General features: G+C 45.5%; 1 protein-coding gene across 3 annotated transcripts; it reads right to left on the reverse strand.

The window, feature by feature from the left end:
• Window positions 1-15,200: 15,200 nt before the first annotated feature.
• On the reverse strand, window positions 15,201-127,611 carry LOC139277198 (protein NDRG1-like). Of its 3 annotated transcripts, none has more exons than XM_070895344.1 (16): window positions 127,460-127,611; window positions 85,125-85,217; window positions 72,449-72,484; window positions 57,694-57,799; window positions 54,207-54,327; window positions 47,021-47,083; window positions 45,353-45,413; window positions 45,073-45,159; window positions 41,447-41,503; window positions 31,355-31,458; window positions 24,961-25,023; window positions 23,715-23,766; window positions 21,767-21,814; window positions 18,093-18,128; window positions 17,706-17,757; window positions 15,201-17,594 (listed from the first exon to the last, which is right to left on the reverse strand). In XM_070895344.1, the coding sequence occupies exons 2-16, from the start codon at window positions 85,194-85,196 to the stop codon at window positions 17,368-17,370; spliced, it is 1,185 nt and encodes a 394-aa protein (XP_070751445.1). In that variant the 5' UTR covers window positions 85,197-85,217; window positions 127,460-127,611; the 3' UTR covers window positions 15,201-17,367. The 3 variants fall into 3 exon arrangements, with proteins under 3 accessions (XP_070751445.1, XP_070751452.1, XP_070751461.1); XM_070895351.1 differs by lacking the exon at window positions 127,460-127,611 and adding an exon at window positions 125,061-125,171; XM_070895360.1 differs by lacking the exon at window positions 72,449-72,484.
• Between the last annotated feature and the right edge of the window lie 160,747 nt (window positions 127,612-288,358).

Raw genomic sequence — 288,358 nt, forward strand, 5'->3', positions numbered from 1 at the left:
CTCCTCAAGCCACGTATTCATCTGCGATCCCTACTCTGACTTGCACGTGGCTAGTCATATAATTACTACATTTTTGGTACTGGTGTTTAAAAGCCATTTTCCCCCGTTTAGCTCAGTTGGTGGCAATCTCTCCTCTGAGTTACAAGGCTGTGGGTACAAACTCCTCCAAAGCCTATTCAGGCAGAAACTTCCATGCATTGCCAAGGTAGTTCTGTACTTTTCTGCTAAGAATTTAATTTGAGGTCTTGTCTTCCTGTTCAAGTAAAGGATTAAATTCCAGTGGTATTATTAATATCCAATGACATTAGCTGTGGCTCAGTGGTAGCACCTTTACCTCCGAGACAGAAGATCATGGGTTCAAGTCGCACTCCAGAGACCGTATGTAATCCAGGCTGCCACTTCAGAGCAATACTGAGGGAGAGCGGCACTGTCAGAGGTGTCATCTTATGGATGAGACGTCAAACTCTTCCGTGAATGTGAAAGATCCCATTGCACTATTTTAAAGAAGAGCAGAAGTCCCAGCTAATGTTTATCCCTCAGCAAACATCACTAAAAAACAGATTATCTAATCATTACTGTTTTGGAGACTTTGCTGTTGCAAATTGGCTGCTGCGTTTCCTATATTCCAACAGTGATTGCACTTCAAAATCTACTTCATTGACTGTAAAGTATTTTGGGATGGCCTGAAGTTGGGAAAGGTGCTACATAAATGCAAGTCTTTCTATTTCTTTCTTTTGTTTGAAGAAGAGCAGAGACTTCTCCCAATGTCCTGGCCAACATTCCTCCCTCATACAGCATCATCAAAAGCACACATTATTATCCGTTTATTAATTTCATTGCCATTTATTCAACATTGCAGATGTAGGACTGCTGTCGCATTTGCCTCCATAACAACAGTCAATGTACTTCAAAAATTATTAATTGGGAAGTACTTTAAGATAGTTCACACTGAGGTCTACTGTAGCATCCAATTTGAAAGGGCCACGCTTTGGAGGACACAGGCTGCGCAGGAGGCAGTGCAGCTTAAGGGAACATTGCTCCATAGTCTAGCTCACTGAGATAAGCTAATTCAGCACAGACCTATCACCATAGAATCCATATATTCAGTAAAACATAACAGGGTTAGTCATCATGCACATTCTAGTATAATGCAATGGGATCTTTCACATCCACCTAAAAGTTGCTTTTAATGCATTATTTAATTATTTGCGAATGCTAATTAGGGGCAGTTTTGGAGTAGACATTACCACCTCCTATCTTCAGTTACCCTGCCTCCAATTCCCCTCCCTGGCCTCCGATTCCCCTCCCCGGTTTCAAATCCCCCTCTTTAACTTCCTATCTCCTGATCCCTGGCTTCCGATGCCCCTTCCCGGCCTCCTATCTCCCAACCACGCCGCCTCACATTCCTCTCCCCGGCTTCCGATCCCACTCCACTTACCTGAAGGCCACCGTGACGCTAGCAGTGGCCCAATATTTGTTTATTCTTCGCTGGTTGACTGCGCACTCAGTGCCGGCTTGATATTAATGAGGCCTGGGGCCCAATATCATGGGCACATGGGCCCCACCATTCAGGTGCAGTCATTTTACACCATGCCTATAAATGGCGCGCCCGAATTTCTACCCCATCATGTGCAATTCCCAGATCCAGCGGCACCATAAAAGGGAATTTTGGGGACGGCCCTCAAACCTCCTCCACCTGAAGTGTCACAGCCAGTGCATTAGTTTGAAGTGGCTGTTTTCTAGATAAACATTTATAAAGGTCAGACTTTTTACCTTTATAGGAACTTCTCATTAACAGGTTAGTCATCGAGAGGAGAACTATACATAAAGTAATATTTATATATTTTCCACTAGCCACCTGCGACATGTCCTGAAATGATTCACTGCAGATAAAATGACATGATTTGGTCACAAGATCACACTGTCAGTCAGCTATGATATCAGCAGCTTGCAAAACAAAAGGGCGATACAAACAGAACAAAATTGTTCATTTATCCCCATAAAACTTGGCTATGCATAATATAAAGAATAATGTGTTGGAAAGGGTCAAGAGAGTTGCAGAGCTCAGACAATGTTATCAAAGTTTTCATGAGAAAGCACAGAATGAGATAAGACCTTGCAGTCTGTTAAGGTTCTATTTGCCACAGTCTGCAGGGATATTTGCTGCAACATACTCACCTCACAAAGCACCTCTTCCATTAAAGTGACATCCACTAAGGATTTGCACAAACTAGTAATTCATTCCTTGCCAAAAAGCTGATTTTCACCAGGGTTGCTTTAGTCCATGGTCAAAGCCAGCACTGATTAATAAACAACTCAAATATATGCAGTTGAGACATATAGGACTTTTGTTAAACTTGAGATTGTGTCTCCTATAAATGAACAGTGATGTACATTGTTATTCCTCTAATAGAGGGGCTGTACAATTCATTATTTTAGATTTTAAGGTTCAACAAAGTGCTGATCAATCACTTCTTTGCTTTTGAAGGAAAAAGGTAACTCATTGGGCAAGTGCTTCAGCCCCAGTTCATGTCCTGGTGGATTGTTTTGAGATGGTGGAGGCAGTAATACAATTGTTGCTAAAGACATAAACAACATATGGAGTAACCACCCAAAGGGATCTCCTTGGTGCTGTCACCTTGATAGGTGTGATTCATCTTTTGGCCCAAACAATCCACACATCTGTGATTTCCTATAAGTTACCAAAAGTCTAATCTTTAACATAGAAGGTACCCTTCTCCCCCATGTCTTACAACGAGGCGACATTAATGACTAGATTTTTCAGTTGAGTTTTAGAGTGGGCAACCTAAACTTCAAATTTGAGCCACGATTCCCACCCCTCACCCCCGATAAAAGATGACAATCTAAGAATGGACAGCACCCAAGGATCGATAGCACAGTTGTAAACAAATTTTTAAAAATCGTTGAAAATAAAGCAATGAATGTGAGTTGTGAGTGAATGCTCATTATACACAGTACTTCCTTCCCCCTCCTCTCGGTTATCTTCTCCTTAATGTCCATGAGGTGAATTAGTTGCACTGCTCAATATCATGGTGCTGCAACACAGAATGAAAGAGAAATGAAACAAAAAAAAGTGTTTAATTTGTTATCAGGGATACAGTACTATATATGTAAAGGAATGCTTTAATAAAAAAATCTATTTAATTCTACTTATAAGAGTCCTTATGATATTAAAGATGCAATTTGAAAAGTAATGTGTGAGCTTTTGTTATTTTAAGGTTCTTAAGAACATACGAATTTTCAAAAATAGAAAAAGGCCCTTAAAGTTTAATTCTTATTTATTAATTAACTTAACTTGCCCTTTCATCATAACCCCAATGCTAACTGTCACCAGAATAGCATCACATTGTCGCTTGAACCCCTTTTGTTGCACCCTTCAGTGTCTTTCTCTGGCAACACATTCAACAGTTCCATTACCCTTTGGATGTCTAAACTCTGTCCAATTTCCCTCTTTTCTTTCAACTCCCAAATTTTTAAACTTATATCCCTGGTACTTGAAACTGTCAATATAGTGAACAATTTCATTCACAATCCTGAAAAATTAAATAGATCACAAAGTCTCTTTTCCAAAGAAAACAAAACAAAGAAAAAAGAAGAAAACTTCTTCTTCTTAAGTGGTTTCTCATATCGAGGATGACTTGCTTCCACACCAAAAAGTTCACAGGTGTTTCAATGAAGGACCTAATATTCCAGGTCCTGAACTACATATTGAAAGGTGGACGAGGCTTGTGCGTGGATTTTTTTTAACGTGTGGTGGCTGTTGCACACCAGCCACCACACGGGCTTGACAGAGCTAAGTCTTGATCCAGTGGCAAGGGTTAACCAAGACGACTGGAGATCAGCTCTGCTGCACGGATCTAGTGTGCACACATATCGCAGTGTGGGTTGGCCCGTGCTGCCCCTGGGCCCTCGCCTCTCCTGAGCCCCGAACTCACGCCTCTCCTGGGCCCTGATCACTTCGCTCCACAATCTCTCGCCGCTCCATCGCCCCGACCTCGCCACACTTACACACCTGTTAACAGATCCATCTTTGTTGTTTATCTCAGTATATTCTGAATGACATTACTGTCCATCCTATGATTATACAAAAAGCATTCAATAATGTTGAGATGAATGAGAGGTGATCTCATTGAAACATATAAAATTCTTAAGGAACTTCATAAGGTAGATGCGGGAAGGACATTTCCCCTGGCTGAGGAGTCTGGAACTAAGGGTCATAGTCTCAGAATAAGGGGTCAGCCATTTAGGACTGAGATGAGGAGAAATTTTTTCATTCAAAGGGAGTGTTTGCTAGTGCTGTTGGGGAGGAGTTAAACTAATATGGCAGGGGGATGGGAATCAATGCAGGGAGACAGAGGGAAACAAAAAGGAGACAAAAGCAAAAGACAGAAAGGAGATGAGAAAAAGTGGAGGGCAGAGAAACCCAAGGCAAAGAACAAAAAGGGCCACTGTACAGCAAAATTCTAAAAGGACAAAGGGTGTTAAAAAAACAAACCTGAAGGCTTTGTGTCTTAATGTAAGGAGTATCCGTAATAAGGTGGATGAATTAACTGTGAAAATAGATGTTAACAAATATGATGTGATTGGGATTACAGAGACATGGCTCCAGGATGATCAGGGATGGGAACTCAACATCCAGGGGTATTCAACATTCAGGAAGGATAGAATAAAAGGAAAAGGAGGTGGGGTACCATTGCTGGTCAAAGAGGAGATTAATGCAATAGTTAGGAAGGACATTAGCTTGGATGATGTGGAATCTATATGGGTAGAGCTGCAGAACACCAAAGGGCAAAAAACGTAAGTGGGAATTGTGTACAGACCTCCAAACAGTAGTAGTGATGTTGGGGAGGGCATCAAACAGGAAATTAGGGGTGCATGCAATAAAGGTGCAGCAGTTATAATGGGTGACTTTAATATGCACATAGATTGGGCTAACCAAACTGGAAACAATACAGTGGAGGACGATTTCCTGGAGTGCATAAGGGATGGTTTTCTAGACCAATATGTCGAGAAACCAACTAGAGGGGAGGCCATCTTAGACTGGGTGTTGTGTAATGAGAGAGGATTAATTAGCAATCTCATTGTGCGAGGCCCCTTGGGGAAGAGTGACCATAATATGGTGGAATTCTGAATTAGGATGGAGAATGAAACAGTTAATTCAGAGACCATGGTCCAGAACTTAAAGAGGGGTAACTTTGAAGATATGAGGCGTGAATTGGCTAGGATAGATTGACGAATGATACTTAAGGGGTTGACTGTGGATGGGCAATGGCAGACATTTAGAGACCGCATGGATGAACTACAACAATTCTACATTCCTGTCTGGTGTAAAAATAAAAAAGGGAAGGTGGCTCAACCGTGGCTATCAAGGGAAATCAGGGATAGTATTAAAGCCAAGGAAGTGGCATACAAATTGGCCAGAAATAACAGCGAACCCGGGGACTGGGAGAAATTTAGAACTCAGCAAAGGAAGACAAAGGGTTTGATTAGGGCAGGGAAAATGGAGTACGAGAAGAAGCTTTCAGGGAACATTAAGACGGATTGCAAAAGTTTCTATAGGTATGTAAAGAGAAAAAGGTTAGTAAAGACAAACGTAGGTCCCCTGCAGTCAGAATCAGGGGAAGTCATAACGGGGAATAAAGAAATGGCAGACCAATTGAACAAGTACTTTGGTTCGGTATTCACTAAGGAGGACACAAACAACCTTCCGGATATAAAAGGGGTCAGAGGGTCTAGTAAGGAGGAAGAACTGAGGGAAATCCTTATTAGTCGGGAAATTGTGTTGGGAAAATTGATGGGATTGAAGACCGATAAATCCCCAGGGCCTGATGGACTGCATCCCAGAGTACTTAAGGAGGTGGCCTTGGAAATAGCGGATGCATTGACAGTCATTTTCCAACATTCCATTGACTCTGGATCAGTTCCTATCGAGTGGAAGGTAGCCAATGTAACCCCACTTTTTAAAAAAGGAGGGAGAGAGAAAACAGGGAATTATAGACCGGTCAGCCTGACCTCAGTAGTGGGTAAAATGATGGAATCAATTATTAAGGATGTCGTAGCAGTGCATTTGGAAAGAGGTGACATGATAGGTCCAAGTCAGCATGGATTTGTGAAAGGGAAATCATGCTTGACAAATCTTCTGGAATTTTTTGAGGATGTTTCCAAAAGAGTGGACAAGGGAGAACCAGTTGATGTGGTATATTTGGACTTTCAGAAGGCTTTCGACAAGGTCCCACACAAGAGATTAATGAGCAAAGTTAAAGCGCATGGGATTGGGGGTAGTGTGCTGACGTGGATTGAGAACTGGTTGTCAGACAGGAAGCAAAGAGTAGGAGTAAATGGGTACTTTTCAGAATGGCAGGCAGTGACTAGTGGGGTACCGCAGGGTTCTGTGCTGGGGCCCCAGCTGTTTACATTGTACATTAATGATTTAGACGAGAGGATTAAATGTAGTACCTCCAAATTTGCAGATGACACGAAGTTGGGTGGCAGTGTGAGCTGCGAGGAGGATGCTATGAGGCTGCAGAGTGACTTGGATAGGTTAGGTGAGTGAGCAAATGCATGGCAGATGAAGTTTAGTGTGGATAAATGTGAGGTTATCTACTTTGGTGATAAAAACAGAGACAGACTATTATCTGAATGGTGACAGATTAGGAAAAGGGGAGGTGCAACGAGACCTGGGTGTCATGGTACATCAGTCATTGAAGGTTGGCATGCAGGTACAGCAGGCGGTTAAGAAAGCAAATGGCATGTTGGCCTTCATAGCGAGGGGATTTGAGTCCAGGGGCAGGGAGGTGTTACTACAGTTGTACAGGGCCTTTCTATGTTTCTATTCCTTTAGTATCAAAAATCTATCAATCTCTGTCTTGAATAAACTCAAGAACTGAGCATCTGGGGTAGAGAATTGCAAAGATTCACAACATAGACACATAGAAACATAGAAAATAGGTGCTGGAGTAGACCATTCGGCCCCTCTAGCCTGCATCGCCATTCAATGAGTTCATGGCTGAACATGCAACTTCAGTACCCATATTCCTGCTTTCTCGCCATACCCCTTGATCCCCCTAGTAGCAAGGACTTCATCTAATTCCTTTTTGAATATATTTAGTGAATTGGCCTCAACAACTTTCTGTGGTAGAGAATTGCACAGGTTCACCACTCTCTGGGTGAAGAAGTTTCTCCTCATCTCGGTCCTAAATGGCTTACCCCTTATCCTTAGACTGTGACCCCTGCTTCTGGACTTCCCCAACATTAGGAACATTTTTCCTGCATCTAACCTGTCTAAACCCATCAGAATTTTAAACGTTTCTATGAGATTCCCTCTCATTCTTCTGAACTCCAGTGAACACAAGCCCAGTTGATCCAGTCTTTCTTGATAGGTCAGTCCCGCCATCCCGGGAATCAGTCTGGTGAACCTTCGCTGCACTCCCTCAATAGCAAGAATGTCCTTCCTCAGATTAGGAGACCAAAACTGAACACCATATTCCAGGTGTGGCCTCACCAAGGCCCTGTACAACTGTAGCAACACCTCCCTGCCCCTTTTACACATTACCAATGTCAGGCTGACCGGTTTATAATTCCCTGTTTTCTCTCTTCCTCCTTTTTTAAAAAGTGGGATTACATTGTCTACCCTCCACTCCATAGGAACTGATCCAGAGTCTATGGAATGTTGGAAAAGGACTGTCAATGCATCCGCTGTTTCCAAGGCCACCTCCTTAAGTATTCTGGGATGCTGTCCATCAGGCCCTGGGGATTTATCGGCCTTCAATCCCATCAATTTCCCCAACACAATTTCCCAACTAATAAGGATTTCCCTCAGTTCCTCCTTCTTACTAGACCCTCTGACCCCTTTTATATCTGGAAGGTTGTTTGTGTCCTCCTTAGTGAATACCAAACCAAAGTACTTGTTCAATTGGTCTGCCATTTCTTTGTTCCCCGTTATGACTTCCCCTGATTCTGACTGCAGGGCACCTACGTTTGTCTTTACTAACCTTTTTCTCTTTATATATCTATAGAAGCTTTTGCAGTCCATCTTAATGTTCCCTGCAAGCTTCCTGTCGTACTCTATTTTCCCTGCCCTAATCAAACCCTTTGTCCTCCTCTGCTGAGTTCTAAATTTCTCCCAGTCCCCGGGTTCGCTGCTATTTCTGGCCAATTGGTATGCCACTTCCTTGGCTTTAATACTATCCCTGATTTCCCTTGATAGCCACGGTTGAGCCACCTTCTCTTTTTTATTTTTACGCCAGACAGAGATGTACAATTGTTGTAGTTCATCCATGCGGTCTCTAAATGTCTGCCATTGCCCATCCACAGTCAACCCCTTAAGTATCGTTCGCCAATCTATCCTCGCCAATTCACGCCTCATACCTTCAAAGTTACCCCTCTTTAAGTTCTGGACCATGGTCTCTGATTTAACTGTTTCATTCTCCATCCTAATGCAGAATTCCACCATATTATGGTCACTCTTCCCCAAGGTGCCTCGCACAACGAGATTGCTAATTCATCCTCACTCATTACACAACACCCTGTCTAGTTGGTTCCTCGACATATTGGTCTAGAAAACCATCCCTTATGCACTCCAGGAAATCCTCCTCCACCGTATTGCTTCCAGTTTGGTTTGCCCAATCTATATGCATATTAAAGTCACCCATGATAACTGCTGCACCTTTATTGCATGCACCCCTAATTTCCAGTTTGATGCCCTCCCCAACATCACTACTACTGTTTGGAGGTCTGTACACATCTCCCACTAACATTTTTTGTCCTTTGGTGTTCTGCAGCTCTACGCATATAGATTCCACATCATTCAAGCTAATGTCCTTCCGAACTATTGCATTAATCTCCTCTTTAATCAACAATGGTACCCCACCTCCTTTTCCTTTTATTCTATCCTTCCTGAATGAAGGGATATGGGTTTAGTGTGGGAATCTGTTGAGGTAGAAGATCAGTCATCATCATCATCATAGGCAGTCCCTCGGAATCGAGGAAGACTTGCTTCCACTCTTAAAATGAGTCCTTAGGTGGCTGAACAGTCTAATACGAGAGCGATAAGTCTCTGTCACAGGTGGGACAGATAGTCGTTGAGGGTAAGGTAGGGTGGGACAGGTTTCCCGCTCGCTCTTTCCGCTGCTTGCGCTTGATTTCTGCATGCTCTCAGCGATGAGATTTGAGGTGCTCAGCACCCTCCCAGATGCACGTCCACTTATTGAATGGCGGAATAAGTTCAAAAGAATGATTAGCCTCCTCCTGCTCCAATTTCTTATGTTCTTATTAGGCGACCAGAACTGCTCTCAGTAGATTTAGTGGCATCCCATGATCACCGTATATAACTACAATATTTAGAGGTGTGCTCGATCTCTTTGTTCATGTATTCAGTACCTTGATTGACATTTGCATTAAAGTGAAGCAACTACTTTGATGGTATCAGACTTATCCACTGTAACCAGCTCCTCTTGACATTCAATGGCACTATCATCGCCGAGTCCCCCGCCATCATCATCCTGGAAGGAGTGTGATGGAATGTTCTCCACTTACCTGGATGGGTATGGCTGCAACAACACTCAAGAAGGTTATTACCATCCAGGCCAAAGCAATCCACTGGATCTACACCTCATCCACTAGTTTAAACAATTGTTCCCTCCACCACTGGGAGTACCGTGGCTGCTGTGTGTACTATCGACAGCATACACTACAGCAACTCACCAAGGCTTCTTCATCAGCACTTCCCAACCCATGACCTTCACCAGCTCGAAAGATAAGGGCAGCAGGTGCATGGGAACACTGTCATCTCCAACCTCCCCTCCAAGTCGCATACCATCCTAACTTGGACATATATGCTTGTTCCTTCATTGTCACTGGGTCAAAATTCTGGAACTCTCCACCTAACGGCAATGTGGGAGAAGCTTTCCCACACAGGCTTCAGAGGTTCAAGTACAACCACCACCTTCTCAGGGCAACTAGAGATAGGCGATAAATGCCGGCCTTGCCAGCGACACCTACATCAGAAGAATGCATTTTTAATAAGCCTAGATCTCTTAAGCAGCATTGTTCTATTAAAACTAACTTCCATTTTAGGTTCCTTGCTCCAATACTAATTATTTTACACTTATCGATGAATTGCATTTGCCTACTGTCCCAATAACCCAGCAGATCCAAATGTTCTGAATATGGTTGAATTCTTCATTATTTGTTCTCTCTCCTATTTTGCTATCTGGAAATTTGGCAATTTCATTCCCTGTTCCAAGTCATAGTAGCTGTCAGCTGTGGCTCAGTGATACTCGTGCCTCCAAATTGGCAGGTTGTGGGTTCAAGACCCACCCCAATGACTTGAGCACATAATGCTAGGCTGACACTTCAGTGCAGTACTGAGGAAATGCTGCACTCTTGGAAAGGCCAACTTGCAGAAGAATATTAACTGAAGGCCTCGTTTGCCCTTTCAGATGGGCATAAGATTTCATGGCACTATTCAATAATGAGCAGAGGATTTCTCCCCAGTGTCCTGGCCACTATTATCCCTTAACCAACATCACTAAAACAGATGATCTGGTCATTACGTCATTACTACTTGTGGGACTTTATTGTGCTCAAATAAGCTGCCGCGATTCCTACATTACAATAGTGACTACACTTCAAAAGTACTAGATTGGCTGTAAAGCTCTTTGGGATGTCCTGAAGTTGTGAAAGGCGCTATATAAATGGATGTCTTTCTCTTAATGCTCCCTTTGAAAACATTGTGGCCTACGTTTTCCACTTGCAAAGCCACGGGTAACCCATTTGATTTAATGCTGTTTGTATTACAGTTAGAAAACCGAGGTCTGCGTGTCATAATGCACCACGTCCACAGTCACATGTCATTTGTCACTTAGATTCGGGCTGTTTCAGTGCAGGGACAGAAAACTGGTTGGAGAGATTCAAAGATGGAATTACAGGAAAGAGTGTTGGGGTAAAAAGAAGAAGCACAAGTTCAAGAACTTGAGAGGAAGGGGAGGTTGCAGATAGGGTGGTAGTTTGCAAGGAGAGGAATCAAGGTTTGGGTTTTTGAGGAAGTGGTGATGGGTGTTTTTGAAAGCGAGATGGTCAGTGCCACAGGTGAGGGACCCATTTACAATGTGAGCATGGGGGATAGTAGCCAAAGGAGCACAAGTCTCATGGACAAGATGTGCTCAGATAGGGCATGAGGGAAGATTGGAGAAAAACTGGAGACACAGGTTTAGGATTTATAAGGGTTAATTTTCAAACATCCAGCATCGTTTTTGACATCTTCAGAGGGCAATCTGGTGCTATTGAAACAAGGGGTTGACACTGACCTGTAACCTCATTGGAAATAAAAATCGGGACATGTAAAATGGGCTGCTGATTCGCTATCTCCCGCATTACACTGTTTATTGTACAGTCAAAAGTACATGTGAATGAGAGTGAACAAGAACTGCAGGAGTTATTTTTATTCGTAGATTTGAAAATGTCTTTGTTACTTGACATTGCAATAATCTTGCAGTCAGTATCTTGACTTTTCAGCTTTTGCTCATCTTTAGTTATTCAGTCCTCCTACAGACTAGGTCCATTAAATGTTTTAAAAACCTACTGCTTATACCAACCTTTAAATTCCTCATTAACCACAATAGACATGTTTGCCTTTTAAATGCTTCCGAATAGATCAAATTAATTTTATTGGTAGCCACATCAACATTTCTCCACTTTCCTATTGTCAATCTTCCAACCATAGAATCATAAAGCATAGGCCTTTCGGCTCATTATGATTGTGCCGGCTCTGTGAGCTATCCAATTAGTCCAACTCCCTCTTGCTTCCCCAAAAGCCCTGCAAATAATTCCTTTTGAAGTATGCATCTATTGCCCTTCTGAAAGTTTCTGTTGAAACTGCTCCACCACCATCATCATCATAGGCAGTCCCTCGAAATTGAGGAAGACTTGTTTCCACTTTAAAAATGAGTTCTTAGGTGACTGAACAGTCCAACAGTCTCTGTCACAGGTGGGACAGACAGTCGTTGAAGGAAAGGGTGGGTGGGACTGGTTTGCCGCACGCTCCTTCTGCTGCCTGCGCTTGATTTCTGCATGCTCTCGGCGATGAGACTCGAGGTGCTCAGCGCCCTCCCTGAATCACTTCCTCCACTTAGGGCGGTCTTTGGCCAGGGACTCCCAGATATCAATGGGAATGTTGCATTTTATCAAGGAGGCTTTGAGGGTGTCCTTGAAACGTTTCCTCTGTAGTGGCGATTTCCCCCTCTACTTTTAACCATGGTTTAATTCCCTCAATCCATTAATTTTGTGTCAGTCTCCTTTCCTTTTTGTAGACCCTCATAAATGTGTCAGTTCTAATGAAATGGCCACAGATTGTCAGAGCTCTCCTACTTTTACTATATTTGGAATTGTGTTTCATTCTTATCCTGGAAATTTCAGTTTCTGTTTTTCAGAATACTTTCATAGGACAATTCTTAGCTACTTACAATCTTGAAAGTATATTCACTGGCCCCACAATCTAGTTGGTATTGTGCCCAGAAACAGAACAGAAAATGTTGTGCATCCAGAAGATGTTTCATGTCTTTGGAAAGCAGCAGTCATATCAGACCTCATTTCAATTATCAATTGAATTTAAATAGATGAATTAAATAAATGACATTTACAGGTAATTATGCTAATCTCTATGAAGTGAATCTAAGCTCAGTGGTAATATTCCCACCTTTTGAGTTGTAAAGTTATGGGTTTGAATTCTAGACAACCCTGACAAGCGGAGTTGAGAGTTCTGGAGTGTGAATGGGCTGACATCCAGCAGGGTACTCGAGTCCAATAGAACAGGAGTGCCCACACCATCGAGCAGGAGACCAGAGCTCAAGTCTCCAAGTACAGGGTTAACATCCAGTGGGGTACTCAGATTTGATGGGAGTGAAATGGAGTAGACGGTGCTCCCACAATAGTGTTAGGTAGGGAATTCCAGGCTATAAGCCCAGTGACAATTAAGAAACAGCGATAATTTGCCCAAGTTGTTATAGCATTTTCATGACATTGCTGCTCGTCTTTCATGGTGGTTAAGGTTGAAAAAGATGTGTAGTCAAAATAACCATGTTAAGCTGCTGCATTGTATCTTATATACTAGTCAACGTGTCGATGCTGTACGTAGTGGATATCGATTCTGCTGGCAGTGGCACCAATCAAGTGAACTGCTCCTTTCTGAGCATTGCTGTTGTTGCAGTTGCACCTCTCTAGGAGAGTGCTCCTCACTCCTGAATTGAGTCTCAAATAGTGGAGCAAATTTGAGGATTCAGGTGGTGAGCCACTTTTTGCAGAGTATCCAGTCTCTTCCTTGTTGCAGTCAGTGTCAATATAGATGGCCCTATTCAATTTCTGGATAATGGGAATCTCTTAAATGTTGATGGTGGGGAAACTCTGCTGATGGTGCCATGTAAGGTCAAGCTGGACTTCCTCTTGTTGGAGATGGTCACTACTCAGCACTTATCTGTTAATTACACCCACTACTGGTCAATCCAAGCCTGGATATTATCCTGCTGTTGGCTATCATGGGCCGCTTCATATCAGAGAAATGGTCAGTGAACAGCACAACTCCTAACCTTATGATGGAAGGAACGTCATTGATGAAGCAGCTGAGGATGACTGGGCTGAGAATACTTTCTAGAGGAACTTTTGACAGGATGTCCTGAGGCCACATACCTCCCTTTACATCAGATACAATGCCAGTGGCTTAAGACAGTATAACCAGTAACGTTGAAATTGACATTAATGTAAATGGTTAGCGCTTTTTGGCAACTGTCCATTTTAAACGTGGATGTTTAAGTGGTGGGGACTGTATCTGCACCCTCTAGATTCTCTCAACCAATTACGTATGTTGTAAAATATTTCCACTGATACACTACTTTCAGTAAGTCTTTCTAGAGGAGCTGCACCAAAGGCCTTACTGAAACCAAAGTACACCACATGCACTGCCTTAACTCGATCAAGGCTTTTGTCACACCTTAAAAAGGAAACCAGTAAGTTAGATTGGCAAGACTTCCCCTTCATCAACCCATATTTTCCTTTTGGTGTGATCAGAATCATTTGTTCATCACCCCAAGGATAGGGTGCTAGAGTAGCTAATCACAAAGTGGCAACATTCTTAAAAAAACATTACTCTATTGCAGGGTTTGTTGCATATCATGGTCGATTCAGTCTTGTAGTACCTCCTGCAACCACTTTGCATTGCAACAAGATAAAACAGATAAATTTGAAACTGAGCCACAATATAAATTAAGGCAGATGACCAAAAGCTTGGTTAAAGAGATATGTTTTAAAGAGCATCTTAAAAGGAGGGGAGATAGAGAGGTTTAGGGAGGGAGTTCCAGAGCTTTGGGACCAAACAGCTGAAGGTACAGGCACTGATGGTTGAGCAGCAAGAGGGTAGAATTTGAAGAGTGCAAACATCTTGTAGAGTTGTGAGGCTGAAAAAGATTAGAGATAAGGAGGGGCAAGGCCCTGGAGTAATTTGTAAACAAGGATGAAAATTTTGAAATTGAGGCGTTGTTTAACCAAGTGCCAATGTAGGTCAGAAAGCACCGGGGTGATTGTGACTTGGTGCGAGTTAGGACATGGGCTGCAGAGTTTTGGATGACCTCAAGTTTACATAGTGTAGAATGTGGGAGGCCAGCCAGGAGTGAGTTGGAGTAGTCAAGTCTAGAGGTAACAAATGCATGAATGAGGGTTTCAGCAGCAGAAGAGTTGAGGCAGGTGTGTAGGTGGGCAATGTTAAGGAAGTAGAAAAAGGCGGTTTTAGTTATGCTGCGGATATGTGGCTGGAAACTCATTTCATCTTATTCAGAGTGCTCTCAAGACCTCATGACTTCAAAAGGCATATTTATGATTTGTGGTGGGACTTTAAAAATGTAATATTGAAGCATTATCCCACTTCACACGATATGGAAACATGCTCTTCCTGGCACCTGATTCAGCAGGTTTGGTTAGCAACTAGCTAAATCATATGCACCAGGCTCAATTGACAGTTTGTGCCTAGTTAATGGAGTGGTCATGGTCCCATCGCCTCCTGGTTTGCTGAGACTTACCTTCCAGGATCCAATTTGCATGGCTCATGGCAGTTGATGATCTTGGAATAGTTGGTGTTTATAATACTTAAATCCCATTTAGAATTCAACAACTTAATTATAAAAAAGTGAAACAAATTTTGCAAAGTTTCAAAAATTTATTTTCAAAATAAATATAAACGTGTATGTCAATTAAACTTTTCAAAAATGGATTTCAATTAGTTTGTTCAGTATTGGCCCTTGCAGGATCAAAAAGGGTCATCGTCAATACTGTCTTTAAAGCAAAGATTTGTTAATCATCATCAACTGCAAATCCAATTTATATCAGGAAACAATTTTTATTTAAGATAGGTAGCAAAAGTTTGGCCCCTGAACATCAGCATGTTCCAAAACACAATGCAAGACTTTTAACAGTATTGCCCCTGCCCTCCCAACATTATTTAAAGGAAATACAATGCAAGAATGTCATCTGTGACACTGCCCCCCATAAAAATTACTGCATTTGATATCCAATTTATTAGTCATTTTACTGCTGCCTATATACTGCAGCGAAAGGGGCCCAAGCCCCCTCGTAGCCAAAATGGAAATGGCAAACCCAACACATCCTACCAGCAATTTACCTTTGTTGACACCACTCTTTTTAAAATCGATGCTACACAGTATAATCTTTCAACAAGGGTTTCAGCACTTCTGGCACTAGATAATGCCCATGCTGTGTTACCTTTGGCCAACTTTGCTGTTGGAGGCAACCTTGTAAGGCAAGAAGAGCCTTTCTGGTGCTGATTGTGCCCATGGGCAAAAACACACTTTTTTGATGCAAATGTTTAATTGGGTTGTCTGTGCTATAACTTTCAGGGCACCACGATAAGAGATCACACTGGGACAGCATTCTGCAGTATCTAAAAATTGTAAAATCAAGCCTTCATCTCTTGGGGCAGGAAGATAGGAGTCTAGATTTATTGTAGAAATTGTGTTTTAATTGGTAACCTCAAATCCCTATAGCTTTCTTCTACCCTCATTTGAAATATCCAAATTCAATATTGTTGATAGGGATGAGATGAAGTAAGGTACGAGGAGGCTCGTGTGGAGCACAAACACAGGTATAGACTTGTTAGGGTGAATGGCCTGCTTCTGTGCGATAATATTCAATGTAATTTGTAGCTTCAGATGTGCTTAGGGATCAGGGCTGAAGGGGGAGGAGATCAGGTCTGTAGGGGGTGGGGGGGGAGAACTTTTTTGGGCTAAGCAATAGAAGTGCTCGGCAACATCTCATTAGATGCTGATAAGGTGACGATATATTTTTACATTATAAAGTTCACCCTGGAATTCCTGCCAGTCCACACATTTCTGAGAGTGCAGAGTGGATGAATGCCCTGAAAGCGCTCTTTAAAAGAAAAAGCATAAACATTGGAAACGTACACCATGTCAATCAGCACCTGAAAGGGATATCAGAATTCATGTTTTGGGTATAACTCTATCAGACTTTTCCGAAACGCACAACATCTGCCAAGGATCTTAATTTGTCATTCAAAACGAAACTAAAAAAAATGCAAAAATCCAAATTTCTGTAGTACAATATAAACACATTTTTTGTAATAATCACATTACACAACCAGGAACTATGAAACAATTCTAAGCATTTTAGCCCAACTTTTTGAAAAGGAACATGAAAACCTTACTTGCCTAGTCGTAAATCCAAGCAGTTTAGAAAAAGGCAAGGTTATACCAGGAAGCGATATCAATCTACGTACATGCTTAATGGGAATATTTTTTGTTTTAAAAAGCAATATAGATGCTTCTGGTTTAAAAGCAACAGCAGGTCAACAAGGGGAAAAAAAAGTCAACGGCCAATTGAAGTTTGACAAAAGTTATACAAACTAACAAGAGATTTAATATTTCTCATTAAGAAAATGAATTAAACTATATACATCTCAACATTCAACTGTAGCTTCACGTGACTTGTGACACTAACGGGCAAGTAATGCTTGGAGAACGGTGTTACCCATAATACACTGCTCCCAAAAAAGTTGCAAGAAAAAAAAAATGCATTTGTTTGGTTTTACCATAAAATTTTGTGTGGGTCATTGCATTCAATTATGGTACTAATTAGAAGTGCCCCAAATAGGAGAGCATGCACACACAAAAAAGGTAGATTTCAGTCTGTGCACCATATTTATTTTTAATCTTTTAAGTCCTTTTTTGTCCCCCCAAAAAACTTGTCTTTATCGGACATGCCCACACAATGCATTAAGGGTAACATTACACATGGTTTGCTTTTTCTTGGGGTGGAGGAGAGGTAAGGTTCTCAACATGTAATTTCTGCTGATTGAGGGGCAGAGTGTTCAACACCTCCCACATTGGCATTCGAGTTAGTATTTGAGTTTGGGTTCTGGTTCAACCCCGTAGCTGGGTGGCTATAAAACTTCGCAGCTTCCCCGGTGTGAGATCGGCTCCTGTTGCCATCTAGGGACACGGCGCTGGATCCGGATGCTGAACGAGATCTCATTAGACGAGTCATGCTGGCTGCAGGCACTTCAGATTAAAGAACAGGGCAAAAAGAGAGAACACATGGTTAACCAGATACAATGATAGTGTGCTACTATTGTACTGAATTCACATCTAAGAAAAATGGTTTCTACTTACTGTAGCCCATTCCTTGCACAAAGTATTTAAATGCCTCTGTAAGCTTTGCTGGCTGCAAAAGGAAAACATAAGAGTGAAACCTCTGAAAAGTTTAACAGGTTTTAATTTCTATCCTATAAAAATTATCTATCTTGCTGACAAGAGAATACTTTCTTAATGCTGTCCCTTTCATTTGTCATGTGGCTGTGTGTGCCAGAATGCATGATAGAACCCCACTCTATTCTCATCTACCCGCCCTGCTTCCCCCCAAAAAATCCACAGATGGGAGACAAAGCCAGTCCTTATATTTGGATGGAACCCTCATGGAAAGATACCTCCTTTAAAGAAAATGAAAATGTTACACGAGTTATGTTACAGTCCATTTTACGCAGCAAGTTTCAAACATACCTGAACAACTTGTGGCTGTCCTCCACAGTCAGACATCTATTTCAAATAAAGGAGAATGGTTAATTCAAACTCTCATCTAAATTATGGCCATGGTATAGCCCATTATTTAATGACTTAATTATTCTCTGAATGAATGACTAGAGTTGGATTTGCCACATTAGAGAGTCATTTATTTAACTTGCTCATTTTGATAAGTTGGGAGTGAATGCCAATTTTTGGGAAAGATTGCTGTTCATCATTGCTCTATCCTACAATTACTTTGCTGGAAGTGGTCATTTTAGTTTCAAAGATGTCTATATGCATTGTAACTATTTTCAAGGTTAACTTTCTTCAAAAAGGAATTACTCCCAGACCCAAAATCCATGCCCAGCTGTTCTCAGGAGACCAGTTGCTCAAGCTATGTCGATACCATTATAACTGCACCATGATATACATGGCTCCACCTGGTTCATCTTATGAATTCCCCTCCCTTCCCTGTGGGCAAATGCAGCTTTCACTCAGCTATCTAGATGTATGGCTGAAATCAGCAACGATCATGGGAAATTTATGAACCTATCTCCTACCCTGGGGCACATCATTGGTTTCAACAAAATGTACCTCGAATGGCCCAGTGGTAAACAGAATGTTGTCAGAGGTATAATCTTTGGGCAGAGATGTTACCCAAGGCTCTGTCTGTGGGTGTAAAAGATCCTATGGTAGGCAAACAGCAAGTGTTCTGTTCAACATTAAACCTTCAAATCACCATCTTCAAAAGAGATTAAGTGGTCATTTATCTCATTTGCATTTGTGGGACCTTGCTGTACACACATTGAATGATATGTTTATTTACACAACCGTGTGTACACTTCAGAAACAATTAATTGAAATGTAAAAGGCACTATGTGGTTTTATTTTTCCTTTCATCTCTTTGCCTCCACCTAACTTTCTTTCCCTTACCATCCTCACTCACTCCCAACACATCAATAGGAGGATCAAAAAATATTGGGATATAGTTCTAATGAGCATCAGCACCTCACCCAAACTGAGCCGAGACCAAATGCCAACTGGCTATTTGATTGCAGAGGACACCATAGCCAAGCCCAATTCCATCCTCACCAGGACATCCACACATTTTTCCGCGCCTGCCTCACCAAAGGGAGCACAGGCACACCAACAGCTTGGACATAATGCAGGACTTCTGGCCTATATAGCTTACTAATTTTTGAATGTTCATAGTGGGAAAATGCAGTAACAGGAAGAGACCAGCTGGTCCGTCAAGCCTGTGCCACACATGTTTTTCTTCAATTAATTAACAGAATGAATTGGAACACTATTCTGGCTGTCTGAAGGGCAATGCAGAATAGATAGGACAAGATGCACATTTTCGACTTGTAAAAATATTTAATACAGAAGATTGAAAAATAATTTGAAATGATTCATCCAGCAATTTAAGTACACAATAAATGACGAGAAATAATTACTTTTAAAAACTGCCTCAAATGGAAGAGAAAACGCCTTGTAACAAATAGACTGGCTTTGGGTAAAGTGTTATAAAAGACGCTAACAGCACCAATATTGGTTAACAGTGATATTACCACGGAAAAATCCATGTTTGTCAGTTTCACTGATTGCTGGCTATTGGGGGTGCGGGTTGCATAGTATAGCCAGTGCCGGAACAGTGAATCACTGACCGCAACTTCAAGATATCTACATTTAGATGCACATGTGCTACATCCTGAAGTTGCAGTCAGTTTCAAAGGGGTCATAACGGCGATTACCCACCACAAATTCTGGCCCATAATGTAGGTTGACGCTTCATACAGGGGTGCCGTCTTTCAGACGTTAAAACCAGAGGCCCCATCTGCCCTCAGATGGATGTAAAAAATCTCATGGCACTATTCCAAGAAGAGCAGGGGAGTTCATTTGGTTTCTTGGTCAATATTTATCCCTCAATAACTGTCTCCTCCCCTGCCCCATATTAAATAGGGTACAGTAAGTCCCACCATCTGCATTTACAAAACTCCAAGTTATATGCAACTTGGGAACAGCTTACATTTTCAGAGTAACTCCAACCAATTTTCAGCACAACACAGCAAGAATAATATGTGCACGTTCAATACATGATGTTTCACTTCTAAGACATTATGAGGAAAGAAAAAGCTAGCAACTAGAATGACTCAGGAATTCAATAATAAGATCCTAGGCATTTTAGTTTGGGAACAAAAACACTGGTCTGAGTATATATATTTTTCATTCATTCCTGGGATGTGGGTGTCGCTGACAAGGCCAGCATTTATTATCCTTTCTCAATTGCCCTCGAGAAGGTGATGGTGAGCCGCCTTCTTTAACCGCTGCAGTCAATGTGGTGAAAGTACTCCCACAGTGCTGTTAGGTAGGAAATTCCAGGATTTTTACCCAGTGACAATGAAAGAATGACAATATATTTTCATCAGGATGGTGTGCGACTTAGAGAGGAACTCAAGAGGTGGTGGTGTTTACATGCACCTGCTGCCCTGGTCTTTCTAGGTGGCAGAGTTTGTAGGTTTGGGATTTGCTGTCAAAGAAGCCGTGGCGAGTTTCTGCAGTGTATTTTGTAAATGGTATGCACTGCAACTACGTTGCGCTGGCGGTGGAGGGAGTGAATGTTTAAAGTGGTGCCGATTATGCATATGTCACACAGATAATTGCATTTAGTGCATAGCGTCAAATACATCAACCATTTCTTAGCATCCAGTGGGGAGTCACATCTTCATTAGTTGCTGGAACATTTCCTACTCCACTGGCATGTGCATTGCAGTAGGCATTAAAGTAGCAGCTTTGTGCTGTACTCTGCCAATTACTAGCACTCCAAACAACGTTGGGTTACTCACATAATAACTCAAAGGCCGCTTACTTCTCAATAATCTGTACACTTAATGGTGTAAGCCACACAGTAAAATGTCTGTGCATCATGCATGACATCTATTTTCCCGCAGACTTACAGGTGAAACACAAATACCTGGTGAAAAACTGCAAGGTTTGTGAAATTTAAAGGGTAGGAAATTCAGTACCTTTTGTTTACAGGTTAAGGTACAGAGTGCTTTATTATTGTAGACTCATTCAAAAATAAAGTTAGTAGCACAAGTACAAAAACTGAAGATATTGCCAAGGGAAGTTATTATAGATATTCAATTTTGAGTTGACAGCTGTCAACTTATTGAAGCTTATTATAATTCAGTGGCTTCTAAACCTAAATGGTTGGACAAATAAGTCATATTGAAGTGGTCTGCCTGAGCAGGTTTACTCCAAGTCTCACTTTTGAATTATTGATCTCAGTCAAAATTGAAGCAGATTCTGTAAACAAGCACTAGGTCCAATCTCAAAATTTGGCACAGACCACCACTTGCAGGATAATTTTACAGTGCATTTCTAAAAGGACATCCCCATTACCCTATTCTATCTTGTCCTCCCCAAAGATTGAAACTAACACAAAAACTGTTTACTATGTAAAAAAGAGACTTTGATGAGGATTATAATCTTTAATACCTCAAGATTGAATTTTTTTAAAACTTTAGGTTCTAACCCATCCTGGTTCAAACTGCAAGCGACAATGGCTTCTTTGGCAGCAATGAAAACTTCAGTATTCTCAAACTAGTTCGAAAGCCAATTAAAACAGTACGCCAACATTTTGCCTATGTGCAGTTACATTGCATTACCTTTAGCAGAGTAGTCTTTGTTGGATCAAGCTTAGTATTACATTCAACCTGAAAGAGATCATCAATATTTTATCATTAAGCACTTTTATATAGATAAGTGATCAGCTTCATGCCCAGCCAGGAGAGGGTCCCAATTTAAATAAACACATCTTGCACAATCTGAACAACAGATGAGACCTACCCACATGGTTTCAATTACAATTTGGAAAGAGAAGCTGCTTTGTGTAACAGACAGGATTATCCACAGGCTTCGAACACAATTTAAATACAAGTAAATTCTACCCAAATCAATAGTTTGTCACTAATTTTTGCTCCTCAAGGCGATCAAGGAGCCATTATTTAAGCGTGAATTGCACCAGCAACTGTTATGAAGTTATCCAAACTTAATGGTGAGAAGACCTCGGACTCCAAGTCCATTTTCACCAACAACGATATTCATTATTGGAGTCTTCCTGGTCTGTATGGCTTGACAACTCACTGGATAAATCCACTTAGCTATTGGGGAAATCATACTCAATACATTTCAATGTTGTAGGATACATTCCTAATATGATATAAGTTTTAATTCATTATTTCAAACTGCTGCATTACTCCGACTTGCACCTACCAATACTTCGTCCAACTGCTTTTCAATGCATCAGATTTCAAGCTTGAAAGAAAAATCTAAAATTGCACAGCAAGGTGCTTCTTACAGTATGAAAATTTCACATGCCCAGTATAATGATTTAATGTCATTCTAGTGCAGAAAACAATTTTTATTTGGCACACCTACTGGTGTTTCAGGAATCATGCCAATTTAATTCCTTCCAGCTTGTCACAACATAGTTGAGTTCACTTATCCCTTGGGTCATCTATCCGAGCTTAAGCCAATCACGAGGATGAATACTTGGGGGGACAAAAGTGACCTGAAGCAATCTACCTCACTCCATGGTAGTGAGTACCTGGTCTCCATTAAGCACCACTTTCCAATGTTATTGTGAAGAATATGAATATGCAGATGCAAACACAATCGTAGTGTAGATTTCTGAACATTTATGGACAAATATTAAAGGGTATTGAATCTCTACATGATTGAATTCAACACATTATAATCTTTATAAAGGATATAGATTTTCTTGCAGTACGGATTATTTTGCAACAAGTAAAGGCAGCAATGAGGTTTATGCTGGAGCATGAGTAGGCAGGCCATTTTGGTCTATTATTCCAGCAAGAGTTAAGGGAGCTTCAGTTAACTTCAAGAACTTGTGTTTCACTAATAGCCACTTGTAATTAAAAACACTGAACTTCAGTAGATTCCAAGAAAGCCAGACTTCTGGGAGTGCGGCGGGGGTGGGGGTGCACCGTGATCGCGGGGTCAGGCCAGCGATTGCAGGAGACGGCAGCGAGGAAGGATTTCAATTTGTTCATGTCATGAGTTCTGTGCATGCGCCACCTGGTGGCCAGGAATGGTTCCGGATAAGGGAGGTTCAACCTGTACAAGTCAGCACTGGGGAATGGAATCCATTTGATTCAGCTTCTTTATCCAGAACTCCCTTATCCAAAACCACCCGTCATCCAGAACCCTTGCTCAGTATCTGTACCATCCAATTTAACGCGACCACTCCTCATCCGGAACAGGTCAGGTCCAGAGGGTTCCGGATAAGGGTGGTTCAACCTGTACTGGAATACTGGTATTGGTGAAAAATAAAACTCCCTCGATAAGATCCCACAAGAAATTAACTCAAATGTGAGCACTCCCGACTACCCCAATTTAAATGGCACTCAAAATTAAGTAACTGCCGTTTCCATTTTTGTGGTTATATAAAGGCAAAGGGTGTTAGCACAGGGGAATTTGAGCAAAAGCTCAATGGGCAGCATGGTTGCCATGTCCTCAATAAGCAGTTAGCTTTGTAAAAACTCAAAGTTTGAACAAGAAATTAATGTAATCAGGATAATAATCGCAACATACCACAGCATCCACTGCAGGTGAACTGTCTCCAACCACTAGCAAAGCAGGACATCTACAAACAAAACAAAATATTGATCAGCACAACTGATACTTAATAGCTAGACCATATGGTCTCACCAGTAGTTGGTGCATTAAGAGACCTTCCCACAATAGAGTCTAACTGGTTGGCCTATGCAAGTAAAAGTTTTGGAAATACATGTAAAAATGTTTTTTTTAAAAATAGCTGTTTTAATCATGGCTGGAAAAGGCTGCAAGATATTTGGGGGCCGAAATTGCCCACCGCTGGAAATGGGGTGCACCTACCGTGTTTTGTCTGTTTTTACCAGTGTGATTGATGCGATAGCCTTGTGAACAAAATTCTGCTCATTGGCTTTTTTTTCAGTGGACTGGAAGTCGGTCATATTGGGGGCAGATGTGCGGCAGTGAGCAAAGTTCACACACTAGAGGGGCGGAAGTTGTGGAGCAGACGGAATGTCCGCCGCTGTCAGTCGTTGATGACGTCATCACGGTGCCATGTCACCACGGATCTCCCCTTCACTTAAAAAAGGGAGATCGGTACGATTCTTTAAGTTCGGCCCACTGAGCCACCAGGGAGGTTTTCAGCTGGGACAGCGACCTCGCACCCAAGAGGGGGTGCTAGGCTGCCTGTTGGTGGTTCAGCCGAACCCATGGGCATAATTGTCAGCAGTTGGCCGACAAAAAAAAGGCGGTCACGGCAGTAGATCCTCCCCTTTATGGCAGCCGCACGGCCATTTTAGAAGCACTGCATGGTGCACCGGCAGAAAAAGCTGCTGGTGGCACCGAGCAGCAACATCAAGATTTTTTTCGGCGGAATGTTGCCATCGGGGGGGAAAGAGAATATCGGCGGTGTGCATTCAAGACGGTTCGACAGCAGCAGAGCAGTAGTGGGGGGAGCAGCTCACTGCCAGGATACCACAGGAGTGGAATTTTCAAAATGGCGGCCATTCAACAAACAACATTTAAAAAAAAATATCGGCGGCCATTGCACTCCGCGGCGTGACCACTGATTTCCAGCGGCAATAGGTCTTAAGGGAAGGGCAATTATGACCCCTTGGACTTTTAATGACGAGCCGGACTCAAAATGTTCCAGTCTTTTATTGCACAACCCAAAATATTCCTCACTGCTATTATAAATCTCAAAACAAAATCAGGCTAGTTTCTACCCAACATTTCCAAATTCATCTTCTGGAAGTTATAAAAGTACTGCTAAATAAATCAAACTCACTGTAAGGTAGGAATGTTATGATGCGTTCCAGGAAGAGGGCGCTCAATATTCAGGTCTCTTCGGCTGCAAGGAGAAAAAAACATCTTTAAGTGGGTCAGTTTGAGAGTTAAATTGCTGAGGTTAAAAAGTCTTCCTTCAAAAGAAAGCCAGTAGGAGCTTTACTTTCTTTAATTTGCATTTCCCCCTTTATAGCCTTCTCTCCTTCCCCAACGCTCCATTATTCAACCCAATATGTTCTGCTAAAACTACACTATGTAACTGTACTGGTGTTTTAAACATTAAAGCCATTCATGCACAAGTGTGTCTAACATATTCCAACTTCACAAAGCCACAGTGGAAATTCTTATTTTGAGAGCATGTACCCCTAAATTCCTCCCCCCGACTCCCTCCCTCCTTTTGACAACCTGAGGTTGAGATGGTTAAGGCCCCAGACTTGAAGTAATGTTGCTTTGAACAAGCAGCCAGGGTATGCAAAAGTGGTCCATGACTACTGCTTCTGGTAATTTTTCCCCCCTCCACCATGTCTGTTTGAAAAGCAGTGCCTGATCTATACTCTCTCCATTAACTAGTACCCTGATAGAAAAACAGCAATTGAGGATTTAGCAACTGGTTGCAATGGCCAACGGTTTAATGGGGTTTACCCACACAAGTTCAAACTCTGCTCAAGTGAGTTATCGCAAATAACACAGAAACATGTAAAATAGGTGCAGGAGTAGGTCATTCAGCCCTTCAAGCCTGCACCACCATTCAATAAGATCACGGCTGATCATTCACCTCAGTACCCCTTTCCTGCTTTCTCACCATACCCCTTGATCCCTTTAGTCGTAAGAGCCATATCTAACTCCCTCTTGAATATATCTAACAAACTGGCCTCAACAACTCGCTGCAGTAGGGAATTCCACCGGTTAACAACTCTGAGTGAAGAAGGTTCTCCTCATCTCAGTCCTAAATGGCTTACCCCTTATCCTTAGACTATGTCTCCTGGTTCTGGACTTCCCCAACATCGGGAACATTTTTCCTGCATCTAACCTGTCCAGTCCCGTCAGAATTTTATATGTTTCTATGAGATCTCTCTCATCCTTCTAAACTCCAGTGAATACAGGCCCAGTCGATCCAGTCTCTCCTCATATGTCAGTCCTGCCATCCCGGGAATCAGTCTGGTGAACCTTCGCTGCACTCCCTCAATAGCAAGAACGTCCTTCCTCAGATTAGGAGACCAAAACTGAACACAATATTCCAGGTGAGACCTCACCAAGGCCCTATACAACTGCAGTAAGACCTCCCTGTTCCTATACGCAAATCCCCTAGTTATGAAGGCCAACATGTCATTTGCTTTCTTCACCGCCTGCTTTACCTGCATGCCAACTTTCAATGACTGATGTACCATGACACCCAGGTCTCGTTGCACCTCCCCTTTTCCTAATCTGCCTTCGTGTTTTTGCCCCCAAAGTGGATAACTTCACATTTATCCACATTATACTGCATCTGCCATGCATTTGCCCATTCAGCTAACCTGTCCAAGTCACTCTGCAGCCTCTTAGCGTCCTCCTCACAGCTCACTCTGCCACCCAGTTTAGTGTCATCTTCAAACTTGGGAGATATTACATTCAATTCCTTCATCTAAATCATTAATGTATATTGTAAATAGCTGGGATCCCAGCACTGAGCCCTGCGGCACTCCACTAGTCACTGCCTGCCAGTCTGAAAAGGACCAGTTTATCCTGACTCTCTGCTTCCTGTCTGCCAACCAGTTCGCTATCCACGTCAGTACAGTACCCCCAATACCATATGCTTTAATTTTGCACACCAATCTCTTGTGTGGAACCTTGTCAAAAGCCTTTTGAAAGTCCAAATACACCACATCCATTTGTTCTCCCTTGTCCACTCTACTAGTTACATCCTCAAAAAATTCCAGAAGATTTATCAATCATGATTTCCCTTTCATAAATCCATGCTGACTTGGACAAATCCTGTCACTGCTTTCCAAATGTGCTGTTATTTCATCTTCAATAATTGATTCCAACATTTTTCCCATTACTGATGTCAGGCTAACCGGTCTATAGTTACCCGTTTTCTCTCTCCCTCCTTAAAAAGTGGTGTTACATTAGCTATCCTCCAGTCCATAGGAACTGATCTAGAGTCGCTACTGTTGGAAAATGATCACCAATGCATCTACTATTTCTAGGGCCACTTCCCTAAGTACTCTGGGATGCAGACCATCAGGCCCCGGGATTTATCGGCCTTCAATCCCATCAATTTCCCGTCTAATAAAGATATCCTTCAGTTCCTCCTTCTCACTAGACCCTCGGTCCTCTAGTACTTCCGGAAGGTTATTTGTGTCTTCCTTCGTGAAGACAGAACCAAAGTATTTGTTCAACTGGTCTGCCATTTCTTTGTTCCCCATTATAAATTCACCCAAATCTGACTGCAAGGGACCTACGTTTGTCTTCACTAATCTTTTTCTCTTCACATATCTACAGAAGCTTACACATCATTACACATCACCCAGTCTAGGATGGCCAGCTTTCTAGTTGGTCCAGAAAATCATCCCTAATGCACTCCAGGAAATCCTCCTCCACCGTATTGCTACCAGTTTGGTTAGCCCAATCTATATATGTAGATTAAAGTCGCCCATGATAACTGTTGTACCTTTATTGCACGCATCCCTAATTTCTTGTTTGATGCTGTCCCCAACCTCACTACTACTAGTGGAATAGAAAAGGTTAATCCGAATTGATACACTACTTGAACTAGGACAAAAAAGGTACCAACGAGCAAATGGCAAGTCAGGAAGCACTTCCTCACATAAGTGATTAATAACTGGATTAGTTTTCTCAATTGAGTGGTGGAAGCAAAACCTGGAGTGATTCAAGGGGCAGTTGGATGCTGTGTTGGATGGGAGCAAGGGAAGGGGGAGAACTGAAGGTTTCTTTGCAAGGATGAGCTAGGTAGGTCAATGGTCCATAATCAGTATTGTTCTTTATAATTAAGTTCACGTTCCACCATACCTTGGCCTGCACACTGGTACTTCAACACATTATACCACAAACTGAGGAATATTTGAATTTGTCTCTACAGAGTTTACCATTAAAATGGTGCAATCCAACTGACTTGTATCGTCCACAGGTAGCCAGTACACATTGGTCAAAGTTGTATAACAAAAAAAAATGTACCAAATCTACTTTCTAGGGGGTTATGGAAGACATACAGTTCTTGGGCTGGAATAAAAAGCAAAATGAATTGATTATGAGGTCTTCAGCTCCCAATTGTCCAGTTCCCCAAACCTATGTAATGAGTTATTGTGAAACAAGAGAGAAGATGCACAAGGGAATAAGGGATCAAACAACACAATCGTTTTACCAAATTATTTAAAAAGCTATCAATTGAACATACTGTCTGCTGATCTGCAAATGAAGTCAGTCCTTCAGTTCCAAATTTTCTCTTGTTGTTTGATGCCACTAATTTGCCAGCCTTGGTTCAATAGTAGTACTCTCATCACTGAGTCAGAAGGTTGTGGGTTCACGTCCCCCTTCAGAGACGTGAGCACATAATCTAGGTTGACCCTCAGGAAGTACTGTTGGAGGTGTCGTCTTTTGGATGAGATGTTAAACCGAGGCATAGTCTGCCCTTAGGTAGACGTAAAAGATCCACGACACTATTCGAAGAGCAGAAGTATTAGTCCGATGTCCTGGCCAATAATTATGCCTCAACCAACATCAAAACTACCAAACAAAAATATACCTCAATGGCTGTAAACGATGATGTGAAAGGTGCTATGTCAATACAACAGTGTGGGAGTAACTTCACCACACGGACTACAGTGGTTCAAGAAGGCCACTTCTCAAGGGCAATTATGGACGTGCCTGGGACGCCCACATCCCATGAAATGAATACTTAAAAAAAAAAAGTCTTTCCTTCTTTCTCTAACTCTTGCTGGGGTACGGTTTCAGAGTTGTTCTTGGGTATCTCACCCAAGTGGTCTTTCTACCTTAGCTACCTAGATAGGTTTAAAAAGGACCTATTTACTTTGAAGAAAAGCAGAAATATGGCTGATTTGATTGAAGTTTATAAATAATAAAGGGACTCAATTGTGTCTTCTGACAAATTTGAATTAGATAGTTGGGAAGGACCAGGGTTATACCCATACACAAAGGTAGAACTCTTAGATGTTTCTCCTTTTCATACAGAATAGAAAACCTACGGAATAAGCTGCTGGCTCATGTTATCATCGAATCATAGAAATTTACAGCACGAAAGGCGGCCATTTCGGCCCATCGTGTTCCCGCAGGCCGACCCAAGAGCTATCCAGCCTAATCCCACTTTCCAGCTCTTGGTCCGTAGCCCTGTAGGTTACGGCATTTAAGTGTACATCAAGTATTTTTTAAATGTGGTGAGGTTTTCTGCCACTACCTTTTGGGCAGTGAGTTTCAGTCCCAAACCACCCTCTGGGTAAAGAGATTTCCCCTCACATCTCCTCTATACCTCCCCCAATTACTTTAAATCTATGCCCCCTGGTTGTTGACCCTTCTGCTAAGGGAAACAGGTCCTTCCTAGCCACTCTATCCAGGCCCCTCAATTTTATACACCTCAATCAGGTTTACCCTCAGCCTCCTGTGTTCCAAAGAAAACAGACCCAGCATCGCCAATCTTTCCTCAGCCAAAATTCTCCAGTGCAGGCAACATTCTTGTAAATCTCCTCTGTACCCTTTCCAGTGCAATCACATCTTTCCTGTAATGTGGTGATCAGAACTGTACACAGTACTCCAGCTGCAACCCAACCAGTGTTTTATACAGTTCAAGCATAACTTCCTTGCTCTTGTATTCCATGCCTCGACTAATAAAGGCAAGTATTCCATATGCCTTCTTAACCAACTTATCTACCCGGCCTGCTACCTTTAGGGATCTGTAGACCTGCACTCCAATGTCCCGTTGTTCCTCTACACTTTTCAGTGTTTTACCATTTAACGTATATTCCCTTGCCTTGTTAGACCTCCCCAAATGCATTACCTCACACTTATCCGGATTGAATTCCATTTGCCACTGTTCTGCCCACCTGACCAGTACATTGATATCTTCCTGCAGTCCACAACTTTTTTCTTCATTATCAACCACACAGCCTATTTTAATGTCATCTGCAAACTTTTTAAGCATACCCCCACCAACATTCAAGTCCAAGTCATGGATATATGCCACAAAAAGCAAGCAACCCAGCACTGAGCCCTGCAGAACCCCACTGGATACAGCCTTCCAGTCACAAAAATACCCATCAACCATTACTTCCTGCCTCTGAGCCAATTTTGGATCCAACTTGCGACTTTGCCCTGGATCTGCCATGGGCTTTTACTTTCATGACCAGTCTGCCATGTGGGACCTTATCAAAAGCCTTGCTAAAATCCATATACACTGCCCTCATCGATCCTCCTGGTTACCTCCTCAAAAAATGTAATCAAGTTAGTCAGACACGATCTTCCCTTAACAAATCCATGCTGACACATTACAGAAAAGATATGATTGCACATGTTCCCTTAACAAATCCCATGATTAATCCAGGTCTTTCCAAAAGATTTATCCTGTCCCTCAGGATTTTTTCCAATACTTTTCCCACCACTGAGGTTAGGCTGACAGGCCTGTAATTACTCAGTCTATCCCTTTTTAAACAAAGGTACATTAGTAGTCCTCCAGTACTCTGGCACCACATTTGTAGCCAGTTTTGAGTCCGTCAATTTGCTGCATGCCTTCAAGAGAGCTAGACTTGTTTCTGGCTGAATCGGAGATCACATTATCAAGGAGGTAAGTAGCAAGCAACATGCCATGGCCAATGTGGTCTCCTGGACTAGTTTCAATTGACTTGAACGGGGTTGGAGGGTAATTATCCTGATTTTATTCCCTAATTAGCCTTGGGTTTTTAATGTTTTTTCACCTCTTCCTTGAGATTACAAAAGCCCAGGTGGGTAGGGAATCTCTTACATCGTGAAGCATAAAGATTCACTACTGCATGGGACAGGCTAGATGGGCAAGCTGGTCTTTTCCTGTCCAATGTATTTTGCATGTTCATGACAGCTTAGATAGCATATGCTGGCAAAATGTATCTTACCACAGTTCAGCCTGCTCCTGCCTTCACCAAATGCCCAGATACATATGTCCAGCAGGAGTCAGTACTATCAGGAATAAGAATCCTGGCTGATTTTATCCCCCTCCTGGCTCAGAGGCATGGGGGCCCATGATTGTGCCACAACTGCAGCCTTGCTAAAAATAGCAGAGTCTGCAAGTGAACCTGGTAACTTTAGGCCTGTATGGCTTTGTGCTTCACAGGACAGTGCCTTTACCCAGGACATGTGATTTATTTTATTAACAGCTTAAGAAAATGAAATGGGATCCAGTCCAGCTACTTTACCTGTTGTATGAATCAACAAAAAGCTGCAGGTTGGTGTGATTAAGCTCATTAGAAATGTGAGTGCGGTACACCTGGATCAAACCTGGTTTAGCGTTCATTTCATCCTATAAATAGATTGCAAATATATTAGACAATGTTAATTGCAATATGATAACACACCTAAATTACAGGATACTTGGGCAAAATTAATAAATGGCAGTGGACAAGGATTGACAAGATTTTACTTATAAAAATCACATTATTTTATGCAATATAATACTTAAAAACTATTACAAATCTACAGTTGCTCCAAACTTGGCTAAATATGGACCCACATCTTCCTTTAGTACACCAACATTTTCACATCCACCATCACTTTTAGAAACTAAAGGAAATATTTTCTATCTCCCCAGAACTGCATTCTCTACAACCAGCTTCTCCCAGCTCCCCCTCTATCACCTCCAGAGCTTGCTGGCCTGCAAATTCCATCCATAATTCTGCCTTGATTCTCTATTATCATAGCTCTCTGGAAAACCCTTTTGTTCTAAATCTCTCTGCCCCTCTCCTCCTTTCAGCAGCTCCTTAAACCCTACCACTTTGAGTAAGCTCTTGTTCACCTGTTCTAATATTTCATGTGGCCCGGTGTTGCATTTTGATTTATAACGCTGCTGTAAAGTGCCTTGCTACGTTTTATTACATGAAAGGCGCTATATAATTGCAAGTTTGTTTGCTCTTGATGTTCCTGCGCCGTCATAAGAACAAAACAAATCGGAGCAGGAGTAGACCATTTGGCCCTTCGAGTAAAACCATTGATGGTCGGGTCAGATTATGGCCTTCCCTTCCCTTCTCCTTGAACTCACTCTAGTGCCCCAAGAACATGAACCCTTCCCTCCTTCTCCAGCCTTGCAGCCCCACATTGACCTGCCTCATATTTCCCTCCATAAACAGCCCAGTGCAAAACCATCCGGAGACCTCAAGCTTGATGAATTATATTTTAGTTTAGTGCTTCACTCTTAATATGTCCTCTATAAATATATTTGTCTCCATGTTACTGGTTCAGAGCATGGGTATTTTCTGCTCTGCTTTCCTGTTCCAGGATGTTCTTCCCTCTGGCACCAGGGAGGCAACTTACCATTCGGGATCTGCTCAGGGCTACAGAAGAGGCTGTCTATTCCCCTGACTATAGAATCTCCCACCACTATCGCTCTCCTAATCCTGTGCCCCACCTGCCTCTCACCCCTGCCCCACCCAGGGTGGCCTCCTGCTATCTGGTGCCACACTGTTACTCAGGAAGACCATCCTCTGAGTCACTGTCTCTATCCACCTTACACTCCCCAATACCAGGTATCTATTGGACAGTTCCAGTATTCAGGGGCTCCTTCCATCTGTGACTGCGGTGCCCCTCCTAGATGGTCACTCACTTCCTTCTTTCTACTCAGCCCCTGTCCTATCCCCTCTTCCTGTGTGAACCCTCTTCCTGTGTGAACTGCCGGTTCTTGCTCAAGATCTTGAACATTTGTCAAGACAGAAATTGTATTTGAAGTAGTTTGTTAACCTAATTGATTCCATTCTCATTGGATATATTCAAGAGGTAGTTGTATATGGCCCTTATGGCTAAAGAGATCAAGGGGTATGGAGAGAAAGCAGGAAAGGGGTATTGAGATGAATGATCAGCCATGATCTTATTGAATGGTGGTGCAGGCTCAAAGGGCCGAATGGCCTACTCCTGCACCTATTTTCCATGTTTCTATGTAAACTTTAGGTTTGCTTACCATGGATACACCTGTTCAAAATTGGTAGGATTTTTCACAATGTTCAAATTTTAAAATCCAATGACAATTTTACATTTTGTTTTTACATCAATGACCTGGGAGCCAATATTTTTTTTAATTCTTGGGGTGTGCATGATGCTGACAAAATCACCTTTTTTGAGCATCCCTAGTTGCTCCAAGGTGGAAGTGAGCTTTCAACTGCTTCAATCCTCATAGGTATTTTGTAGCGAAAACCATCATGGGAGCAGCCCGATATTGAGCCAGCAAATATGACTGAACAGCAACAGATGCCCAAGTTAGGAAAGTATGCAACTTGGTGATGGTTTTCCCACAACATTGTGATTCTTGTCCTTCTCAATGGTAGAAGTCACAAGGCAGCAACATGCTGTCAAAGCAACTTTGGTGAGTTACAGCTTTGGCATTCTGTAGATTATGTATGCTGCAGGTAGAGTGTGCCAGTGATGATGAGGGGTGGGGGGATGGGGGAAGAGTGCCAATCATGTGCTCCCATCCAGGCGAGTGGTTACGTATTCCATGATGGACCAGACTTTTGATATTTGGCCTGGCGGAGATGTTTGACGAGTCAGGCTGGCCATTCATCAAAGTACCCGGTCTTTACCCTACACTTATAACCATAATATTGATATGGCTGATCCAAGTTAAACTTCTGGTCAATAGGCACCCCTCTTTCTCTTTCTGCCCCCCAAGATGTTGATGGTGGGGAACTCTATGATGGCAGTGCCTTTGTAGATCAGGAGGAAGATGTTGGAGGTGGTCATTACCTGACAAATTGTACCCGCCACTTGTCATCAAAAGACTGCATGTTATCCAGGTCTAGTTATAAACTGACATGAGCTGCTTCAGAATCAGGAGTTGTGAATGCAATACACTGAAATCATCAGCAAGCAGCCCCAATCCTGACCCATGACAGAGGGAAGGCCATTGAAGGTTCAGCTAAAGATGGTTAGGTGGAGAACAATGCCTGAGGAAGTCCTATAGCGATGTCCTGGTGCTGTTGGAGGATTTTCTCTTTAAACCCTCGCTACTTAGTTTTGATATAGCTCTTTGATACTAAACTTTCAAATGCTGTTTTAATTTCAAGGGCAGCTACTCACTTGTCTTCTGGCATTCAGTTCTTGCATCCATATCTGGATCAATGCCATGATAGGGTGTGGAGCCAAGTGGTTCTGGCAGAATCTGAATTGATGGTCAATGAGCAGGTCAATATATTCCCGATTGGGATGGCCAAATTTGTATGCCGACTCAGCACGGGAACTGGAGCGCAATGTCGTATGTCCACTTCCTCTCTGGGACGGTACTGGGGTGTTAACTGCGGGAATTTTCCAGCACTACACGGAGCGCCGCCTGGATCACAGGGCCCTCCCCTTCCATTAAAGGGAAGGGCACACTACCAACTCTGCATCGGGGAGAAGGGGCCACCACTGGGGAGTAGGGTGCCGTGGCAGCAGCCCAGCACAAAGCGGAGTGCCGGGCTGCAACATCACGGAACGGACCCTGCGAATTCTGGGGAGGTCCCAGCGGATTGGAAAACCACAAATGTAAAGCCCCTATTTAAAAAAGAAAGCAGGAAACTATAGACCAGTTAGCCTAATATTTGTCAGGAAAATGCTGGAGTCCATTATTAAGGAAGCAGTAGCTGGACATTTGGAAAAGCATGATTCAATCAAGCAGAGTCAGCATGGTTTGATGAAAGGGAAATCATGTTTGACAAATTTTCTGGAGTTCTTTGAGGATGTAACGAGCAGGGTGGATTATATAGGCATCGGCTCCCCAAGGATTGTTGGACATTATCTGGACATTGCGTTTTAATATTTCTCACTGCAGAAAAGCTGGAAGCGTGTTGTGGAAGGTACTTTTCCATGTTGTACTCGAAATTCACATCTGATGGGCGGGGGTGGTCTGGGAAGTTACAATGGCCAGGATAAGGCAACTTATCACAGGTAATGGGCAAAGAGGGACCATTTTTTTTTTTGGAAATTCGTAGCCAATCGTTCCAATTCTTTGTCAAATCACAAACGCCAGAGGTCACCTTGCACACGCCAAATATCACTCTGCGCCAATGCTCTTAGCCAAAAGGCCTAGAGCCACTGCACCGTTCCTGGAAGTACTGCAATACCAGGTTCGTGCCATGGAGGTGGATGGGTCAGGTCCCCCACACACCTCCGTGGAGGTGGATGGGTCAAGCCAGAGGGACCATTGTTAAGTAATGTGAACTTGTCAGATATGAACTGGTCAGTGATCAAGCCATTACCTGGATGAGATAACCGAGAGGGGGATATCCAGAACAATAGAAAGCTATTAAGCCCCAGACCGGTTGGAAGCGAAACCCCATCAACCAGCCATCAGTGGAATGCACAGAAGCCACACAAACAGGAAGCCTCGAAACAAGGACAAACTTTATTCAGCCAGACAAGGCAAACAGTGTTGGGATATAAAAGGTGGCCGTGTGGCCACAGCTCTCTCTCTTGCTTCACCTCTACAAGAACTGAGCACTCCGTCTGGGATGTAGAGAAGAAACCACTACGGAACCAGAAGAGACACATTTTCACCAGGAGAAGCAGCGAGTAAGCCAACGAATCGGTGAGCATCATCCCTGCCCACATATCTTTAAGATCACAGCCACTGTGTGAGGAGGTGTCATGTGGTCTTCCAACCAAGCCTTAGTAAGGATTTTAGTGGGGACGTTTTTCTGCAAGGACCAAAGGGGTACGCCCAGCCGGTAGGTACAGATTCGGGGGTACACTGTGGCTCCGAGCAGAGGGTTTAGAAGTTGGGTACTTCGCAATTGGAGCAGTTTATACATGCCAGGGTGTTGGATTATACTATATCGTCACTGTGTTTACTTGTAGTTTTGCTGTGTTGAGGTAGCTTTAATAAAGCATTGCCAGTTGAAACCAAGGTATTTGTCCGTTCATCTGTTCAGTACAGTAATCACTCCCAGGTCTAGCAAAAAAATTTACAATTCAGGGGAAACCGGTGGATGCTGTGTATTTGGATTTCCAGAAGGCATTCGATAAGATGCCATATAAAAGGTTACTGCACAAGATAAAAGTTCATTGAACTGGGTGTAATATATTAGCATGGTTAGAGGATTGGCTAACTAACAGAAAACAGAGAGTTGGGGTAAATGTATCATTTTTCGGTTGGCAAACAGTAACTAGTGAGGTGCCGCAGGGATCAGTGCTGAACTATTTACAATCTATATTAATGACTTGGATGAAGGGACAGAGTGTAATATAGCCAAGTATGCTGGTGATACAAAGATGGGTGGGAGAGCAAATTGTGAGGAGGACACAAGCAATCTGCAAAAGGATATAGACAGGCTAAGAGAGAGTGGGCAAAAATTTGGCAGATGGGAGTATAATGTGGGAAAATGAGAGATTATCCATTTTGGCAGAAAAAAAAAATAGAAAAGCACATTATAATTTAAATGGAGAAAAATTGCAGAGTGCTGCAGTATAGAGGGACCTGGGGGTCCTTGTGTATGAAACACAAAAATGTTAGTGTACAGGTATAGCAAGTAATCAGGAAGGCAAATGGAATGTTGGTCTTTATTTCAAGGGGGATGGAGTTTAAAAGGAGAGAAGTCCTGCTACAACGGTACAGGGTATTGGTGAGGCCACACCTAGAGTACAGAATACTTTTTTGGTATCCGTATTTAAGGAAGGATATACTTGCATTGGAGGCTGTTCAGAGAAGGTTCATTCGGTTGATTCCCAAGATGAAGGGTTTGACTTGAGGAAAGGTTGAGCCATTGGTGATCATTTTCCAACAGTCTATCGACTCTGGATCGGTTCCGATGGACTGGATGGTAGCTAATGTAACACCACTTTTTAAGAAAGGAGGGAGAGAGAAGGTGGGTAATTATAGACCGGTTAGTCTGACATCAGTAGTGGGGAAAATGTTGGAATCAATTATTAAAGATGAAATAGCAACACATTTGGAAAGCAGTGACGGGATCGGTCCAAGTCAGCATGGATTTATGAAGGGGAACTCCTGCTTGACAAATCTTCTAGAATTTTTTGAGGATGTAACTGGTAGAATGGACAAAGGAGAACGAGTGGATGTGGTGTATTTGGACTTTCAAAAGGCTTTTGACAAGGTCCCACACAAGAGATGGGTGTGCAAAATTAAAGCACATGATATTGGGGGTAATGTACTGACGTGGATAGAGAACTGGTTGGCAGACAGTAAGCAGAGAGTCGGGATTAATGGGTCCTTTTCAGAATGGCAGACAGTGACTAGTAGGGTGCCGCAGGGCTCAGTGCTGGGACCCCAGCTATTTACAATACACAATGATTTGGATGAGGGAATTGAGTGTAATATCTCCAAGTTTACAGATGACACTAAGCTGGGTGGCGGTGTGAGTTGAGGGGAGGACGCTAAAAGGCTGCAGGATGACTTGGACAGGGTAGATGAGTGGGCAAACGAGAGGCAGATGCAGTATAATGTGGATAAATGTGAGGTTATCCACTTTGGTGGCAAAAACACGAAGGCAGAATATTATCTGAATGGCGGCAGATTAGGAAAAGGAGGTGCAACGAGACATGGGTGTCATGGTTCATCAGTCATTGAAAGTTGGCATGCAGGTACAGCAGGCGGTGAAGAAAGCAAATGGTATGTTGGCCTTCATAGCGAGGGGATTTGAGTATAGGAGCAGGGGAGGTCTTACTGCAGTTGTACAGGGCCTTAGTGAGGCCTCACCTGGAATATTGTGTTCAGTTTTGGTCTCTTAATCTGAGGAAGGACATTCTTGCTATTGAGGGAGTGCAGTGAAGGTTCACCAGATTGATTCCTGGGATGGCAGGACTGACATATGAAGAGAGACTGGATCGACTAGGCCTGTATTCACTGGAGTTTAGAAGGATGAGAGGGGATCTCAGAAAGATAAAATTCTGACGGGACTGGACAGGTTGGATGCAGGAAGAATGTTCCCGATGTTGGAAAGTCCAGAACCAGGGGACATAGTCTAAGGATAAGGGGTAAGCCATTTAGGACTGAGATGAGGAGAAACTTCTTCACTCAGAGTTGTTAAACCTGTGGAATTCTCTACCGCAGAGAGTTGTTGATGTCATTTCATTGGATATATTCAAGAGGGAGTTAGATATGGTCCTTACGGCTAAAGGGATCAAGGGGTATGGAGAGAAAGCAGGAAAGGGATGTTGAGGTGAATGATCAGCTATGATCTTATTGAATGGTGGTGCAGGCTTGAAGGGCCGAATGGCCTACTCCTGCACCTATTTTCTATATGCATTGGAGTTCAGAAGAATGAGAGGCGATATGATCAGAGCTTAAGATAATGAGGGGGCTCGACAAGGTGGGTACAGAGAGGATCTTTTCACTCATAGGGGAAACTAAAACTAGGGGACATAGTTTCAGAATAAGGGGCCGCCCATTTTAAACTGAGATGAGGAGGAATTTCTTCTCAGAGGGTTGCAAATCTATGGAATTCTCTGACCCAGAGAGCTGTGGTGGCTGGGTCATTGAATAAATTTAAGGCGGAGATAGACACATTTTTGAGCGATAAGGGAATAAAGGGTTATGGGGAGCAGGCAGGGAATTGGAGCTGAGTCCATGATCAGATCAGCCATGATCTTATTAAATGGTGGAGCAGACTCGAGGAGCCAAATGGCTACTCCTAGTTCTTATAATTGGAAAGGTCGTGATTGACAAGTGTGCTGACGTGGATTGAGAACTGGTTGTCAGACAGGAAGCAAAGAGTAGGAGTAAACGGGTACTTTTCAGAATGGCAGGCAGTGACTAGTGGAGTGCCGCAAGGTTCTGTGCTGGGGCCCCAGCTGTTTACATTGTACATTAATGATTTAGACGAGGGGATTAAATGCAGTATCTCCAAATTTGCGGATGATACTAAGTTGGGTGGCAGTGTGAGCTGCGAGGAGGATGCTATTAGGCTGCAGAGTGACTTGGATAGGTTAGGTGAGTGGGCAAATGCATGGCAGATGAAGTATAATGTGGATAAATGTGAGGTTATCCACTTTGGTGGTAAAAACAGAGAGACAGACTATTATCTGAATGGTGACAGATTAGGAAAAGGGAAGGTGCAACGAGACCTGGGTGTCATGGTACATCAGTCATTGAAGGTTGGCATGCAGGTACAGCAGGCGGTTAAGAAAGCAAATGGCATGTTGGCCTTCATAGCGAGGGGATTTGAATACAGGGGCAGGGAGGTGTTGCTACAGTTGTACAGGGCCTTGGTGAGGCCACACCTGGAGTATTGTGTACAGTTTTGGTCTCCTAACTTGAGGAAGGACATTCTTGCTATTGAGGGAGTGCAGCGAAGGTTCACCAGACTGATTCCCGGGATGGCGGGACTGACCTATCAAGAAAGATTGGATCAATTGGGCTTGTATTCACTGGAGTTCAGAAGAATGAGAGGGGACCTCATAGAAACGTTTAAAATTCTGACGGGTTTAGACAGGTTAGATGCAGAAAGAATGTTCCCAATGTTGGGGAAGTCCAGAACCAGGGGTCACAGTCTGAGGATAAGGGGTAAGCCATTTAGGACCGAGATGAGGAGAAACTTCTTCACCCAGAGAGTGGTGAACCTGTGGAATTCTCTACCACAGAAAGTAGTTGAGGCCAATTCACTAAATATATTCAAAAGGGAGTTAGATGAAGTCCTTACTACTCGGGGGATCAAGGGTTATGGCGAGAAAGCAGGAAGGGGGTACTGAAGTTTCATGTTCAGCCATGAACTCATTGAATGGCGGTGCAGGCTAGAAGGGCTGAATGGCCTGCTCCTGCACCTATTTTCTATGTTTCTATGTTTCTATGTGTGCCATTTTTAAATTAGTACGTGTCACATGTCCCCACCCCGTGAACCGAGTGAAGCCCGTTTCGTGACCCGCAAAACTGACGCGGGCATTGCCCGCGGCGGTCTCATGGGGCGCTGCCGAATTTTTGCTCCGGGATGAAAATGAGATTCTGCACACGGTGATGACAATGTCATAGTCGGCACAGCGGCCCAGCGCGCTACCGGTTTGGTCCTCCGCTAACTCCTGCAGGTGGTGGTAGCGGACCCGCGCGAGGAGTCATTTGTGTCTCAAATTAGGGTCGTTAACGGGGCGCAAACAATTCTCCACCTTTGTCTTAACAAGAATTGTGCAGCAGTTATTCCTACCAATGCCATCATAGACAGCAATAGGTATGTTGATGAGGATGAGATCAAGCAAGTTACTTCCTCATGTAGATTCAGTCTGGCAGCTACATCCTTCAGGACTCAGTCAGCTTGGTCAGAGGGGGTACTATTAAACAACTCTAGGACTGTTTAATAGCACCACCAAGAGTAAATTCTGTGCCCTTGTTTTCCCTCAGAGCTTCCTCCAAATAAAATGAAGTAAACAAATTCATCAATTGGAGGGAGGGGAGAATGAAAAGATGACAATCAGCTAGTTTCCTTCCATTCAAATCAAAACAATCATGTCATGACACTGCATGGGGTAGAAAGATAGGGCCCAAGTTTCGGCCTCAGTTGTTCCTGATTTTTTGGAGCAACTGGTGTAGAATGGAGTCTCTTAGAAATTCAAATTCTCGGCATTTAGTTTGCTCCAGTTCTAGTCAGTTAGAACAGTTTCACTTTGGAACAGAATTTTTTTTTCAAAAGGGGGCGTGTCCGGTTACGGGTCGGGTCGGGGGGGTGGTGGGAGGGAGGTCGGTTCGGGTCAAGGAGGGGGGGTTGGGTCGGATCCGGTCCGGGGGGGGGGGGGGGGGGGCGGCAAGCAGGAGTCGGGTCGGTGTCAGGTCCGGTCCGGGGGCGGGGGGGGGGGGGGGGAGCGGGAGTCGAGTCGGATCGGGAGGAAGCAGGAGCTGGGCGTGGGAGGAGCCTTATGCACGCAGCCCCAGTGAGGCCATTCGGCCAGGGCTAGGGGCTGCGTGCTTCGGGCCCCTCCCACACAGTTTTGGGCGCCTGGAGCTACTACACATGCGCGCCCACTGTAGCGCGCATGTGCAGAGGTCCTGGCACTGTTTTCAGCGCAGGGACCTAGCTCCGCCCTCCACAGCTCGTGCTGCGCCGCGCCGAGGGCCAGAGGACCAGCAGGAAGCCGGAGAATCTGGAAGTTTTTTGTAGGCGCACTTTGTGGCGCGAAAAACGGGCGTCCAGGTCAAGGCTGCGCCGTTCTAGGCGCGGCCCAAAACTTGAGCCCATAATGTTGAGGATTCGAAGGGAGACTGAAATTATGAAAGCCTACCCTAGTTAGTACAGAAAACTGAACCAAGCTAAAATGAGCACAAATCTCATGATGGAACAATGCTCCAACCACATCACGGCATGAATGAGATACATAAATGCTGACCTCACCTTTCCAAACAGATGAGTGATCACAACATCCGTCAGGTTAGAGGTCCAACCAGTAATCTAGTGGAAAACAAAACAAAATAATTTCACTAACTTAATTCTCACACATTGCACAACACATCCTTTTTCCTTTCATCTTGCAGCTTATGTAACATAACACAAATGAGGAGGATAGTAGCAGACTTCAGGAGGACATAGACTGGTTAAATGAGCAGATGAAATTTAATGCAGATTATGTGTGAAGTTATGCATTGTGGAAGGAAAAATGAGAAGGATTCACATACATAAATAGGGTGGTAAGACAAGTTGATCAAGTTGTTAAAAATACATATAGGATTCTTGACTTTATAACTCGAGGCATAATGTACAAAAGCAAAGAAACTATGCTAAACCTTTATAAATCACTGGTTAGGCCTCAGCTAGAGCACTGTCCCCAATTCTGGGCACCACACTTTAGGAAAAATGTCAAGGCCTTGGAGAGGGGTCAGAGGACATTTACCGGAATTATACCAAGAATGAGGAAAGAAAAGACAAGGTAGGATTGCTCTCCTTCGAATAGAGAAAGGGGAGATTTAATAGAGGTCTTTGCTTTATGAGAGGTTTGCTTAAGGAGAACTTGTTTCCACTAGCAGAAGGGTCAGTAACCAGAGGACAAAGATTAAAGATAATTGGCAAAAAAATCAAAGGGGAAATGAGGAGAAGTGCAGTGAGTTGTTATGATCTGAAATACACTGCCTAGAAGGCTGATGGAAGCAGATTCAATAGTAACTTTTAAAAGGGAACTGGATATATAATTCAAAAGCAGAAATTTTCAGGGCTGTAGGACAAAAGCTGGAGAGTGATATTAATTGGATAGCTCTATCAAAGAGCCGACACAGACATGATGGGCCAAATGGACTCCTTCTGTGCTGTATGATTCGAACATGGGACATGGGAGGAGTGGGCAGTAAAAGGAAAATAATCCACAATTTATCAGTTTGGTCAATACACCAACATAATGGGCCCAAGTTTCGGGCCGCGTCTAGAACGGCGCAGTCCCGATCTGGACGCCCATTTTTCGCGCCACAAAGTGCGCCTAAAAAAAACTTACGTATTCTCCGGCTCCCTGCAGCACGAGCTGTGGAGGGCGGAGCTAGGTCCCTGCGCTGAAAACAGTGCCGGGGCCTCTGCACATGCGCGCTACAGTGGGCGCACATGTGCAGTAGCTCCAGGCGCTCAAAACTGTGTGGGAGAGGCCCGAAGCACGCAGCCCCTAGCCCTGGCCGAATGGCCTCACTGGGGCTGCGTGCATAAGGCTGCCTCCCACGCCCAGCTCCTGCTTCCTCCCGACCCGACTCGACTTCCGGGGACCGGACCCGACCCGACTCCCCCCCCACCCCACCCCACCCCCAGACCGGACCGGACCTCCCTCCCTCCCCCCCCGACCCGCGCTCCCGAGCCCCACCCGGACCGGACCCAACCTGACCTCCCTCCCCCCAGCCCTCAACACGAACTGATCCGACCCGACCTCCCTTTGCGCCCCCCCCCCGACCCGAACCGCGCTCCCTCCTCTACTCGAACCAATCCGACCTCCCTCCTCCCCCCCCCCCCCCCACGGACCCGACCCGACCTCCCTCCGCACCCCCGACCCGACCTGCGCTCCCGACCCCGACCCAATGCCACCTACCTGTAAATCTGGTGCTGGGGACGGGTCCTAACCGAAGTCTTGGGCCCGGCCCGTTCAGCCTCCCTCCCCCTCTCTCCTTTTCCCACCCCCCTCTCCTTTTCCCACCCCCCTCTCCTTTCCTTTCCCCCCTTTTCCTTCCCCTCTCCTCCTCCTTCTCCCCCCTTCTCCCTCATCCCTTCCTCCCCCTCTGCCTCCCTCCCCTCGCTGTCAGAAACACAGACACTGACAGACAGAGAGTGAGAGACACACACAGAAAGACAGAGAGATAGAGACACTGACAGAGACACACTGGGTGGGGCAGGGCATCCCAGCACGGTGTTGGAGGGCTCCCGGTGCTGCAGTCGGTAAGTAGAAAATGTTTTATTTATTGATTTAAAAAAAAATTATTTCTTATTAATTTTTTGATTGATTTATTGGTTGATTTATTGATGTTTTTATCATTTATTATTGATGATGGCTCTTTATTTGTAAAACTGAAGTATTTAATGTTTGTAAACTTCCCTTTAAACTCCGCCCCCCCATTCCCTATGCCTGATTTTCGAAAGTGTAGACAAGGTTTTTTAGAGTGTACAAAAATCTTCACTTACTCCATTCTAAGTTAGTTTGGAGTAAGTTTTCACTGCCGAAACTTTGAAAACAGGCGTAAGTGGCCAGACACGCCCCCTTTTGAAAAAAAAATTCTGTTCCAAAGTGAAACAGTTCAAACTGACTAGAACTGGAGCAAACTAAATGCCGAGAATTTGAATTTCTAAGATACTCCATTCTACACCAGTTGCTCCAAAAAATCAGGAGCAACTGAGGCCGAAGCTTGGACCCAATGTGTTATTGGACCATGGGTTACTACAGATTTTCAATGAATTATAAAATATATAAAATGCACAGGTCAACTATAAAGAGAAAAGATGAACTAATACATCAGATGCAGACCATTTATTTATCGGAGCAATTCTGGTCAACACCAGAAATGTAGGTCTTGATTTTAACTTGGGGGATGGGGGGGGGAGTTACAGAGCACGGGCATTGAACCCAGAGACAACTGGGCCTTATTTCCATAAATTTGCCAAGCGACCTGTCTGATCCACTACCTGGCTGGTGGGTGAGAGCAGGATTTCAGCAGCAGGAGACCCTGGCAATCAGTTGAAGGAGATGCCCAAGTCCATTGGAGCAGACATTGTTCAAAGAAAGTTCAAAATGCTTGCAAATTGCCTTTAAAATTGGTAGTTTTAGAACCCAACATAATAACAGGGGACAACTGTGCCACACGAAGTGTCTATGTTGTCACTAGTGTTTCACTAAAGTGAGGTTTTCCTACTAGGTCGACCTGAATTGTGAAGGAAGGCTTTCAAATGAAGTTTGTGCCTGAAAGCAGTTGAAGTGATGCAATACAAAGATGAAATACTGGCAGTGGTACAGAAATGAACATTCAGAGAGCAGTGTATTGGCAACCACTTGCCTACCTGCTAGACCTCCCTCAGGAGTTATGGGTCCTCCTCACACAAGTCAGTGCAAGTAACCAGAAGATGTATCCTTTGCTATGACAAGACCTCACCCCTCCTCCACCACAAATATAAATCAAGTGTCAATGGGACGCATGCCAGTTGGATTGAGTGATATATATGGTCTCTTCCTGGGGCGGGAGACCACCTGATCCAAGCACCACAATAATGATGATTCAAACTAGTGACACTCCAAGGTAGGACTACTGTTCTGTAGCCCCTTCCAACACTTCTCCTGATCTACCCTAATCCTAAATGTAGAAGGCTACTAACCAATATGGACATTTATAATGAAACTACTTATATAAATGTATGCTTTTGAAAATTCCCATATAACTAGAATATACAACTACATGAAAACAAGTGTATGACTATTTTAATGTGTAATAGTTTAAGTGTGGAATTCTCCCAAGTGTATTGATAAATGAAATAAACCTGGTGATAACCTACTTCCATTAGAACATTACCTTGGTTGCTGCCCAGTCCATCCATCCTTCAGCACAGGAATTAATATTAATGAGACATAGCCCCTCAACAAGATCAGGAAAAGCCAACTGGAAGAGAAACAAAATGAAAGCGTTTGCGTTATTTGTCGCACACTCACTTCAGTATGGCAGAAGCAAATGCAAAATTATGAGTCCATTCATGCATGAATTTTTAATGTGTACTGCTGGTGAATGAGACTCTCTCCTGGCAGCATACCTCTAGGAGTATTAAAATGGACAAATGCAGTTCTGTCAAACTTACAGCAAACTTAGTCAGGATATATGCACCAGCTCCAACTCCTATTCCAATAATGCTCTTCAAACTGAAAGACAAATCAGACCATTTTAGCCAGCTGCATCAGAACAGGTGAGATGCAATGACCATACAACTTTGGGCCCAAAAGGTCTAAAATACTAAGACCCAATTTAAAAAGTTCAGACCAGTATAGTAGATACATGCTTCTGCATTTATTTCAGAAAATAGAATTGTTTACATGGATGTCTTCTCGTATTAGGAAAAATACAGTGAAACCTTTACGGCATTCAAACCTTTATTGAGGAGTTTGAGACCAAGTCAGAAGTAGCACAAAACTTCCCACTTTAAAAAAAAGTAACAGGGAGTGAAAATATTTCTCTGAATGGTGGCTGTTCTGTTTGATGGGTGATGAGATATTCAGTGCATAGATGGTCTCATCCAATACTAAACCACAGATAAAATGGTCCAAGTTTCATTTCTGGTCTCTCCAGAGTTAGCTTCTCTCACTTGTGCAGCAATTGGGAGTGCTACAATTGGTTTCAATGGTGCGGTGCTTGGGAAAGGTACAGTGGGGGAAAAAAAAAATCACTTTGGGTCCTTTGCCTAATTCTTATGAAGTGACCTCCACTCAATGCACTCTTGAGTATTGGGCGAGAACAGAACAGGATTGGGCATAGCAAAAGTTGGCATCTTTAGGACAAGTAGAAAGAAAATTGGGATGGCAAAATGTTACATAATCAGTAAACTGTCACTGAGCATATAAAATTTGTAGCACCTGCATTTCAATTGTTTAGTTTGCTAGCTAAGTTCTTAAGAGTGCATATAAAAACAGTGGCAAAGTACTACAGTTCATGAAAACAGAAGGGGAGAAATTTGCATGGTTTGTGACTGCTGTCAGTGCCTCCAGGGGGCGCAAACCATTTCTCACCGGGGGGAGCTACCAAGTCCCACGAACTTGCACGGGGGGGGGGTTAGTGAAGGCACAAAACCAGAAGAGCTGCTTCCTCCCCCCCTCCGGCGATGATGTCATCGCTGTGAGCGGCGATCCCTTTTCGCCCCGTGGTGGATATTGGGCAGCACCCCGTGACGCTACCGTGGGCGATGTCACAGGTCGCGAACTGGGTCACAATCCACGCACAGGGATAAAGTTAAGAGATAAGTGCGCGGCACCCTTTTGCGTTGTCCTCCGGCCTCAGTGTGGATTTTCATGGGGTCCGTTTCGGTGCCGGGCTGCAGCCACGTCACCCCGCATCCCCGGTGAATAGTGTAGATGCCTGAAAACCATGCAGAGCTCACAGCGTGACCTCCCCTTTAATGGAAGAGGAGGACCCTGGAATTGTGTCAGTGCTACGCGGAGAGGTTGCGTAGTGTTCAGAGTGGCGCGCACTTATTGCCCCAGAGGAAGCAGGGGAGCGCCAGACATTGCGCTCCACTTCCTCTCAGGGGCAGGAAGCCTAATTTCGATTCCGGGGCGAGACTTCTGAGCCGGGCGCAGGATGTCCCACCTCACCAAAGTTACCGTCCCCAAACGGGCCGATAAGCAATTCCGGCCCCAGAATATTTAGAAATCACAATGACACACAGGTTGAGAATTGCAGCACATTACTAGGTTAAAGTCTTGCTAAATGGATTATTGATATTTGTAATATGAACATTTTAGACTTACAACCTTACCCAAAATGCTTCAAAATAGCTGGAAGCATCTCAGCCAATTGGTCCATTGATGGGTACAGGTATCTGCAAATCAGATGCAAAAAGTTATCATTACTATTTTCTTCAAAGTAATTTCAAAACAGTACTATTTGATTCTCATCCGGAACATTCTCACTCCTTAAATCCATGATCCTTATGAAATTATGGATGATGAAAAACAATTTGCCACATTGGCAGTAGCAAACAGAAAGTGTGCATAGAGAACAGGTTGATTTGACTCAGTCACTGCAGAACGGTGACGTTCCCCAGTGATCTAGCTAGATATGTGACTTAACAGTAGTGATGACATTAAAATATTTCACCCTACGAATCTGTAGTCTAAAAGCCTGCTATGAAATCCAGACTGAAATATTTGCTTAAATATTATGTAACTGCTCAAAACTGTAAGCATTCTTCTTAATCTACAGATATGTCCAGTCACAATTTGGTCATCTATTGTCACAGTAATTCAAGAAAATCTGATGAAGTGGCCAAAGCAATAACCAAATCTGACTACCAAGTTATGAGACAAGAATAGATTAGCTGCTGAAAACAAGAATACTGGAGTTTTTGGAAAACTTGGGAGCAGCCAGGAGTACAAAAAGAGAGAGAGTGTGAGCAAACCAGCAGCCGCAAGTACATAAAGTGCAAGCTGGGAGCAACGGACCCGTGAAGGAGAAAAAAATAATTGAAGTGTGACATCACAGGAAAGCAGGTAGGGATTGGTTGATGACTATTTCTCTTTTTTCTAAACTTGGGCATCAGTTTAAATTAAGCATTGTAAAACTATACATAGATAACTGAAATTTCAAAACTCCGAAAACCTAATTAGTTAAATAAAATACAAAAGAGATGGCAGGCTAGACGATGTGTTGCAGTTGTAGCATTCGGGAGCTGGTGGACACCAGTGTGATCCACGGCGACCACATTTGCAGTAACTGTTGGCTGCTCAAGGAACTTTGGCTCAAGAGTTGATGAGCTGCAGTCCAAGCTTCAGACACTGCAATACATCAAGGGGGGGGGGGGGGAGGGGGAGGGGGGGGAAGAGAAGTTACCTGGACACGGTGTTCTAGGAGGCAGTCACGCCCCTTAGATTAAATAATTCAAATTTGGTCCGTGGTCATGGACAGGAGGGTGTGACTACAAGCGAGGCAGGTATGGGGATCCAGAAGGTAGCATTAGAGGAGCCTCAACCCTTGCTCTTGTCCAATAGGTACGAGGTTTACTCACTGTGTGGACGAGAGCGGGGACTGCAGGGAGGATGAGCAAACTGACCACAGCACCGTGGTACAGGGGGCCATTCCAGTTGGGGGAGTAAAAAGAAATGTTGTAGTGGTAGGGGACAGTATAGTAGGGGGATAGATACCGTTCTGTGCAGTCGAGAGCGTGAGTCCAGAAGGCTGTTTTGCTTGCCCAGTGCCAGGGTTAACAACATCTCCTCTGGGCTGGAATTTGGAGTGGGAGGGGAACGATCCAGTTGTCGTGGTCCATGTAGGTACCAAATGACATAGGTAGGACAAAGAGGTTCTGCTGAGGGAGCATGAGCAGTTAGGGACTAAATTAAAAAGCAGAACCACAAAGGTAATAATCTCTGGATTACTACCTGAGCCACAAGCAAATTTGCTTAGGGCAAATACGATCAGAGAGATGAACACATGGCTCAAAGATTGGTGTGGGAGAAATGGGTTTTGATTCATGGGGCACTGGCACCAGTACTGGGGTAAGAGGGAGCCGATCCGTTGGGACGGGCTTCACTGAACCATGCTGGGACCAGTGTACTGGCGAATTGAGTAACTAGGGCTATAGAAAAATGGTAAAGACAAAATTAAAAGCTCTTTATCTAAATGCATGCAGCATTCATAACAAGATAGATGAGTTTACGGCACAAATAGAAATAAATGGGTATGATCTGATAGCCATTACAGGGGCGTGGTTGCAAAGTGACCAAGGCTGGGAACTGAATATTCAGGGTTATTTGACATTTTGAAGGATAGGCAGAAAGGAAAAGGAGGTGTAGATCTGTTAAAGAAAGGATCAGATCAGTGCAGTAGTGAGAAATGGTATTGGCTCAGAAGATCAAGATGTAGAATCAATTTGGGTGGAGATAAAAAATAATAAGGGAAATAAGTCACTGGTGGGAGTAATTTATAGGCCCCCAACAGTGGCTACACTGTAGGACAGAGTATAAATCAAGAAATAATGGAGGCTTGTAAGAAAAGTATTGCAATAATCATGGGCGATTTTAATCTTCATATTTATTGGACAAATCAAATTGGCAAAGGTAGTCCTGAGGAAGAGTTCTTAGAACAATACGTTGTGGAACAAACCTGGGAGCAGGCTATTTTAGATCTGGTAATGTGTAATGAGACTGGATTAATTAATGATCTCATAGTAAAAGATCCTCTTGGGAAGAGTGATCATACCATGGTAGAATTTCAAATTCAGTTTGACGGTGAGAAAGTGGAGTCTCAAACTAATGTCCTGAACTTAAATAAAGGCAATTACAAAGACATGAAGACAGAGTTGGCTAAAGTGGACTGGGAAAATAGGGAATATCTAGGGGTATCTATGAGATTAAAGAGCAAGACAGTAGATAAGCAGTGGCAGACAGTTGAGGAGATATTTCATAACTCTCAGGAAAGATATATTCCAGTCAGAAAGAAAGACTCTGAGAAGGATGAAACATCCTTGGCTAACTAAAGGATAGTATCATATTGAAAACAAAGACATACCAGAGGATTGCAAATTTTTAGAAACTAGCAAAGGATGACTAAAAAAAGATAGATTGAGAGTAAACTGGCAAGAAATATAAAAACAGACAGTAAGAGCTTCTACAGGTATATAAAAAAAGAAGAGTAGCTAAAGTAAACATTGGTCCCTTAGATGAGACTGGGGAATGAATAATGGGAAACGGAAATGGCAGAGATGTTCAACAAATAATTTTCTATCGGTCTTCACAGTAGAAGACACTAAAAGCATCCCAATAAAATTGATAATGAAGGGGGGGGGGGAAACGGGGACGGACGGACGTAAAACAATCACTGTCATTAGAGAAAAAGTACTAGGCAAACTAATGGGACTAAAGTTGGACAACTCTCCTGGACCCAATGGCCTGCATCCTAGAGTCTTAAAAGAAATGGCCGCAGATATAGTGGATGCATTGGTTGTAATCTACCAAAATTCCCTGAATTCTGGAGAAGTCCCTGTAACACCCCTATTTAAGAAAGGAGGGAGACAGAAGGCAATAAACTATAGACCAGTTAGCCTAACATCTGTCATTGGGAAAATACTGGAGTCCATTATTAAGGAAGTAGTAGCAGGACATTTAGTAAATCATAATAAAACCAAGCCGACTCTGCTTGACTGTACGAAAGGGAAATCATGTTTGACAAATTTGCTAGAATTCTTTGAGAATGTAATGAGCATTTATGTGGATAAAGGGGAACTAGTAGATGTAATGTATTTGGATTTCCAGAAGGCATTCAAAAGGTGCCAGGAAAAGGTTACTGCACAAGATAAGAGCTCATAGGGTTGGCCGGGGGCGGGAATATATTAGAATGGATAGAGGATTGGCTAACTAACAGAAAACAGCGTTGGGATAAAAGGGTAATTTTCAGATTGGCAAATTGTAACTAGCGGGATGCCACAGGGAGCAGTGCTGGGGTCTCAACTATTTACAATCTATACTAATGATTTGGATGAAGGGACCGAATGTAGTGTAGCCAAATTTGATGATATAAAAATAGGTGGGAAAGCAGGTTGTAAGGAGGATGCAAAGAATCTGCAAAGGGATATAAATAGGCTAAGTGAGTGGGCAAAAAACTTGGCAGCTGGAGTATAATGTGGGAACATGAGGTTATCGACTTTTGTAGGAAAAATAAAAAAGGCAATTATTATTTAAATGGAGATTATAAAATGCTATGGTACAGAGGGATCTGGGGGTCCTTGTACATGAACTACAGCAAGTAATTAGGAAGGCAAATGGAATGTTGGCCTTTATTGCAAGGGGGATGGAGTATAAGAGTAGGGAAGTCCTGGTATAACTGTACAGGGCATTAGTGAGACTACATCTGGAGTATTGTGTAGTGTTGGTCTCCTTATTTAAGGAGGGATATACTTGCATTGGAGGCAGTTCAGAGAAGGTTCACTAGGTTGATGCTGGAGATGAAGGGGTTGTCTTATGGAGAAAGGTTGAACAGGTTGGGCCTATACATATTGGAGTTAATAATGAGAGGTGATCTTATTGAAACGTACAAGATTATGAGGGGGCTTGACAGGGTAGATGCAGAGAGGATGTTTCCCCTCGTGAAGGAATCTAGAACTAGGGGACATAGTTTCAGAAGGGGTCTCACATTTAAAACTGAGATGAAGAGGAATTTATTCCCTCAGAGGGTCGTCAATCTTTGCAATTCTCTACCCCAGAGCTGTGGAGACTAGGTCATTGAATATATTTAAGGTGGAGCTACAAATTTTTGAACGATAAGGGAGTCAAGAGTTATGGGGAGCGGGCAGAGAAGGGGAGTTGAGGCCAAGATCTTATTGAATGGCAGAGCAGGCTCGAGGGGCCAAATGGCCTACTCATGCTCCTATTTCTTATGTTCTTGTGTTTGCTGAAAATGGTGCTGAAGATAATACGCATTGCATCATTTCACCAATGGCTCAGTTGATTAAGATAGTGAATAGTGAAGCAAGAGAGAGACCAGGGGGGTCTCAGGCCTGAGTTAAGTGATTTCAGCTACAAAGAAGTAAAATTGACCTCAGCTTAGGAAAGGAGGATAAAAATCAGCCAGTACTCCCATACGTAATCAGTAAGTCTGCTGAGAGAATTGCAGGTTATGCAAATGTGGAGAGAGGACAGGATTGGGTGTAGCTGTGAAAAGCCTGCCAACACACTGCTTAGGCTTATGCTTGGTAACTGAGTATGTGGGAAGGATTTGTTCCCACAAGAATCAATGCCTTCAAGGACAGAGAGTAGAGGAAAAAGGGAGAAGACTGAAAGGGGGGGGGGGGAGCAGGGGAATTGATGGAAGATATATTGTTAGAGATGCTTCTGTGGCAATTCACATATACCTCATTCCATTGCTCATCTGGAAGAAGAAATATAATGGTTTACCTTAAACATCAGTGAAGTTGGCCAGAGGCAGCCCCAACTAGCCATTACAACCCTGCAGCTATAAACGGTTAAGCAGGCTAGTTATCTTTTGTTTAGCTTCTAGTAGTATAGAAGCAACAAATCCAGAAGCCAATAACTATATCACACACTCGGGGATCAATTTTTCCTTCAGGGTCGGGAGAGAGGCGGGCGACATCGGGTGCGGATGCAAACGCCGCTCCTGGCTCCATGTCAACTTCCCAAACAACCTTCCCCTGATTGGGCTTGTTAAGCCCGCTCTGAGAGGTTCCTGGTCAATTAAAAGGAAGCGAGTCTGATGGCGTAATTTGATGACGAGTCATCAGCTCTTAAAAGGGACCAGGCCCACACTGATTGATAGTTGTGCTGTCAGTGTTCTGAGGTGCTGCAGACACTGACCAGCACAGCACAAAGGTGCATGGCAGTACTCAGGCTCTCCCATGACTCTCTCCATATGCTTCTGGAGGGAGTCAGAGCACTTGGGGAGGTTCTCGTCCTTTCCCATAGGCGGAAGAGACCTTCCCAGGACACCAACGCATCCTGGTTGCACATTGTACAGGGTACAAGCAGGGATGTTGTCAGGAGCTGGCTGCAGCGGTGCAAATCTTTCAATGATCTCAGTAGATCACGAAACATTATTGCAAAGCCATACTCAACCTCATCCTGCTGTGCCACTCATCACATCCCCATCACTCTGCCTTCCCTACCTGCACATCCTTACTCTCGCCAACACCCATCCCTCCCTCTCTCTCCCTCCCTCCCTCCATCCCCATCTCACTCGCTACCCCTCACACTCACCCTTATCCAATCATACCAAATAACACACAAGGGTAGAGACTTGGGTCTTTTAGTAAATATTCATTTAAAGTTCATGTGTTGCCAAACATTGATATCTTTATTTTGAACACTTTGTCTGCTTGGACAGATTTTTGCGCACCTTTGAAAGTGGCTTAATGAGTTTCAGTGAATGGTTAGATACAACGGTAACCCCCTCAAATGGTGATGAGTGTGAAAGGATTGGCTTGGACATTGTAGGGATGCTTTATGATGTTCATGTGGGGTGGTGCCAACCTGGCACATCATGTGGCAACCAGGGTGTACAGGGTCAAGTGAAGTAAATGTGGCCATGGTGAGGTCATCCCTGGCATCCAGGGCAGCAATGTGGTCAGGTGTTGCAGAGAAGGCTGGTGCTGCGGGTGTGCCTGATGTTGGTGTTGGGGCTGATCGTGATTTTGTGGACCAAGGTGAGATTTCTTCCAAGGGCACTGATCTGTTAATGGTGAGAGAGGTTGCTCCAAGGAGGTGACACTGGATAAAGAGCTCAATCCAAAACACTTCAAACCTCCATAAAGCTGAAAAGTGTATTCCAAATCCTGAAGGCTCCAGCTTCTAAGATTGGATTTAGGACCGAGATGAGGAGAAACTTCTTCACCCAGAGAGTGGTGAACCTGTGGAATTCTCTACCACAGAAAGTTGTTGAGGCCAATTCACTAAATATATTCAAAAGGAGTTAGATGTAGTCCTTACTACTAGGGGGATCAAGGGGTATGGCGAAAAAGCAGGAATGGGGTACTGAAGTTGCGTGTTCAGCCATGAACTCATTGAATGGCACTGCAGGCTCGAAGGGCCGAATGGTCTACTCCTGCACCTATTTTCTATGTTTCTATGGACATTGAACAGCTGTGAAATGGTAGCTTTAATACCAGTTTTGCAGCAGTCAACTATTCACAGCAATGGAGAACCCAACATACTTATCTGACATGATCTCAGAGCATCTCAAAAAATGGTAAGTACCTGGTACAATGCTTTTTAAATACCTTTAAACATGCGGTTAACAATTTCAATTTGCTTCTCCGCCGCTTGGTGTCAAGTTTGAAGCAGACAGACCTGGCACTTCGAAACTGACATGGAGGCAGGCTGAAAGCAGACTTCCGCCCCGCTGTCAATCACAACCATTTTGACAGCTGACCCACTTCCAAACTCACAGCTCTGGTAAAATTCCAGCCTCGGGTACTGGTTTGGAATGATAATCCTTACCCAGGTGGAAAAGCTGGAGCTCCGTCTTGCTGGCCAGGTGCATTAATGTGAAAAACTGCAAAATGAAGTGTAACTTCTTGCATGTCTTCAGAGTTGAAGAGCGAGTCAAAACAGGATTTGTCTATAAAAAAGAGAAAACACTTTTTAGAAGTGTGTACCGAATGGTTAAGTGAACACGCAGATTGCTTATAGATGATGGGGCCAATGTTACTAGTGCACACGACCAACAGTGAGCCTCATCTGGTGGCCGTCTATATCAGGACCAAGCTGCAAATGATTTTACATCCATTAGAGTTAAGGGATGGAAAATCAAAGGTAATGCAACGCCAGCTGCAAGTATACTCATCAAAGTGGATTTAACAAATAAAGAAGGCTGCTTGCAGTTAGGATAAATGCAAGAACAGTTTTATTTTCCTTTAAAGCACAACTCAATTAAGTTTTTTTACTTGGCATCCAGGTCAATCTGTCCATGACCTTCAAAATAGATTAAAAATGGCCATTGTTATCTTGATATGCAAACCAATTAAAAAAGCTGGAGTTTTAAAACTTAGAAACTGCCATGCTTAAAGCAGAAAACATTTCCCTAATCTATTTCTTGAAACTATTCTGCACCTTATAGCTTTTCTAATTATATACAGCTCTTAATTATTCTCACTGCAAGTTACAACATAGCTTAAAAGATCAAAGTGCATTTTAAATGTGTGAACTATGTGTTCAAAGTGTGCCACTACCAACAGGTTTGACATAAAATGGATAAGGCATTGCATACAATACTTAGCCTGCAAGGCAAGACTGCATATTTGAACATATTCATGTTATCAGCAGGCTATAAACACTATTACAATACTCATAAATATGATCTTATTGCAAAATCCAAATTAATTTAGAAGGTTCAACTGAGGAAGCTTTAATTTATTTGTTTTTCATGAAAATCAGATGACTACCTACAAAGATGATAAAGAACAAGAATTTTATTTTGTAAGCAAGAAGGAAAAGAATCATACGTGCTCACCATAAGAGCAGATGATAACCTGTGTTAGTATTGAAGCATTTTAAACAGCCTCCCAGATTTGAAGGAGGGTAATGGGAAAATGTTGTTGCAGATTAAAATGGTTTGACAAACCTGGGTGACGGGCAATATGGTCAGCTCTAAATTAACACAGAATGGATGCATGTAGTAAAAAAAATATGCATTTGAAGATCAAGAGGAAGACAGGAAAATTCAGATGTGCAATGACCATAATTAGGATCACTCAGACTACATTTTCCTGCAACACCCCTGCTCCGCCTGATTTAAGGAGAGTGCAAGAGCAGAGAAAGCAAAGGTTGCAGATTCACAAATCTTTGAAGTTGGCAGGGCAAGTTGATAAGGTGGTTAACAAAGTATATGGGATACTTGGCTTTGCAAATAAGAGCACTGAATACAAAAACAAGGAAGTCATGCTAAACCTTCACAAATTACTTGTCAGACATCAGCTGGAATATTGTACAGACACTGGGCACCACACTTTAGGAAGGCTGTCAAGGTGTACAGAGGTGGTTTCGAGGATAATACCAGGGTTGAGGGACTTCACATGTGGAAAATTGAAGAAGCTAGGATTTTTCTTGGAGCAGAGAGGTGTTCAATATTATGAGGGGTTTTGATAGAGAAAGTAGGGAGAAACAGTTTCCTCTGGCAAGTGGGTCAGTAACCAGAGGTCATAGATTTAAAATGATGGACAAAAGTAGAGGAGAAATTAGGAGATCTTACCCCACCCCTACCCAGAAGGTTGTTAAGATCTGGAAGACACTACCTGAAAGGATGGTGGAAGCAATTTCCATTAGGATCCTTCTTAGAATGATACATCACAGAAGGAGGCCATTCGGCCCATCGTGCCGGTGCTTTGAAAGAGCTGTCCAATTTGTTCCACTCCCCTGCTCTTTCCCTATAGCCCTGCAAATGTTTCCACTTCAAGTATGTATTCAAGTCCCTTTTGCTAGTTATTAACTCTGCTTCCATCATGCTTTCAGGCAAGGCATTCCATATGATAACTCGCTGCATCATTTTTTTCCCCCTCATGTTGAATGGCGGAACACGCTCGATAGGCCGAATGGCCTACTTCTGCTCCTAGTTCTTATGTTCTCTGGTTCTTTTGTCAATTACCTTAAATCTGTGCCCTCTGGTTACTGACCCTTCTGCCACTGGAAACAGTTTCAGCTTATTTACTCTATAAAAACCATTTGTGATTTTGAACACCTCTAACAAATCTTCCCTTAACCTTCTTGGCTCCAAGGAGAACAAGCCCAGTTTCTCCAGGTTATACATTAACTAATAGCATCACTGCATGGTAAAGTAGATTTTTAAAAAAACTATACATTCAAAAGGGAATCTATTTCAGTTCATGAAGGTTTATATTTAAAAAAATCAATGTACGGTCTAAAGCTCAAAGCCCAAGGTTGGAGGGAGAGATAATGTTCAGATAAATGAAGTAGTAGCGCTCAGGCAAAGCCAAGTGTGAATTTTAAATGGTTGAAAATTGTCGGAGGAAGGGTAAATGAGAGGCAAGCAGCGACACAATTTATATCCCCAAAAGAACACAGGAATAGGAAGTAGCCAAGCTAGAAAAGCAATTGGCCCATTTAGTCTGGACTGAGCACAAATTAAAGTGTGCGCAATAAAATACATTAAAAAATGAAAGGTAGCGGAGAATCAAAAGTGGAGCAAATCCAAAGGCATCACAACTTGCACTTAAACCTTTAAAATAGAAAAACATCACACAGCATTTCAGAGATGTAATCAAATTAAAATAAACTCAACAGGTCTACAGTACTCAAATCAGCTTGTTTGAAAAGGCACAAGTAGTACATTTAAAAAGCATCTGGCTAGACAGTTATAAGATTATAAAGGACTAGATTAATCCCAGATTAGATTACTACTAAATGGTATTAGATTGAGCTGGTATTTGTGACCCATTTCCATCTAACTGTTACAGTAACCTGGCCAGGAATCGGTCACTGAGTTCTCCTATTAATATACACAAGCTGCATTAGAAACCACCAACACTACCAGATATCAAAGTCTAGAGGATTAGAATTAGATTATATTAGGCTAAATGAATGCTCCAAATCCAAATGCCCCATCCCATTCAAAAGTTACAATTTTAACCCAGCCATCTCCTCTTAACTTCCCCACCCCGCCGCCACCCCGATCACATATTGCAAAGTATTCCCCAGCCCTCCTTGATGCTGATGTGACACAAATTCCCAGCCCTCCCAGACTGCTCTGGAATCCCTCCTCTCACTGAATGCTGGGGACTGTTCCCAACCTCTTGCCCATAAATAGCATGCAGACCAAAGGTGGCGAAAGAGATCTTTAATGGGTCTTCCCCTCAAAATCTGGTCTATCTTATTCGAGAAATAACTGCTAGCAGCATGCAGAAGATGCTCAAGATTTGACATTGCAATCAATATATTGAGATTGTGTAGGAATTGTTACACTACTACTTACGATTCATCCCAATGTCATGAAACGTGAGTATGACTGGCTGACTTCCTTTAGGCGTCCCACGCACTGCTATGCGAACAACACCAAATGGAGTTTCAATATCATGCTCCTGTGGAAGAGATCAGCATTAGCAGTCATTCATCACATGCTTTTCCAGTGTCCATAAATTATATGTGCAATGGCAAAACAAAATCAAATTGTTAAGATAGATTGAAATGTAGACAAGAGCAAAATACCGCAGATGCTAGAGTCTGAAATAAAAACAGAAAATGCTGGAAATACTCAGCAGGTCAGGCAGCATCTGTGGAGTGAGAAACAGAGTTACTGTTTCAGGTCGATGACCCTTCGTCACAACTGGAAAAAGTTAATGCGAGAGGTTTTTAAGCAAGGAAAGGGGAGGAAAGAACAAAAAGGAAAGGTCTGTAATAGGGTGGAAAACAGGAGAGATTAAGAGACAAAAGGGATGATAGTGCAAGGTAAAATTCCAGTCTTATTCTCTGAATTAACATATAGGCAACTCTCGATTATCCGCAAATGGATGCAACGGGAAACCTCTGTAACGGCACTTAAAATTCCGTGTGTGCGCACTGCTGCAGCCGCTGTCTCACGCGGCCGCCGCTGACATCGGAGTCCTTTCGGCCCAGGAAGGCATCAGACCGGTGCGCTCGGAGTCCTTTCGGCCTGGGGCCAGTGCGTTTGGAGTCCTTTCAGCCTGGGAAGGCATCGGGCCGGTGCGTTCGGAGTCCTTTCGGCCTGGGAAGGCATGGGGCCGGTGCGTTCGGAGTCCTTTCGGCCTGGGGCCGGTGCGTTTGGAGTCCTTTCAGCCTGGGAAGGCATCGGGCCGGTGCGTTCGGAGTCCTTTCGGCCTGGAAAGGCATCGGGCCGGTGCGTTCGGAGTCCTTTCGGCCTGGGAAGGCATGGGGCCGGTGCGTTCGGAGTCCTTTCGGCCTGGGAAGGCATGGGGCCGGTGCGTTCGGAGTCCTTTCGGCCTGGGCAGGCATTGGGCCGGTGTGTTCGGAGTCCTTTCGGCCTGGGGCTGGTGCGTTCGGAGTCCTTTCGGCCTGGGAAGGCATGGGGCCGGTGCGTTCGGAGTCCTTTCGGCCTGGAAAGGCATTGGGCCGGTGCGTTCGGAGTCCTCTCGGCCTGGGAAGGCATCGGGCCGATGCGTTCGGAGTCCTTTCGGCCCGGGAAGGCAGCACGTTCCGGAACCCCGGAGTGAGACAATCTCCTCCTCGAGGCCACCTGCATACATGCTGGTAGTGTCCATGCTTAACTACCTTGTTACTGTTTGTAGCTGATTGCACAGTATTTATTCATTGAAGTTTTAACTTTAGAATGTCAACTCGCTCTAACGGAGAAATCGTTTACCCGGCATAGCCCAATCCCCAAGGGACCCGGATAATCGAGTGTTGCCTGTGTATTGAAAGGTAAAGAGACCCGAGTGTCAGTGCAAGAGACTAAGATCCACGATTAGTGCAAATTGACTTAGGGAACGCAAATTAGTATAGCTAAGGCAATAGAATACAAAATAAAGAACACCATACTGTCTCTGTACAAGGCTTTGGTTAGGTCCCATCTCGAATACTATGCCCAGTTCTGGTCTCCTCACATGGTGGGAGATAGAGGCCAGAGAAAAGATTCAGGGGAGAGCCACGAGATTAACACCTAATCTAAAAACCTTTAGCAATCATGTTAGGCTCAGAGAGCTGGGTCACTTTACTAGAGAGCACAGACTTCAGGGAAACTTGGTTGAAATATTTTAAATGATGAAGGAACTAAAAAGTGTGTCCATGTGAACAAAATATTTAAATTAGAGGAGGCTGAAATTCAGGGCCGCCAGAAGGCTAGCGCACCTACCCTTTTTTTGAGTTTTTTCCGCCGGGAGCGTTGAAGCGGCCTCCTGATCGGTTTTTGGAACTTAATTTTTTTAACGTTGTACCGGAAGTTGGTCATAGTGTGGGGCGGAAGTGCGGCGGTAAATCAGGCTGAGGGGTGGAATCGAGACTCCGCCGCTGTCAGTGGCGGAGAGGTGACGATGTCACCACGCTCTCTCCCCTCTGTTAAAGGGGAGAGACTTGGGCACTTTTTTTTAATCTTCGCCCACTGGGTCCACCAGGGAGGGTGGCAATGATTTTTTTCCCTAAATATGGGTCGGAGTCTTCTGCAGTAGAGGGAGCGCGGCGGTGCACGTTTTGATGCGCTTGCGGCAGTCATCAGCAGCAGGGTGGAAGTGGGGACAGGCCACAAAATCCCCGTCCTGAATTTGGGTCGGGGCGGCCATTGGAGACTGCAATACGTCGGCCACTTGATTCCGCCGCAAAATATCTGGACCCTGAATTTTGGCCCTGAGAAGTTTGGGAAATGAGGGGACACAAGTACAAGACTTTCGAAATGATTAACACCTTTCTTCTAGCCCAACAAATGCAGTTGAAACAAAAGTAAAATACTGCGGATGCTGGAATCTGGGGAAATCTCAGCAGGTTGGTCCCTTAGAAGTAAAGTAAATGTTGGTCCCTTAGAAGATGAGAACGGGGATTTAATAATGGGAAATGTGGAAATGGCTAAGACCTTAAACAATTATTTTGCTTTGGTCTTCACAGTGGAAGACACAAAAAGCATGCCAAAAATTGCTGGTCACGGGAATGTGGGAAGGGAGGACCTTGAGATAATCACCATCACTAGGGGGGTAGTGCTGGATAGGCTAATGGGACTCAATGTAGACAAGTCCCCTGGCCCGGATGAAATGCATCCCAGGGTATTAAAAGAGATGGCGGAAGTTATAGCAGATGCATTCGTAATAATCTACCAAAATTCTCTGGACTCTGGGGAGGTACCAGCGGATTGGAAAGCAGCTAATGTAACGCCTCTGTTTAAAAAAGGGGGCAGACAAAAGGCAGGTAACTAAGGGCCGGTTAGTTTAACATCTGTAGTGGGGAAAATGCTTGAAGCTATCATTAAGGAAGAAATAGCGGGACATCTAGATAGGAATAGTGCAATCAAGCAGACGCAACATGGATTCATGAAGGGGAAATCATGTTTAACTAATTTACTGGAATTCTTTGAGGATATAACGAGCATGGTGGATAGAGGTGTACCGATGGATGTGGTGTATTTAGATTTCCAAAACACATTCGATAAGGTGCTACACAAAAGGTTACTGCAGAAGATAAAGGTACGCGGAGTCAGAGGAAATGTATTAGCATGGATCGAGAATTGGCTGGCTAACAGAAAGCAGAGAGTCGGGATAAATGGGTCCTTTTTGGGTTGGAAATCGATGGTTAGTGGTGTGCCACAGGGATCGGTGCTGGGACCACAACTGTTTACAATATACATAGATGACCTGGAAGAGGGGACAGAGTGTAGTGTAACAAAATTTGCAGATGACACAAAGATTAGTGGGAAAGCAGGTTGTGTAGAGGACACAGAGAGGCTGCAAAGAGATTTAGATAGGTTAAGCGAATGGGCTAAGGTTTGGCAGATGGAATACAATGTCGGAAAATGTGAGGTCATCCACCTTAGAAAAAAAAAAGTAAAAGGGAATATTATTTGAATGGGGAGAAATTACAACATGCTGCGGTGCAGAGGGACCTGGGGGTCCTTGTGCATGAAACTCTTTTAGAGTCTACCTGCAAAAACATAAAACATTAAACCGTGCCACTCCCAAAAGGTTAGTTTGCAGGTGCAGCAGGTAATCAGGAAGGCGAATGGAATGTTGGCCTTCATTGCGAGAGGGATGGAGTACAAAAGCAGGGAGGTCCTGCTGCAACTGTATAGGGTATTAGTGAGGCCACACCTTGAGTACTGCGTGCAGTTTTGGTCACCTTACTTAAGGAAGGATACACTAGCTTTGGAGGGGGTACAGAGACGATTCACTTGGCTGATTCCGGAGATGAGAGGGTTACCTTATGATGATAGATTGAGCAAACTGGGTCTTTACTCACTGTAGTTCAGAAGGATGAGGGGTGATCTTATAGAAACATTTAAAATACTGAAAGGGATAGACAAGATAGTGGCAGAGAGGTTGTTTCCACTGGTCGGGGAGACTAGAACTAGGGGGCACAGCCTCAAAATACGGGGGAGCTAATTTAAAACTGAGTTGAGAAGGAATTTCTTCTCCCAGAGAGTTGTGAATCTGTGGAATTCCCTGCCCAAGGAAGCAGTTGAGGCTAGCTCATTAAATGTATTCAAATCACAGATAGATAGATTTTTAACCAATAAGGGAATTATGGGTTATGGGGAGCGGGCGGGTAAGTGGAGCTGAGTCCACGGCCAGATCAGCCATGATCTTATTGAATGACGGAGCATGCTCAAGGGGCTAGATGGCCTACTCCTGTTCCTAATTCTTATGTTCTTATGTTCTAGGTCAGGCAGCATCTGTGGAGAGAAAGAAGAGTTAATGTTTCTGGTCGATGACCTGACGAGGTTCTGACAAAGGGTCATCGACCCAAAACATTAACTCTGCTTTCTCTCCACAGATGCTGCCTGACGCATTGAGATTTCCAGCATTTTATGTAAATGCAGTTGGCTGTTAGTATACATACAAAATCTTGCAGCACAATGCCTTTAATTTGAGATTAGAGGAAACGAGAATCCAAATTGGGTCGATTTCGGTTTTTGTCAATGTGGGGAGGATTTTCAGCCTCTCACCCCTGTACAAACTAACTCGTCCAAATCTTGTTCTATGCTCAGTCCTATCATCCACCTCCTCACTAGCCTACGCCATCCCCAACCCAAAACATTTTTTTTGTCTTCTTCCATGGCGTTGGATATATTCAAAAGGGAGTTAGATATGGCCCTTACGGCTAGGGGGATCAAGGGGTATGGAGAGAAAGCAGGAAAGGGGTACTGAGGGAATAATCAGCCATGATCTTATTGAATGGTGGTGCAGGCTCGAAGGGCCAAATGGCCTACTCCTGCACCTATTTTCTATGTTTCTATGTTACATATCTATCCCACCTGTGGCAGGGACTGTTGTTTTCATATTGGACTGTTCAGTTGCCGAAGGACTCATTTTTAGAGTGGAAGCAAGTCTTCCTCGATTCTAAGGGACTGCCTATAATGACTTCCGCAGTCTCCTTCAGCTGTTTAATCCCCTCCCACACCCTTCGTTATTCTGCCTCAGGCCTTCCCCCACCATCTGTGATAGAGCCTTCAGCTCCCTCAGCCCTGCACAACTGCCCCATCTCCTTTCTTTCTCCACCTTTAAAAGCCTCCTTAAAAACCTATTTTTCTCTGGACAGACTATGATCACCTCTTACAGGTTTAGCGTTTGTTCATTCTTTGCAATCTGTCAGGTGCACAAATAAAAAAGGCATGATATGAATAGAAGTAGTTGTTGTTTACTGCTGAACATAAAATGTGCAGCTTAAGCTTCCCATAAAGAACATATTATAATCATACAAGTACTTAACTCAGTGCTGACTGTCTGCATCGATTAAGGATCTGCAGGTTTTGCATCCCTGCTCCTATCCCTCCCCCCACCCCAAGAAAACAGCTTACAACACTTAATCTCTTTAATGAATTGTAGTTTACGTGTTGTGGATATACAAAGGACTGTAAACATATGGTGGTCATTTACACAAACGTCAGCTCTGTGTCAGTCAGGCTGTTCACTATACTGATCAGTATCAAGTACTATCCTGGGGGGAGGAAAGTGTCCCAAAAGTAGTAATCCAAAGATCATCGAGTGTCATTCTCTGCCCCTATCGGTTTCTGAAATCCTGTCAAGATTCAAGTATTATATATTAGAGCCAAACTTGTAGGTATAGACTTCCCAGTGGGACATTAATGGAAAACTAACTGGATTGCAGTTAACACCAGCAATAGACAGAAATAAGTCTGTCCAGTCACAAACAGTCCAGAAAATTGTTTGTAAGATGAGTTACTTCTTCAGTTTCCCAGAGTTTAAACAGATACAAATTAAGTGCTTGTTGACTATAGGTTATCAAGAGCAGTGCTGGATCAGCAATGAGGCTGCAAAAAGAAACATAGAAATTAGGTGCAGGAGTAGGCCATTCGGCCCTTTGAGCCTGCACCACCATTCAATATGAGCATGGCTGATCATGTAACTTCAGTACCTCATTCCTGCTTTCGCTCCATACCCCTTGATCCCTTTAGCCGTAAGGGCCACATCTAACTCCCTTTTTGAATATATCTAACCATCTGGCCTCAACAACTTTCTGTGGTAGAGAATTCCACAGGTTCACCACTCTCTGGGTGAAGAAGTTTCTCCTCATCTCGTTCCTAAATGGCTTTCCCCTTATCCTTAGACTGTGTCCCCTGGTTCTGGACTTGCCCAACATCGGGAACATTCTTCCTGCATCTAACCTGTCCAATCCCGTCAGAATTTTATATGTTTCTATGAAATCCCCTCTCATTCTTCTAAATTCCAGTGAATATAAGCCTAGTCGATCCAGTCTTTCTTCATATGTCAGTCCTGCCATCCCAGGAATCAGTCTGGTGAACCTTCGCTACACTCCCTTAATAGCAAGAATGTCCTTCCTCAGATTAGGAGACCAAAACCACATTTTTTTTCTTGCGAACTTCAAGTCTATAAGGAAGCAACAAATATATGGTGGGACTCTTAGCTGTTTATCTCCGTCCCCTGGAGGGTAGAGGAAATCTCTTCTGCTCTATAATGTTCCCATCTTACAATATGGCTAATATCCAGCGCAGCTACCTTCATGTGAAAAATGTGTCTTGATCAATTTCATCAAACCCCTTCATAAATCTGGAGGCATTAGGTTACCTGAAAATCTCTTTTCCCCCAACACGTCACTTCTTCCTTAACTTAGATATCTAATATTAGATAGAAGTACGACCTCCCAAATCTAGAAACCTCAGGACAGAGGCCGTTCCGGATATTGGAACATATTTCCGACAACCCGAATCCGAAAACGCCTGGGCACAGGTTTGGTAATTTCCAGATTTCGGAAACAAAATCAGACGCCCCAAATCCGGAAACCTAATTGGCTCAATGATGACCCGTAGTTAGTAAGAAAAAAAATCAAGAAAGATCGAGAAGAGCGTTGGTGCATCCGGACCGGGGTCAACCTGGGCTGCGTCATCGCACCAATGCTCTTCTCGATCTTCCTTGCTGCAATGCTCCACCTCACTATCGACAAGCACTGCGCTGGAAAGGAACTAAACTGTGGAACCAATGGGAACCTGTTCAAACTACGTCGCCTCGAGGATAAATCCAAGGTCCCATCCGGTCATCGAATTACAGTACGCAGACGACGCTTGTGTCTGCACACACTCAGAGGCCGATAGTCAACACCTTCACCGAAGCGTACGAAAGCATGGGCCTTACACTAAACATCCGTAAGACAAAGGTCCTCCACCAACCTGACCCTGCCACACAGCACTGCCCCCCGGTCATCAAAATCCATGGCTTGGCCTTGGACAACGTGGACTATTTTCCATACCTCGGGAGTCTACTATCAGCAAAGGCAGACATCGATGACTAGGTCCAACACCGCCTCCAGTGTGCCAGCGCCTGAGGAAGAGAGTGTTTTGAAGACCTCAAATCTGGCACCAAGCTTATGGTTTACAGGGCAGTAGTGATACCTGCTCTCCTATATGGCGCAGAGGCGTAGACTATATACAGCAGACACCTCAAAGCGCTGGAGAAGTACCACCAGTGCTGTCTCTGCAAGGTCCTGCAAATCCACTGGACACACCAACGTCAGTGTTATCGCTCAGGCCAACATCCCCAGCATTGAAGCACTGACCACACTCGACTAGCTCCGTTGGGCAGGCCACATTATTTGCATGCCTGACACGAGACTCCCTAAGCAAGTGCTCTACTCAGAACTACTACATGGCAAGCGAGCCCCAGGTAGGCAGAGGAAACGCTTCAAGGACACCCCCAAAGCCTAGTTGATAAAGTGCAACATCCACCGGCACCTGGGAATCCCTGGTCCAAGACCGCCCAAAATGGAGGAAGAGCATCCAGGAGGGCGCTGAGCACCTAGAGTCTCGTCGCCGAGAGCATGTAGAAATCAAGGGCAGATAGCGGAAGGAGTATGCAGCAAACCAAGCTCCCCACCCACCCTTTCCTTCAACCGCTGTCTGCCCTACCTGTAGAGACTAATTCCTGAGTGGACTGTACAGCCACCTGAGAACTCACTTTTAGAGTGGAAGCAAGTCTTCCCCAATTTCGAGGGACTGCCTATAAAAAAAAAACCTGGGAAAGACCTGCGTTGCGGCCCTTGGGACAGCGGTAGGTATGAAGACATGCAAAAAAGATTAAGTTAAAGTTTTTATTTTTTAATTATTTTGCAGCGATTCGATAGTTAAGTGTTGATTTTTTTTTTGGTGGGTGTGTCTGTGCATGATTATTTACGGTTGTGAAAAAAATAGTCCGGATTTCGGACCACCCCTCCAACGATCTACGCGATTTCGGAACATTCTGGAACTTCAGATTTGAGAGGTCGTACCTGTATTAACTTTATGACTCTTTTGTCCTTAGACTGCCAGAAGAAAAATGTTCCTCACAAAAGGCTGCTGGCTAATTCAAACAGTGGGTGGGAACTTAAGGCAAAAATGTGGAAACAGACAAGTAATTGACTGAAAAAAAAAAGCAGCAGGTGCTTGAGTGAGGTTGGAAGTACTCAATGAAACACCCAAAGGCTTGATGCTGGGGCCTTAACCATTTCTAAATTTACATCAACAACCTGGACTCATTGCCAACCAAACTAGAAAAGGTGCATTCAGGCAAAAATAATCATCGGGACCTAGAGGAGTTCGGTAGAAATCTGTAAATGAGCAGAGTGCAACTAAAATTTAATGCAGATACAAAAAAAGGTACATGTGGGAAAAATGTTGCATACAAGTAATGCAGAAATACGTATAGGCGAGGTCAAGAGAAATCTGGAGGTTAGTAGATTGGCATGTCAAAGCACAGTAGAGCAGCAATTAAAGCAAAGAATGCTAAACTAGTGCCACAATTAGTAGAGTACATGTCCGAGGATGAGCAGGTTGTTTGTATAACTTCATGATGTTCTAGTTAGATGACACCTCGACGATAGGCTTCAGTTTTGATCACCAAGACACAAGAGAAATATTCAAGTCCTGGACTTGGTTGATAAGGGCCATAAGGTTGATGGCCAACATCTGAAGACTGAGCTATGAATATAAATTAAAGAAACTGGGTTTCGTTAGATTCAAAAGTCAGCACCAGGGGAGGAAATGGATAAACCCCTTATTCTGAGATTGTGACCCCTTCTAGACTCCCCAGCTAGGCGAAACATCCTCCCTGCCAAACCTTGTAAGAATTTTGTATGTTTCAATTAGATCATTTCTCATTCTTCTAAACTCTGGAGAATATAGGCCTAGTCTACTCAATCTCTCCTCATCAGACAATCCCCCATCCCAGGAATCAGTCTGGTGAACCTTTGTTGTACTCCTCTATGGCAAGTATATCCTTCCTTAGGTAAGGAGACCAAAACTGTACACAATACTCCAGGTGTGGTCTCACCAAGGCCATATATAATTGCAGTAAGACATCTTTACTCTTATACTCAAATCCTCTTGTAATAAAGGCCAACATACCATTTGCTTTCTTAATTGCTTGCTGTACCTGCATGTTAACTTTGAGTGATTTGTGTACAAGAACACCCAGGTCCCTCTGAACACCAACATTTCCCAATCTCTCACCATTTAAAAAAGTACTCTGCTTTTCTATTTTTCCTACCAACGGGGATAACGTCACATTTTATTCCATTTGCCATGTTCTTGTCCACTCACTTAGCATGTCTATATCATCTTCAAACCTCTTTACATCCTCCTCACAACTTACATTCCCACCTAGCTTTGTTTCATCAGCAAACTTGGATACATTACATTTGGTGACCCCCATCCAAATCATTGATATATATTGTGGATAGCTGAGGCCCAAGCACCAATCCTTGCGATACCCCACTAGTTACAGCCTGCCAACCCAAAAATGACCCCTTTATTCCTACTCTGTTTTCTGTCCATTAACCAATCCATGCTAGTTTATTACCCCTAATCCCATGAGCCCTAATTTTGTTTAATAACCATGTACCATGTGTGGCACCTTATCGAATGCCTTCTGAAAATCCAAATACACCACATCCCCCTTATCTATTCCGATAGTTACAGCCTTAAAAAACTAAGATTTGTCAAACATGATTTCCCTTTCATAAATCCGTGTTTACTCTGCCCAATCTTATTATTTTCGAAGTGCCCTGTTACCACGTCTTTAATAATAAGATTCCAGCATTTCCCCTACTATTGACGTCAGGCTAACTGGTCTGTAGATCCCCATGTTATCTCTTCATCCTTTCTTAAATAGTGGGGTTACATTTGCTACCTTCCAATCTGCAGGAACCGTTCTAAAACCAATGGAATTTTAGAAGATGACAACCAATGCGCCCACATTTTCTATAGCCACCTCTTTCAAAACCCTAAGATGTAGGCCATCAGGTTTAGGGGATTTATCGGCTTTCAGTCCCATTCATTTCTCCAGTACCATTTTTAAAAAACTATTGCTAATTTCTTTCAGTTCCTCATTATCACTAGACCCTTGGTTCTCCACCATTTCCGGCAAGTTTTTTTGCGTCTTCTTCTGTGAAGACAGGCACAAAATATGTGTTTAATTACTCTGCCATTTTCTTATTCCCCATTATAATTTCTACTGTTTTATCCTGAAAGGGAACCACATTTACTTTTGCTAATCTTTTCTTTTTTACATACCTATAGAAGTTTTTATAGTCTGTTTGTGTCTCGCTAGTTTACTCTCGTATTCTATTTTCCCTTTCTTCATCCATTTCTTGGTCCTCCTTTTCTGAATTCTAAAATACTCCCAATCCTCAGGCTTACTATTCTTTTTGGCAATATTACAAGCCACTTCTTTTGATCTAATACTATTTTTACCTTCTCGTTAACCATGGTTGGACCATTTTTCCTGTGGAGTTTGTGCCTTAAAAGGAATGTATATTAGTTGTAAATTATGTTTTAATTCTTTAAATGCTAGCCATTGCTTGTCTACCGTCACAACTTTTAATGTAGTTTCCCAATCTACCTCATACCTACGTTGTTTGCTTTGTTTAGAGTTAAGACCTTAGTTTTAGATTTAAGACCCTAGTTTCAGATTTAATTAAATCACTTTCAAATTGAATATAACATTCTATCATATCACTCTTCCCTAAAGGCCTACATTAGAACTCTGCTGTAACATTGAGCCCTAAGGCAATGTGGTCAGATGGAAATATCCAGGGCTATCCAATACATGCTTTTGTAATAGTAGATCAGCTTATGAGGCAAGATAAATTTGGCGAATTTTCAGGATTGGTGTAGAGGCACTCATTCGCAAATCAAGACCAGTGCAGTATTGAAATGCAATTGTGGGAAGAGTATGATGCAAACACTCCTTCTGCAGCTGTTACAGTCTACCAGCTAAGCTCATGACCAGCAGATCTTCACTGCTGAGTCCAGAGCTGAACCTCAATTGTTTATGTTGCAGATCAGTTTCTGCCCACCAGCGAAGGAGACAGAGAGAGAGAAAGAGAGAGAAATAGAAGTAGACTTGCATTTATATAGGGCGTTTTGTGATCTCAGGATGTCCCAAAGCACTTTACAGCCACTGAAGTACTTTGACGTCGAGCAACTGTAGTAATGTAGGAAACGCAGCAGCCAATTTGTGCACAGCAAGCTCCCACACACAACAGTGATAATGACCAGACAATCGGTTTCAGTGGCCAGGACACCAGGGGCAACTCCCCTGCTCTTCATATGATCCACTTGAACTGCACATGCATATTTAGTTAAACATCAAAACATTCCTTAATTTCTTGTCCTGTACATGGGGTGCCATCGCCATGGCAGACATTTAAAGATCACATGGATGAACTTCAACAATTGTACATCCTTGTCTGGTGTAAAAATAAAACGGGGAAGATGGCTCAACCATGGCTAACAAGGGAAATTAGGGATAGTGTTAAATCCAAGGAAGAGGCATATAAATTTGCCAGAAAAAGCAGCAAACCTGAGGACTGGGAGAAATTTAGAATTCAGCAGAGAACAAAGGGTTTAATTAGGAGGGGGAAAATAGAGTATGAGAGTAAGCTTGCAGGGAACATAAAAACTGACTGCAAAAGCTTCTATAGATATGTGAAGAGAAAAAGATTGGTGAAGACAAGTGTAGGTCCCTTGCAGTCAGAATCAGGTGCATTTATAATGGGGAACAAAGAAATGGCAGACCAATTGAACAAACACTTTGGTTATGTTTTCACTAAGGAAGACACAAATAACCTTCCGGAAATACTAGGGGACCGAGGGTCTAGCGAGAAGGAGGAACTGAAGGAAATCCTTATTAGTCAGGAAATTGTGTTAGGGAAATTGATGGGATTGAAGGCCGATAAATCCCTAGGGCCTGATAATCTGCATCTCAGAGTACTTAAGGAAGTGGCCCTAGAAATGGTGGATGAATTGGTGGTCATTTTCCAACATTCTATATTCTCTGGATCAGTTCCTATGAATTGGAGGGTAGCTAATGGAACCTCACTTTTTAAAAAAAGGAGGGAGAGAGAAAACAGGGAATTATAGACCGGTTAGCCTAACATCGGTAGTCGGGAAAATGTTGGAATCAATTATTCAAGATGGAAAGCAGTGACAGGATCGGTCCAAGTCAGCAAGGATTTATGAAAGGGAAATCATGCTTGACAAATCTTCTAGAATGTTTTGAGGATGTAACTAGTAGAGTGGACAAGGGAGAACCAGTGGATGTGGTGTATTTGGACTTTCAAAAGGCTTTTAACAAGGTCCCACACAAGAGATTAGTGTGCAAAATTAAAGCACATGGTATTGGGGGTAATGTATTGATGTGGAGAGAGAACTGGTTGGCAGACAGGAAGCAAAGAGTAGGAATAAACGGGTCCTTTTCAGAATGGTAGGCAGTGACTAGTGGGGTACCGCAAGGTTCAGTGCCGGGGCCCCAGCTATTTACAATATACATTAATGATTTGGACGAAGGAATTGAATGTAATATCTCCAAGTTTGCAGATGACACTAAGCTGGGTGGCAGTGTGAGCCATGAGGAGGACACTAAGAGGCTGCAGGATGACTTGGACAGGTTAGGTGAGTGGGCAAATGCATGGCAAATGAAGTATAAATGTAGATAAATGTGAGGTTATCTACTCTGGTGGCAAAAACAGGAAGGCAGAATATTATCTGAATGGTGACAGATTAGGAAAAGGGGAGGTGCAACGAGACCTGGGTGTCATGGTACATCAGTCATTGAAAGCTGGCATGCAGGTACAGCAGGTGGCGAAGGCGGCAAATGGCATGTTGGCCGTCATAGCGAGAGGAATTGAGTATAGGAGCAGGGAGGTCTTACTGCAGTTGTACAGGGCCTTGTTGAGGCCACACCTTGAATATTGTGTACAGTTTTGGTCTCCTAATCTGAGGAAGGACATTCTTGCTATTGAGGGAGTGCAGCGAAGGTTCACCAGACTGATTCCCAGGATGGCAGGACTGACATATGAAGAAAGACTGGATCGGTTAGGCTTATATTCACTGGAATTTAGAAGAATGAGAGGGAATCTCTTAGAAACATAAAATTCTGACGGGATTGGACAGGTTAGATGCAGGAAGAATGTTCCCGATGTTGGGGAAGTCCAGAACCAGGGGTCACAGTCTAAGGATAAGGGGTAAGCCATTTAAGACCGAGATGAGGAGAAACTTCTTCACCCAGAGAGTGGTGAACCTGTGGAATTCTCTACCACAGAAAGTTGTTGAGGCCAGTTTGTTAGATATATTCAAAAAGGGAGTTAGATGTGGCCCTTACAGCTAAAGGGATCAAGGGGTATGGAGCGAAAGCAGGAATGGGGTAGTGAAGTTGCATGATCAGCCATGATCATATTGAATGGTGGTGCAGGCTCAAAGGGCCGAATGGCCTACTCCTGCACCTATTTTCTATGTTTCTATAGAACTGCTCCAATGTCTTGTATGAGCCAGACTAATTTACAGAATTATGTGGAAAAAGCTAGGGTGAGACTAACTTGGATAGCTCTTTCAAAGAGCCAACACAGGCACAAAGGGTCGAATAACCTCCTTCTGTGCTGCATGATTCTATCAACGGCAATGCTTCAATCTACTCAGTGGCCAAGAAATATGGGCACCTATGTCAGCAAGAATTTATGGGGTGGGGGGGCAGGGAGTAAATCATACAGCGTTTCCAGTCTCGAGCTCCATCCAGTGAACCCTTCTTGTTGAGGCCAATTCACTAAATATATTCAAAAAGGAGTTAGATGAGGTCCTTACTGCTAGGGGGATCAAGGGGTATGGCGAGAAAGCAGGAATGGGGTACTGAAGTTGAATGTTCAGCCATGAACTCATTGAATGGCGGTGCGGGCTAGAAGGGCCGAATGCCCTACTCCTGCACCTATTTTCTATGTTTCTATGTTTCTATGTGAGGGTAGGATTTGAATGCAAAGCCTTCAGTGGTGAAATATCCTGCTGATACTCAATGTGGGCTCACATGAAGAATAGCCACTTAGACAAAGTACTGAATAGAAGCCAAGGCCCTTGGAACCAGATCAAAACAAAGGTGGGGAAAGAAAGGTAAACCATAGCTTCTGTAATAGCTGTCCTACAGTCATGTTCAACACTTTTCTGATTTATTTTTTCCAAAACAAAAATCACATACCCGCTACAGAATAGTAAGCAAATTTTAGAGTTATTATTGGCTTTTGATTTAAGATTCAATACAGATTTAAAACTGAAAAATTACCTTATCATCAAGTCCTTGGAAGCTTCTCGCATTTGCCTGTTGTAAAATAAAAAAGGTAGAATTCGTAAGAGACAAGTAACTGAGCTCCTTGATATAATATGTAAGTGGGCTATTAGATCCAATGGTCCTGGATTTGACTTCTAGTCGGAGCTGTAATTAATGGTTCTGCATCGGACTGATTTTCTATAAAAAAAGGTTTTCCAGGGCTCTGTTTTCTCCCATTCTTCACATCAATAACTTCTGCTGATGATTCCATTCTCCATTACTTTAATAACTTTGCACTTGCTGAATCGCGGTATTTTGACCACATTTACATTTCAGCATCATCATCATAGGCAGTCCCTCGGAATTGAGGAAGACTTGCTTCCACTCCTAAAAAGTGAGTCCTTTGGTGGCTGAACAGTCCAATGCGAAAGCCACAGACCCTGTCACAGGCGGGATAGACATTTGACAGGGTAAAAAGGGGGGGGGGGGACCGATTTGCCACACGCTCCCTCTGCTGCCTGCGCCTGACCTCTTCATGCTCGCGGCGTTGAGAATCGAAGAGCTCCATGCCCTCTTGTATGCACTTTCTCCACCTAGGGCGGTCTTCGGCCAGGGACTCCCAGGTGTCATTGGTGATGTCGCACTTTACCAGGGAGGCTTTGAGGGTGTCCTTGTAACGTTTCCGCTGCTCACCTTTGGCTCATTTGCCGTGAAGGAGCTCCGCATGGAGCAATTGCTTAGGGCAATGAAAATCTTGTTTCTTTCAATTCTTACCTCGGATGACCCAACTTCTTAAGTGCTCCATTTATCAACATTCTTGGCCTTGTCATATCCTCTATCCTTTACTAGAATACCTCAATTTCTAAGTCTGCCTTTAAGAAGCCTGGCTTCCTCTCCTCCTTCCCCCTCAGCTTTAACTCTCAAAAAGTAGAGTTTAGTAGCAGACATCCAAATTTGAAAACTCTCACTGAATATAGAAATGCTCTTCTAGCACTTCAGGACAAGGATACAACTTTTTTTTTTCAGTTCTCTGGTCCATTTCTTTCTTAATCTTTCTGATCTTACCATTTTATGGTCAGGGCTTCTCTGAGGTTTCTCATTCTTCTAAACTCTAAAATGCATTATTCTTCTTCTATAACTAATTTATTCTCCCATACAAGGGGCAAAGAGAATGAGAATAAATTGGCAGATAACATAAAAGGGAATCCAAAAATCTTCTATAGGCATATAAATAGTACCAACGGATAGCAAGAGATGGGGTGGGGCTGATTGGGGACCAAAATGGAGACCTACGCATGGAGGCAGAGGGCATGGCTAAGGTACTAAATTAGTATTTTGCACCTGGCTTTACCCAGGAAGAAGATGCTGTCAAAGTCAGTGAAAGAGGAGGTAGTTGAGATAAAAATTGATAAAGAGGAGGTACTAGAAAGGCTGGGTCACCAGGACTGGATGGGATGCGTCCTATGATATTGAGGGAAGTAAAAGGTGGAAATTGCAGATCTTCCATACGATACGGGGCTGGAGCCAAAGGACTGGAAAACTGCAAATGTTACACCCTTGTTCAATAAAGGGTGCAAGAATAAACCCAGCAACTACAGGCCAGTCAGTTTAACCTCATTAGTGGGGAAGCTGTTAGAAACGATAATCCGGGACAAAATTAACAGTCACTTAGACAAGTATGGACCGACCACCCTCCCTCAGCCGATGAATCAGCAGTTCTCAACGTTGAACACCACTTGGAAGAAGCAAAGAGCACAAAATGTGTTCTGGGTGGGGGGACTTCAATATTCATCATCAAGAGTGGCTCAGTAGCACCATAGCAACATAGAAATCCACAGGTCAGAAGGAGGCCATTTTGGCCCACTGTGTCCACGTCGGCCGACAAAGAGCCACACGGCCCTCGGTCAGCAGCCTTGAAGGTTACATATAAGCCTATGAACAATGGCGGAAAGGTAACGAGCATCCGGTCCAACCAGTCCGCCCCACACATCACAACATTTTACACTCCACCCCAACCGGAGCCATGCAATCTCCCAGGAGAGGCAAAAACCAGATAAAAACCCAGGCCAATTGGGGAAAAAGAAATCTGGGAAAATTCCTCTCCGACCCATCCAGGCAATCAATATTAGTCCAGGAGATCACCTTGGCCGTATTCGATTCCCTGCAGTACCTACCATCGCATCTGCGCCAGCCAACAAGAGGTTATCCAGTCTAATCCCACTTACCAGCTCTAGGTTCTTAACCCAGCAGGTTACGGCACTTCCAAGTGCCCATCCAAGCACCTTTTAAATGTGGTGAGGGTTTCTGCCTCTACCACCTTTCCAGGCAAAGCGTTCCAGACCCCCACAACCCTCTGCATGAAGAAGCTTCCCCTCAAATCCCCTCTGAACCTTCCACCAACCACCTTAAAACTATGCCCCCTCGTAATTGACTCCTCCACCAAGGGAAATAGACCCTTGCTATTCACTATATCCCCTCAAAATTTTATGAGCCTCAATGAGGTCTCCTCTCAGCCTCCTTTGTTCCAAAGAGAACAAAACCAACCTATCCAATCTGTCCTTATAGCTAAGATTCTCCATTCCAAGCAGCATCCTAGTAAATCTCCTCTGCACCCTCTCCAGTGCAATCACGTCCTTCCTATAATAAGGCGACCAGAACTGCACGCAGTATTCCAGCTGTGGCCTAAACAGAGTATTATACAATTTAAGCATAACCTCACTGCTCTTGTATTCTATGCCTCGGCCAATAAAGGCAAGCAGTCTGTATGCCTTCTTAACCACCTTATCCAGTTGGCCTGCTACTTTCAGGGATCCATGGACAAGCACTCCAAGATCACTTTGTTCATATACACTTCTAAGTGGCCTACCGTTTAATGTGCATACCCTTTCCTTATTAGCCCTCCACAAGTGCATTACCTCACACTTCTCTGAATTAAATTCCATTTACCACTGTTCTGCCCACCTGACCAGTAGATTGATATCCACCTGCAGTCCATGACTTCCCTTTTCATTATCAACCAGTCAATTTTAGTGTCATCTGCAAACTTCTTAATCATACCCCATATATTCAAATCTGGATCATTGATGTATACCACAAAAAGCAAGGGACCCACTACTGAGCCGTGTGGTACCCCACTGGAAACATCATTCCAGTCACAAAAACATCCATCAACCATTACTCTTTGCTTCCTATCTCTAAGCCAATTTTGGATCCAACTTGCTGCTTTGCCCTGGATCCCATAGGCTTTTAACTTAGTGACCAGTCTGCTATGTGGGAACTTAACAAAAGCTTTGCTAAAGTCCATATACACTACATCTGAACTCTGGGGAGGTAACAGCAGATTGGAAAGCAGCTAATGTAACGCCTCTGTTTAAAAAAGGGGGCAGACAAAAGGCAGGTAACTAGAGGCCAGTTAGTTTAACATCTGTAGTGGGCAAAATGCTTGAAGCTATCATTAAGGAAGAAATAGCGGGACATCTAGATAGGAATAGTGCAATCAAGCAGTCGCAATATGGATTCATGAAGGGGAAATCATGTTTAACGAATTTACTGGAATTCTGAGGATATAACGAGCATGGTGGACAGAGGTGTACCGATGGATGTGGTGCATTTAGATTTCCAAAAGGCATTCGATAAGGTGCCACACAAAAGGTTACTGCAGAAGATAAAGGTACGCAGAATCAGAGGAAATGTATTAGCATGGATTGAGAATTGGCTGGCTAACAGAAAGCAGTGAGTCAGGATAAATGGGTCCTATTCGGGTTGGAAATCGGTGGTTAGTGGTGTGCCACAGGGATCGGTGCTGGGGTCACAACTGTTTACGATATACATAGATGACCTGGAAGAGGGGACAGAGTGTAGTGTAACAAAATTTGCAGACGACACAAAGATTAGTGGGAAAGCGGGTTGTGTAGAGGACACAGAGAGGCTGCAAAGAGATTTAGATAGGTTAAGCGAATGGGCTAAGGTTTTGCAGATGGAATACAATGTCAGAAAATGTGAGGTCATCTACCTTGGAAAAAAAAAGTGAAAGGGAATATTATTTGAATGGGGAGAAATTACAACATGCTGCGGTGCAGAGGGACCTGGGGGTTCTTGTGCATGAAACTCTTTTAGAGTCTACCTGCAAAAACATAAAACATTAAACCATTAAACCGTGCCACCCGACCCAAAAAGTTAGTTTGCAGGTGCAGCAGGTAATCAGGAAGGCGAATGGAATGTTGGCCTTCATTGCGAGAGGGATGGAGTACAAAAGCAGGGAGGTCCTGCTGCAGCTGTACAGGGTGTTGGTGAGGCCGCACCTGGAGTACTGCGTGCAGTTTTGGTCACCTTACTTAAGGAAGGATATACTAGCCTTGGAGGGGGTACAGAGACGATTCACTAGGCTGATTCCGGAGATGAGGGGGTTACCTTATGATGATAGATTGAGTAGACTGGGTCTTTACTCATTGGTGTTCAGAAGGATGAGGGGTGATCTTATAGGAACATTTAAAATAATGAAAGGGATAGACAAGATAGAGGCAGAGAGGTTGTTTCCACTGGTCGGGGAGGCTAGAACGAGGGGGCACAGCCTCAAAATTCGGGGGAGCCAATTTAAAAGCGAGTTGAGAAGGAATTTCTTCTCCCAGAGGGTTGTGAATCTGTGAAATTCTCTGCCCAAGGAAGCAGTTGAGGCTAGCTCATTGAATGTATTCAAATCACAGATAGATAGATTTTTAACCAATAAGGGAATTAAGGGTTATGGGGAGCGGGCGGGTAAGTGGAGCTGAGTCCACAGCCAGATCAGCCATGATCTTGTTGAATGGCGGAGCAGGCTCGAGGGGCTAGATGGCCTATTCCTGTTCCTAATTCTTATGTTCTTATGTACATCGTACGCACTCTCATCGACACTCCTGATTATCTCCTCGAAAAATTCAATCAGGTTGGTCAAACACGATCTTCCCTTAACAAATTTGTGCTGACTGTCCCCAATTAATCCGTGCCTTTCTAAATGTAGATTTATCTTGTCTTTCAGGATTTTTTCCAATAATTTTCCCACCAGAGGTTAGGCTGACAGGCCTGTAATTACTCAGCCTGTCCCTTTCTCCCTTCTTAAATCAGGGTACCACACTAGTAGTCCTCCAGTCCACAGACACCATGCCCCAATCCAAAGAGCACTGGAAATTGAGGGTCAAGGTTTCTGCTATTTCCTCTTTTACTTCGCTCAACAGCCTGAGATGCATTTCATCCGGGCCTGGGGACTTATCCACTTTCAAAGCTGCTGAATACCTTAATACTTCTCTCACTATGTTTATTTCATCCAGAATTTCACATTCGTCCGATAGCAGTATCTGCATTGCCCCTTTCCTTTGTGAAAGCAGACGCAAAGTATTCATTAAGAACATACCAACATCTTCCGCCTCCACACACAGATTACCCTCATGGTCTCGAATAGGCCCTACCCTTTCTTTAGTTACCTCTTGCTCTGAATATATTTATATAGAGCACCTTTGGGTTTTCCTTAATTTTACTTGCCAAGAATTTTTCATGCTCTCTCTTAGCATTCCTATTGTCCCTTTTAATTTTACCTCTGAACTTTCTATATTCCTCCAAAGATTCTACAGTATTTAGCCATCGGTGTATGACGTAAGCGGCCCTTTTTTTCTTTATCCTCCCCTGTAAGTCCCTAGACATCCAAGGGGCTCCAGAATTGTTATTCCCACCCTTTTTCTTGAAGGGCACATGTTTGGCCTAAGCCCTCCGGATCTCCTCCTTGAATGCCTCCCACTGTTCCGAAACTGATTTACCTACAAGTAGCTGTCTCCAGTCCACTGTGGCCAAATCACTTCTCCACTTAGCAAAGTTAGCTTTTTCCCCAATTTGAGCATTTTATTCCTGGTCTATCCTTGTCCTTATCCATAACTACCTTGAATCTAACGGAATTATGGTCACTGGCACCCAAGTGCTCTCCCACTGATACCCCTTCCACCAGCTATTTGCAATATACATCAATGATTTAGATGAAGAATTGAGTGTAGTATCTCCAAGTTTGCAGATGACACTAAGCTGGGTGGCGGTGTGAGCTGTGAGGAGGATGCTAAGAGGCTGCAGGGTGACTTAGACAGGTTAGGTGAGTGGGCAAATGTATGGCAGATGCAGTATAATGTGGATAAATGTGAGGTTATTCACTTTGGGGGCAAAAACACAAAGGCAGGATATTATCTGAATGACAGCAGATTAGGAAACGGGGAGGTGCAACAAGACCTGGGTGTCGTGGTACATCGGTCATTGAAAGTAGGCATGCAGGTACAGCAGGCGGTAAAGAAGGCAAATGGCATATTGGCCTTCATAGCTAGAGGATTTGAGTATAGGAGCAGGGAGGTCTTACTGCAGTTGTACAGGACCTTGGTGAGGCCTCACCTGGAATATTGTGTTCAGTTTTCGTCTCCTAATCTGAGGAAGGACGTTCTTGCTATTGAGGAAGTGCAGCGAAGCTTCACCAGACTGATTCCCGGGATGGCAGTACTGACATATGAGAGACTGGATCGACTGGGCCTGTATTCACTGGAGTTTAGAAAGATGAGAGGGGATCTCATAGAAACATATAACATTCTGACGGGACTGGACAGGTTAGATGCAGGAAGAATGTTTCCGATGTTGGGGAAGTCCAGAACCAGGGGACATAGTCTTAGGATAAGGGGTAGGCCATTTAGGGCTGAGATGAGGAGAAACTTCTTCACTCAGAGAGTTGTTAACCTGTGGAATTCTCTATCGCAAAGAGTTGTTGATGCCAGTTCGTTGGATATATTCAAGAGGGAGTTAGATATGGCCCTTACGGCTAAAGAGATCAAGGGATATGGAGAGAAAGCAGGAAAGGGGTACTGAGGTGAATAATCAACCATGATCTTATTGAATGGTGGTACAGGCTCGAAGGGCCGAATGGCCTACTCCTGCACCTATTTTCTATGTTTCTATGCCTAGCTTCATTCCCCAAAACTAAACCCCAAAACTGCCTCCTCCCATGTTGGACTTGTTACATACTGACTAAAAAAGTTCTCTTGAATGCATTTTAAGAATTCCACACCTCTATACCCTTCATACTATATTTGTCCCAATCAATATTAGGATAGTTAAAATCCTTTAATATTACTACCCTATGGTTTTTGGACTTCACAGAAATGTGCTTACATATTTGCTCTTCTATCTCCCTCCCACTGTTTGGGGGTCTATAATTCACATCCAGCAGTGCGATCACCTCTTTTTTATTTTTCAGTTCGACCCGTAATTTGATAATCCCTCGAACATATCATCCCTCCTCACAGCTGTAATAGTTTATTTAATCAATGCCGCGACCCCCCTTTTTTACCCCCCTCTCGGTCTTGTTTAAAAATCCTGTAACCAGGAATATTGAGCTGCCAAATCTGCCCCTCAGCCATGTCTCTGTAATGGCTATAATATACTCTCAAGTGTCTACCACTACTGACCAAGCCCTGAAGGACATAGCTGCCAGACTAGCCCTGCAGCAGGTGGGGAGAGAACCAACACGAGGGAAAAACTTACTTGACTTCGTCCTCACCAATCTACCTGTCCTTGGAGACAAAGTCCCATCTTCGCGCTGTCCATGACATTATTACTAGCAGTCGTTGTGGAGACGAAGTGACATCTTCACACTGAGGACACTTCCACCTTGTTGTGTGGCACCGTGCTAAATGGGATGGATTCAGAAAGATCTAGCAGCTCAAAACTGGGCATCAATGAGGCACTGTGGGCCATCAACAGCAGAATTGTATTCCACCACAATCTGTAACCCTCAAGCTAGGGGACCAACGCTGGTTCAATGAAGAGTGCAGAAGAGCATCCAGGAGCAGCACCAGGCGTACCTAAAAATGAGGTGCCAATCTGGGAAAGCTGCAACACAGGACTACATGCACACTAAAAAGCAGAAGCAGCATGCTATAGACAAGGCTAAGCGATCCCACAACCAATGGATCAGAGTAAAGCTCTGTAGTTCTGCTACATCCAGTCGTGAATGGTGATGAACCATTAAACAACTAACGGGAGGAGGCTGCTCCATGAATATCCCCATCCTCAATGATGGTGGAGCCCAGCACGCGAGTGCAAAAGACAAGGCTGAAGCATTTACAACCATCTTCAGCCAGAAGTGCTGATTGGATGATCCATATTGACCTCCTCCTGAGGTCCCCACCATCATAGAAGCCAGGCTTCTCATGATATCAAGAAACAGATGAGCACACTGGATATCGCAACGGCTGTGGGCCCAGACAATATCCCGGCTGTCGTACTGAGGACTTGTGCTCCAGAACTACCTAAGCTGTTCCAGTACAGCTACAACAGAGGTATCTATCCAACAATATGGAAAACTGCCCAGGTATATCCTGTTCACAAAAAGTAGGACAAATCTAATCCGGCCAATTACCGCTCCATCAGTCTACTCAATCGTCAGCAAAGTGATGGAAGATGTCTTCAACAGTGCTATCAAGTGGTATTTACTCACCGATGCCCAGTTTGGGTTCTGCCAGGACCACTCAGCTCCAGACCTCATTACAGCCTTGGTCCAAACATGGACAAAAGAGCTGAATTCCAGAGCTGAGGTGAGTGACAGCCCTTGACATCAAGGCAGCATTTGACGGAATGTGGCATCAAGGAGCCCTAGTAAAACTGAAGTCAATGGGAATCAAGGGGAAAACTCTCCACTGGCTGGAGTCATACCTAACAAAGGAAGATGGTTGTGGTGGTTGGAGGTCAATCATCACAGCCCTAGGACATCGCTGCAGGAGTTCCTCAGGGCAGTGTCCTAGGCCCAACCATCTTCATTCAGCTGCTTCATCAATGATCTTCCCTGCATCAGAAGGTCAGAAGTGGAGATGTTCGCTGATGACTGTACAGTGTTCAGTGCCATTTGTTACTCCTCAGATAATGGAGCAGTCCATGCCCACATGCAGCAAGACCTGGACGACATTCAGGCTTGAACTGATAAGTGGCAAGTAACATTCGCGCCACACAAATGCCAGGCAATGACCATCTCCAACAAGCGAGAGTTTAACCACCGCCCCTTGACATTGAATCGCATTACCATAGCCAAATCCCCCACCATCAACATCCTGGGGTTACCGTTGACCAGAAACTTCTGGACCAGCCACATAAATACTGTGGCAACAACAGCAGGTCAGAGGCTAGGTATTCTGCGGCAAGTTTCTCAATTCCTGACTCCCCAAAACCTGTTCGCCATCTATACAGCACAAGTTAGGAGCGTGATGGAATACTCTCCACTTGCCTGGATGAGTGCAGCTTCCAAAATACTCGAGAAGCTCGAAACCCTCCAGGACAAAGCAGCCCACTTGATTGGCACGCATCCACCAACTTAAACATTCACTCCCTCCATCACCGACATACCGTGACTTCAGTGTGTACCATCTACAAGATGCACTGCAGGAGCTCACCAAGGCTTCTTCGGCAGCACCTCCCAAACCCATGACCTCTACCACCTAGAAGGACAAGGGCAGCAGACGCACGGGAACACCACCACCTCCATGTTCTCCTCCAAGTCACACACCATCCTGACTTGGAAGTATATTGCCACTCCATTGTTGCTGGGTCAAAAATCCTGAAACTCCCTCCACAACAGCATTGTGCGAGTTCCTTCACTACACGTACTGCAGCGGTTCAAGGTGGCGGCTCACCACCATCTTCTCATGGATAATTATGGATAAGTAATACATGCAAATAGTGTTTAAACTAATGTTAAGAGTTTTTTGATGAGGTAACATAGGATTGATGAGGGCAATGCAGTTGATGTGTTGTTAACGACATTTGATAAAGTGTAATGTAATAGAAGACATTTGATAAAGTGCAAATTAATAGGCTTGTAAACAAAGCTGAAGCCCATGGAATAAAAAGCAACAGAATAATGGTGAACAATTGTTTTTCAGACTGGAGGAAGGTATAGGGTGGTGTTCCCCAAGGGTCGGTACTAGGACCACTGATTTTCTTGATATATATTAATGATTTGGATATGAGTATACAGGGCACAACTTCAAAATTTGCAAATGACAAAACTTGGAAGTATAGTGAACAGTGAGAAGGACAGTGATAGACTTCAAGATGAAATTTGATGCAGAAAAGTGCAAAGTGATGAATTTTGGTAGGAAGAACGAGGAGAGGCAATATAAACTAAAGGGTACAATTCTAAAGGGGGTGCATGAACAGAGATAATTGGCCGTATTTTTGCATAAATCATTGAAGGGCAGGTTGAGAAAGTGGTTAAAAAAAAACACAGGATCCTGGGCTTCATAAATAGAGGCATAGAGTATAAAAGCAACGAAGTTATGAGGAACTTTTATAAAACACTGCTTCAGCCTGTGAAGGCCTTAGAGAGGGTATAGAAAAGATTTACAAGAATGGTTCCAGGGATGAGGGACTTCAGTTACGTGGATAGATTGGAGAAATTGGGGTTGTTCTCCTTAGAACAGAGAAGATTGAGAGGAGATTTGATAGAGGTATTCAAAATCATGAGGGGTCTAAACAGAGTAACTAAAGAGAAACTGTTCCCATTGGCAGAAGGGTCGAGAACCAAAGGACACAGATTTAAGGTGATTGGCAGAAGAACCAAAGGCGACATGAGGAAAATCATTTACACAGCGAGTGGTTAGGATCTGGAATGTACTGCCTGAAAGGGTGGTGCAAGCAGATTCAATTGTGGCTTTCAAAAAAAGGAATTGGATAAGTACCTGAAGGGATAAATTTTGCAGGGCTACAAGGAGTGGGACTAGCTGAAGTGCTCTTGCAGAGAGCCGGCATGGGCTTAATGGGCCAAATGGCCTCCTTCTGCACTGTAACCATTCTATCCTACTCCAATTTTCCCTTCCCCTTACTGTTCAGGCCTTTTAAACCCCAAGGTTGGTATCACCTAACCATTACTTTTTGATTGATATGTCTTTTCAATTTGTGGTGCCTTCCACTTCAGGCATTTGTGCTTCTTCAATATGCTTGCCCAATCTGTGTGTGATTGTTTTATGCATCATAAATCCATCCACTGCCTCAAAAGCTTTCATACAGAAAGCCTATAAATACACTTTGAAAATTATTCTGAGCAAAATACATGGTCATGCACTTCAGAGTTTCTAGTTACAAAGCACATGAACTTGCACCAGAGAGTGAAAAATTCCATCTGCTCAACAGATTTAAGAAAGATGTTTTGTTAAAATAGCACCCATCAGCTTATAACTATTTCTCTTTCTTTCCCCCCATTTCCTTCAGCCACTCAATTTTTCTCTATGTGAGCCTTTATATCCAGTTATACCTCTTCCCTACCACACTAACTAATTTCCTGGTTGTAATATAAATGGAGAAATTTGTATATTTAGATTTGTTGAGCGAGATTGTAATTAGGTAAATTAAAGTCATATTTGCCAAGTGATATTGAAAACAAATTTCCAGCACTGCTGGAATGCTATCACACTGTACAAAGAAATAAAAACTTAATAGTTTGACAAGGGCCAATGACATGTCCGGAACCAAACTTTCAAAGTTAAAATATCCAGTTTCATATCCTGTGCCGAAACTGCAGGAAATAAGATTAACAATCCTAGCCATCTCTAACTGGGTGAGAACTTATGTAATGCAAGCGATCAACTATCCCAGCCAATGGATCCAGTATTTCAGGTTTTGAATGTCACTCTGTTTCTTTCCGTGTGATATGTTATCCAAACCGTATAATATTACGGCATGGCACATGATACCATGTTATTACCTTTTTTCAGCATTAAGAGTGAAAGAAACAGGACACTGGTGAAAGGCTAATAATGAAAAATCAAACTGAATTGGTTAGACCACACTTAAGAGTACTGGTCGCCATATTATAAAAAGGATATAGAGGCACTGGAGAGGATGCAGAGAAGATTTACAAGGATGATACCAGAAATGTGAAGGTACACCTATCAGGAAAGGATGAACAGGCTGGGTCTCTTCTTGAAAAAAGCTGAAGGGCCTTTAAAATTATGAAAGGTTTTGATGGAGTGGATAGAGAGAGAATGTTTCCACTTATGAGTAAGAGCATAACTAGAGGCCATCAATAGAAGATCATCACCAAGAAATCCAATAGGGAATTCAGAAGAACCTTCTTTACCCAGAGTGGTGAGAATGTGAAACTCGCTACCACAAGGAGTGGCTGAAGCGAATAGTATAGATGCATTTCAGGTAAGGCTAGACAGACATATATGAGGGAGAAGGGAATAGAGGGTTATGCAGATAGATTTAGGAAAGGCCAGAGGAGGAGGCTCGAGTAGAGCATAAATGTCGACATGGACTGGTTGGGCTGAATGGCCCGTTTGTGCTGTATATCCCATGTAATCCTATAAATGTAAGACCACGTGGACGATATTATTCCCATTTATCACGCTTCCGATATTGTCTCGCATGTTCTTTTCAGACACAAAAACCCCAATTCAGCGACATTTAGCAGCTCAACTCGCCAGGCGCTAAATATTCATTTAATTTAAATTGTGTGCCACAAACGGGGTGCGGGGCAATTTCGCCCCGAGTTTCTAGATTGTTAATTACTTGCATCAGCTTCAGAAGAGGAGTTCACTTGCATATAATGTACATGCCAGTTGTGATTTTAATCACAATACATGCCAAACTGGTTTGCTTACACAAAATAGCTCTATCAAAACACTTAGAAAGGCTTGCTTACCACCTCGGAGAACCCTGTATTATCCACTAGCAGTTTTCTGACTTCGGAGAGAGTGATGTCATGTAGAGCCATAGTGCACACTTTGTACGGTAGCTGCAAAAGAGCAAAATGGGTATCACTAAGAAAATTAACCACAAGGATGACTATTACTATAAGTAGAAATTAGAAAAACTATTTCTACAATATTTTCATTCCTGATTAAATCCACTTTTAAATTCCCTTCATGAAGTTGCAAGGTAGCAAAGAAATCACCAGTGTCAATGTATTGAATTAGAAACCCATTGCAAAATCTTTCACAACCATGTGTTGTTGACCATTGCTTCTTGCTTCTAGATGCTATAAAATAGTCCATGAGCTCCAGGCACAACTGTACAATGTGGGTTACTTTTACACATTAAAATGTCCGTGAATACATTTAGTGGCTCTTTGTTGGGAGACAGATTAAAAGCAACTTCAGTTTAAGTCTGGCTCATTGCCACAAATTGACTTTGATTTCAATAATTGAAAAGGCTAGTACCAATGGAGCAGTGCATCAAACTAATAGAATGGACTGATTCAAAAAAACTCAAGATATTGACTTCACATGACAAGTCGCCTATCCTAACAAAATCCAAACTATTTGTGCTTCCAGATTTCTGTGCTAGATAGTCATTAGCTTCTGGGTTAATTAGAATAATGATTTATTAAAAACAGAAGAATTCTTAGGAATAGGAAAAGGCCGCTAGGCCCAACAAGCCTTTTTTCTTCATAAATCAATCCCACCTATCCAAACTCCTCTCCATAAATGGATAGTCAACTAGAAAACAGTAGAAATGGTGATCAAAACCTTTGTCAGAGGTGCATTTTAAAGTGCGTCTTGAAAAAGGAGTAGGCGGAGGGCTTTAGGGAGGCAAAGTCCAGAGCGTGGAGCTTAGACAGCTGAAGTCACGACTATCAATGATGAGGCCAGAGCTGAAGGAACAGAGTTCTGGGGAAGGGTGTGTGGTTTAAGTTTAGAGATCAGCAGCAGCAAGGCCATGATGGAATTTAAACAAGAGTTTTAAAGTTGAAATCATTGGACTACCAGGGGCCACATCAAGTCTGCTCTCCATCAAACCTGAAATGTCAACTGTCCTGCTGTAAGGAAGTGCAGTTCCACTGAGGTTGCCAGGCATTTTCTTACAACAACATTAAAAACCAAAAAGATGGGGGAAAAAGAAAAGTAGGGCAGTAAGTGAAGTAGCCAGCTTTGTTGTGATGCAAACAAGCAACTTCAGTATCCACTGGTCTGGGAAGTCTTGCTAAGTTTAGAATCATCCTACTTTTGTCCAAATGGCACCTTCTGCAACAATCAAGTTATGGTTACTTTTCTTGCCATAGTAGAACAAAGTGAATTAAATTACAGAACAGATAATTTAATGAAAGCACAGAACAGTAGAGCTACCAGTTAAATACTAGTGTGAACTTCCATTCATTTGTTTCAAATTTACTTCATTACTCCATCATTTCAAAACATCTATAGGCAGACAGCTTAAAAAAGGGTATTGATGCTCCTGGTGGTTAATGAGAGCAGATAGAAATTGCACTGTGGGATAAATGTCACATCCTAATTCATAGCACATCATCAAGTTCTCAGTGCTGATCTCTACTGAATGACTCCTAGAAGGTGGGGGGCAGGGGAAGGAAAGAGAAAGTGTACACATGTGAATATTCACTGAAATTGATTAGGTTGTGATAGCAGAATAGTCCACCACATATGCTTATTCTGGTTTGGAGGGCTTCTTCCAACAGCCCGCACATCCAAGGAGAAGGAAAGAAAATTGGGGGAATAAATAAAGCCTCAGTATAGACAGCACAAATGCACATCTAAAAAACTCAATTCTGCTGACAGAGGAAATGCAGTTATCCACAGCACAATAGTATTTTGAACTAACCTTCCATTTCAGCACAAGTGGTTCACTGCTAGTCATTTAAAGAATACCAGTATTCTGCACAAATTCTAATGCAATAGATTTGCGACTTAAAAAAAATAATTATTTACAGGATGTGGGCATCGCTGGGAAGACTATCATTTATTGCCCATCCCGATAAGGAAATAAGCGGTTATGGGGAGCGAGAAAGAGTCCATGATCAGATCAGCTATGATTGTATTAAATGGCGGAGCAGGCTCTAGGGCCGTATGGTCCACTCCTAATTCTTATATTCTTATTGCCCTCGAGAAGGTGGTGGTGAGCCACCTTCTTGAACCGCCGCAGTCTGTGTGGTGATGATACTCCCATAATGCTGTTAGGTAGGGAGTTCCACAGCGTTATATTTCCAAGTCGAGATGGTTGATTTGGAAGGGAGGTAGTGGTGTTCCCATACGACTGCTGCCCTTATCTTCTGTAGAGGTCACAGGTCTATAATGCTGTTAATAGATTATGTCAACTGTCTTCTTCCTGTGGCCGGGGAGCTTCTTCCGGAATCACAGTGCAGATTTCGTCCTCTAAAGGGGCACAATGGACATGATTTTTGCAGCAAGACAGCTACTGGAAAAATGCAGGGAACAGCGCCAGCTCTTATAAATGGCCTTCTTCGACCATACAAAGGCCTTTGACACTGTCAACCGCGAAGGTCTATAGAGTGTCCTCCTCCGTTTCAGATGCCCCCAAAAGTTCATCACCATCCTCCGCCTGCTCCACGACGACATGCAGGCCGTTATCCTTACTAACGAATCCACAGACCCAATCCACGTCCGGACCAGGGTCAAACAGGGCTGCATCATCGCCCCAACCCTCTTCTTAATCTTTCACCGCCATGCTCCACCTCACAGTCAACAAGCTCCCTGTTGGAGTGGAATTAAACTACAAAACCAGTGGGAACCTGTTCAACCTGCGCCGTCTCCAGGCCAGATCCAAGACCACCCCAACCTCCGTTGTCGAGCTACAGTACGCGTATGACACCTGCGTCTGCGCAGAGAGGCTGAACTCCAGGACATAGTCGACGTATTTACTGAGGCGTACGAAAGCATGGGCCTTACGCTAAACATCCGTAAGACAAAGGTCCTCCACCAGCCCGTCCTCACCGCACAGCACTGCCCCCCAGTCATCATGATCCACGGCGCGGCCCTGGACACCATGACCCACTTACCATATCTCGGGAGCCTCTTAACAAGAGCAGGCATCGACGACGAAATCCAACACCGTCTCCAGTGCGGCAGTGCAGCCTTCGGGCGTCCGAGGAAAAGAGTGTTTGAAGACCAGGCCCTCAAAACTGCCACCAACCTCATGGTCTACAGGGCTGTAGTAATACCCCTCTTCCTGTATGGCTCAGAGACATGGACCATGTACAGCAGACACCTCAAGTGGAGAAATATTACCAACGATGTCTCCGCAAGATCCTACAAATCCCCTGGGAGGACTGGCGCACCAACATCAGCATCCTCATCCAGGTTAACATCCCCAGCATTGAAGCACTGATCACACTCAATCAGCTCCACTGGGCAGTCCACATAGTTCGCATGCCAGTCACAAGACTCCCAAAGCAAGTGCTCTACTTGGAGCTCCTTCACGGCAAACAAGCCAAAGGTGGGCTACAAGGACACACTCAAAGCCTCCCTGATAAAGTGCGACATGCCCACTGACACCTGGGAGTCCCTGGCCCAAGACCGCCCTACGTGGAGGAAGTGCATCCGAGAGGGCGCTGAGCACCTCGAGTCTCAACGCTGAGAACATGCAGAAATCAAGCGCAAGCAGCGGAAAGAGCGTGCGGCAAACCAGTCCCACCCATCCCTTCCCTCAACGACTATCTGTCCCACCTGTGAGAGTCTGTGGCTCTCGTATTGAACTGTTCAGCCACCAAAGAACTCACTTCAGTAGTGGAAGCAAGTCTTCCTTGATTCCGAGGGACTGCCTATGATGATGGAGGTAGGGAGTTCCACGGCGTTATATTTCCAAGTTGGGATGGTGTGTGATTTGGAGGGGAGGTAGTGGTGTTCCTAAATGACTGCTGCCCTTATCCTCTGTAGAGGTCGCAGGTTTGGGAAGTGCTGTCGACTGTGCTTTAAGAGAAAAAGTGTAGTAGTACAGCTAGAACAAGACAGCTGTCAAGTGCCAAATCACGAAAATGCCATAAATTGTTCCTTTTGAGCCTTTAATGTGCTGAGATTGCAATCTCAAAAAAAAATGACACCTGCCACCTAATTTATCTAGTTTATGAATTGTCCCAGTCCTTCTAAAAAAGTAATTTCTGGCATTTAGCTCTGACTACTAAAGATATTTAACAACAATAGATTAGGTAAATGAAGTTGTCTAGGAACACTGAATACATACTTGACTATACTATCATACAGTCCACCTACTGGCACTCAATAATAAATAATAAATTCTGGCTTCTGCAAGTCACAAAATACTCCAAAAAAAATCTTATGGTATTCCTGAATTAGGAGTGTAATGCAGCTCGGATACTTTGAAATTTGTTCAAAACAATTATGGAACACAATCTAAAAGACTGAAATAGTCAGGATACGCAAGTTTAAAATTAATGTTAGGAGAAAGAAAAAGACAGGATGTCAGATAGGACTTTTTCCTGTGCATCCAAGTTTCCAGGAGAAGCAGAATTGGTTCAGTATACATTTCGGGTAAAGAGAGGGAATTGAATGGAGGTAGGAGTTATTGATCCATCTAAAAAGGGGATAAGACATGTTTGGTTTTATTCAATGCCACTAAATATATAAAAGACAAAGGGGCCAAAATTGCCTCTTCCCCCCCCCCCCCCCCCCACCCTAAAGAAGGCCTTACCGACCGGGGGCAGGCGGAGGGCGCGACTCATCTGCAATTGCCCGGGTGTGGCAGAAATGGATTTCCGCCCCGCCCGGCACACCGACCCCTTTTCTGCCCTGCGGAGGAAATTGCCCCGCGGGTGTGCAGCTGCCACCGGTCGGTGCCACTGACAGCTTCGCGAGGCGGGAGCTGCCAGTGGCTGCGCGGTGTGGCTGCCTTTAAAGGGGAGGTCGCACTACCGTAGCTGCCATTTTCTTTTAATTGTCAGCCGTTTGGACTCGCTGGCAATGACAGCCGCGGATTAGGCTGGGCTGCCAACAGGCAACTTGGCACCCCTCTTGGGTGCCAGACCGCTGGCCCGGCCGAACCCTTCCCTACTGGCCCAGTGGGCGCCATGGAAGCCTCACTAGGCCTCGCAGCATCCCTCCCCTTTCCCCTTTAACTAAAGGGGAGGGATAGAAACATAGAAAATAGGTGCAGGAGTAGGCCATTCGGCCCTTCTAGCCTGCACCGCCATTCAATGAGTTCATGGCTGAACATTCAACTTCAGTACCCCATTCCTGCTTTCTCGCCATGCCCCTTGATCCCCCTAGTAGTAAGGACCTCATCTAACTCTTTTTTGAATATATTTAGTGAATTGGCCTCAACAACTTTCTGTGGTAGAGAATTCCACAGGTTCACCACTCTCTGGGTGAAGAAGTTCCTCCGCATCTCGGTCCTAAATGGCTTACCCCTTATCCTTAAACTGTGACCTCTGGTTCTGGACTTCCCCAACATTGGGAACATTCTTCCTGCATCTAACCTGTCTAACCCCGTCAGAATTTTAAATGTTTCTATGAGGTCCCCTCTCATTCTTCTGAACTCCAGTGAATACAAGCCCAGTTGATCCAGTCTTTCTTGATAGGTCAGTCCCGCCATCCCGGGAATCAGTCTGGTGAACCTTCGCTGCACTCCCTCAATAGCAAGAATGTCCTTCCTCAGGTTAGGAGACCAAAACTGTACACAATACTCCAGGTGTGGCCTCACCAATGCCCTGTACAACTGTAGCAACACCTCCCTGCCCCTGTACTCAAATCCCCTTGCTATGAAGGCCAACATGCCATTTGCTTTCTTAACCGCCTGCTGCACCTGCATGCCAACCTTCAATGACTGATGTACCACGACACCCAGGTCTCTTTGCACCTCCCCTTTTCCTAATCTGTCACCATTCAGATAATAGTCTGTCTCTCTGTTTTTACCACCAAAGTGGATAACCTCACATTTATCCACATTATACTTCATCTGCCATGCATTTGCCCACTCACCTAACCTATCCAAGTCGCTCTGCAGCCTCACAGCATCCTCCTCGCAGCTCACACTGCCACCCAACTTAGTGTCATCTGCAAATTTGGAGATACTACATTTAATCCCCTCGTCCAAATCATTAATGTACAGTGTAAACAGCTGGGGCCCCAGCACAGAACCTTGCGGTACCCCACTAGTCACTGCCTGCCATTCTGAAAAGTACCCATTTACTCCTACTCTTTGCTTCCTGTCTGACAACCAGTTCTCAATCCATGTCAGCACACTACCCCCAATCTCATGTGCTCTAACTTTGCACATCAATCTCTTGTGTGGGACCTTGTCGAACGCCTTCTGAAAGTCCAAATATACCACATCAACTGGTTCTCCCTTATCCACTCTACTGGAAACATCCTCAAAAAATTCCAGAAGATTTGTCAAGCATGATTTCCCTTTCACAAATCCATGCTGACTTGGACCTATCATGTCACCTCTTTCCAAATGCACTGCTATGACATCCTTAATAATTGATTCCATCATTTTACCCACTACCGATGTCAGGCTGATTCCCTCTTTTCTCTCTCCCTCCTTTTTTAAAAAGTGGGGTTACATTGGCTACCCTCCACTCTATAGGAACTGATCCAGAGTCAATGGAATGTTGGAAAATGACTGTCAATGCATCCACTATTTCCAAGGCCACCTCCTTAAATACTCTGGGATGCAGTCCATCAGGCCCTGGGGATTTATCGGCCTTCAATCCCATCAATTTCCCCAACACAATTTCCCGGCTAATAAGGATTTCCCTCAGTTCCTCCTCCTTACTAGACCCCCCGACCCCTTTTATAACCGGAAGGTTGTTTGTGTCCTCCTTCGTGAATACCGAACCAAAGTACTTGTTCAATTGGTCCGCCATTTCTTTGTTCCCCGTTATGACTTCCCCTGATTCTGACTGCAGGGGACCTACGTTTGTCTTTACTAACCTTTTTCTCTTTACATATCTATAGAAACTTTTGCAATCCGTCTTAATGTTCCCTGCAAGCTTCTTCTCATACTCCATTTTCCCTGCCCTAATCAAACCCTTTGTCCTCCTCTGCTGAGTTCTAAATTTCTCCCAGTCCCCAGGTTCGCTGCTATTTCTGGCCAATTTGTATGCCACTTCCTTGGCTTTAATACTATCCCTGATTTCCCTTGATAGCCACGGTTGAGCCACCTTCCCTTTTTTATTTCTATGCCAGACAGGAATGTACAATTGTTGTACTTCATCCATGCGGTCTCTAAATGTCTGCCATTGCCCATCCACAGTCAACCCCTTAAGTATCATTCGCCAATCCATCTTGTTGGTGATGTTGCTACTCATCAGCGCGATGTGGCCACCACCCCGCTCCCGACCCAAACCCACCCCTACAAACAGCACCCCAAAGTACTGGGAGACGGTATCACAGTTAAAGAGCTGAATTTTCCGCCTCTTCCCTCTGACTCCCGCCGGACAGTAATAATTCGAATTATCCGCCCAAGACGGGGCGGAGGGCAATTTCCCCCCAGAATCTCATTTGCTCTCATCAATAAATGCCCTTCCAAAAAGTGGAATTGTAAGTAGAGAAATCTGCACTCCACAGTTAAGTATCTTACACCAACGTTGTACTTTCTTTCACTGTTAGCATCTCATTTAAACTGGCAATCTGTCCGCTCCTTCCTTATTTTACCCTTCCCCTAATTTAGTACAGTTAGTAAACTTTGATCTGCACCCGAAAACAATGGGGCCAAAATTCAGGGTCCATATAAGGCCCGTTACCGCCGCTTTGTGGCGGAATCGATTGTCCACCGCGTTGCAGTCCATTGGCCGCCCCGATCCAATGCAGGTCGGGGATTTTTCGGCCTGCCCACTTCCGCCCCACTGCTGCCGACCGCCGCAAGCAGGTCATCAAAGTGCGCACCGCCGCTATCCCACATCTACATTTTAATCCGCCCTAAATTTAGTTTTAAAAATCCTCGAGCCGCTGGATGGTACCCACGACAGCTTTTTCTGTCGGTGCCCCTTCTCCCGACTGTGTGCGGCCCGGCAGCATTCAAGGCGATGTTGATATTTTTGGCAGCGAATTATTGCCCCCGGGCCGCCAACAGACAGCCTAGCACCCCTCACTGGTGGCCCAAAGTTTAAAAATGCCGAATGCTGTCCCCTTTAGGTGAAGGGGAGAGCGTGGTGACGCACATGTGTCGTTGCGTCATCATCCGCTCCGCCACTGAGTGAAAGTGACTCGATCCCACCCCTCACCAGGACTTACCGCCGCACTTCCGCCCCACATTATGACCGACTTACAGTCCAACGGGGAAAAAAATTTGAAGTCGAGAAAATCGCTCTGAGGACCGATCGCTCCCGGCGAGAAAAAAAAGGTAAAAAATAGTGGGTGCGGCAGTTTTCTAGCATGCCTGAATTTTGGCCTCGCTAGGTTTGTGGTTTAGATTAGTACAAAAATTTTTACCTTCCCATCTACCACCAAATGCCATCATGTTTTAGTGAAACCTTGGAGAGAACACAAGAGTTTCCATTTTTTGTTTTGAACAGCAAATTTCATGGCCAATAGTAGCCTCCTCCTACTGAATCAAACCCAAACCACTAATATACCATGTAATTTAAATTTTAGGCAGTATACTTTATTTCCACATAATGATGAAAAATCAGCATAACTGGTCAGTCTATATAGAGTACAAAAGCAAGGAAGTTATGATGAACCTTCATAAAACACCGGTTCGGCCTCAACTGGAGTATTGTGTCCACATTAGGAAGGATGTGAAGGCCTTAGAGAGGGTGAAAAAAATATTTACAAGAATGGTTCCAGGGATGAGGAACTTCAGTTATCTGGATAGACTGGAGAAAGCTGTTGTTCTTCCTGGAGCAGAGAAAATGGAGATGAGATTTGATGGGTGTTCAAAATCATGAGGAAGAGAGAAAAACTGTTCCCATTGGCGGAAGAGTTGAGAACCAGAGGATACAGATTTAAGGTGATTCGCATAAGAACCAAGGGCAACAAGAAGAAAAACATTAAGCAGCGAGTGGTTAGGATCTGGAATTCATTACCTGAAAGGATGTTGGAGGCAGATTCAATTGTAGCTTTCAAAAGGGAATTGGATAAGTACCCGAAGGAAAAAGAAATTGCAGGGCCAAGAGGAAAGGGAGGGGGAGTGAGACGAGCTGAAATACTCTTGCAGAGGCTCGACGGGCCAAATGGCCTCCTTCTGTGCTGTAACCATTCTATGATTCTAACCCCTTTTGGCGCTACATTTATTTGGGGGTGGGGAGGAAAATGATGTGCAAACTCCCACTGCTACTTGAGAACAAGCATTGGAGCAAGCGATCCTTAACATGATGAATTTCAAATATAACAGGAAATTCTGAGATAATGCACAATGACTCATGTTACCTAAACATGCTCCAGCCCACTGTTTAAGTTTAAACTTAATTTGTCTTGTAATCAGAATGATTAAAACACTCATTAACTTAATGCTGAAATATACACTAGCATAAACATAGAAACATAGAAAATAGGTGCAGGAGTAGGCCATTCGGCCCTTCTAGCCTGCACCGCCATTCAATGAGTTCATGGCTGAACATTCAACTTCAGTACCCCATTCCTGCTTTCTCGCCATACCCCTTGATCCCCCTAGCAGTAAGGACCTCATCTAACTCCTTTTTGAATATATTTAGTGAATTGGCCTCAACAACTTTCTGTGGTAGAGAATTCCACAGGTTCACCACTCTCTGGGTGAAGAAGTTCCTCCGCATCTCGGTCCTAAATGGCTTACCCCTTATCCTTAGACTGTGACCCCTGGTTCTGGACTTCCCCAACATTGGGAACATTCTTCCTGCATCTAACCTGTCTAACCCCGTCAGAATTTTATATGTTTCTATGAGGTCCCCTCTCATTCTTCTGAACTCCAGTGAATACAAGCCCAGTTGATCCAGTCTTTCTTGATAGGTCAGTCCCGCCATCCCGGGAATCAGTCTGGTGAACCTTCGCTGCACTCCCTCAATAGCAAGAATGTCCTTCCTCAGGTTAGGAGACCAAAACTGTACACAATACTCCAGGTGTGGCCTCACCAATGCCCTGTACAACTGTAGCAACACCTCCCTGCCCCTGTACTCAAATCCCCTTGCTATGAAGGCCAACATGCCATTTGCTTTCTTAACCGCCTGCTGCACCTGCATGCCAACCTTCAATGACTGATGTACCATGACACCCAGGTCTCTTTGCACCTCCCCTTTTCCTAATCTGTCACCATTCAGATAATAGTCTGTCTCTCTGTTTTTACCACCAAAGTGGATAACCTCACATTTATCCACATTATACTTCATCTGCCATGCATTTGCCCACTCACCTAACCTATCCAAGTCGCTCTGCAGCCTCACAGCATCCTCCTCGCAGCTCACACTGCCACCCAACTTAGTGTCATCCGCAAATTTGGAGATACTACATTTAATCCCCTCATCTAAATCATTAATGTACAGTGTAAACAGCTGGGGCCCCAGCACAGAACCTTGCGGTACCCCACTAGTCACTGCCTGCCATTCTGAAAAGTACCCATTTACTCCTACTCTTTGCTTCCTGTCTGACAACCAGTTCTCAATCCATGTCAGTACACTACCCCCAATCCCATGTGCTCTAACTTTACACATCAATCTCTTGTGTGGGACCTTGTCGAACGCCTTCTGAAAGTCCAAATATACCACATCAACTGGTTCTCCCTTATCCACTCTACTGGAAACATCCTCAAAAAATTCCAGAAGATTTGTCAAGCATGATTTCCCTTTCACAAATCCATGCTGACTTGGACCTATCATGTCACCTCTTTCCAAATGCACTGCTATGACATCCTTAATAATTGATTCCATCATTTTACCCACTACCGATGTCAGGCTGACCGGTCTATAATTCCCTGTTTTCTCTCTCCCTCCTTTTTTAAAAAGTGGGGTTACATTGGCTACCCTCCACTCCATAGGAACTGATCCAGAGTCAATGGAATGTTGGAAAATGACTGTCAACGCATCCACTATTTCCAAGGCCACCTCCTTAAGTACTCTGGGATGCAGTCCATCAGGCCCTGGGGATTTATCGGCCTTCAATCCCATCAATTTCCCCAACACAATTTCCCGGCTAATAAGGATTTCCCTCAGTTCCTCCTCCTTACTAGACCCCCCGACCCCTTTTATAACCGGAAGGTTGTTCGTGTCCTCCTTCGTGAATACCGAACCAAAGTACTTGTTCAATTGGTCCGCCATTTCTTTGTTCCCCGTTATGACTTCCCCTGATTCTGACTGCAGGGGACCTACATTTGTCTTTACTAACCTTTTTCTCTTTACATATCTATAGAAACTTTTGCAATCCGTCTTAATGTTCCCTGCAAGCTTCTTCTCATACTCCATTTTCCCTGCCCTAATCAAACCCTTTGTCCTCCTCTGCTGAGTTCTAAATTTCTCCCAGTCCCCAGGTTCGCTGCTATTTCTGGCCAATTTGTATGCCACTTCCTTGGCTTTAATACTATCCCTGATTTCCCTTGATAGCCACGGTTGAGCCACCTTCCCTTTTTTATTTCTATGCCAGACAGGAATGTACAATTGTTGTAGTTCATCCATGCGGTCTCTAAATGTCTGCCATTGCCCATCCACAGTCAACCCCTTAAGTATCATTCGCCAATCCATCTCAGCCAATTCACGCCTCATACCTTCAAAGTTAGCCTTCTTTAAGTTCTGGACCATGGTCTCTGAATTAACTGTTTCATTCTCCATCCTAATGCAGAATTCCACCATATTATGGTCACTCTTCCCCAAGGGGCCTCGCACAACGAGATTGCTAATTAATCCTTTCTCATTACATAACACCCAGTCTAAGATGGCCTCCCCCCTAGTTGGTTCCTCGACATATTGGTCTAAAAAACCATCCCTTATGCACTCCAGAAAATCCTCCTCCACCGTATTGCTTCCAGTTTGGTTAGCCCAATCTATGTGCATATTAAAGTCACCCATTATAACTGCTGCACCTTTATTGCACGCACCCCTAATTTCCTGTTTGATGCCCTCCCCAACATCACTACTACTGTTTGGAGGTCTGTACACAACTCCCACTAACGTTTTTTGCCCTTTGGTGTTCTGCAGCTCTACCCATATAGATTCCACATCATCCAAGCTAATGTCCTTCCTAACTATTGCCTTAATCTCCTCCTTAACCAGCAATGCTACCCCACCTCCTTTTCCTTTTATTCTATCCTTCCTGAATGTTGAATACCCCTGGATGTTGAGTTCCCAGCCCTGCTCATCCTGGAGCCACGTCTCCGTAATCCCAATCACATCATATTTGTTAACATCTATTTGCACAGTTAATTCATCCACCTTATTGCGGATACTCCTTGCATTAAGACACAAAGCCTTTAGGCTTGTTTTTTTAACACCCTCTGTCCTTTTAGAATTTTGCTGTACAATGGCCCTTTTAGTTCTTTGCCTTGGGTTTCTCTGCCCTCCACTTTTCCTCATCTCCTTTCTGTCTTTTGTTTTTGCCTCCTTTTTGTTTCCCTCTATCTCCCTGCATTGGTTCCCATCCCCCTGCCATATTAGTTTAACTCCTCCCCAACAGCACTAGCAAACACTCCCCCGAGGACATTGGTTCCGATTCTGCCCAGGTGCAGACCGTCCGGATTGTACTGGTCCCACCTCCCCCAGAACCGGTTCCAATGCCCCAGGAATTTGAATCCCTCCCTGCTGCACCATTGCTCAAGCCACGTATTCATCCGAGCTATCCTGCGATTCCTACTCTGACTAGCACGTGGCACTGGTAGCAATCCCGAGATTACTACTTTTGAGGTCCTACTTTTTAATTTAGCTCCTAGCTCCTTAAATTCATTTCGTAGGAACTCATCCCTTTTTTTACCTATGTCATTGGTACCAACGTGCACCACGACAACTGGCTGTTCTCCCTCCCTTTTTAGAATGTCCTCCACCCGCTCCGAGACATCCTTGACCCTTGCACCAGGGAGACAACATACCATCCTGGAGTCTCGGTTGCGGCCGCAGAAACGCCTATCTATTCCCCTTACAATTGAATCCCCTATCACTATCGCTCTTCCACTCTTTTTCCTGCCCTCCTGTGCAACAGAGCCAGCCACGGTGCCATGAACTTGGCTGCTGCTGCCCTCCCCTGATGAGTCATCCCCCTCAACAGTACTCAAAGCGGTGTATCTGTTTTGCAGGGGGATGACCACAGGGGACCCCTGCACTACCTTCCTTGCACTACTCTTCCTGCAAATTAGTGTTTAATTTAGTCTTTATGTTAAGCAATCAGATACAATCTGGGATGTTTTCTATATTAAAGGTGCTATATAAAATACAAGTTATTTCTTTCTTCAATGGTAGGGATTAGGACAAGATAGAGAGAGCAGCCACTTTGATGGTCAAATGGCAAAGTTTTTCATTGCTCAGAGGGCAATTAATAATTCGAACAGGTTGCTCGGTCTCAACCACCCATCCTGGCGTTTGGATTCATTTAAGAATGAACGAATTATATACTGCAATAGAAAGACTGTAAAGCTGGCAATCTGAAACAACGAGATGAAGTGGACCGAAGAATGTTCTACTTCTGATTTTTAATCCCCAAGGATGAATGGGTGAGAAGATACAAAATTTTACATTCTCAAACCTGAACTAAACCCCCACACTTATGGATTTAACAGAGGCAGGTCAGGAGGGTAGGCAACCAAACCCCTCACAGCAGGCAGGTCAGTCACTAAAATCTTTTAAGGAGGCTGCATGCCTCCCATTTAACTCAACTTTTATTTTCAAACAGGTTAGGATCTCTGGGCCTTTGGAAGCCCGGATGGTAAAAGGAAGTAAAAAGGGCCAGATCCATGAGGAAGTGCCTTTATTGCACTGCTTGTGGGCCAGGAGCAGCAGCAGTTTTCCCCCAGGCCCAACAAGCTTGCCTCCACACGATAGCCACTATCAGTTCCACCTCCGTAATGTCAGATTTTCCCCCCCACCCATGTCAGACTTACCGGACAGCCCTTTCCTTTTAGTGGGAAAGCGGGTTGTGTAGAGGACACAGAGAGGCTGCAAAGAGATTTAGATAGGTTAAGCAAATGGGCGAAGGTTTGGCAGATGGAATACAATGTCGGAAAATGTGAGGTCATCCACCATGGGAAAAAAAACAGTAAAAAGGGAATATTATTTGAATGGGGAGAAATTACAACATGCTGTGGTGCAGAGGGACCTGGGGGTCCTTGTGCATGAATCCCAAAAAGTTAGTTTGCAGATGCAGCAGGTAATCAGGAAGGCGAATGGAATGTTGGCTTTCATTGCGAGAGGGATGGAGTACAAAAGCAGGGAGGTCCTGCTGCAACTGTATAGGGTATTGGAGTACTGGCACCTGGAGTACTGTGTGCAGTTTTGGTCACCTTACTTAAGGAAGGATACACTAGCCTTGGAGGGGTACAGAGACTATTTACTAGGCTGATTCCGGAGATGAGGGGGTTACCTTATGATGATAGATTGAGTAGACTGGGTCTTTACTCTGGAGTTCAGAAGAATGAGAGGGGACCTCATAGAAACATTTAAAATTCTGACGGGGTTAGACAGGTTAGATGCAGGAAGAATGTTCCCAATGTTGGGGAAGTCCAGAACCAGAGGTCACAGTCTAAGGATAAGGGGTAAGCCATTTAGGACCGAGATGCGGAGGAACTTCTTCACCCAGAGAGTGGTGAACCTGTGGAATTCTCTACCACAGAAAGTTGTTGAGGCCAATTCACTAAATATATTCAAAAAAGAGTTAGATGAGGTCCTTACTACTAGGGGGATCAAGGGGCATGGCGAGAAAGCAGGAATGGGGTACTGAAGTTGAATGTTCAGCCATGAACTCATTGAATGGCGGTGCAGGCTAGAAGGGCCGAATGGCCTACTCCTGCACCTATTTTCTATGTTTCTACTCGTTGGAGTTCAGAAGGATGAGGGGTGATCTTATAGAAACATTTAAAATAATGAAAGGGATAGACAAGATAGAGGCAGAGAGGTTGTTTCCACTGGTCGGGGAGACTAGAACTAGGGGGCACAGCCTCAAAATACGGGGGAGCCAATTTAAAACCGAGTTGAGAAGGAATTTCTTCTCCCAGAGGGTTGTGAATCTGTGGAATTCTCTGCCCAAGGAAGCAGTTGAGGCTAGCTCATTGAATGTATTCAAGTCACAGATAGATAGATTTTTAACCAATAAGGGAATTAAGGGTTACGGGGAGCGGGCGGGTAAGTGGAGCTGAGTCCACGGCCAGATCAGCCATGATCTTATTGAATGGCGGAGCAGGCTCGATGGCCTACTCCTGTTCCTAATTCTTATGTTCTTATGTTCCTAGCTGCTTTCACGCCCAACTGACAGGTTGCCTGTCGAAAAAATTTAGACTATGTCCTGCGGTTAATTTCGGCATGGGCTTCCCTTCCAAAACTTCCCCCCACCGATCTCTTCCCCACCCAGAATATCAGGGCCAATGGTTGGGAAAATGGAAACGGGCTGCAGACAGACATTCTGTAATTTCTACCAGGCTGAAAGTGGTGGCCTCATCCCAAGTTCTACAAATACACCAGCAATAGTTAAAATATAACATGTCGCTGTATGGGTGCCTGGTGTAGTAGCGGGTAATATAACTAGGAACGTTCAATCCATGGTCTGTGCAGAGATAGTTGATGGCTGGGGATGAAAGCCAAGATTGTCAACCCATAATCTGTGATTGAATCTGCAAATACACGTCAGCTTCAGGTTCCATGATGCCCCACAAAGTTGAATAATTTGCTGACACCTGCCATCTAGGGTCAGAAGAATGACTACTTAGGGGAGGTTCTGTAAGAAATTAATAAACCCAAGAAGACATTGATAAACTTTGTATTAAAAATGAGGTAACAAATTATTTGGAAAATAAGAATCTAAATGGGGTAGAGGAGCAAAGGATCTGGGAGTAGATACATAAATCACAAAGTAGTGCGCAGGTTAATAAGAACATAAGAAATAGGAGCAGGAGTAGGCCATTCGGCCCCTCGAGCCTGCTCCATCATTTAATACGATCATGCCTGATCTGATCATGGACTCAGGTCTACTTCCCTGCCCGCTCTCCATAACCCCTTATCGTTTAAGAAGAAACTGTCTATTTCGGTCTTAAATTTATTCAATGTCCCAGCTTCCACAGCTCTGAGGCACCAAATTCCACAGATCCACAACCCTCAGAGAAGAAATTTCTCCTCATCTCAGTTTTAAATGGGTGGCCCCTTATTCTGCACTCTAGTTCTAGTCTTCCCCATCAGTGGAAACATCCTCTCTGCATCCACCTTATCAAGCCCCCTCAATCTTATACGTTTCGATAAGATCATCTCTCATTCTTCTGAATTCCAATGAGTAGAGGCCCAACCTACTCAACCTTTCCTAATAAGTCAACCCCCTCATATCTCTGGAATCAACCTAGTCCTTTTGCAGATTTTGTGTGTTCTCCTCACACATTGCTTTTCTTCCCATCTTTGTATCGTCGGCAAACTTGGCTACGTTACACAGTCCCTTCCTCCAAGTCGTTAATATAGATTGTAAATAGTTGGGGTCCCAGCAGTGATCCCTGCAGCACCCTAATGGTTACTGATTGCCAACCCGAGAATGAACCATTTATCCCTACTGTTATAAGGCCGTAGCAAAAGCAAACCAAGTATTAGGGATTATTTCTAGAGGGATAGAATTGAAAAGTAGAGAAGTTATGGTAAATTTGTATGAAACCTTGGTTAGACCAGACTTGGGAGCACGGTATACATTTCTGGCTGTCATATTATAAAAAAGATATAGGCACTGGAGAGGGTGCAAAAAAGATATATATCGATGATATCAGAAATATATGAGGTTATACCGATCAGGAAAGGATGAACAGACTAGGTCTCTTTTCTCTTGAAAATAGAAGGCTGAGGGGTGATCCAATAGGGGACTACAAAGCCACCATCAACTGAGTATCGCTGCAAGACCAATACCCGCTTCCGAGAGCGGAGGACCTTATTGCCACGCTGGCAGGTGGCAAGCTGTTCACGAACTTGGACCTCACTTCGGCCTACATGACTCAGGAACTGGCTGAAGAATCCAACCTTCTGACCACCATCACGACGCACAAGAGATTATTTGTCTACAACAGGTGTCTGTTTGGCATTCGTTCGGCAGCAGCCATTTTTCAGAGAAACATGGAAAGTTTGCTCAAATCCATTCCTGGAACGATCGTATTCCAAGACGACATTCTCATAACGGGTCGAGACACCGAAGAACACCTCCACAACCTGGAGGAGGTGCTACGCTGATTGGATCGGGTAGGCTTGCGGTTGAAAAAGGCCAAGTGTGCGTTTTTGGCCCCAGAGGTCGAGTTTTTGGGCAGGAGGGTTGGCGCAGACGGGATCCAGCCCACTGAATCAAAAACGGAGATGATCCGCCGGGCGCCCAGGCCCGGCAACAAGTCAGAGTTGCGATCATTCCTGGGACTTTTGAACTATTTTGGGAACTTAAGCACGTTGTTGGAGCCGTTACACATGCACCTACGTAAAGGTTGTGAATGGTTTTGGGGGGACTGTCAAGAACGGGCTTTCAGTAAGGCGAGGAACCTGCTGTGTTCCAACAAACTGTTGATTTTGTATGACCCCTGTAAAAAACTGGTCTTAACATGCATGCGATGCGCCATCCTACGGAGTTGGGTGTGTGTTACAGCAGGGAAACAATGACGGCCGACTCCAACCGGTGGCTTACGCCTCCAAATTACTCTCCCAGGCAGAGCATGGATACAGCATGGTCGAGAAGGAAGCACTCAGGTGTGTTTACGGTGTGAAAAAGATGCACTAGTACCTTCTTGGTAGACAGTTCGAGCTAGAGACGGACCACAAGCCATTAACATCCTGGTTGTCCGACAGCAAGGGTGTCAACGCCAATGCGTCAGCTCGCATACAGCGCTGGGCCCTCACGCTGGCTGCGTATGACTACACCATACGGCACCGGCCAGGCACCGAAAATTGACGCGCTCAGCAGGCTCCCACTGGCCATCACTGAGGGTGCGTCGGAGCAGAGCGCCGAGATGTTCATGGCCGTTGAGGCTTTTGACACTGTGGGCTCCCCCATCACTGCCCGCCAGATCAAACTCTGGACCAACAGGGACCCCCTCCTATCCATGATAAAGAAATGTGTCCTGACTGGGGATTGGGCGCCCGCACACAGGGCGTGCCCCGAGGAAGTCAGACCTTTTCAGAGACGGATGGATGAGCTCTCCATCCAAGCAGACTGCCTGCAATGGGGCAGCCGGGTAGTCATGCCCCAGAAAGGAAGGGAAGCATCCATCAGAGAACTCCACAGCAAGCACCCTGGCATCATGTTAATGAAGGCCATTGCCCAGTCACATGTATGGTGGCCGGGGATTGACTCAGACCCGGAACACTGGGTTCGCAGGTGCACGACGTGTGCCCAGCTGGGCAATGCCCCCAGGAAGGCCCCATTCAGCCCGTGACCATGGTCCACCAGACCATGGTCACGTATTCACATAGACTATGTGGGGCCGTTCATGGGGGAAATGTTCCTGATCGTTGTCGATGCATACTCAAAGTGGATCGAATGCATCATATTGAACTCGTGCATGACATCCATCCCTGTGGAGAGTCTGCGTACGGTTTTCGCGACCCATGGCTTGCCGGACATCCTGGTCAGTGACAATGGCCCGTATTTCACCAGCCATGAATTCCAGGAGTTTATGTCGGGCAATGGTATCAAGCACATCCGGTCAGCGCCGTTCAAGCCGGCTTCCAATGGCCAGGCGGAACTGGCGGTCCAAGTCATAAAACAGGGCATGCTACGCTTCCAAGGACCCTCCCTTCAGTACCGCCTATCGTGCCTCCTGCTGGCCTACAGGTCCTGCCTGCACTTGCTCACGGGAGTCCCGCCAGCGGAACTCCTCATGAAACGCACGCTCAAGACGCGGCTGTCCCTCATTCACCCAGCCCTGGCAGACATTGTTGAGGGCAAGCGCCAGTCCCAAATTGAGGGCAAGCGCCAGTCCCAAACCGAGCTCCATGATCGAAACTCAAGGGGGAATTGTATCGAAATAGATGACCCGGTATTTGTTCTTAACTATGCTTTGGGACCCAAGTGGCTTGAGGGCACCGTAATTGGCAAAGAAGGAAATAGAGTCATGGTGGTCCGACTAAACAATGGGCAGATATGCCGCAAACACTTGGACCAAGTAAAGAAAAGGTTCAGCATAGACACGGAGGAACCTGAAGAAGAGCATGAGCTGGCACCCACACCACTGCCAGTGGACAAGCAACAAAGACAGTCCTCAGCATGCACAGTCCCTGCGGCCAGCCCGGATTCACCTCAAGTGACAGACGCGTGCCGAGGCTCAGCCACCAGAGCCACAACTGCGGCGCTCCACGAGAGAGCGTCGACCACCTGACAGACTTAACCTCTGAAACAAAAAGACTTAAGGGGGGAGATGATGTCATGTAGTTAACCATCTTGCAATGACATAGTCATGTAACTGTAACTCATGTACACTGTACCTGTACCCTAGAAATGCACACCCTGACCACAGGGCGTGAACTTGCAGGAGACACTCCTCACCTGGGTTTCCAGGTATAAAAGGGGAGGTCCCACCCAGGGTCAGACTCCTTGCTCCTGGGAATAAAGGTGAAGGTCACAGAGTGACCGTGTCTGCTATATATATCGATATATATATATGCCTCGTGTGAGTTTGTAGTAAGGTGCAGGGACACTACAAGATGGGGAGAAGCAGAAGAACAAAAGGGGAGAGCATAACTAGTCAATTTTCTTCTCCCCCAAATCTCCAAAATGAAATCAAGAGTTTTTTTTAAACACAATACTCTTTGTATATAGCAGCACTTTTGATCATTAAAAGTAGTACCATTCCTAACTTGCTTTAACTTCTAAAGACCTGTTCTGAAAAGCTTTTTGCTAGGTGTAAATATTGCTTTGAAGTGTCAGCCTTAGCTCAGTGGTAGTATTCTCGCCAGACTAAGAAACTTGTGGGTTCATAGCCCCACTCCAGAGACTTGGGTACCAAATACAGGCTGACGCTTGTGGAAATGTATTTTTATCTAAGCTGATACCATACGGTATTTGTGTGCCCTTTGCAATATATATATATAACAAAATGGAGTCCTGGCCCTTCCAGAACTTTCTGCATTTTAGCGGTCAGCTTGCATAAACAGCTAAACCTGGTTTGAGATGGCTGATGGCCATCAGACAGCTAGGAGACAAGTCATGCTGAGACAAGTACCCCCCCATGGTGCACTCCTATTGTCTACACGACAGGAGTTCCATGTCACCCCACCCTTATCTTCTAGACTCAAACCACCAGCCATTATCTCTTGTAGAGACCTCATCCATTTGATGCAAACAGATAAACTGACTAGGAAATTGAACAATCCTGACGCAATACAAGACAGGTGATAGCCCATTACCTCATTCTCATGGAGTAATGGCCGGCTGGCCAACTGATAAACCTGACAAAAGGAAATATCTGTAAACCATGTCAGGACCAGGATATAGTAATTAACTCTTTATCTATATTCACTGACTGTGAGACAGAGCAATACACAGGGAGAGGCCATAACTTGGGTTTTACTGTATAAATATCTTGTGAAACTGTACCATTGTGGAGGTGTTCACTTAGCCCTTGACTGAGTGTGACCTGCCCCTTGCTAGCAAGTAAATTAAAGAAACTTCTGCCGGAGCTGTAAGTGTCGGAGTCATTCTTTTCTGAGGTCGAGATTTCGACACACTTCATTGGGGTACTGACTGAGTACTGTCTTCAACGTTAAACCAAGTGAATGCAAAAGATCCCATGGCATTATTCAAAGAACAGCAGAGGAGTTCTCCCAGTCTCCTGGCCAATATTTATCCCTCAACTTTAATTTAATTTACACATAGATTGGGCTAACCAAACTGGTAGCAATGCGGTGGAGGAGGATTTCTTGGAGTGTATTAGGTAGGGATGGTTTTCTTGACCAATTAGTGATGGTTTTCTTGACCAATATGTCGAGGAACCAACTAGAGAGCTGGTCATCCTAGACTGGGTGATGTGTAATGAAAAGGGACTAATTAGCAATCTTGTTGTGCGAGGCCCCTTGGGGAAGAGTGACCATAATATGGTAGAATTCTTTATTAAGATGGAGTGTGACACAGTTAAATCAGAAACTAGGGTCCTGAACTTAAGGAACGCTAACTTCGACGGCATGAGGCGTGAATTGGCTAGAATAGACTGGCAAATGGTACAAAGAGTTGACGGTGGATAGGCAATAGCAAACATTTATAGATCACATGGATGAACTTCAACAATTGTACATCCCTGTCTGGAGTAAAAATAAAACAGGGAAGGTGGCTCAACCGTGGCTAACAAGGGAAATTAAGGATAGTGTTAGATCCAAGAAACAGACATATAAATTGGCCAGAAAAAGCAGCAAACCAGAGGACTGGGAGAAAGTTAGAATTCAGCAGAGGAGGACAAAGGGTTTAATTAGGAGGGGGGAAATAGAGTACGAGAGGAAGCTTGCCAGGTACATAAAAACTGACTGCAAAAGCTTCTATAGATATGTGAAGAGAAAAAGATTAGTGAAGACAAGCGTAGTCGGACTCAGGTGAATTTATAATGGGGAACAAAGAAATGGCAGACCAATTGAACAAATACTTTGGTTCTGTCTTCACGAATAAAGACACAAATAACCTTCCGGATGTACTAGGGGACCGAGGGTCTAGTAAGAAGGAGGAATTGAAGGATATCCTAATTAGGCGGGAAATTGTGTTGGGGAAATTGATGGGATTGAAGGCCGATAAATCCCCGGGGCCTGATTGTCTACATCCCACAGTACTTAAGGAAGTGCTCTAGAAATAGTGGATGCATTGGTGATCATTTTCCAACAGTCTATCGACTCTGGATCAGTTCCTATGGACTGGAGGGTAGCTAATGTAACACCACTTTTTAAAAAAAGGAGGGAGAGAAAACGGGTAATTATAGACCGGTTAGCCTGACATCAGTAATGGGGAAAATGTTGGAAAGCAGTGACAGGATCGGTACAAGTCAGCATGGATTTATGAAAGGGAAATCATGCTTGACAAATCTTTTGGAACTAGTAGAGTGGACAAGGGAGAACCAGTGGATGTGGTGTATTTGGACTTTCAAAAGGCCTTTGACAAGGTCCCACATAAGAGATTGGTGTGCAAAATCAAAGCACATGGTATTGGGGGTAATGTACTGACGTGGATAGAGAACTGGTTGGCAGACAGGAAGCAGAGAGTCGGGATAAACGGGTCCTTTTCGGAATGGGAGGCAGTGACAAGTGGAGTGCCGCAGGGCTCAGTGCTGGGACCCCAGCTCTTTACAATATACATCAATGATTTGGATGAAGGAATTGAGTGTAATATCTCCAAGTTTGCAGATGACACTAAACTGGATGGCGGTGTGAACCGTGAGGAGGACGCCTTGGACAGGTTAGGCGAGTGGGCAAATGCATGGCAGATGCAGTATAATGTGGATAAATGTGAGGTTATCCACTTTGGTGGCAAAAACACGAAGGCATAATATTATCTGAATGGCAGCAGATTAGGAAAAAGGGAGGTGCAACGAGACCTGGGTGTCATGATTCATCAGTCATTGAAAGTTGGCATGCAGGTACAGCAGGCGGTGAAGGCGGCAAATGGCATGCTGGCCTTCATAGCTAGGGGATTTGAGTATAGGAGCAGGGAGGTCTTACTGCAATTGTACAGGGCCTTGGTGAGGCCTCATCTGGAATATTGTGTTCAGTTTTGGTCTCCTGATCTGAGGAAGGTCATTCTTGCTCAGGTTCACCAGACTGATTCCAGGGATGGCTGGACTGACATATTAGGAGAGACCGGATTAACTGGGCCTTTATACACTGGAGTTTAGAAGGATAAGAGGGGATCTCATAGAAACGTATAAGATTCTGACAGGCCTAGACAGGTTAGATGCGCGAATAATGTTCCTGATGTTGGGAACCAGGGGACACAGTCTTAGGATAAGGGGTAGGCCATTTAGGACTGAGATGAGAAACTTCTTCACTCAAGGAGAGTTGTTAACCTGTGGAATTCCCTACCGCAGAGAGTTGTTGATGCCAGTTCATTGGATGTATTGAAGAGGGAGTTAGATATGGCCCTCACGGCTAAAGGGATCAAGGGGTATGGAGAGAATGCAGGAAAGGGGTACTAAGGTGAATGATCAGCCATGATCTTATTGAATGGTGGTGTAGGCTAGAAGGGCCGAATGGTCTACTCCTGCACCTATTTTCTATGTTTCAACAAATGTACAATACAAAACATCTGGTGCCAGTCTGGTTTCATACATTTCAATAGTGACAATACTTCAAAACTACTTAATTGGCTGTAAAGTGCTTTGGGGCGTTGAGGTTGTGAAAAGCACTATATAAATGGGTTCACTCCATTTTTATACAGTTAGTACCTTGTATAACTGTCCCAGGCCCCCTCAGTCACTCACCACATTCCAAGGCTGAAAGAGCCAAGTTTCCCCAAGCCTTTCCTTATTAACTGAGATCAGCCTGTTGCACTACTGAACTCTTCTCTGCACTGCATCTGGTCTTTGTACATGTCGCTCATGTTTTTGAGTAACTAAAATAGTATAGAATAATCTCGGTGCAATCTGACCAAAGCACTGTATAGTTTCAATATGACATCCTGTATGTAACTTATATTCCACTGAGTTAGTAATATAACTCTGCATTGTATTTGCTTTAATGATTGCTGCTCCATTGACTGAACATTCAGTGCCAAGTCAAACACCCTGAAGATCTTAACTTCATCCTTAGCGAACTTGGAATGTGCATGTACGCTTGAAAAAAAAAATGTGCAAATCACTTTTACTAAATTTATCTAGATCCTTGTCAGTGGTAAATTTGATGGGGGAATGACAAAGACTGCATTTTAAAAGCGAAACATTGTACAATTTCTCAACACAAACATTCAATATAAGAACATAATAAATAAGAGCAGGAGTAGGCCACCTGGCCCCTCAAGCCTGCTCTGCCATTTAATAAGATCATGGCTGATCTGATCATGGACTCTGCTCCACTTCCCTGCCCGCTCTCCATAACCCTTTAATCACTCAAAAATCTGTCTACCTCTATCTTAAATACATTCAATGACCCAGCCTCCACATCTCTCTGGGGCAGAGAATTCCATAGATTTACAATCCTCAGAGAAAAAATTCCTCCCCGTCTGTTTTAAATGGGCGGCCCCTTATTCTGAGACTATGTCCCCTAGTTTTAGTTTCCACTATGAGTAGAAATATCCTCTCTGCATCCACCTTGTCAAGCCCCCTCATTATCTTACAAGTTTCAATAAGATCATCTCTCATTCTTCTGAACTCCAATGTGTATAGGCCCAATCTATCTTCATAAGTCAAACCCCTTATCTCCGGAATCAACCTAGTGAACCTTCCATCTCTGAACAGCCTCCAATGCAAGTATTCAATAAACACATCACAGTAGCCCAATATTAGTTAAAAGTGGCAAACGCTCGAAGTACACAGGTCTTCCTACACTTCCCACTGCACACTTAGTTTAAATATCAGGTTTTCTACCATTGTTCTGTTAGTGAAATTAGACACAAGAGTTAGAATAGGTCCACTGATCTTGTAAGGTTATTTTATTTGATTTTTTTAAATTGGAGAGCCTAGACAAAGAACCAAAACCATTGGAAAACTTAAATAAAATTCAAAATATTACCAGTGTTACGAGAATTAATAACTAGCTGTTAGGGGATGTCACGATTGGGATTTAAAAGCTTGCAGATAGTAGCAAGGGTAAACACAGGAAACTAAAGCTTTCTGTGGTATAAATACAAGTTGTTGTGGTATAGTTCCTGAAATGTTAACTTGTTTAATCTCAGCACAGATGTTTAGAATTTCTGTTTTCGTTCCAGATTTCCAGCACGTACAGTTTAAAAAAAAATAAACTTGATCAACATATGGAATGGAATTTCAGCCAGTTGTATCGGTAACCAAATTCTATCAGCAGTACACAATGGGGGATTACTGCGGATAAAAGAAAACCACCTGGATTATACTTCAAGAAAACAGAGTAAAACAGATAATCTGACAGAGTACATGTCTGTTCAGATCTTTTGAAAGTGGTATGACTATACTGAAAAAACACATCCATTCATTCAAATATAGCGTTGAAAAATGTATATTGAAGGCACAAATTCCTTCATCAACAACAGCAGGATGCGGTTGAGCGTGGCTTTGCAGTAATGTTTTGTGATTTACTGAGATAATTGAAAGGTTTGCGCCACTGCAGCCAGCTCCTCTTGACGGTATCCCTGCTTGTGCCCTCCTGTGCAACCAGGCTGCGTTGGTATTCTGCGGAGGTTACTTCCACCTATGGGATTGGAAGAGAACTTCCTTCTGTGCTCTGACTCTCTCCAGAAGCATATGGAGGGAGTCATGGGAGAACCTGGGTGCAGCCGTGCACCTTTGTGCAGTTGACAGCACAATTGTCAAAATCAATGGAGCCATGGTCCCTTTAAAGAAACTGGCTAATGACATATCATTATATTACATCAGACCTGCTTCCTTAACCCCATCAGGGGAAAGTCGAGGAGGACGCCGGCATGGAGCCAGGATAGTAGCTCGCCACCAACTCAGCCACACTGAGCCTGCATCTATAGATGTAGAGAAGCATAGCGCTTTTTATTTTATATAATGCGAAGATATGTTGTACTGATTTAGTCAGTCTAATCAGAATAGCGTCTCTGCATGTCTGTGAAATCAAGCAGCTATCAATTTGTACTTGGCTCCATATGACCAAGTGTTTTGTTGGTCCAACTTGAGATACTGAAGTAGCACACGTGCAAAAGACCCAAATAATTGACTTCAGGTCACAAGAGCGTACACTATTGTTATGGTATCATACAAGGAGATGCAGGGCAGTGTGAATGAATTCTTATAAAAGGCAAAAGCAAAATACTGCGGATGCTAAAAATCTGAATCTAATCAATCCAAGCCCCTGTCAAAGTTACAAATGACATTCTATATGACTGTTACCGTGATAAACTATCCCTCCTCGATCTGTCTGCAGTCGTTGACATGGTTGACTACTCTATCCTCCTCCAGCCCCTCTCCTGGTTCCATTCTTATCTAACCAGTTGTAGACGGAGAAACACCTGCAATGGCTTCTCTTCCCACTCAGTTACCTCTGAAGTCCCACAAGGATCCATCTGTGCCCCCTCGTATTTCTCATTTACATATTGCCCCTCGGCGACATCACCTGAAAACAAAGTCAGGTTCCACGTGTAAGCTGACGACACCCAGCTCTACTGCACCACTACCTCTCTTGACACCTCCACGGTCTCTAATTTGTCTGACTGCTTGTCCGACAGCCAGTAATAGATAAGCAGAAATTTCCTCAAACTAAATATTGGGAATACCTAAGCCATTGTCTTCGGTCCCCGCCACAAACTCCGTTCCCTAGCCGCCAATTCGATCCCTCACCCTGGCAACTTTCTGAGGCTGAACTAGACTGTTCGCAATTGTATTTGACACCATATCTGCGCCTTCACCAAGACCACCTACTTCCACCTCCATAACATGTCCATCCCTGCCACAGCTCATCTGCAGCTGAAACCCTCATCCATACCTTTGTTATCTCTAGATTTGCCTATTCCATCCAACACTCTTTTGGCTGGCCTCCCATCTTCCACCCTCCATAAACTTGAGCTGATCCAAAACCAAATCCCGTTCATCCATCACCCCTGTGCTCGCTGACCTACATTGGCTCCCTGGTCTGGCAGCGCCTCAATTTTAAAATTCTTATCCTGGTTTTCAAATCCCTCCATGGCCTCACCCCATCTCACCTCTAAACTCCTCCAACTCTCAGATCTGTGCTTTTCCAGTTCTGGCCTCTTACGCATCCCTGATTATATTCGCTCAACCATTGGCAGCCGTGCTTTCTGCTGCCTGGCTCTAAGCTCTGGAATTTTTAAACCTCTCCGCCTCTCTACCTTCTCCTTTAGGACGCTCCTCTTTGACCAAGCTTTTGGTCATCTGCCTTAATATCTCCTTATGTGGCTCAGTGTCAAATACTCCTGTGAAGTTCCTTAGCGCATTTTACTACGTTAATGACGCTGTATAAATTCAAGTTGTTGAAGTTGAAATAAAAACAGAAAATGCTGGAAATACTCAGGTCTGACAACACCTGTGGGGAGAGGAACAGAGTTTCAGGAATGACAAAAGGTTACCAACATGAAACGTTAACCCTGTAAAAGACACGCAGACTGCTTAAAAAAAAGTGCGACAGGTGCCACTGAATCAGTGACAGTATCTACAGCAGAGATGATTTTTCATGGAGGTGCAATTATTGTTCCAAATTCTAATCACAGGCAGATTTCACAGCACCAGCAACTGTACACACAAGATTTGCAGACATATTGTTGTTCCAGAGTAGTGTTCACAACTTTACATTACTGGCTGCAGACCTTGCAAGGCTGTTGAGTATTCGTATAGGCCAACAATACTAAACTGTTTTGCCCTGATAGGAAAAGAATCCACTACAAGGTGGTGCTTGGTGCCTCTGAAGCATTATAGCAATAATTAACAGAGCATAAGTTAGTCTAACCAGTATGCTGGGTACCATATGTGCACAATGCTGCAGTCTATTGTGGGCCAGCACAGCAAATCCCCTATCTTATTCAAACAAATTTATCAAAGCCAGTGCACTGTATGATGAAAGAGAGATTAAATTCCAAACAGATTAAACGCCAAAGAAACAATGTACTAACAAATGCAGTGTGTTTCGCAGACCTAAATAAATCCCAAGCCTGTATTTGACTGGTTACAAACTAGTTTAAAGTTAGACTGAATAATAAGACACGATTGAAAAACATTTTGGTTAATTTTTTTCCCCATTGAAGAAGCAAGGTTTTTTTTCAGTCACAGAACGTGGACACTGCTGACAAGGCCAGCATTTCCCCGATTTCCCTCGAGAAGGTGGTGGTGAACCGCTATTTCAGAGGGCAGTATAGAGTCAACCACATTGCTGAGGATCAGGAGTCACATATAAGTCAGCAGGTTTCCTTCCCTAAAGGACATTAGTGAACCAGATGGGTTTTTACGACAATCCAGTAGTTTCATGATCACCATTGCCGATACTAGCTTTTTATTCCAGATGAATTAATTAACTGAATTTAAATTCCCCAGCTGCAGTGGGAGAGGCCTCTGGATTGCTAGACCAATAACATAACTATGTTACCGTGCCATCGAGGTGAAGGGTCAAAGCCCTTGTATAAAAGCACAAATTAAAAGTAGTGAGGAAAGCCATTAGGTAGTGGCAAGCTAGGGTTTAAAAAAAAACAGAAGGCTGCAAGAGGGAAATTCTGAGTTTCAGGAAAATTAAACTAGAAGCCTGCCATACATGTCTGAATTTCAACACTGTGGTGTTATAGGGAAGAGGAAGAATATATTGGATGCCATATTTGAAGCAGAGAACAGGAAGGAAAGAAGGAGCACTAGTTAGAGTTAGCAAGAGAACACAAGTCACAAGAAGCCAAAAGATGAAGGGTCCGAAATTGCACTGAGCGGAAAATTAAGGGCACTTTGATTCAACCGGAAATTTACCGCCTGGCGGGTGTCAGACGGAAGAACCGGAAAATCTGGCTCTAACTCTGACACCGCCTCCCAGTGCTTCGGGGCGCTGTTTGAGGCCATGTAGAGGCGGGAGCGGGAGCGGGGCGCTGACGTGTCGCAATGTCCCTCCCCTTCACTTAAAGAGGAGGAACGCTATGAGGTCTACGTGGAGTCCACTGGGCCACCAGAAAGGGGTTCGGCCCCAAGAGAGGGTGCCAGGCTACCTGTTGGCAGCCCGACTGCCATGGTCGGGCTGACTCAGGAGTCAGACAATTAAAACAAAAGGGTGGCCGCGCGCCCTCCCCTTTAAGGGCGGCCGCACTGCCCAGCCACTGGCAGCTTCCCGACTTGCAACACTGTCCAGGGCACCAACCAGTGGCGGCCGCGCCCCGGTGGGGCAATTTCCACCACGCGAGGGAAAAGAGGTCACCACCAGGCAGTAAGTGGTCGGAGCGCCAAGCGGGATAGAAACACGGAGCGTTCCCGCCACCTCCGGCTCGGGGGCACTTGCGGATGGGTCGGCCCAGCCGCCTGACCCCAGGCAAAAAAGCCTTACCGCCCCGTTAGCACGGCAACGGGCTTTAAAGGGGGCAATTTCCCCCCCGAAAAATTAGAGGTTAGAAGCTACCAAGGGATTGGAACTTTGTTTTCTTAAGTCTGTCCAGATGCTAAAACATGCTCCCCATATATCAGAACAGTAAGTTAAGTCTTGGACAAACTTGTATTTAACATATGTTGAGGGAAAATATTTTTAGCATTAGAGAAATCTACACTTCTTCGAGACAGCTTTAACAATCAAGATGCGAGAGTGCAACTTTAAGTTGGTTATGAGTAGACAGCAAGAATTTTAACAAATGAAGGATGATGAAAGTGGGAACATAAAGCGAAGAGGTGATAGATATTAGATTTGAGTCACAAAAAGATGTGAAGAAACTATATTTGAAGAACAGAAAGCAGTATTTTTTCCATTCCTTGCCATGGATACTTGAAATTCTTTGCAATACACCCAAGCTCACAATGCCTTCACTATCAGTACATACAACATCAGTCTTAAATACTGAAAAATCAGGATAGCAAAGCATGTTACAACTGGCCTCAGCACTTTGGGATGCATTGGTGGGGGAGAATACAGCCACCATCATCACTCCCGATTACTATTCAGCGACATCTGCTAAATGTTTGAGTGGACATCCATTCAGGAGAGGATCAGTTTCAGCTTTGACGGCTTCACACCCCCACCTACAAACTATATGTTGATGTTCACCTTCTGGGCTCAGACATGTAAATGGGTATTTCAGCAATGTAACAGAGGGCAAACACGGAACTGTGCCTTAGCAGTCAGGGGATGGGAAAGATAATTGGGTGGGGTGGGGGAAAGTACTGGTGACTGGAGTAGAAGTGGGGCAATAAGTAGTAATTTTGTTATACTTCATGATCAGACAGGCTGCATTTATACTGCTCTTCTTGTGAAGCCAGAGTGGTACAGACTTTCCCTGCAGATGTTCTCACGCTTCCCGTCAGGTATACATCAGAAGATTTTAAAACTGAATTAGTCTGAATCGATGATTTTTGACTGGTAAATGTATTTGGTCCGATTATAGTTACAGAGCCCAGAATAAAGTGGTAATCAACAGACACTCTCAACCCAATGACTACTCAGTGATATGGAAAATGTACTTACTGTGCACAGATCAGGGATCAAGAACAATACCTAGCCACCATTTCTGCTTTTATATTGCACTGGAAGATGCAGTTGTTAGCTAACTGCAAGAGATAGGGACTTGTTTGTGCAATCAGTTGAACAATGCAAACTCAATATCCAGTGTTGATAAAATTGATAAAAGAGAGTTTGGTTTGGGCCACTGACAATTCTCTTGGCAACAAATACACTACTGCGAATATATTCAAGGCAAGAGCCATTAATAAACCAACAAATCAAAGGTCAATTTTGCACTCAAATGCTGAAACTCTAAAAACTTTGTTTAATTTCATCACAACTATATTTGCTGAATTGCCAACATGTGAATGGCCTACATTTAACCTTACTTCCCAAGAGTTTCTTTTTTCTAACTAAAATGCAATGCTACGTGGAATTTGCCGAGATAGAAAAGTCTGTAAAATATGAAGGAGTGGAAATTAATCTTGTTTGGTGGCGCAAGGTGAGCAGTATTGCATCAGCTGCTCGATATTCAGTTCCATTAACTTCATAGGAACAGAAATAGGCTATTCAGCCCCTGGAGCCTGTTGCATCAATTAACTGGATCATGCCTAATCTGTACTTCGACTATTTACTTGCCTTCGATCCATATCCCTTGATATCCTTATCTAACAAAAATCTATCAATCCCAGTCTTGAAAATTTCAATTGACCCAGCAGGCAAAGCTTCTGGGAGAGAGAATTCAATTTTTCTATTACCCTCATGTGGAAAAAGTACTACCAGATTTCACTTCTAAATTACCTAGCTCTAATTTTAAAATTGCGTCCCGCCACCAGAGGAAAAAACTTCTCTATATATACCCCATGAAACCATTTAATCATCTTAAACACCTATATTAAAATCATCCCTCATCCTCAACCTTCTATACTCAAGGGAATACAAACCAAGTTTATGCAACCTGTCTATATAACTTCACCCCTAAAGCCTGGTGAATCTGCACTGTACTCTCTCTAAGGCCAATATATTTTTCCTTGAGATGCAGTGCCCAAAACTGAAAGCAATACTCCAGATGGGGTCTGATGAAGGCTCTGTATAACTGTAGCATCACTTCTTCCGCTTTATATTCAAAACCGCCTAGATAGCATTAGATAGAATATACAGCACAGGAACAGGCCATTCGGCCCAAATAGTCTGTCTCATTCCATCTACCTCATCTCAGCATATGTTTCTATTCCCTTTACTCTCATGTACTAGTCTAATTTATTTTTGAAAGCATCCAAGCTATTTGCCTCTTCCTTTGATAGCAAGTTCCATTAGCCTTGTTGATTACATTTTGTAACTGTGCATTATCCTTTAGTGATTTGTGTACCTGGATATCCAAATCCCTTTCTTCCTCCAGTTTCTAGTTTCTTATCATTAAGAAAGAACCAGAGGGGAAATGAGAAGAAATTGTTAGGATATGGAATGCACCGCCTAAGAGGCTTGTGGAGGCAGATTCAGTAACAACTTTCAAAACAGGATTAACAGGACAGAAACAAGCCATACAGCCCAACCAGTCCATGCTGGCGTTTATGCTCTACTCCAGCCTTTCCTCATCTAAATCCATCAACATAACCCTCATATGCTTATCTAGCCTCCCCTTAAATGCATCCATACTATTCACCTCAACCACTCCCTGTAGTAGCAAGTTTCATATTCTCACCAATCTCTTGGTAAAGAAGTTTATTCTGAATTCCCCATTTGATTTCTTGGTGACTGTCTTATATTCATGGCCTCTAGTTATGGTCTTCCCCCACAAGTGGAAACACTCTGTCTACTCATCAAAACCTTTCATAAATTTTACAGACCTCGATTAGCTCGCCCCTAGACCCAGCCTGTTCATCTATATGTATAACCTTCCATTTCTGGTAAATATTTTTTGCACTCTCTCCAGTGCCTCTCAAACTATTTTGGTTGAAGGATCCCTTTCCAAATCGATTGAGTAATCACAGATTCCCACATCTACATTATAATATTATATAATACTCATAATATTAAAGTGCTGCATGTAAAGAGGGTTTTAATAATCGCTTAGCCATCGGCAGGGTATGCCTGCTTCGCCCACCAATCTGGGCACACCGCAGCAACAGATGGCCACTATTAGCCACTTGGCTTAAATTGTCCAGCACTGTCAGCAGGCCATGGTGAGCGAGGGCATGGGACCCATGCACATGCTGCTGGAAGCATGGCTCACTGCCATACTGTCCCACTGGCACGTTTTATAACAGCTGTACTGTGGGATTGTACGCATTTGCGTGAACACGTTCAGGCACTTGAAGGGCTCCGAAGGCGCTCTGATCACGTATCGGGAGAATGGCACAGGGTTGCGGTGCCAGCGAAAGCAAAGGGCTTGATTGGCAGGGAGCGCTCGTTGCAAAGTGAGTGACAGCTGTTGAGAAAAATTCGCAAGAACTGAATTCAGTATTGGTTTTATAAAAAAAAAAAGAGGAGCAGGCTTGAAATTACCTCTGGTCGCAGACCCCCGCGAAGCTTCTACGGACTCCCAGGGGTCTGCGGACCACAGTTAGAGAAACATTGCTCTATATCCCTTTTTATAATATGGTAACCAGAATTGTATACAGTACTCCAATTGTGGTCTTACCAAGATTTGATACAAGTTTAGCTTAACTTCTCTACTTTTCAATTCTATCCCTCTAGAAATAAACTCTAGTGTTTGGTTAGCTTTTGGCCTTATTAACCCTGCGTCGATACTTTGTGATGCCTTTGCTCCTCTACTCCATTTAGATTCTCTCTCTTCCCCCCCCCCCCCCCGCCCCCCCCAGTAATATGTGACCTACTTATTTATCTTACTATCTAACTTATCTGTATTGAAATTTATTTGCGAATTAGATGTCCAATCTGCAAGTTTATTAATGTCTTCTTATAATTTATTGCAGTCCTCCTCAGTACGGATTATCCCACCCCATTTTGGCGTCGTCCGTAAATTTAGAAATTGTGTTTTTGATTCCAAAGTCTAAATCATTAATATAAATTCTAAACATTGGTCCCAGCACTGATCCTCGTGAGACCCCACTTTTTACCGTCTGCCACTCTGAATAGCTACTCTTTACCCTTACTCTCTGCTTTCTGTTTAGAAGCCAGCTAGCTATCCATTCTGCTACTTGTCCCTTGACTTCGTGTGCTCTGACCTTATTCATTAGTTTATAATGTGGTACATTATGAAAGGCTTTTGGAAATCTAGATAAATGACATCTACTGCATTATCCTTCTCTGTTACCTCTTCAAAGAATTCAATAAGGTTGGTCAAGCAAGACCTTTTGAAATCCATGGTGACTCATCGTTATTATATTTTTGGTTTCTAGGTGTTTTTCTATTTTCTCCTTTAGTAGGGATTCCATTATTTTTCCTACCACTGTTCCGAGAACTATAGACCAGTCAGCTTAACATGTTCTATCTCCCTTCTTATATATTAGGTATCACATTAATTTATCTGCTAGCCCACTGGCATTATGTATTTTACTAACAAATTATTAAATATGTAATAGTGCCTCTGCTATCTCTTCGAGATTTTTTTTTTTTTTTTAAATGCGTGAATGTAATCCGACCAGAGCTTGATTAGTTTATTTAATATCTCCTCTTTTTATTTTAACTATCATTTCTAATCTCATCTTCTGGTATCATGGCCACCTGATCTGCCACCCTGGTAAATACTGAAACAAAGTAATTATTTAATATTTCTGCCATTTCTGTCTGATTTTATCCTGTCCATCGCTTAGTAGCCCTATTCCCATCCAGACGTTCCTTTTTTAAAATTTATGTGTCTGTAGAATATGTTACATCTTCCTTGATAACTTAATTTCATACTTCCTCTTTGCCTTCCTGATTTTTTTTTTTAAAACCTCTCTCCTCATCTCTTCGTATTTTCCCTCGTCATGCTCTTCTCTGCTGTCCATGTACAGGTGCAGCGTAGAAAATCCAGAGTTCTGGATCGATTGGTGGCAGGGTCATCCGGAATCCATAAAATGTTCTGGAATCCGGACCTGCCGACCTCAGACCTCGCCTCACCGCCGCTGCCCTTACCTGGGGGCCTCTTCGCCGGCCCGAACAGCTCCTCCACAATGGGGCCGCGCCTGACAACCTCATTGACAGGGCCAGCCGGAACAGCTCCTCGCCCGCACGTCCCCCTTTTTGACGTTCCAAAAGCTGGAAATACCCGAACCTAGGCTAGGGCATTTCCAGATTCATGACATCAGAAAGACAATTGAAAGTCCAGAAAAGCCTGGAATGGCCTCAGATTCTCGACGCTGCACCTGTACTTAGTATATGCCTCTTTCGTTACCCTTAATTTTTCCCTTATGTCTTTATTCATCCATGGTGTCTCATTAGTGTGTTCTTGCTTTTTTTTTTAAGTGGAATTTTTTTTCCCTAGAATCTGTTGGACACTGTTTTAAATAGGAGTATAAGGTGTGTCGCAGTTGTGTGTGGCGGACTGGTTGCTCTTTGTCTTTCCGTCATTGCTCATAGGTTTATATGTAACCTTCAGGGTTGCTGACCAAGGGCCGTGCGGCACTTTGTCGGCCGGCGTGGGCACGATGGGTCGAAATGGCCTCCTTCTGCACTGTAAATTTCTATGGTTCTAAATGTTTCCCATCGCTGTTGTGAAGGGGGATGGGGGGAGAAGGGGGAAGGATGTGGGAGAAGGGGGAGGAGGGGATAAAGGGGAGATGGGGGAAAGGAGATTGGGGGGGGGGAAGAAGGAGATTGGGGGGGGGAAGGAGATTGGGGGGGGGGGAAGGAGATTGGGGGGGGGGAAAGGAGATTGGGGGGGGGGAAAGGAGATTGGGGGGGGGGGAAAGGAGATTGGGGGGGGGGGGAAAGGAGATTGGGGGGGGGGGGGGAAGGAGATTGGGGGGGGGGGAAAAAGGAGATTGGGGGGGGGAAAAAGGAGATTGGGGGGGGGGGAAAGGAGATTGGGGGGGGGGGAAAGGAGATTGGGGGGGGGGGAGGGAAGGAGATTGGGGGGGGGGGGGAGGGAAGGAGATTGGGGGGGGGGGGAAGGAGATTGGGGGGGGGGAAGGAGATTGGGGGGGGGGGGAAGGAGATTGGGGGGGGGGGAAGGAGATTGGGGGGGGGGGAAGGAGATTGGGGGGGGGAAGGAGATTGGGGGGGGGGGGAAGGAGATTGGGGGGGGGGGGAAGGAGATTGGGGGGGGGGGGAAGGAGATTGGGGGGGGGGGAAGGAGATTGGGGGGGGGGGAAGGAGATTGGGGGGGGGGGAAGGAGATTGGGGGGGGGGGGAAGGAGATTGGGGGGGGGGAAGGAGATTGGGGGGGGGGGAAGGAGATTGGGGGGGGGGGAAAGGAGATTGGGGGGGGGGGGAAGGAGATTGGGGGGGGGGAAGGAGATTGGGGGGGGGAAGGAGATTTGGGGGGGGGGGGGGGGGAAGGAGAAGGGGGAGGGAGGCTGAACGGGCCGGGCCCGAGACTTCAGGCAGGGCCCGTCCCTAGCACCAGATTTACAGGTAGGTGGCGTTGGGTCGGGTCGGGGGAGGGATGTCGGTTCGGTTCGGGGGGAGGGAGAGGGAGGTCAGGTCCGGTCCGGTCGGGGGGGGGGGGGGGGGGGGGGTGTCGGGTCCGGTCTGGGAGGCGGGGGGGGGGGGGGGGGGGGGGGGGAGAGCGGGAGTCGGTGTCGGGTCCGGGGATGGGAAGCAGGAGTCGAGTCGGGTCGGGAGGAAGCAGGAGCTGGCCGTGGGAGGAGCCTTATTCACGCACCATTCGGCCAGGGCTAGGGGCTGCATGCTTCAGGCCCCTCCCACAGTTTCGGGCGCCTGGAGCTACTGCACTTGCGCGCCCACTGTAGCGCGCATGTGCAGAGGTCCCGGCACTGTTTTCAGCGCAGGGACCTGCCTCCGCCCCCTACAGCTCCTGCTGCGCTGCGCCAAGGGCCAGACGACCTGCAGGGAGGTGGAGAATCTGGAGGTTTTTTTTAGGCTTTGGGGCGCGAAAAACGGGCGTCCAGGTCGGGACTGCGCCGTTCTAGGCATGGCTCGAAATTTGGGCCCATTAATTGGAATGTTAGCCTTTTACAGTCCAAGTGAACAAACCCAGACTCCAGTGAACTAAGGTTGCGATAGCACTTGTCCCCATCTCCTTAACGATCCTTGGGTGGCGATCATCTGAGCCAACAGACCAGACCCATCTATTTTGAGGTTCCTAATGTTTTCTAAAACAATATGTTCATCTATTTTAATATTAACTTTATTGGTAAAAAACATTTAATTCTGTCAGTAGAACATCATTTTCAAAAATAAAGACTGAGGCAAAGTACTCATTTAGTACCTCCGCCATATCCCAAGAGTCCTCACTAACGTGTCATTTAAATGGCCCAATACACTTCGACAGTCCTCTGCCTTTCACATCTGAAAAAGCTTTTCCCATTGCTACCAGTTGTCTACAATGCTCTTTTCTATTATCCTTTTAGCTGATCTAATAGCAACATTAGTTGTTTAAAAGAAACAGCTCCCACTACCTGTCTTTATTTTCTTGTGCATCATGTGCTCTTAAATTTTAAAAATATTTTTGGTTATATCATGTTTTTTTAATTTCAACATTTATAGTACAGGGCATCACCTGCTTCGGTCTTTGATGGGCCCATACAATATATTTATAAAAAGCTTTTACTGTTAGCTTTGATATTACTTGCAAAAAAAAGTCTTTTTTTTGTACCTCATTACTTCCTTTGTATTCTTAGGTTGTTTTTTATAGTTCTCCATTTCTACTTTTCCCTGCAATTGTGCAAGCCTTTAACTTTTAGCTTGATATTGTGCTACCTCGTTTGTTGACCACGGTTGTTTACCTGCGTGAGTGGGGCATGTAGTGGTTTGGTATTGTACCAAAAATATCTTTGAATATTTCCCACTGCTTGTCTGTAGGTTTATGCATTAACAACTCAGCCCAGTTTGCTGCGATCAATTTATTTCTCATCCCTTCAAACGTTGCTATACTTAATTTAAAACCTTGGCTTGTGACTCTTGCTTCTCCCTCAAACCCACTATCAAATTCAGCTTACTATTTGCAAGCTGTTCCATTACAGTCAGATTATTAACTAATTCTGGTTAGTTAAACAATAAGGGGCCGAAATTGCCTCTTTCCGAAAGGCCTGTTACGCTAACTGGGCGAATAAGTACTTTTCGCCCAGGGGCAGGCGGCAGAAGTGACCCATCCGAAATTTCCCCCAGGATGCTGTGGGCATAAACGGCTTTGCACCGCGCCCCCCTCATTTTCAGCCAGGGCAGCGGCGGACGCCGTGCGCAATGACCCTTTTTGGGGATATTGCCCGCGGGAGTGAGGTTGGCACGGGGCGATGCCACCGACGGCTTTGCAGGTCGCAAAGCTGTGGTGGCTGGTATGCTTTACCAGGGAAGGCCTTGCGCCAACAGGCAGCCTGATACCTCCTCTTGGGTGCCACTGGCCCGGCCAAAACCCTCCCTGGTGACCCAGTGGGCGCCATGGAGCCGGTGCTATGCTTCGCAGCATCACCCCCTTTAAGAGAAGGGGAGGGATATTGCGAGGCGTCAGCAAGACACAGTGCCTGGCTTCCGCCTCGCTCCGCGGAGGTGCACAAAGCCTCCACTAGCGCCCTGGATATTTTTCCAACGTAATGACTCGTATTCCGGGTCATTTTCCTTCCCTTGGAGCTGGCAATAAATTTTCATTTAGATTGAAATAAGTGCCCCAAACCTGGCGCAGGGCAATTTCACCCCCAAATCTAGTTTGGCCTTACCCCTCATCAGTTCTAAAACATACTCTTCCCAGAAAACATTGTACTACTTAAGCTGTTCTGCCTCTTGAGTTGATGTGAAAATTTAAATTTCACATTATAAACACATTGTTTCTGCTACATGCTTCCATGTTTCTGCTACGTGCTTCCATGATCTTCCTATCTATACATTCCTCAACACCCCTCCTCAACTAAATTACTTACTGTCAGGAGGTCTGTAGATAACTCCCACTGAAGTCTTGCTTCCTTTATTGTTGTTTCGTTCTACCCATATGGATTCCAGTACCTATTGACTCTTACAGAAGTCCTTTCCACTGCTGTAATCGCTCTTTTATCAATATTGAAACTGAGCACCATGCAGGGCGTATAACAGGTACCCAAGACAAATTTCGACCCTCAAATCTTCCACTAAAGCACAAGTATTCCTGGTTTCAAAAGAAGTTGTAAACTTACTAATTAGAATTTGAAACTTCACATTGACAGTTACATATTTTTAACTAACATAACCATCAATTCACAAGTGTAAACCCGATGAGTATTCAGCCTTCTGCAATACTTTTTGTTTTGCATTCCATTTCGAAAGAGTTTGCCACTTTTTCAGGATAATAAATTGTAACATACCTTGGAAAACTGTTGATGAAAAAGAGTTAATGTACTAAAAATACATAAGTATGCCACAAAAACATTGCACAAAAAACCCAAAACATAAAAATTCATGGCGTCATTAACAAAATGATATAAATAAACAAAATAAATATACCATCACCAAGAGTTTTTTTTTTAAAAGCAGATAGTCAAGTGATGGGTTTATGAAGTTTATGAAGTCTAAGTTTCTGGGGATTCAAAAGCCACTTTCTGCTTGATATACGTTACATAGCAAATTAAATAACTGTATGGTTTCTCTTTGTTGTCTCTTTGCAGGCTCGAAGGGCCGAATGGTCTACTCCTGCACCTATTTTCTATGTTTCTATGGTATATAATTTAATAACATTCAAACTATCTATAGGAGTGACACCCTCAAAATGAGGGCAAATTGGAAAGTCACATAGTACTAGAAATGGGAAGATGAAACTCATCTGTCAAAAGGACATTGGTAGCCATCACACCAGCTATTGCTTTTTTAAAAATTAGATGACATAACAGAGTACAAGAAAAAGTCTTGGTCACACTGAGGGGGGGGTGGAAACTATATAATTTGAAGTTTTAATTTAAGACATCACACTTGGCTCACTCTCCTCAGAGGTCAGAAAGTTGTGGGTTCAAGTCACACGAGAGACTTCAGCACAGAATGCGATTGAGGGAGTGCTGCAGACGGAGGTGCCATCTTTACAATGCCTGTCCTCTTGGGTAGACGCCAAAGATCCCGTGACACAGTTCAAAGAGCAAGGGAGCACTTCTGATATCTGGACAATATTTATCCCTTAACCAACAACACTAAAATAGGTTGTCTGATCATTATCTCATTGCTGTTTGTGGGACATAGTTGTGTAAAAATTAGTTGCCCACATCTCTGACATTACAACAGTATTTCATTGGCTGTAAATAGCTTTGGGACATCCTGAGGGCATGAAAGTTGCTATATATTATATACATATATATATTTAAGTGGTGAGGAAAGGTAATCGACTTGAAATATCTCTCTCTCTCTACAGATACTGCCTGACCTGCTGTGTATTTCCAGCATTTTCTGTTTTTATATTATATAAATGCAAGTCTTTCAATTTCAAATCACTGTAATTTAATTTTTGAAGTAGTTTTTGGACCATGAAGTGCAGCGAGTTTTTTTTTTAATTACCTCCGCCTTGATTCTCCAATATAAAACCGCACACTCGCCACACAAGGTGCCTTATTGCCGCCTGCTTTCCAGCTTCGATGATCTGTTTACTTTTGAAAACACGAGCTCTATGGCGGAGGCGGGAAACGTACTGATTGACCCTTTATTGCGCCGTCCCCCCGCAACCACCAATCGGAGAGTCAGTACCGTGCGGTGGGCGGGGGCTTAATTTGATTGATAGTTTGAGCTCAGGTTTGCTGCGCCTTGAATTTTGCCCCAACAATCGATAACAGTTAAAAACGGTTGGAGGCGGGACTCGTACCAAACGGATTGGCTGCTGCCACTTGATTGACGTGTTACTTGACCAATCACTGAGGTCGCATTTTAAAAAAAACAAAAAACAAAACAAATCCACGCACACTTGCGCGGACAACTCCTTCAAATGAAAAAAAACTTTAAAAAAAAGTAGAATTGTAAATATTGCATATATGCCTTTTATCGTCAATAAAACGGAAAGATTACCAGCCCAATTGGTTATAAAAGCTCGTTAGTTTGAAGTTGGGCTGGGCCCCAAGGCCTCGAACTTTGGTGCATAGTTGTGCCGCCTGGTATGAGAGCGAGCAGCGGATTAACCCGCAAACTGCACTTGCTGACTGCTAATGTTCGAAGCTGGTTCAATGGACTTGGTTGCTATAATTGGGAATGACACCCTCAAAAAAAACCCCGCCCACCACAGTTTTGGGGGGGGGGGGTGGAAAGGAGCAGATGGGGCAACAGTTTAGATGGAGATGATGGGAATCTGGATCAACTAAATTGGCAGCAAGCGAGGTGCGGCTTGTGCAGTTGTAGTGCCCACGGTTCCTCATTGCTTCCCCTGTGGCGACTTTCAAAATGGGAACTGAACCGGTGCTTGTGTGCGATTGAGAAAGAATGCAAGAAAACGAGAGGAAACTCCTCTTACTATCCCAGTCCTCCCAATGTAATTTCTGAGAGAACATAACAGACCCCGCTGAGGGCGTGGAAGGAGGCTGACAGTTGCTCCCCAGATATCGTCAGCTAAACCTACTGGAGCATCCCATCTTTCTAAGGACAGCTTCCCTCTTGCCCAAGTTGCATTCCTGAGCAACAGCTGGCTGTGGGAGAGCAAAAGAGACAACAAAGAGAAACCGTACAAAGACCTGGAGGGAAGGAGGGAAAATAACATCCAGAACGCACTCTCCAACCCTCCCAAGTTTAAAATTCTTGATAAAAATACGTTCTCGTTTCAGATTTCCAGCATTGGCAATCTTTTATTCTGAAAAGTTTTCATTTTAATTACATGCTATGATCAACATAATACACAATACAGGCCCGCAAGATAAGATGGCTATTCAGCTGACGATGCCGTCAACAAGTCGACTAACTCCCTATTGTAGGTGGAAGTCCATTGCAAGCAATCCAACGGGGAAGATAGGAGGGGTTCAAATAACATCTGAAGCTGTAACAGCTAAACTCCAGTGGATTAGAACTCTATCCAAACCTTAAAGATGAATCACCATGTAGTGTACTCCCAGCAATCTAACTTTCCTTTTTGGGAAAAAATACCAGCTGTTCACTATATTTCTCCAACTGTTGTTTGGCCACATTAGCTCAAGAGTATTGGGTTCTTTAAGCTATTACTTACATCTAAATTACGCCTGGGATCAATGATTTACAGGGAATAAACTGCTGAGTGGCACCTGTAACATAACTGGCGAGCTCTAGTAACTCTCAGAGGTATATTTTGTTTACACAACAGACATAAATTAGTAATGTTTTGTAGGTTTGGTATTTTCTTTTAAATACACGTACGTTATTACCTTTTGGGGGCGCACTCACTGTTTGGAGCAACAGGTGGTGAGGTCCACGTCGTATTTAGGGACTTTAAACAATCACATTTACAGGTACTGTTGCATAATGCAGAATATTCTACTTGGGGGTGGGAGTTTAATGACTAGAAATCGGGAATAAAGCATTTTCGTACTGCATAGTACGGGAAGATGAGACAGCAGGATAACAGGGCATATACTTATTACAGTAAATATAGTTGTATCGATCAAGAACGCCGCGAAAAGAACTAATTTTACAAAGACAAGGCTTTCCATATGGTTACAACTCCAAGATACAAAGACAAGCAGTAGAATAGTTATATTTTATTCCGAGTCTTTTGATTTCTAAACATTACTATGCTAGCCCCTTAAAACCTTATGAGAATAAGTATCTTATCTGTTGCACTCGACAGAAGTTATAGGATTCAATGCACTTTAATAATTTTAACAAAACAATCAGTGCTTTTTGAATCTTTTATTTCAAAACCATCTATACAAAAACAAGTCAAAATTGACACGACACGTTGAAACACGCTTTGTCAAAACAAAAAGACAAAACTGCTTAAAACGTACCTCAAACTAAAGATCTCGCAGTTAGCAAAGGTTGTTGGACAATCACAGTCCGTTTGTTTTCAAAAAATGTTATCTTTTAAACTTCAGAAGTTTCTCTCCGTATATTTCTCTCAGCTGCCTGTTACTGTTTTGATATGAGCGGATGTAGGAGGTTTTATAAAGCCTCCAGTTACAGTCCTGCCCACTTTTTTTTTAATCTCACAGACACGTGTTTTTTTTAATTAAAGAAAAACACTGCAAATTTAACGCTGTTACTTTGCAAACAAAAGGAAATGTATTTATTTACAAAGTAAACGTTTTGAAAAAAGAAAAGAAAAAACGACAAGAAGGAACAAATCTATGAAAAATGCCATTTTTAAAAAATCTGGAACTAGTTGCGATGGCGCATGTGCTGCCGAACACATCCACGTACTAGGGCAATTAAGGCTGTCAGGAGGGAAAAATCAAAACAAATGTGCATTGTCTCAACCTAGAAAGAATTACCCTCAGATTACAACAGTCACTACGTGATTACATGCACGCACACCATAACATTACACCACGCGGATAGGATGATGCAATTTAGAACAGATAAGGAGTAAATCCTAGGACGATAATTCAGTGAATCTATCACGCGTGTTTATCTCGCATACAATAAAACCCTTAGCACACAATGAGAGAGGCAGTTACTTTGCAAATATGGTTTTCTTGCATTGAAGTGTTACAGTGCCCCTACGTCCTCCGCCCCGTTTCGGATGTGTGTGGCTGTACAGTAAGGATATTTCTACCCATCTCCCCTTTCAGATTTAAAAAAGCTTTGTCACTACTTAAAAGTACTTTACAGAGAATCTATAGCACAGAAACTGGCCATTCAGCCCAACTGGTCTATACTCCACACGATCCTCCTCTAAGCACCTCTTCCTATCCATTTCTCTCTATTCTCTTATCCCGAATGTATGTATCAAACCTCCCCTTAAATAAATCAATACTATCTGCTGCGAACACTCCACATTCTCAACACTCTTATGAAAAGACATTCTTCCTTACTTATCATCATCATCATCATAGGCAGTCCCTCGGAATCGAGGAAGACTTGCTTCCACTACTGAAGTGAGTTCTTTGGTGGTTGAACAGTCCAATACGAGAGCCACAGACTCTGTCACAGGTGGGACAGATAGTCGTTGTGGGAAGAGGTGGGTGGGACTGGTTTGCCACATGCTCATTCCACTGTCTGCGCTTGATTTCTATATGCTCTCTGTCATGTATTCAACTATTATTGTAACCCATGTATAAGCTGACCTAAGTTGTACACCTTGAGAACATTGACCACAAGGGGGTGAACTTGTGGGAGACACTCCTAACCTGGACTTTCAGGTAAAAAAGGGGAAGCTCCACCCACCTTCTTCACTTGAGGTCTTGGTAATAAAGGTAACTGGTCACAGAGTGACCTTCTCTCAAGTATGGGCCTCGTGTGCATTTATACTGTATAGCAAGGACATATCATTGGCAACGAGAAACTGGGATTTAAACCACGTGAGCATGGCCAGTAGCAGCACCGAAGAGAGGTACTGTGTTGGTGATGATTGGGGCGACTTTATTGAGAGACTGCAGCAAAGTTTTGTCACTAAGGAATGGTTGGGACAGGATTTGGCCAACAAACACAGGGCTCATCTCCTGACGGTTTGTGGATCCAGAATGTACTCCCTGATGAAGGACCTTCTAGCACCGGAGAAGCCGGCAGACAAGACGTTCGAAGAGCTCAGTAAGTTGATTGGGAAACACCTTAAAGCAGCGAGCAGCATGCACATGGCGAGATACTGGTTTTCCACGCACCGGCGGCGAGAAGGGCAAAGCGTTCCAGACTTCGTGGCAGATCTCCGGCGACTGGTCAGCCTATGTAAGTTCCCGGATGCATGCAGAGCGGAGATGCTGCGAGACTTTTTTATTGAGGGAATCAGGCACGCTGGGGTTTTCAGGAAACTGATTGAGACCAAAGACTTGACCTTGGAAGCGGCGGCTCTGATAGCCCAGACATTTATCTCAGGGGAGGAAGAGACCAGAATGATGTATGACAAAAATCTTGGCTCAAATGCGGCAAACACCAGGGAGTCAACATTGTTAATGTGGTACACAATTCTCGAGGCAATCGGATATGCCCCAGCATGTAGTCGAACCTAAAGCGGGAATTCAACAGAGACAATTGCGATTCATGCCATCGCAATGGACAATGCGGCCAGTAATGGGGCCATCAACACCTGTTAATGGTGCGCTTAAGGACAGTTACAGAGACAGTCAGAGACGATCGACTGGTAATGGACCTTTTGTTTCCAACAATGGGGCCTCCAGCTCATGCTGGAGGTGTGGAGGCAAACACCCAGCCAGAGCTTGCAGATATCAGCAATATACCTGCAGAAACTGCAAAATCAGTGGTCACTTGGCACGTATGTGCAGGAAGCCTGCAGTTAGATTGATGTACGAGGAGAACGGGCCCGATGTAAGCCCTACGAGGCAAAATGAATACTGGGGGAAGTCGCTGGAAGCTGAAGTTCAGCGAGTTCATGTGGAGCACATATACAGTTCATATACCAGGACGCCACCGATAATGATGAAAGTGCTCCTCAATGGCATCCCAGTATTAATGGAGCTAGACACGGGGGCCAGCCAGTCCCTGATGAGTATCAAACAGTTCGAAAGGTTGTGGGTGTCCAAGGCCAGGAGGCCAAAATTATTGCCGATTGACGCACAGCTATGGACATATAAAAAGGAGATCATTCCGGTGCTAGACAGCGCCACGGTAGTCGCGACCCACAAAGATTCGGAGAACAGGTTGCCACTCTGGATTGTCCCGGGGGACGGTCCCGCACTACTGAGGAGGAGTTGGCTTGCTGTCATGAACTGGAAATGGGGCGATGTCAATGCAATTTCTTCTGTGGAGCGAGTATCATGCTCACAGGTCCTGGACAAATTTGACTCATTATTTCAACCCGGCATCGGCACTTTCATGGGGGCCAAGGTCGTGATTCACATAAACCCGGACGCCAGGCCAGTACACCACAAGGCCAGAGCGGTGCCGTATGTGATGCGGGAAAAGATAGAATGTGAATTGGACTGCCTGCTGAGGGAAGGCATCATCTCGCCAGTCGAATTCAGTGACTGGGCGAGCCCGATCATGCCGGTACTCAAGGCGGATGGGTCGGTCAGGATATGTGGTGATTACAAGGCCACCATCAATCGGGTGTCACTCCAAGACCAGTACCCACTACCGAGAGCGGAGGACCTCTTTGCGACGCTATCCAAAATTTATTCAAAATTGGACCTGACTTCAGCTTACATGACCCAGGAGCTGGCGAGTGAGTTGAAGAAGCTGACCACCATCACGACACACAAGGGGTTGTTTGAGTATAACAGATGTCCGTTTGGGATTCGTTCAGCAGCCGCGGTCTTTCAGCGAAATATGGAAAGCCTCCTCAAGTCGATTCCAAGGACGATGGTTTTTCAAGACAACATCCTCATCACGGGTAGCGATACTTAAGAACACCTCCACAACCTGGAGGAGGTGCTACGCAGACTGGACCGGGTAGGGCTGCGACTGAAAAGGGCGAAGTCCGTCTTCTTAGCTCCACAGGTAGAATTCCTGGGGAGGAGGGTAGCAGCAGACGGGATCAGACCTACTGCGGCCAAAACGGAAGTGATCCAGAGAGCACCCAGACCCCGTAACACGACGGAGCTGCGTTCATTCCTGGGGCTCCTGAACTATTTTGGTAACTTTCTTCCCAAATTGAGCACGCTGTTAGAGCCACTACACGTGCTCCTACGCAAAGGTCGTGATTGGGTATGGGTGGCAGCCAGGACAGGGCTTTTGATAGAGCCCGCAATTTGTTATGCTCCAACAAACTGTTAACGTTATATGACCCATGTAAGAAACTTGTTTTAATGTGCGATGCGTCGTCCTATGGGGGCGGGTGTGTGTTGCAGAATGTGAATGCCAATGGTCAGTTACAGCCGGGAGCTTATGCCTCCAGAATCTGTCCCAGGCAGAAAGGGGCTACGGGATGGTTGAAAAGGAAGCGCTAACATGTGTATAGGCAGTAAAAAAAATGCACCAGTACCTGTTTGGCAGGAAATTTGAGCTGGAGACAGATCACAAACCCCTAACGTCCCTTTTGGCCGACAACAAGGCCATAAATCCGAATGCATACAGAGGTGCGCACTCACGTTAGCCGCCTATGACTACACAATTTGGCACAGACCAGGCACTGAAAACTGTGCCGATGCACTCAGCAGGCTCCCACTAGCCACCACTGAGGGGGCAACTGAACATAATGCTGAGCTGGTCATGGCTGTTGAAGCTTTTGAAAGTGAAGGCTCACCTGTGACAGCCCGTCAGATTAAAGTCAGGACAAATAAAGACCCGCTACTGTCTTTAGTTAAGAAATGTGTCCTGAATGGAGACTGGGCAGCCACGTACGGGGCATGCCCTGAGGAACTTAAACCGTTTCATAGGCACAAGGATGAACTCTCGATTCAGGCCGATTGCCTACTGTGGGGAAACTGAGTAGTCATGCCCGAGGTGGGCAAAGAGATGTTTATCAGAGAACTTCACAATGAGCACCCGGGCATTGTCATGATGAAGGCAATTGCCAGGTCACACATTTGGTGGCCAGGGATAGATGCAGAACTGGAACTTTGTGTTCACAGGTGCAACACGTGTGCTCAGCTTGGCAACGCAACAAGCGAAGCCCCCCTTAGCCCCTGGTACCTGCCCGCCAAGCTATGGTCACACATCCATGTGGACTACGCAGGTTCTTTCATGGGAAAAATGTTTTTGGTTGTAGTAGACACTTACTCCAAATGGATTGAGTATGCCATTTTAAATTCAAGCACATTCTCTGCCACGGTAGAAAGTCTACGGGCAATGTTTGCCGCCCATGGTCTACCGGATGTCTTGGTCAGCGACAATGGCCCATGGCTTCACAAGCACTGAATTCCAGGACTTCATGGCAGGCAATGGACTCAACCATGTCAGAACGGCAACGTTCAGGCCGGCCTCAAACGGCCAGGCGGAACGAGCAGTGCAGATAATCAAACAGGGAATGCTCAGAATCCAAGGGGGTTCCCGACAAAGCCGCTTATCACGCCTCCTTTTGGCCAATAGATCATGACCACACTCGCTCACAGGGGTGGAGCTGCTAATGAAAAGGATGCTCAAAACCAGGTTATCCCTTACAAACCCTACTGTGAAAGAAATTGTTGAGAGCAGGCGTCAGTCACAAGGTAACTACCATGACAGGAATGTGAGGGTGCGATGTATTGATGTCAATGACCCTGTTTTTGTCCTTACACTGCAGGGCCCAAATGGCTTGCAGGCACTGTGATTGCCAAAGAGGGGAATAGGGTTTTGGTAATTAAACTTACCAATGGACAAATCTGCCGCAAACACGTGGATCAAACGAAAAGGAGGTTCAGCAACCCCATAGAAGAAGCAGAGGAAGAACACGACGTAAAGTTTACTCCACCACAGGTGACCGAACACCGGAACCAAGTGGAGGAGAGCCCAGTCACTGTGGGCAGTCCGGACAGACCTGAGGCACCGCAAACGGCAGCCAGCGCCCAACAACCGGAGCCCCAACTCAGGCGCTCCACAAGGGAATGTAAACCACCAGAGAGACTTAACCTGTGATCCCAATAAGACTTTGGGGGGAGGTGATGTCATGTATTCAACTATCATTGTAACCCATGTATAAGCTGACCTAAGTTGTACACCTTGAGAACATTGACCACAAGGGGCGAACTTGTGGGAGACACTCCTAACCTGGACTTTCAGCTATAAAAGGGGAAGCTCCACCTACCTTCATCATTTGAGGTCTTGGTAATAAAGGTAACTGGTCACAGAGTGACCTTCTCTTAAGTATGGGCCTCGTGTGCATTTATACTGTATAGGAAGGACATATGACTCTCGGCGTTGATACTCGAGGTGCTCAACCCTCTCGGATGCACTTCCTCCACTTAGGGCGGTCTTGGGCCAGGAACTCCCAGGTGTCAGTGGGGATGTTGCACTTTATCAGGGAGGCTTTGAGGGTGTCGTTGTAGTGTTTCCGCTGCCCATCTTTGGCTCGTTTGCCATGAAGGAGCTCCGAGTAGAGCACTTGCTTTGGGAGTCTCATGTCTGACATGCGGACTATGTGGCCTGCTCAGCGGAGCTGATCGAGTGTGGTCAGTGCTTCAATGCTGGGGATGTTAGCCTGAATGAGGATGCGGATGTTGGTGCACCTGTCCTCCCAGGGGATTTGTCGGATATAAACATAGAAACATGTAAAATAGGTGCAGGAGTAGGCCATTCGGCCCTTCGAGCCTATTCAATAAGATCATGGCTGATCATTCACCTCAGTGTCCCTTTTCTGCTTTCTCTACATACCCCTTGATCCCTTTAGCCGTAAGGATTATATCTAACTCCCTCTTGAATATATCCAGTGAACTGGCATCAACAACTCTCTGCGGTAGGGAATTCCATAGGTTAACAACTCTCTAGTGAAGAAGTTTCACCTCATCTCAGCCCTAAATGGCTTACCCCTTATCCTCAGACTATGTCCCCTGGTTCTGGACTTCCCAACATCGGGAACATTCTTCCTGCATCTAACCTGTCCAGTCCCGTCACAATGAGATCCCTCTCATCCTTCTAAACTCCAGTGAACACAGGCCCAGTCGATCCAGTCTCTCGTCATATGTCAGTCCTGCCATTCCGGGAATCAGTCTGGTGAACCTTCACTGCACTCCCTCAATAACAAGAACGTCCTTCCTCAAATTAGGAGACCAAAACTGAACACAATATTTCAGGTGAGGCCTCACCAAGGCCCTGTACAACTGCAGTAAGACCTCCCTGCTCCTACACTCAAATCCTCTAGCTATGAAGGCCAACATGCCATTTGCCTTTTTCACCGCCTGCTGTACCTGCATGCTTACTTTCAATGACTGATGTACCATGACACCCAGGTCTCGTTGCACCTCCCCGTTTCCTAATCTGCTGCCATTCAGAAAATATTCTGCCTTCGTGTTTTTGCCACATTTATCCACATTATACTGCATCTGCCACGCGTTTGCCCACTCACCTAGCTGTATAAATCACCCTGCAGCCTTTTAGCATCCTCCTCACCGCTCACACTGCCACCCAGCTTAATGTCATCTGCAAACTTGGAGATATTATCCTCAATTCCCTCATCCAAATCATTAATGTATATTGTAACTAGCTGGGGTCCCAGCAATGAGCCCTACGGCACCCCACTAGTCACTGCCTGCCATTCTGAAAAGGACCCTTTTATCTCGACTCTCTGCTTCCTGTCTGCCAACCAGTTCTCTATCCACGTCAGTACATTACCCCCAATACCATGTGCTTTAATTTTGCACAACAATTTCTTTTGTGGGACCTTGTCAAAAGCATTTTGAAAGTCCAAATACACCACATTCACTTGTCCTCCCATGTCCACTCTACCAGTTACATCCTCAAAAAATTCTAGAAGATTTGTCAAGCAGGATTTCTCTTTCATAAATCCATGCTGACTTGGACCGATCCTGTCACTGCTTTCTAAATGTGCTGCTATTTCATCTTTAATAATAGATTCCAACATTTTCCCCACTACTGATGTCAGGCTAACCAGTCTATAATTACCCATTTTCTCTCTCCCTCCTTTCTTAAAAAGTGGTGTTATATTAGCTACCCTCCAGTATCCTCCAAGGTCGATAGACTGTTGGAAAATGATCACCAATGCATCCACTATTTCTAGGGCCACTTCCTTAAGTACTCTGGGATGCAGACTATCAGGCCCCGGGGATTTATAAGCCTTCAATCCCATCAATTTCCCGAACACAATTTCCTGCCTAATAAGGATATCCTTCAGTTCCTCCTTCTCACTAGACCCACTGCCCCCTCGTACATTCAGAATGTTATTCGTGTCTTCCTTCGTGAAGACAGAACCAAACTATTTGTTCAACTGGTCTGCCATTTCTTTGTTCCCCATTATAAATTCACCTGAATCCAACTGCAAGGAACCTACATTTGTCTTCACTAATCTTTTTCTCTTCACATATTTATCAAAGCTTTTGCAGTCAGTTTTTATGTACCCTGCAAGCTTCCTCTCATACTCTATTTTCCCCCTCTTAATTAAACCCTTAGTCCTCCTCTGTTGAATTCTAAATTTCCCCCAGTCCTCAGGTTTGTTACTTTTTCTAGCCAATTTATAAGACTCTTCCTTGGTTTTAACACTCTCCTTAATTTCCTTTGTTAGCCACGGTTGAGCCATGCTTGCATGCAAGTGTTGCACTGATGCACACATGATTCCAGATCAGATTCAATTCCAGGCCACCACACATGAGACCTGGCAATGCCTTTCATCATGACAATACCGGGATGCGTGCTATGTAGATCATGTACAAATTTCTCTCTGCCTTTCTTGGGCATAACAACATGATTACCCCACAGTATACAATCTGATTGAATGGATAGTTCGTCTTTGCGACGGATGTAAGGATTGGTCTCCTCACACATTTGCTTGGGTATGGCAGACCAATCACCACTAAGGTTACATTGTTTCACACCGATAATATCTGGTCCTGGCTGATGCAGATCTTAACTTGTTGAGCCGTGACAGGGATTCCTTCACTTTCAAAAGCAGCCATGACTAACAGTAGGTCTGCCAGTTGTGTGTTTCCACCTCTGGTGTGGGCAATGCATCAGCACAATTCTCAGTGCCAGGTCTATGGCGAATGACATAATCATAGGCAGATAATGTCAGCGCCCACATCTGGATGTGGGACGATGCACTGGTACTGATACCTTTGTTTTCCAAAAACAATGAAATGAGTGGCTCATGATCTGTTTCCAGTTCAAACCAAAGACCAAACAGGTACTGATGCATCTTTTTAACCCCATACACACAGCCTAGTGCTTCTTTCTCTACCATGCTGTAGGCTCTTTCTACCTTTGACAAACTTTTTGAAGCATATGCAACAGGTTGTAGTTGCCCGACTTATTAGCTTGTTGGAGCACGCAACCACTCCATATGACAAAGCATCACAGACCAATACTAGACGCTTACACGGATCAAATGTACCAGTAGCTTGTTAGAGCAAAGCAGATTAGTAGCTTTTTCAAAAGCTCTGTCTTGAGATGCACCCCAAACCCAGTTGTTGCCTTTTCTTAGCAGCATATGCAGTGGCTCTAATAAGGTGCTCAATCTAGGTAAGAAATAACCAAAGTAGTTGAGTAGACCAAGGAACGAACGCAGCTCCATCACATTCTGAGGCTTGGGTGCATTTTTGATGGCCTTGGTTTTTGAGTCCGTAGGCCTGATACCGTCGGCAGCAATTTTCCTCCCTAGGTATTCGACTTACAATGCCATGAAGGCGCACTTCGAGCGTTTCAGTCTGAGTCCCACTTTGTCCAGACGATGTCGAACCTCTTCCAGGTTGTTCAGATTTTCGGAGGAGTCATGACCTGTGACCAGGATGTCATCTTGGAACACGACAGTTCTAGGGACGGACTTCAGTAGTCTTTCCATGTTCCTCTGAAATATGGCTGCAGCCGAGCGAATTCCAAAAGGGCATCTGTTGTAGATAAACAGTCCTTTATGAGTGATGATGCACGTAAGTTTCTTCGACGTGTTGACCAGCTCCTGTGTCATGTAGGCCGATGTCAGATCCAGTTTTGTGAATGACTTTCCCCCCGGCTAGCGTTGCAAACAGGTCATCAGCCTTCTCTAATGGGTATTGATCCTGTTTCGAAACTCAGTTGATCGTAACATTGTAGTCTCCACAAATGCTGACAGTGCCACCACTTTTCAACACAGGAAAAATGGGGCTGGCCCATTTGTTAAACTCAACTGGTGTTATGATCCCTTCATGCTGGAGTCTGTTCAGTTCGATTTCGACCTTCTCCCTCATCATGTACGGAACTGCCCGAGCTTTATGATGGATGGGTCTTGCATCCGAGTCCACGTGGATCTGCACCTTGGCTCCCGTGAAATGGCCGATGCCTGTTTCAAACAGTGAGGGGGACTTGCTCAGCATTTGAGCACATGGAGTATTCTCCTCCGTCGACAATGGGTTGATCTCGTTCCAGTTCCCTTTGATTTTTTCTGACCAGTTCCTGCTGAACAGCGTTGGACCATTGTCTAGAACAATCCATAACAATCCGTAAATCGTGAACCGCATCATCATACGACACCTTGATTACTACACTGCCAATCACCGTTATGGGTTCTTTAGTGTACATATGCAACTTGGCATTGACTGGACTCAGCTTTGGCCTCACAGCCTTAGTATCCCACAGCCTGTCGAATGACCCCTGGCTCATTCTTAATTGACTCGCACCTGTGTCCAATTCCATCGATACCGGCACACCATTAAGTTTTATATTAATCATTATCAGTTGGCTCTTTGTTAGGAAGGAATACAGTCCATACACTTCCTCCTCTGGTATCTCGGATTGCATATCCGGATCCGCGCTAGACTGGTCATCATCCTCCACATGGTGTGTCGCAGCACGCTTGCTCAGTTGCAGACACATGCGCTGGAGATGCTCCACTCTCAAATAGCCTTTACAAATATACTGTTTAAACCGACACTGATGATGCCGATGATTTCCTCCACAACGCCAACACGGTGATATTGGATTCATTCCCGTTGACAGACTTTGAGCAGCCACAGGTTTCGTGTACGCAGTCGGGTAGGCCCTGCCATATGCATCTCTGCCAAACGACGATACTATCTTAGTTACAGTACTTGCCGAGTTCCGATTTTTCGATGATATCTGCTTTAAGCTTTTGTCCGTTGTCATGCATGATTGGACAATCGTGATGGCCTTGCTCAAATCCAGCATCTCCATCACCAGTAGCTTACGCAGGATCACCTCGTGGTTGATGCTGATTACAAAGAAGTCCCGCAGCAGTTTCGAACTTACACGGTCCAGCTAGACATCTTAGGTCGGCAACGAATTCCAATACATCTTGGCCCTCAGAACGATATCTTAAGATAATGATGCATTCATCTGGTTTGAGATGCTCATGTACCAGAGCACACAATGTTTCATCGTCTTTGTCTGTTGGACTTAAGGGCGAGAGGAGATTCTTTATGAGTCCATAGATTTTCGGACCGCAACCGTGAGGAGGACTGCCCGGCGCCGAACTGCGTCTGCCTCTTCCTCCATTTTGCTGGCCACGAAGTACTGGTTCAAGCGGGCTACAAAGTCTGCCCAATCTTCTTCCTTCATGCATCGCTCTAGAATTCCAATTGTGTTCATTTTTGCATGCGTAGGTTCTTGTTACCTCATCGCCAAATTTTGTGATGCAATAACTCAATAGACTGAATACTGTAAACTCCGCACAGGTGCAAACCTGGCTCTACTTTATTAGGGCCCAAAGTGATTACATTACAAGATGGCTGGCCTTTTATACTTGGACCACACAAACATGCGCACAGCCCAATGACCTCCAAGAGTGGCGCCATCTGGTGGCTAGTAAATCCAAGCATACATACATGACACTGGGCATCTCATATTATTTTGTTCAAGATTTGCTGGAAGTGAGCCCAATTAAGCGCGTAACATATGAAGCTGACAGTCAGGTAAGAAAGGTTTAAAAAATGGTGCTATCTTTTTCATTTGGCCTCTCTATGGATAAGAGAGTAGGGGTTAAAGGTAGTTACCCAAGTGGCAAGTGGTGTTCCACAGGGATTGGTGCTGGGATCACTGTTGTTTATTATTTACATAAAATAACATTTCAAAATTTGCGATGACACTAAATTGTGGGGTATAGTTAGTACTGAAGTAGACTGCAGCTAAATACAAGAAGAATTTAATAAACTTGTAGAATGGACATGTAAATGACAAATTCATTTCAATATCGAGAAATGTGAAGTAATGCATTTTGGTAGGAGGAATAATGAGGCCACCTACTCCTTGGGAAACAAGAACATAAATGGCACAGAGGGGCAAAGGAGTACAGATTCATAAATCATTAAAAGTAGCAAAACAGGTTAACAAGGCCCTAAAAATGCAAACAAAGCACTGGGGTTCACTTCTAGAAGAACAGAATTCAAAAGCAGAGAGATGTTAAACTTGATTAGAACCTTGGTTAGACCACACTTGGAGTACTGTGCACAGTTCTGGTCTATATATTACAAAAGGGATGTAGAGGCACTGGCAAATATGTGATTTTTTTTTGGACATACCTGAACTGAGAGCTACATAGAGTTAGATTATGACGAGAGATTACTTAAACTTGGCTTGTATTCTTTGGAATAAGTACATAAGAAATTGGAGCAGGAGTAGGCCACCTGGCCCCTCGAGCCTGCTCCGCCTTTTAATAAAATCATGGCTGATCTGATCATGGACTCAGCTCCACTTCCCTGCCCTCTCCCCATAACCCTTTATTCCTTTATCGCTCAAAAATCTGTCTATCTCCACCTTAAATATATTCAATGACCCAGCCTCCACAGCTCTCTAAGAATGCCATAGATTTACAACCTTCTGAGAAAAGAAATTCCTCCTCATCTCAGCGGCCTGTTATTCTGAGACTATGTCCCCTAGTTCTAGTTTCCCCTATGAGTGGAAATATCCTCTCTGCATCCACCGTGCCGAGCCCCCTCATTATCTTATATGTTTCGATAAGATCACCTCTCATTCTTCTGAACTCCAATGCGTATAGACCCAACTTACTCAACCTATCTTCATAAGTCAATCCTCTCATCTCCGGAATCAACTTAGTGAACCTTCTCTGAACAGCCTTCAATGCAAGTACATCCTTGCTTAAATATGGAGACCAAAACTGTACGCAGTACTCTAAGTGTGGGCTCACCAATACCCTGTACAGTTATAGCAGGACTTCTCTTCTTTTATACTCTATTCCCCTTGCAATAAAAGCCAACATTCCATTTGCCTTCCTGATTACTTGCTGTACCTGCATACTAACTTTTTGTGTTCCATGCACAAGGACTCTCTGTACTGCAGTACTTTGCAATGTTTCTCCAGTTAAATTATAATTTGCTTTTCTGTTTTTTCTGCCAAAGTGGATAAGCTCACATTTTCCCACATTATACTCCATCTGCCAAATTTTTGCCCATTCATTTAGCCTGTCTATATCCCTTTACAGATTTTTTGTGTCCTCCTCACAATTTGTTTTCCCACCCATCTTTGTATCATCGGCAAACTTGGCTACATTACACTCGGTCTCTTCATCCAAGTCATTAATATAGATTGTAAATAGTTGAGGACCCAGCTTATTGCCCACTCCTATTAACCCAAAAATATCCCTTTACAGGCTCTTTGTGTCTTCCTCACAGCTTGCTTTCCACCTAACTTTGTATCATCAGTAGACTTGGATACATTACACATGATCCCTTCATCTAAGTCATTAATATAGATTGTAAATAGCTGAGGCCCAAGTACTTATCCTTGCAGCACCCCACTGGTTACAGTCTGCCAAAATGAAAATGACTCGTTTATCCCTACTCTCTGTTTTCTGTCCAGTAACCAATCCTCTATCCATGCTAATATATTACTCCAACCCCATGAGCCCTTAACTTGCGTAACAACCTTTTATGTGGCACCTTATTGAATGTCTTTTGGAAATCCAAATATGCTACATCCGCTGGTTCCTCTTCAACTACCCTGCGAGTTACGTCCTCAAAAAACTCTAATCAATCTGTTAAACATGATTTCCCGCTCATAAAACCATGTTGACTCTGCCTAATCATATTATGGTTTTCTAAGTGCCCTGTTACGACTTCCTTAATAATGCATTCCAGCCTTTTCCCGACAGCTGATGTCAGGCTAACTGGCGTGTTGTTCCCTATTTTCTCTCTTCCCTCCTTTCTTGAATAGCGGGGTTACTTTTGTTACCTTCCGACCCACTGGGACCATTCTAGAATCTAAAGAATTTTGAAAGATCACAACAAATGCATCCACTATCTCTGCAGCCACCTCTTTTAGAACCCTAGGATGTAGGCCATTCAGTCCATGGGATTTGTTGGCTTTTAGTTTCTCAATTTATCAAAAAAATCAAAATATACTGTATTACATCTGAATTTAAATCAGAAAATGCTGAAAACATTCAGCAAGCCAGGTAACATCTGTGGAGACAGAAACAGAGTTAACATTTTAGGTCTACCAATATCCATGTTAAAAGTTTCAATTGACCCAGCAACACCTTTTTCACAGCTTTTTGGATAGGGAGTTTCAGGTTTCCACTAACATTTAAGTGAACAAGTGCTTTTTGATTTCACTCCTGAATGGCCTGGCTCTATTTTTAAGATTATGCCGTCTGGATTTTTTCACCAGAGGAAATCGTTTCTCCTTGTCTACCCAATTGATTTTAAACACCTCAGTTAGATTACCCCTCAATATTCTATCTTCAAGAGAATACAAACCAAGTTCATGCATCCTGTTCAATCTGTTCCAACTGTTTAGTGCCACTTCTATCAACAGCATCTTGGAGGATCTATTAATAATGAGCTGTTTAATTCTATGATTCGATTTGTATACCATGCTGAGGAGTGAAGGTACGTTAAATTGATCATTGAAATATGTAATTCCTTTAAAGGAACACTGTATTTAAGGAAAAACCTTGGCAACCTTTTTTGCTTCTAATGGATCATCAAAAAGGATCATCACATCACTTATAACTGACAGAAGTGAGTGAATGTCACTACTGATTCTTCTGTCACCCCAAACAAGAAGACAATTGCTTAAAACTCACTTTTCCATTAGTTTTCTCTCCTCTCCTGATGCTGACTCCTGCAGTTACACAGTTGCACAGGCACTGGAAACATAGAAACATAGAAAATAGGTGCAGGAGCAGGCCATTCGTCCCTTTGAGCCTGCACCACCATTCAATATGATCATGGCTGATCATTCACCTCAGTACCCAACTCCTGCCTTTTCCCCATACCCGCTGATCCCTTTAACCGAAAGGGCCACATCTAACTTCCTTTTGAATATATCCAACAACTGGACTCAACAACTTTCTGTGGTAGAGAATTCCATAGGTTCACAATTCTCTGGGTGAAAAAGTTTCTCCTCATCTCGGTCCTAGATGGCTTACCCCTTATCCTTAGACTGTGACCTCTGGTTCTGGACTTCTCCAACATCGGGAACATTCTTCCTGCATCTAACCTGTCCAATCCCGTCAGAATTTTATATGCTTCTATGAGATCCCCTCTCATTCTTCTTAATTCCAGTGAATATAAGCCCAGTCGATCCAGTATTTCTTCATATGACAGTCCTGCCATCCCAGGAATCAGTCTGGTGAACCTTCGCTGCACTCCCTCAATAGCAAGAATGTCCTTCCTCAGATTAGCAGACCAAAACTGCACACAATACTCAAGGTGTGGTCTCACCAAGGCCCTGTATAACTGCAGCAAGACCTCCCTGCTCCTAAACTCAAATCCTCTCACTATGAAGGCCAACATGCCATTTGCTTTCTTTACTGCCTGCTGTACCTGCATGCCTACTTTCAATGACTGATGTACCATGTCACCCAGGTCTCGTTGCACCTCCACTTTTCCTAATCTGTCACCATTCAGATAATATTCTGCCTTCCTGTTTTTGCACCGAAGTGGATAACCTCACACTTATCCACATTATACTGCATCTGCCATGCATTTGTCCATTCACCTAATCTGTCCAAGTCACCCTGCAGCCTCCTAGCATCCGCCTCACAGCACACACTGCCACCCAGCTTAGTGTCATCCGCAAACTTGGAGATATTACATTCAATTCCTTCGTCTAAATTATTAATATATATTGTAAATAGCTGGAGTCCCAGCACTGAACTTTGCTGTACCCTAGCCTGCCATTCTGAAAAGGACCCATTTATTCCCACTCTTTGCTTCCTGTCTGCCAACCAGTTCTCAATCCAGGTCAATACATTACCCCCAATCCCATGTGCCTTAATTTTACACACTAATCTCTTGTGTGGAACCTTGTCAAAAGACTTTTCAAAGTCCAAATACACCACATCCACTGATTCTCGCTTATCCACTCTACTAGTTACATCCTCAAAAAATTCTGGAAGATTTGTCAAGCATGATTTCCCTTTCATAAATCCATGCTGACTTGGACCGATCCTGTCACTGCTTTCCAAATGCGCTGCTATTACATCTTTAATAATTGATTCCAGCATTTTTCCCACTACCAATGTCAGGTCTATAATTCCCTGTTTTCTCTCTCCCTCCTTTTTTAAAAAGTGGGGTTACATTAGCTACCCTCCAATCCATTGGAACTGATCCAGAGTCCATGGAATGTTGGAAAATGACCACCAATGCATCTACTATTTCTAGGGCCATTTCCTTAAGTACTCTGGGATGCAGACTATCAGGCCCTGGGGATTTATCGACCTTCAATCCCATCAATTTCCCTAACACCATTTCCTAGTGTCTATGCCTCTTTACCTCTCTTTCCTCCTTTAAGATGCTCATTAAAATCTACCTCTTTGACCAAGCTTTTGGTTACCTGTCTTAATATTTTGTTTGATAACGCTCTTGGGAAGCGCCTTGCAATGCTTTACCATGTTAAAGGTAGTATATAAATACATGTATTTGTTGTAGTTGTCTTCAGGAACCTCACCCATGTGGCTACTCTTCAGAGATATTGAATATCTGTAGTCTATTTAAGTATAGGATGAATACAGCTGAAGCTTATCGTATTCTCGATTGAGGAGGATTCTTGCAATGACTTTCCCAGTGGCCAGCAGCAGGGAGATTTCGCTGTAGTTACTGCAGTCGGATTTGTTTCCTATTTTGGTCCACCACCGCCTCCAGTGTGCCAGCACAGCCTGAGGACGCCTGAGGAAGAGAGTGTTTGAAGACCAGGACCTCAAATCTGGCACCAAGCTATGGTCTACAGGGCAATAGTGATACCCGCCCTCCTGAATGGGTCAGAGACATGGACCATATACAGCAGACATCTCAAAGCGCTGGAGAAGTACCACAAATGCTGCCTGCACAAGATACTACAAATCCACTGGGAGGACAGACGCACCAACATCAGTGTTCTCACTCAGGCCAACATCCACAGCATTGAAGCACTGACCATGCTCGAACCAGCTTCATTGCGCATGCCTGACACGAGACTCCCAAAGCAAGCGCTCTACTCGGAACTCCTAAACGCAAGTGAGACCCTCGTGGGCAGAGGAAACGTTTCAAGGACACCCTCAAAGCTTCCTTGATAAAGTGCAACATCCTAACCAGCACCTGGGAATCCCTAGCCAAAGACCACCCAAAATGGAGAAAGAGCATCCAGGAGGGTGCTGAGCACCTCGAGTCTCATCGCCAAGAGCATGCAGAAATCAAGTGCAGAAAGCGGAAGGAGAGTGCGGCAAACCAGGCTTCCCACCCACCCTTTCCTTCAACCACTGTGTCCCACCTGTGACAGAGACTGTAATTCCCTCATTGGACTGTACAGTCACCTGAGAACTCACTTTTAGAGTGGCAGCCTTCCTCGATTCCGAGGGACTGCCTATGATGATGATCGTATTATCATTTGAATCCACACATGAGCACTCTTAGGTAGAAGGCCTTTTAGGTAATCATGAATAGCAACCTTTGGCTACTTTATTCCCCACCCTAATCCAGGGCATTGAAGCCAAGTGTAGCACCCCCAACTGAGATCATAGAAACATAGAAAATAGGTGCAGGAGCAGGCCATTCAGCCCTTCTAGCCTGCACCGCCATTCAATGAGTTCATGGCTGAACATGAAACTTCAGTACCCCCTTCCTGCTTTCTCGCCATAACCCTTGATCCCCCGAGTAGTAAGGACTTCATCTAACTCCCTTTTGAATATATTTAGTGAATTGGCCTCAACTACTTTCTGTGGTAGAGAATTCCACAGGTTCACCACTCTCTGGGTGAAGAAGTTTCTCCTCATCTCGGTCCTAAATGGCTTACCCCTTATCCTCAGACTGTGACCCCTGGTTATGGACTTCCCCAACATTGGGAACATTCTTTCTGCATCTAACCTGTCTAAACCCGGCAGAATTTTAAACGTTTCTATGAGGTCCCCTCTCATTCTTCTGAACTCCAGTGAATACAAGCCCAATTGATCCAATCTTTCTTGATAGGTCAGTCCCGCCATCCCGGGAATCAGTCTGGTGAACCTTCGCTGCACTCCCTCAATAGCAAGAATGTCCTTCCTCAAGTTAGGAGACCAAAACTGTACACAATACTCCAGGTGTGGCCTCACCAAGGCCCTGTACAACTGTAGCAACACCTCCCTGCCCCTGTATTCAAATCCCCTCGCTATGAAGGCCAACATGCCATTTGCTTTCTTAACCGCCTGCTGTACCTGCATGCCAACCTTCAATGACTGATGTACCATGACACCCAGGTCTCGTTGCACCTTCCCTTTTCCTAATCTGTCACCATTCAGATAATAGTCTGTCTCTCTGTTTTTACCACCAAAGTGGATAACCTCACATTTATCCACATTATACTTCATCTGCCATGCATTTGCCCACTCACCTAACCTATCCAAGTCACTCTGCAGCCTAATAGCATCCTCCTCGCAGCTCACACTGCCACCCAACTTAGTATCATCCGCAAATTTGGAGATACTGCATTTAATCCCCTCGTCTAAATCATTAATGTACAATGTAAACAGCTGGGGCCCCAGCACAGAACCTTGCGGCACTCCACTAGTCACTGCCTGCCATTCTGAAAAGTACCCGTTTACTCCTACTCTTTGCTTCCTGTCTGACAACCAGTTCTCAATCCACGTCAGCACACTACCCCCAATCCCATGTGCTTTAACTTTGCACATTAATCTCTTGTGTGGGACCTTGTCGAAAGCCTTCTGAAAGTCCAAATATACCACATCAACTGGTTCTCCTTTGTCCACTTTACTGGAAACATCCTCAAAAAATTCCAGAAGATTTGTCAAGCATGATTTCCCTTTCACAAATCCATGCTGACTTGGACCTATCATGTCACCATTTTCCAGATGCACTGCTATGACATCCTTAATAATTGATTCCATCATTTTACCCACTACTGAGGTCAGGCTGACCGGTCTATAATTCCCTGTTTTCTCTCTCCCTCCTTTTTTAAAAAGTGGGGTTACATTGGCTACCCTCCACTCCATAGGAACTGATCCAGAGTCAATGGAATGTTGGAAAATGACTGTCAATGCATCCGCTATTTCCAAGGCCACCTCCTTAAGTACTCTAGGATGCAGGCCATCAGGCCCTGGGGATTTATCTGCCTTCAATCCCATCAATTTCCCCAACACAATTTCCCGACTAATAAAGATTTCCCTCAGTTCCTCTTCCTTACTAGACCCTCTGACCCCTTTTATATCCGGAAGGTTGTTTGTATCCTCCTTAGTGAATACCGAACCAAAGTACTTGTTCAATTGATCCGCCATTTCTTTGCTCCCCGTTATGACTTCCCCTGATTCTGACTGCAGGGGACCTACGTTTGTCTTCACCAACCTTTTTCTCTTTACATACCTATAGAAACTTTTGCAATCCGCCTTAATGTTCCCTGCAAGCTTCTTCTCATACTCCATTTTCCCTGTCCTAATCAAACCCTTTGTCCTCCTCTGCTGAGTTCTAAATTTCTCCCAGTCCCCAGGTTCGCTGCTATTTCTGGCCAATTTGTATGCCACTTCCTTGGCTTTAATACTATCCCTGATTTCCCTAGATAGCCACGGTTGAGCCACCTTCCCCTTTTTATTTTTACGCCAGACAGGAATGTACAATTGTTGTACTTCATCCATGCGGTCTCTAAATGTCTGCCATTGCCCATCCACAGTCAACCCCCTAAGTATCATTCGCCAATCTATCCTAGCCAATTCACGCCTCATACCTTCAAAGTTACCCTTCTTTAAGTTCTGGACCATGGTCTCTGAAATTACTGTTTCATTCTCCATCCTAATGCAGAATTCCACCATATTATGGTCACTCTTCCCCAAGGGGCCTCGCACAATGAGATTGCTAATTAATCCTCTCTCATTACACAACACCCAGTCTAAGATGGCCTCCCCCCTAGTTGGTTCCTCAACATATTGGTCTAGAAAACCATCCCTTATGCACTCCAGGAAATCCTCCTCCACCGTATTGCTTCCAGTTTGGCTAGCCCAATCTATGTGCATATTAAAGTCACCCATTATAACTGCTACACCTTTATTGCATGCACCCCTAATTTCCTGTTTGATGCCCTCCCCAACATCCCTATTACTGTTTGGAGGTCTGTACACAACTCCTACTAACGTTTTTTGCCCTTTGGTGTTCTGCAGCTCTACCCATATAGATTCCACATCATCCAAGCTAATGTCTTTCCTAACTATTGCATTAATCTCCTCTTTAACCAGCAATGCTACCCCACCTCCTTTTCCTTTTATTCTATCCTTCCTGAATGTTGAATACCCCTGAATGTTGAGTTCCCAGCCCTGATCATCCTGGAGCCACGTCTCCGTAATCCCAATCACATCATATTTGTTAACATCTATTTGCACAATTAATTCATCCACCTTATTGCGGATACTCCTTGCATTAAGACACAAAGCCTTCAGGCTTGTTTTATTAACACCCTTTGTCCTTTTAGAATTTTGCTGTACAGTGGCCCTTTTTGTTCTTTGCCTTGGGTTTCTCTGCCCTACACTTTTCCTCATCTCCTTTCTGTCTTTTGCTTTTGGCTCCTTTTTGTTTCCCTCTGTCTCCCTGCATTGGTTCCCATCCCCCTGCCATATTAGTTTAAATCCTCCCCAACAGCACTAGCAAACACTCCCCCTAGGACATTGGTTCCAGTCCTGCCCAGGTGCAGACCGTCCGGTTTGTACTGGTCCCACCTCCCCCAGAACCGGTCCCAATGCCCCAGGAATTTGAATCCCTCCCTGCTGCACCACTGCTCAAGCCACGTATTCATCTGCGCTATCCTGCGATTCCTACTCTGACTATCACGTGGCACTGGTAGCAATCCCGAGATTACTACTTTTGAGGTCCTACTTTTTAATTTAGCTCCTAGCTCCTTAAATTCGTTTCGTAGGACCTCATCCCTTTTTTTGCCTATGTCGTTGGTACCAATGTGCACCACGACAACTGGCTGTTCTCCCTCCCATTTCAGAATGTCCTGCACCCGCTCCGAGACATCCTTGACCCTTGCACCAGGGAGGCAACATACCATCCTGGAGTCTCGGTTGCGGCCGCAGAAACGCCTATCTATTCCCCTCACAATTGAATCCCCTATCACTATCGCTCTCCCACTCTTTTTCTTGCCCTCCTGTGCAGCAGAGCCAGCCACGGTGCCATGAACTTGGCTGCTGCTGCCCTCCCCTGATGAGTCATTCCCCTCAACAGTACCCAAAGCGGTGTATCTGTTTTGCAGGGGGATGACCGCAGGGGACCCCTGCACTACCTTCCTTGCTCTACTCTTCCTGCTGGTCTTCCATTCCCTATCTGGCTGTGGACCCTTTCCCTGCGGTAAGACCAACTCACTACACGTGATACTCACGTCATTCTCAGCATCGTGGATGCTCCAGAGTAAATCCACCCTCAGCTCCAATTCCGCAACGCGGACCGTCAGGAGCTGGAGGCGGATACACTTCCCGCACACGTAGTCGTCAGGGACACCGGAAGTGTCCCTGAGTTCCCACATGGTACAGGAGGAGCATAACACCCGACCGAGCTCTCCTGCCATGTCTTAACCCTTAGATACACTTAAACTGGTAATAACAATGTTAAAAGTTACTGACCAATATAAGAAGAAAAAGAAAAACTACTCACCAATCACCAGCCAATCACTTACCCCCTAGGCTGTGACGTCACCTTTGTTTTTTTGCCTTCTCCCTGTAGCTGCACCGGTACGCCTCTCGCCGACCCCGGACTCGCGCTGCTCCGAGCTCCCGCTGGCCTTTATAGGCCTCTCGCCGACCCCGGACTCGCGCTGCTCCGAGCTCCCGCCTCCTCGACTGACTGCTCCGAGCTCCCGCTGGCCTTTATAGGCCTCTCGCCGACCCCGGACTCGCGCTGCTCCGAGCTCCCGCCTCCTCGACTGACTGCTCCGAGCTCCCGCTGGCCTTTATAGGCCTCTCGCCGACCCCGGACTCGCGCTGCTCCGAGCTCCCGCCTCCTCGACTGACTGCTCCGAGCTCCCGCTCAATACATTTTTAATGACAAGGCTCCATCTCTAAAATGGGCTTGTGGTAACATCATTTTTACGATATGACAGTTCTAATTTACCACATGCTGCACCTACAAACAGCAAAAGTAGCAAAGCAAAGGGATAGCTAGCTCACTGTTTCAATTTGGGTCAAGTTTCGGCCTGAGTTGCTCCAATTTTTTTGGAGCAACTGGTTTAGAATGGAGTATCTAGAAATTGCTATTCTCGGCATTTAGTTTGCTCCAGTTCTAGTCAGGTAGAACAGTTTCATTTTGGAACAGATTTTTTTTTTCAAAAGGGGGCGTGTCCGGCCACTTACGCCTGTTTTGAAAGTTTAGGCAGTGAAAACATACTCTAAACTAACTTAGAATGGAGTAGGTCTAGATTTTTGTACGCTCAGAAAAACCTTGCCTACACTTTAGAAATCAGGCGTAGGTTACAAATCAGGCGTAGGTTACAAATGAGGCGTAGGGAGCGGGGGGTGTGGGTGGGGGTGGGGGAGGGGGGGAAGGGAAGTAATTACATTTTACAAGCATTCAACAATCTTACTTATACAAATAAAGAGCCATCCTGAATAAAAAATTATAAACAAAGCAAATACAAAATATTGAATATTCCTACCTGTGTGAAGCACCATCAGCCTTCGAGCTGCAGTGCTTCAGGCAGGACTTCCGTGTAGGAGACAGGGGCGGTGCCAGTGACTCGACGGCAGCCCAACAACAACGGCAGCAAGCAGCCTTCGAGCTGTGGTGCTTCAGGCAGGCCTTCCTTCCATGTAGGAGACAGGGGCGGCGTCAGTGCCTCGACAGCAGCCGAAGACACAGCAAGCAGCCTTCGAGCTGCGAGGGAAGCGGAGGCCATTCGGCCACGGGATAGGGGCGGCAGCAGTGGCTGACGGCGGCCGAAGACACAGCAAGCAGCCTTCGAGCTGCGAGGGAGGCTGAGGCCATTCAGCCAGGGACAGGGAGAGGCAGCCAGATAGCCAGTTTGAAACTTAAATTTGTAATTGCAGAATGGGTGCTGCATTGTTAACACCACGGATTATGCAATGGTTTGCCAGCAATTCACTGCATAGGAGAGAATTGATTAGAGCTCACTGCACCAGGAACGTCATAGCCCGTAGGCTGATGGGCAGGAGACCCTACCCACGTCGGCAATATCGAGCCATACACTCGTACCTGGACATGAGCGAGACTGATTGTGTCAAAAGGCTGCGTTTCCGCAGAGAAGTTGTCGTTGAGATTAGTGATATGCTGAGCGAAGATTTGCAGCCCAGAAGCAGAACGCCAACTGCCTTGTCTGTTGAAATAAAGGTAACAGCTGCATTTGCCTTCTATGCCTCGGGATCGTTTCAGGCTACAACTGGAGATGTGTGCGCCATCTCGCAACGCGCAATACATGCCTGCGTTTACCAGGTCATGGCTGCATTGTATGCATGGAGGAATGACTTCATCAATTTCCCAATGACCGCACAAGCGATCCATGAGAGGGCTGTGGGCTTCTTCAGAATTGCCAGCTTCCCAAAGGTACAGGGCTGCATTGATTGTACGCACATAGCCTTGCGAGCACCTGTGGAGGATTCCGAGCAGTACAGGAATAGAAAAGGTTTCCACTCCATCAATGTGCAGCTCGTGTGTGACGACAAGCAGCGCATCATGTCAGTCGATGCGAGATACCCTGGCAGCACCCACGATGCATTTATCCTACACGACAGCGTTCTATCTGACATGTTTGAGCAGCAGCCAGAAGGGCAGAGCTGGCTACTGGGAGACAAAGGGTACGGCCTGACCACCTGGCTCATGAAGCTCCTACGTGTGACACGGACAGAAGCTGACCGTCAATACAACATGGCGCACATTGCGACGTGCAGCATCATTGAGAGGACCATTGGCATATTGAAACAGCATTTACGATGCCTGAACCTTTCCGGAGGCCACTTGCAATACTCTCCTCAGATTGTCGGTCACTTCACTGTTGTGTGCTGCATGCTTCATAACTTAGCCATCATGAGGCAGCAGGAGCTGGTAGTGGAACCAGAAGACCCACGTGAGGGGCCAGTGCCTGATGATAGTAATTTGGAAGAGCAGGATGAGGATGATGACGACGATCACGAAAGCATGCAAGTGCCTGATGCCGGAGCACGAGGTCAGAGGAGGGCCGTCCATCGTGCTCCTTTAACGATTGTTCGAGTCCTGCGCCAGCAGCTCATCCGTGAACGCTTCAATTACTGATGCCTGAGGGCTCTGCGACCACTGTTGCGCATGGACATGTTTATTCTTTGGAGTTGTTCCTACGTTGTGTTATGTTAATGGAAGATGATTCAGTTTTAATGAAAAAATATTTTATTGAAAGGTTAACGTCGCTGTAATAAAATATTTGTTGTATCAAACTTTACTTTTTAATATGACTCTTAAAGATCACTTAAAAACTTTAAGATCACTTATAAACTTGAAAAGTTACAGATCAATTTCAATGTGAAAAATCTTACACTCTTAAGATCACTTAAACTTCAGGATCACTTTTTAGGTGCCAAATTAAATAAGATACAAAATGTGAGAGCATTTACACTATAAAATCACTTAAAAACCCTAAGATCACTTATAAGTTGTAAAGTTACAAAACTTACAAAACAATTTCAATTGGAAAAACGCTACTACAGCTACATCAAGAACAAGAACAAAAGTAGCAAAGAAAGGCTGCAACCATGTCTCATCCACACCTCAGTGAATGTTCATTTCCTCATGGGGGTGTCATTTGATTGGCGGGGCTGTGTGCCCTTATTGCAGCAGCTACCTCCCTGATGGCCTGTGCCGTCGATTGCACTCCCTCAGACATTCCCTCCCTAAGTTCCCGTGTCATTACTGCTATTTCTTCACCCACTGCACTGACGCTACCGATGAGTGATCGGGTAAGCCCATTGGTCTCCTTACCCAATGCCACAACCTGAGCCGCATCTGTTGCACGCTGCATCTCAGGAGAGCGTGTCTCGAGAGAGAGGTGCGGGCTGGGATGGTGGGGCGCTCGGTGTTCCAGACGACAGCACTCGAGTGCGAGCCGTGGGCTAGGATGGTGGGTGAATGGGTGTAAACTGCTCCATTATATCACCAGCACCACTGAGACCCGCAACATCGGAATCAAAACCATGGAAGGTGGAACCAGAACCTATGCGAGTGGGAGGCGCAGGCTCGGACGGTGGTGCACTAGCTGTAAACTGCTGCATTACACCAGCAGCACCACTGGGACTTGCAACATCGGAATCAAAACCATGGAAGGTGGAACCAGAACCTACGCAAGGGGTTGAAACTCTAATGCCCCTTAATGGGGGCTCATAAACATTAATTTGGAAGCTCTCCCCTGTAGACATTTCAGTCATTGCAGCCATCATCCAGTCTGGATCGTCCGTATTTGGTTGTACTGGTTCTTGTTCTGTATCTTCAGGATCCTCAGGTTTGGCAGCATTATCATCATCATGTTCTGCAAAATACATCAGAACAGACAAATGTTTAACAGCAAGGGAGGGGCCAGGATGGGTGGCATGAGTACTCTCACACATAGCAGGTTGATTTGAAGGGCCACGATGCATTTTCAGGACTTACCCTCTTCCTCGCGTGTGGGCCCAGCTTGTGCTGTACTGATTGCTTTTCTCCATGTACAATTCATCATAGCAGCTACCCTCTGTTCCAAGGGTGTCAGTGGATGCAGATTGTGCATGCCTCCTCCTGTTCGAGTTGCTTCCCTTTTGTTGTGGGCCAATTTCTTCTGCAAAGAGTAAGATATAACTATTTACAGAGTGCGTCTTTCTGCAGGGTGGGACATACAGATAGTCACGTTACAATTACGATTACATTAAAAAATTAAAATATTACTTACACTAACTACTTGACCAAGGTCATGCCATTTCTTTTTACACTGGCTTCCAGATCTCCTGGCATGCACCATTGCGCAGTAATCTTCTGCAACTTGGTTCCAGCGTTTCTTCATTTCTTTAGGTGGCACTTTTATGCGACCTCAGTTGCTGGTATCTAGGTCCTGCCATCACTGCTCAATGACGTTGACTAATATCTCCACTTCCTCATGCAAGAAATTCTTTGTTCTTGGTGGACGTTGTTCCATTGCTGTATTGAATTGACACTCTTATTTTTCAAAACACACAGTCCTTAATTTGCATGCACCAATGCAGCACCTGTTCTGGAAGTTTAGCAGTGAAAAGCAGCACTCACTGATTTCAGCAGGTGATTTATTCAACAGTGCTGCTAAAAGCACTCCTTCAGACACCAAAAAATCACCAAAATTCAATCCCAAGCCTTTCCAGAGGTCCACGAGACAAATCAGCATTTTTCTTTAAGTTCCTTTAGAAATGGCCGAGTGCCAGTGTTTCTGGGTTACTGCACGTGCGCGCGCGCTCCAACGCGCACACGCAGGGCTGCCAGCACGACGTTCCCTCATTTGACTTAGCCCCACCCACCTCCACTTGCAAAATCGGCGCGCCTCTGTGGCTCCGCCCCCCACTGCTGTCTGCGCCGAGCTCCCAGGGACCAGCAAGGAGCACGAGAATTACGAGGTAGATTTTTATCGCGCTTTTAGGCATGAAAAACAGGCGTCCATGTCGGGGCTGCGCCGTTCTAAGCGCGGCCCGAAACTTGACCCCAATGTAACTGCCCTGCTCACCCTCTCAGCTTGTTCTGCACTGTAGACACAATTGCACTGCTGCTGGGCTCTCTGGAGATGTGCCTGAACTCACGTAATATGACTATGACTATCTGCCCACAAGATTAAATTACATATAACTATAAGTAATTGCCCATCAGATGATCTAAGATTTCAGAACTTGCTGTGATTTTAGGAGTTTACTTCATTTGTTGTGCATTCCTGAACAACCACAAATCAGAGAATCTCAGGATCATAAAACACGATTGGAAAGAATGCACTTTGTTGGTAAAGATGACATTTAAGACAAACTTAGATCAAGTTTTTTTTCCCGTATGTATTCAAAATTCACTCAGTCGCCTTTTCCTCTCCATCTCACACACGTCCAGATAGATGCATGCACATTGCTACGATTGTACAACCTCAAACAGCAGTCTGTCGTTTCCATTCAGAAACTGAGATACGGAACTAACTACTGCTGTTCAGTTGGGGTGTTGGCGCACCCATCAGGGTTCAGGATCATTTGAATGAGGTAATCTAATGCAAAAGCTCTAAAGGAAATGCCAATGATTGTAAAAGCACATTAACTTCCACAGGGCACTATACTCTGTTATATAAAGCCCAATATATAAGAACTCAAGACCAAATGGCATTACAGGCAACATTTTCATGGCTTCAGTGATCTTTCAGTCAATCAAAAGTGTTTGAAAAGACTCTGCCATTGTACTGGCCATTGAGGTCAAGTTACTGAGATATTTATCATTAGCGTTGTTGTCTTCCGCTGTAACCTGTTGTTATGTAGGCTAAATGGTACCTTATCCCAAGACTGCAGCCAGTTAGTAGGAAGCTGAGGCTTGGGGTGAATGAGTTTTTTTCCAATGTTTTTTCCTTCTCACTGGCCTCTCTGCTTTGTGTCCTCCTACGACAGTATGGCTAAAATCAAGAACTCAACATGTGGCAAGTCGCAGGTACACAAACCAGTATTATTAGTCCCATTTCCCCGCAGATTCACATCACGGCCTTGCCTAGCTTCATTTTGTGGCTTCCTGTCCTTTACTGAGTTACCCCCACCCCGCTGAGCCTGCTGTTATCTACTTCCAGCTTGTGAGGTTCAGCATGTAGCCATGCTAAAACTAATACCCATGATATAGATCCAGGATGTATTGTATGCAATACCATAGGAGTACAGGTGGTATATTAATATGTGGTGGGATGAAAAGTGATGAGCAATATTTAAAAATTGGCCTCAGTATCTGCAAAATGAGTACTTAGGTATGTTAGTGTAGTGATTTTAGGCCTGGACTAATAATTCAGAAAACATGAGTTCAAATCCTAATATGGCTGAGAATTGAATTCAATTTTTTGTAAAAGAAACACCTGGGAATTTAAAAAAAAAGCTGGTATCAGTAAAAATGACTGTGAAGCTGTCAGATTGTCAATAAAAACCTAACTGCTTCACTAATGCCCTTTAGGAAGGAAATCTGCCGTCCTTACCTGGTCTGACCCATTTGTGACTCTAGACCCACAGCACTCCTCTTGCCTCTTTCTTAACTGACTTCTGAAATAGCTTAGCAAGCCATTCAGTTGTGCCAGACTTGTCAAAATTGCAGCGGAGTCTGTTCTCCAGTCGTCTGGACCAAGGCCTTGCTCCGTCAAGCCCATGTGGTAGCTGGTATGCAACGGCAACCCCACGTTAAAAGATTTCATGCACAGGCATCTTCCACCACTTAAAATAAAGTTCGGGACCTGGAACGTCAGGACACTCATGGACAATCACAACAGCAACAGACCGGAATGTCATACTGTCAGCGTTGCCCAGGAACTCAGACGCTTTGACGTAGACAGCGCCACCCTAAGCGAGGCGCAGCGGGAAGGGGAAAGCCAACTCAGGAAACAAAGTGGTGATTACACGTTCTTCTGGAAAGGTAAACTAGAAGAAAAATGCCCCCTCCATGGGGTGGGCTTTGCCATAAAAAATGAGCTAGTTGGCCGTCTCAGAGACTCCCCTTGCGGGATAAATTAATAACTCATGACTCTTTGGCTCACCCTAGCCCGGAAGCAATGCTCTATGGTCATCAGTGCATACACCCTAACACTGGAAGCTACAGGCGAGATCAAAGAGGAATTCTACTCCAATCTTGAAGAATCCCTGTCCTGAGTACCAATGGGCGACAAGCTGATCCTCCTTCGCAACTTTAACACCAGAGTTGGAAAGGAGACCTGCCCTTACATACCTGTCTCTTGCAAGTGCACCCCTGGTGGTAAGGTATGCTGGTGGTTACAGGTCATATCTTATTACAGTCATGTATAGCATGTTAGGATACAGTTATATATAATAATGTAAGATACATGACATCACCCTCCCCCAAGATCTTATTGTCTTTATAGGTTCAGTCTCTCAGGTGGTCTACGCTCTTGCGTGGAGCGTCTGAGTTGTGGTTCAGTTGTTTGCCTTGGTGTCTGTTTTTCTTTGAGTGTGGTTGCTGGTATCTCGCCTGGGCTGTTTGTTTCGATTGATGTGATTGTTGTTGACTCGCCTGGGCTGTCTGTTGGGATTGCCCTTTCCTCAGGTTGTTCCCTCTGTCTATCCACCAGGTGTGGTGCGAGTTCCACATTGTAGTCTGCCTCTGGTTCCGCAGTGTTGTTGGTAAATCTGCTTTTGACTTGCTCTACATGCCTCCGGCAGGTTTTGCCATTGTCCATTTGTACTACCAGTAGCCTGTTTCCTTCCTTGCCCGTTACTGTCCCTGCAAGCCATTTGGGACCCCTGCCATAGTTTAGTACAAACACTTTGTCCCCTATCTCATTCCATCCCCCCCTCGAATTTCTGTCATGGTACTCAGTCAGCTTACGGCGCTTTGCCTCAACGATTTTGTGCATGTCTGGGAGGATTAATGAGAGCCTTGTTTTTAAAGTCCTTTTCATCAACAGTTGCGCGGAGGGGATCCCAGTCAATGAGTGCGGACGAGATCTTTATGCCAGCAGCGACCCTGCAGCGTGGGACCTTGGATTTTAAGCATGCCTTATTTAATGATTTGCACTGCTCTCACCGCCTGGCCATTGGAGGCCGGCTTGAACGGTGCTGTCTTCACGTGATTTATGCCATGGTCAATTATAAAGTCTTGGAATTCTGCACTGGTGAAGCACGGACCATTGTCACTGACCAATATGCCAGGCATTTCCGTGCGTTGCAAACATGGTTGTGAGGCTCTCCACTGTGGTGAAGGTTGTGCTCGAGTTTAAAATGGTGCATTCGATCCACTTTGAAAATGCATCTACAACTACGAGGAACATTTTGCCCATGAATGGGCCCGCATAGTCCACGTGCACCCGCGACCATGGTTTGGTAGGCCAGGGCCAGGGGCTCAGTGGAGCCTCCCTGGGGGCATTGCTGAGTTGGGCACAAATGGTGCACCTTCGGACGCAGAGCCCCAGGTCCGCGTCAATACCAGGCCACCAGATGTGGGATCTGGCTATGGCCTTCATGAGAATGATCCCCGGGTGCTCGCGGTGGAGCTCCTGGACAAATGCCTCTCTGCCTCGCAGAGGCATGACTACTCGGCTGCCCCACATCAGGCAGTCTGCTTGTAGTGATAGCTCATGCATGCGCCTGTGAAAGGGTTTTAATTCCTCGGGGCAGGCATCGCGAGCCTCTGCCCAGTTACCGGTTAGGACACATCTTTTTACTAAGGATAACGTGGGGTCGCTGGCCGTCGAGGCTCTGATTTGGCGAGCCGTCATGGGCGAACCTGTGGACTCAAAAGCATTGATTGCCATGACTATCTCACAGTCCTGTTCGTCAGACCCTTCCGTGGTCGCCAGGGGTAGCCTGCTGAGCGTGTCGGCACAGTTGTCTGTGCCTGGTCTGTGCCTTATGGTATAGTCGTAGGACGCCAGCATGAGTGCCCACAGTTGAATTCGCGCCGAGGCGTTGGCGTTTATTGCCTTGCTCTCGGATAGGAGGCATGTGAGGGGCTTGTGGTCAGTTTCTAATGCGAACTTGGCCCCGAGAAGGTATTGGTGCATCATTTTGACACCGTACACGCACGCGAGCACCTCCTTCTCTACCATTCCGTACCCACACTCCGCCCGCGAAAGTGACCTGGAGGCATAAGCTATGGGTTGTAATTTGCCCGCACTATTGACATGTTGCAAAACGCACCCGACCCCATACGCTGACGCATCGCATGTGAGAACTAGCTTTTTACCTGGGTCAAAGAAAGTGAAAACACTGTTGGAACACAGAAGGTTGCGTGCCTTATTGAAGGCGCGTTCCTGGGCGTCCCCCCAAAACCAATCGCACCCCTTTCTGAGTAGCACGTGGAGAGGCTCCAGCAGCATGCTTAAGTTCTGCATATAAAGTTCCCAAAGTAATTGAGTAGCCCGAGAAAGGCGCGCAGTTCTGAGACATTCCGGGGCCTGGGTGCCAGGCGAATTGCTTCTGTTTTGGACTCTGTTGGGTGGATTCCATCAGCGGCAATCCTTCTGCCCAAAAATTCAATCTCAGGTGCGAGAAACAGGCACTTGGATTTCTTGACTCGTAGGCCTACCCGATCCAACCGCTTTAGTACTTCCTCCAAATTACGGAGATGGGAGTCGGTGTCCCTGCCCGTGATAAGTATGTCGCCTTGAAATACAACCGTCCCCGGGATGGACTTGAGCAGACTCTCCATGTTGCGCTGGAATATGGCAGCTGCCGACCTGATGCCGAATGGGCATCGATTGTACATGAAAAGGCCTCGATGTGTGTTGATGGTGGTGAGTAGCTTGGATTCCTCGGTCAATTCTTGCGTCATATACGCAGATGTGGGGTCTAATTTTGAGAAAAGTTTACCTCCAGCCAATGTGGCAAATAAGTCCTCCGCTCTGGGCAGCGGGTACTGGTCCTGTAGGGAGACTCTGTTTATGGTAGATTTGCAGTCCCCACAGATTCGTACGGATCCATCAGGCTTCATGACTGCGACGATGGGACTTGCCCAGTCGCTAAATTCCACAGGTAATATAATGCCTTCCCGCAGAAGCCTGTCGAGTTCGTGTTCAATCTTTTCCCTCATCACATAGGGTACAGCTCTGGCCTTGTGATGGACCGGTCTAGCATCCTGTGTGATGTAGATTTTGACTTTGGCCCCTTTGAAAGTGCCCACACCTGGCTGAAAGAGATGTTGAAATCACTTTATAACTGTTGAGCAGGAGGTCCGTTCCTCTAATGACATGGCATGGACATCATCCCATTTCCAGTTTAGTTTTGCCAGCCAGCTTCTCCCCAGCAGTGTTGGAGGGGTCTCTGGGGACAATCCACAGGGGAAGTCGGTTCACTGTCCCTTCGTGTGTGACAGAGAGCATGGCGCTGCCGAGGACCGGTACGATTTCTTTGGTATAGGTCCTTGGTTTGGTGTCAACCCTTGTGAGTTTTGGTCTGTCTCTTTTATGCGGCCACAGTTGTTCAAATTGTTGAGCACCCATGAGAGATTGACTCGCTCCCATATCCAGCTCCATGTTGACAGATATCCCATTGAGTAGGACCCTCATCATTATAAGAGGCGTCCTGTTGTAGGAGCAGCAGCCATTGATCTTGTTGACCCGCTGTACACCGGTGTCCCGGATACTGTCCCCACCATCTTCTGGTCCGCTTTCCGACCCATCCGATTCGTACACCAGCCGAGCTGCCGGTTTTTTTGCACATGCGGGCCAAATGCCCTGTATCTTCACAATTTCTGCAAACAGCCTGCTAAAATAGACATCCCCTTGCCGAGTGCCCACTCCCACACCTCCAGCACAGACCTGTTCCATTGTTCAAAGAGTTTCCAAAGAATGAGCTGCGTCTGGCTGATCTCTCTTGAGCTTCTTTCAGTTTGTAGTTGATTACTCGCATTGTGGGTTGATGAGGTCTGAACGGCCATTCCTGTGGCCCTTGATGGCTTCTGCCTGCTGTCGAGAACCTGTTCTCCTGGCTTTGTCTGTGTGTGGGGGTAGCAGCTTGTTTAGTGCTGTGAACTTCTTGTTCCAATATTTCGTTAGTTGTCGTACCTGCATTATAAATCAATCTCGTTTCTTCTTCCCCAACCAAGAATGTCTGTGCAACCAGTGCTGCTGCCTCTAAGGTCAGGTTCTTGGTCTCTATGAGCTTTCGGAATATGCCTGTGTGGCCTATTCCTTCAATGAAAAAGTCTCTCAGCATTTCTCTCCTCAGTTCATCAGAGAACTCACATAAACTAGCCAACCTCCGAAGTTCCGCCACGAAGTCGGGTGTGCTCTGGCCCACACAGCATCTGTAGTTGTAGAACCTGTGACTGGCCATGTGTAGGCTGCTCGCTGGCTTCAGGTGGTCTCTTACCAGTGTGCTCAATTCTTCATACGACTTGCTTGGTGGTTTCTCGCGTGCCAACAGATCCTTCATTGAAGCGTATGTTTTCGAGCCACAGCTGGTCAAGAGATGGGCTCTTCTCTTGTCTGCCTTATCGTCATCTAACCAGTCTTTGGTTACAAAGTTTTGCTGGAGACTTTCTATAAAGTCCTCCCAATTGTCTCCCGCTTTGCACTTTTCATCTGATCCGTTGTTCGCCATTCTGTGGATTCTGTAATCCTATCCTCGTTGCCACTGTAAAGTCCTGTCCCCTCAGTACAGATTCACACGAGGCATGTAGTGAAGTCAAGGTCACTCTGGACCTTTTTTTCACAGCTCTGGAATGCTGCACTTGCCTGAGACCTGCCCTTATATACCTGTCTCTTGCAAGTGCATCCTGGTGGTAAGGTATGCTGGTGGTTACAGGTCATATCTTATTACAGTCATGTATAGCATGTTAGGATACAGTTATATATAATAATGTAAGATACATGACAATAACCAACACCTTGTTGCATCAGAAGGATAAGTGCAAGTATTTATGGCAACACCCTCGATCAAAGCACTGGCATCTGCTGGACTATGTCATCGTCTGAGCGAGAGACCGCAAGGACGTGCGCATCACCCGTGCCATGACAGAAGCTGATGACTGCTGGAGAGACCACCGCCTAATCAGCTTGGTGACGTCCATCAATGTTGCCCCAAAACAGCGGCGGCAACAGAAACAATGCTGCAGGAAAATCAACATTGGAGCACTCAGAGATCCTGCTAAGAAAGTCTTATTCAGCTAGTGCTTCACTACCAACCTGATGACTCAAAGTGATCCAGAGACTCCGGGTGCTCATGGCACCTGGTCTGCCCTCGAGGTCTCCATAATTAAGATCTGTGAGGAGATGCTCGGTCACTCGACCAGGAAACACCAAGACTGGTTCGACGATAACGACCAGGAGATCCAGGAGTTAATAAGCTGAAGCGCAAGGCATTCTTGATTTGGAAACAGCAAGACAACTTGAGTGCAAGATAGCAGATCTTCAGACATCTGAAGGCCGAGGTCCAACAAAAAACTCGTGACCTAAAGAACAGATGATGGGTGGAGAAAGCGCAGGAGATCCAGCAACTAGCCTACAACCACAACGTTCGTGGATTCTTCAGTGCAGTAAAGACCACCTATGTCCCAAGTATCCAAGGTCCTACCCCACTGCAGTTGAAGAACGGAGAAGTTCTCATCAAGGACAGAGAAGCAGTCAGTGCTCGCTGGAAGGAGCACTTTGAAGATCTCCTTAACCGAGACTCTGTCTTTGGTGTGAGTGTCCTCGACTCCATCCCACAGCAAGCTATGCGCCATCATCTCAGTACAACCCCAACCTTGCATGAGGTTGAAAGGCTATTCGACAACTGAGGAGAAACAAGGCCTCAGGAGCAGATGTAATACCCGTCGAAGCACTAAAAGATGGTGGAGAAGCAATATTGGCGCGATTACATGAGATAATTTCTCTTAATTGGCAGGAGGAGAGCATGCCAGAGGATCTCAGAGATGCCATAATCGTGACCATCTTCAAGAAAGGGAATGTCCAATTGTGGTAACTGTAGAGGCAATTTCCCTTCTGTCTACCAGAGCGAAAGTTATCACAAGAATCCTCCTCAACTGCCTTCTCCCTGTGACAGAAGAGTTTCCCCCCAGAGTCGCAATGCGGAATCCGCCCACTAAGGGGCACAATGGATCATCACCACATGACAAATTCAAGAGAAATGAAGAGAACAACATCAACATGATTTTCTTTGACCTGACAAAGGCCTTTGACACTATCAACCGTGAGGGATTATGGCATGTTCTCTGATACGTCCTTACTACACAGTACAAATGCACATGAGGCCCATGCTTGAGAGAAGAACAGTCTGTGACCTGTCCTTTATTCCTTAGCACTCAAGTCATGAAGGTGGGTGGAGCTTCCCCTTTTATACCTGAAGGTCCAGGTTAGGAGTGTCTCCCACCTAGTGGTCAGTGTTCTCACGGTGTACAACTTAGGTCAGTTTATACATGGGTTACAATGCTGGTTGAATACATTACATCACCTCCCCCTCCAAAGTCTTATTGGGATCACAGGTTGAGTCTCTCTGGTGGTTTACGCTCCTTTGTAGAGCGCCTGAGTTGGGGCTCCGGTTGTTGGGCGCTGGCCTGAGTGTCTGCTGTTTGCAGTGCCTCAGGCCTGTCCGGACTGCCCACAGTGACTGGGCTCTCCTCCCTTTGGTTCCGGTGTTCGGTCACCTGTGGTGGAGTGAACTCTATATCGTGTTCTTCCTCTGCTTCTTCTATGGGGTTGCTGAACCTCCTTTTTGTTTGATCCACATGTTTGCGGCAGATTTGTCCATTGGTAAGTTTAACTACCAGAATCCTATTTCCCTCTTTGGCAACCACAGTGCCTGCGAGCCATTTGGGCCCTGCAGCGTAGTTGAGGACAAAAACAGGATCATTTACATCAATACATCGCGCCCTCGCATTCCTGTCATGGTAGTGATATTGTGATTGGCTCCTGCTCTCGACAATTTCTTTCATGGTGGGGTGTATAAGGGATAATCGGGTTTTGAGTGTCCTTTTCATTAGTAGCTCTGCAGGTGGAACCCCTGTGAGCGAGTGTGGTCGGGTTCTATAGGCTAACAGGAGGCGTGATAAGCGGGTTTGTAGGGAACCCCCTTGGAATCTGAGCATCCCCTGTTTGATTATCTGCACTGCTAGTTCTGCCTGGCCGTTTGAGGCCGGCTTGAACGGTGCCGTTCTAACATGTTTAATTCCATTGTCTGCCATGAAGTCCTGGAATTCAGTGCTTGTGAAGCACAGGCCATTGTCGCTGACCAAGATGTTCGGTAGACCGTGGGCGGTTAACATTGCCCGTAGACTTTCTACCGTGGCAGAGGATGTGCTTGAATTTAAAATGTCACACTCGATCCATTTGGAGTAGGCGTCTACTACAACCAAAAACATTTTCCCCATGAAAGGACCTGCGTAGTCCACATGGATGCGTGACCAAGGCTTGGCGGGCCATGACCAGGGGCTAAGGGGGGCTTCCCTGGGCGCATGGCCCAGCTGGGCACACGTGTTGCACCTGCGAACACAAAGTTCCAGATCTGCGTCTATCCCTGGCCACCAAACGTGTGACCTGGCAATTGCCTTCATCGTGACAATGCCCGGGTGCCCATTGTGGAGTTCTCTGATGAACACCTCTCTGCCCATCTGGGGCATGACTACGTGGTTTCCCCACAGTAGGCAATCGGCCTGAATCGAGAGTTCATCCTTGCGCCTGTGAAATGGTTTAAATTTCTCAGGGCATGCCCTGTACGTGGCTGCCCAGTCCCCATTCAGGACACATTTCTTGACTAGAGACAATAGCGGGTCTCTATTTGTCCAGACTTTAATCTGACGGGCTGTCACGGGTGAGCCTTCACTTTCGAAAGCTTCAACAGCCATGACCATCTCAGCACCATGCTCGGTAGCCCCCTCAGTGGTGGCTAGTGGGAGCCTGCTGACTGCATCGGCGCAGTTTTCGGTGCCCGGTCTGTGCCGAATTGTGTAGTCATAGGCAGCTAACGTGAGTGCCCACCTCTGTATGCGGGCCATTGCGTTTGCATTTATGGCCTTGTTGTCGGCCAAAAGGGACGTTAGGGGTTTGTGATCTGTCTCCAGCTCAAATTTCCTGCCAAACAGGTACTGGTGCATTTTCTTTACCGCATATACACATGCGAGTGCCTCCTTTTCTACCATCCCGTAGCCCCTTTCTGCCTGAGACAGACTCCTGGAGGCATAAGCTACCGGCTGCAACTGACCCTTGGCATTGACATGCTGCAACACACACCCGACACCATAGGACGACGCATCGCACGTTAACATAAGTTTCTTACATGGGTCATATAGCGTTAACAGATTGTTGGAACATAACAAATTGCGTGCTCTATTAAAAGCCCTTTCCTGGCTGTCCCCCCAGACCCATTCGCGACCTTTGCGTAGGAGCACATGTAGTGGCTCTAGCAGCATGCTCAATTTGGGAAGAAAGTTACCAAAATAGTTCAGGAGCCCCAGGAACGAACGCAGCTCCGTCGTGTTAAGGGGTCTGGGTGCTCTCTGGATCGCTTCCGTCTTGGATGCAGTAGGGCTGATCCCATCTGCTGCTACCCTCATCCCCAGGAATTCTACCTCTGGAGCTAGGAAGACGCACTTCGCCTTTTTCAGTCGCAGACCTACCCGGTCCAGTCTGCGTAGCACCTCCTCCAGGTTGTGGAGGTGTTCTTCAGTATCGTAACCCGTAATGAGGATGTCGTCCTGAAAAACCACCGTCCCTGGAATCGACTTGAGGAGGCTTTCCATATTTCGTTGGAAGATCGCAGCGGCCGAGCGAATCCCGAACGGACATCTGTTATACTCGAACAACCCCTTGTGTGTCGTGATGATGGTCAGCTTCTTCGACTCACTCGCCAGCTCCTGGGTCATGTAAGCTGAGGTCAGGTCCAATTTTGAAAAAAGTTTGACACCGGATAGCGTCGCAAAGAGGTCCTCCGCTCTCGGTAGCGGGTACTGGTCTTGGAGTGACACCCGATTGATGGTGGCCTTGTAATCGCCACATATCCTGACCGACCCATCCACCTTGAGCACCGGCACAATCGGGCTTGCCCAGTCACTGAATTCGACTGGCGAGATGATGCCTTCCCTCAACAGGCGGCCCAATTCGCCTTCTATCTTTTCCGGCATCACGTACGGCACCGCTCTGGCCTTGTGGTGTACTGGTCTGGCGTCCGGGTTTATGTGAATCACTACCTTGGCCCCCATGAAAGTGCCAATGCCAGGTTGAAATAATGAGTCAAATTTGTCCAGGACCTGTGAGCATGATACTCGCTCCACAGAGGAAATTGCATTGACATCGCCCCATTTCCAGTTCATGACAGCAAGCCAACTCCTCCCCAATAATGCGGGACCGTCCCCTGGGACAATCCAGAGCGGCAACCTGTTCTCCGAATCTTTGTTGGCCACGACTACTGTGGCGCTGCCTAGCACCGGAATGATCTGCTTTGTGTAAGTCCGTAGCTGTGCGTCAATCGGCGATAATTTTGGCCTCCTGGCCTTGGATGCCCACAACTTTTCGAACTGTTTGATACCCATTAGGGACTGGCTGGCACCCGTGTCTAACTCCATTGATACTGGGATGCCATTGAGGAGACTTTCATCATTATAGGTGGCGTTCTGGTGTATGAACTGTATACGTGCTCCACATGAACTCGCTGAACTTCAGCTTCCAGCGATATCCCCCAGTGTCCATTTCTGCAATTTCTGCAGGTATTTTGCTCATCTCTGCAAACTCCGGCTGAATGTATGCCTCCACGCCTCCAGCATGAGTTGCGGTTTGAAACAAAAGGTCCCTTGCCAGTCGATCGTCCCTGACTGCCCCTGTTATTGTCCTTGAGTGCACCATTAACAGGTGTTGATGGCCCCATTACTGGCCGCATTGTCCCTTGCAATGGCGTGAATTGCTGTTCAGCTTGCCATTGTCTCTGTCGAACTCCCCCTCTGGGTTCGACTACATGTTGGGGCATGCCTGACTGCCCTTGTCTGCCTGGAGAACTGTGCGCTGCTTTAACAATGTTGAATCTCTGTCCCAACCATTCCTTAACACAGTACCTCTCGTCTGTTCTGCTAGTGGCCATGCTCGCGTGGTTTAAATCCCAGTTTCTTGTCGCCATTGATACGTCCTTACTATACAGTATAAATGCACACGAGGCCCATGCTTGAGAGAAGGTCAGTCTGTAACCTGTCCTTTATTCCTTCGCACTCAAGTGATGAAGGTGGGTGGAGCTTCCCCTTTTATACCTGAAGACCCAGGTTAGGAGTGTCTCCCACCTAGTGGTCAGTGTTCTCACGGTGTACAACTTAGGTCAGTTTATACATTGGTTACAACGCTGGTTGAATAGATGACATTCTCTTCAAATTCGACTGTCCTCAAAATTTTGTCACCATCCTCTGCTTGCTTCATGATGACATACAAGCCATGATCCTGACCAATGGATCCACCACAGACCCAATTCATGGACGAACCGGGGTGAAGCAAGGCTGTGTCATTGCATCAACGCTCCTCTTGACCTTCCTCGCTGCAATGCGATATCTGACCATCAGCAAGCTTCCCGCTGGAGTGGAGATAATCTATAGAACAAACGGGAAACTGTTCAACCTCCATCAGCTTCAGACCGAATCCAAGGTCGTTCAATCCTTTGTCACCGAATTACTTTATGCAGATGACGCTTACATGTTCGCTCACTCGGAGGACAAACTCCAAAGAATCAACACGTTCACCGTAGCTTACGAGAGCATGGGCCTTACACTAAACATCCGTAAACAAAGGTGCTCCATCAACCTGCCCCCGCAACACAGCACTGCCCCCCCGATTATAAAAATTTATGATGAGGCCTTGGACAACATGGACCATTTTCCAAACCTCGGGAGCCTACTGTCAACAAGGGCAGACATCGATGACGAGGTCCAACACCACCTTCAGTGTGCCAGTGCAGCCTTTGGTCGCCGAAGGAATAGAGTGTTTAAAGACCAGAATCTTAAAACCGGCACAAAGCTCATGATCTCCAGAGCAGTAGTGATGCCTGCTCTCATGAAACATGGAACAGGCACATCAACAGGCACATCAAAGCACTGGAGAAGTACCACCAATGATACCTCCGGAAGATCCTGCAAATCCATTGGCAGGATAGGCATACCAACGTCAGTGTTCTCAATCAGGCAAACATCCTCAGCATCGAAGCATTGACAACGCTCAATGGAGCTCCACTGGACCGGTCACATCGTCCGTATGCCCGATTCGAGACTCACAAAGCAAGCGCTCTACTCGGAGTTCTGACACGACAAACGAGCCCCAGGTGGGCAGAGGAAACGCTTCAAGGACACCCTCAAGGCTTCCTTAAAGAAGTTCAAAATCCCCACCGACAGCTGGGAATCACTGGAGCAAGATCGCTCAAAGTGGAAGAGATTAACCTGTGAGGGCGGCGAACACCTCAAGTCTCTTTGCCGGGAGCAAGCGGAGACCAAGCGCAAACGGCGGAAGGAGCGCATGACAAACCAAGCACTTCAACAAGCCGGCACTTCAACCAACGTCCCTTCAACCACCGTCTGTCCAACCTGCGACAGACACTGTAGTTCCCGCATCCAACTTATCAGTCATCTGAGAACTAATTTTTAATGTGGAAGCAAGTCATCCTCGTCTCTGAGGGACTGCCTATGATGATGATAATGTGTCAGACTGCTACAAGGAATAAGAAGAAAGTCCATCAGCACCTTCTCAGGGCAGCTAGGGATGGGCAATAAATGCCGGCCTGGTTAGCAATGCCCACATCCCAAGATTGAATAATAATGCAGTGTGAGCTGGAGATCCCACTCCGAATCGCTCTCTAGTGATTCTTGCAGGAAATCTATGCATTGTTTGAGGATTCGGTTCAATGGTAACATCCCCCAGGGTCAAATAATAATGCTGTAATATTGCTCACAAAAGAATTAGACAAACGGGAGGTAATTTCTGGCACCCTTTCAACTATTGCTTTATGTATTTAAGGAGAAAAGGCGCAACTTTTGGCGGAGAAATACATAAATGCTTCAGTGCTTAAATGCCACCTGGACAGGTGTTTTCAATCTGGCACAGAAGCATTATAATTATTGCTCATAAGGGAATTTGAAATGTTATGTTATATTATAATAAGATTCTTAAATTTAACTATCAGTGCCCCTTTGCATGTCAATGGCATGAAGTTCCACCCCATTGATATCATTTGCAGCACAGAAGGAGGCCATTCGGACCCCATGAAGTCTCATGGCTTCAGGTCAAGCATGGGCAAGGAAACCTCCTGCTGATTACCACTGAGCGCCCCCCCCCAGCTGATGAATCAGTACTCCTCCATGTTGAACACAACTTAGAAGAAGCGCTGGGAGATCTCAGTGTTCCACACCATCATCATAATAGACAGCCCCTCGAAATTGCTGCCACTCTAAAAGTGAGTTCTCAGGTGACTGTACAGTCCAATATGGGAATGACAGTCTCTGTCACAGGTGGGATAGACAGTGGTTGAAGGAAAGGGTGGATGGGGAGTCTGGTTTGCCGCATGCTCCTTCTGCTGTCTCTGCTTGATTTCTGCATGCTCTCGGCGATAAGACTCAAGGTGCTCAACGCCCTTCCAGATGCTCTTCCTCCACTTAGGGCAGTCTTGGGCCAGGGATTCCCAGGTGCCGGTGGGGATGTTGCACTTTATCAAGGAGGCTTTGAGAATGTCGCTGAAATGTTTCCTCTGCCCACCTGGGGCTCGCTTGCCGTGTAGGAGTTCCGAGTGAAGCGCTTGCTTTGGGAGTCTTAGGCATGCAGATGATGTGGCCCACCCAACGGAGTTGTTATGTATTTAACTCTTTGTAAAATCCCAGCATCCCTTGGGAGCACAGTATATATGCAGGCCACCCACGAGGTACCGGCACTCTGGAATCTTATTAAAGGAGCTAAGGTCACACTTGCTCATGGTACACAGTACTCAGGTTCCATATTTATTATGAGTGTACCAATTGGCGACAAGGTAACGAAGAGCCGTGTGAAAATGCAAAGAACAGTCGGCATCCTGGAGAAGTTCTCAGAAGGGGACGATTGTTGGGCCTTCATGGAGAGACTCGACGAATACTTCGTGGCCAACGAGCTGGAAGGGGTCGAGAATGCCACCAAACGAAGGGTGATCCTCCTAACTGTCTGTGGGGCAACAACTTATGGCCTCATGAAGAATCTCCTGGCCCCGGCAAAACCAACAGAGAAATCCTATGAAGAATTGTGTACGCTGGTCCGGGAGCACCTAAATCCTAAGGAAAGCGTTTTGATGGCGAGATATCGGTTCTACATATGTCAACGACCAGAGGGCCAGGAAGTGGCGAGCTACGTCGCCGAACTAAGGCGCCTCGCAGGACATTGTGAATTTGGGGGATTCTTAGAACAAATGCTCAGAGACTTTTTTGGACTGGGCATCGGACATGAGACAATCCTTTGCAAACTGTTGACTGTAGAAACTCCGAATCTAAGAAAAGCCATAACGATAGCCCAGGCATTTATGTCCACCAACAACAACACCAAGCAGATTTCACAGAATAAAGAAGCTTTGGCCAGTACTGTACATAAAGTAACGTCGGTCTCTAGCAGAAATGTACATGGCAGAACGTACACGCCGGCTGCTGCTGCACGACCTCAGATAACCCAGAGTCCACCATCACTTGTTAATGCGAGGCAGTTAACACCCTGTTGGCACTGCGGAGATGATCATCGGCCGCATCAATGCCGCTTTAAGCACTATGCGTGCAATGGTTGCAGAACAATGGGATACCTCCAATGAATGTGCAGGTGAGCTGTAAACCCTGCAAACCACCACATTGCAGAGCAAGATCGATCTACTGTGGGTCAGGCTGAATTGGAGACTCGTACTGAAGAGGCAGAAGTGTACGGGGTACACACATTCACTACGAAATGCCCACCAATAATGTTGAAAGTTGAACTGAATGGTATTCCAGTCTCTATGGAACTGGACACGGGTGCAAGTCAGTCCATAATGAGTAAAAAGGCCTTCGACAGACTGTGGGGCAAAAAGACACACAGGCCCAAGCTCAACCCCATTCACACCAAACTAAGGACTTACACCAAGGAACTAATCCCTGTAATTGGCAGTGCAGAAGTCAAAGTCTCCTATGACGGAGCAGTACACAAACTCCCACTGTGGATTCTACCAAGAGATGGCCCCACATTGTTAGGCTGGTTGGGGAAAATCCGCTGGAACTGGGACGACTTCCGAGCGCTTTCGTCCGTCGACGACGCCTCATGTACCCAAGTTCTGAGCAAGTTCCCATCATTGTTCAAGCCAGGCATTGGAAGCTTCTCGGGGGTGAAAGTGCAGATAGATCTATTTGGTTCCTGGTACGCGACCCATCCACCACAAGGCTTGGGCAGTACCGTACATGATGCGTGAAAAAGTAGAAATTGCGCTGGACAGGCTGCAACGTGAAGACATCATTGTGCCGGTGGAATTCAATGACTGGGCCAGTCCGATTGTCCCAGTACTCAAGGAGGACGGCACAGTTAGAATTTGTGGGGACTATAAAGTAACAATTAACCGTTTTTCGCTGCAGGACCAGTACCCGCTACCCAAGGCAGATGACCTATTTGCGACCCTGGCTGGATGAAAGACATTCACCAAGCTTGACCTGACCTCGGCCTACATGATGCAGGGGCTGGAGGAGTCTTCAAAAGGCCTCACCTGCATCAACATGCACAAAGGTCTGTTTATCTACAACCGGTGCCCGTTTGGGATTCGGTCAGCCGCGGCGATCTTCCAGCAGAACATGGAGAGCCTGCTAAAGTCGGTTCCTTGTACAGTGGTCTTCCAGGACGACATATTGGTTACAGGTCGGGACACCAAGGAGCACTTGAAGAATCTGGAGGAGGTTCTTAGTCGGTTGGATCGCGTGGGGCTCAAGTGGAAACACTCGAAGTGTGTTTTCCTGGCACAGAACGTCAAGTTCTTGGGAAGGAGAATTGCAGCAGACGGCATCAGACCCACCGACGCCAAGACAGAGGCCAATCAAGAACATGCCGCAACCACAGAACGTGATGGAGCTACGGTCGTTCAGAGACTCCTTAACTATTTCGGTAATTTCCTACCTGGGTTAAGCACCCTGCTAGAACCCCTACATGCAAGGGAGACGACTGGGTATGGGGGAATTCACAAGAGGCTGCCTTTAAGAAAGCCAGAAATCTGTTGTGTTCTAACAAACTGCTTGTCCTGTACAATCCTTGTAAACAATTACTGCTAGCTTGCGATGCGTCGTCATATGGGGTCGGATGTGTGTTACAACAGGCTAATGAATCGGGAATTTTGCAACCAGTCGCTTATGCATCCAGGAGTTTGTCCAAGGCCGAAAGGGCCTACAGCATGATTGAAAAAGAGGCTCTGGCGTGCGTCTATGGGGTAAAAAAAATGCACCAGTATTATTTGGCCACAAGTTGAGCTTGAAACTGACCACAAGCCACTCATATCGCTGTTCTCTGAGAGCAAAGGGATTAATACCAATGCCTCTGCCTTCATTCAAAGATGGGCGCTCACGCTTTTCGGCATACAGCTATGTAATCTGTCACAGACCGGGCACAGAGAACTGCATAGATGATCTCAGTCGGCTGCCATTGCCCACCACGGGGGTGGAAATGGCACAGCCAGCGGACTTGCTCATGGTCATGGAGGCATTCGAGAATGAGAAGTCCCCCGTTATGGCCCGCCAGATCAGCCAGGATCCTTTACTGTCCTTGGTAAAAACCTGTGTCCTCCATGGGAGCTGGTTCGGTGTCCCAGTGGAGATGCAGGAGGCGATTAAGCCGTTCCACCGATGCAAAGACGAGTTGTCCCTGCAGGCGGGCTGTCTATTGTGGATCAATTGCGTGGTCTTGCCCAAGAAAGGCAGAGACACATTCATATGTGAACTGCACCGCACCCACCCAGGCATTGTAATGATGAAGGCCATAGCCAGATCCCATGTGTGGTGGCCCAGCATCGACTCAGATTTAGAGTCATGCGTGCACCAGTGCAACACTTGTTTTCAGCTGAGCAATGCACCCAGAGAGGCACCATTAAGTTTGTGGTCGGGGCCCTTAAAACTATGGTCGAGAATCCATGTAGACTATGTGTGCCCATTTCTAGGCAAAATGTTTTTAGTTGTCGTGGATGCTTACTCAACATGGATTGAATGTGCAATAATGTCTGTAAGCACATCTACGGCCACCATTGAAAGCCGACGAGCCATGTTTGCTACGCACGGTTTGCCCAATGTCCTAGTCAATGACAATGGGTCTTGCTTCACCAGTACTGAATTCAAGGAATTCATGACCCACAACGGGATCAAACACGTCACATCTGCCCCATTCAAGCCCGCATCCAACGACCATGCAGAACGGGCAGTTCAGACTATCAAGCAAAGCTTGAAACGTATGTCGGAAGGCTCCCTGCAGACCCGGTTGTCCCGAGTGCTGCTCAGCTACCGCACCAGACCCCAGTCACTCACCAGGGTTACCCCAGCCGAGCTGCTCATGAAAAGGGCGCTTAAAATAAGGCTCTCTCTTGTCCACCCTGATCTCAATGATCACGTGGAGGGCAAGCGGCATCAACAAAGTATGTACCATGACCGCACAAATTTGTCACGCGATATTGAGATCAATGATCCTGTGTTTGTGCTCAATTATGGACATGGGCCAAAATGGCTCGCTGGCAAGGTCATAGCCAAAGAGGGGAGTAAGGTGTTTCAGGTCAAATTGGCCAATGGACTAACACACAGAAAACATTTGGACCAAATCAAATTGCGGTTCACCAACAGTTATGAACAACCAGAAGAGGACATCACCAACTTTGATCATCCAACACACACACAAGTGGCAACTGACATCATGGTTGACCACGAAACCAAACTCATCATCCCCAGCAGCCCGGTTAAGCCGGCTGCCCAACAGCCCAGTGAAGCACTGACCAATCCACCTACACCCACATTTGTACCGAGACGATCGACAAGGGAGCGTAAAGCCCCAGATCATCTCACCTTGTAAATAAGTGTACTGTTGACTTCACGGGGGAGTAATGTTATGTATTTAAACCATTGTAACCTGCATGACACCTGACCACCATAGGATCCCAGCATCCCTTGGAAGCACAGTATATATGCAGGCCACCCACGAGGTACTGGCACTCTGGAATCTTATTAAAGGAGCTAAGGTCACACTTGCTCATTGTACATAGTACTCAGTTTCCACCTTTATTATGAGTGTACCAGGAGCGGGCCATATCGAGTGTGGTCGAGCGATGTTGGCCTGAGCGAGGACATTGACGTTGGTGTGTTTATTCTCCTAGTGGATTTTCAGGATCGTGCAGAGGCAGCACTGGTGATACTTTTCCAGCACTTTGAGGTGACTACTGTATATGGCCCACGTCTCTGAGCCATATAGGAGGGCGGGTATCACTACTGCCCTGTAGACCATGAGCATGGTGCCAGATTTGAGGTCCTGGTCTTTAAACACTCTCTTCCTCAGACAACCAAAGGCTGCGCTGGCACACTGTTGGCGGTGTTGGACCTAGTCATCGATGTCTGCCCTTGCCAATAGTCAGCTCCCAAGGTATGGAAAATGGTCCACGTTGCCCAAGCACCCAAGGCGCCACCCCACTTCTGGCCAAGAACAGGGAAGCACTTATTAAGTATACCAAAGCAGTCAGGACCCACTGGAAGGAGCACTTCGAAGATTTCCTTAACAGAGACTCTGCCTTCGACACGAGTATCCTCGATTCCATCCCGCAGCATGCTACCCACCAGCATCTCAGCAAAACCCCAGCCCTGCACGAGGTAGAAAAGGCCATCCAACAGCTCAAGAACAACAAGGCATCAGGAGCAGATGGAATCCCCGCCGAGGCACTAAAGTATGGCGGAGAAGCACTGTTGGCATGAATGCATGACCTAATTTATCTGGAAGGAGGAGAGCATGCCGGGAGATCTCAGAGATCATGACCATCTTGAAAAAAGGGGTCAAGTCCAACTGCGGCAACTACAGAGGAATCTCCCTGTTATCAGCCACTGGGAAGGTCATCGCTAGAATCCTCCTCAACCGTCTTCTTCCTGTGGCTGAGGAGCTCCTCCCAGAGTCACAATGCAGATTTCGTCCACTAAGGGGTACAATGGACATGATCCTCACCGCATGACAATTACAAGAGTAATTTAGGGAACAGCACCAACCCTTGTACATGGCCTTCTTTTATCTCACAAAGGCCTTTGACACTGTCAACCATGAGGGACTATGGAGCGTCCACCTCCGATTCGGCTGCCCCCAAAAGTTTGTCACCATCCTCCACCTGCTCCATGACGACATGCAAGCCGTGATCCTGACCAATGGATCCACCACAGCCTCAATCCATGTCCAGACTGGGGTCAAGCAGGGCTGCGTCATCGCGCCAACGCTCTTCTCGATCTTCCTTGCTACAATGCTCTAACTCACTCTCAACAAGCTCCCCGCTGGAGTGGAACTAATCTATTGAACCAATGAGAACCTGTTCAATCTTCGTCGCCTCCAAGTTAGATCCAAGGTAGTACCATCCTCTGTCATCGACCTACAGTACGCGGATGACGCTTGCGTCTGCGCACATTCAGAGGCCAAACTCCAAGCCATCTTCATTGAGGCATACGAAAGCATGAGCCTTACACTAAACATCCGTAAGACAAAGGTCCTCCACCAACCTGACCCTGCCACACAGCACTGAGCCCCGGCCATCAAAATTCACGGCGCGGCCTTGGACAATGTGGACCATACTGTGGGTGGGGGACCTCAATGTCCACCACCAAGGGTAGCTCAGTAGCACCACTACTGACTGAGCTGGCCGAGTCCTGAAGGACATAGCTGCCAGACTGGGTCTGCTGCATGTGGTGAGAAAACCACTTGACCTCATCCTCACCAATCTACCTGTTGCCGTTGCATTTATCCATGACAGCATTATTAGCAGTCATTGTGGAGAGGAAGTCCCGTCTTCGCACTGAGGACACCCTCCATCGTGTTGTATGGCAGTACCACCGTGCTAAATGGATAGATTCAGAACAGATCTAGCAGCTCAAAACTCGGCATCCATGATGTGCTGTGGGCCATCGGCAGCAGCAGAACTGTATTCTACAATAATCTGTAACCCATGGCCTAGCACTTCCTTCACTCTACGATTACCACCAAGCCAGGGGACCAACCCTGGTTCAATGAGGAGTGTAGAGGAGCATACCAGGAGCAGCACCAGGCGTACCTAAAATTTAGGTGCCAACCTGAGGAAGCTGCAACACAGGACTACATGCATGCTAAACAGGAAGCAGCATGCCAAAGACAGGGCTAAGCGATCCCACAATCAACGGATCAGATCAAAGCTCTGCAGTCCTGCCACATCCAGTCATGAATGGCGGTGGACCATTAAACAACTAACGGGAGGAGAAGGCTCCATGAATATCCCCATCCACAATGAAGGCAGAGCCTAGCAGGTGAGTGCAAAGGACAAGTCTGAACCATTTGCAACCATTTTCAACCAGAAGGCCGAGTGGATGATCCATATCACCATCTTCCTGGGATCCCCACCATCAGAGAAGTGGAACACCATCATCTCCAAGTTCCCCTCCAAGTTACACACCATCCTGACTTGGAAATATATCGGCGTTCCTTCATCGTTACTGGGTCAAAATCCTGGATCTCCCTCCCTAACAGTACTGTGGGAGTACCTTCACCACAAGGACTGCAGCGGTTTAAGAAGGGGGCTCACTACCACCTTCTCAAGGGCAATGAGGGATGGGCAATAAATGCTGGCTTTACCAGCGATGCCCACATCCTGGGAAGAATTTTTTAAAACACTGGGACCGCAGCGGTTCAAGAAGGCAGCTCACCATTACCTTCTTAAGGACAATTAGGGATTGGCAATAAATGTTGGCCTTGCCTATGCCGTCCACATCCCTTGAACAAATTTTTAAAAATTCAGCCCAATGTGCTTGTGCTTGCTCTTTGAAGAGCTGTCCAATTAGTTCCACTCTTCTCTTTCCCCACAGCCATGTAGCTTTCTCCTTTATCTACCCAATTCACTTTTCAAAGTTACTGTTGAATCTGTTTCCACCAACCTTTCAGGCAGTGCATTCCAGATCATAACAACTTGCTGTGTAAAATAAATCTGTTCGTCACCTGCCTTGGCTTTTTTGCCAATTATTTTAAATCTGTGTCCAAATTTAAATCTCATTAAATCTCCCTTAACTTCTCTGCTCTAAGGAGACCTATCACAACTTCTCTAGTCTCTCCATATAACTGAAGTCCGTCATCTCTGGTACCATTCTGTTAAATCTTCTTTGCATCCTCTCCAAGGCCTGGACATCCTTCCTGAAGTGTAGTACCCAGAAAGGACACAATATTCTAGCTGGGGACTAACCAGTGATTAATAAAAGCTTACCATAACCTCCTTGACTCTATGCCTCTATTTATAAAGCTAAGGATTCCCAAATACATTTTTAATAGCCTTATCAACTTCTCCTGCCTCATTCAAAGATTTATGTATGGGAACAACCAGGTCACTCTTTCCTTACACCCTGTTTAAAATTATGTTATTTAATTTATATTCCATCTCCTCATTTTTCCTTCCAAAATGCATACTTCACACTTCTCTGCATTAACCTCATTTGTCATGTGTCTGCCCCATTTCACCAGTCTGTCTATGTCCTCCTGAAGTCTGTTAATATCCCCCTCACTCTTTACTACATTTCTAAGCTTTGCATTATCTGCCAACTTTGAAATTATGCCCCCTATACCCATCCAGGTCACTAATATATATCAAAAAGAGCAGCAGTCCTAATACCAACCCCTGGGGAACACCCTCCAGTCTGATAAATAATCATTCATCACTACTCTCTGCTTTCTGCCTCAGACAATTTCATAGCCATGCTGCCACTGCCACTTTAATTGAGCTTCAATTTTGCTAGCAAACCTTTTATATGCCTCTTTTATACTTTCTAAAAGTCCATATACACAACATCAGCTACACTACCTTCATTTAACCCTCTCCGTTATTTTATTGAAGAATTCAATCAAGTTTGTCAGACACAATTTGCATTTAACAAATCCATGTTGGCTGTCGTGTTCTTCAAAGTGACAATTAATTTTGTCCTGTATTATGGGCCAGAATTTTTTCAGGGAGGCATGTTGGGGGCAGTTCGGTGGGTGAGTGGGGACGATCCGAGATGGTCGGAAACCCGGGAGGCTGGTGCGGGGTGTCGACAATCGGGTGGGGGGAGAGAGGATCGGTGGGGGGAGTGGTTGTAGGATTGGCAGGGGATCGGGGATCAGAGAGGTCGATGATTGACAGGCAAGTGAGGATCGCGGGGGGCAGGGGATCAGGGATTGCGGGGAAATTGGCCAGGGATCGTGGGGGGCTAGTGGAGGATTGGCAGGGGGGCTGGAGGATCGGAGCCAGCCACTGGAGAATCGTAGCTGGCCTCATCATCATCATTGTGGGGGAAGGTCAGGGGATGGGGTGTGCGGAGGTCTGGGAATGCAATTGGAGGCCTTGTGGGGGATGTCTCCGATTGCGGGGGTTGGGTATAGTCGGGGCCCTGGATCCAGGAAGTAGGTATAAATGCACTTAACTCCAGGATGCTGCAGTCCCTGCCTCAGTTTAACTACTGGGTTTCATGAATTGTGTAAAACCTGTCCACAGGCAATTAAGTTCAAAATTGGCAGGGAAAAAGAGGCCTCCACGCCTGCCCCCGACCCGCCTCCGGCAAAACTGGAAGTAGGTGGGTTGGAGGCGTGATTAGTTTTGGATTCCCATTTAAAAAAATTTAACGCTCCAAGCCCATTCATTTTTTTATGGGAAAATTCCGGCCATGGTCTCTAAAAGATTCCCCACCACCAAATATAAGACTGACTGGCCTATAGCTATCTGGTTTATCGCTCTCTTTTTTGAATAGGGGTGTAACCTATGCAAACCTCCAGTCCTCTGACAAACTCCACTCTAATATCCAAGGAGGATTGAAAGGTTGTGGTCAAAGCCTCCGGCATTTCCACCCTTACTTCCCTCAGCAACCTCGGATGCCTCTCTTCAGGACTCGGTGACTTTTCTACTTTGAGCTCAGCCAACCGTTCAAGGATCTCTATCTATTTTTATCCTAAACAATCTTTCTGCCTCCTCCTTTACTGTGACATTGGTGGCCTCTCTTGAAGACAGATGCAAAGTACTGATTTTTGTACCTCAGCCTTACCATCTGCCAACACAAGATTTCCTTTTAGGTCCCTAATCAGCTCTACCCTTCCTTTGACTATCCTTTTATTCTATATGTTTATAAAATACTTCCGTTTTCCCTTTTATGTTACCCACTAATCTTTTCTCAAACACTTTCTTTGCCCCTCTTATTTCCTTTTTCAGTTCTCCTCTGCACTTCCTATATTCTGCTTCATTCTCTACTGTATTATCAACCTGACACTTATCATAAGCCTCTTTTTTTTCTGTTTCATTTTAATCCCAATTTATTTAGTTATCCAGGGAGCTCTGACTTTAGATACTCATCCTTTCCCCCTCATAGGAATGTGTCTAGTCTGTATCTGACCTATCTCCTCCTTGAAGGCACCTCATTCTTCATTTACTGTTTTACCTGATAATCTTTGTTTCCATTCCACCTGGAAGAGTAATCTATTAATTTGTCATGTAATTGTTGGTTTGAAAGGGGTTTTTGCAATTTTTCCCCCTCCTTCCTGAAGTAATTGACTCATTGGTGGGGTACTGTTCCATAGGCATTTATATCCTTTGATACCTTCCCTAAGTAGCCATTATTCATGTCTCAGCAAGTGTTGGTCAGCTATTTGACTGTGAAAAGCATCCATTCCATTCCATTTTCAACTCAAAGGGGCCGATTTTCAGCAAGGCCTCTGTCCGCCCAAGTGCCGCCCAAAGTGCCACCGATGGCTGTTGACATATCGGACGGTACTTTGGGCGGGATATTCAGTAAGTAGGTCCCTCGAAGGTCGGCGGGTGGCAAATGGAAGATGTACGTCGCCAATTTGGGCGGCAGTGGGCGGTGGGTCTCATTCACTGTGGCAGAGGTGCTTGCCGCCCAAGTGCTGCCGAGGATGGAGTCGGACCCACCGGAGGGTCGAAAAAAAACAACAGCAAAAAATAAAAAAAGTATCCGAAGACCTTCAGGGGACCACATACAGGTAATTCGCTGTTGAAAAAAAGTAATAAAATGGTCACTTACCTTTTTTTCGGATTCTTCATGCTCACCATCGAGGACAGGCCAGTCTCTAGCCAGCTGCTGCTGAGTCCCGCCAACTCATGCCCACAGGAATCTGGGAGCTCGGCGGACGGGAGGTCAGTTGTGCTGACGTCAGCGGGCGGTTCTCGGCGGCTCTCCCCTCCCGCCTGCTCCAGGTCACCCTGAAAGTGGCGCTGGACAGACCTTCAGGAGGAATGTCGGCGGGAGTGGGTGGCAGTCAGCAGCAGCGGGTGGTGAGGTGTTGAAAATCGGCCCCAAAGACATTCACCCTCTTCTAGTTGAGTATTTTCACCCTTGATTATTCCTTGTCCTTTTTCATAAGTACTAGAAATCATGAACAGGAATAACAAAGCACTCAGAAGTACTCTCCATTCATAATATCATTGTAACTAAGCCCTCCAGGGGTATTCTACATAAAGTGATTGCTACCCTGCTGTCTCATGAGCAATTTTAAAGGATAAAATATCATAATAGCGGGAAACTGACTAATACTGATAATTATACAAAATCTCAGCCAAAGCTGTAGTTGGAGCACCGCTATTGAACTCAGACCCATGACCATGATTGGGAATAATTAATAGGGCTGCTGCTCCTAACCCTTGCTGGAAAGTGAGGGTGAGGTCAGGTGATGGCAGGAACAGGCTTGGATGTGATGCTTTTCACAGTCAAATAGCTGACCAACACTTGCTGAGGCATTAATAATGACTACTTAGGGAAGGTATCAAAGGATGCTAATGTTCATGGAACTGTACCCCACCAATGAGTCAATTAGTTCAGGAAGGAGGGGGAAAAATTTCAAACCCCCCTTTCAAAACAACAATTACATGACAAATTACTCGATTGCATTTCCAGTAAAGGTATTGGACCGGCCCTAAAGTTGATGTGTCTTCCTGCATGTACATCAATTACATCATACCACGTGGTTGTGAGGGAATAGGAAAATATGTATTGTCTGTAGTAGGATGGCATGTTCAAGCACAGTCAACATTTCTCATTTGTTATTTGAAGCTTACTGAAGCATACAACTTGTTATAACAAGTCAAATGCGTCGTTCTCAAGAATCATGTACAAGGGTGCAATATGTTACTAAGTCCTGTTAAGCAAGAATTGTATATCACACTCGGGTTCAGCTACAAGTCATTCCTAGTTTACTGTTCACAATATTCATAAATGATTTGGAGAGAATACCACTTGTAATATTATAAATTTGTTGATGCCAACAATTTATGGCATTAGGTATGACAAATCCTAGAATCTTACAGCACAGAAGAAAGCCATTTTGCCTATCTCACCTCTGCTGGCTCTCTGAAAGAGCTATCCACTTAGACCCGTTCCCCTGCCCTCTTCTCTTCCCTTTAAAATGTTTATTTTTCAAATATGTATCCGCATCCCTTTTAAGAGCTATTATGGATCCTACTTCTATGTTTAACTGCATTGGGTTCATTATATACCAAGATTGTGGACACACTCTGCTTCATACAGAACATAAGTTCTTCTTACAGGAGTGGTCAGTAATATTGAACCAAATGAGAATATCTGGCGTATAAGCACAAAACGTAACACATATAGGAGGAGGTGAATAATATTCAGATATCTGGACCCATTAAGTATGTGGGCCAAGGCAGAGCAGGTGGCTTTTTATGTCGATATAAATGGACAGTAATGCGCAAAACAATGAAAGGGATTCAATTTTGAAGTAGGCCAGTTTAAATGCAGGGCTAGACAACCTTAGTCCCACATGGACACAATCAAATGCCTCACCATACAGGAATAACACCCTTAGATTTCAAGACGGCAAACAGATTTTATTTCTTTTAAATAGAAAATTAACTAAAATAAAACATTAAATCAAAAAGGTTAAGTTAGCAAAAATAAAAATTCCCAATGAACCGCCACCTGTCATGGAAAGCATCCAGCAAACTGATAGACATCACATGTTGGTGTTTAAGGATCACCCATGAGCAAATTATGGCTCAAAATGTGTGCAAAAACACAAACTAATTCAATTTTTAATAGATCAATATAAATGCAAGGTAAGGCAAGCCCAGCCGCACAAGGACACAATTAAGTTACTCCCCAAAAGTGCAACACCACTAAAAATTTGGGGGCTGAATTGGTCCATCCAAAGTGATTTTAAAACCAAAATTAACAGTAATGAAAATGAAATGAAAACAAAATTCTATGTGGTGCAAAGAGGTCACAAAAAATGTCGAGTGAACCAGTATTTGGTGTTTTATGCATCATCTGGGGGGAAACTACAGCTTGAAAGGTGGACAAAAACAATGATAAGCATCTTTATTTAAATAGGTCAGTAGAACTGTGGATCCACAAAAGCCTAATCCCACTGGTATCCTATTAAAGGAGCATTAGCACTAACATTCATGAATTGTTTGCTCCACCCAACCTGCAAACATTAAATAATCCTATTTTCAATTGGTCAATCTAAGTTCAGGACTGGGAAAATCTCATCACCGGCCACAGTCAAGTGACTCGTCAAAGAGACAATACCACTAAAATATTCAGGGTTATCTTGGCACAAACTGATTTCAAACCACAATTAACTGAAATAGCAAATTGCTAACATGGGGGGGTGGGGGGGCATCAACAAAAATCCCACTGACCACAGGAGGTAAACCAAGTGGACACCGCATGTTGGCATTCAAAAGTCTCGAGCAAAACTATGATTTGAACTGTGGGTAGGAACAAGGAAAAGGAAGTCCATTTATACAGATTTGAGTTTGATTATTCACAAAGTTTCCAAGGTGGAGTGCGACACAGGGGAAGGGAGAGGGCAGATTGGTCTCAGCCACATCACTGTAGCATACCACTGAAGAGAGATTACATGCTTTCCAAGCAATGTGGAAATTAAGGTTGAAAGGATTATCATCCTCAGCCATTCTCTGGCATCTCCTACCATTAGCATTAGCAGAGGCTTTGGAGGAGTTGTCTTGGTTGGGGGAAACAACAAACAAACTGCTTACTTTTATGTAGGCCTTTTAACATTAAAAAATCCCAAACTGTTTCACAAATAGGCATAAAGATAATAGATCGAAGCAGGAAGAGAGATATTAGGATGAAAGATGGTCTAGTTGAAAAGATGGGTTTAGAGGAGGTTTTAAAAGATGGTGAGTTTAGAAAGGGAGATCCAGAGACTGAGGCAGCTGAAAGCTCTGGTGGTGAAGTGAAGAGAGTGTGAGATGTACAGAATGCTAAAGTCAGTGGAGCGGAGCAGTTGGACAGTGATACAGGGAGATGATTATCGAGAAAGGATGGGGCAAGGCCATGGAGGGATTGATTTTGAATTTAATGTGTTGGGGACGGAGCTATGAAATAGACTGTGTGAATGAGGAAATGGATAATGCCTGTTTGCCCTGGAATCAACGGGCCCAAGTTTCGAGCCGCGCTTAGAACGGCGCAGTTCCGACCTGGATGCCCGTTTTTCACGCCACAAAGTGCGCCGAAAAAAACCCTCCAGATTCTCCACCTCCCTGCAGGTCTTCTGGCCCTCGGCGCAGCGCAGCACGAGCTGTAGGGGGCGGAGCCAGGTCCCTGCGCTGAAAACAGTGCCGGGACCTCTGCACATGCGCGTTACAGTGGGCGCGCAAGTGCAGTAGCTCCAGGCACCCGAAACTGTGTGGGAGGGGCCCGAAGCACGCAGCCCCTAGCCCTGGCCCAATGGCCTCACTGGGGCTGCGTGAATAAGGCTCCTCCCACGGCCAGCTCCTGCTTCCTCCCGACCCGACCCGACCCGACTCCCGCTTCCCCCCCACCCCCCGCCCCTGACCGGACCCGACCCGACTCCCGCTTCCCCCCGCCCCCCCCGCCTCCGGACCCGACCCGACCCGACTCCCGCTTCTCCCACCCCCCGCCCCCGGACCCGACCCGACACCCGCTTCCCCCCCCCCGCCCCCCCCGAACTGGATCGACCTGACCTCCCTCCCCCCGACCTGACCTCCCTCTCCCTCCCTCCCCTTGACCCGAACCAAACCGACCTCCCTCCCACTACCCCCCCCACCGACCCGCGCTCCCCGCGACCCGACCCAACGCCACCTACCTGTAAATCTGGTGCTGGGGACGGGCCTTGCCCGAAGTCTCAGGCCCAGCCTGTTCAGCCTCCCTCCCCCTTCTCCTTCCCCCCCCCAATCTCCTTCCCCCCCCATCTCCTTCCCCCCCATCTCCTTCCCCCCCCAATCTCCTTCCCCCTCCCATCTCCTTTCCCCCCCATCTCCTTTCCCCCATCTCCTTTCCCCCCCATCTCCTTCCCCCCATCTCCTTTCCCACCCCCCAACTCCTTTCTCCCCCTTCTCCCCTTTATCCCCTTCTCCCCCCCTCCCTCTTCTCCCCCTCCTCTTCTCTCCCCCTCCCCCCCCTTCTCCCCCCCTCCCCCTTCTTCCCCATCCCTCCCCCTTCTCCCCCTTCCCTCCCTCTGCTTCCCCCCTCTCTCCCCTCCCCCTCCTCCCCCTTCCCTCGCTGTCAGAAACACAGATACTGACAAACAGAGAATGAGAGACACACACAGACAGACAGACAGAGAGATAGAGACACTGACAGAGACACACTGGTGGGGGCATCCCAGCACGCTGTTGGAGGGCTCCCGGTGCTGCAGTCGGTAAGTAGAAAATGTTTTATTTATTGATTTAAAAAAAAAAATATTTCTTATTAATTTTTTTTGATTGATTTATTGGTTGATTTATTGATGTATTTATCATTTATTATTGATGATGGCTCTTTATTTGTAAAACTGAAGTGTTTAATGTTTGTAAACTTCCCTTTAAACCCCCCCCCCCTCCATTCCCTACGCCTGATTTGTAACCTACGCCTGATTTTCTAAAGTGTAGACAAGGTTTTTTCCAGCGTACAAAAATCTTCACTTACTCCATTCTAAGTTAGTTTGGAGTAAGTTTTCACTGACGAAACTTTGAAAACAGGTGTAAGTGGCCGAACACGCCCCCTTTTGAAAAAGAAATTCTGTTCCAAAGTGAAACGCTGACTAGAACTGGAGCAAACTAAATGACGAGAATTCCGATTTCTAAGATAATCCGTTCTACACCAGTTGCTCCTAAAAATCAGGAGCAAATCATGTGGAAACTTGGGGCTAACATTTTTGGTCAGTGAGAATGAGGTAATGGACTTAGTGCTGTGCAGAATTCATGTAGCAGCGTCATCGACCAGTTGCATTTGTGTAGCCAGTAGTCTGAAGGACGAAAACCAAGGAATGGGTGGAATATGGGTTTAACAACAACTTGCATTTATATAGTGCCTTTAATGTAGTAAAATGTTCCAAGGCACTTCACAGGAGCGTTATCAAACAAAATTTGACACCAAGCCACATAAGGAGATATTAGGATCGGTGACCAAATGCTTGGTTAAAGAGTTTTGAGGGTCTTAAAGGAGGAAAGCGAGCTAGAGAGGTGGAGAGATTTAGGGAGGAAATTCCAGAGCTTAAAGTCTAAACAGCTGAAGGCACAGCTGCTCAATAGTGGAGTGATGAAAATAGAGGGTGTGAAAGAGGCTAGAAATGGAGGAGTGCAGAGATGTCAGGTAGTTGTTGCATTGGAGGAGGTTGCAGATAGAGAGGGGTGAGGCCATGGAGAATCAAGGATCATATTATCTAGACAAGCACTACTTGATTTATCTTATCTCTGTTTGAGTTTTGCATTATGGGTTTTGGCCCTTTGCCTAGATTTAAAAAAACATTAAACTCAGTAATTCTTCCAAATCACCTCCCCTAAAGATGTGGTTACTGTTCATTCGCTGCACTGAAAGAAATCAACCTTGAAAAGAGGAAGTAAATTCTTTGTGTGGCTCAAATCTGCCACTACGTCATCGACAGCTTTTCCAGCATTCGCAGTTTGCTTATGGACCTCATGGTTTGCAGAGGTTATTTTTAGTGGTTGAGTTTCATATGATGAATTTAAGTTTGCAACGATCGATGTATTTAGTATCCTTTTATGAAGTGCAACCATTTAAAAACTGCTACAAATCACAGAGCTCACGTGTTGGCAATGCTACACCTACCATCTGGGAAACGGTATGCATGTGACCATGTAGTCGTGGAATTTCCTGTGTATTTTCACCTAGAGACATGCAGAATCTGGTCCCAAATCAAATATGTGGTCTAAAAGATTGTTAAATTTGGGCCATAAGTGATTATGCGCGCAAGTTCAATATGCTCAAATATACTTGATCTTTTACAATCGTTTATCGATCCCTCTGCCCATAACAATTGCCCCATACCCAAGTGACAGAGCATTATATGCGAGTTTCAGGCAATTGTGCTTGCTCTTGAAATTATGGGCGGTGCTGATGAAGGAGCCTTGGTGAGTTGCTGCAGTGCATCTTGTAGACATAGGACGTATCTACTGAGGCGTACAAAAGCATGGACCTTACGCTAAACATCCGTAAGACAAAGGTCTTCCACCAGCCTGTCCTCGTCGCACAGGACGGCCCCCCAGTCATCAAGTTCCATGACACGGCCCTGGACAACGTGGACCATTTCCCTTCCTTGGGAGCCTCTTATCAACAAGAGCAGACATTGATGACTAGATTCAACATCGCCTCCAGTGTGGCAGTGCAGCCTTCGGCTGCCTGAGGAAAAGAGTGTTCGAAGACCAGGTCCTCAAATCTGCCACCAAGCTCATGGTCTACAGGGCTGTAGTAATACCTGCCCTCCTGTATGGCTCAGAGGCATGGACCATGTACAGTAGACACCTCAAGTCGCTGGAGAAATACCACCAATGATGTCTCCACAAGATCCTACAAATCCCCTGGGAGGACAGACGCACCAACATTAGCGTCCTCGACCAGGCCAACATCCCCAGCATTGAAGCACTGACCACACTTGATCAGCTCCGCTGGGCAGGCCATATTGTCCGCATGCCAGACGCGAGACTCCCAAAGCAAGCGCTCTACTCGGAACTCCTTCACGGCAAACGAGCCAAATATGGGCAGAGCAAACATTACAAGGTCACCCTCAAAGCCTCCCTGATAAAGTGCAACATCCCCACCGACACCTGGGAGTCCCTGGCCAAAGACCGCCCTAAGTGGAGGAAGTGCATTCAGGAGGGCACTGAGCACCTCGAGTCTCATCGCCGACAGCATGCAGAAATTAAGCGCAGGCAGCGGAAAGAGCGTGCGGCAAATCTATCCCACCATCCCTTACCCTCAACAACTATCTGTCTCACCTGTGACAGGGACTGTGGTTCTCATATTGGACTGTTCAGCCACCTAAGGACTCATTTTAAGAGTGACTGCCTATGATGATGATAACACACCATGTTGAACCGGTGGTGGAGGGAGTGAATGTTTAAAGTAATGGATCGGGTGCCAATCAAACGGGCTGCTTTGTTCTGGGTGGTGTCGAGGCTCTTGACTGTTGTTGGTGCTGCACTCACCAGGCAACTGGAGAGTATTCCACGTGTCCCAGCTCCTGACTTGTGCTTGTCGATGATGGGGAGTCAGGAGCTGAGACACATGGTGCAGAATGCCCAGCCTCTGACCTGCTCTTGTAGCCACAATATTTTATGTGGCTGGTCCAGTTAAGTTTCTGGTCAATGGTGGTGACCCCCAGGATATTGATATTAGGGGATTCAGAAATGATAATGCCATTGAATGTCATGGGGAGGTGGTTAGATTCTCATTTGTTGGATATAGTCATTTCCTGGCACTTGTGTGGTGCGAATGTTACTTGCTACTTATCAGCTCAAGCCCGAATGTTTCCGGGTCTTGCTGCATATGGGCATAGACTGCTTCTGTTATGTCTTGAATAAAGCAATGTAACTGAGTACTGTAGACGTGAGTGAGTGTGACCTTCGTCTCTTTATTCTAACTCCAGAGTACTGGTACAGAATGGGAGGCCTGCTTATGTACAGTACTCCCAAGGGATGCTGGGATCCCTTGGGACTCCAACAGATATGCCCTCTGGTGTGGGTAGAATGCTGGTTACATAGGGTTGCATACATAACATCACTCCCTCCCAAAGTAAAAAGTACACTTATTTACAGGGTGAAACGATCTGGGGCTTTCCGCTCCCTAGTCGATCATCTCGGTACAAATGCAGGTGCAGGTGAGTTGGTTGGGCCTTCGCTGGACTGCTACGCAGCTGGCCTTGCTGGGCTGCTGGGGATGATGAGTTCAGCTTCATGGTCAACCGTGATGTCGGTTTCCACTTGTGTGTGTGTGTCGGAGGATCGAAGTTGGTGGTATCCTCTTCAGGTTGCTCATGGCTGTCTGTGAATTGCAGTTTGGTTTGGTCCAGATGCTTTCTGCAAGTTAGTCCATTTGCGAGTTTGATCTGAAACACCATACTCCCTTCTTTGGCTATGACTGTGCCGGCAAGCCATTTGGGACCATGTCCATAGTTGAGTACAACTACAGGGTCATTGACTTCAATATCCCGTGACAAATTTGCACGATCATGGTACATGCTTTGTTGATGCTGCCTGCCCTCAATGTGATCATGAGATCAGGGTGGACTAGAGGGAGCCTTATTTTGAGCGCCCTTTTCATGAGCAGCTTGGCTGGGGGAACCCCGGTGAGCGAGTGGGGTCAAGTGTGGTAGCTGAGCAGGACTCGGGACAAGCAGGTCTGCAGGGAGACTTCTGACACACATTTCAAGCTTTGCTTGATGATTTGGACTGTCCATTCTGCCTGGCCGTTGGATACGGGCTTGAACAGAGCAGATGTGACGTGCTTGATCCCATTGCGGGTCATGAATTCCTTGAATTTAGCGCTGGTGAAACACGGCCCATTGTCACTGACAAAGACACTGAGCAGGCCGTGCATGGCAAACATGGCTCGCAGGTTTTCGATGGTGGCAGTGGATGTGCTTACAGACATTGTTACACACTCAATCCATTTTTAATAAGCATCCACAACAACCAAGAACATTTTGCCTAGAAACGGGCCAGCGAAGTCTATGTGGATCCTAGACCACGGTTTGGAGGGCCATGACCACAAACTTAGCGATACCTCCCTGGGTGCATTGCTCCGTTGAAAGCAAGTGTTGCATTGGCGCACGCAAGACTCCAAATCTGAGTCGATGCCAGGCCACCACACATGGGATCTGGCTATAGCTTTCATCATTACTACGCCTGTAGGTCGCGTATGAACGTTTCCCTGCCTTTCTTGGGCAAGACCACGCAATTACCCCACAAAAGACAGTCCAACTGTATGGACATTTTGTCTTTACGGCGCTGGAACGGTTTGATCTCTTCATGCATCTCCGCTGGGACGTTGGACCAGCTCCCATGGGGGACACAGTTTTTTACAAGGGACAGTAAAGGATCCTGGCTGGTCCAGGTCCTGATCTGGCGGGCCATAACGGGTGACTTTTCGTTTTCAAATGCATCCATCACCAAGAGCAAGTCTGCAGGCTGTGCTATTTCCACCCCGGAGGTGGGCAATGGTAGCCGACTGAGGGCATCAGCGCAGTTCTCTGTGCCTGGCCTGTAGTGAATTACATAGTTATATGCAGACAGCGTGAGCGCCCATCTTTGGATGCGAGCAGAGGCATTGGTATTGATATCTTTGCTCTTTGAGAATAGCGATATGAGCGGCTTATGGTCAATTTCTAACTCGAACTTAAGCCCAAACAGATACTGGTGCATTTTTTTTACCCCGTAAACGGATGCCAGATCTTCTTTTTCAATCATGCTGTAGGCCCTTTCGACCTTGGACAAACTCCTGGATGCATAAGTGACCGGTTGCAACGTTCCCAATTTGTTTGCTTGTTGTAACACACACCCGACCCCGTACGAAGCCGCATCGCAAGCTAGCACTAAACGTTTACAAGGATCATACAGGACAAGCAGTTTGTTGGAACATAACAGATTTCGGGCTTTCTCAAAAGCTGTCTCTTGTGATTTCCCCCATACCCAGTCATCTTCGTTGTGTAGCAACACGTGTAGAGGTTCTAGCAAGGTGCTTAACCTGGAAATTACCAAAATAATTGAGGAGTCTCAGGAACAACCGCATCATGTTCTGTGGTCTCGGCACATTCTTGATGGCCTCCGTCTTGGCGTCGGTGGGTCTGATTCCATCTGCCGCAATTCTTCTCCCTAAGAACTCGACCTCTGGCGTCAGGAAAACACACCTCGAGCGTTTCAACCTGAGTCCCACACGATCTAGCCAACTTAGAACCTCTTCCAGGTTCTGCAAGTGTTCGATGGTGTCCCGACCTGTGATCAATAATTCGTCCTGGAAAACCACGGTGCGCAGAACTGACTTTAGCAGACTCTCCACGTTCCTTTGAAAAATAGCCGTGGCCGATCGAATCCCAAACGGGCATCTATTGTAGATGGACAGACCTTTGTGCATGTTGATGAAAGTGAGGCCTTTCGAAGATTCCACCAGCTCCTGCGTCATGCAGGCCGAGGTCAGGTCCAACTTGGTGAATGTCTTTCCTCCTGCCAGCATCGCAAATAGGTCATCTGCCTTGTGTAGCGGGTTCTGGTCTTGCAGCAAAAAATGGTTAATCGTTACTTTATAGTCCCCACAAATTCTGACCGTGCCTTTGCCCTTGAGAACTGGAACAATCGGACTGGCCCACTCATTGAACTCCACTGGCGCAATGATGCCCTCTCATTGCAGCCTGTCTAACTCGATCTCCACTTTCTCTCACATCATATATGGCACCGCCAGTGCCTTGTGGTGAATGGGTCGTGTACCGGGAATCAAGTGGATCTGCACCTTTGTCCCCGAGAAACTTCCGATGCCTGGATCAAACAACGATGGAAACTTGCTCAGAACCTGGGCACATGAGGCGTCATCGACGGACAAAAGCGCTCAGATGTCGTCCCAGTTCCAGCGGATTTTTCCCAGCTAGCTTCTGCCGAACAGTGTGGGGCCATCTCCTGGTACAATCCATAGTGGGAGTTCATGCACTGCTCCATCATAGGAGACTTTTACTGCTGCGCTGCCAATTACAGGGATCATCTCTTTAGTGTAAGTTCTCAGCTTGGTATGAATAGGGCTCAACTTGTTGTATGCCTTGTTGCTCCAGCCTGTCGCAGGCCTCTTTACTTATGATGGACTGACTCTCACCCTGGTCCAATTCCATGGATACTGAAATTCCGTTCAGTTCAACTTTTAACATGATCAGTGGACATTTTGTGGTGAAGGTCTGTACCCTGTACACTTCTGCCTCCTCGGTTTGAGTCTCTAGTTCAGTTTGATCCACCATGGATCGGTCTTCCTCTGCAACGTAGTGGTTTGCAGGGTTTGCAGCTCGTCTGCACATTCGCTGGAGGTATCCCATTGTTCCACAGCCTTTGCACGCACAGAGTTTGAAGCGGCATTGATGAGCTTGACGATCACCTCCGCAGCGTCAACAAGGTGTCAATTGCCTCACATTAACGCTTGATGGCGGACTCTGAGTCATCTGAGGTCGTGCAGCTGCAGGCATGTACGTTCTGCCATATGCATTCCTACCTGAAAACGACGTTATTTTGTGTACAGTACTTGCTGAAACATCTTTATGCTGCGAAATTTGTTTGGTGTTATCGCTGGTGGACATAAATGCCTGTGCTATCGTTATGGCTTTGCTCAGGTTCAGTGTTTCAACAGTCAATAGTTTGCGAAGGATAACCTCATGGCCAATGCCAAGCATGAAAAGGTCTCTTATCATTTGCTTCAGGAATCCATTGAATTCGCAATGTCCTGCAAAGCGCCTTAGTTCAGCGACGTAGCTCGCCACTTCCTGGCTTTGTATTTGGTTAGATTATTACTAGCGATAGAGCAATTATATCACTGTTTCTTATTACTGATCAATACATATATGTCATTTAAGATCTATCTGTGACACTGTTAATTGAGGATGATCATCCATGTTCTTACATTTTGGCTCCTTGAGCTGCCAGTTCTCCACAGTTAAACAATAAGGGCCCAAAATTAGTGGACATACCGCCCACTACTGCCCGCGTACCACCCAAAAATGCAAAATTGGTCAAAAAACATACCACCGACATACCGCCTGGCGGAAAATTCATCAGTGATATACCGTCGGGCGGTATGCACACCGCCCGCCCATTCAGACCACCGACATACCACCCAAAAGTGCAAATTCCATGACATACCACCGACATACCACCGGAAATGCATACCGTCCTGGAGAAGGTGCTTTTAAGTCGATCTTAAATGGGCAGTATGTACACAGAGCTGACAGGTTTGTTTGATATTTATAGTTCTCCACAGTTTGATGTATTTTTAAATGGATTGTAATATTTTCTAATGTTAGGCAATAATATAAATGTTCTAATAAAACCTTATTTACTCCTTTATTAATTAACTATAATAAAAATGCTATCTGTGTCTCTCACCCCACAGTCTCTCCCACACCCCAGTCTCTATCTCCCACACCCCAGTCTCTCTAACCCCCCTAGTCTCTCTCACCGCCCCCCCCAGTCTCTTCCCCCCCACGGCGATCTCTCCCACCCCTCCCCACAATGATCTCTTTCCCCCACAGCGATCTCCCTCCCCCCCCCCCACACAGTGATCTCCCTCCCTCCCCCTCTCAGGCTGCCCTACAACGATCTCCCCCCGCACACAGCAATCTCCCCGCCCGCACCCCCCCCCCCCCCCGCCCACCACCTGTCCCCACACAGCGCTGTCAGGCCGGCAGTCTCTGGCCTCTCGTTGGGGCCTCTCAGGGGGGCGGAGCTTCACAGCAGCATGCGCGTGCGCACAACTTGGGAGCTGAAGATTCCCAAGTCAAAAGGCCTCTGCGCCGCACACCGCTGGCTGCATTCTGCTCCTAGCCACTGCACTCTACTCGGCGTACTGTCGAGAAAAATTCAATGAAATTCCCATCCACTCAGCCCCAGTGGTACCGGGCGGTAAAAAATGATGCACCGCCCACGGACTGCCGAAAACCGGGTGGACCACGGGCTAGACTTTTCCGAGATCCCCTCAACACCCAATTGCCCGCCAGGAAAAACCGCTAACGTTTTGCAAGTAATGCTGGCGAAAAGTTCCATTATTAAGTTAAAAATAATCGCCCGGCGAGAAAATGGATCTTGCACCATTATTCTTGGTGGTTTCTCAGTGATTAAAGGGAAAACTAAGTAAAACGGGCAGAGCTTAAAATGTTTTTTCAAATTTAGTCCGAGGCTGCGGTTGGGCCTAGGGAGAGGGGAAACTTAAAAAAAATGTTCACTAAATAAAAGTTTGAAAACATTCTCAAGACACTTTTAAAGCTAATTGCCTTTTAACAATTAAAAAAAAAAGAACCTTTAACTTACCTTTCTTTGCAGAGTAATCACCTACCACCCTGTTTAAACAGCTTTCACAGGACGGTTTCCTCGGCGATCTGGATGGGCTTCCATTGAGGCCAAACTTATGCCCTGGCGATTTTCTCGGCAGTGCACGTCGGCGGTTTATTTCCAACAAGCCTTTTCAGATTTGGGCAATACCATTAAAAAACTAAGGGGGAAACTTTCACCGGGTGGATTCTCTAGCAAAAACAGCTGTACCGCCGAGAAAATCGCCGAAAATCCGCCGAAAATAAAGGTGAAAGTTTAGCCCATAGTGTTTGACCAATTTCAGCCCCTAAGATTTCACTAAAATGCTGTGAGCTGCTTCTGGCCGACGGCTATCCTAATGCTTACAAAGTGAATTCCTTGCTTTCATAATGGTGGGATGGAAATCTTTTAATGATTTCAAGTCTCTGCTTGCATTCCCGAAGTATTCAGCCTTTTCTGCTATAATGCGATGATGGAAGGTTGCAATCAGTTTTTGGCTGCATTTTAAATACCTAAGGGATGTATGCTCAAATTCTGGCCGAGTAATCCAGGAAAGGAGAACACTCATTTTAGTTTGTTGTGAGATGGTGTGGAAAGTGGAAACAATGGACACAGCACATTATATTGTCAGGGTATTGATCAGAGTTGTTTATTCTTTGAATTTTTGTGCTCAGCAAGTTGGGGAATATTAAGAATGGAATACTTTTTTACTTTTTTTAATGTTGATGCCACACTTGGCATCAAGTGTAGGACTGATCGTGATTATAGCTTCATCTGCACCACCTGAGCAATTCAATTCCCTGAGGGTGAATCGCCGTGGGATCTTCTGGTCCTTTAGCTTGGATAATTATAAGAGTTTTCTTTCGTCACTTTTCCTCCCTCCTGAGAAAGACTGTCTCACACTAATACCAGTGGTCCTCCAGTACTTTGCCCAAGTGGCCATTCATCATTCAGCTGCTGAACAGTAAATGTCATGAAGGCAGGATCAGCACCATAGACTGAGAAACAAACTTGGGATCTTTATGTACAAAAACTTTTGTGGCAATTCTATTTAGATTTACAATAGCTTGTCCAAAACTTTTTTTCAACTGAGTGCAAGGAATGACACCATAAATAGAGATGATGAATGCCTTTTGGCTCATCTTAACTTATTCTTTCAGAAAGATCCTTTCCAGCTTGTGAAACAAATTATGCGTTTGCCGAAGGTTAAGTTTAATATTGGCTCTGTTAACTTGATCATGGTAGTTGGTTAAAAAAAGGCTTCATTCATTGAAATCAAACAGGGATCTTATTCCCTCCCTCCAATAATTTAATTGACAGAACCTGGTGCGCAGGGTTGAAAGTGAGACAGAGATGTGCTCCACTGTGTCCCTACTTATTTCTCCCCCTCACTGGATTTCCCCTTGGCAACCCGCAATGCTCTTGTCATATTTGGGCAGGCATTTTGAATTATATTCAAGTAACAGATATAACCCATTGCAATGCTAGACACAAGGAACGCACCTGTTCTTCCATGGTGTCGATTGTTGCTAGGGACAACATAGGGCTAGTTAAAGTTAAAATGGCCCAAAAGATAATAAAAATAAGTAAATGTTAAACGTGTGTAAGGCTAGGCTTAAGTACTTTTAATCATTATTTTTAAGATTCTTTTAAAGATCTCTTTGGCCACCAGCATGATCACTGACATTGTAATGCTGTAGCAGGCCCCGCAGGTCGACTGTGGACATCCTTCACAGCTCGCTAGGCGAAATGACCAGAGGAGGTTAGTGAGCCTGCCACGAGCCCGAGGCCAGAAATTCATTCAGGTCAGGAATGCATCTCTGTGGTGGATGGAAGCCCAGTCACATTAAAGATGCCCTCCAATTCCACAAAAGGAAAATATTTAAGAACGTAAGAACATATGAAATAGGAGCAGGAGTAGGCCATATGGTTCCTCAAGCCTGCTCCGCCATTCAATAAGATCATGGCTGATTTGTGCCACCTTGGCCCGGCTTAATTCAATACAAAGTTCTGGGGGCCGAAATTGCCCCCCACCTGAAATGGGGCGCATGCATACTATTTTGTATGGTTTTACCGCTGTGGTGGTTGAGGTTGCCTCTTGAGCGAAATTCTGCTCTTTTTTTTAAATTGGATTTGGAAGTCACTCTTAATGGGAGTGGTTATGCGACGGTGGCTACACTAGAGGGGCGGAAGTTGAGGGGGTGCGAAGTGGCCGCCACAGTGACATCATCACGGTGCCGCGTCACCACGGCTCTCCCCTTCACTTAAAGGGGAGAGCCTGCGCAATCTTTAAACTTTGGTGTACTGGGCCACCAGAGAGCATTTCGGGCGGGCCAGCGACCTGGCACCCAAGAGGGGATGCCAGGCTGCCTATTGGCGGCACGGCCGAACCCAGGACATAATTGTCAGGCCGACATGGCAGAAGGCCTCAGCCACACAGGACCACCGCAAAAAAGCTTGTTTTGGCATCGCCAGGCGGGCCCGAAGACTTTCGCCGTCGAGGGGTCGGGGACAGGGGTGAGGGGGGGGATCGACGGTGCGTACTGTGATGACGCACTTAACACGGAGCAATAGGGAAGGTAACGGGTCACCACCGGGATAACACGGGAGCGGAATTTTGATAATGGCGCCCATTACACAAAAAATCGGTGGCCATTGCACTCCACAGCGTGGCCGCCGCTTTGCGGTTTAAGAGGCCTTAAGGAAAGAGGCAATTTTGGTGCTCCCTGATGTTTTGACTTTTTGAATAGAAGAAGCATTTATTTAAATAATGGTTTGACTCTGCCTACTGTTTGTGTGTGTTATTCTTAGCATGAGGACATTTTTAATTTTAATTGTTTTTTCAAATCACCAACACTAATTAAAATATGAAGGAATGAGACTTCACACTTGTAAAAGTAAGTTCCAGTGCCGGAGAGGTTGCATGGTAGTAATTAAGACTTACCACACCATTAAAAATTCAGTACACTTGAATGGACAAACACCAACTTTTTCTGACGTGTTTAGTGGGTATTGATTGGGTGAGTACCATAACTTCACGCCCTTCCAGGTATATGAATGCCGCATCTCTCAGCGAGGTACTGTTAGAACGAAGCTTGTGGAGGAGCAGGGCAAATCAGACAGCAACTTCCTGAGTTCTGTGTTTAAGTGAGCATGTGTGGATGCTGGAATTACTATGCTGTCTGATTTACTACTTAACGGTGAGTGCTGATAGCTTCACCATTATTCATACGGCAAAATCCGGGCCAATGAGTTTGACCTGAAACCGTCAAAGAGAGCTTAACTAACGAATTAAGAGAAAAATATAGTTTTCATTAGTTGCTGAGGAAAGGATGACTAGAATAAGCACAAGTTAATTAGTCATAGTTTTAGCACATGCTGTGAATGATTTATTATTTTTTAGTATACATGTTATTAGTAAAGTTTAACTACTATAAATATGTGGAATGTTTATGTCACTGTGCATTTATTGTTCAACAAAATTGATTAGTTGTGTAATCCTGTGGAGGTATGGCATAGAACCAATAAATTAAATCACCTAACAAACAGTTGAAAATTTATCAGAGTTTTTCGGCGGTATTTCTTCGTTTTGAGTGGAAAACGGTGCAGCGGGAAATTCATGGAAGTGTTCTGCCGGCAGTTTTGAAATACCACTGGGGAGCGGACTGCTGGCGTGCAACAATCGAAACACCGCTTCCGCCGGAGTTTGGTCACAGCGGTGTCCCGTAGATGGAAACAAAACGCGAGGAAAAACCAGTTGGAGCAGCCCTTGGAACGGCAGTAGGCATGAAACCCTGCAAAAAATGTAAGTTGAAGTTTATTTTTAAATTTTTTTGCAGTGATTCATAAGAAAAGGGTCTTGTGAATGTTTTGTGATTTTTTATTTTTTGTTTCTTGGAAAAATATTTTTTGTGTTTTCCCCCCTCCGTAGGCCCAACTCGCAACTAGGGAGTAGCACATGCTGAAGCAGGAGAGCAATGGCAGCGAAAAGGGCAACTGGATTGGACGTCACCAAGATCAAGGTCACTGATTAGAGAGTGGGCAAGTACTGCAGGAACGGCGAGGTCGAGGCAAAAGAGCGGCGATGGATTTTAGAGGGGCGTGATTGGGGCCAAGGAGAGACGTGAGTTCGGGGCCCAGAAGAGGTGAGGGCCCAGGGGCAGCACTGCGATATGTGTGCGCACTAGGTCCATGCAGCAGAGCTGGTCTCCAGTCGCCTTGGATAACCCTTGCCACTGGACCAAGACCTAGCTCTGGCTGGTGTGCAACGGCCACCACACATTAAAAAAAATCCACGCACAAGCATCTTCCGTCCTTCAAGATTTAGTTCGGGACCTGGAGTATTGAGTCCTTCATTGAAACACCTGTGAACTTTTTGGTGTGGAAGCAAGTCATTCTCGACTCGAGGGACGGCCTATTATGATGATGATGATGATGATGTCCAACTCGCAGCGGTAATCGGCCTTGGACTAAAATTAACGAGGATCGTGTTTTCTGCCACGAATTCTCATACAAGGCCGATTTTTCCCACTGGACGGATTTTGTCCTACTTTTTCATGAATTTTCCACTGAGAATTCATAGCGGGTAGTGTTTTTTTTAGCGGCATACCGGTGGTGGCAGTTTTCGATGAATTTCCAGCCCATTGTTTAACAAACTTGATTAGTTGTGTAATACTGTGGAGGTATGGCATCGAACTAGTAAATTAAATCACCAAAAAAACAGAGGGCTAAAAATGTGGGGGCTTTACAGCACCCATTACGAGGTGGCCGCCACCCTTTCACCAGCTGTGGCGGGTTCCGCGGGATCCTCCATTTTCCCAGGCCTGGCAATGCTGTTGGTAAGATCCATCGTCCTGCAAATTAAAATGAGGGAGTAGTGACATAAGCCGACTTAACATCGCCATGCCGAATTTGGATCTTTGTGCTGTGTTCAGTCTGGGTCCTAAGCTCGCCATGTAAACCTAGTGTGCAGCAGACTGACAGAGGTGCTGTCAGCAACTCTTAAAGGGATGCACACATCTTTCAGGGAACTGCATTTAAGCTTTTCGACTGTTTTTTTAAATGTTATTGATGTAGTGGTTGGCTGCAACAGATGTTAAAAGAGTTTTAAGTCTGTAGGGAGTGCTGCTGGACACTTGCAAGGCCTTGGATGGTAAAGGAAGGCATCCGAGAAGACATAAAGTGCTGCAAATATTCAGCAGGTCAGCAAACATGCATTTTGGAGGTGGTGCGGAGGTGGGGGGTCGGGTGGGGAATTAGAGTTGTGCATTGAGAAGTGTGTGAGGCCAGTGGTGCAGTTAGTAGGAGACGGCTTTTGAAGATACATTCACTGACCTTGACTTAGTGGTCTGAGGTCATGAAGCTTCTTTGGGCACTGGAGTCAGGTGGTGGGGGCGACACGGCTGACAGTGACGGCCTCGGTGATGTGGCACCACATTGTTCTTTCTGGAGGGCCTCCTGGCCTCTGTGGGTACAGGACCTCACTTGCAGTGTTGACCCCCTGCACAAAGCTGAAGTGCTGCAATGTGAGACCCTCGGTGCTCCTTCCCTGACTTGCTGAGCCATTTGTGTTAGCGCTGAAGCACTTTTCCCATTTTTTGAGGTTTGGAAGGTAATTCAGCTGTAACAGCTGAAGACTCCCATTTAGAAGAAACATAGAAACATAGAAATCTACAGCGCAGCAGGAGGCCATCGTGTCTGCGCCGGCTGACAAAGAGCCACACGACCTTCGGTCAGCAGCCCTGAAGGTTACATATAAACCTATGAACAATGAACAATGGCGGAAAGGTAAAAGGTAAATGTAAAGAGCACCCGGCCCAACCAATCCGCCCCACACAACTGCACCGAAACATTCTACACTCCACCCCAACCGGAGCCATGTGATCTCCTGGGAGAGGCAAAAAAACAGATAAAAACTCAGGCCAATTAGGGGGGAAAAATCTGGGAAAATTCCTCTCCGACCCATCCAGGTGATTGGAACTAGTCCAGGAGATCACCCTGGCCGTATTTGATTCTTTGCAGTACTTACCAGCATATCTGCGCAAGGCAACAAGAGGTTATCCAGTCTAATCCCAATTACCAGATCTAGGTCCTTAACCCTGCAGGGACTTCTTTTTTAATGCAAATTTTTTTTAAAGGCAGTAAGGGCTGAAAACTGCAATTTTTCACTTCATTTTAATTTTTATTAGTTCAAAATGCATTGCCCTTTAAATGCATTACCCTTTTAATTTCCAAGGAACTCTATTGCCTCGTTTCCAGAGGGTTTTGGAAGCTGGGAACTTCGCCTCTGATGCCTGCACTAATTTAGCACTGGGCTAACAATCTTTAGCTCCCAGTGCAAAATTTTCTCTGGTAGCGCTTCTTCCATTTTCAGCAACTGTTCACCCAAGGCCGCATGTGACACTGGCAACTCTCATGGCGGCCACGAATTTTTAGCCCACAGTTTTTTTTATCTCAGATGCACTACAATATTCAACCAATATATCATCACTGATTCCCCAGAAGCAGGGCAACAGAATATTTCCCTCTACTATCTGGTATCAAACATAAGCTCTTGTGACTGTAATAGCTTAATGAATTGATGCCAACTCTCTTGTGCTATAGTCTTCAATTAGGAGAAGAATAAACATTTCATCAGACCAGGTGACTTGGGGCTAGAACCTCCACTTTTTTTGCATGCTTAATGCCCACTTAACACCTATTTTACTGCTGAAATTACATATTACGCCCATATATCGCCCATTTTGGCACAAAATGGAAACTGACGGGAATTTTTAGGAAACTTATCACCGAGTGTTACTTTCCCCATATGTTTAACGCTGGGAAAAAATATTATCGCCTGCCCACTTTTTCTGGGCAGAATCAGCAGAATGGGCGAAATCAACGCCCATAATATCACCCAGCGTTACTTTCCGCATGAAATTAACGCTGAGATTCAATATTAATGCCTGCCCACTGTTTTTTGTCGTAAAGAGCTTATTTACCCAAACTAGCAGCCATGGAGATCATCAATTTCACCATCTCTTACACATAGCGTCCACAATATCGCTCGCTCAAAAAACCGCCCACAAAAAGTGGAACTAACCAGAACAAATGCCAGCGGTGCGGTTGGCATTTGTTAAATCCCACTCTTACATGAGGAGCTGATATCTGAAAGATTTGTCTGAAAGAGTGCTGATGTGAGTGACAACGCTGCCACACTGCTGTGTGTGTGCAACTCAGATATCAATGGTGCCCATCACCTTGGTGCCAGTTAAAGTTTACGTTGATTAATGTTAAGTTGTATTTAACTCTTTCAACAGTGTGTAACGGTCCAGCTATCTGAGACAATGCGCTACGAGGTTATGTTCAATAACAAAAATTTAATACCAACATTGGTCTGAAATCATAAGTATCACAGCTAATAACACCCAACCCCCGCCCACTCCCCACTTTTTCCACCATTGACATCAATCACATGTTCAACATGTCCAGGAAAACAGAATACAAAGGCAAAGCAGGAGCGTGATCCCCAGCCCCCATACATTGCAACAAATTGCATACATCAATATGGAAATATAACACAGCCATCACCTGCGCACATGCACCTCACTTTCCTTCCCTCCTCTCCTTCTTCTCCCCATCTCTACCCCTTCCCCTCCTCGCTCCACGCGCCTGGCCGCGGAGCTCCTCAGATGGTGCCTCATTGGGAGGGATGAAGGCATAGGCAGTCATTGCACGGGTACGGGAGTGGGGGGTGCCGAGGGGTCAACATTCTCTGATTCAGAAGCAGGATCTTGATCCTTGCTCTCAGCTGTCGTTCGCAGTAATGGTGCGGAACCTAGGGGTGGAGTGCCATGCTCGGGAACCACTGGGAGGCCTGTGGCAGCAGTGTTCCTGGTTATTGCATCCAGGGATCCGCCATGCGCGGAATGTACTCGGTCATGGTGGCCAGCTATCGGGATATGTCCCCAATGCTTCGATGGGCTGGTCACCAATGTCTACAGTCCTTCTGGGACAAATGTACCATCTCTCCGCTGTCATGTCGCGCTCGTGGAACAGACCTGCCGCGTCCGCGAGGTCTCCGCGGGGTCAGCGCCATCCTGGGGGCAAATTGGGAGCCCTGTGGAGAGGTGCTTGGGGCCGGTACCTCCAGAGTGAAGGCAGGAATGGCCAGAGGACTACTAGATGGCCTTGGGGTGGAATGGCTTCTGGAGTGTGGCGATGCAGATTCTTCTCATCCGTGGACAACAGACCCATCGGATTGATGGGCGACAATCGGAGCTCCTCAGCACCAGATGGAGGATCGTTCGCCGACCTGCCCCGCACCCCCACCTTCTGCCTCTGTGGTCTTGCCTGGGGCCGCGCTGCTGGCTAAGCTGCAAAACACAAATGGGGTTATTAGAATAGAAGGGGGTGCTAGGGTGACAAGATGGGTCCAGCATATGCACGACAAAAGCACCACCGCTATTGTAAAGTCCTTACTCTACTGCATGAAACTACATGAGGCACATTCTAGGGACAAGGTCACTCTGTGACCTCAACTCTTTAATTACAGCACTCCACAAGTGATGACCCTACGTAGGACCTCCCTTTATATACCTGGGAGATCAGGTAAGGAGTGTCTCCCACAAGTTCACCACTTGTGGTCAAGGTGTGCATCTAGCTTGTGTGTATACAGTAATACAGTGGTGTTACATTGTGGTTACATACATGACATCACCTTCCCCCCCCCCCCCCCCTGCCCCCCACAAAGTCTTGTGGAGATCATAGGTTTAGTCGTTCGGGTGGTCTACGCTCCCTCGTGGAGCGCCGCAGTTGGGGTTCTGGTTGTTGGACACTGACGTGAGTGTCTGTCGCCTGTGGTGATTCCAGCCTGTCCGGGCTGACCGCAGGGACTGTGCATTCTGCTGATTTCTCTTGTTGCTCATTCACTGGCGGTGGTGTTTCCTCAGTGTCGATGCTGAACCTTTTTTTTACTTGGTCCAGGTGTTTACGGCGTATCTGACCATTGTTGAGTTTTACCACAAGGACCCCATTCCCCTCTTTTCAATTATAGTACCCTCAAGCCATTTGGGCCCCATGGCGTGATTGAGGACGAATACTGGATCATTTATTTCTATACATCTCCCCCTTGAATTGCGGTCATGGTACTCGTTTTGTGATTTGCGCTTGCCCTCAACTATGTCGGTTAGGACTGGGTGAATGAGGGACAACCGGGTTTTGAGTGTCCATTTCATTAGTAGCTCTGCGGTCGGGACTCCCATGAGCGAGTGCAGTCGGGATCTATAGGCCAGCAGGAGGCGCGATAGGCGGCATTGCAGGGGGGGGGGTCCTTGAATTCTGAGCATACCTTGCTTAATGCTTTGGACCGCACGTTCCGCCTGGCCATTGGAGGCCGGCTTGAATGGTACAGTCCTGACGTGGTTGATGCCATTGCCCTACATAAACTCCTGGAATTCGTAGCTTGTGAAGCATGGGCCATTATCACTAACCAGGATGTCCGGCAAGCCATGGGTTGCAAAGATTGCACGTAGGCTTTCCACAGTGGTGGATGATGTGCATGAGTTCAGAATGATGCACTCAATCCATTTCGAGTACGCATCTACCACAATAAGGAACATCTTTCCCATGAACGGGCCCGCATAGTCAACATGAATGCATGACCAGTGCCTGGTGGGCCAGGGCCACGGGCTGAGCTGGGCCTCCTTGGGGGCATTACCCAGCTGGGCACACATTGTGCACCTGCGAACACAGTGTTCCAGGTTTGAATCAATTCCAGGCCACCAAATGTGTGACCTGGCAATGGCCTTCATCAGCACAATGTCTGGGTGCTCGCTGTGGAGTTCCCTGATGAATGCCTCCCTGCCCTTCTGGGGCATAACTACTCGGCTGCCCCATAGTAGGCAGTCGGCTTGGATGAATAGCTCATCCATCCCTCTGTGAAACGGTCTGACCTCCTCATGGCATGCTCCATGTGCGGGCGCCCAATCCCCAGTCAGGACACATTTATTAATCAGGGATAGGAGGGGATCTCTGTTGGTCCAGATTTTGATCTGGCGGACTGTGATGGGGGAGCCTATGCTGTCAAAGGCATCGACAGCCATGACCATCTCGGCGCTTTGCTCCGATGCGCCCTCAGTGGTGGCCAGTGGAAGCCTGCTGAGCGCGTCAACGCAATTTTCAGTGCCGGGCCGGTGCCGGCTGGAGTAGTCATAAGCAGCCAGCGTGAGAGCCCATCGCTGTATGCGGGCTGATGCGTTGACATTGACAGTCTTGCTGTCTGACAACAGGGATGTTAATGGCTTGTGGTCCGTCTCTAATTCGAACTTCCTCCCAAAGAGGTACTGATGCATTTTTTTTACCCCATAGACACATGCGAGCGCTTCTTTCTTGACCATCCCATATCCCCGTTCTGCTTGAGAGAGCAACCTAGAGGCATAAGCCATAGGTTGTAGTTGACCCTCAGCATTGACCTGCCGCAACACGCACCCAACCCCATAGGACGATGCATCACATGTCAGAACCAATTTTTTCTGGGGTCGTACAGGGTCAACAACTTGTTTGAACAAAGTAGGTTTCGCCCCCGATCAAAAGCCCGTTCCTGACAGTCCCCCCCAAAACCAATTGCAACCCTTATGCAGGAGCACGTGTAGCAGCTCCAACAATGTGCTCAAGTTCGGCAGAAAGTTCCCGAAATAGTTCAACAGTCCGAGAAATGAACGCAACTCCGATGTGTTACAGGGCCTGGGTGCTCGTCGAATTGCCTCTGTTTTGTATTTGGTGGGCCGAATCCCATCTGCAGCAACCCTCCTGCCCAGAAACTCAACCTCAGGAGCTAAAAACACACATTTAGACTTCTTGAGTCGCAGGCCTACCCGGTCCAGTCGGCGTAGCACCTCCTCCAGATTGTGAAGGTGTTCCTCGGTGTCTCAACCCGTGATGAGGATGTCGTCCTGGAATACGATCATTCCAGGAATGGATTTAAGCAGGCTTTCCATGTTTCTTTGAAAGAGCGCGGCCGCTGATCGAATGCCAAACGGGCACCTGTTATAAACGAACAGCCCCTTGTGCGTGGTGATTGTGGTCAGTAGTTTGGATTCGTCGCCCATTTCCTGGGTCATATTGGCTGAGATGAGGTCCAACTTGGTGAACAGCTTGCCGCCTGCCAGCGTGGCGAAAAGGTCCTCCGCTCTCGGGAGCGGGTATTGATCTTGTAGGGACACCCTATTTATGGTGGCCTTGTAGTCGCCACAGATCCTGACAGAGCCATCTGCTTTTAGGACGGGAATGATGGGGCTCGCCCAGTCACTGAATTCAACAGGCAAGATGATGCCCTCTCTCAACAGTCGGTCCAATTCGCTCTCGATCTTTTCCCGCATCACATACGACACCGCTCTGGCTTTGTGGTGCACTGGCCTGGCGTCCGGGGTGATGTGTATTACTACTTTGGTGCCTTTGAAAGTTCCGAGGCCAGGTTGGAATAGTGAATCGAATTGTTGTAGATCTTGTGAGCACGAACTTCGCTCCACAGATGACATTGCGTGAACATCCCCCCATTTCCAGTTCATCTCGGCTAACCAGCTCCTCCTCAATAGTGCGGGACCATTACCCGGGACAATCCAGAGCGGCAGCCAATTCACTAACCCGTTGTGTATGACTGCCAACATTGCACTGCCTAGCACCGGAATGATTTATTTGGTGCAAGTCCGTAATTGTGTCTCAATACGTTCTAATTTGGTCGACTGGCTTTAAGTGGCCATAGCTTCTCGAATTGCTGGATGCCCATGAGTGACTGGCTGGCCCCAGTGTCCAGCTCCATGCGTACTGGGATGCTGTTTAATAAAACCCTCATCATCATTGGTGGCGTTTTTGTGTGTGAACTGTTTGCCGCATGGACCCGCTGAAGCTCGGCGTTCATCGATTTGCCCCAAAAGTCATCCTGCCTCAAAGGACCCTCTTCTAGTCCATCTGCCTCATATATTAGTCTGGTTGCAGGCTTCCTGCACATTCGAGCTAATGGCCACTGAGATTGCAGTTTCTGCAGACAAACTATTGAAATCTGCAAGATCTGGCTGAGTGTTTTCCCCCACACCTCCAGCATGAGTTAAAGTTTCCATTGTTGGGGACAAAGGGACTATAGCCAGGCATTCTGCACTGACTGTCCCTTGGACTGCTCTTAAGTACCCTATTAGTGGGTGTCAATGGCCCCATCCCGTGCCGCATTGTCCGCTGTGATGGCGTAAATGTCCGTTCAGCCTGCCATTGTCTCTGTTGGAGTCCTACTCTGGGGTCTATTGCTGCCTGGGGAATATCGGACTGCCCCTGCCAGCCTGCAGGGTTCTGAGTCGCATTGATGATGTTGACTTCCTGACCCATTGCCACGTTAGAGGCAGCATTGCGCGCGAATATTATTTTCGTCTCTTCCTCCCCTGCCATGAAAGTTTGAGCTAACAACGCCGCCGCTTCCAAGATCAAATCCTTGGTCTCAATTAATTTGCGGAAAATTCCCGCATGACCGATGCCCTCGATAAAGAAGTCTCTTAGCATCTCCCCCCTGTGAACTTGCAGAGGCTGGCCAAACGCCGGAGGTCCGCTATGAAGTCCTGTACATTCTGTCCTTCACGACGTCGGTGGGTGTAGAATCTGTGTCGGGCCATATGTATGCTACTCGCCGGTTTGAGGTGCTCCCTGATCTGTTTGGTAAGTTCTTCAAAGGTTTTGTCTGATGGCTTCTCAGGCGCTAGTAAATCCTTCATGAGTGCGTAAGTCTTTGGTCCACAGCTGGTCAAGAGATGAGCCCTTCGCTTGTCGGCCGCCTCATCCCCCAGCCATTTTTTGCATCGAAGCTTTGCTGAAGCCTCTCGACAAAATCGTCTCAGTCTTCCCCAACACAGTACCATTCCTCTGCACTACCGGTGGCCATTCTCGTGGGTCGTGAGTTCCCGTTTCTCGTCGCCAATGTAAAGTCCTTACTCTACTGCATGAATCCACACGAGGCACATTCTAGGGACAAGGTCACTCTGTGACCTCAACTCTTTATTTACAGCACTCCACAAGTGATGACCCTGCGTGGAACCTCCCTTTATATACCTGGGAGATCAGGTAAGGAGTGTCTCCCACAAGTTCATCCCTTGTGGTCAAGGTGTGCATCTAGCTTGTGTGTATACAGTAATACAGTGGTGTTACATTGTGGTTACATACATGACAGCTATCAAAATCTTCACAGACATCACATTTCATGACCATCAACACATTGTGCATTGCAATGATTTTCATTAGGCCAGCATTATTTCTATGACACTTTTAGAAATCATCAATCATACATGATTGTTTGGATATGAGTGGGTGTGGCATCTATAGACTTTACATGACACAAAGGTGTAAGCTTTACTCACATGGCATCACTTCAGGGTCTGCAGATGCGTCCGTGGCTATCCGGGGGTGCTTCCCCACAAGTGCGAGCACTCGCTCCTCCATCTCTGTGATGTTGCTGGGGATTGGTGGCCCCCCACCCATTCGCCTCTGCACGGACTTCATCATTGATAGCTTCTTCTGTAAAAGTGACAGGACGACTTGGCATGAGAACATTGCGTGATATCATTGCTAGGTACTGTCACAGACACAGATAAACACATAACCGACAGATGTAATCATGATTATTATGATTATTATCATTCATTACCTAAAGACGTACACCGCAGGCTTTGAGTAAAACATTCCCGGTAAAAGTGCAAGACCTCACATCTGCTGCTAGGCACTCATGACTGTTACAAATCAAATTATATAAATACATAAGTTTATGTAAATCAATTACTCTTGCAGATCCCACAAGGTCGTTCCATCGTTTGCGGCATTGGTTGCCCTCACATACCTTGTTGGTCGCCGACGAGACCACCTCTGCTATCTCGGTCCATATCTTCTGGTAGACCTTTCGGGTGGGCTTCCCACGCCCTCGCTGTGTCAAATCACCCCAGCGTAACACGCCCACCTGCAGGAGGGAGGCATTTTCCTCGTCCGAGAACCTCTTGGCTCTTTTGCGGCCTCCAATGTGCTCCTCTCCCACCTCACTGCTCGCTCCAGCGTCAGTCTCCACAGCGTGCTGTGATGCCTCCTCCTCTCTCTCCATTAATGGCCAAATTCGGTCGAATATGTGGCTGGTAACACCTACTTTTTGTTTGCCTACTTGCTGTGAAGCTCTAAAGTCTCCCTCCTTTCTCCCAAAGAAGCCACACCACGCCTTCAGTCCCTCTGAGCTCCCTATCTCTCTGTCTCCTCTTCTGCGCATGTCATGGTGACCCTTGACCTCCAGAATTGTGGGACTCGGGCGTTGTCATGCCATTGCTAAGGATGCCACACTTTATGGCAGAAGGTGAAAAAAATTTAATGCTACCGCTCATTTTATATCGTCCGCGCTAATGCCCACTTTCAAAAATGGAGACTAGGTGGTTTGAGAATGGGCGAGAAGCCGGCGATCTGAAAACCCGTTTTTACCGCCCACGCCAGAAATATCGCCCATTTTTGGGCAATAACCACAAAAGTGTAGGTTCTAGCCCTTAGGCTTTAAACAATATATTAGGTTACAGAATTTCGAAGTCGTGCCTCTTCGACACCAAAAGAAGACCAGACCTTTAGTTAAATCTCTTAATAATACTAAAGCTGGAGCAGCACCAGTGTCAGAAAAGAAGAAATAAATCTTTAATTTCTTGGGGGAGAAATTTGCATCGAATGCGCCTCCCGTTAGCGCCCCCAGGGGCGCAAACGACTTCTCGCCCGGGGTCACTACTGACTCCTGTAATATTCCGTGGGAGTTAGTGGAGATGCTGACCGGTAGCGCACCGTTCCTGCCAGTAGCGCCACAGGCCACTGCGCTGGCGGTGACAACATCACCACCGTGCGCAGCGACCGGTTTTCATCCCAGAGCGAAAATTCAGTAGCGCCCCGTGAGGCTGCATTGGGAGATTTCTGTGCCAGCCTCGCGGGTCGTGAACCGGGCTTCAGTCTGCTTGCGGGGCAAAATTTACAGTGGAGTTGCGGCACAGACATTTTTTTAAATGGCTGAATATCCGGTCGCGGCCATGACCTCTTGAAATCCTGGGGTCCGTGCGGCGATGTTGCAACCCGGCACTCCGCTTCTGTGCCGGGCTGTTGTGGCTTCCCAGTGAATGAAAAGCGGTCGCTGTGCACGGTGATGATGTTGTCATCGCCAGCGCAGTGGCCTGTGGCGCTACTGTCAGGAACGGTGCGCTACCGGTCAGCATCTCCACTAACTCCCATGGAATATTACAGGAGTCAGTAGTGACCCCGGGCGAGAAGTCGTTTGCGCCCCTGGGGACGCTAACGGGAGGCACTATCGATGCAAATTTCTCCCCCAAGAAATTAAGGATTTATTTCTTCTTTTTAATGACACGGGTGCTGGTCTAGCTTTAGTATTGGATTGGAGGGTAGCGAATGTAACACCACTTTTCAAGAAAGAAGGGAGAGAGAAAACGGGTAATTATAGACCGGTTAGCCTGACATCAGTAGTGGGGAAAATGTTGGAATCAATTATTAAAGATGAAATAGCAACTCATTTGGAAAGCAGTGACAGGATTGGTCCAAGTCAGCATGAATTTATGAAAGGGAAATCCTGCTTGACAAATCTTCTAGAATTTTTTGAGGATGTAGGTAGTAAGTGGACAAGGGAGAACCAGTGGATGTGGTGTATTTGGACTTTCAAAAGGCTTTTGACAAGGTCCCACACCAGAGATTGGTGTGCAAAATTAAAGCACATGGTATTGGGGGTAATGTACTGACGTGGATAGAAAATTGATTGGCAGACAGGAATCAGAGAGTCGGGATAAACGGGTCCTTTTCAGAATAGCAGGCAGTGACTAGTGGGGTGCCGCAGGGCTCAGTGCTGGGACCCCAGCTCTTTACAATATACATTTATGATTTGAGGGAATTGAGTGTAATATCTCAAGTTTGCAGATGACACTAAGCTGGGTGGCGGTGTGAGCTGTGAGGAGGACGCTAAAAGGCTGCAGGGTGACTTGGACAGGTTACGTGAGTGGGAAAACGCATGGCAGATGCAGTATAATGTGGATAAATGTGAGGTTTTCCACTTCGGTGGCAAAAACATGAAGGAAGAATATTATCTGAATGGTGGCAGATAAGGAAAAGGGGAGTTGCAATGAGACCTGGGTGTCATGATGCATCAGTCATTGAAAGTTGGCAGGTGGTGAAGAAGGCAAATGGTATGTTGGCCTTCATAGCTAGGGGATTTGAGTATAGAAGCAGGGAGGTCTTACTGCAGTTGTACAGGGCTCTAGTGAGGCCTCACCTGGAATATTGTGTTCAGTTTTGGTCTCCTAATCTGAGGAAGGATGTTCTTGCTATTGAGGGAGCGCAGCGAAGGTTCACCAGACTGATTCCCAGGATGGCAGGACTGACATATGAGGAGAGACTGGATCGACTGGGCCTGTATTCACTGGAGTTTAGAAGGATGAGAGGAGATCTCATAGATACACATAAAATTCTGACGGGACTGGACAGGTTAGATGCAGGACGAATGTTCCCGATGTTGGGGAAGTCCAGAACCAGGGGACATAGTCTTAGGATAAAGGGTAAGCCATTTAGGACCGAGATGAGGAGAAACTTCTTCACTCAGAGAGTTGTTAACCTCTGGAATTCTCTACAGCAGAGAGTTGTTGAATCCAGTTCGTTATATATATTTAAGAGGGAGTTAGATATGGTCCTAACGGCTAAAGGGATCAAGGGGTATGGAGAGAAAGCAGGAAAGGGGTGTCATGTATTCAATTATCATTGTAACCCATGTATAAGCTGACCTAAGTTGTACACCTTGAGAACATTGACCACAAGGGGCGAACTTGTGGGAGACACTCCTAACCTGGTCTTTCTGGCATAAAAGGGGAAGCTCCACCCACCTTCATCACTTGAGGTCTTGGTAATAAAGGCAACTGGTCACTGAGTGACCTTCTCTCAAGTATGGGCCTCGTGTGCATTTTTACTGTTTAGTAAGGACATATTATTGGCGACGAGAAACTGGGATTTAAACCACGCGAGCATCGCCACTAGCAGCACAGAAGAAAGGTACTGTGTTGGTGATGATTGGGACGACTTTATTGAGAGAATACAGCAAAGTTTTGTCACTAAGGAATGGTTGGGTCAGGATTCGGCCGACAAACGCAGGGCTCATCTCCTGACGGTTTGTGGATCCAGAACGTACTCCCTGATAAAGGACCTTCTAGCGCCAGAGAAGCCGGCGGATAAGACATTCGAAGAGCTCAGTAAGTTGATCGGGGAACACTTTAACTGATGAGCAGCATGCACATGCCGAGACAACGGTTTTACACGCACCGGCGGAGAGAAGGGCAAAGCGTTCCAGATTTCGTGGCAGATCTCCGGCAACTGCCGAGCTTATATAAGTTCCCAGATGCATGCAGAGCAGAGATGCTGCAAGACTTTTTTATTGAGGGCATCGGGCACGCTGGGGTTTTCAGGAAACTGATTGAGACCAAAGACTTGACCTTGGAAGCGGTGGCTCTGATAGCCCAGACATTTATATCAGAGGAGGAACAGACCAGAATGATGTATGACAAAAATCTTGGCTCAAGTGCGGCAAACGACCAGGGAGTCAATATTGTTAACGCGGTACACAGTTCACCAGGCAGAGAAGGGCAATCGTTAATGCCCCAGCATGCAGTCGAACACAAAGGGGGAATTCAACAGAGTCAATGGCTAGCTGAACGGCGATCCATGCCATCGCAATGAACAATGCGGCCAGTAATGGGGCCATCAACACGTGTTAATGGTGCGCTTAAGGACAGTTACAGAGACAGTCAGAGACGATCGACTGGTAATGGACCTTTGTTTCCAACAACAGAGCCTCCAGCTCATGCTGGAGGTGTGGAGGCAAACACCCAGCCAGAGCTTGCAGGTATCAGCAATATACCTGCAGAAACTGCAATGTCAGCGGTCACTTGGCGCGTATGTGCAGGAAGCCTGCAGCCAGGTTGATGTACAAGGAGGACGGGCCCAATGTAAGCCCTACGAGGTCAAATGAATACTGGGGGAAATCGCTGGAAGCTGAAGTTCAGCGAGTTCATGTGGAGCACATATACAGTTCATATACCAGGACGCCAACGATAATGATGGAAGTGCTCCTCAATGGCATCCCAGTATAAATGGAGCTGGACACGAGGGACAGCCAGTCCCTGATGAGTATCAAACAGTTCATAAGGTTGTGGGTGTCCAAGGTCAGGAGGCCAAAATTATTGCCGATTGATGCACTGCTACAGAGATATACAAAGGAGATAATTCCGGTGCTAGGCAGCGCCACGGTAGTCATGACGCACAAAGATTCGGAGAACAGGTTGCCACTCTGGATTGTCCCGGGGGACGGTCCCGCACTACTGGGGAGGAGTTGGCTTGCTGTCATGAACTGGAAATGGGGTGATGTCAATGCAATTTCTTCTGTGTAGCGAGTATCATGCTCACAGGTCCTGGACAAATTTGACTCATTATTACAACCCGGCATTGGCACTTTCATGGGGGCCAAGGTCGTGATTCACATAAACCCGGATGCCAGGCCAGTACACCACAAGGCCAGAGCAGTGCCATATGTGATGCGGGAAAATATAGAATGCGGATTGGACCGCCTGATGAGGGAAGGCATCATCTCGCCAGTCGAATTCAGTGACTGGGCAAGCCCGACCATGCCGGTGCTCAAGGCGGATGGGTCGGTCAGGATATGTGGCGATTACAAGGTCACCATCAATCGGATATCACTCCAAGACCAGTACCCGCTATTGAGAGCGGAGGACCTCTTTGCGACGCTATCCGGTGGCAAACTTTTTTCAACATTGGACCTGACCTCAGCTTACATGACCCAGGAGCTGGCAAGTGAGTCGAAGAGGCTGACCATCATCACGACACACAAGGGGTTGTTTGAATATAACAGATGTCCGTTCAGGATTCGTTCGGCCGCCGCGATCTTTCAGCGAAATATGGAAAGCCTCCTCAAGTCGATTCCAAGGACGGTGGTTTTTCAAGACGACATCCTCATCACGGGTCGCGATTCTGAAGAACACCTCCACAACCTGGAGGAGGTGCGACGCAGACTGGACCGGGTAGGGCTGCGACTGAAAAAGGCGAAGTGCATCTTCTTAGCTCCAGAGGTAGAATTCCTGGGGAGGAGGGTAGCAGCAAACGGGATCAGACCTACTGCGTCCAAAATGGAAGCGATCCAGAGAGCACCCAGACCCCGTAACACGACGGAGCTGCGTTCGTTCCTGGGGTTCCTGAACTATTTTGGTAACTTGCTTCCCAAATTGAGCACGCTGTTAGAGCCACTACATGTGCTCCTACACAAAGGTCACGATTGGGTCTGGGGGGGTAGCCAGGAAAGAGCTTTTGATAGAGCCCGCAATTTGTTATGCTCCAACAAACTGTTAACGTTATATGACCCATGTAAGAAACTTGTTTTAACGTGCGATGCGTCGTCCTATGGGGTCGGGTATGTGTTGCAGCATGTGAATGCCAATGGTCAGTTACAGCCGGTAGTTTATGCCTCCAGAAGTCTGTCCCAGGCAGACAGAGGCTACGGGATAGTAGAAAAGGAAGCGGTAGCATGTGTATATGCTGTAAAAAAAATGCACCAGTACCTGTTTGGCAGGAAATTTGAGCTGGAGTCAGATCATAAACCCCTAACGTCCCTTTTAGCCGACAACAAGGCCATAAATGCGAATGCATCGGCCCGCATACAGAGGTGGGCACTCACGTTCGCCGCCTATGACTACACAATTCAGCACAGACCGGGCGCTGAAAACTGCGCCGATGCACTCAGCAGGCTCCCACTAGCCACCACTGAGGGGGCAACTGAGCATGATGCCGAGATGGTCATGGCCATTGAAGCTTTCGAAAGCGAAGGCTCACCTGTGACAGCCCGTCAGATTAAAGTCTGGACAAATAAAGACCCGCTACTGTCTTTAGTTAAGAAATGTGTCTTGAATGGGGAATGGGCAGCCACATATGGGGCATGCCCTGAGGAATTTAAACCGTTTCATAGGCGCAAAGATGAACTCTCGATTCAGGCCGACTGCCTACTGTAGGGAAACTGAGTAGTCATGCCCCAGATGGCCAGAGAGGTGTTTATCAGAGAACTTCACAATGAGCACCCGGGCATTGTCATGATGAAGGCAATTGCCAGGTCACATGTTTGGTGTCCAGGGATAGATGCAGACCTGGAACTTTGTGTTCGCAGGTGCAACACGTGTGCTCAGCTGGGCAACGCAACCAGGGAAGCCCCCGTTAGCCCCTGATCCTGGCCCACCAAGCCATGGTCACGCATCCATGTGGGCTACGCAGGTCCTTTCATGGGAAAAATGTTTTTGGTTGTAGTAGACACCTACTCCAAATGGATTGAGTGTGCCATTTTAAATTTAAGCACATCCTCTGCCACGGTAGAAAGTCTACGGGCAATGTTCGCCACCCATGGTCTACCGGCAGTCTTGGTCAGCGACAATGGCCCGTGCTTCACAGGCACTGAATTCCAGGACTTCATGGCAGGCAATGGAATCAACCATGTCAGAATGGCATCATTCAAGCTGGCCTTAAACGGCCAGGCGGAACGAGCAGTGCAGATAATCAAACAGGGGGTACTCAGAATCCAAGGGGGTTCCCTACAAAGCCGCTTATCACGCCTCCTGTTGGCCAATAGATCCCGACCACACTCACTCACAGGGGTTCCACCCGCAGAGCTGCTCATGAAAAGGATGCTCAAAACCAGGTTATCCCTTATACACCCTACTATGAAAGAAATTGTTGAGAGCAGGCGTCACAATGTGACTACCATGACAGGAATGCGAGGGCGCAATGTATTGATGCCAATGACCCTGTTTTTGTCCTTAATTATGCTGCAGGGCCCAAATGGCTTGCAGGCACTGTGATTGCCAAAGAGGGGAATAGGGTTTTGGTAGTTAAACTTACCAATGGACAAATCTGCCGCAAACACGTGGATCAAACTATAAGGAAGTTCAGCAACCCCATAGAAGAAGCAGAGGAAGAACACGACATAGAGTTTACTCCACCACAGGTGACTGAACACCGGAACCAAGTGGAGGAGAGCCTAGTCACTGTGGGCAGTCCGGACAGGCCTGAGGCACCGCAAACAGCAGACACTCAGGCCAGCGCCCAACAACCGGAGCCCCAACTCAGGTGCTCTACAAGGGAGCGTAAACCACTAGAGAGACTTAACCTGTGATCCCAGTTAGACTTTGAGGGGGGAGGTGATGTCATGTATTCAACTATCATTGTAACCCATGTATAAGCTGACCTAAGTTGTACGCCTTGAGAACATTGACTACAAGGGGCGAACTTGTGGGAGACACTCCTAACCTGGACTTTCAGATATAAAAGGGGAAGCTCCACCCACCTTCATCACTTGAGGTCTTGGTATTAAAGGTAATTGGTCACAGAGTGACCTTCTCTCAAGTATGGGCCTCGTGTGCATTTATACTGTATAGTAAGGACATATTAAGGGGTACTGAGGTGAATGATCAGCTATGATCTTATTGAATGCTGGTGCAGGCTCGAAGGGCCGAATGGCCTGCTCCTGCACCTATTTTCTATGTTTCTCTGTTTCTATGAATGTCTCAACATCAACATCGTGGGGATCACCATTGACCAGAATAATTGCACCAGCCACATAAATACTGTGGCTGCAACAGCGGGTCAGAGGCTGGGTATTCTGCGGCGAGTGTTTCACCTCCTGACTAGCCTTTTCACCATCTACAAAGCACAAGTCAGGAGTGTGATGGAATACTCTCCACTTGCTTGGATGAGTGCAGCTCCAACAACACTCAAGAAGCTCGACACCATACAGGACAAACCAACTCACATGATTGGCACGCTATCCAGCACATTCAACATTCACTCTCTCCATCACCGGCGCACCAGTGTGTACCATCTATAAGATGCAACAACTGGCCAAGGCTTCTTCGACAGCATCTCCCAAACCCGCGACTTCTATCACTTAGAAGGGCAAGGACAGCAGGCACATGGGAATGCCATCACCTCCAAGGTACCCTCCAAGTCACACACCATCCTGACTTGGAAATATATCACCGTTCCTTCATAGTCACTGGGTCAAAATCCTAGAACACCCATCCTAATCGCGCTATCATAATTTTTAACACCTTAATGTCTCCCCTTAACCTTCTCTGTTCTAAATAAAACTATCACAGCTTCTCTAGTCATTTAGCACATGAAGTTGCTAATCTTTGGTATAATTCTGGTGAATCTCCTCTGCACCCTCTAAGACGACAGCATTTTTTCCTTCACATGATCTGCTAATAACTGCTTGCAAACTGCTCCAAGCTGGCTAAAACCATGGGATTGGCCATTTTTAGTGACCCACAAAGCTGTGCGGATTCAAAAGACTTTCTCATGAGTTCTAACTTCTCACAGCTGCACAAGACTTGTCTGAGAACTGTGGCAGAAAACTGTCCAGGAGATAGGAGAACTTTTATAGCCAGTATGCAACAAGCCTAACAAGGGAGGGGGCGGTTCTGGACTTGGTTTTGGGGAATGAAGAGGGGTAGTGGAAGGGATATCAGTAGAAGAGCATTTTGGTGCTCATGAACACAATTCAGTAAGATTTACGATAGTTATGGAAAAGGATAAAGGTGGACCAGGAATAAAAGTTCTCCATTGGAAAAAAGCCAATTTTGCTGAACTGAGTTGGGATTTGGCCAAAGTGATTGTAAATCAATGTCAGAGCAGTGGGAGGCATTCAAGGAGGAGATCCTGAGGGTACAGAGCAAGTATAGTCCCTTAAAAAAAGGGTGGGGTTCACAAATCCAGAGCCCCCTGGATGTCAAGGGACATATAGGATAAGATAAAGAAAAAAAGGGAAGCTTATGACAGATACCGAGAACTCAATACTGCAGAAACTCTAGAGGAGTATAAGAAGTGCAGGGGTGCAATTCAAAAAGATATCAGGAAAGCAAAGAGAGAGCAAGAAAGAATGTTGGCAAATAAAATCAGAAAAAACCGAAAGATGTTTTATAAATACATTAAGAGCAAGAGGATAACTAAAGAAAGAATAGGGCCTATTAAAGATCATAAAGGAAATCTGTGTGTGGAGGCATAAGACGTGGGTATGATTCTTAATGAATACTTTGCATCCATTTTCACAAAGGTCAGGGGCGATGCAGACTTTGTAATGAGGGAGGAAGAGTGTGAAATATTAGACGAGATAAACATAGTGAGAGAGGAAGTATTAAGGGGCTTAACAGCTTTGAAAGTGGATAAATCCCCAGACCCGGATGAAATGTATCCCAGGCTGTGAAGAGATGCAAAAGAGGAAGTAGCAGAGGCTCTGACCATCATTTTCCAATCCTCTCTGGCTACATGTATGGTGCAAGAGGACTGGAGGACTACTAATGTTGCACCTTTGTTATGAGGAAACATGAACCAAACATCACGTCAAGATCTGACAGAGTCAGTCGATTCATCAGAACCTGATTTTCTGTGGCTTTTGAATGTGGAAGGTGAAATGTTTGTCTGTTCTGTCTGTGGGAAAAGATTTCAAACATCAGTGTGACTGGAAAAGCACCGAGACACACACACCTGAGTGAGAGTGTTCCAGTGCACTGCCTGTGTAAAGAGCTTTAACCAGTTACACAGCCTGGAAAACATCGCACCATTCACAGCGGGGAGAAACCATACACGTGTTCTGTGTGTGGACGAGACTTCAACTGATCATCCAACCGGAAGAGACACATGGACACCCGTACCATGGAGAATCTGTGGAAATGTGGAGACTGTGGGAAGGGATTCAATTACCCATCTGAACTGGACACTCATCGATGCAGTCACACTAGGGAGAGGCTGTTCACTTGCTCAGTGTGTGGGAAGGGATTCACTCAGTCATCCCACCTGCTGACACACCAGCGAGTCCACACTGGGGCGAGGCCATTCAACTGCTCTGAGTGTGGAAAGGGACTCACTCGGTCATCCAACCTGCTAACACACCAGCCAGTTCACAAGTGATTGCAGGGTTTGGATTCTGCTGTTATTCACATCCTAATGAACAGTGTTCATTCTGTTAGTTGGTGTTTGTTTCTACTGATGTTAATAATCCTTCAACTAGGCTGGAGTTTAATATTTTGATATTTCAAATACCAGTGTCAATATTTGATGTCTCCAAGACAAGAGGAGACTAATTGATGTCCTGTTTCTGATTGCTCCATTTTTGATCGGGGCGGAGGAGCGGTGAGAGATCAGGGCCCAGAAGCGTCGTGTTCGGGGCCCAGGAGAGGCGAGGGTTCGGGGCCCAGGAGAGGTGAGGGCCCAGGGGCAGCATGGGCCAGTGGATAGTAGGAGCATGAGTGCGCACTAGGTCTGTGCAGTAGAACTGGTCTCCAGTCATCTTGGTTAACCCTTGCCACTGGATCAAGATCTAGCTCTGTCAAGCCCGTGTGGCGGCTGGTGTGCAATGGCCACCCAATGTTAAAAGAATCCACGCACAGGCATCTTCCACCCTTCAGTATATAATTCGGGACCTAGAATGTCAGGTCCCTCATTGAAACACCTGTGAACTCATCCCTTTTTGGTGTGGAAGCAAGTCATCCTCGATACGAGGGACTGCCTAATATAATGTTTAAAAGGGGAGAAAGGGATGGATTGAGTAATTACAGGCCAGTCAACCTAAACTCAGTGGCGGGAAAATTATTGGAAAAAAATCCTGAGGTACAGGATAAATCTTCATTTGGAAACACATGGATTAATCAAGGACATCAGCATGGATTTGTTAAGGGAAGGTTGTGTCCGACTAATTTGATTGAACTTTTCGAGGTGGTAACCAGGAGGGTCGATGAGGGCAGTGTATATGGATTTTAGCAATGTCCCACATGGCAGACTAGTCACGAAAGTAAAAGCCCATGGGATCTGGGGCAAAGTGGCAAGTTGGATCCAAAATTGGCTCAGAGGCAGAAAGCAAAGGGTAATGGTTGATTACCCTTTTTGTGACTAGAAGGCTGTATCCAGTGGGGTTCCGCAAAGTGCTGCGTCTCTTTCTTTTTGTGGTATATATCAATGACTTGGACTTGAATGTTGGGGGTATGATTAAGAAGTTTGCAGATGACATTAAAATAGTCTATGTGGTTGATAATGAAGAAGCTGCAGACTGCAGGAAAATACCAATGTACTGGTCAGATGGGCAGAACAGTGGCAAATGGAATTCAATCCGGATAAGTGTGAGGTAATGCATTTGGGGAGGTCTAACAAGGCAAAGGAATACACATTAAATGGTACGACACTGAAAAGTGTAGAGGATCAAAGGGACCTTGGAGTGCAGGTCCACAGATCCCTGAAGGTAGCAAGCCAGGTAGATAAGGTGGTTAAGAAGGCATATTAATCAAGGCATGGAATACAAGAGCAAGGAGGTTATGCTTGGACTGTATAAAACACTGGTTAGGCCTCAGCTGGAACATTGTGTGCGGTTCTGGTCACCATATGACAAGAAAAATGTGATTGCACTGGAAAGGATTCACAGGAGATTTATAAGAATGTTGCCTGGACTGGAGAATTTTGGCTATGAGGAAAGGTTGGAGATGCTGGGTCTGTTTTCTTTGGAACAGAGGAGGCTGAGGAGAAACCTTATTGAGCTGTATAAAATTAGGAGGGTCTGGATAGAGTGGCTAGGAAGAACCTGTTTCCCTTGGCAGAGGGATCAACAACCAGGGGGCATAGATTTAAAGTAATTGGGGGCAGGTTTAGAGGAGATATGAGGGGAAATTTCTTCACCCAGGGTGGTGGGGGTCTGGAACTCACTGACTGAAAGGGTGGTAGAGGCGGAAAGCCTCACCACATTTAAAAAATACTTAGATGTGCACTTAAAATGCCGTAAACTACTGGGCTACGGACCAAGAGCTGGAAAGTGCGATTAGGCTGAATAGCTCTTGGTCGGTCGGCGCGGACACGATGAGTCGACATGGCCTCTTTCCGTGCTGTAAAATTCTATGATTCTATGAAAGACCTATTTATCATGAGAGAGTGACCCTTTGTTTTAAACCAGACAATTAGGTACACGGTGGGCAGACATCCAGAAAAACAATATAGAATGGCTGTAACACGTGAGGTCAAATGCTACAGTCAAGAGATTGGTAACATGGTCAGATACAAAGAGACAGTGGCTTAATTTACGATCGTTGATCACGGTTAGAATTAACCCTGTGTGAGTGTATTTGCTTTCTCTTAATCACTTAGAGGATAGGCAATTTTAACTGTTATAAGGTATTTTAATGGGATAAGTTGGTGTGGCCTAATAATTAGAAATGATTGTGCATTTGATGCAATCATGTCGTATTTCTTTTGATTATGCTATCCTCTGAATAGCGGTGAGTGCAGGAATATCCTGTGTCTGTGTTGTGTTGTCTCACAAGTCTGAACTCAGTACGTGCAGAGTCAAGACATATATCTTACAGGCTAAAACGTAATCTTATAAAAGATAAATCTTACTGTTCACCCTCTGCACACATCCTTCCTAAAGTGTGGTACCCAGAATTCAACACAATACTCCTGCTTAACCAGTGTTTTATAAAGGTTTAGTATAACTTCCCATCTTTTATAACAAGCCTCTATTTAGAAAGCCAAGAATTCCATATGCTTTTTTAACAGTTTTATCAATTTGTTCCATAGGACAAATAAGAACATTAGAAAAAAAAAATATGAGCAGGAGAAGGCCATATGGCCCCTCGAGCCTGCTCCGCCATTTAATAAGATCATGGCTGATCTGATCATGGACTCAGCTCCACTTCCCTGCCCGCTCCCCATAACCTTTTATTCGCTTATCGTTCAAAAATCTGTCTATCTCTGTCTTAAACTTATTCAATGACCCAGCTTCCATAGCTCTCTGAGGCAGCGAATTCCACAGATTTACAACCCTCTGAGAGAAGAAATTGCTCCTCACCTCAGATTTAAATGGGTGGCACATTATTCTATGCCCCCTACTTTTAGTTTCCCCTATGAATGGAAATATCCTCTCTGCATCCACTTTGATGAGCCCCCAATAAGATCACCTCTCATTCTTCTGAATTCCAATGAGTAGAGGACCAATCTACTCAACCTATCTTCATAAGTCAACCCCCTCATCTCTGGAATCAACCTAGTGAACCTTCTCTGAACAGCCTCCAAAGCAAGTATATCCTTCCTTAAATACGGAGACCAAAACTGTACACAGTACTCTTGATGTGGCCTCACCAATACCTGATACAAAATATTTGTTCAAAGTCTCTGCCATTTCCCTGTTCCCCATTATTAATTCCCCAGTCTCATCCTCTAAGAGACCAACATTTATTTTAGCCATTTGTTTCCTTTTTATATACTTGTAGAAACTCTTACTATCTGTTTTTATATTTCGTGCTAGTTTGCTTTCATAATCTATCTTCCCTTTCTTTATTTTTTAGTCGTTCTTTGCTGGCTTTTAAAAGTTTCCCAATCCTCTGGCCTCCCACTAGTCTTGGCCACTTTGTATGCCCTTGTTTTCAATTCGATTATTTCCTTAGTTAGCCATGGATGGTTATCCCTTTTCTTACAGTCTTTCCTTCTCATTGGAATATATTTTTGTTGAGAGTTATGAAATATCTCCTTAAATGTCTGCTACTGCTCATCAACTGTCCCACACTTTAATCTATTTTCCCAGTGCACTTTAGCCAATTCTGCATTTATACCTTTGTATTCTCCTTTGTTTAAGCTTAGGATACTGGTTTGAGATCCAACTTTCTCACCCTCCAACTGAATTTGAAATTCAACCATGCCACGATCGCTCATTCCTAGAGGATCATTAACCAGGAGATTGTTTATAAATCCTGTCTCTTTACACAGTACCAGATCTAAGAAAGCCTGCTCCCTGGTTGGTCCCACAACGTACTGCTCAAGGAAACTAACCCAGATACAGTCTATGAACTCTTCCTCAAGGCTACTCTGGCCAATCTATTTTGTCCAATCAATATGAAGATTAAAATCGCCCATGATTATTGCTGTTCGTTTTTTACAAGCCTCCGTTATTTCTTGATTTATACTCCGTCCAACAGTATAGCTACTGTTAGGGGGCCTATAGACTATGCCCACCAGCAACTATTCCCTGGGAAAAGAAGAAATGCCTAACATCTAACCTATTTATTCTCTCGTGTAATTTATACAAAACTTCTCAATCTCTCTAATGGAAATAATTTTTAACAGCTCAATCAAATCGACCCCAAGTCAATGCTTTTCTAAAGTATATACATAGTATTACATAGTATTTACAGTACAGAAACAGGCCATTCATCCTAACAGGTCTATGCCAGTGTTTATGCTCCACCAAAATCTGTAACTGCATGGCCTGGCATTTTCCTCACTCTACCATTATTACTATCAAGTCAGGGGACCAACCCTGGTTCAATCAGGAGCTTAGAAGAGCATGCCAGGAGCAGCATCAGGCATACCTAAAAATTAGGTGCGAACCTGGTTAAGCTACAACTCACCAAAGCTTTTTCAACAGCACCTCTCAAACCCGCGACTTCTATCACCGAGAACGATACAGACAGCAGGCGCATGGGGACACCACCACATCCAAGTTCCCCTCCAAGTCCACCACACACCATCATGACTTGGAAATATATCATCATTCCTTCATTGTTGCTGGGTCAAAATCACGGAACACCTTAACAGCACTGTGGAATTAACTTCACTCTGCGGACTGCAATGGTTCAAGACAGTGGCTCACCATCAGTTTCTCAAGGGAAATTAGGGATTGGCAATAAATGCTGGCCTTGCGAGCGATACCTACATTCCTTGAATAAATAAAACAAGGCTCCTTCTATCCTTCTTCATCTAACCTTATCAATATACCCTTTCTCTCATGTGTTTCTATAGCTTCCCCTTAAATGCTGGTCACCTCAACTACTTTCTGTGGTAGCGAGTTCCACATTCTAACCAATCTCTGGATAAAGAAATTTCTCCTGAATTCTCTTGTCATGCATGTTTGCTTGGGGTTACTAGCCACCAGGGGGCGCCACTTTCGGAGGTCATTGGGCTGTATGCCCGTGTGTGCGGGCCAGGTATATAAAGCAAGCCACCATGAAATGTAGGCACTTTGGGCCGGAATAAAGTTGAGCCAGATTTGCACCTGAGTGAGTTTACAATATTCAGTCTATCGAGTTATTACAAGCACAACATTTGGCGATGAGGTAACTCAAGAACCTTCGCATGCAAAATGAGCACCATTGGAATTCTGGAGAGATTCGTGGAAGGAGAAGACCGGTCGGATTTTATCGATCGCCTGGACCAGTATTTCGTGGCCAACAAAATGGAGGAAGCTACTGGCTCAGTTAGGCGCAGGGCGGTTTTCTTCACTGTTTGCGGTCCAAAAATCTATGGCTCATAAAGAATCTCCTCTCGCCTGCACATCCAACGGACAAGGACTATGAGGAATTGTGTGTTCTGGTACGTGACCATCTCAAACCAAAAGAAGGTATCACCATCTACACGCATGTTCGTTCTCAGGGCCAGGATGTGTCGGAATTCGTCGCCGACCTAGGACGTCTTGCTGGGCCATGTAAGTTCGAAGACGTGTTGGGAGACAAGCTGCGAGATTTCTTCGCAATAGGAATCAACCATGATGTGATCCTTCAAAAGTTATTGGCTGCGGAGGCGCTGGATTTGAGCAAGGCCATCGCGATTGCCCAGGCATGCATGACGACGGATGATAATTTAAGGCAGATATCATCGAACAGTCGGAGCTCCACAGCAAGTACTGTAAACAAGATTGTGTCATCGTATGGCAGAGCTGCTTATGGTAGGGCCTACTCGACTGTGTATGCGAAACCTGTAGCTGCTCAAAGTCTGCCAACGGGTACGAATCCGATTTCACCCTGTTGCCGTTGTGGGGGCAATTATTGGCATCATCAGTGTCGTTTTAAAGAGTACATCTGTAAAGGCTGTTCGAAAGTGGGGCATCTTCATCGAATGTGTCCACAACTGAACAAACATGCTGCGACTCACCACGTGGATGATGACGACCAGTCCAGCACGGACTTGGATATGCAACTCGAGATACGCGAGGAGGAAGTGTATGGACTGTATTCGTTCCTGACAAAGAGCCAACCGATAGTTAATGTGAAACTAAATGACGTGCCGGTATCGATGGAATTGGATACGGGTGCGAGTCAGTTGACAATGAACAAAGAATATTCGACAAACTGTGGAACACTAAGGCTGTGAAACAGAGAAACATAGAAACATAGAAAATAGGTGCAGGAGTAGGCCATTCTGCCCTTTGAGCCTGCACCACCATTCAATAAGCTCATGGCTGATCATTCACCTCAGTACCCCTTTCCTGCTTTCTCTCCATATCCCTTGATCCCTTTAGCCGTAAGGGCCACATCTAACTCCCTCTTGAATATATCCAATTAACTGGCATCAACAACTCTCTGCGGTAGAGAATTCCACAGGTTAACAACTTTCTGAGGGAAGAAGTTTCTCCTCATCTCAGTCCTAAATGGCTTACCCCTATCCTTAGACTGTGTCCCCTGGTTCTGGAATTCCCCAACATCGGGAACATTCTTCCTGCATATAACCTGTCCAGTCCCGTCAGAATTTTATATGTTTCTATGAGATCCCCTCTCATCCTTCTAAACTCCAGTGAATACAGGCCCAGTTGATCCAGTCTCTCCTCATATTTCAGTTCTGCCATCCCAGGAATCCTGGGAACCCTCGCTGCACTCCCTCAATAGCAAGAATGTCCTTCCTCAGATTACGAGACCAAAACTGAACACAATATTCCAGGTGAGGCCTCACCAAGGCCCTGTACCACTGCAGTAAGACCTCCCTGCTCCTATACTCAAATCCCCTAGCTATGAAGGCCAACATACCATTTGCCTTCTTCACCGCCTGCTGTACCTGCATGCCAACTTTCAATGACTGATGTACCATGACACCCAGGTCTCGTTGCACCTCCCCTTTTCCTAATCTGCTACCATTCAGATAATACTCTGTCTTCGTGCTTTTACCACCAAAATGGAATAACCCCACTTTTATCCACATTATACTGCAGCTGACATACATTTGCCCACTCACCTAACCTGTCCAAGTTACCCTGCAGCCCCTTAGCATTCCCCTCACAGCTCACACCGCCACCCAGCTTAGTGTCATCTGCAAACTTGGAGATAATACACTCAATTTCTTCATCCAAATCATTGATGTATATTGTAAATAGTTGGGGTCCCAGCACTGAGCCCTGCAGCACCCCACTAGTCACTGCCTGCCATTCTGAAAAGGACCCGTCAATCCCAACTCTCTGCTTCCTGTCTGCCAACCAGTTCTCTATCCACGTCAGTACATTACCCCCAATACCATGTGCTTTGATTTTGCACACCAATCTCTTGTGCGGGATCTTGTCAAAAGCCTTTTGAAAGTCCAAATATACCACATACACTAGTTCTCCCTTGTCCACTCTACTAGTTACATCCTCAAAAAATTCTAGATTCGTCAAGCATGATTTCCCTTTCATAAATCCATGCTGACTTGGTCCGATCCTGTCACTGCTTTCCAAATGCGCTGCTATTTCATCTTTAATAATTGATGCCAACATTTTCCCCACTACTGATGTCAGGCTAACCAGTCTATAATTACCCGTTTTCTCTCTCCCTTCTTTTTTAAAAAGTGGTGTTCCATTAGCTACCATCCAGTCCATAGGAACTGATCCAGAGTCGATAGGCTGTTGGAAAATGATCACCAAGCTGAGTCCAGTCAATGCCAAGTTGCGTACTTACACCAAAGAACTCATACCTATGATTGGCAGTGTAGTAGTCAAGTTGTCGTATGATGGTGTGGTTCGTGATCTACTGTTATGGATTGTTTCAGGAAATGGTCCAACGCTGTTCGGCAGGAATTGGCTCGAAAAAATCAAATGGAATTGGAACGATATCAAAGCGTTGTCATCGGTGGGTGGCACTTCGTGTGCTCAAGTGCTGAGCAAGTTTCCCTCGCTGTTTGTTACAGGCATCGGCAATTCCATGGGACCCAAGGTACAGATTCACCTGGACTTGATTGCAAGACCCGTCCATCACAAAGCTTGGGCTGTTCCGTACATGATGAGGGAGAAAGTCGAAATTGAGCTGGACAGACTCCAACGTCAAGGGGTCATATCATTGGTCGAATTTAATGAATAGGCCAGTCCCATTGTTCCTGTGTTGAAGAGTGATGGCAGTGCCAAGATTTGTGGAGACTACAAGGTTACGATCAACTGATTTTCGAAACAGGATCAGTACCCGTTACCGAAGGCTAATGACTTGTTTGCAACGCTACCCGGTGGGTAGTCGCTCACTAAACTGGATCTGACGTCGACCTATATGACACAGGAGCTCGTCGACAAGTCGAAGAAACATACGTGCATCAACACTCATAAAGGACTGTTTATTTACAACAGGTGACCTTTTGGAATTCGCTCGGCTGCAACCATATTTCAGAGGAACATGGAGAGTTTACTGAAGTCCGTTCCTAGATCCGTCATGTTCCAAGATGACATCCTGGTCATAGGTCGTGAAACCGCCGAACATCTGAACTACGTGGAAGAGGTTCTACATCGTCTGGACAAAGTGGGACTCAGGCTGAAACGTTTGAAGTGCGTCTTCATGGCACCAGAAGTCGAATTTCTGCGGATTAAGCTTGCTGCTGATGGTATCAGGCCTACGGACTCGAAAACCAAGGCCATCAAAAATGCACCCAGGCCACAGAATGTGACAGAGCTGCGATCGTTCCTTGGGATACTTGACTACTTTGGTAATTTCTTACCTAGATTGAGCACCTTATTAGAGCCATTGCACATGCTGCTCAGAAAAGGCGACAACTGGGTTTGGGGTGTGTCTCAAGATAGAGCTTTCAAGAAAGCTACAAATCTGCTTGCTCTAACAAGTTGCTGGTACATTATGATCCGTCTAAGCGTCTAGTATTGGCTTGTGATGCTTCATCATATGGGGTTGGCTGCGTGCTCCAACAAGCTAATGAGTCGGGTAAACTACAACCTGTTGTGTATGCTTCGTAAAGTTTGTCAAAGGTGGAAAGAGCCTACAGCATGGTAGAAAAAGAAGCTTTAGCCTGCATGTATGGGGTTAAAAAGATGCATCAATGTCTGTTTGGTCTTTGTTTTGAACTCAAAATGGATCACTAGCCACTCGTTTCATTGTTTTCGGAAAACAAAGGTATCAATACCAATGCATCGTCCCGCATCCAGAGGTGTGCACTGACATTATCTGCCTATGATTATGTCATTTGCCATAGAACTGGCACCGAGAATTGTGCCGATGCACTGAGCCGTCTGCCTTTGTCCACACCGGAGGTGGAGATGCTACAACCTGCAGATCTACTGTTAGTTATGGATGCTTTTGAGAGTAAAGAAACCCCTGTCACTGCTTAACAAGTTAGGACATGGACCAGACAGGACCCGATTTTATCGGTTGTAAAACGTTGTGCCCTTAGTGGTGATTGGTCTGCTATACCTATTGAAATGTGCGATGAGACCAAACCTTACAACCATCGCAAAGACGAACTATCCATTCAGTCAGATTGTTTACTGTGGGGTAATCGTGTTGTTACGCCTAAGAAAGGCAGAGAGAAATTTGTACATGATCTACATAGCACTCATCTCGGTATTGTCATGATGAAAGCCATCGCCAGATCTCATGTATGGTGGCCTGGAATTGACTCTGATCTGAAATCCTGTGTGCATCAGTGCAACACTTGCATGCAGCTAAGCAAAGCACTAGCGGAATCGCCGCTGAGTCTGTGGTCGTGGCCATCCATGCTTGAGGATCTACATCGACTTTGCAGGTCCTTTCCTGGGTAAGATGTTTTTTGTTGTGGTGGATGCATATTCCAAGTGGATAGAGTGTATAATCATGTCATCCAGCTACCATTGAGAGCCTTCATGTCATGTTTGCTACTCATGGTTTGCCTGACATCGTTGTGAGCGACAACAGATCTTGCTTCACAAGTCTGGAGTTTCAAGAGTTCACGAAACTCTATGGTATTAAACATATGAGGTCAGCACCATTCAAACCTGCTTCTAATGGTCAAGCAGAGCGTGCTGTCCAAACAATCAAGCAGAGTATGAAACATGTAACTCAGGGTTCACTGCAGACTCGCTTGTCATGCATATTGTTTAGTTACAGCACAAGACATCACACGCTTACCGGGGTCTCCCCTGCTGAACTATTGATGAAGAGAGGTCTCAAGACCAAGCGCTCTCTCGTCCATCCTCACTTGAATGATCTTGTTGAAAACAGACGGCAAAATCAGCAGTGGTATCATGATCGTGCTGCTGTATCACGCGACATCTCTGTAAACGATCCTGTGTATGTGCTAAATTATAGTCAAGGTCCCAAGTGGATTGCCAGTACTGTTACGGCCAAGGAGGGTAACAGAGTGTTTATTGTCATGCTCAAGAATGGGCAAACATGCAGGGAACATGTTGATCAGATAAAGCTGTGGCACACGGATGAACTGGAACAAGTTGAGGAAGATACGATCAGTAACCAACCAACCTATATTCATTCATCAGAGGACTCCACCGTCATCTATGAATCTGGACTTTCAATCCCTGACATAGTTATTGCCACTCCCATCAGATTGGCTACCCAACCTCCAGTCATAACTGACTCAGAACAGTCGCCCAGAACTGGAGTTGAACTGAGATGATCAACTTGTGAGCGGAAAGCCTCGGACCATCTTAACTTGTAAAAAGACTGATGCTAAGATCTTGAAGGGGGATGTTGTCATGTATGTATGCTTGGGATTACTAGCCACTAGGGGGCGCCGCTGTCGGAGGTCATTGGGCTGTACGCACGTGTGTGCGGGCCAGGTATATAAAGCAAGCCACCATGTAATGTAGGCACTTTGGGCTGAGCCAGGTTTGGACCTGAGTGAGTTTACAGTAATCAGTCTATCGCGTTATTACATACACAACATCTTTATTGGATTTATTAGTGACTATGTTATGTTTAAAGCCTGTAGTTCTGGTCTCTCCCACAAGTGGAAGCATTGTCTCTACGTTTACCCAATCAAACCCTTTCATAATCTTAAAGACCTCTCTCAGATCACCCCTCAGTCTTCGAGCCCCAGCATGTTCAATATTTCCTGATAGGGAGAACCTCTCAGTTCTGATATCGTCCTAGTAAATCATTTTTGCATCATGGCCAGAGCCTCTATATCCATTTTATAACATGCAGACCAGAACTATTCACAGTACTCCAAGTGTGGTCTAATCACGATTCTATACAAGTTTAACATAACTTCTCCGCTTTACAAATCTATCCCTTCGAAATGATCCACAGTGCTTTAGTCACTTTTTATAATGGCTTTATTAACCTGCATTGCTAGTTTTAGTAATTTGTACGTCTGTTCCCCAGATCCCACCGTTCCTCCAACCCATTTAGACAATCATTTTCCAAGGAGTATGTGGCCTCCTTATCCTACTAAAACATACTACCTCACACTTATCTATATCGCAGTTAATTTGCCAATTACACGACCATTTTTTATACTGAGTTGAAATTCTCGAAGTGTCATGAACTCACATTCTCTGAATTATTAGTACAAAGCTCTGGATTACTATTCCAGTAGCATAACAACAAGAGCAGGTTGGATTTATACAGCGCCTTTAATGTCATAAAATGTCCCACAGCTTTACTACTATGCTACTACTAGGTGCTAGTCGTGGCTCAGTGGTAGCACTCTCACCTTTGAGTCAGAAAATTGAGTTCAGGTTCCACTCCAGAGCCTTGTGCGCAAAATCTGGGCTGACACTCCGGTACAGTACTGAGGAACTGCTGTACTGTCAGAGCTGCTGTCGTTCAGATGAGATTTTCAAATGAAGGCCCATCTGTCCTCTCAGGTCACAAGATCCCGTAGCACAATTTTGAAGAAGAGCAGCGAGTTCCTCCTGGTGCCCTTGCCAATGTTTAAACCTCAGGTAACATTACCAAAAAAACAGAATATCTGTTTGTGATAATTCTGTTTGTGGGAGCTTGCTGTGTTCAATTGACTGCCATGTTTCCTACATTACAACAGTGCGACAGTTCAAAAGTCCTTCATTAATTGTAAAGCCTTTTGGAACATCCTGAGGTTGTGAAAGGCATTGTATAAATGCCAGTCTTTCTTTCTTTACTACTACTACATTACCATACCCTGTTAGCAACACTAAGCACAATGGATGCTTCTGTATCCCGGATGTCACAGGACATCATGACTCTGTCTATGAAGAAGTCGTCGGTTCATTTTGCTAGCAAAACCTAAACGAGTTTTTTTGGGTGTCAATGTTTGACTGATTATGGCTCTGTGAAGTACCTTGAGTTGTTGCTGTATAAATTTGACTTGTTATTGTAATTTGTCATCATCATCATCTTAAACAACAAGGGGATAAGGGGTTATGGGGAGCAGATGGGGAAGTGGAGCTGAGTCCATGATCAGATCAACCATGATCTTATTGAATGGCGGAACAGGCTCGAGGGACCGTATGGCCTACTCCTGTTCCTATTTCTTATGTTCTTATGTATGTTCTTATGTAAGAAGACCCGCTTCCACTCTAAAAGTGAGTTCTCTGGTGACTGTTCAGTTCAATACAGGAATTACAGTCTCTGTCACAGGTGGGACAGACAGTGGTTGAAGGAAAGGGTGGGTGGGGAGTCTGGTTTTCCGCATGCTCCTTCCACTGTCTGCGCTTGTTTTTTGCATGCTCTCCGTGACAAGACTCGAGGTGCTCAGCACCCTCCTGAATGCTCTTCCTCCACTTAGGGCGGTCCTGGGCCAGGGATTCTCTGGTGGGGATGTTGCACTTTATCAAGGAGGCTTTGAGGGTGTCCTTGAAACGTTTCCTCTGCCCACCTGAGGCCCGCTTGCCATGTAGGAGTTCCGAGTAGAGCGCTTGCTTTGGGAGTCTCGTGTCGGGTATGCGGATGATGTGGTCTGCCCAACGGAGCTGGTCGAGTGTGGTAAGTGCTTCGATGATGGGGATGTTGGCCTGATCGAGAACACAGACGTTGGTGCATCTATCCTCCCAGTGGATTTGCAGGATCTTGCGGAGGCAACGTTGGTGGTACTTCTCTAGCGCTTTGAGGTCTCTACTCTATATGGTCCACATCTCTGAGCCATATAGGATGGTGGGTATCACTACTGCTCTGTAGACCATAAGCTTGGTGCAAGATTTGAGGTCCTGCTCTTCAAACACCCTCTTCCTCAGGCGACCGAAGGCTGTGCTGGCATACTGGAGGCGGTGATGCACCTCGTTATTGATGTCTGCCCTTGCTGATAGTATGCTCCCGCGGTATGGAAAATGGTCCACGTTGTCCAAGGCTGCGCCGTGGATTTTGATGACTGGGGGGCAGTGCTGTGAGGCGGGGTCAAGTTGGTGGAGGACTTTTGTCTTACGGATGTTTAGTGTGAGGCCCATGCTTTTGTACGCCTCAGTGAAGATATTGATGATGGCTTGGAGTTTGGCCTCTGAATATGCGCAGACGCAAGCATCATCCACATACTGTAGTTTGATGGCAGAGGATGGGACGACCTTGGATCTAGCCTGGAGGTGACGAAAGTTGAACAGGTTCCCATTGGTTCTATAGTTTAGTTCCATTCCCTGTGGCTGAAGAGCTCCTCCCAGAGTCACAATGCGGATTCCGTTCACTAAGGGGTACAATAGACGTGATCTTCACCATGCGGCAATGACAAGAGAAATGCAGCGAACAGCACCAACCCTTGTACATGGCCTTCTTTGACCTCACAAACGCCTTTGACACTGTCAACCATGAGGGACTATGGAGCATCCTCCTCTGTTTCGGCTGCCCCCAAAAGTGTGTCACCATCCTCTGCCTGCTCCACGACGATGTGCAAGCCGGAATCCTGACCAACAGATCCACCACAGACCCAATCTACATCCGGACCGGGGTCAAGCAGGGTTGGGTCATCGTGCCAATGCTCTTCTCGATCTTCCTCGCTGCCATGCTCCATCTCACACTCAACAAATGTTATTGTAAGGAGTCACTTCAAGTGGAAACATCTTCTCTTCACCTACTCTATCAAAGACCTCTCTCTATCAGGTCACCCTTCAGTCTTCTCTTTGATAGAGAAAAGACCCCTAGCATGTTCAATCTTTCCTAATAGGTTTAACCACTCAAGTTTAGTATCAAGAACATAAGAACATAAGAAATAGGAGCAGGAGTAGGCCATACGGCCCCTCTAGCCTGCTCCGCCATTTAATACGATCATGGCTGATCCTATCATGGACTCAGGTCCACTTCCCTGCCCACTCCCCATTATCCCTTATTCCCTTATCGGTCAAGAAACTGTTTATCTCTGACTTAAATTTATTCAATGACCCAGCTTCCACAGCTCGCTGAGGCAGTGAATTCCACAGATTTACAACCCTCTGAGAGAAGAAATTGCTCCTCATCTCAGTTTTAAATGGGCGGCCCCTTATTCTATTATGCCCCCTAGTTCTACTCTCCCCTATCGGTGGAAACATCCTCTCTGTATCCACCTTGTTAAGCTCCCTCATAATCTTATACATTTCTATAAGATCATCTCTCATTCTTTTGAATTCCAATGAATAGAGGCCCAACCTACTCAACCTTTCCTCATAAGTCAACCCCCTCATCTCCGGAATCAACCTAGTCATCATCATAGGCAACCCCCTCATCATCGGAATCGAGAAAGACCTGCTTCCATTCTTAAAATGAGTCCTTAGGTGGCTGAACAGTCCAATACGAGAGCCACAGTCTCTGTCACAGGTGGGACAGATAATTGAGGGTAAGGGATGGAGGGACAGATTTGCCGCATGCTCTTTCCACTGCCTGCGCTTGATTTCCGAATGTCCTCGGCGATGAGACTCAAGGTACTCAGCGCCCCCCCGGATGTATTTCCTCCACTTAGGGTGGTCTTTGGCCAGGGACTCCCAGGTGTCAGTGGGGATGTTGCACTTTATCAGGGAGGCATTGAGGGTGTCCTTGTAAAGTTTCCTCTGCCGACCTTTGGCTCGTTTGCAGTGAAGGAGTTCCGAGTAGAGCGCTTGCTTTTGGAGTCTCGTGTCTGGCATGTGGACAATGTGGCCTGCCCAGCGGAGCTGATCAAAGTGTGGTCAATGCTTCAATGCTGGGGATGTTGGCGTGGTCGAGGACGCGAATGTTGGTGCGTCTGTCCTCGCAGGGGATTTGTAGGATCTTGCGGAGACATCGTTGGTGGTATTTCTCCAGCGACTTGAGGTGTCTACTGTACATGGTCCATGTCTCTGAGCCATACAGGAGGGTGGGTATTACTACAGCCCTGTAGATCATGAGCTTGGTGGCAGATTTGAGGGCCTGGTCTTCGAACACTCTTTTCCTCAGGCGGCCGAAGGGTGCACTGGCGCACTGGGGGTGGTGTTGAATCTCGTCATCAATGTCTGCTTTTGTTGATAGGAGGCTCCCAAGGTATGGGAAATGGTCCACATTTCCCAGGGCTGCGCAGTGGATCTTGATGACTGGGAGGCAGTGCTGTGCGGCGAGGATAGGCTGGTGGAGGACCTTTGTCTAAGATTATGCCCCCTAGTTCAACGCTCCCCTATCAGTGGAAACATCCTCTCTGCATCCACCTTGTCAAGCTCCCTCATAATCTTATACGTTTTGATAAGAACCTGTCTAATTCTGTCTTAAATTTATTCAATGTCCCAGCTTCCACAGCTCTCTGAGGCAGCGAATTCCACAGATTTACAATCCTCTGAGAGAAGAAATTTCTCCTCATCTCTGTTTTAAATGGGCGAAAAAGGTAGTCTATTGTGGGTTGTTCTGGATAGTCCGTGAACCTGAGTTTGTTTTGGTCCAAGTGCTTTCTGCAGGTGAGTCCATTTGAAAGTTTGACCAGAAAAACACTACTCCCCTCTTTGGCCACGACAGTGCCGGGAAGCCACTTGGGACCTTGTCCATAGTTCAACACAAATACAGGATCATTAATCTCGATTTCGCATGACACATTTGCACGATCATGATATGTATTCTGTTGAAGCTGCCTGCTCTCTACCTGTTGGTGTAGATCAGGGTGGATTAACGAGAGCCTTGTCTTAAGTGCCCTTTTCATGAGCAGTTCAGCAGGGGGATCCCCAATGAGCAAGTGAGGTCTTATGTGGTAACTAAGCAGGACTCGGGATAGGCGAGTCTGCAGTGAGCCTTCAGTTACCCTCTTCAAGATCTGCTTGATTGTTTGCACTGCTCGCTCTGCCTGACCATTGGACGCTGGTTTAAACGGGACAGATGTGACATGTTTGATCCCATTGTGGGTCATGAACTCTTTGAACTCGGCACTCGTGAAGCACGGCCCATTGTGACTCACAAGGACATCAGGCAGCCTGTGCGTGGCAAACATGGCCCGCAGGCTTTCAATGGTGGCAGCGGACATGCTTGGTGACATTATCTCACATTCAATCCATTTGGAGTAAGCATCTACAACCACAAGGAACATTTTTCCCAAGAATGGGCCTGCATAGTTGACATGGATGCTGGATCACGGTTTGGAGGGTCAGGACCATAAACTTAGTGGCGCCTCCCTAGGTGCATTGATTAACTGTGAACATGTGTTACATTTGTTACACACGTGAGATCTGGCTATTGTTTTCATCATTACAATGCCTGGGTGGGTACTGTGGCGGTCACTAATGAATGTGCCCCTGCCCCTTTTTGGCACCACTACATGAATTTATGAAAGGGAAATCATGCTTGACAAATCTTCTAGAATTTTTTGAGGATGTAGCTAGTAGAGTGGACAAGGGAGAACCAGTGGATGTGGTGTATTTGGACTTTCAAAAGGCTTTTGACAAGGTCCCACACAAGAGATTAGTGTGCAAAATTAAAGCACATGGTATTGGGGGTAATGTATTGATGTGGATAGAAAACTGGTTGGCAGACAGGAAGCAGAGAGTCGGAATAAACAGGTCCTTTTCAGAATGACAGGCAGTGACTAGTGGGGTGCCGCAGGGTTCAGTGCTGGGACCCCAGCTCTTTACAATATACATCAATGATTTAGATGAAGGAATTGTGTGTAATATCTCCAAGTTTGCAGATGACACTAAGCTGGGTGGCAGTGTGAGCTGTGAGGAGGATGCTAAGAGGTTGCAGGGTGACTTGGACAGGTTAGGTGAGTGGGCAAGTGCATGGCAGATGCAGTATAATGTGGACAAATGAGAGGTTATCCACTTTGGTGGCAAAAACAGGAAGACAGAATATTATCTAAATGGTGACAGATTAGAAAAAAGGGAGGTGCAACGAACCCTGGGTGTCATGGTACATCAGTCATTGAAGGTTGGCATGTAGGTACAGCAGGCGGTGAAGAAGGCAAATGACATGTTGGCCTTCATAGCTAGAGGATTTGAGTATAGGAGCAGGGAGGTCTTACTGCAGTTGTACAGAGCCTTGGTGAGGCCTCACCTGGAATATTGCGTTCAGTTTTGGTCTCCTAATCTGAGGAAGGACTTTCTTGCTATTGCGGGAGTACAGCGAAGGTTCACCAGACTGATTCTCGGGATGGCAGGACTGACAAATGACGAGAGACTGCATCAACTGCGCTTGTATCCACTGGAGATTAGAAGAATAAGAGGGGATCTCATAGAAATATATAACATTCTGATGGGATTGGACAGGTTAGAGGCAGGAAGAATGTTCCCATTGCTGGAGAGTTCCAGAACCAGGGGTCACAGTCTAAGAATAAGGAGTAAGCCATTTAGGACTGAGACCAGGAGAAACTTCTTCACTCAGAGAGTGGTTAGCCTGTGGAATTCTCTACCGCAGAAAGTTGTTGAGGCCAGTTCTTTCGATATATTCAAAAGGGAGTTATATAAACTTGCCCCTTGAAAACATTAGCATTTAAACAATGCCACATACATATTCCAACACCTTTTCAACAGGCAAAGAAATATCTGGCTCAGGCCAGACTAGCACAATGGAGAGCTCATCAACTTCGAAAAGCCTATTAACGCCAGGTTAAAACCACTTAATCAAGTTTCAGTTAGCTGGCTGAAAAATCGAAACAAAGAACTGAGCTAGATTTGATGGGAGATAACGGAGCCTTTTTTTGGGATATATCTATCCCCCAGTTTTTACAAGAAAAGACCAGCAAGGAGCAGCACGCAGACTAGCAGAACACAGTTATAATAGAGTGGAGGGTAGCCAATGTAACCCCACTTTTTAAAAAAGGAAGGAGAGAGAAAACAGGGAATTATAGACCGGTCAGCCTGACCTCAGTAGTGGGTAAAATGATGGAATCAATTATTAAGGATGTCATAGCAGCGCATTTGGAAAAAGGTGACATGATAGGTCCAAGTCAGCATGGATTTGTGAAAGGGAAATCATGCTTGACAAATCTTCTGGAATTTTTTGAAGATGTTTCCAGTAGAGTGGACAAGGGAGAACCAGTTGATGTGGTATATTTGGACTTTCAGAAGGCTTTCGACAAGGTCCCACACAAGAGATTAATGTGCAAAGTTAAAGCACATAGGATTGGGGATAGTGTGCTGACGTGGATTGAGAACTAGTTGTCAGACAGGAAGCAAAGAGTAGGAGTAAATGGGGACTTTTCAGAATGGCAGGCAGTGGGGTACCGCAAGATTCTGTGCTGGGGCCCCAGCTGTTTACATTGTACATTAATGATTTAGACGAGGGGATTAAATGTAGTATCTCCAAATTTGCGGATGACACTAAGTTGGGTGGCAGTGTGAGCTGCGAGGAGGATGCTATGAGGCTGCAGAGTGACTTGGATAGGTTAGGTGAGTGGGCAAATGCATGGCAGATGAAGTATAATGTGGATAAATGTGAGGTTATCCACTTTGGTAGTAAAAACAGAGAGACAGACTATTATCTGAATGGTGACAGATTAGGAAAAGGGGAGGTGCAATGAGACCTGGGTGTCATGGTACATCAGTCATTGAAGGTTGGCATGCAGGTACAGCAGGCGGTTAAGAAAGCAAATGGCATGTTGGCCTTCATAGCGAGGGGATTTGAGTACAGGGGCAGGGAGGTGTTGCTACAGTTGTTCAGGGCCTTGGTGAGGCCACACCTGGAGTATTGTGTGCAGTTTTGGTCTCCTAACTTGAGGAAGGACATTCTTGCTGTTGAGGGAGTGCAGCAAAGATTCACCAGACTGATTCCCGGGATGGTGGGACTGACCTATCAAGAAAGATTGGATCAACTGGGCTTGTATTCACTGGAGTTCAGAAGAATGAGAGGGGACCTCATAGAAACGTTTAAAATTCTGACGGGTTTAGACAGGAAGAATGTTCCCAATGTTGGGGAAGTCCAGAACCAGGGGTCACAGTCTAAGGATAAGGGGTAAGCCATTTAGGACCGAGATGAGGAGAAACTTCTTCACCCAGAGAGTGGTGAACCTGTGGAATTCTCTACAGTTGAGGCCAATTCACTAAATATATTCAAAAAGGAGTTAGATGAAGTCCTTACTACTAGGGGGATCAAGGGGTATGGCGAGAAAGCAGGAATGGGGTACTGAGGTTGAATGATCAGCCATGATCTTATTGAATGGCAGTGGAGGCTCGAAGGGCCGAATGGCCTGCTCCTGCACCTAGTTTCTATGTTTCTACTAACCGATTACCCCATAGAAGGTAGTCTGCCTGAATGGACATTTCATCTCTGCGCTGCTGGAACGTATTTATTTCTTCCTGCATCTCTAACAGGACACTAGACCAACTCCCGTGGAGCACACAGTTTTTTTATTAAGGACAGAAAGGGGTCCTGGCTTGTCCAGGTTCTAATCTGTCGGGAGGTAACAGGTGATTGCTCACTCTCGAATGCTTCCATTGCCATAACTAAATCTGCGGGCTGTGCCATCTCCACCCCTGTGGTGGGCAATGGCAGCCTACTGAGAGCATCGGCACAGTTTTCTGTGCCTGGCCTGTGGCGGATGGCGTAGTTGTATGTGGACAACATGAGCGCCCATCTCTGGATGCGGGCCGATGCATTCGTATTTATCCCCTTACTTTCAGAAAAGAGGGATATAAGTAGCTTACGGTCGGTTTCCAATTCAAATTTGAGCCCAAACACATATTGATGCATTTTCTTTACCCCAATAAACACACGCTAACGCTTCTTTTTCGATCATACTGTTGGCCCTCTCAGCCTTAGACAACCTTCTGGATACATAAGCAACCGGTTGTAATTTCCCAGATTCATTAGCTTGTTGCAATACACACCTGATACCATATGACGACGCATAACAGGCTAGTACCAAACGCTTACATGGATCATATAACACAAGCAATTTGTTTGAGCATAACAGTTTCCTAGCTTTCTCAAAGGCATTTTCTTGGCATTTATCCCATACCCATTCATCTCCTTTATGCAGTAAAGAGTGCAGTGGTTCTAACAGTGTGCTAAGACCCAGTAAGAAGTTACCAAAGTAGTTCAGGAGTCCTCGAAACGACTGCAGCTCCGTCACGTTCTGTGGTCTCGGTGTGGTCTTGATTGCCTCCGTCTTCGAATCAGTGGGCCTGATGCCGTCTGCCACGATTCTTCTCCCCAGGAACTCCACTTCAGGCACCAGGAAAATGCACTTCGAGCGTTTTAACCTGAGCCCCACATGATTAAGCCGACTAAGAATCTCCTCCAGGTTCTGCAGGTGCTCGACGGTGTCCCGACCTGCAACCAAGATGTCGTCCTGGAAGACCACGGTGTGCGCGACCGACATCAGCAACCTTTCCATGTTCCTCTGGAATATCGCCGCGGCTGATCGAATCCCAAAAAGGCATCTGTTGTAAATGAAAAGACCTTTGTGCGTGTTGATGCAGGTGAGGCCCCTCGATGATTCCTCCAGCTCCTGTGTCATGTTGGCTGAGGTCAAGACCAGCTTTGTGAACATTTTTCCTCCCGCCAGCGTCGCAAATAGGTCATCTGCCTTTGGTAGCGGGTATTGATCCTGCAGGGAGAAACGATTGATAGTTACTTTGTAATCACCACAGATTCTGATGGTGCCGTCTTCCTTGAGGACTGGAACAATCGGACTGGCCCACTCGTTGAATTCGATCGGCGAAATGATGCCCTCTCGTTGCAGCCGGTCCAGCTCGATCTCCACCCTCTCTCTCATCATGTATGGTACCGCTCTTGCCTTGTGATGGATGGGTCGTGCTCCCGGAATCAAGTGGATCAGCACTTTTGCTCCTTGGAACTTCCCGATGCCCGGTTTGAACAGCGAGGGGAACTTGTTTAGGACCTGGGCACATGAAGTGTCATCGACGGACGAGAGTGTTTACGACGTCATCCCAGTTCAAGCGTATCTTTCCCAGCCAGCTCCTGCTGAACAGCATGGGGCCATCGCCCAGTACCACCCCAGAGTGATAACTTGTGCACCGCTCCATCGTAGGAGACCTTTACGGTGTACTGCCGATTACGGGAATCAGTTCCTTTGTATACGTTCTCAGTTTAGTATGAATGGGAGTCAGGACTGGCCTTGAGGGCTTGATGCTCCACAATTTATCGAAAGTCTTTTTGCTCATTATGGACTGGCTTGCACCTGTGTCCAGCTCCATTGACACCGGGAGTCCATTTAATTTAATCTCCAGCATTATCAGGGGGACACTTTGTGGTAAATGTGTGCACCCCATATACCTCTGCCTCCTCAGTCTGAGGCTCTGGTTCATCGTGATCCACCGTGGATCTGTCCTCCTCTGCAACATGGTGGTTTGCAGGATTAGCAGGGTTTGCAGCTCGCCTGCACATCCGTTGGAGGTGTCCCATTGTTCCACAGCCCTTGCAAACGTATCCTTTGAAGCAGCATAAATGGAAACGATGATCACCTCCGCAGCGCAAACAAGGTGTTAATGGCCTTGCATTCACCACTCATGATCGTGGGCTCTGAGACATCTGCGACATGCAGTTGCAGGCATGTGAGTCCTGCTCTGTACATTACAATTCGAAAACAACATTACTTTGTTCACAGTACTTGCAGCAGCACTCGTGTGCTGAAAGATTTGTTTGGTATTGTCACTGATGGCGATGTACGCCTGGGCTATCGCTATGGCTTTATTCAAGGTTGGGGTATCTACAGTCAAAAGTTTGTGAAGTATTACTTCATGGCCAATGCCAAGTATAAAGAAGTCCCTGAGCATGTGCTCCAAGTGTCCTTCAAATTCGCAATGTTCTGCAAGGCGCCTTAACTCGGTGACGTAGCTCGCCACTTCCTGGCCTTCAGACCTCTTGTACGTGTAGAACCGGTGCCTCGCCATCAGAACGCTTTCCTTTGGGTTTAGATGCTCCCGGACCAGTGTGCACAAATCATTGTATGACTTCACTGTGAGTTTTGCTGGAGCAAGCAGATTTTTCATGAGGTGCCCCGCAAACGGTGAGAAGGATCGCCGTTCATTTGGCAGCGTTCGCTTCTCCTTCCAGCTCGTTGGCCACGAAGTATTGGTCGAGTTGCTCCACGAAGGTTTCCCAATCATCTCCCTCCGAATATTTCTCCCACGATGCCCACGGTTCTCAGCATTGTTGCAGTAGGGTTCATCATCTATATCTTGTCGCCAGTTGTTATGTCTTGAATAAAGAATCTGACCAGATGCTGTAAGCTCAAAGTATTGTTTGACCGTTGTCCTTTATTACAGGTCTCCAGAGTGCCTCTCCAGCCTGTGAGGCCTCCTTATGTACAGGTGCTCCTAAGGGATTGTGGGATTACTTGGGATGCCAGGGGATGAGCCCTCTGGTGGTTAAACATGGTATTTACAGGTTTACATATATAACAATAAACTTATACGTTTCAATAAGATCATCTCTTATTCTTCTGAATTCCAATGAGTAGAGGCCCAACCTACTCAAACTTTCCTCATAAGTCAACCCCCTCATCTCTGGAATCAACCTAGTGAATCTTCTCTGAACTGCCTCCAAAGCAGGTATATCCTTACTTAAATATGGAAACCAAAACTGTATGCATTATTCCAGATGTGGCCTCACCAATATCCTGTATAGCTGTAGCAAGACTTCCCTGCTTTTATACTCCATCCCCTTTGTAATAAAGGCCAAGATACCATTGGCCTTCCTGATCACTTGCTGTACCTGCATACTATCCTTTTGTATTTCTTGCACCAGGACCCCCAGGTCTTGCTGTACTGCAGCACTTTCCAATTTTTCTCCATTTAAATATCAACGACAGATGTTAGGATAACTGGTCTATAGTTTCCTGCTTTTTGTCTGCCTCCTTTTTTAAATAGGGGCGTTATATTTGCAGTTTTCCAATCTGCTAAGATCTCCCCCAGAATCCAGGGAATTTTGGTAAATTACAACCAGTGCATCCACAATCCCTGCCGGTACTTCTCTTAAGACCCTAGGATGCAAGTCATCAGGTCCAGGGGATTTATCCGCCTTTAGTCCAATTATCTTACTGAATACTACCTCCTTAACGATTGTGATTGTGTATAGTTCATCACCCACCCCCCCCCCCCACCCCCACCCCGCCCCCCATAGCCCCTTGACTATCCAGTGTTGGGATATTTTTAGTGTCCTCTACCGTAAGAAAATATTTGTTCAGAGTTTCTGCCATCTCCATGTTCCCCATCGCTAATTCCTCGGTCTCGCCCTCGGTGGGACCAACAATTACTTGAGCCATTCTTTTCCTTTAAATATCTGTAAAAACTCTTGCTGTCTGTTTTTATATTTTGTGCTAGTTTACTTTCATAGTCTATCTTCACTTTCTTAAAAATTTTTTAGTCATTCCTTGCTGACTTTTAAAAGTTTCCTTATCTTCTGTCCTCCCACTAGTTTTGGCCACTTTGTATGCCCTTGTTTTTAATTGGATACTGTTATATATGTATACTTGTATTTACTCTGTACAGCCACCAGAGGGCTGATCCCCTGGAGTCCCAAAGGATCCCATAATTCCTTGGGAGCACAAGTATTTAAGGAGTCTTCACAGGTTGGAGAGACACTCTGGAGACCTGCAATAAAAGACTAAGATCACAATTTACTTTGAGCTCACAGTGTTCAGTCTGACTCTTTCTCCATACACAACAGATACCATCCTTTATTTCTTTAGTTAGCCACAGATGGCTATCTTTTCTTTTACACCCTTTCCCCCTCACTTGAATATATTTTTCTTGAGAGTTATGAAATATTTCCTTAATGTACGCCACTGTTCATCAACACTTTAATCTAGTTTCCCAGTCCACTTTAGCCAACTCTGCCCTCATACCTTTGTAGTCTCCTTTATTTAAGCTTAGTATGCTGGTTTGAGATCCAACTTTCTCGCCCTCCAACTGAATTTAAAAGTTAACCATGCTATGATCACTCATTCTGAGGGGATCCTTTATTAGGAGATTGTTTATTAATCCAGTCTCATTACACAGTACCAGATTTAAGATAGCCTGCCTCCTGGTTGGTTCCGTTACATACTGCTCAAGGAACCCATCCCTTATACACTCTGAACTATCATCCAAGTAAATATTTTTTGCACTTTCTCAAGTGCATTTATATCCTTTTTATAATATGGAGACCAGAACTGTTCATGTTACTCCAAGTATGGTCTGACAAAGGTTCTATGCAAGTTTAATGTAACTTCTCTACTTTTCAATTCTATCCCTTTAGAACTGAACCTCAGTGCTTTGTTCGCTTTTTTAATGGCTTTATTAACCTGCATCGCTACTTTTAGTGCTTTGTGTATCTGTACCCCAAGATCTCTCTGCTCCTCTACCCCATTTAGATTCTCTGATGCGCACCAGTTGATGTCACGATCTCCGGGTCGTAACAGATCGAGGAGGTAATATTTTGTACAGCGCACACCCGCTAGGGAAGTTCGTGGGCGTAGATGATTTCCCCGGAGGTGCCAACGTGAGGCACAAACCAGGCTAATTTCTCCCCCATAATCATGACAATCACCATGCTCAGTCTTCTCATAATTCAGTCATTGATGAAATGAAGTCAGCATATGTGTGTCAGAGATATTTGAAATTCTGTCATCAGCTCTCTATGAGCTGCATGTCTTTCCATCTCTGATTGAGAGGGATGCAGATGTGCCATTTATCTCCTGGGTGCCTTACTCTGCATCGGTGAGCTGGACTAATTGTGGTGGTCCAACTCCAGTCATGTCCCTCTCCCTTGTGTTTTGTGCTCTCTTCTGCTACACGGGGTGAAAAACCATTCCTGTGAATGAGTGAAGTTGAGGTATTTACCCAATGGATGCAATGCATTTGGTGAGGGTGACTACGAGACACTTGCATCAGATTGCATAAGGATCGGGGTGAGTGTCAACGGTAGATGGATAAATAGAGAGCTCATGAAGTGCACTGAAAGTGAAGGCTTGGTGATGCTGAAAGTTGTGGGTGTAAGGAGTGATGTGATGGAGACTACTTCGCAAGACAGTTTGAAAGTGGTGCGGGGGGAGGGCAGCGGGGGTGGGGGGATGGAGGGGAGGGATGGGCTTAAAGTACAAGGTGAAGTTGAATCATCAAATTTACTCACTTTTCCTGACCTGGTTGGGTCATTAAACCACTTCCTACATTGCATCCATGACCTGGGTGTAATATAGAGCTTCCCTTAATGGACTATTGCTCCACCTTGTCTCGTTGTCGAGAGCATGCAGAAATCAAGCGCAGGCAGCGGAAAGAGTGTGCGGCAAACTAGTCCCACCCACCCCTTCCTTCAATGACCATCTGTCCCACCTGTGACAGGGACTGTGGCTCTCGTATTGGACTGTACAGTCACCTAAGAACTCACTTCAGGAGTGGAAGCAAGTCTTCCTCGATTCCGAGGGACTGTCGATGATGATGATGACTGCTCCACCTAGTGGACTACTCTGGTAATGCAACTGCTGATGTGTATAATAAAAGCCTCATGTGACAATGTCACATGACAAGTTCCCGTAGAGCCATCTTGTGTGCATTGTGCTTTGCGATGTAGTAAAGAATATATCACATTGGCGATGAAGATAGGATAATCGGATTCCCTAGCTGAAATTTTTGTTGTTGAATCATCAAGCCAAACAACAGAGAGACTTTGAGAGGCTTTTTGTTTTGCAACACAATTAAAAATCCAAGGTAAATTTCAAGCAGACTGTTGACATTGCCAGAGTCCAGATGGCCACACCTATGAGAATAATAGGGTGCTTGGGTGAGTTTCATTGAAAAAGAGAGACTTTCAGCGCATATGTAGAGCAGCTCGAAATGTTTTTCACTGCGAGTCGTATCGTCAAAGTCCCCGATGATGAAAACCATAACTGGGTGGCTTTAGAAATAAAACAAGCTATTTTCTTGGCTGAAGTAGGCCCCGAGGTGTATGAAACCGTCAAGCCAAAGGACACAACACTGACTGAATACAGTAATACAGTCCTGAGCCCTGAAAATTGCTGAAAGTTATCGTATTGGAATATGAAATCAATTAACTGATGAGAGTATCAGTGAGTACATTGTAGCATTAAAAAAACTATCCATTCTCTGTCATTTTGTAAACTTTCAGGACTGAGCATTGCATTACCACTTTGTTTGTGGGATGAAAAATGAAGCAATCAGAAGAAAGTTGTTGACAACCCCGAACATGATTTTTGATTTAGCTTGTCACACAGCTACGTCAATGTCATCTTCATAGGCAGTCCCTTGAATCGAGAATAACTTACTTCCATTTCAAAAAGTTCACAGGTGTTTCAATGATGGGCCTAAAATTCTAGATCCAAACTAAATCTTGAAGGGTGGAAGATGCCTGTGCTTGGATTTTTTTTAACGTGTGGTGACCGTTGCACACCAGCCAGCACACGGGCTTGACAGAGCTAGGTCTTGATCCAGTAGCAAGGACTAACCAAGACGACTGCAGACCAGTTCTGCTGCACGGACATAGTGCGCACATACATCACAGTGTGGGTTGGCCCGTGCTGCCCCTGGGCCCTCACCTCTTCTGGGCCCCGAACTCACACCTCTCCTGGGTTCTGATCACGTCCCTCTACAATCTCTCGTCGCTCCTTCGCCCCGACCTTGCCGCTCCTGCTGTACTTGCCCACGCTCCAATCACCGACCTGTACCTTGATGACATCAATCTTCACTGCCATTGCACTCCTGCTCCAGCTCGTGCTGCTCCCTGGAGTGGTATGCCTCCTTCCGCTCCCCGGCCTGCTCCGATGGTGCTCGCAAGCCGGGGGCCGCTCAGACTGCTGGGCTAGGCCTCTACGCTGCTCCTTCCACTCCGCGGCCTGCTCCAATGTATATGGCCGGCCAATACTCAATTTTGCACCATTTCCAGTCATCAGACAATCGAGGTGAATCACCTGCAGGTTAAATGTAAAAGGCAGCTGGGCCCCAAGGCCTCAGGAACTGGCCATGGTAACAGTGAATTGAAATCGACTATCGATGCCTGGGACAACACATGGCTCAAAGCTATCCATATGTGAAGGCAGAGTGTTTCTTCTGCAAGAAAATTGGGCATCTTGCGAAGGCATGCCGACTGAAGAGTAAACCAACTTTCAATGCAATAAATAGAAATTGCCAGAGTCTACATAACATTGATGAGAAGCAACAGGATGAGGAGATTTTGGAGATACAATCATCAGGTGCACGAGGGTATCTAACAATGATTCAAAATGTACCGTCATCCAAGTAGATGTTGCAGGAACCAGGATACTCATGGAAATTGACACTGGTGCATCCATGTGCATAGTACCAGAATCGCTATATCTCGACAAGTTGAGTGATTTTCCACTGGAAAAATCGAAGATAGAGCTGCGAGGCTACAGAGGAGAGCAAATCCCTGTTGTAAGAGGTATTATCATACAGGTGAAATACAAAGATCAGTTTCAGAGCTTTCCTCTCTTAGTAGTGTCAGGAGACAAGCCTGCCTTGATAGGTAGAAACTGGATGGAATCACTGAAGCTGGATTGGAATGAGATTTTTCGTGTTGAAACAAGATTTGCATCGCAGGATGATGTCATCAAGCAGTATCCAAAGGTGTTCCACGAAACAGATAGTCCGATCCAAGACGTCAAGGCGAGTATCAGGGTGCAGAAGGACTAGTTTACTGCAAGCCATGCGCACTCAAGGCGAAAGCTGAGCAATAACTCAAAAGATAGACACTGAGAACATTATCTCTAAGATAATTGGGCTACACCCATTGTTGTTGTACCAAAGTCAGATGGTAAGGTAAGGTTGAGTGGTGATTATAAAGTAACCGTAAACCAGGTTCTAGAGGGTAAACTCCCCAATACATGCCAAATGTAGACGATTTGTTCACAACGTTAACAGGTGGCCAGATCTTCTCAAAGTTAGATAACAAATGCCTATTTACAACTTGAACTAGATGAGGAGTCCAAGTCATGCTTGACTATAAATACTCATCTAGGCCCATATCAATTTAATAGGCTACCATTTGGAGTGTCTTCCACCCCTGCCATATTCCAAGGGGTGATGAACCAGAATTTGTAAGGCACTGAAGGGGTAGTATGTTAGTATGTTAGATGACACTCATTTCAGCACCAAACAGGAAAATCCATAATAACATGTTGAATGAAGTGCTCAGGTGGCTAGAGAAGCACAGAGTACGAGTGACTGGTCGCAAGTGTGAGTTACTTCAAAGCTCAGTGGAGTACTTAGGGCACAGAGTAGACAAAGATGGTTTAAATCCAACCAAGGGAAAGATGGATGCAATCAGAAATGCACCCACTCCCAAGAATGTCACTGAACTTCAATCACTTTTGTGTCTTTTGAACTATTATAGGAAATTCTTACCAAATTTGGCTACAGTGTTACATCCACTGAATGAACTGTTGAAAAAAACACGTCCATTAGAAGTGGTCAGAAGAATATAATGCAGCATTCAAGGAGTGTAAAAGCCAATTGGCAGAGAGCACCATGTTAGTTCACTATGACGTATCTAAGGAGATCAACTAGCATGTGACACCTCTCCGTATGGGGCAGTGATCTCTCATGTACTACATAATGGGGAGGAGAAACCAATTGCTTTTGCTTCATGCACTCTCATATGCCAGCGAGCATATTTATGTGCAGATCGAAAGAGAAGCATTGGCATCGATTTTTGGGGTCAAGAAGTTCCACAAATACTTGTATGGTCATAAGTTTATCATCATTACTAACCATAAGCCCTTGACAGCATCCAAAGTCCCCAGTTATAACCTAAGCTGCAGCCCGAATGCAGAGATTTTGATTTTGTCAGCTGATCATTGAGTACAGATGATCAGCTGATCACCATAATACTGATGCTATGTCCAGGTTGCCATCCCCATCACAAGTTACACTCAATATGGAAGAAGTGTTCTATTTTTCATACATTGATGAACTGCCAGTCACAGCTGAAGAGATTGGTAGAGCAACCAAACGTGACCCAGTTATGTCAAGGGTATATGATTACATAGCAAATGGCTGGCCAAACTAGGTATCAGAGAAAGCTATTCAACCATACTTTGTTCGTAGGAATTAATTATCTGTGGATAAAGATTGCATCATGTGGGGTGCAAGACTAGTTATCCCAAATAAGTTCAAGTCCAAATTATTAGGAGATCTCCATGACCAGCACCTGGGAATGTGCTTGACCAAGAGTTTTGATGCACTTACTTATGGTGGCCAGGTTTATTTAAAGATATAGAGTATATCATTAGTCAGTATACAGCATGTCAATTGGTAAGCAAGAAACCACCATCAGTACCATTACAGCCATGAAAATGGCCTCCCAGAGTGTGGCAAAGGTTACAGATAGATTTTGCTGAGCTAGAAGGACAACAATTGTTAATTGTGATTGATCGTCATTCAAAGTGGGTAGAGGTGTTTCTAATGCATAAAATAACAACAAGTATAACAATCGATAATTTGCAAAAATTGTTTTCTTCATATGGCCTCCCAGAAGAAATTACGTCTGGTAATGGGCCGCAATTTTGTTCAGAAAAATTTGCACAGTTCATGAGCAGAAATGGAGTGAAACATATCAAAGTTCCACTGTACCCACTTGGAAGCCACCTTCATATTAATAAGTGTTTGAATCTGGTATAGGATCAAAATGATCTAGGGGTACAGATATGCAAATCACTAAAAGTAGGGACGCAGTTTAATAAGTGCATAAAACCGAACTAAGCATTGTGGTTCATTTCTAGAGGTATAGAATCGAAAAGCAGAACAGTTATGTTACACTTGTATAGAACCTTGGTTAGACCACACAGGCTAGAAATTAGCCAAATAGCACCAGAGCCATTTTTTTTGGTGAAACGCTTTTCGGCGATTGCTATAGTGCTAAATGTGCACCATTTTTGTGTGCCGAAACTCAATTTTTCGGTGATTAAAAATAATGACTGTTCTGCGCATGCGCAAAAAACCCCAATTTTTCGCTCCCGTTTTTTTCTCACGATCCTTCTGGCATGAACCATGTCACGTGCAGGGGGCGCTCGTGCATGCGCAATACACCCAGGGCTGAATCAGCCATTTTTCAGAAGAGATTTAAAGATCTGCAGACATCAGCACAGCTCAGAAACAGTTAATCGAACTTCAAAAATGCAGGGTGATTCAGCAAGGAAAAGGGCCAGGAAATTCACTCAGGATGCTAATGAGTCATTAATCACTGCTGTAGAAGGCAGATGGGGGAAGATCTCGAGGAAGGGTCGTGGAAAACTATACCCGTCTGCTATGCGTGCGTGTCTGGAAAAGTGTGGCTGAGCACGTTTCCTCAGTGGACTCTATCCAGAGGGACCATGTCCAATGCAGCAAGAGGTGGAATGACCATTGCAGGGTCGTAAGAGTAAGTAATATTCTTCTTTATGCACTCCAATTACTTAAATTGTAAATGTGACACATGTTGGTATTGCTAGGCTTAGTGTTGAATCTTATTTGCCATGAAAGATCATCACACATTATAAAGACTGCTTTTAGACACCTTAAAAAATGCTTCTGCACTTCGATGTTTTCCTGATCAACCAGGTGCAACCATCACTGTATTAAATGCAACTATCACTGTACTAAATGCAGTATGGTATATGTGCTTTGATGACTATCTACGTGTGTGGGCCCTCTGTTAAAAATGTATATTGTCATCTTTGCAGGGAAAGTTATCCCATAACTATCGAGAGCAGTGGAAATGGGGCGGCGGTCCGGCAAGACTGGTTCCACTCACCCACTTTCAAAGTCGCGTGGCAGGTCTGATGGGTGCCTTGCAGAGATCGACTACCCGTGGGGGTGCTGACCCCACATTGGAGAGTGAGGGTATGGGTTTATGCGATTTCCTGTCTGCGGGCTAGGCTGCGGTTTATGCGATGTACTGATTTGCGGGCTCGTGTTTAATTAATGCTATTAATGTCAGTCGTCGACATGTAATACAGTAGCGGTGGTCCTTCAAATGAGCCTGCGCTATGTTGCCCTACTGATGTCACTCTGCCCCCCTTCCCTGTTGCTAACCAGGCATCTGTAGTTTTCTATTTTGCAGATGTGGATTCTAATTCATCCGATCTACCAGATGAAGCCCCAAGCTCGATGAATGCAATGGTTGAGGACACCGACCTTAGCCCTGCTGAGGAACCTCCACAGGAGGAGGCGCAGGATGAGGAACAAAGCGATTTGGGGGGAGGGGGGAAGCCCACGTAGATACTAATCACTTCAGCTGCAGCCACCAGTTCGTCGAATGAAGACACCACATTCCCCGGTTATCCTGCATCTGAGGTCCCGGGTCCCAGTGGGTTGCAGCAAAGCACACACAGGGCAGAAACCCACATGCTGTCTGTGCGGAGGCTGAGTCGCCAAAGCCGCTCTGCCGAAGGGCAGGCAGACAGGCAAATGGATATGGTGACACTCTGGGAAGAGCCTCCAGCTCAGCCGACAGCTCCTTGAGGTCCTGGGTGGGATCTCCGCAAACATTGCATCACTATCTGCGGACATAAGGGAGAGTTTTTCACAGCTTGTAGTTGTAACGTGGGAGAACACCGCAGCAGACGTTATTTTTTACCGGGACTTACCTGGATGGGGTCCCCTGAAGGTGTTCCGATGTTTTTTTAAATGCTTTTTCTTTGCAGGTCTTTAACCCTCTGTGGGCCCCACTCCATCCTTGGCGGCACTTGGGCGGCAAGAGCCTTTGCCGCCGAGATTGGGCGCTCCCATCAGCTGCAGCCCAGATTGACGGCATATGTCGCTCATTTGCCGCCCGCCACCCTTTGAAAGACCTTTTTGATGAAAACCACACCCAAAGTATCGTCAGGTACTCGGCAGCCATCGGCGGTCCTTTGGGCAGCACTTGGACGGGTAAGGCCTTCACCAAATTCGGGCCCTAAGTAACTCTCAGTTCAGATATTGGCCTTATTAACTCTATGGGCTGGATTTTCAGTTGGATTACGCCACTGTTCACGCCCCAGCGAGACAGTAAAGGGTGTTGAAATGCTTACCGCCTGGCCAGCCAGCTTCCCGCCGGGAAATTCGGTGCCAGTTTTGGGGCAGCGCAAAGCGCTACTGCCTCATTCTGTAGTTTCATTCAGATCATGACATCAGTCATCCCCGCTAGAGACCCGGTCGCTAAATTAGGTAATAATGATGCATTTAACATCCGCCCAAAGTCACGGCTGAAAAAACCATAGAAACATAGAAACATAGAAACATAGAAAATAGGTGCAGGAGTGGGCCATTCAGCCCTTCGAGCCTGCACCACCATTCAATAAGATCATGGCTGATCATTCCTTCAGTACCCCTTTCCTGCTTTCTCTCCAGACCCCTTGATCCCTTTAGCCGTAAGAGCCATATCTAACTCCCTCTTGACTATATCCAATGAACTGGCATCAACAACTCTCTGCGGTAGGGAATTCCACAGGTTAACAACTCTCTGAGTGAAGAAATTTCTCCTCATCTCAGTCCTAAACGGCCTGCCCCTTATTCTAAGACTGTGTCCCCTGGTTCTGGACTTCCCCAACATCGGGAACATTCTTCCCGCATCTAGCCTGTTCAGTCCAGTCAGAATCTTATATGTTTCTATGAGATCCCCTCTCATACTTCTAATCTCCAGTGTATAAAGGCCCAATTGATCGAGTCTCTCCTCATATGTCAGTCCAGCCATCCCTGGAATCAGTCGGGTGAACCTCCGCTGCACTCCCTCAATAGCAAGAACGTCCTTCCTCAGATTAGGAGACCAAAATTGAACACAATATTCCAGGTGGGGCCTCACCAAGGCCCTGTACAACTGCAGCAAGAATTCCCTGCTCCTATACTCAAATCTCCTTGCTATGAAGACCAACATACCATTTGCCTTCTTCACCGCCTGCTATACATGCATGCCAACTTTCAATGACTGATGAACCATGACACCTAGATCTCGCTGTACCTCCCCTTTTCCTAATCTGCCGCCATTCAGATAATATTCTGCCTTCCTGTTTTTGCCCCCAAAGTGGATAACCTCACAGTTATCCACAATATACTGCATCTGCCAAGTATTTGCCCACTCGCCTAACCTGTCCAAGTCACCCTGCAGCCTCTTAGTGTCCTCCTCACAGCTCACACCGCCACTCAGTTTAGTGTCATCTGCAAACTTGGAGATATTACACTCAATTCCATCATCTAAATCATTAATATAGAGAAGGGGCAGCTCCATCAAAAACTTTACATTGCGTGAGACAGTGATGGTGCTACCATGGCAGGGGTGCATAAATGTAAACGGGTACGCACCCTGACAACCCTCGTGAGGTCATTAAACTTCTTGCGACATTGGGTAGCATTTCTAAGCACCGTGTCTGTTGCTGACACCTCCTATGCAATCTCTCTCCAAATCCCCCTAAACACACTTGGCAGGGGCCTCCCTCCTCCAGCAAGATGCAAGGCAGGCCACCTCCTCTCAATGGCCTGAATTAGTGCCTCAGTGGCCGTGACAGAGAAGCAGCGTACTCTCTCATGTCCTTCCTGCTGTGCCATTTCTTCCTCTCTGTTCGAAGTGCACAGATGGAACTGCGCATGCGCATGTGCAAACTTATATCGCCGCGCCCTAAAATTTCGGATGGGTTCTGGAACTATAGTGTGCTTCTGCTATTTTTGCGCGGCAGTTTTCGGTTGAGGGTGGCAAAGCACACCTGGTTTAGCGCCCCCGATCATTGTCACTGAGTTCGGGTGAATTTTCTGGACGGAGGCGGATACTTTTATAGGGCACTAAATTTAGCGCCCTAAGAACCGAACATCTATGTAACTCTATGAATCTCCCCTCTGAACCTTTCCAAAAGTTTCAATATCACCACCATGTGAAGGGACTAAAAATGGACGAAGTATTCTGCATGGAGAGCAGGGGTGGGTCCTGCACGTCTCGCTGTGAGAGTCAACATTCTCACAAGCATTCTAATTAAGAGTTAAAAGAGTCAACCATGTTGCTGTGGGGCTGGAGTCACATATAGGCCAGACCAGGTAAGAACAGCAGATTTCCTTCCGTAAAGGACATTAGTGAACCAAATGGGATTTTACAACAATCCAGTGGATTCATTATCACCATTACTGATTTAATTCCAGATTTACTAAATTAACTGAATTTAAATTCCCCCAGCTGCCATAGTGGGATTTGAACTCATATCTCCAGATCATTCATCCAGGCCTCTGGATTACTAGTCCAGTAACATAACCACTAGATACCATACCCCTAGATATTTGTTATTAAATGTACACAAGAAGCACATTGACTTGTATCGTTTATACAGCATTTTGTACTAAAATTGGTGCATGTGGTTAAATTGTTGTCACTGTAGCCACACCTGTGACTCGTCAATGATTTCTATTGAACACAGCTGCTATAGTCAACATTGCACAGTGCCGGCAGTCCTGTGGAACTGTACCTTAGCTTAGGTTAAGAGATATACTTGTTCCTTCAAGCAATCAACAAGTGATTCAATGCAGGTCAAGTTCAGACTTTTGATATTTTACAACTCAATGTATCAGAAACCACAGAACAAACATCTCCGTCAATGATTTTCTAATCTGCCTTAAAGCTCCAAAGAGTGCAGTGGCCACTGAGGTGATGAGATATTCCAGTCCTTGCAATAACAGATATCTACTTTTCTTCCATGTCAGATAGGACATCCACCTGAATCGAGCAACAGATTAACAGCGTTTAACTTGCAGGCTGGTATCCTGTAGTGGTCAAAAGTCACACAACAGAAGTAGTGATCTCATACATTCAAGGTATTGTCCAAAGTTATTATTCCAAACGTATTATGTTTATAATGCATGGAGCTTTCATAAAAATGTTTTGTTTCATTACTAGTGAAATCTAGGAAAACAGGAAGGATTTTATTGCATAAGTGAATAATAGAAAACATGGAATGTGTCGTGCACAGGACAAAGGGTTCTAGGGGGACGAAATTTCCCAGCATCCTGATTGGGGACGGTAACCGGCTTGGGGCGGGACTTCCTGCGCTCGACGTGGAGGGCCCGTCCCAGCCACGAAATTGCAATTATCGCCCGGCACAGTAGATGGGGCACAATGTCACGTGCTCCACTTCCTGTTGGGGCGGGTTCTGGGGTGCTACTCGGGAGCGTTCGTCAGCATAGAGGCAGGGAGGTGTTGCTACAGTTATACAGGGCCTTGGTGAGGCCACACCTGGAGTATTGTGCACAGTTTTGGTCTCCTAACTTGAGGAAGGACATTCTTGCTATTGAGGGAGTGCAGCGAAGGTTCACCAGACTGATTCCCGGGATGGCGGGACTGACATATCAAGAAAGACTGGATCAACTGGGCTTGTATTCACTGGAGTTCAGAAGAATGAGAGGGGACCTCATAGAAACGTTTAAAATTCTGACGTGTTTAGACAGGTTAGATGCAGGAAGAATGCTCCCAATGTTGGGGAAGCCCAGAACCAGGGGTCACTGTCTAAGGATAAGGGGTAAGCTATTTAGGACCGAGATGAGGAGAAACCTCTTCACCCAGAGAGTGGTGAACCTGTGGAATTCTCTACCACAGAAAGTTGTTGAGGCCAATTCACTAAATATATTCAAAAAGGAGTTAGATGTAGTCCTTACTACTAGGGGGATCAAGGGGTATGGCGAGAAAGCAGGAATGGGGTACTGAAGTTGCATGTTCAGCCATGAACTCATTGAATGGGGGCGCAGGCTCGAAGAGCTGAATGACCTACTCCTGCACCTATTTTCTATGTTTCTATGTTTCTACACAGCTGCTCTGCATAGCGCTGACGTGATTCAACACCCCTCCCCTTCCGTTAAAGGGGAGGGCCGCTGCGCACTTTACCGGGCCTCTGATGGCCTCCACTGGGCCACTAGGGTGGCGTGGTGCCGAGGCCGTAGCCTGGCACCCAAAACAGAGTGCCGGGCTGCACAATGGCGGCCCAGACCGTGGCAAAGAAACACATAAAGGGCTGACAGGTGAGCCGTCCGGAAAAAATAATGCCGGCACGCGGCGCTCCCGACCTCCCTTTTAACTTTCACCCCGTGAGCGTGCTGACACCGCTCTCAGAATCCTTGTGAGGGGCTGGCCAACTTGGAAAGGGTCACCGCGCGTGGCGATGACATTATTACTGGTTGCACGGCGCGGCACAGCACCACCGCTAACTCCAGCGCAATTTTACAGGCATCGGTAGCGCTCCCCTCCCCCGCACCCCCCGCCCTCCCTCGGGCGAAAACAGTTTTTCCCCCGTTGGCGCTCCCCTGGCGGCGCTAACAGGAGACACAAAACAGGGCCATTTCGGCCCCATGGTTTTTAAAAGTCAGTTCTTCATTAATTTTTCTTCTCTTTTTATTCCTTATTCTTCATCTGTCTGACCAAATGCCAGGAGTTCAGAGGCCAGGTGAACACTCTGCTCCCAAAGTCGTTCCCTGTTATCAGCACCAGAGTCCATCCAGCATGAGTCTGCCCTCTGATTTTTCCATCTCCTCTGCTGGGAGATGCCACAGCCTCTGCTCCGTGTGATTAATACTGGGAACTGAGCCTTCAATGGGCATCCAGCCCTGCTCAGTGCCACTACAATGCTTGATCTAGCACGGTTCATGGCTAAATCCATAAAATTGTCGGCCTGCAGCTTGGCTGCAGGTAGAAAATAACAAATGAGGTCTGGGATGCAGTAGCACAGGAAGAGAGTACAAAACAAATAACATTGTATTGTATTGTTTCAGGTGTCAACTTTGGCTCAGCACTCTCACATCTGAATTAGAAGGTTATGGGTTCAAGTACCACATCAGAGACTTGAACACATAAACTAAGCTGACACTTCAATGCAGTACTGCACTGTTGGAGGTCCTGTCTTTCAACTAAGGCATTAGACTGAGACCCTGTCTGCCCTCTCAAGTGAACATACAAGATCCCATGGCACTATTGTCCTGGCCAATATTTATCCCTCAACCAACATCATTAAAAAACATTATCCGGTCATCTATCTCATTGCTGTTTACAGGATCTTGCAGTGCGCGTTTACGCAGGAACATAGGAAGAGGAGTGAGCCATTTAGTCCCCGTGAGCCTGTTCCACCATTCAGTGAGATCATGGTTGATCTGTGACCTAACTCCATATATCCACCTTTGCCCCATATCCTTTAATACCTTTGATTAACAAAAATTTATCAATCTCAGATTTAAAATTAACAATTGACGTTGCAATTTTCAGAAGAGAGTTCCAAACTTCTACTACTCTTTGCATGTAGAAGTGTTTCCTGTTGTGTATCTGTAAAGCATGCACTCCCATGTTCCGCCACCAAGGAACGCATCCCCTGAAGTCCCAAGGGATCCCAGCATCCCTTGGGAGCACTGTATATAAGCCGGCCCCTAAGGCATGTTCCTCACTCTGGAGTGTCTTAATAAAGACACAATAACTGGCGACGAGTATACAAATCCAACACAAAGATGCAGCAAACTGTGGGAATCCTGGAGAAGTTCTCGGAGGGTGAGGACTAGGAAGCCTATGTTGAATGGCTAGACCAGTACTTTGTAGCCAACGAGCTGGACGGAGAAGGAAGCGCTGCAAAAAGGAGAGCGGTCCTCCTCACGGTCTGCAGGGCACCGACCTACAGCCTCATGAAGAATCTTCTGGCTCCGGTGAAACCCACAGATAAGTTGTATGAGGAGCTGTGTACACTGGTTCGGGAGCATCTTAACCCGAGGGAGAGCGTGCTGATGGAGTGGTATCGGTTCTACACGTGCCAGTGATCTGAAGGTCAGGAGGTGGCGAGCTACGTCGCCGAGCTAAGGAGACTTGCAGGACAATGTGAGTTTGATGGTTACCTGGAGCAAATGCTCAGAGACTTTTTTGTACTGGGCATTGGCCACGAGACCATCCTATGAAAACTTTTGACTGTAGAGACACCGACCCTCAGTAAGGCCATTGCAATAGCACAGGTGTTTATGTCCACCAGCGATAACACCAAACAAATCTCTCAGCACACAAGTGCTAGAATGTTCATAAATTAACTGGAACTGTGTTTGCGAGCAGAAATGTACAGGGCAGAAACCACGAGTCTGCAACTGCCAGCAGGCTTCAGGTGACCCAGATGACTCAGAGTCTGCAACAAAGGATGAATGCAAGGCAATTCACACCTTGTTGGCGTTGTGGAGGCTTCCATTCAGCCTATTCATGCCGCTTCAAAGGCTATGTTTGCAAGAGCTGTGGAACAATGTGGCACCTCCAACGAGCTTGCAGATGAGCTGCAAGCTCTGCAAAATCTGCTAACCACCACGTGGCAGAGGAAGATCGGTCCATGGCGGATCAAAGCAATTTCGAGCCTCAGAGAGAGGAAGCAGATGCTGAAGTACATGGGGTGCACACATTTTCGACGAAATGTCCACCTATAATGCGAAATGTAAAATTGAATGGCTTACCCGTAGCCATGGAACTGGACACTGGCGCTAGCCAATCCATCATGAGTAAAAAGATGTTTGAGAGACTGTGGTACAACAAGGCACACATACCAGCCCTGAGCCCCATCCACACAAAACTGAGAACATAACCAAAGAGCTTATTGCTGTCCTGGGCAGCGCCATGGTCAAGGTCACCTACGAGGGCACGGTGCATGAACTGCCACTCTGGATTGTCCCGGGTGATGGCCCCACACTGCTTGGAAGGAGCTGGCTGGGCAAAATCTGCTGGAACTGGGATGACATCCGAGCGCTATCACATGTCGATGAGGCCTCATGTACCCAGGTTCTTAACAAATTTCCTTCCCTTTTGAGCCAGGCATTGGAAACTTTTCCGGAGCGAAGGTGCGGATCCATTTGGTCCCAGAGGCATGACCCATTCACCACAAGGCGCAAGCGGTACGTCACATGATGAGGGAGAGAGTGGAAATCGAGCTGGACAGGCTGCAACGCGAGGGCATCATCTCCCCAGTGGAATTCAGCGAGTGGGCCAGCCCGATTGTTCCAGTACTCAAAAGTGATGGCACGGTCAGGATTTGCGGCGATTATAAAGTAACTATTAATTGTTTCTCGCTACAGGATCAATACCCGCTACCTAAAACAGACGACCTATTTGCGACGCTGGCAGGAGGCAAGACGTTCACCAAGCTCGACCTGACTTCGGCCTCCATGACGCAGGAGCTGGAGGAGTCTTCGAAGGGCCTCACCTGCATCAACACGCACAAGGGACTGTTCATCTACAACAGATGCCCGTTTGGAATTCGATCGGCTGCAGCAATCTTCCAGAGAAACATGGAGAACCTACTCAAGTCAGTACCAAGCACGGTGGTTTTTCAGGAAGATATATTGGTCACGGGTCGGGACACCGTCGAGCACCTACAAAACCTGGAGGAGGTCCTCCAGTGACTGGATCACGTAGGGCTGCGGCTGAAGAGGTGAAATGCGTCTTCATGGCAACAGAAGTGGAGTTTTTGGGGAGAAAGATTGCGGTGAACGGCATTTGGCCCACAGACGCCAAGACAGAGGCTATCAGGAACGCGCCCAGGCCACAGAACGTCACGGAGCTGCGGTCATTCCTGGGACTCCTCACCTATTTTGGTAACTTCCTACCGGGGTTAAGCACCCTCTTAGAGCTCCTAAATGTGTTATTGCGTTGAGAACTGGGTATGGGGAAAAAAACAAGTAATTGCTTTTGAGAAAGCCAGAAACATTTTATGCTCCAATAAGCTGCTTGTATTGTATGACCCGTGAAAAAGACTTGTGCTAGCATGTGATGCATCGTCGTACAGAGTTGGGTGTGTATTACAATAAGCTAACGTTGCGGGGAAGTTGTAACCTGTCGCCTATGCCTCCAGGAGTTTGTCTAAGACCGAGAGGGCCTACAGCATGATTGAAAAAGAGACATTAGCGTGTGTGTTCGGGGTAAAGAAAATGCATCATTACCTGTTTGGCCTCAAATTTGAGCTGGAAACCGATCACAAGCCCTTCATATCCCTTTTTGCTGAAAGCAAGGGGATAAATACTAATGCCTCCGCCCGCATACAAAGGTGGGCACTCGCGCTATCAGCATATAACTATACCATCCGCCACAAGCCAGGCACCGAGAACTGTGCGGATGCTCTCAGTCGGCTACCATTGCCCACCACGGGGGTGGAAATGGCGCATGCTGCAAACTTGTTGATGGTGGTGAAGCCCACCGACTTATTGATGGTCATGGAAGCATCTGAAAATGATAAATCACCTGTCACAGCCTGCCAGATTAGGACTTGGACCAGCCAAGATACTATGCTGTCCCTAGTAAAAAACTGTGTACTGCATGGGAGCTGGGCCTTCAGCCCCGTTGAAATGAAAGAGCTAATCAAGCTGTTCCAGCGGCAAAAGGACGAGCTGTCCATTCAGGCAGACTGCCTGTTGTGGGGTAACTGCGTAGTGCTACCCAAAAAGGGCAGGGAGATGTTCATCTTGGATCTCCACAGCACACACCCGCTTCTAGTAATGATGAAAGCGATAGCCAGATCCCACGTGTGCTGGCCCGGTATCAACTCTGACTTAGAGTCCTGTGTACGGCAATGCAGCATGTGTGTTCAGTTGAGAGAGAGGTACCACTAAATTTTTGGTCCTGGCCCTCCAGACCATGGTCAAGGATCCATGTCGACTATGCAGGCCCGTTTCTCGGTAAAATGTTCCTGGTGGTGGTGGATGCTTTTTCAAAATGGATTGAATGTGAAATAATGTCGGGAAGCACTGCCACCGCCACCATTGAAAGCCTGAGGGCCATGTTTGCCACCCACGGCCTGCCTGACATACTGGTCAGTGACAACGGGCCATGTTTCACCAGTGTCGAATTTAAAGAATTCATGACCCGCAATGGGATCAAACATATCACCTTGGCCCCGTTTAAACCAGCCTCCAATGGGCAGGCAGAGCGGGCAGTACAAACAATCAAACAGAGCCTTAAATGAGTCACAGAAGGCTCACTCCAAATCTGCCTGTCCCGAGTACTGCTCAGCAACTGCACGAGACCCCACTCGCTCACAGGGGTGCCCCCGACTGAGCTACTCATGAAAAGGACACTTAAAACCAGAGTCTCGCTGGTTCACCCCAACCTGCATGATCAGGTAGAGAGCAGATGGCAGCAACAAAATGTAAATGATGGTCGCGCCACTGTGTCACGGGAAATTGATCTGAATGACCCTGTGTATGTGCTAAACTATGGACATGGTCTCAAGTGGATCGCGGGCATGGTCATAGCTAAAGAAGGGAGTAGGGTGTTTGTAGTCAAACTAGACAATGGACAAATTTGCAGAAAGCACCTGGACCAAACGAGACTGTGGTTCACAGACTGCCCTGAACAACCCAAAGCAGACACCACCTTTTTCGAGCCCACAACACACACCCAAAGGATCAACGACACCACACCGGACCAGGAAATCGAACCCATCGTGCCCAACAGCGCAGCAAGGCCAGGCTCACCCAGCAGCCCTGCAGGGCCAACAACACGCCAGCCCAGCGAAGGCACAGCCAACACACCAGAACAGACATTTGTACCGAGGCGGTCCACCAGGGAAAGAAAGGCTCCCGACCGCCTCACCTTGTAAATAGTTTTCACTTTGACTTTGTGGGGGAGTGATGTTGTGTATCTGTAAATCATGCACTCCCATGTTCCGTCGCCAGGGAGTGCATCCCCTGAAGTCCCAAGGGATCCCAGCATCCCTTGGGAGCACTGTATATAAGCCGGCCCCTAAGGCCTGTTCCTGACTCTGGAGTGTCTTAACAAAGACTGAGGTCACTGTTACTTTAGCCTCCCTGTGTGCAGCCTCATCTGTGTTAGGAACACAACAGTTTACACTTCAAAAGTATTTTGTTGTCTATGTAACGCTTTGGGATGTCCTGAGGTCATGAAAGGTACGATATAAATGAAAGCTCTTTCTTTTTTTACATTTCAGAATATTAAATAAAGTTGGAGGATGAGATAACTGAGGTACTAACTTTAATCTTCCAAAAGTTTTTTGGAAATGTGAATCATGCCAGAAGAATGGGGTGGTGATCAGGGGAGGGAGGGAGGGAGCAGGGACACACGAGCATGGTGCCAGTCTTACAATCCTACTCAGGAAAGAAAGTGATAAGCCAAGAAATTGTAGGTCTTACCTTCATTTGGATAACTTCTAAAACCGATAATACAGGCTGAAATTTGTGAACACATTTGTTTATATTTATGAATCCAGGACAAGAAAAGGACTCAACCATCGGCTAATTTCATCCCTGAGCACCAGTTATCCTCTCTCCTTACCTCCTGTCACTTATCAGTATTCGAGCAAGCCCCAAGAGGCCACATATCTCCTAATTACTATCGAGAAATCACTTGCCTTAATTTGGTCGTTGACTAATCAGGAACAGTCAGTATGGATTTGTAATGGATGCTTTATGCTTGACCAATTTCATTGATTTTTTTTTTGAGGAAATTACAGAATGTATATTATTAAGCAGTCCCTCGTATCGAGGATGACCCGCTTCCACACCAAAAAGGGATGAGTTCATAGGTGTTTCAATGAGAGACCTGACATTCTAGGTCCCAAACTACATATTGAAGGGTGGAAGATGCCTATGCATGGATTCTTTTAACGTGAGGTGGCCTTTGCACACCAGCCACCACACAGGCTTATAGTTAAAGGGAATGTTATGGATTTTCGAGAGACACATGATAAGTTGTCACATAAGACTTGTTACGTAACTTAAGGCACATGAATGTAAATACTAACGTAGCTCTATGGATAGCAAGATGGACAGATAGCAAATAGTAAGGGAAACTGAATGACATGAAAGAATGGGAAGACAGGAGAAAAGACACTGGTTAGGCCACAGTTGGAATTGTTGGAACTCCATTATAGAAAGAATATTAGAGCTATGGAAAGGATAAAGTGAAGATTGCCTCGAATTACTGCAGAATAGAGACATTATATTTAACAAAGGGTTAAAAAAAACTTCTTTTTTCACTAGAATTTGGATATTAATTGAATCAAGGGATATGGGGATAGAGCAGGCAAATGGAGTTGAGGTAGAAGATCAGCCATAAGAACATAAGAACGTAAGAACATAAGAAATAGGAGCAGGAGTAGGCCATTTAGCCCCTTGAGCCTGCTCCGCCATTCAATAAGATCACGGCTGATCTGATCCTGGACTCAACTCCACTTCCCTGCCCACTCCCCATAACCCTTTACTCGCTTATCGCTCAAAAATCTGTCTATCTCCGCCTTAAATACACTCAATGACCCAGCCTCCACAGCTCTCTGGGGCAGAGAATTCCAAAGATTTACAACCCTCTGAGTGAAGAAATTTCTCCTCATCTCAGTTTTAAATGGGCGGGCCCTTATTCTGAGACTATGCCCCCTAGTTTTAATTTCCTCTCTGAATCCATCTTGTTGAGCCCCCTCATCTTATGTTTCAATAAGATCATCTCTCATTCTTCTGAACTCCAAAGTGTATATGCCCAACCTACTCAATCTATCCTCATAAGTCAACCCCCTCATGATCTTATTGAATGGTGGAGCAGGCTCGAGGGACCAAATGGCCTACTCCTGTTCCTATTTCTAACATTCTAACAAGGAAGATTAAGCGGGGAGATCTAATAGAGCTTTTCAGAATTCTGTAAGGTTTTCATGGAGTAAATATTGAAAAATCCTTTCCATTGGTTGGTGAATCAGTAACGAGGGATGTCTCAACTCAGGACTATCACTCGAAGAACAAAGAGGGAAATTCAAAGAATTTATTTCCACAGTTTAATAGAACATGGAATGCATTCCACAGTGGCTGGAACACTTAAAAAGCCAATTGTGCCAGTATTTGAAAAGGAAAAATATAAAAGGATATGGGAATAGGCAGAGAAATTAAACGAGAGCAGGGAAATGGAATTTGAGTAAATAGTCCCAGTTGAAGAGCCAGTACCAATTTACTAATTCCTATTGCAAATTGCAAGTGTGGTGACATTAGATGATGACAGGTTCCGGTTTGCCTGGGCCATATTCCAGCAGGAGTCTTGAGGAAGGGAGAAATCTAGGAGGGAGGGAAACAAAAGAAAAATAGTTATGATGTAAAGATCCGTAAGAGTGAGAGAAGGGGCCTTTCTGAAATTATGCTACTCACACTCTCTCTGGTACTCATCAGCTCTCATAGAGACACAAGAATATTAGCACAGGCTGAGAAGTAGAGGAGGCTGGGTACTTCTGGGTGGATTAGATAGAGGAGACTGGACACCTTAGATTGCGTTAGAGAGAAGAAACTGCACACCTTGGACTGGGTTTGGTAGAGGAATCTCAGACTGTGTTAGATAGAAGACATCTCTGAGTGGGTTAGACAGCGAAGACTGGATATCTCTAAGTGCGGTAGACTATGGAGACTGGATATCTCTGAGTGAGGTGAGAGTGACTATCCTTGACATCAAGGCAGCATTTGGCTGAGTGTGGCCTCAAGGATTCCTAGTAAAATTGAAATCAATGGAAATCAGGGGCAAAACTTTCCACTGGTTGGAGTCATACCTAGCACAAAGGAAGATGGTTGTGATTGTTGGAGGTCAATCATCTCAACCCCAGGACATCGCTGCAGGAGTTCAAGGCAGTGTCTTAGGCCCAACCACCTTCAGCTGCTTCATCAATAACCTTCTCTCCATCATTAGGTCAGAAGTGGGGATGTTCACTGATGACTGCACAGTGTTCAGTTCCATTAGTAACTCCTCAGATAATGGAGCAGTCCATGCCCACATGCAGCAACATCTGGATGACATTCAGGCTTGGGCTGATAAGTGGCAAGTAACATTCGAATCACACAAGTGCCAGGCAATAACTATCTCCAACAAGCGAGAGGTTAACCACTGCCTCTTGACATTAAATGGCATAACCATTGCCGAATCTCCCACCATCAACATCCTGGGGGTCACCATTGACCAGAAACTTAACTGGACCAGCCACATAAATACGGGTGGCAACAAGAGCGGGTCAGAGGCTGGGTATTCTGCGGTGAGTGTCTCACCTCCTGCCTCCCCAAAGCCTTTTCACCAGCTACAAGCCACGTCAGGAGTGTGATGGAATACTCTCCACTTGCCTAGGTGAGTGCAGCTCCAACAACACTCAAGAAGCTCGACACCATCCAGGACAAAGCAGCCCACTTGATTGGCACCCCCTCCACCACCTTAAATATTCACTCCCTCCACCAACGGCGCACTATGGCTGCAGTGTATACCATCTACAATATGCACTACAGCAAATCACCAAGGCTTCTTTGGCAGCACCTGCAAAACCCACGACCTCTATCACCTAGAAGGACAAGGGCAGCAGGCGCCTGGGATCAACATCACCTCCAAATTCCCCTCCAAGTCACACACCATTCTGACTTGGAAATATATCGCTGTTCCTTCATTGTTGCTGAGTCAAAATCCTGGAACTCCCTCCCTAGCAGCACAGTGGGAGTACCGTCATCACCACGGCTGCAGCGGATGGGCAATAAATGCTGGCCTTGCCAACGACATCCACATCCCAGCAACGAATTAAAAAAAAGGTTAAACTGCAGAGACTGGATATCTCTGAGTGGGTTAGACTGTGAAGACTGGATGGGGTTAAAATTCGGCTCCCTAAAAAGGCTGCTCACCGCCAGAAAGCAGGGGCCAAGCGGCAGAGTCGAGTGGCCGCCGACTTCCGGTCCAATGACCGCAGCCAGTGAAATTCAGCTCAACGATCTTTCTGGTGGTCCCCACTTATGCCCCGCCGCTGTTGACCAGTCTTAAGTGCGTGATCAAAGCGCGCACTGCCGCTCTCCCGTACATCCAATTGTAAAAATCCTCGATCCGCCGAGCGGTGCCCCCGACAACTTTTTCTGTTGGTGCACCTTGTCTTCTGTGTGTGGGACTTGGCTGTGCGCCGGCCATTAAAGGCGAGGATCCACCGCTGCTGCCGCCATTTTCTTTGCCGGCCGATTTCCAGGTTGGCCAGATAATTGTGCCCCCGGGTTCGGCCGGGCCGCTAACAGGCAGCCTGGCACCACCTCTCAGGTGCCAGACCGCTGGCCCAGCCGAAACCCTCCCTAATGGCCCAGTGGACCGAACCTAAAGAATCGCTACTTTTCTCCCCTTTAAATGAATGGGAGAGACGTGGTGATGCATACGCATAATGACGCCATCACCGCTCCACTGCTGACTGAAAGTGGCGGAGACTCCGTCCCACCTTCACTTCCGCCCCTCTAGAGTGCTTACTGCTCCACTTCTGCCCCCATTATGACTGACTTCTGGTCTACTTCGACAAAGAGCTGAAATTCGCGTAAGAGGCTACCTCATCCGACGCAGCGGAGAAATCACTTCAAAAACGGAAGGTGCAACCCTTTCCGGGCGGTGGTGAATTTCGACCCTAATATCTCCAAGTGGGTTAGACTGTGGAGACTGGATATCTCTGAGTGGGTTAGAGTGTGGAGACTGGATATCTCTGAGTGGGTTAGAGTGTGGACACTGGATATCTCTGAGTGGGTTAGAATGTGGAGACTGGATATCTCTGAGTGGGTTAGAGTGTGGAGACTGGATATCTCTGAGTGGGTTAGAATGTGGAGACCAAATATCTCTGAGTGGGTTACAGAGTGGAGACTGGATATCTCTGAGTGAGTTAGAGTGTGGAAACATAGAAACATAGAAACATAGAAAATAGGTGCAGGAGTAGGCCATTCGGCCCTTCGAGCCTGCACCACTATTCAATAAGATCATGGCTGATCATTCACCTCAGTACCCCTTTCCTGCTATCTTTCCATACCCCTTGATCCCTTTAGCCGTAAGGGCCACATCTAACTCCCTCTTGAATATATCCAATGAACTGGCATCAACAACACTCTGCGATAGGGAATTCCACAGGTTAACAACTCTCTGAGTGAAGAAGTTTCTCCTCATCTCAGTCCTAAATGGCTTACCCCTTATCCTTAGACTGTGTCCCCTGGTTCTGGACTTCCTCAACATCGGGGACATTCTTCCTGCATCTAACCTGTCCAGGCCCGTCAGAATTTTATATGTTTCTATGAGATCCCCTCTCATCCTTCTAAACACCAGTGAATAAAGGCCCAGTTGATCCAGTCTCTCCTCATATGTCAGTCCAGCCATCCTGGGAATCAGTCTGGTGAACCTCCCTCAATAGCAAGAACGTCCTTCCTCAGATTAGGAGACCAAAACTGAACACAATATTCCAGGTGAGGCCTCACTAAGGCCCTGTACAACTGCAGTAAGACCTCCCTGCTCCTATACTCAAAACCCCTAGCTATGAAGGCCAACATACCATTTGCCTTCTTCACCGCCTGCTGTACCTGCATGCCAACTCTCAATGACTGATGTACCATGACACCCAGGTCTCGTTGCACCTCCCCTTTTCCTAATCTGCCGCCATTCAGATAATATTCTGCCTTCATGTTTTTGCCACCAAAGTGGATAAACTCACATTTATCCACGTTATACTGCATCTGCCATGCATTTGCCCACCCACCTAATCTGTCCAAATCACCCCGCAGCCTCTTAGTGTCCTCCTCACAGCTCACACCACCACCCAGCTTAGTGTCATCTGCAAACTTGGAGATATTACATTCAATTCCTTCATCTAAATCATTAATGTATATTATAAATAGCTGAGGTCCCAGCACTGAGCCCTGCGGCACTCCACTAGTCACTGCCTGCCGTTCTGAAAAGGACCCGTTTATCCCGACTCTCTGCTTTCTGTCTGCCAACCAGTTATCTATCCACGTCAGTACATTATCCCCAATACCATGTGCTTTGATTTTGCACACCGATCTCTTGTGTGGGACCTTGTCAAAAGCCTTTTGAAAGTCCAAATACACCACATCCACTGGTTCTCCCTTGTCCACTCTGCTAGTTACATCCTCAAAAAATTCCAGAAGATTTGTCAAGCATGATTTCCCTTTCATAAATCCATGTTGACTTGGACCAATCCTGTCACTGCTTTCCAAATGTGCTGTTATTTCATCTTTAATAATTGATTCCAACATTTTCCCCACTACTGATGTCAGGCTAACCAGTCTAAAATTACCCGTTTTCTCTCTCCCTCCTTTTTTTAAAAGTGGTGTTACATTAGCTACCCTCCAGTCCATAGGAACTGATCCAGAGTCGACAGACTGTTGGAAAATGATCACCAATGCATCCACTATTTCTAGGGCCACTTGCTTAAGTACTCTCGGATGCAGACTATCAGGCCCCGTGGATTTATGGGCCTTCAATCCCATCAATTTCCCGAACATAGTTTCCCACATAATAAGGATATCCTTCAGTTCCTCCTTCTCACTAGACCCTTGGTCCCCTAGTACTTCCGGAAGGTTATTTGTGTCTTCCTTCGTGAAGACAGAACCAAAGTATTTGTTTAACTGGTCTGCCATGTCTTTGTTTCCCATTATAAATTCACTTGAATCTGACTGCAAAGGACCTACGTTTGTCTTCACTAATCTTTTTCTCTTCACATATCTATAGAAGCTTTTGCAGTCAGTTTTTATGTTCCCAGCAAGCTTCCTCTCATACTCTATTTTCCCCCTCCTAATTAAACCCTTTGTCCTCCTCTGCTGAATTCTAAATTTCTCCCAGTCCTCAGGTTTGCTGCTTTTTCTGGCCAATTTATCTGCCTCTTCCTTGGATTTAGCACTATCCTTAATTTCCCTTGTTAGCCACGGTTGAGCCACCTTCCCTGTTTTATTTTTGCTCCAGACAGAGAGTGGGTTAGAGTGTGGAGACTGGATATCTCTGAGTGGGTTAGAGTGTGGAGACTGGATATCTCTGAGTGGGTTAGAGTATGGAGACTGCATATCTCTAAGTGGGTTAGAGTGTGGATATCTCTGAGTGGGTTAGATGCGGAGACTGCATATCTCTGAGTGGGTTAGAGTGTGGATATCTCTGAGTGGGTTAGAGTGTGGAGACTGGATCTCTCTGAGTGGGTTAGAGTGCGGAGACTGCATAGCTCTGAGTGGGTTACATTGTGAAGACTACATGCAATTCTGATGATGGTCCACATCTAAAACACCAACTTGTTTGTTCTCTGCACAGAAGCTGATCATCCTACTGAGTGTTTCCAACATTGGTGTCTTTGTTTAATATCTCTGAGTTTAATACCATTTACTAATACCTCCATATAGATGGTGATACATCTTAGTACTCTCTTTCCTTGTGTGGCCATCTGACTCTGACTTACTGGAACACAGTGGCTTGTCTCCTGTATTTCCCTCAAGAAGTCATTCTTCACTTGAGATAATGTTATTAGACTATTCAACGACAGAGGATGTTACAGCTGAGCCCAATCATCACCTAACAATTCAAATACTTGCATACTTTCCAACATGAGTCACTGGATAAAAAGGTTAAATTATAAGGACTGGTTGCATAAACATGGCATGTATTCTCTTTATAGAAGATTGAGAGCGTGATCTAACTGAAAAGTTTAAATGATAAAAGATTCAATTGGGTGATAAGGATAAACTATTTCATCTGGCAGGGAATCCAGAACAATGGGGCATAATCTTAAAATTAGAGTCAGGCCAGAAGTGAAATCAGGAAGCATTTCTTCACACAAGAGTCGTGGAAATATGGAACACTCTCCTCCAAAAGGCTGTGGATGTTGGGACAATTGGAACTTTCAAAACAGATCAATATATTTGTGTTGGTTAAGAGTTTCAAGGGATATAGAACAAAGGTGGGTAAATGGATTTGATGTATAGATCTACCATGATCTAATTGAATGAAGAACAGTCTCCAGGGGCTGAATGGTCTACACTTGTTCCATAGCAATCAGAAATGCAAACTCCAGTTGATTTCTTCATTTTCCTGTCACAGCACATTAAGATTAATCATAGTATAGTCACAGTGACTAAATTGTGCTTTTTCTGGTCTGGATGACTCAATAACACATCACATCCTGATTTCACCTATGAGTCATCATGGCACATTTGTATTATCGGTTCCTGATGAAGTTGATTTCCTACTTTTAAAAAAAAGTGATTTTTAAAATAACTTCAGTAGTTTACACACTTCCTTGGGTTGTGATGCATTACAAGTGTTGTTTATGTCTTTTAATTTTTGACCTCAATGGGATATTGCTGTTGTAAACATTGATGGCCTGCCTTCATTCATAATACTGTATATTGGCATTTAAATGCTGATAAGCTATACATCTTAGATCTTTCAAAAATGCACCCGAGCTCTCTGAGTTTAGGTATATGGGGTGTGTCCAATGTGGGGAGAATATGCGCTCCACATTAGGCAAACACAGCCGTTACTTAAGTGGATTTCTCAGGAATTTGTTTTGGAAAATCTAATGCATGGCTTGGAGATTCTGCATACCTAGTTGAACAAATTTTAAAGAAAGCTTCTATGAACGTAGCTATTGACAATTAAGATATGAATTGAACTTTGTTTTGTATGTATCCATTTGTAACCCACCATAAAGATAATCTTAAAGATTTGAAAACCAAAACATTTAAGAGTGAGTGTCAACATTGACAAGGGCAAATATCTTAAAGAGGAAATGTTCCTTTTTGAGCTACAGATCATCTGTGATCTAATTGAATGGTGAAACAGGCTGGAGGGGCTGAATGGCCTACTCCTGTTCCTAATGTTTCTAATCCTGGAATAATTCAATGAAGATGTGACCAGGGACTAAATGGCCTTTTCCAAGTATATCCACCTCAGGAATACATTACTGATGCTCCTATTGTCAATGGTGGAAATTATTTGTGGTGGATTTGGAATGAAAGTTTAAGACAGAGAGATTGGCCATGCCCACTTGAACTCACTTAAATGAGACAGGGTAGACTCTAGTGGGTCTTAAAGAGGACCGGAGTTTATTTTTTGGAGAATAATTCTAGTGCAATATTAGACCAGTGGTTTTGAAGGGATAGGTATTGTGTATAGAAGAACTCCACGAGGCTGAGTACTGTCAGCTAAACTTAGTGTGATATTAGTCTTCTTTATTACAACTCCAGAGTACCTAAACAATATGGCAGCCAACCTTTTATACTGGCCCTGCGAGTGACCATTAGGATTCCAACAGTCGCGTCCTCTGGTGGCAAGTATTACATAGTTACATACATAACATCACTCCCCCACCGCCCCCCCCCCCCCGCCGAAAGTCTTTGATACAAGTTATTTACAAGTTGAGGCGATCTGGAGCCCTTCCCTCCCTGGTTGATCGGCTAAGTTCAAACCCTGGCGTGTGTGAGTTGCCCAGACCATTGCGGCACTGCACCGCGGCTGATCTGACCGGATTGTCAGGAATGGTGGGTTCATCCTCGTGATTGACAGCGAGGTTGATTGCTGGTTGGGTGTGTGTTGGTGGATCGTCGATGGTGATGTGCTCTTCGAGTCATTCCTGGTTGTCAGTAAATTGCAATTTGGTCTGATCTAAATGCTTTCTGCACGTTTGGACATTTAACAGTTTGATTATAAACACCTTATTCCCTTCCTTGGCCAAAACGGTGCCAGCAACCCACTTGGAACCATGACCGTAATTCCGGACAAACACAGGGTCATTAACATCAATGTCACGTGAAACAGCTGCGCGATCATGGTACATGTTCTGCCGGTGTCGCAGGATTTCCACGTGATCATTATGATCCGGGTGAACTAGGGAGAGCCTGGTTTTGAGGGCTCTCTTCATTAACAATTCTGCCGAAGGAACCCCGGTGAGCGAGTGGGGTCGCGTCCAGTAACTGAGCAGAATGCGAGACAAGCGAGTCTGCAGGGAGTCGTCCATCCTGCTTGATTGTTTGGACTGCCCGCTCCGCTTGACTGTTAGACGCGGGATTAAATGGAGCATTGCTCGAAGCCATTGCAGGTCATAAGCTCGTTGAATTCCGAGCTGTTGCCTCCCTGGTGCAAGTGTAAAGGATGTCTTGGAGCGGCTGCAGCACATTCTGCAGCCGGGGGGGGGGGGGGGGGGTGAACAGCCAGCTGTCGTGGTACATATAGGTACCAATGATATAGGTAAAAAACGGGATAGAAACATAGAAATATAGAAACATAGAAATTAGCTGCAGCAGAAGGCCATTCGACCCTTCGAGCCTGTACCGCCATTCAATAAGATCATGGCAGATCATTCAACCTCTGTACCCCTTTCCTGCTTTCTCTCCACATCCCTTGATCCCTTTGGCTGTAAGGGCCATATCTAACTCCCTTTTGAATATATTTAACGAACTGGCCTCAACAACTTTCTGCGGTCGAGAATTCCACACGTTAACAACTCTCTGAGTGAAGAAGTTTCTCCTCATCTCGGTCCTAAATGGCTTACCCCTTATTCTTAGATTGTAACCCCTGGTTCTGGAACTCCCCAGCAACGGGAACATTCTTCCTGCCTCTAACCTGTCCAATCCTGTCAGAATTTTATATGATTCTATGAGATCCCCTCTCATTCTTCTAAACTCCAGTGGATACAAGCCTAGTTGATCCAGTCTCTCCTCATATGTCAGTCCTGCCATCCTGGGAATCAGTCTGGTGAACCTTCGCTATACTCCCTCAATAGCAAGAATGTCCTTCCTCAGATTAGGAGATCAAAACTGAAAACAATATTCTAGGTGAGGCCTCACCAACGTTCTGTACAACTGCAGTAAGACCTCCCTGCTCCTATACTCAAATCCTCTCGCTATGAAGGCCAACATACCATTTGTCTTCTTCACCCCCTGCTGTACCTGCATGCCAACCTTCAATGACTGATGTACCATGACACCCAGGTCTCGTTGCACCTCCCCTTTTCCTAATCTGTCACCATTCAGATAACATTCTGTCTTCCTGTTTTTGCCACCAAAGTGGATAACTTCACATTTATCCATATTATACTGCATCTGCCATGCATTTGCCCACTCACCTAACCTGTCCAAGTCATCCTGCAGCCTCTTAGCATATTCCTCACAGCTCACACTGCCACCCAGCTTAGTGGCATCTGCAAACTTGGAGATATTACATTCAATTCCTTCATCTAAATCATCGATGCATATTGTAAATAGCTGGGGTCCCAGCACTGAACCCTGTGGCATGAGGTCTTACTAGCTGAGTTTAGGGAGCTAGGAGTTAAATTAAAAAGTAGGACCTCAAAGGTAGTAATCTCAGGATTGCTACCAGTGCCACGTACTAGCCTGAGTAGGAATTTCAGGATAGCTAAGATGCATACGTGGCTTGAGGAGTAGTGCAGGAGGAAGGGATTCAAATTCCTGGAACATTGGAACCAGTTCTGGGGGAGATGGGACCAGTACAAACCGGACGGTCTACACCTGGGCAGGACCGGAACCAATGTCCTAGCGGGAGTGTTTGCTAGTCCTGTTGGGGAAGGGTTAAATGAATATGGCAGGGGGATAGGAACCTATGCAAGGAGACAGAGGGAAATAAAATGGGGACAGAAGCAAAAGATAGAAAGAAGACAAGTAAAAGTGGAGGGCAGAGAAACCCAAGGCAAAAATCAAAAAGGGCCATGTTTCAGCAAAACTCTAAAGGTACAAAGTGTGTTAAAATTACAAGCCTGAAAGCTCTGTGCCTCAATGCGAGGAGTATTCATAATAAGGTGGTTGAATTAACTGTGCAGGCAGCTGTTAATGAATATTATATAATTGGAATTCCGGAGACATGGTTCCAGGGTGACCAAGGCTGGGAACTCAACATCCAGGGTTATTCAACATTCAGGAAGGATAGACAGAAAGTAAAAGGAGGTGGGGTGGCGTTGCTGGTTAAAGAGGAAATTAACGCAATAGTAAGGAAGGACATTAGTTTGGGTGATGTGGAATCTGTATGGGTACCAAAGGGCAGGAATACCAAAGGGCAGAAAACGCTAGTGGGAGTTGTGTACAGACCACCAAACAGTAGTAGTGAGGTTGGGGACGGCATCATACAAGAAATTAGGGATGTATGCAATAAAGGTACAACAGTTATCATGGGCGACTTTAATCTACATATAGATTGGGCTAATATGGTGGAGAAGAATTTCCTGGAGTGTATTATGACCAATTTTTGAGACCAATATGTCGATGAACCAACTAGAGGTCTGGCCATCCTAGACTGGGTGATGTGTAATGAGAAAGGATTAATTAGCAATCTTGTTGTGCGAGACCCCTTGGGGAAGAGTGACCATAATATGATAGAATTCTTTATTAAGATGAAGAGTGACACAGAGACTAGAGTCCTGAACTTAAGGAAAGATAATTTTGATGGCATGAGACGTGAATTGGCTAGGATAGACTGGCAAATAATACTTAAAGGATTGACAATGGCAAACATTTAAAGATCACATGGATGAACTGCAACAATTGTACATCCCTGTCTGGAGTAAAAATAAAAAGGGGAAGGTAGCTCAACCGTGGCTAATAAGGCAAATTAGGGATGGTGTTAAATCCAAGAAGAGGCATATAAATTGTCCAAAAAAAGCAGCAAACCTGATTGAGGATTGGGAGAAATTTAGAATTCAGCAGAGGAGGACAAAGGGTTTAATTAGGAGGGGGAAAATAGAGTATGAGAGGAAGCTTGCTGGGAACATAAAAACTGACTGCAAAAGCTTCTATAGATATGTGAAGAGAAAAAGATTAGTGAAGACAAACGTAAGTCCCTTGCAGTCAGAATCAGGTGAATTTATAATGGGGAACAAAGACATGGCAGACCAGTTGAACAAATACTTTGGTTCTGTCTTCACGAAGGAAGACATATATAACCTTCCGGAAATACTAGGGACCTAGGGTCTAGCGAGAAGGAGGAACTGAAGGAAATCCTTATTAGTCAGGAAATTATGTTAGGGAAGTTGATGGGATTGAAGGCCGATAAATCCCCAGGGCCTGATAGTCTGCATCCCAGATTACTTAAGGAAGTGGCCTCAGAAATAGTGGATGCATTGGTGATCATTTTCCAACAGTCTATCGACTCTGGTTCAGTTCCTATGGACTGGAGAGTAGCTAATGTAACACCACTTTTTAAAAAAGGAGGGAGAGAAAAAACGCTTAATTATAGACCGGTTAGCCTGATATCAGTACTGGGGAAAATGTTGTAATCAATTATTAAAGATGAAATAGCAGCGCATTTGGAAAGCAGTGATAATGTCGGTCCAAATCAGCATGGATTTATGAAATGTAATGACAAATCTTCTAGAATTTTTCGAGGATGTAACTCGTAGAGTGGACAAGAAAGAACCAGTGGATGTGGTGTATTTGGACTTTCAAAAAGCTTTTGACAAGGTCCCACACAAGAGATTAGTGTGCAAAATTAAAGCACATGTTATTGGGGGTAATGTATTGATGTGGATAGAGAACTGGTTGGTAGACAGGAAGCAGAGAGTCGGGTTAAACGGGTCTAGATGAAGGAATTATGTGTAATATCTCCAAGTTTGCAGATGACACTAAACTGGGTGGCAGTGTGAGCTGTGAGGAGGACGCTAAGAGGCTGCAGGTCTTAATGCAGTTGTACAGGGCCTTGGTGCGCGTTGGAGCGTTCGCGCACGCGCAGTGTGAAGGAAACATTGGCACTCGCCCATTTTTGTAGTTCTTTGTAGCTGTTTAATTTTTGAACATTTTTTAATAAAAGCACATTGCCCTTCCATGATCAGCACTGAGGCTTCTTTCAGCAGTGAGAAGGCTGCAGGAAGCCTCAGAAGTTGAGGCAGCCGTTTCCCGGCGGCCTCCCCTCCCTGCCGTCGGTAATGGCTGCTCAACTTCTGAGGCTTCCTGCAGCCTTCTCACTGTCTCCTACCCCCCCCCCCCCACCCCCCGCCGTCGGGAACGGCTTCCTCCTCCCCCCCTGCCGTCGGGAACGAACGGCTGCCTCAACTTGTGAGGCTTCCTGCAGCATTCTCCCTGGCTGAAGCACTTTCACACAGATAGGAAGATGGTTTATTTAATCTTTTCTTTGCTTATAAATTTTTATTCAGGTTGGATTTATTTGTATAATATTTGTATAAGTCTAAATAAGGATTTATTATAGAATTTAATGACTTCCCTTCCCCCTCTCCCCCCCCCCCACCTTGTTCTGGACGCCTAATTTGTAACCTGCGCCTGATTTTTTAATGTGTAGACAAGGTTTTTTCAGTTCTACAAAAATCTTCACTTGCTCCATTCTAAGTTAGTTTGGAGTACGTTTTCACTGTGGAAACTTTGAAATCAGGTGTCAGTGGCCGGACACGCCCCCTTTTGAAGGAAAAATTCTGTTCCAAAGTGAAACTGTTCTAACTGACTAGAACTGCAGAAAAAAAAATGCGGAGAATTGCGATTTCTAAGATAGTCCGTTCTCCACCAGTTGCTCCTAAAAATCAGGTGCAAATCATGTGGAAACTTGGGCCCTATGTATGGAACCGCTCAAGCCTTGTGATGGACAAGCCATGCATCGGGGCCTAGATGGATCTGTACCTTGGCGCCTGTGAAGTTTCTGATGCCTGGTTCGAATAGCGAAGACAACTTGCTCAGCACTTGAGCACATGAGGCGTCATGCAACTGTCAAGCAGAACGGGCAGTCCAAACTATCAAGCAGAGCTTGAAACATGTGACGGAAGACTCCTTGCAGATCCGCTTATCTCAGTTCTGCTCAGCTACCGGACGCGACCCCACTCGCTCACTGGGGTTCCCCTGCAGAATTTTTAATGAAGAGAGCACTCAAAACCAGGCTCTCCCTAGTCCACCCGGATCTAAATGATCATGTGGAAACCCGGCGTCATGTACCACGATTGCGCATGATAGAGAATTCAAACAGGCTGCAAAGTTGAGAAAACACAGACCCTTGCCTGCGTGAGAGTTAGCACATTGCATTGAGCTATAACTCACGCTTGACATTTCTGGACTTTTGGCAGCGAGCCAATTATGGGCTAACAACATATCAATTGAGCCAATAAGGTCAAAGGGGGTGAGGTCACGATTGTAAATTGATCCAGGATAAGTACAGCCATTTTTTGCCACGTGTTTCAGAAGGACAAAGGACCTGGCATAAAGCCAGCAGTTTGGTGCAGCTGCCAGAATAAAGTTATCTTAAACTATCACCGGAGTTCGCATATCATTGAAAATTAAGAGATCTAACAATTTTGGCGTCACGAACAGGATCGCTGAGGGAAGAAACTGAATTTTGGACATCGGACCTACATACTGAGGTAAGAACTCCTCTTTATAAAAGTCCTCGGTCAATTGTCTAAATTCACCTCCCCTTCTACGTGATTCCGAAAGCCTCCGGTTTGCGAACCCTCCAGTTGGTAATCGGCGCAAGGTCCCATAGACGTCTAAACTTCGGCGGTGTGTTAGTTCATTCATCACTGACCCACTGATCGGCTGGAAAGCCTATGACCCGAGACCCCAGTAAAGAAATTAGTACTATGGCAGCAGAAGATAAGAGCAAAGAATTGCCTACAACTGTTAAAGGCGGGCGGGCACCCCCTGAGGTTTCGATAGACTAAATCCTCGAACAGTTGAAAGAATATATAGAGCAACAATTCGACTTATCTAAAACCTGTATTAAAATTGAACAAAAGTACGGAGCCTCCAAAGGACAATGGTCCTTGGACGAGATCAAAAGGGTCTGGGGAAAAACGACCCATATGAAACATAAAGAGTGAACCAGATGGTCCTTAGCTGTTATGGGACAGATCCGACAGCGGAATGAAATTATAACGCGTTCCCAACATGATTGAGACCTGACCAGTACAAAGGACCAATTGCAAGCGGTTTGTGAACAATTCAGACAGAAAAAGCTTGAACTTTAAAAGTTGGAAGCGGAAGTTAAAGATCTTAAAGGTGAAATTAAAGAAGGCAAAAAATCATTAGGTCAAGAGACAGTAATAGGAAAAGGAAAATGTATCGGTCAATTCCCAGGGTACCCATGTTTGGATAAATTAAAAGCGCAAACCTGAAGACACGACCGAGGAATAGATACGGATTCTGAGTCCTCTGATGATACAGGGTCGGAGGATGAAGAATTAGGGGTGCGCTTTGCCCCGTTTAAAAAAAGACGAGTTGTAGTCAAATCAGAAGAGACCACGGATGAGAGCGGAACCAAAAAAATGAAGAAAAGGCTGTATGAAAACTACTTAGTTCATAATCCGGCAGACCCAGAGAAAATTGATAAATGGTCCAAGGCGTTGCCCAATCCAAAGAAAGGGGGAGTAAAAACGTGGGACCAATTGGACCGCTTAAGAAATATATATCAACTTCATCCCTGGGACGGAGTGCAAATTTTGACCATAATGGTGCCAAAAACACAGGGAAGAAAATTGCACGACAAGGTAGAAGAAGCTTTGGGGCAGGATGAGCAAGAATTAAGCGCAGGATGGGAGGCGATTAAACACTGGCTGCAAGCCTTCAGTCCAGCTAAGACAGACTGGGGAAAAATTGCAGCCTGCCAACAGAAAGGAACAGAGGAGGTCCTGGAGTATGACGAGCGGTTTAGATGCACGTGGCTAGAACATTCGGGTATGAATAATACGGATGAGGAAATGGATGAACAAGAGTTTGGACCCCTGAAAGCAGCTTTCATGGCAGGTCTAAAGCCAGAACTGTCCAAAATGCTTAAGGTAGTGTTACCGGACTGGGAAGGTAGAGGAACTACCTTTGCAGCGTTGATGGAGCGATGAAACCAATTATCAGGGATTTGGGAGCTAAAGTCCGAGCTGCGCAGGCTATGGGATGGAAATCCCAGGATTCCGATAAACAGTCATTCCGAAAATTAGCCGGAAAATGTCATTATTGTGGGAAAGAAGGTCACCGGGCCAAGACGTGCAGGGCAAAACAGCAAGGTCATAGCCGGGGAAGAGGACGCAGCCAGGGATACCATTCAGCCAACAAACCAGGCTTGTCACAAGATAACGACCTCACAGAAGCATTTAAGCAACTGACAATACAACAACAGAAGGAGTTACTTGGGATAGCAAAAAACGATTAGAGCCCGCCCTGGCCTCCCTCCTCGCACTAATACAACAGAGGGGAGATGGGCTATATATAACTGTGAGGGTGGGCGATAAGGATGTGGACTGTCTTTTAGACACAGGGGCGGAATTAACATGCCGACCCCTACAATACGGAGACTCTTTGCCATTGGATGGTAGGGCACGTACAGCCTAAGGAGTTGGGGGCCATAAAATGGAAATTAAAAGGACAACACCGGTACTTATAGGGCTGGGTCCACATGAACTAACTACGCTGGTCTGGATAGGCCCAATAGATCAACCACTTTTGGGAATGGATGTTCTAATCCAAATAGATTCATCGTTGCATTTTGAGGTTGGTCGGGTGACATGGTCAATTAGAACTTTTAAGAAAAAAGAATTGAAGGAACACCCGATATGGGTTGAAGATAAGAACGATTGTGGCCTACTCCAGATGGAGCCTGCGCCATTTACCTCCATGCACTAAACAATATCCCATCAGTCCAACTGCCATCGCGGGAATCTTACTGGTTATTCAGCAATTGGAGAAACAAGGGGTGTTTATTAAAATGCATAGCTCTTCTAATAGCCCCGTGTGGCTGGTACAGAAATCTAATGAAACTTGGCGTTTGACCGTCGATTATAGAAAAGCTAACCAGTGTATTGATCAAAAAGCTCCTTGTTAGATCTCTTAATTTCCAATGAAATACGAACTCCGATGGCAGTTTTAACTTTTTGATCTTGGCAGAGAGCAACAAACTTCTTGGCTTCAAGCCAGGTCTTTGTTCTTACTGAGACACATGGTCAAAATGGCTGTATTTTATACCTGGATCAATTTACAGAAAAGAACTCGCCTTCTTAGACCTTATTGGCTCACTACCCAAGGTCCGAAAATGTCAAGTTGATTGATGAGTTAATGCAACATGCCGAACTGCATGTAGCAGCCTTGACTTGGGGGTCTGTGAATTTTCACAGTCTGTCTAAATGCAGCCTGTTTGAATACTCTATCAATCCCCCCTTTGATTCTTTCACAAACTGAATCATAAAACTTCAGGTATCACTGGTTAAACATTCTACAAAATAATTTCATACATGTGAATAGAGTTTCCTTCTAAAATTTGTTGATGTGTTTCGCCACATGTCTAGACTAGTAGCTTCCACACAAATTTACACCAACCCGAGTTCCATCGTGGCCACAATGGAAGTCTGGTTTTAATAGGTTAATTAACCTTGTTCCAATTTAATCCAAATCAGTATCTTAATTCAACCAGTAAACAACCTTCCCTTAAGCATAACATACTCCTGTGCCACGTACAGACGGTCTGCTGGGACCTGCAAGGTGTCTCACCTGCGGGACAGCAGCTACAGCCGCCTGGTCGCAACAACATTTAATCAACATAAACAAACAATATAAAAGTAAAACAATTACAACAAATAGAATTAAACCTTCCACCAATGAAGTTCCTATTGAACCTAGCCATTCAGTGGCTCCGCTCCACAAAGTGAATGATGGGGGTTGCTTAAGTTTTTCTATCTCCTTTTGGATATGCTCCGCTAAGTGGGTAATTTCTTCGGAGCTATCTGGGATATATGTGCAACACTCAGTTCCGAGTAGGGCGCAAGTACCTCCCTTTTCAGCCAGGATGTAATCAAGGGCCAGTCTATTCTGTAGGGCTACTGTGCGGATTGCTACCATTTCTGCATTGATTTTAACCAGGGCCTCTGAGGTATCATTGGCTACCCGTTCCACAACGGATGCCATGTTAATGGATTCCCTTGCCAGTTTGGCGGTCCCATACCCAGGGATCAGGATGGCAAAGAACCTCTCTGTTTCTGTGATAGCTCTCTTAGGACGGTGTAATTATTCCGACAGTGACTTTATATGATACATATAAGGCACAATGTAGGCTAAATAGCAGGATCCCATCCAATTCTGGGGCAGCCAAGGGTAGGCCTTGTGGCCACACACCCAAGAGGTGCCATTATATGCAATGAATGTTAGCTGTTTCTTTGTCAGCAACACTCCGGGGCCTGTCCAGGCTTTTCCATCTGTTGTATTCAGAATCCCCGTTACGTTAAAAATTCCCACATCGGCCCAGTTTGGACGGTTCCGTGGCTTGATTATATTATAATTCCGGGAGCAGTTACTATACCCCATATTTTGGCCTCCTTTGATGTTTCTAATCAGACAGACCGATTTCCCCGGTCTTCCTATTCCCGTTGTATTAGTGATAACAAAAAATGGGGGCCGTTTGGAATTATTGTAGCACGGTTGGTATCCCCCTTCAAAGGTAGTCAGATTGTAACCTGCTGACTTCCATTTACGTGCCCAGTTTTCCGTATCCTGAAACGCATTGCCTGTTTTATTTTGATTAATTATCCACTCAGCCATTTCCGAGATATTCAAGGGAACTGGCCTCAATGGAATCCCTCCCTTTGAGTGAATAGGAATATGTGCACACACCCAACAACTAGAAATGTTACCTTGTTTGGCATAAATGTATGACATATATAAAAAGGTATTTACATGTAATTCCCTTGCTACCCTAATATTTCCCTTTGGTGCAGAGGGTCGGCTAGTAAGAAGTAGGCCTATGCCTATAATACCTACAATCAATAATACAGTAAATTTATACATTTTCGCAAAAAGTAATTGTCCTTATTAGATTTCAGCTTCAGTTACGGGTGCTCGTTTAACGTGTGAAGCGTGGATCCAGGCTTTCTTTCCTTGGGCTTTAACAGCTGCCTGGGTGGTCAATAACACTTGGTAAGGTCCCTCCCACTTGGCACCCAAAGGTTCTTTATGCAACTTTTTCACATAGACCTAGACTCCCGGGATGATGTCGTGTCCTCCTTCGGGTGGATTACCCCAAGCTGCCGATACCTGTCGGGAAACAAAACTAATAGCATTGGTTAAGTTCTGACAGTATGATAACAAAGTGTCACTCATTAAGTGAACATCAGCTTTCCGTAAATCGATAGTTCCTGGCAGCGACATGGGTCTTCCTGTTATAATTTCAAATGGGCTTAGACCTGTAGTTCTGTTCGGGGTTGCCCTAATGCTACATAGCACTATTGGTAGTGCCTGGGGCCATGGTGTTCCTTCTTGGTGATTTGTGCTTTGTCGATGCTGGCTTTATGTCCTTTCAGCCGAAGGTGATCCAGCAAAGCTCGTAAATCTGTTCTTCTGTGTTTGAAGCTAGCAGGATATTGTTGGGGTAAGCATGTTAATTCCGCCCCGTGTCTAAAAGACAGTCCATATCCTTATCGCCCACCTTCACAGTTATATATATCCCATCTCCTCTCTGTTGTATTAGTGCGAGGAGGGGGGCCAGGGTGGGCTCTAATCATTTTTTGCTATCCCAAGTAACTCCTTCTGTTGTTGTATCGTCAGTCGCTTAAATGCTTCTATGAGGTCGTTATTGTATCCCTGGCTGCGTCCTCTTCCCCAGCCACGACCTTTCTGTTTTGCCCTGCACGTCTTGGCCCAGTGACCTTCTTTCCCACAATAATGACATTTTCCGGGTAATTTTCCTAATAACTGTTTATAGGAATCCTGGGATTTCCATCCCATTGCCTGTACAGCTCGGACTTTAGTTCCCATATCCCGATCTAATTGGTTACATCGATCTACCAATGCTGCAAAGGTAGTTCCTCTACCTTCCCAGTCCGGTAACACTACCATAAGCATTTTGGACAGTTCTGGCTTTAGACCTGCCACGAAAACTGCTTTCAGGGGTCCAAACACTTGTTCATCCATTTCCTCATCCGTATTATTCATACCCGAATGTTCTAGCTACGTGCATCTAAACCGCTCGTCATACTCCAGGACCTCCTCTGTTCCTTTCTGTTGGCAGGCTGCAATTTTTCCCCAGTCTGTCTTAGCTGGACTGAAGGCTTGCAGCCAGTGTTTAATCGCCTCCCATCCTGCGCTTAATTCTTGCTCATCCTGCCCCAAAGCTTCTTCTACCTTGTCGTGCAATTTTCTTCCCTGTGTTTTTGGCACCATTATGGTCAAAATTTGCACTCCGTCCCAGGGATGAAGTTGATATATATTTCTTAAGCGGTCCAATTGGTCCCACGTTTTTACTCCCCCTTTCTTTGGATTGGGCAATTCTTTGGACCATTTATCAATTTTCTCTGGGTTTGCCGGATCATGAACTAAGTATTCTTCGTACACCCTTCTCTTTGTTTTTTTGGTTCCGCCCTCATCCCACAGTCTCTTCTGATTTGACTACAACTTGTCTTTTTTTAAATGGGGCAAAGCGCACCCCTAATTCTTCATCATCCTCCGACACTGTATTGTCGGAGGATTCAGAAACCGTATCTATTCCTCGGTTGTGTCTTCGGGTTTGCGCTTTTAATTTATCAAACATGGGTACCCTGGGAATTGATCAATACATTTTCCTTTTCCTATTACTGTCTCTTGACCTAATGATTTTTTGCCTTCTTTAATTTCACCTTTAAGATCTTTAACTTCCGCTTCCAGCTTTTCAAGTTCAAGCTTTTTCTGTCGCAGCTGTGCACAAACTGCTTGCAATTGATCCTTTGTACTGGTCAGTTCTCGATCATGTTGGGAATGCATTATAATTTCATTCCGGTTTCGAATCTGGCCCATAACCGCTAGGGACCATCTAGTTCGCTCTTTATTTTTCATACGGGTCATTTTTCCCCAGACCCTTTTAATCTCGTCCTTTGGAGGTTCCGTACTTTTGTTCGATCTTAATACAGATGTTAGATAAGTTGAATTGTTGCTCTATGTATTCTTTCAACTGTTCGAGAATTAAATCTACCGAAACTTCAGGTGGTGCCTGCCCACCTTTAACAGTTGTAGGCAATTCTTTGTTCTTGTCTCCTGCTGCCATTTCTTTACTAGGGTTCTTTACTGGGGTCTCGAGTCGTAGGCTTGCTAGCCGATCAATAGGTCGGTGATTAATTAACTAATACGCCGCCGAAGTTTAGACGTCTATGGGAACTCGAGCCGACTACCAACCGGAGGGTTCGCAAACCGGAGGCTTTCGGAATCGCGTAGAAGGAGAGGCGATTTGAGACTTTTGACCGAGGACTTTTTTTTTAAAAAGAGGAGTCCTTACCTTAATATGTAGGTCTGATATCCAAAATTCAGTTTCTTTCCTCAGCGATCCTGTTCGCAGCGCCAAAATTGTTAGATCTCTTAATTTCCAATGAAATACTAACTCCGATGGTAGTTTTAACTTTTTAATCTTGGCAGAGAGCAAAAAACTTCTTGGCTTCAAGCCAGGTCTTTGTTCTTACTGAGATACACGGTCAAAATGGCTGTATTTTATACCTGGATCAATTTACAGAAAAGAACTCGCCTTCTTTGACCTTATTGGCTCACTACCCAAGGTCCGAAAATGTCAAGTTGATTGATGAGTTAATGCAACATGCCGAACTGCATGTAGCAGCCTTGACTTGGGGGTTTGTGAATTTTCACAGTCTGTCTAAATGAGCCTGTTTGAATATCTATCATCCCTCCACCATTTTTAATGCCCTCAAACCGGAACATAAATATTTCTCGGTTATAGATATGGCCAACGGATTTTGGTCGGTGCCTCTGGCACCGGAGGTTCGACAGTGGTTTGCTTTCACTGTCCAAGGACAACAGTATACTTGGACCCGGTTACCGCAGGATTTCCACAACAGCCCTGCGGTATTCCACATGGCTTTACAAAGCCATTTGCGAGAATTACCTCCCCTGTCATCCACAGTCATCCAATATGAAGACGATATCCTGCTCGCTTCAAACACGGAAGAACAGCATGAACAAGATTTACGAGCTTTGCTGAACCACTTTTGGCTGAAAGGACATAAAGCCAGCATCGACAAAGCACAAATATCCCAAGAAGAGGTTGTATACCTGGGACAAAAGATTTCACAAGGAAAGAGAGAACTTACCCAGGATAGAACTGCAGCCATTCAGGCTGCTAAAAAAACCACCACTATTCAGGAACTAAGGGCTTTTTTGGGATTGTGTAACTTTAATAGAAATTGGAATGACTCCTTCACACAGCTTGCTCAGCCATTGAATGATATCTTAAAGGGGAAACGTGCCTCTAAAGAAGCCATCACCCTCACTAAAGAACAGCAAGAGGCCTTGCTGAGTTTGAAAAAGGCCTTGTGTTCGGCACCGGCTCTGGGAATCCCTGACAGTGGTTAGCCATTTACCCTGTTTGTCCATGAGAAAGAAGGACACCTGACAGCTATACTGACACAAGAACATGGGGATTGGCAAAGGCCTATTGGCTATTATTCGGCAAAACTGGATGCGGTAGCCCTCGGATGGGGAAGTTGCTGAAGGGCCATGGAAGCTACATGTCGAGCGGTAATGATCACTGCGGGTCTAGTCCTTGACAAAAGCTGAAGGTCAAGTGTCCCCACACCGTACACGCTTTGCTGTCTATGAATAGAATGTCTCAGGTGATGGCAGCTAGATGGACCCGCTGGACAGCAGTTTTGGAAGCTCCGAATCTCCATATCGTCCGGGCCAGCCCTGTTAATCTCGCAACTATGCTCCCGATGTCAGAATCGAGGGAGCAAGAGGGGGGAGAATGTGAAGAGCATGACTGCGTGGAGATTTTAAAAGAAACAGAAGAAGCAGCCTTAGCAGCAGAGGAGCCTCTGCACAACCCAGACCTCATCCTGTTTACAGATGGTTCCTCCTTTGTGGACAATGGTAGCAGAAAAGCAGTTACAACCTTATATGAGGTAGTGGCAAAAGGATGTTTACCCTCAGGAACGTCAGCACAACAGGCCGAGTTATGGGCCCTGTCAGAAGCATGTCAAATAGCAGAAGGACATACAGCTAATGTCTACACAAATTCACGTTATGCTTTTGGAGTCGCTCACGGCTTTGGTCTGTTATGGCGGAAAAGAGGATTCCTCACTGCTGCTGGTACACCTATCCGAAATGGAAAAGAAGTCCGAGACTTACTAGAGGCCATACAATTACCTCAGGAAGTGTCCATCCTGAAGTGTAAGGCCCATACCAAGGAAAATACCACAGAAGCTCAGGGAAATGCCCTAGCCGACCAGGCAGCTAAAGATGCTGCCTCACAGGGCGTTCCCCCAGAAGAACCAACACAGATGTGCAGATTGAAAGCACTCAGGACTCTGACACGAGACCTTCAAACAATGCAAGGCGAGTGCTCCCGAGAGGAAAAATGGACATGGATTGGGGCAGGAATTAAGTTATGCGAAGATGGTGTCTGGAGACAAAGAGTTACTGACAAGCCAGTCGCGCCACAAGCGCTTATGCCTTTTTTAGCCCAACAGATCCACTCATGGGGACACTTGGCCTCACAACAGATGACAACACGTTTCCAGAAAAGCTGGTGGGGTCGGGGATTTAAAAAACATGCCCAGCTGGTAGCAGACCGCTGTGTGGTCTGCCAGAAAAATAATTCTGGACCCATCACGGTAATGCCCCAGCTGAGGCCCCCTGCCCCTGTCAGACCATTCCAGCATCTGCAGGTTGATTATATATCTCTCCCTCCATGTGAAGGATACACTAACATTCTTGTCATGGTCGACAGATTCTGTAGATGGGTAGAAGCTGTCCCAATTCAAAGAGCCACAGTCAATCACACTGCAAAGGTTTTGTGCAAGGATTACATTCCCCGATGGAGAGCATTGACTCAGATCAGGGAACACACTTCACAGGTGCTGTCTGCCAAGAAGTAGGTTACTGAACATTACATGGGATTTACACTGTCCTTATCATCCACCATCATCAGGACAATTAGAGCGAATGAATCGAACTCTGAAACAACGGCTTTCCAAATATCACCAAGAAGGAACACCATGGCCCCAGGCACTACCAATAATGCTATGTAGCATTCGGTGCAACCCCGAACAGAACTACAGGTCTAAGCCCATTTGAAATTATAACGGGAAGACCCATGTCGCTGCCAGGAACTATTGCTTTACGGAAAGCTGATGTTCACTTAATGACTGACACTCTGTTATCACACTGTCAGAACCTAACAAATGCTTTTAGTTCTGTTTCCCGACAGGTATCGGCAGCTTGGGGTAATCCACCCGAAGGAGGACACGACATCATCCCGGGAGTCTAGGTCTATGTGAAAAAGTTGCATAAAGAACCTTTGGGTGCCAAGTGGGAGGGACCTTATCAAGTGTTATTGACCACCCAGGCAGCTGTCAAAGTCCAAGAAAAGAAAGCCTGGATCCACGCCTCACACGTTAAACGAGCACCCGTAACTAAAGCTGAAATTTGATAAGGACAATTACTTTTTACCAAAATGTATAAATTTACTGTACTACTGACAGTAGGTATTCTAGGCATAGGCCTACTTCTTATTAGCCGATCCTCTGCACCCATGGGAATAGTAGAGTACCTTAGGAATTACATGTAAATACTTTTTTATATATGTCATACATTTATGCCAAACAAAGTAACATTTCTAGTTGTTGGGTGTGTGCGCATATTCCTATTCACTCAAAGGGAGGGATTCCCTTGAGGCCAATTCCATTGACTATCTCTGAAATGGCTGAGTGGATAATTAATCAAAACAAAACAGGCAATGCGTTTCAGGATACGGAAGACTGGGCGTAAATGGAAGTCGACAGGTTACAATCTGACTACCCTCTTAACCACCCCCATTTTTTGTTATTACTAATACAACGGGGGTAGGAAGACAGGGGGAATCGGTCTGTCTGATTAGAAACATCAAAGGAGGCCAAAATATGTGGTATAGTAACTGCTCCCGGAATTATAATATAATCAAGCCACGGAACCGTCCAAACTGGGCCGGTGGGAATTCTTAACGTAACGGGGATCCTGAATAAAACAGATGGAAAAGCCTGGACAGGCCCTGGAGTGTTGCTGACAAAGAAACAGCTAATGTTCATTGCCTATAATGGCACCTATTGGGTGTGTGGCCACAAGGCCTCCCCTTGGCTGCCCCAGAATTGGACGGGATCCTGTTATTTAGCCTACATTGTGCCATATATGTATCATATAAAATCACTGTCAGAACATCTACACCGTCCTAAGAGAGCTATCATAGAAACAGAGAGGTTCTTTGCCATCCTGATCCCTGGGTATGGGACCGCCAAACTGGCAAGGGAATCCATTAACATGGCATCCGTTGTGGAACGGGTAGCCAATGATATCTCAGAGGCCCTAGTTAAAATCAATGCAGAAATGGTAGCAATCCGCACAGTAGCCCTACAGAATAGACTGGCCCTTGATTACATCCTGGCTGAAAAGGGAGGTACTTGCACCCTACTCGGAACTGAGTGTTGCACATATATCCCAGATAGCTCCGAAGAAATTACCCACTTAGCGGAGCATTTTCAAAAGGAGGTAGAAAAACTTAAGCAACCCCCTTCATTCACCTTGTGGAGCGGATCCACTGAATGGCTAGGTTTAATAGGAACTTCATTGGTGGAAGGTTTAATTCTATTCGTTGTAATTATTTTACTTTTATATTGTTTGTTTATGTTGATTAAATGTTGTTGCAACTAGGCGGCTGTAGCTGCTGTCCCGCAGGTGAGACACCTCGCAGGTCCCAGCAGACCGTCTGTACATGGCACAGGGGTATGTTATGCTTAAGGGAAGGTTGTTTACTGGTTGAATTAAGATATTGATTTGGATTAAATTGGAATGAGGTTAATTAAGCTACTAAAACCAGACTTCCATTGTGGCCACGATGGAATTTGGGTTGATGTAAATTTGTGTGGAAGCTACTTGTCCGGACATGTGGTGAAACACATCAACAAATTTTAGAAGGAAACTCTGTTCACATGTATGAAATTATTTTGTAGAATGTTTAACCAGTGATACCGGATGTTTCATGGTTCAGTTTGTGAAAGAATCAAAGGGGGTATTGATAGAGAATTCAAACAGGCTGCAAAGTTGAGAAAACACAGACCCTTGCCTGCGTGAGAGTTAACACATTGCATTGAGCTATAACTCACGCTTGACATTTCTGGACTTTTGGCAGCGAGCCAATTATGGGCTAACAACATATCAATTGAGCCAATAAGGTCAAAGGGGGCGAGGTCACGATTGTAAATTGATCCAAGATCAGTACAGCCATTTTTTGCCATGTGTTTCAGAAGGACAAAGATCTGGCATAAAGCTAGCAGTTTGTTGCAGCTGCCAGAATAAAGTTATGTTAAACTATCACCGGAGTTCGCATCTCATTGAAAATTAAGAGATCTAACAGCGCGGCTGTAATCACATGACATTGATGTTAATGACCCTGTGTTTGTCCTTAATTACGGTCATGGTCCTAAGTAGGTCGCTTGCACTGTCTTGGCCAAGGAAGGGAATAGAGTGTTTATAGTCAAACAATTGAATGGACAAGCTTGCAGAAAGCATTTGGATCAGACCAAACTGCAGTTCACCGACAACCAGGAACAACCTGAAGACGACATCACCATCATCGATCCACTAACACACAACTAACCAGCAATCGACCTCACTGTCAATCAAGAGGATGAGCCCACCATTCCCAACAGTCCTGTCAGACCAGCCGTGCCGCAGGGCGGCAATGGTCCGACCAACTCACACATGCCAGAGTTTGAACTCAGACGATCAACCAGGGAATGTAGGGCCCCGGATCATCTCAACTTGTAAATAATTCGTATCAAAGACTTTGGGGGGAGTGATGTTATGTATGTAAACATTGTAACTGTGTAAGACTTGACACCAAGGGTCACCTGCACACCTCGTGCAAGGGAGTATAAAAGGTTGTCTGCCATGCTGCTTAGGCACTCTGGAGTTGCATTAAAGAGACTAAGGTCACATCAGTTTTAGCTCACAGTCTTGTGGAGTTTTTCCATACTTAACACATATATAACTGGTATTACCCTCCTATTTTACTCTATTTATTGCTTCAAAAGAAGCGGGTAGTTTGATGAAGATCCAGCCCTCTCCCTTTAACATCTTTTTGATTATAGCTATTTTTCTGTTAAATTTCTTTTAGTAGCTTCAAAGAATCTCTGCCTAATTGTGAAGAAATAACTTAACATGTGTGGTTAAACTTCAATCAACCCTGTATCTATGCCTGGATCTTTTCTTGGTGTTAATACCATGTAATTGGAATTAACTGATACCACATTTACAGAAAGCCTTCGGTTTCGAGTTGTAATTTAAACATGACGCTGGGCATGTCACTATGGGGCACAGTCTGTGAGGTACTTTCACCCCTGACTCTTAAGTCAAAGAGCCATGATAAAAACTAAATGGCCCACTGGCATTGAATGACAGAGATGGCATTTTGTTCTGGTGACATCGAGGAAGGTCCACATCCAGAACGGTAGTCAGACATGTGCATGTGCAGCGGCTAGGAAGTTGCGTTCACAACTTTTAAGCAACCGTGCATGCACATGTCTTGCAATTGCAGCTATTCAAGTGTTACCGCAGATGTTTCAGATCCAGCTTGAGTGTATAGAGACACCAGCAGAACCAATTCTACTGGAAGATCTTCTAATATACAATATGGGTCCGACTTTGTCTTCCAGTTCATAGTTTAATTGTATTTTTTTGCCTGAGCTGCTCCAGCTTCACAAAGATGGCTGCTATAAAGATTAAAACAAATAAATAGACTTTACAGAGCAACAGCTGATTCTGAGCCTGGACTCTTATTTTATATTATATACTATTTACTTTTGTTGCCAATTTTCTGTTCTCCTTTCTTGCAGCTACTTACTCCTTGCTCAGGACAGTTTCACAGATGCCAGTTACCCTCCTTAACCTTATCCATGTGGTTTGTTTTCTAGTGTGAACACTGAAAGTTGGCAGACTATTTGACTGTGGGAGCTTCACAATCAAAACTGATCCTGACCACCCAGCATCAACACATGCATACTTCCAGCAGGAGTCACCAGAAAGTGATCAGAAGCAGGAACCCAAATGATTTTTATCCTACCTAACTTAGGGGCACTAAAGAAAACTGTAGCAGTTCTAAGGCCACCTTGGGTGAGATCAGCTAACTCAGCACATCCTGAGGATCGGACCATGAACTATTCTAGCCTGTACAGCTCATTTAATGAACTCACTGAGCCATTGGGGGAGCTATTTATTTATTTTGTTAAGGCTGCAGTAATGATTGACAATCACTAACTATCCCATACAAACTTCTTTGCACAACATATAAATGCATTGAGTGTTGACATCTGTACCTACAATAAATGACAAGTGAAAATCAAAATAAAATCATCATAAAATTCGAACAGGATATAGCAATGAAAATACAAATGTTAAAGTGGTGTGAGGCTGCAATCTAATCTCCAGCTTCAGACCATAATTACAGACTAGTTAAGTTTCAGACTCAGGTATCCATTATTCCATATATAAACCCCACAATTAGATCCTATCCTGTAACTCATTCCCAGGGATCCATCGTTCTATCCATCTGAACCCCTTGATTAGATTCCACAGGGTCCTATATCGGTCCATTTTACAGGAATGAATATGGTCAACTGAGGTAGCTGAGTGAGTCTGTCACAGCCTTCTGTCATTTACATTTAGGAA

Source organism: Pristiophorus japonicus, chromosome 1 (assembly GCF_044704955.1).
Source record: "Pristiophorus japonicus isolate sPriJap1 chromosome 1, sPriJap1.hap1, whole genome shotgun sequence".
Taxonomy (NCBI): domain Eukaryota; kingdom Metazoa; phylum Chordata; class Chondrichthyes; family Pristiophoridae; genus Pristiophorus; species Pristiophorus japonicus.

What these genes read in the sequence shown, in the direction of transcription:
- LOC139277198 (XM_070895344.1), bottom strand. Translation starts at nt 85,196, where the DNA reads ATGGCTCTACATGACATCACTCTCTCCGAAGTCAGAAAACTGCTAGTG. An exon ending in TCCAAGGACTTGATGATAAG is followed by an intron (nt 57,800 to 72,448) that starts GTAATTTTTCAG and finishes TCTCTTCCACAG; the next exon opens with GAGCATGATATTGAAACTCC. An exon ending in GCTCCAGCTTTTCCACCTGG is followed by an intron (nt 47,084 to 54,206) that starts GTAAGGATTATC and finishes TCTGATTTGCAG; the next exon opens with ATACCTGTACCCATCAATGG.